The sequence below is a fragment of the Notamacropus eugenii genome, chromosome 1 (assembly GCF_028372415.1).
Source record: "Notamacropus eugenii isolate mMacEug1 chromosome 1, mMacEug1.pri_v2, whole genome shotgun sequence".
Classification (NCBI taxonomy): domain Eukaryota; kingdom Metazoa; phylum Chordata; class Mammalia; order Diprotodontia; family Macropodidae; genus Notamacropus; species Notamacropus eugenii.
This window is the reverse complement of record NC_092872.1, coordinates 309,226,973-309,515,330: the sequence shown is the minus strand read 5'-3', so window position 1 is coordinate 309,515,330 and position 288,358 is coordinate 309,226,973. Positions and strand designations below refer to the sequence as shown.

Here is a 288,358-nt window from a genome sequence, read left to right as displayed (position 1 = left end):
TTAGAAACTGACATAGCAATTGATATAGAAGTAATTAATGTAATAAGTAAAGTAATACCTAAAATCACACAACTGAAACATCTTTTTACTCTCTGAACTGATATAGCATTAATCTGCTCCTCTATTTCATAAAATACATGATCTGCGCAAGATTGGTACCACCCTTTTGTTTTTACAGGGTCTAAAGCCAACCGTGGTCGTGTTATGATGAATACTACAATGGAGGCTTTGGAATCTTTACACTCAGAGATCTTACAACTGAAACATGTAATGTTATAAATGTCTTCATTAGCCCCTTGCATTTTGATTTACAATCGTGACATTATCCCTTCATCCCCACATGAACGCATATTGTCCTCCCAAACAAACCCTAGCTGACAAGGTCTCATTATTAAAAGGAAGAGTATGTCCATAATTATTTGCATAAGAAAATTTAGTAGGACCACCAATAACAGCAGCAATCTTCCATATACCAGGGATTATTTGTCCAGTATTCGTGATCCACTGTGATGATGGGAAGCCCTGGATATAAGTCTCATTTTCTGCAGTGATGTTGTGCCAAGACTGCAAGACTGTGATGTTGTCCACTTGAATAATTTCCCCTCCTGCAGTATTACAGTCAATAAAAGATGGGTATCTGCTGGCCTTTTTTTGTGGTGGTGTATGAAGGCCCTGACACCCTGGTCTTGTTAACATTCTAGCCGTCTTATTTGTCCATTTTTTGCTGTCAAGCCCCCAAGTGTCTAATTTAACCCAATACCCAGTAGTGACATATATTCCATAATGTATACCATATGTTATAGGCTTTACCATGACACAAGGTACATCAGGAGTAACATTTTTTACTTTAAGACATATGGGTGCTCTATAAGCAAGTCCTGTAAGATTAAATGCAACCTTTTGAATGCTTGGAGGCAGATTAGAAAATTTCTTAGGGAAGATCTTAGATAAATTTTCTTGTAATATAGGCTCCGGGATATTTTCCCCCACGTAACTACCCGTACCCACAGTGGTTCTGGTACATAGGCCCATCTTTGTACTTCAGTTTCTGAAGGTACAGGAGCCGCTTGAACACCTCTAGCCTGTAAGATAAGAGTAGTTAGCAACACAATAATCTGCTTCATTTCCATATTATGTGCCTTCTTCCTCATTCTCCTCCTTCTGGACAGCCTCCTCCCTCATTTCTGTTTTTCCGTCGAAGATAATTCTCATAGCCTTTTCAGGAATCCATTGTTCTCCATTACCTGTGAAAACAGAAAGAAACCCTGGCCCCCTTGTTATGACCTTCTCAGGCCCTTGCCATTTACCTTCTTTATCTTTCCACATGACTCTGTCTTGTGATAAGGAGAGATGTTTGGAAAGCCTCATTTGTTTTTTAGCCATACCACCAATCTGATATTTCATTGAGGGGGAAATATTGGTAGAATCTAATTCTAAATAATTTTTGGTATATAGTGCTGTATTTAACCTGTTCACATTACTCACATCTCCCCCTTTTTGTTTTTGCAGAAACATTTTGAGAATATGTTTTCTCTGGAAAAGACAAACCTGGCATGGAGGTTAGACAAAGTCCAAACTGGCACAAAAGGAATATAAATAAAAGACAATTTCTCTGGCATAACAGACAAGGAAGGCCAGTCTAGGCCAAGGGCAACAGATTTGAATAGATTTGAATATGAAAGGCCAGAATAAGTGGGGAGATTCCGGAAGAACTGGCTAAAAATTTGAGTATGAAAAACTAGGTTAAGTGGCAAGATTACCATAGACAAGATAGCTCATAAGTTATCACTCTTCGCTAGCATAACTGTAATGTCTTAAACAAAAGAGATTTCAAACTTAAACTTTACAACTGAATAGATGTACATCATTGTTTCACAGGCTAGTTTCTCCTTCTCTGATTACATTTACTCTGGAAGAAAAACTTTTAGAAAATAAGTTGTTAGTAAGTTCAAACACTAATTTTAACTTTTGCTTAGGCCATGGAATGACTACAAATTCAGATTAAAAGAGCAAGATCTTTTCTGCTTTATAGATCATTACATATTAATTTATCAATACATTGCCTTGAAAATGAAAATTTAGTAGGCTTTACAAGAGATTGTTTTAAAACATTTCTTCTAAAAGTGTTTTCTTGTTTTAAAACAGTTTAAAATCTGTCCTGATGTTAACAGTCACTATACCTTTATAAAGAAAATAGTTGAAAACCTTTAAAATGATAGTTCTCTTTTTACTTTGAAACAAAAATAAACCTTTAAAATTAAAATCCATTAAAGCCTATTTGGTATGAAAATGTCCTTAAGTGATATGAATGCCCAAAGTATTACAACAAACCAAATTCTTAATTATCATAGAATTCCTAGATAATACAAAATGCTTTAGTTAAAAAGGTGCAATATGTACTCTCACGTTGATAACAGTAAGAGGCTAATTACAGAAAAAAGCTACTGCTTATAAAATTCTTTTAAACAATGGGGACATCTTAGGTGAGTCTTAAGTAGTTTACTTAGATTGCTGAACATGTTCTAAATTTCAGATAAAAATAATATTAGATTTCCCAGTAAGATTACACAAAAGGGGCTCACAGGTTTTGTTGGTCACTTGCTATTGATCATAGAAATTTGCTATAGAAAGAGAAAGCAGGGACATGTGGCATAGCAAATTATGACAGAATAAAACATCCTTGACTTTTTTTTTTAATTCAGATAAGAGTAAAATTCTCCAGTTATGTAGTATCTGTTTCATAGCCAGACTCAGGAATAGTCAGGTGGGAAATATTCCCTTTGAGTAGCTTGTGGTATTTCTCTCAGATACTGATTTAATGCAAACAACTATACTCAAATTCAAACTCAAAACAAAAATACTTATGGTCTCAAATGTCTTTTCGCCTTAAACAGCAAAATTCACTCATCAGCTCAGAGCCAGATAGTCATTCCTATTCTCATGGAGTTACAGTAAGCAGGACTCATATGCATAAGGGAATCCCATTAAGATCTTTCCTTTTCAAGTTTAAAACTTGTCCAGATGTAAAAGCCAATTGCCAAAATCCTCTCCATTTATTACAACTTCTGAGCAAGTCCTATTCATTGTTTATAATTTGCATAAGCCAATCAAGTTTCTTTCTCAGGGTTGATGACTGCACCTACAGGACAGGAATGGTTTCCCAGGGCCCTTAGCAATTTAACAAAATAAAGGGGATTGTTACCACACCTATGCCTGCCAACCCCCAAGCATAAAGGAGGACTGTTCTGAATGGGCAGAACTAAATAAAGTTTTCATTCAATTCCTTTCTTTCTATACACAGTAATCAGTTAACAATTTTAGGTTTAGCGTTAAAACAGTAACTCCAAATAACTTAAATGAACAATCTTACAACTTTTAAAATGATAGACAAATGGTTTTAACTGAAACTTCTTTAACAGGCAAAGGTTTTCTAAATGACAATTATAAAAACCAAAACATTATAAGATGAGGTTAGCAGGACTGATAAAATTTAAAATGACATAACTGGTTTCACACAATTTTCCCAACATCTTTTAGTTTCAACAAAATTCAGATTAGAAATTGCTTTTTCTAACACTGTTTCTGGATTGTAGGAGCTACTCAATTTTTATAATACAAGACTATAACACTTTAGAAGCACAACAGTAACACAAATAGTGAAACTTAGGTGTCATTAATTACACATACAAATATTAATAGAAGACTGGGCATACTAAATGCAGGGGCTGGTTGACTTGTGATCTCATACTGCTGTGACCCAACCCATACCCTCAGGAAGGGTAAATTAAATTCCCTGCTATTCTTTAGCTTTCTCTTCCCTTGATCTAATCTGGGATGATAAGAGTTACAATTCACTGTAGTCCTAGCTGGGTGATGAGTTAGGACTGCAGGGCAAAAAAAATCTTAGTGGTTCTAACCTTTACTCAAGTAAATTTTACTTCTATGTCCAGTCCTTAAGAACTTCTTTCAAAGAGAGGGCTTTTGAATCTATCAGCTGAAGTGAGGGAGACTTCTGGACAACTACCCAGTGGTGCCAAGTCCCTTCCGTTCTACTGGAGAGTTCAAAAACTTTATCTTTGCTGAGGTGTCTTTTTCAGATCTATGCATTTTTCCAATTTGCCTTAGAGCCAAATAATATAACAAATCCTGATCTGTTTTAAACATCCAATTAGGAGTGACATGTTTCACTTAACATATGACCAGAATAACTACTTTTTGGTTATTTCCCATTATACAAAAACTTCTCTTTCAGGTGAGGCATGAGATAATTAAAATACTAGTCAACCTGCCTCTGATATGAGGAAAAAACTTCCCTGATTTCTTCTTGTCTTTCTCTCCACCTTCCCAACCTGGCCAGGGTTAGAAGGTAGAAAGAGAGAGAGAATTTTACTAACAACTTTCCAAAACTTTTATGCTTTCCTTAAAACTGCACATGCGTTATTTCCTTGTATACCTTATCTGAAACTGCCTTTAGCAATATAAGATTAGTTTCTCTCTTTCTCCCACACTCCTCCCTGATGCTGCAGTCATCAGAGAGAAGGGACAAGAGGAAAGGAAAGAGAAAACATGGGAGATTAACACACAAACACACTCACACAGAACATAGAGACAGAATACATATACAGACAATAAAAAAGAATTCAAAAACTGAGAAAAGATTGTCAGAAATTCTCTGCACAAATTAGACCTATGGCTTGATTTCTTTTACTTTGTTCCAAACATACTTTGTGAGATTCAAATTTCCACATTAAGTAATCTCCTTCAAGAGTGATTTTATCTAAATTACGCCAATCAGTGGGGCATAGGGCTATCTGAGAAATGCTGTCTTGAAGAGACTGAATGTAAAGATTACTTGGTCCATAATTGATTGTCCCTTGTTTTAATTCCTTTAAAAATTTAGAATCCAGAGGGGTGAATTCTCTTGCAACTCCTCCTGGGGTAATGGGATCTGGGGTTTGTGTGCCTGAGGAATTTCAAGAGGAGATCTGCATTTGTGCCTCAAAGCACCTCTTCCCTGCCAAACATAGCGGGTTGGACAATCCTGTCTTTATAAGATTGTATATCACAAAACTATCTATAGGGATTTCCTCAGGATTTTGTCTATGAAATTCAGTAAGTTGTTCTCCAACCACTTTCCAAGAATCAATATCACAAGAAGAATTTTCAGCAAGTCAGGGAGATAGCTTATATGCTGTCTTTAGGAACATTTTAATTTGAGAAGGGCATACCGAGAAACCCTTTTTCTTTAGCATTTTGTAAATAAGCCTTGCATAAGATTCCTTTTCTTCTGTTCCTAGTTTCTGCCCCAGGATAAAGAAAATTTATACTTATCTCTCCGAAGTCTTCTTTCTCCTCCGGGAGTGCTGCCTGGAGACTTCCCTCCTCTGGGAAGCTGTGTACAATGAACGCCCTGTGTCTCGGTCCGGAACTGTGGGTGAGACTCCCGCCGAGTCCAAGAGATACCCTCGGATCCTATGTCTTCCCTTCTCTCGACTTCAGAAGGGGCCCCACAGTTGGGCGCCAACTGTTGGGGTATCGGCCAGCTCAGTGAAGAGACCATGGGGCTATTCTGTAGGATTTCGGAGGGCCGAACAAACAACCTTTGCTCCATTTGCACAATAGAGTGGGCTTATCAGGCCATCATGTGCTCCTGAAACTGTTGTGGTTCCCTACAGTTGTGAACTAATTCAACCATTCTATAAAGCAATTTAGATCTATGCCCAAAGAGCTACAAAACCATACAAATCCTTTTGACTTGGCAATACCACTACTAAGCATGTATCCCAAAAGAGATCAAAAAGGAAAAGGATCTATACGTACAAAAGTATTTGTAGTAGGTCTTTTCTAGGTGGAAAGAATAGGTTTTTTGTGTTCATCCTTGGCTGATTATCAATAGTAACTGTTACTGTTTCCCTCCCAACCTGATGTCTTCATTTTTCTTTGCCTCCTTAAAGAAGCCAGCCCCTGGCTACTTCTTAAACAAGGCTATTCAATGAATAGGTGTTACCTCACCCTAAGTGAATACCTGAATAGACCTTGGCCTAAAGGGGCCAAGATTTCCTAGTACATCCTGGGTCATCTCCCGTTATCCTGATGAATATCTGGTCACTGGATTCAGATGGCTCTGGGGGTGAAGAGAGGCTGGTGTTCTTGCATAGCCCTCCTTCATTCAAAACAAAGTCAAGGGCAAAGAATTAGGAACTGAAGGAATGCTCATCATTTGGGAAATGGATGAACAAGCAGTGGTTTGTGATGATAATGGATACTATTGTAACTATAAGAAATGATGAGCAGGTTGCTTTCAAAAAAACCTGGAAAGACTTGCATGGGCTGATGCAAAGTGACATGTACTGTGTACAAAGTAACAGCAGAATTGTAAGATGATCAGCTGTGAGTGACTCAGCAATACAAGAATTCAGGACTTCTCTGAAGGATATATGATAAAAAATGCTACTCATCCCCACAGAAGGAACTGTTGGTGTCTGAATACAGACTGAAGCATACTTTTTTTTATTTTAATTTTGCTTGAGGGTTTTTTTGTCAGTTGTCTTTCACAGCATGACTATTATGGATATGTTTTGTATGGTTACAAATGTATAATTTGTATGGAATTGCTTGCCTTCTCAATGGGAGGGGCCATGAGTGGGGGAGGAAAGGAGAGAATTTGAAACTCAAAGTTCTAAAAACAAGTGTTAAAAATCGTTTTTACATGTTACTGGGGAAAAATAAAATACAAAAAAAATTATTAAAAAACTGTAGATTCATAGAAGATGGTCATGATGGTTTTCTGTGAAGTTGGTATAGCAAGGAATCCTTCAAAGTGTCCTCATCTGTGAAAGGTAGCATCCTAAAATCTTACTAGACCTGCTAATCATTTAAAGTAACATTGAGTGCCTGTTTTTGTGGCAGATTGTCAACTGAGTAGGGTGTCAATATTTTAAGACTTCTAAAGCTTGCTCCATGCTCAAGTTAAAGTACCATTACTTAATTGTAGTTAAGAACTAGAAATTGCAAAGGAAAAGATTTTTATTCCTATAATAAAAGTGTTTCTAACCATTTGACCACACTTTCTCAAAATTTTTCTGCAGCTTCATTTTATAAGATTAGATAAACATCTCGTTAGTCATGTCCACTCATTTTTCAAAATAGTCCATAAGAAGACCATATTATAAATTTAATGCTATAAATATTGGACATGATAAAAAAAAATATTGGTTATTGTGATCTATGACTGTAAGATATGTTTCCTTGTGTTGTTCAAATTGAGGATTATTTAATTAACTCCTCCTATGAAAGCTCTCAAAGGTATCTGCCTAAGGAAACTGGCCATACCATACCAGCAACTCCTTAGAGCTATCTGCTCAGGCCTGAAATCAGTCATCTAGACTCTTAGGGTAAGAAATTCCAAAAGCAATGACATATAATGCTCAGCCCAGCATACTTTAATGATAACAGATGTAAATTCAAATTACTTTTAAAATCTTACTGTATTAATGTAAAACTAAGTTCATATCTATATTGGGAAACCTTATGTGTTTATTTGTGACATGTGGCTTGAAATTCCCAGGGTGCTGGGAATTAGAAGCTGAATACTTAGGGTATCTTCTTATCTGGAAAGCCTCCAAGATAGGTAAAAGAAGTCATGGGACTCTTTTATGGCTAATAATGGGCTCTCTTTTTTTTTGAAGTACTTGCAGTAGATGGGCCTTGAATAAATTGAGATCTAAATGTTATCATTAGCAATTATAAATCTGTCCTGAAGGAAATAAGAATATAGTCTAGGTGTGTTTGCCTATCAGGATAATTATGGTACAACAGAACCTAATATAAATTACATTTGCTATTTGGCATTATGCAATCTATCAGCTGTGAAAATATGTTTAATATGAATATATATGTAAAGCCTATATCAGATTGCACACCGTTTTGGGGAGGAGTAGGGGAGGGAGGTGGAGAAAATTAAAAACTCAAAAAGCAATTGAATGCTGAAAACTAAAAATAAATTAATTACTTTTTAAAAAAAGAAATATATTAGCTATGTGCCCTCAAGCAAGTTTCCTTATATCTGTTTACCTCAGTTTACTACTCTGTAAGGACATGATAATAGCACCCACCTCCCAGGGTTGCTGTGAGGATCACATGATTGTAAAGTGCTTAACACAGTGCCTGGCAAAGGGCAAGGGCAATAAATGTTATTATCATTATTATTTATGTTTATTTATTATTAATTTTATATTATTATTATTATTTCTTTAGTTTGATGTAATTACTTCATACTTGATAATATCATACACGGTTATACCAGTGTATTGGTGATAAGAGGAATAATTCTCTGTGTAAGGTAATTTGGAAACACATTCAATTGAATTAAGGTCACCTGATTGGCATTGGGTTTTGTTTCAAGTTTCAGATACGTTGTTTAACGTATTGTTATGTTCTCTTATGTTATGAAATTTGGTAAAGTAATTTCTCTTAAAATCTGGGTGTTAGATCATGAATTATGGTGGGGAAAATGTTTGAAAACTGTTAACATGGCTGCAAACTGAAAATGTTTTATTATGAACTACTTATCTAATAAGCACTATTTTGAAATTGATTACTCAACATATTTATACATTTCATCCCAACACCTTTTTTTTACAATTGTAGTTAATGTGGCAACTGTTAAGAGAATTCATTCTTAACCCAGGAACTATATGAACACAATTCCAAGACATTTTTTGCACAAATAAAGTCAGATTTAAGTAAGTGGAAAAACATCAGTTGGTCATGGGTAGGCTGTGCTAATATAATAAAAATGACAATTCTACCTAAATTAATTTACTTATTTCGTGCCATACCAATTAAACTAGCAGACAATTATTTTCTAGAGCTGGATAAAATAATATCAAAATTCATTTGGAAGAACAAAAGGTCCAGAATATCAAAGGGACTAATGAAAAGAAATGCTTGGGAAGGTGGCCTAGCGCTACCAGACCTCAAATTGTACTATAAAGCAGCAATTATCAAAACCACTTGGTATTGGCTAGGAAACAGAGAGGTACACAAGTGGAATAGACTTGAGACTTGGTACTCAAGACACAGTAGTCAAGGAATATAGCACCCTCCTGTTTGATAAACCCAAGGACCCCAGCTTCTGGGATAAGAACTCACTGTTTGACAAAAATTGCTGGGAAAATTGGATAACAGTGTGGCGGAAATTAGGCATACACCCATGCCTGACACCGTACACAAGAATAAAGTCCAAATGGGTACATGATTTAGGTATAAAGATTGATACCATGAATAAACTGGAGAAGCAAGGAATAGTGTATTTATCAGATTTATGGAGAAGGGAAGAATTTTTTACTAAAGAAGAGATAGAAAGCATTATGAAATACAAAATGGATAATTTTGATTACATTAAACTGAGAAGTTTTTGCACAGCCAAACCCAATGCAACCAAAATCCAGAGGGATGCAGTAAATTGGGAAAGAATTTTTACGGCTAAGCTCGGGGATAAAGGCCTCATTTCCAGAATATATAGAGAACTGACTCAAATGTATAATCACACAAGTCATTCCCCATTGATAAATGGTCAAAGGATATGAACAGGCAATTTTCAGAAAAAGAAATTAAAGATATCTATAATCATATGAAAAAATGCTCTAAATCACTTTTGATTAGAGAGATGCAAATCAAAACAACTCTGAGGTACCACATCACACCTATAAGATTGGCAAACATGACAGAACAAGAAAATGATAAATGCTGGAGAGGATGTGGGAGAGTTGGAACACTAATTCATTGTTGGTGGAGCTGTGACCTCATCCAACCATTCTGGAGAGCAATTTGGAACTATGCCCAAAGGGCTACAAAAATGTGCATACCCTTTGGCCCAGCAATATTGCTACTAGGACTGTATCCCCAAGAGATCATAAAAATGGGAAAGGGTCCCACATGTACAAAAATATTTATAGCAGCACTCTTTGTAGTTGCCAAAAACTAGAAGTCAAGGGGATGTCCATCAATTGGGGAATGGCTGAATAAATCATGGTATATGAATGTAATGGAGTGCTATTGTGCCATAAGAAATGATGAACAAGAAGACTTCAGAGAGGCCTGGAAGGACTTATATGACCTGATGCTGAGTGAAAGGAGCAGAACCAGGAGAACTTTGTGCACAGCAACAACCACAGTGTGTGAGAGTTTTTTCTGGTAGACTTGGAATTTCATAAAAACGCAAGAACTTATTAAAAAAAAAAATCCCAGTGGTGGTTTTCTAAGGCAAAATGCCTTCCACACTCAGAGAAAGAAATATGGAAATCATTCACAGAATGTAGCAGATCATGTTTATGTGTGTATGTGTTTTTGTGTATCATGTTTTGATTTGTTATGTGATTTCTTCCATTTATTTTAGTTCAACTACATAGCATGACTATAGTGAAAATGTACTCAATAGGAAAGTATATGTAGAACCTATACAGAATTGTATGCGGTTGTGGGGAGGGAGGGGGGTAGTGGCAGATAGGTATGGGGGGCATAAAATCTTAATTTTATGGCAGGATTGTTAAACATTAAAAAATAATAATAATAAAATAAAATTCAAAAAATAAAAAAATAAAGAGAATTCATTCTTTTATTAGAAGTCATCTTATAAAAAGTACCCTTGTAAAATCTCATCCTAATGGGAGGATGAATAATGCTAACTATAAAAATTAGGTTCAGAATGTTCTATTTTTTTCAGTTTGTATTTGAGTTTCTTGGATATATCAACATGACAATTGGCTAAGCTAGAAATATAAAGATTCCCAGTTTAATGTTCTTATTGGTAGAGACATAAGGTTTGAGCTAACTCTCACTAATAGATCTCATTATTAACAAAGCAAATTTAAAACTGTGTGAAGACCAATTTTGTAAGAGATTTTTAGCAGAGAAAGAGATCTCTAGAAGTGACCAGAACCAGAGAAGCCAGACAGCTGAAAACTGCTCTCAGACCCCATCCAACCCAGAGAGCTGCATCAGAAGATGTTTCCAGAGAACCAGTCAGCTGTATGAGATGAGGCTTCTAAGCCATAAGATTTGATGGACCTATGAAATGGACAATTTTACTTTTTTCTTTTTTTTTTACTATTTACTTTTTCCCTATGCTCCTTTTATCTGTAAGACCTGTTTACCAAAGGGGACTGCCCCCAATGGGTCATGTCAATGTGTCAGACAGTCCCTCCCCTTTTTCCCTTCACATTGTTTCCCATCATCAACTCCATAGTTAAAAACCGTTGTGAATTATTTGATCTATCAGTTACTGATTCATTGAGGAAACTATGTCTCTTAATTGAATCTAATTGAGTATGAGATAAATAATTATTAATAACCAATCACTAACATCAAGGGATCCAGGGTTTTGTTTTTTGTTTTTTTTTCCCCTTTTCTATTTCCTCATTCAAAGACCAGTCTTTATGTAGGATAAGGCTGACATTGAGACATTCTCCTCAATCTTGGGTGGGATTCCATCCAACTGGGAAAGCTTATTTCTGATTAAAGGGTAAAGAGAATCTAATTTGCTGAATTCTAGCCCGTTGTGTTCTACTTAGGCAGGACTGGGTAGAAAAATAGAACCTTTTGTTTAGATTTCCCAAGGGGGTGGGGAGCACTCCAGAGAGTCTGTGTGTAAAGACTCTTTGTCTTCAAGTGATATGATCAAAGGCATATCCCCCAACCCTTCATTAGAAGAAGCCTACATCCCATTGATGAGGGCTGGAAAGATACAGAACTTGCACTCAAAAAACTTATGTTAGTGATCACTACTTATAATGACTGTTGAAAATCTTATAGAATTAGCCTGTAGATAAATGATCTATACTTGAGACAAATATATGTCTCTTACTGATTAAAGGGTGAAACTGAGAAGATTAAATTGATTCTGTATCATTTTTATTGATCATGTCCTTTAACTGCTTAAGTCATGTTTTTTTGTCTTTGAACTTAGTTCAGAAATTTAGCTAGTCTGTAGTGAGTCAAGTTTAGAAATCCAGTTCTGCTAATCACTGTTCTATTCTTGCCTTAAGGAAATCTTGAGGGATGGGAGTGGACGGTGGTAATCTGGTCTATTCTATCTTTACACCACCAAGTTACACTTCAGGGATGTCTGGTTAGCTATCCAAAGAAATCTGGTCAGCTATCTCTAACCTTACAGGTAGATTCAAACTGAGTGAACTTTTCTTAGTTACAGAAGGGAAGAAGGAGGTTCTTGCTAGCCCATCATTACCAGTTTCCAACCAATCATATTGTTCCCCACACCTCAACTCTGCAACCAATCATATTGTCTTCACCCCCTTGATGTTGTCAACCCTATAACCAATTGTATTCTTTCCCCACCTACAAAATCCTGTTCTTTGTTCTGTACTCTTCCAAAACTATGAAAGGGGAGCTGTCCTTCTGCTCAGTGTCTTTGACTTAAAACTGAGGCAGCCTCTGACCTGCTTTATTACTAGGTCTGTGCCCTCCTAATAAATAGTTACCTTGCTTGGAGAATACATGCCTCAGGGTACCTTTATTGAATTCACTCAGAACAGGTGATAAAACATAAATTAATCTAATTTAGGTAATTGATTGACATGTGAAAGAAATAACAGAAGACCAAAGTCTGAATGTATAAATGCCTTTTTATAAAGGAACCTAAAATAGAGTGGATGAATTATATAATCTATCATTGTGTAGTAACATCTCAGAAATTTGATGAAAGATAATCATTAGAGAGTGATCTTTCTAAGATACAATTTCTAGAGGAAAAACATGGATGGGTGAGATGGAGATACATAACAGTACGTATAAGGTATAATATTAAGGGTTATTATGTAAAAAATCTTCTTGAACAACAGTAGTATTGCAGTATATAAGTATTTTTCTGGATAATTCTATACTTAATAGTATAGTGAAAATTCTATACCTAAATAATGAAAATGTAATGGAGATAGAATGGAAAAAATAGCCTATGAAAACTACTAAGCTAGAGATAAAATTATTATGGGGTAGTAATTATTAATAAGAAGTTCATTTGGACTATGGTAGAATATTTGCACATTGATAGAATATTTTGGGAGAAGATGAAGTATATAGTAGTTTTTCTTAATAGTGCCAATTTCACACAATGTGCTTTACAGTGATAAATTTCTTACAATGGGAAATTTTAGAGCCCATTGTCTTACTGAGCATAGTTCCAAGTTTAATAGGAACTGAGGTAGGATCCAAGGGTAAATGACTGTGAAATACTATTCATTGATTAAATTCAGTGAATATTTATTTATTAAGCATCTGCTATATACCAGGCACTGTGCTAGGCACTGAAGATACAAAGACCACAGAACAAAATAATCACTATATTGTTTAGTTCTCCCTTTTACTGTCAAAAGCCCCTTGAAAAAAGTCTACACACATTGTCACCATTTTCTCTTCTCCCACTCACTTTTCCAATTCTTTGCAATCTAGCTTCTAATCTCAACTGAAAAAAATCTCTCCAAGGACCTCTTAATTGGTATTTAGAAGGACCTGTTCTCAGCTGTCATCTTTCTTGTCATTATTGATCATCCCCTCCTCTTCTACATACCCTTTTGGCTTTCATGACAGTGCTCTAACCTGGTTTTCCTCCTACCTGTCTGATTACTCTTCTGTCTCCTTTGCTTGATCTTTATCCATATCCAACCCACAAATCCTGGGTATCTGAAAAGACTTTTTTTTGGCCCCTCTTTCTTTCCTTTCTCTATTCCCCTCTATACTGATGGTCTCATTAGCTCCTATAGATTCAATTAGTATCTTTATGTTGATAACTCCAAGATCTACATGTGCTCTTCTTTCCTAAATTCCAGTCACGCATTATTGATAGTCTATTGAATATTTCTAACTTTCATGAACACCTCAACAAAATGAAACTCATTATCTTCACCTGAAAACCTGTCATTCCTCTAAACATTTTTTTCAGAGACTACTAGAAATACAGGTTCATAACTTGAGTCATTATTGACTCTTCCTTCTTCCTTACTCTACCCCCACATCTAGTCAATTTTCAACTTTTATTGATACTATACGCATAGTAGGGCTTGTACTCATCCCCTTTTCTCCATTCACACAGCTATCACTCTAATTTGGGCTATCATTATTGCAACAGTTTGACAACTAGACCAACTACTTTCATATTTTTCCCCTTCCAGCCCATCCTCCATCTAGTTACAAAAACAATCTCAAAGCAAAATTTTGACCTCCAAGACACTGCTCTTCTTTCCTTAATAAGTTCAGTCCCTGGCTGACAGTCTTTCTCTCCTTCCCAACTCCGTCTTCATATTCCCTCAAAAACCCTAACCTTACAATTCGTCTTCTCCATCCCAACTCGGCCACACAAAGATGGTCCATACCTGTGACTTTACCATCACCCACAAATGTTCCATTTCCATGTTCATTAATTTTGAAATTACCTTATCTGATCACAGTCTGATATCATTGGACCTTTCCCTCTGCCTTGCAATTCCAGATCTTGTTCTTTGTTCATACTTTGTCTAATCCTTAGATCCCTCAGTAGCTCATTAGCTTTCACTAGCTACACTCTCCTCCAGGTCATGGCATAATGACAATGAGGAATAGAGGTAGGGAACAAGTTTCTAAGGAGACCTTTTTCTGTTCAGCTGGGGAAAACTCAATTTTCAGTGGAGAACTGCAGTCATTTTCCACATTCAGCCATAGGCATGGCTGGATGCTACAAGAATCTTTTCAGCTGAATTATTACAGAACTCTTTTAGCTAGGACAATGACCTTCAAACCCTTAGTTTAAGATGGGAAGAAGCTTCTTCCCTTACACTCCCTCAGAGTCTTAGCTCTGGTAGAGTTTGTCACCTCCAGGCAGGGAATAGGAGATATTCCTCCTTTATTGGACAATTTCTTCCCTCACTCAAAAGCCATTTCCCCTGGTAAAACCACTCCATGCCGCTTAAGGTGATTAATTTTAGTTCATCTGCTATATTCCTTTAAAAATTTTATGAAGATGAGTGTCTGGTGACAAAGGTATGAGTTTAGTCTATCCCAGGTGACAGATTATAGGTTTACTGTCTTGCTTGCTTCTTAATATGCAATTAAGCTTTTCAGGCTCCCCACCCTAAGGTGGAAAATGTCTACTTTATATTTAAAGACTTTCTTTTTGACATTTCAGTGTCTCTTATCTTTTCGCTCCACCCTTTGCTGAAGTCTTAATGAAGCATATCCCCTCTTACAACTGTATTTATAGTCAGAGGATCTGAGTTCAAATCCCCCTCTATAATTTATAACATTTCCTTAGTTCTCAGCTTCCTCATATATAAAATGGGAGAGGTAATGAAAATAGCAGACATCAATAGAAGCACTTTACACATATTGCCTCATTGTACTTTTTATGTCACAGATGAAATGTTAACAAAGTATTTTCTAAATTTAAAGCATTTATGTAGAAATGAGTTACTATTATTTGTAAAATGAAAAGGTTTCAAAGGTCCATTGTAGCTTCAGGGATTAATTTTACTGACCAATGCAGTTACTCTCCACAGGGTTTTGATTAGTTTGTGTTCTGGATATAATCCATCCTGTGCACTCCAACTACTCAGGAAGCAAAAATTATGTCTTCCTGAGATGCACAATGAGGTGAGCTGTCTTTCAGCTTGGCACTGTTGTACTTCCTGTCTTTCAGCTTCACATCTCTGGTTTACAACACCCAAGTTCTCCAATGCCTTATTCTTTATCACTTGACTCTTTCCACCCTCCAATATCCACTTAGTTACCTTCTCTTTACTCAGGTAATCACCTGCTGTAATGATGAGGGAATTTGAAGATCTTCCTTGACCCTTAATAGGCCCATGTGACCTGCTTTGAGCTCTGACTCAGCCCACAGCCTGAGCCACATGGAGCCCATGGTGAGAGGATCTTGCTGAAATGGGTGGAGCAAGAAGAGAGAGTGAGGCAAAGCTGAGAGAGAATAGGCAGAGCAGAAGAGAGCAGCTAGTGTGAGTGAGAGAGGGAGTGATTTTGTCTAAGAGAGTTTGTGGGGAGGCCTAATGAAGAGAAGGCTTGAGGATGGCCTTGCTCCCCTGCATTGATAATATGTATAGATTTCTTTGTTACTATGATGTATTTGGCTTTCTGGTATGTGAATAAATATTTTGGTTTTATCTTTGAGGAAGAGAGTTTATATTTCGTGAATTTACCCTGGAAATGTGCATACATATCCATAGCAGCTACTGTGGGTATCACATTGGCATTACATCACCCTAATAGTTCTTAGAGGCCCTAGGCACTTCTCACCTGGTCTATTTTTTTTATGTTATCTAAATCTTTAAAAATTAGAAATTTGCTTGATATGAAAACAATAAAATCTGTGAGGAAAGAGGAGAAAATCATTATAACCAGATTAGTCACAGAGCCACATTTTTCTCAGAGCTAACATTTAGAAAAGTGCAAAGAAGTTTCTGGTCACTAAAACAACAGTTACACAACTGCCAGAGTAATTCAATATCCCTTGAAATAGTAATACTAATGATTTTATATGCATAATTGATATTGTATTGCTTGCCTTCTCAATGAGTGTGGGAAGGGCTAGAGGGAGGGAGAAAATTTGGAATTCAAAATTTTTTTAAATGAATGTTAAAAATAAATAAATTTTTAAAAAAAGAAATAGTAATGTTAAGAATGACAAAATCAATATATCTACCAAAGAAAACCATATGAATCTTTTTTATTTGTATTCAAGGGATTAATCCTGAGTCAGAAGCTTTTCAAACACATATTTCTTCGTCTTCATTCTTTTTTTAAAATTTATTTATTTTAGTTTTCAACATTCATTTCCACAAGATTTTGAGTTCTAAATTTTCTCCCCATCTCTCCCTTCCCCCACCCCAAGACACCATGCATTCTGAATACCCCTTCCCCCAATGTGTGTTCCTTTCTATCACACCCTCCTTTCCCTTATCCCCATTTTCTCTCTTTTCTTGTAGGGCAAGATAGATTTCTATACCCTATTACCTGTATTTCTTATTTCCCAGATGAATGTACAAAGAATTCTCAACATTCGCTCCTAAAACTGAGGTCCAACTTCTCTCCCTTCCTCCCTCCCCACACATCCCCACTGTGAAGGTAATCAATTCAATATAGGCTATACACGTGTAGCTATGCAAAAGGCTTCCATAATAGTCATGTTGGGAAAGACTAACTATATTTCCCTCTATATTATCCTGTCCCCCATTTATTCTATTATCTCTTTTGACTGTGTCCCTCCCCTCACTGGCTTTTTGGACCTCTTTTGCCATTTGGGTTAGTCTATTTTTAAAGGTGCTATTTTCTTCAGCATTTTTTTTGGATCTCCTTTTGCTTTTCATGATTTTCTTGTATTGCTCTCATTTCTCTTCCCAGTTTTTCCTCCAATTCTCCTACTTGATTTTCAAAATCTTTTTTGAGCTCTTCTGTGGCTTAAGACCATTGCATATTTATTTTGGAGCTTTTGGATGCAGAAGCCTTGACTTTGATGTCTTCCTCTGATGGAATGTTTTGTTCTTTCTCATCCAAAAGGATGGAAGAAAATACCTGTTCACCAAGAAAGCAATCTTCTATAGTCTTATTTTTTCCCCTTTTTTGGGCATTTTCCTAGCCAGTTGTTACTTGATTTTTGAGTCCTTTGTCAAGTGGAGGATACATTCTGGGGACCTGTAAGTTCTCAATTCCTCCAAGGTGGCACAATCAAGGGAGAGGAGTTCAATTCTCTTCTGGTCTACACTCTGGTCTGGGAGCAACCACAAGTACTCCTTTCTGCCCAGGATCTGTGAATAGGCTTCCCTCTCCACAACTGCCTGCAGCTCCACCAAGCCAGTGCTCATTCTCACCCCAGGACCACCAATCAGAGCTGAGATCCAGATCTGTGCTTGGTTCCCCCAGGGGCTTTAGGCTAAGGACTCCTAAAGAGGACACTGCTGCCCCAGTGATTGCTGCCACCCTGGGCCCAGGGCTAGGGGAGGACCCTGCTCCCTTTTTACCCAGGTGAAAGAGCTTTCTCACTGACCTTTGAAGCTGTCTTTGGAGTTTGTGGGGATCTGGGAACCACAGCTGCTGCCCTGGATTCCACCTGCTCTGGTCCTATCCCTCCTGTGCCACATGGCCAAGGCTGGGCTGCACTCCACTCTGAGTCTGGTGCTACAGACCTTTCCTGTCAGTCTTTCAAGCTGCCTTGGGCTAAAAATCTCTTACATTCTGTCATTTTGTGGCTTCTGCTGCTCTAGAATTTGTTTAGAGTCATTTTGTACAGGTATTTTATGGGCTTTGGGGGTAGATTGAAGAGCAGGTTCATCCTTCTACTCCACCATCTTGGCTCTACCACCACGCCCAACTGGTCTATTTAAACAGCCTTTAAACTAGTGTCTACCAGTTTCAAATCTTTTTACTCTCTCCACACAGCTGGAAAAATATTCCTAAAGTGGAAATGTGACTCTGTCACTTCCCTGCTCAGAAAACTTCAGGGACTCCCAGTTGTCACTAGAATCAAACACAGATTTCTCTGTTTGGCAATTAAAGTCCATCATGCAATGAGAAAATGGTCACCTTAAAAAAAAGAAAGATTAAAGTAACTAAAGGAACATAATGTTATGCTTATAGAAATAGAAGGGAAAACAATCACAACTTGAAAAAAATTGTTTGAAACATTGAAAAAAACTTGGAAAAAACTAGGGATGGAGGAAACAATTTTAGATAGAGGAAAATGTCAACCTCTCATAATTATAAATGTAAATGTATTAGACAGTCCAATAAAGAAAAAGAATGACTATTTGGATAAGAAAACAAAACCCTACAAGCTGTTGCTTACAAGAAACACATTTAAAAAACCAAGACACACAAAATAAAACTAAAGAGATGGAAAAAAATTTACTGTACATCAAGTGAATTTAAAAAATTAGGAGTTATGCTATCAGAAAAAATAAAAATATCTAAGAAATAAAAAGGATAAAAAATGAAACAATATTATGCAAAAAGGAACCATAGCCTTAGAATCCAAATAAGGTACAAATGTTCTAGCATCCAAATCCATAAATATGAGCTTCAAGACAGTAGTAAAATAGTAATAGGAAACTTCAGTATCCCTCTATCTGTTCTGGATAAGTCTAACAGAAAGATAAACAAAAAGAAAAATATGGAACTGAACAAATTTCTGAAGAAACTAGAGTTAAAAGACTCATGGCATCATCTAAATGAGGGAACAAAGGAATATAAATATTTCTCTGCACTATCTGGAACTTTTACAAAAATTGACCATATGCTAAGGCACAGAAATATTGTAAACATATATAAAAAGGCAGAAATAATTAATATATCCTTTATAGACCATAATTCAATAAGAATAGAAACTGGTTCAAGGACCATAATTAAGCAGGGCAACAAAGTGGCACAGTTCTGAACCTGAAGTCAGGAAGACTCATCTTCCCAAGTTCAAATTTGGCCCCAAACACTTGCTGTGTCACTTAATTTTGCCTCAATTTCTTCATTGGTAAAATGAGCTGGAAAAGGAAATGGCAGACCACTCCAGTATCTTTGCTAAGAAAACCCTAAATGAGGTCATGAAGAGTCAACTGCAGCTGAAACAATTGAATAACCACAAACAAAAGATGCAGACCTAAATAGAGGCTTAACAATGAAATTTTAAATAATAAGTGAGCTAAAGGACAAATCAAAGAAACAATAAATAATTATGTAAAAGAAAATGTTGTGTTGTTGTTGTATTTGTCCTTCATTTTAAAAGAGGACCATGACATCAGAGAAATGATGACATAACTTGCACTGGACTTTGTTTTGACTGAGGGAGGGCTGTGCAAGGTCACCAGCCTCACTTTCTCCTGAGTCATCATGTAAAAGAAAATGATAGTGATGAAATGGCATAGCAAAATTTCTGGGATGCAGCTAAAGAAGTCCTCAAAGGAAAAATCATATCCTTACAATCATACATTAACAAAATAGAAAAAGAAAAAATTAGTCGACTGAATATGCATTTTTTAAAATTAGAGAATCAATAAATAAAACTAAAATCAGCACAAAAGAGAATAAAAATTAAAGGAGATATAAATTGGAAACAAAAAACACATTGAAATCAATAAAATTAAAATGTTTTTTAAAAAGACTTAATAAAATTAATAAACCCTTAGCTAATCTGATTAAAAAGAAGAGAGCAGAAAATCAAATCAAATAAAATAGAAATGAGCAAGATGAAATCACAGCAAAAATAACAGAAATGAAAAAGAGTAACCAGAGCACAGGTATATGCTAATGAAACTGAGAACCCAAAGAAATAGAGTAATACCTTCAAAATATAAAATACTCAAACTATCAGGAGATAGAGATCTGAAATACCCCAATCTCAGAAAAGGAAATAGATCAAATTTTAAAGGAACTACCAAAACAAAAATAACAACAATCTTGGACCTAATGGTTTCACGGAAGAATTCTATCAAACTTTTAAAGAATAATTATTACTTAAAATCACAAATTATTCTCAAAAAAATGAGAAAGAAAAAACCCTACCCAAATTTTTTTATGAGAAACATAGTTCTAATACCTAAACCATGGAAAAAGAAAACATAAAAAGAAAACTGTGGGCCAATACCATTAATGAACATTGACTCAAAATTCTAAATAAAATTCTATCAAGCAGATTACAGCAATTTATCCAAGAAATCATTATGATCAAGTGAAATCCCACAAAGTCCAAGGATGGTTTAAAAATCAAGAAATCAATCAACATAATTAATCTTATTAAAAACTTAAACATCCCAAATCACATAATCATCCCAACAGATGCAGAAAAGCCTTTGACAAAGTACAACACTCATGCTAGAAACCCTGTTAAGTACAGGCATAGTCCCCAGATTGACAAATGGTCAAAGAATATGAACAGGCAGTTTTAAGATGAAGAAATTAAAGCTATCTATAGTCATTTGAAAAAAATGCTCTAAATCTCATTGGATTAGAGAAATGCAAATTAAAACAAATGCAAATAAAACAACTCTGAAGTACCATATCACACCTATCAGATTGGCTAATATGACAGAAAAGGGAAATGATACACGTTAGAGAACATGTGGGAAAATTGGAACACTAATGTAGGAGATGTGAACTAATCCAACTACTCTGGACAGCAATTTGTAACTATGTCCAAAGGGCTATAAAATTGTGTATACCTTTAATCCAGCAAAACAACTACTAGATTTGTATCCCAAAAAGATCATAAAACATGGAAAAGGACTCACATGCACAAAAATATTTATAGCATTTTTTTTTGTGGTTGCCAAGAATTGGAAATTGAGAGAAAAATTGTGGGGAAATTCTCTATCAATTGGGGAATGGCTGAACAACTTGTGGTATATGAATGTAATGTAATACTATTGTTCTATAAGAAATGATGAGCAGGCAGATTTCAGAAAAACCTAGAAAGACTTACATGAAGTGATGCTGTGTGAAGTGAGTAGAATCAGGAGAACATTGTGCATGGTAACAAAAACATTGTGTGATGATCAACTTTAATATACTTGGCTCTTCACAGCAATACAATGATCTAAGACAATTCCAAAAGATTTGTGATGGAAAATGCTATCCACATCTAGAGAAAGAACTATGGCACCTAAATGCAAATCAAAGTATAATCTTTTCACTTTTTTTTGTTTTTTCTTTCTCATGGTTTTTTCCTTTTGTTCAGATTCTTCTTTTACAACATGATTAATGTTGAAATGTATTTAATATGATTGCACATGCATAGCCTATATCAGATTGTTTGCCTTCTTGGGGAAGGAGAAAGAAAAAAATTTGGAATTCAAAATCTTATAAAAGTGAAAGTTGAAAATTAAAATTAATTAATTTGAATAAAACAAATTACAGGCATAGAAACTTCTTTTTTATATCATAACAGGAATCTATCTAAAACCAAAAGCAAGCATCATATAAAATGGAGATACACTCGAACCTTTTCCATTAAATACAAGAGTGAAGGATGCTCACTCTCTCCACCCTTATTTGATATAGTATTGAAAATGTTAGCAATAGCATTAAGATAAGAGAAAGGAACTAAAGGAATAATGGAATAACAATAGGTAAAAAAGAGATAAAACTATTCAAGTTTGCTAATGACATGATGGTTTACTTGGAAAACCCCAAGAAATCAGCAAAGATACAAACTGAGACAATAGCTTCAGCAAAGTTGTAGGCTACAAAATAAATTCTCAAAAATCAATAACATTTCTATATAATAAGACATGAAAAGTAATAATAGAAAAGGAAATCCCATTCCAAATAACTACAAAAACATAAACTATCTGGGAATCAACCTCCCAAAGCACACAAAAGTCTTGGACAGATTAAATTGCAAAGTACTCTTTAAAGAATTAAAGAACAAACTAAATAGCTGAAGAAATATTCAGTACTCCTCACTAGGCTGTGTCAATATATCACAAATGACAATACTACAAAAATTAATGTATACTTTTGATGCTACACCAACCAAATTAACAAGAGAATACTTTACAGAGCTTGATAAAACAATAATAAAATTCATTTGGAAAAACAAAAGACCTAGAATATCAAGCCAAATGGTTAAAAGAAATAAGGACAAAGGGAGAACAGCACTTCCAGAACTCAAAGTATATTATAAAATAATAGTCATCAAAACTATCTGGTATTGGTTAAAAAAATAAAGAAGATAGATCAATGGAACAGATTAGACAAGGGAGAATCAGAAACAATAAAACTCAATAATCCAGTATTTGATGTAGAAAACAAAAGTTACATAGGGAAAAACTCCCTGTTTTATAAAAACTTCTGGGAAACCTAGAAAGCAATGTGGCAGAAATTAGGCTTAGACCAACACCTTATACCACACACTACAATTAATTCTAAATGGAAATGTGCCCTTAATATTAAGGATCATTTTAGTTACACATATGGCTCAATACTAAAACGGCTTAGCATTTTCAGATGGAGCAATTCCCTTATTGGCCACTGGGCTGGAAGAATTGGTGACTCAATAGATCTTTAAAAAGAAGTTAACCTGACTTCTAGCTTTCCTTCTTTAATTCTCCAGGCAATAACATATAATTCTGAGATTTCCTGGGAAGGGTAGATGAGGGGTGGATCCCAGCATCATGATGACTCCTACCACATAACAAGTAGAGCAGGGGCTCATTTAGGTGAACTTAATGCTGAGTTTTGGCTGCCTCTTCTGCTTTGTACTTCTTTGCCTGATTATAAGTAATTGAGCAGTAATCTTGATATGGAATTGTCTAGACATGGAGGCAATTGGTTTGCAATTTCCTTCTCCAGAGTGTCTTCATTTTACAGATGAGGAATTGAGGTAAATATGGGTTAAGCAACTTGCCTAGGGTCACACAGCTAGTAAGTAAGTTTCTGAAACTGGATTTGAATTAGTTCTTCCTGATTCCAAGCCCAGGGTTCTATCCACTGAGCCACCTACCTGCCTATACACACACACACACACACATTCAAAAAAATGCTGTACTGAAGAGAAAACAAGCCTTTTAAAAACTGTTCTTTCAAGGATATAGCTATTGTGCAGATGTTGACCTCCAGTTGCTGATATGGATAATAGGATTGCCTGTCTCAGTGTGGGTGGTATGATAGAACTATTGCTAAATAATATATTGGCCCAAATTTCTCCTTTACTGTTCTGAAATGCTCATAATTAGACTATAAATTAAACTAACACATTAAACAACTAAGAAATAATAGGAAAAGGGTAATGTCTCTTCTAGAAAAGGACATAGTTAAAATGTATGGTTGGTTGGTTGTTGTTCTTTGTTCTCAAAGAGGACCAAAATGACATCACCATGATAAAGCTAAGTTTCAGTGTGTCTGACTGTGGCTGATCAGACCAATACAAGCTTGGAATACTCTACCACAGATTGGGCACAGATAGTCTGTGTGAATATTTGGGGTGGTTACTCCAAATCTGCACATCCCACAGTTCTTTTGTGCTGTCTCAATTCTGCTTTGCTCAAAGAGCACAGCACCTTTTCTGATGTGGGATGCCATGCTGAGCAGTCCTATGCCAGTGCCTCCCATGCTGTACAGTCAAATCCAAAGTTCTTGAGAAAGACCTTGAGAGTGTCCTTCTATAGCTTCTTCTGACCACCATATGATCACCTGCCCCATGTGAATTCTCCATAAATAGTCTTTTTTTGGCATGCGCACATTTGCATTTGAACAACATGGCCAACCCACTGGAGTTGCGCTCTCTGAAGCATAGTTTGAGTGCTTCACAGTTCAGCTTGAGCACTGACTTCAGTGTCTGGTACTTTATTCTGCTAGGTGATCCTCAGAATCTTCCTAAGACAGTTCAAATGGAAGCAATTCTGTTTCCTGGCATGGTGCTGGTAGACTATCCATGTTTCACAGGCACACAACAATGAGGCCAGCACAACGGCTCTATGGACCTTCAATTTGGTAGTTAGTCTAATACTTTTTCTCTTCCAAACTTTTCTTCTGAGCCTCCCAAATACTGAGCTAGCTCTGGCAATGCATGTGTCAACCTCACTGTCAATGTGTACATCCTTGGAAAGCACATTACCAAGGCAAGTGAACTTATCTACAGCATTCAAAACTTCTCCATTTGTTGTAACTGATGGTTCCATGTGTCGATGGTGTGGTGGTGGCTGATGGAGCACCTTTTCTTGATGTTAATTATTAGGCCAAAATTAGCACAGGCAGCAGAGAATTGATCTATACTTTGTGGCATCTCAGCTTCAGAGGCTGCATTGAGTACGTTATCATCTGCAAACAGAAAGTCATGCACCAACACTCCCTCCACTTTGGGCTTGGCTTGTAATCTTTTCAAATTGAAGATCTTACCATCAGTATGGTAGTTGACCTTGATGCCATGTTCATCCTCATTGAAAGCGTTTGACAACATGACTGAAAACATCATGCCAAAAAGTATGGGAGCAAGCACACAGCCCTGTATCACTCCATTGGTGATTGGGAAGGCACGGGAGTTTTGTTCATTTTTCAGAATGCAGGCAAACATGCCATCATGAAACTGACATACAATACTGATGAACTTCTCTGAGCACCAGATTTTGACATAATTTTCCATAAGCCTTCATGACTAACAGTGTCAAAGGCCTTGGTCAGATCTACAAACATTGTATACAGTTCTGCTCCTAGCATTTCTCCTGGAATTATCAGATAGCAAACACCATATCGACTGTTCCTCAGCCCTTTCTGAAGCCATACTGGCTCTCAGGTAGATAGCCATCTTCCAGGTGAAGGATCAGCCTAATAAGGAAGTCTCTAGCCAAAAATCTTGCCAGCAATGACTGAGAAACATCCCCCTCCATGATTGTGGCAGGACAATCTATTTCCTTTACCTTTATAGAGATGGACAATGTGAACTCCTGGAGGATAACCCCCTCTTGCCATATAACTTGTTAAAATGTATACATAAACACTGGAGACTAGCCTTTTAGTTCTCTCAAATTAACACAATAGTACAGATTTAATTCATGTATACATTGATTCATGAATGGATACGATATAGTATCATAGATTGATCTCAAGCTGGAAGGGACCTCCAAGGTCATCTAGTCATATTTCCCCATATTCCAAATTATGAAATTGAGGTCCAGGGTTAAGTGACTTGTCCAAGTCGACAAAGGTTACAGTATTGTCAGAGATGGGATTTGAACCCAAGTCCTCTGTGCCAATACCAGTGTTCTTTTCATTGTATCATATAGAACAGAAATTTCAGTGAGGGTGAATGTTACAGCAACAAACCCTGGTTAGGGGGGGAAAGGAAGCATGATATAGTAGATAATGGGCTCACCTTGGAGTGAAGAAGATCTGGGTTCAAATCTCACATCTGACTTTAGGGGCAAATCTATTTAGTGACTCTCAGTGTATTTGGGCAGTTTTCTAAGACTATAAGGTAGAGATAAGTTAGTTGCTAAACTGCATCAGTAAAGAGAGGTTTCCACACTTAGCCTTACACTGATGAAATAATAGGTCTGGGTTTAAAAAACAAAAAAGTGGTGAGAAAATATCTAGGGAGATCAAGCACCTAGATTAGGCACTGAGAAGGGTCAAAAGGTAATGTGCCAAAATCAGATTTCATCTGCTTTGTAATTTATTCCACAAATCTGGCATGGGTACAAAATATGGTTAATCATAGCCTTTTTTACCTTCAGTAGGCAAATTGAAAATGCCATACTGTTCATATTCAAGAATAAAGAGTTTTTGAACACCTCCTTTCTCTATACTGTTGTCTCAGGTCAAAAGCAGTAATTTTCAAAGGAAATAAGCAAAGGAAAGATTGGAATCCCTGAAATAACATCTTATTCTAAAGTGTTCTGATTGTGACATGAAGAATTTTTAAGGTTCTATGCCATCCATGGTGGTTATAAAGGACTAAAGAGCTTTCTTGGCTTTTAAAAAATTCCATCCAGTAAAAATGGGGATTGTTGAACTAGCTCACTCAAATTTTATAACAGAGCTGAAATCTTTCTACTATGAGATTAATTTTATTTACTAGGTAATACAGCTATAGTCCAAAAATCATTTACCTAATAATTTCTGTACACGTTTTCAGAGAAAAAATAAATTCTTTTAAATAATGGCATTATTTAAATTAGTATGAGGTTATAACATTCAGCTTAGCACTTTATACTTGTTAGATATTACATTAGTATGAAATATTATTTCTTACCACAAAAAGAGCTTCCCCAGTCCTAAAGCTTCTCATTGTACTCTGTTGAATAATGTGAAATAGACCAGCATTTTACAGAAGAGGAGACTTAGCCTCTCTTCTTATATGACACACTAGGTAAATGGTGAAAATAGGGTAAGAACATAGCACTCTGAGCATTGATCAAATACTTACTATTGTATTTCTTTGGTAGTGGAAACCTTACGCTTACATGTCCTTTTCATTTAACTTATTTTGCTTCACTCTCTTGGATCATATAATGATGATATGAATTGAAAAAAGGGAAAATTATCTCATTGGCAGCCTGAATAATTAGGGCAAGGTCTAACTTCATTTATTCAGCAAACATTTAGCAAATTCTTACTTTGTATAAAACATTGTAGGGGATAGAAAGGTGAATAAAACACCAAGGGAAATGAAATATCCAAATCATATACACTATGATGCACCAATGTATTTTCTGTCTATGACTGGAAATACAACTAAGGGTTGAATATTTTCCTCTGGTTATTTGGAATGGGTCATCTCTATTCTAAAAATATTTTAATCTCTATTTTTTATCTGATTCCTAATAATTTGGCATTCTACAATGGAGTATCATAGAATAATAATAGCTTATGCAGATATATATCATTTGAACAAAGTATACATACCTTCCAACAGTCTGTAAGTCAGATGGTATAAGCATGCCTACAGGATAGAAGAGAAAACTGCAGCTCAGGGTGATTAAGCAACCTAAGATCACAAAGCAAACAACTGACAGGAGCCAGAATGCTTTTTGGCTCTAGGCGCAGTGTTCTTTTCACTACACATGTCCACATTAGTCCTTTCAGTTGTCTTTGACTCTTCATGACCCTATTTGGGACTTTCTTGGCAAAGACACTGGAATGTTTTGCCATATCCTCCTCCAGTTCATTTTACAGATGAGGAAACTGAGACAAACAGGGTTAAGTAACTTGCCCAGGATCACACAGCTAGTAAGTGTCTGAGGCTAGATTTGAATTTAGGGAGATGAGTCTTTCTGACTTTAGGTACAGCACTATCTACTGTGCCACCTAGCTACTTTTCATTATACAATACTGCCTAAAAAGCCCTGGGTATTTTTATTATGTAACTAAAAATTAAATCCTGGCTAATTTCTATAGCCAGAAAGAACATTTAGTCAATTCCCAAACTTTAATTTCATGCATATATTTAGCCTAAAGGTGAATTGTTCCCTCTGCCTTTCTACCTCTAATTCATCCTATACTACCTTACAGCTCTTCCTCAAAAAGCTACAGAAAAAAAAACTGTAATAAGGGATAGCTATCCCTTCATTAAACATATTTGTATAACATTTATTACCCATATATATTCCATATTTCATGCATTGACATCAGACCTTTATTACTGTTGTTAACACATACCTGTGTGTTTTTGCAGCATATGAGTGGGATCAGAGGTTCTGGGGCAGACCCTTGCATACAAAGTCCTCACCCACTTGTAAATTGGAGAGAAGTGATATGTAGGGGAAACAATATGTACACTGGCAAAGGACTCCCTTTCCTGGATTCCAACTGGCTCATAAAATTTATTCTACTATATCTAGAGGTACAATTCACTTGAGGTTATTAACCTCTCCCTGTTTACCATCTCTTCTGTTTATCCACTTGAGTGGGCTAAAAGATACTATCACAGAGTGATACCAAAGTGTTTGTAATATCCCAAGAGGCAATTACTAACTCCACTTGACTTCCTATGGGATAAATCTCCTACTCCCTAACCAGATTCATCTATTCCTCCATATCTCTGTAAAGACTGATTAAATGACAAAGATTAGCAGCCCTTAGTTTTCTTTAGGAAAATGAAGCTCATGTATACACATAGCTAGTACTGAGTACTTCAGGCAGCACTCTTGAGGCCAGAATTGGAAGAGCTGATTTAGATGTGAATGAATTCACTTAGACCTTCTCTTTAGCCAATGGGAGCTTTATTAGTGTAAAAACATACAGACCTGAGATTTAGCAAGGAGCTTAAACAAAGCCACTGATATAGGAAAAGAACCAGACTTATATAGACAGAAAGCTATAGAGCCTGTAGGAAGATGTTGTAATTTTTATGGTTTCTAATAGGGGATGGAGATTTAGGGGCAGGATAAGTACAAACAAGGTAAGGAAGGTGGTTGCTTGGTCATGACACAGGATGGGGAAGATGAATGACAGGATAGGGACACAGGATAAGCCAGATGAAAACAATTCTTTTGGTACAAGTTGCGTGGTACTTCAAGATAAGGGGGAAAGGGCATTAGGATGCCCTCAAGTTACAGGATAGGCTATAGAATGAGCCTCAAACCAAATTCTGGAGGAATGGGACAGTTGATGACAGCTGCTCCCTCACTGCTGCAGAGGCTAGCAACAGTTCAAAAATTTGTTTTCAGGTGCCACTCTAGGCCAGTCAGCCCAGAACAACAGCAGCAGCAGCAACAGAGAGAATAGAATGCCTTATGACATTTCAGGGTAAGCTTGGAGGGATGGGGGAGGTAGTATTTAAGGAACAAAATGACAGAGCATGACAATGACTGGCCACATGGTTTCAGGATGAAAGGCAAACTCTGAACTCTAAACTTCTGACTTGGCTCAACTATTTCCAGTGATCCAGATGGCTCAAGAAGAGAAAGTGAGGTTGGTGACCTTGCACAGTCCTCCCTCACTCAAAACAAAATCAAGTTCAAGTCATGTCATCATTTCTCTGATGTCATGGTCTTCTTTGAACACAAAGGATGAACACAACCTGTGAGTAGACTGAGCTAACTGAGTGGAGACCCAGCTAGCTGAGTAACTCGCTCATCCTCTCCCTTCCATCTCCCTCTCACCTTCCTTCTCTCTAAAGGAAGGTAAATTTGGATGGCCAAAGGCTGCCCAATTAACATGGAGTTTACTGGCTAGATGTTATTCTTTCTTCTTTTCTTTCTCTTTCTTTGTTTTTTCTCTTTCCTTCTTTCATCCTTTCTTTTTTTATCCTTTTTTTCTTTCACAAAACCTTCAACCCAGTGCACTCTGAAGCCCATAGATTGGACACCAATAGCTCCCTGCCCAAGCTCCACTTAATGCCTGTTGTCTGGACCCTCCTAGCTTAGACTGATTATCAATATATCAATAGTAACTATTGCTCTTTTCCTTCCAACTTGATTTAGTTATTTTTTCTTTGGCTCAATAAAGGGGCCATTCCCTGACTACTTCTTAAAGAGTTCTGTTCACTGAATGGGCATTACCTCTCTCTAAGTGAGAACCTGAAAAGGCCTTAGCCTAAAAAGATCAAGGTCTCCCATTGCATCCTGGGCTATCTCTAGTCATCCTGATGAATATCTGGTCACTGGATCCAGATGGCTCAGGAGGAGAAAGTGAGGCTGGTGACCATGAACAGCCCTCCCTCTCTCAAAACTAAATCAAGTGCAAGTCATGTCATCATTTCTCTGATATCATGGTCTTCTTCAAAAACAAAGGATGAACACAACAACAACTTCCAGTGTAATTCTACCAGAAATCGCTGCATATCAGTTCCAGATATCTTCATGAAATCTTTTCCAGAAATCACAGTAACAAAACATCAGTGGCTGATCCTAAGATTGTTTCTCCATAGCAATGTGGGTTTTACAACACTGGATATATAATCAAAATATAAAGGTTGTAATATTTTGGAGAAATTACCGCTTCTCTGAACCTGTTTCCTCATTTGTAAAGTGATGGTGGTATTTGCACTACCTGCCTCACAAGGTTATTATAATGAGAAATTAAGATAATATATTGAGAGAAATGATTATTAACAAACAATCATGGGGGAGATTGAGGCCTTTTCGCTGTCCCATTTCCTTGTTCAAAACCTAGCCTTTGAAGAATACTATTGATCTTGGCCCCAAATTTGCCCCACCTAGACCACCGTATCTAAAGTGAGTTCCTGCTCATTAGGTTCCACTCAAGCAAGTTTGGGTGGACATAGATCATTTGTCTAGATTGCCCAAGCTGGGTGTGGTCTGGATGTAGAAATAGACTCTTTGTCCAAGAGTGACATGTCGTCACTCTCTCAGCTCTTCATTGGAGCTCACTTCTCATTGTAATGTTCATTCTTTCATTAATTGTTAACCAATAAGAGTTGATTGCCCTCCTCTGGACTGCCTGCTTTAACAAGGTCATATAAACCTTGAACCTGCTGCCATGAGGTTATTTGGCATTCAAGAGTGTCACTGACCTCTTTTCTTAACAAAATGCTAGAATTAATAATAAAATGGTTAATTACTCAAAAACTATGTCTCTTGAACTTTTTAAACATCACAATATGCAAAGCACTTTGTAAATTTCAAATGGCTAGGTAGTACAGTGGATACAGCGCCAGGCCTGAAGTCAGAAAGACTTATCTTCCTGAGTTCAAATCTAGTCTCAGATACTTACTAGCTGTGTGACTCTGGGCAAGTCACAACCCTGTTTGCTTTAGTTCCTCATCTATAAAATGAGCTGGAGAAGAAAATACCAAACCAATTCAGTATCATTGCCAAGAAAAACCCAAATGAGGTCACAAAGAGTCAGACACAACTGAAAAACAACTGAACTGAATATAAATATTGCATAAATTAATTGTAAATAACATGAAAAAAATTAATATTACATATATAACTGTTGGACTGTGATTTATAATAAATTATGTGATCATAATATACCAGCATAAAGTACAACTCTGATCAACTCAAATCCCTGCTCAAAAAACTTTAATGGCTTCCCATTGTTACCTCTTCCATAAAGTCTGATCTTCTCATTCATATATGACCTTTCTCTTTTCTGAACCCCAGCTATGCTTTGTACTATTTTTATGACATTCGCTATATTTGTGTGCATATACTTATATTACTCCTCACTCCCTTTACTAGACAGAATATAAGATTCTTGAGGGCAGGAATCTGTCTTATTCTTCCTTATAACTACCCTATTATGCTTATTACATCAGTCCTTGGTCAGTTCCATGCAATACTTAAAAATTAAGCTACTATCTAGATGGTGTAGTGCTTCAAACTGTCACTAGAGAGCAACTTAGAGTCAAGTACAGCAGTGAGGAGAAATGTCCATGTAACCCTAGTCCCAAAGCACATACCCTTTCACCCAGCAATTCTAGTATTAGGTCTGTTTCCCAAGGTGATCGTGGGAAAAAGGAAAAGAATCTATATATTCTAAAATATTTATAGTAGGTATCTTTGTGGTGGCAAAGAACCGGAAATTGAGGGACTGCCCATCAATGGGGGAATGGCTTGTGATTCAGATGGAATACCACTGTGCTATTAAAAAAAACTGAGTTGGTTGATTTTAGGAAAACATGGAAAGACTTGCTTGAAATAATGAAAAGCAAAATGAGTAAAACCAAGAGAACATTGTATATAGTAACAGCAATATTACTCAAAGAATAATTGTGAACTATCAAGTTATTCTGAGTATTATAAATATTCAAATCAACTACAAAAGATCTATGAAGGGAGATGCTATCCACCTTCAGAGAAAGAACTGATAAACAGAAGTATGCATAGTATGCTTTTATACATATATTTATAAATCTATGTCAAATGGTGGCCTTCTCTAGTGCAGAGTGGGAAAGGAGGAAGGGAGACAGAACTTAGAACTTAAAATTTAACCACAATAACAAAACTAAAAAAAAAAAAAATCCAAACACCTAACACACTGGAATAGCCTCCAGTTTGGAGACTAGTTTCTAATCTCTGATCTGGTGACACTTTTGGACATCCAAAAACTAAAGATTCTATTTACCTACAGCATGGGCACCATGAACTAAGCTAGGTAGGGAGGGCTAAGGGCTACCTCCCACCACCACCATTCCCCTAGACCGAGGAGCTCTAAAAAATGGGTTGGGGCTTTGTTTCATTTGTCCTTTTCAATTCTAGGCGAAGAAAGTAAAGTCCTTGGATCTAGAACTCATGCAACGTTGGAGCTTGGGATTCCAAGTTGGATGCCATCCTAGCAAGAAAGCCCTGGAAAGCCAGCGTGATAGAACTTGAGCCTAATAGGAACTTTGAACTTGGTGGAACTGTGCTATATAGGAAATGAGTTAAGTTGTGAACCTAATACTCCTCCCCTCCTCAGAAACTGAGGAGATGTATAGAAGAGTTATGTTCCCATGTGTTGGGGACATTTGAATAATTTTGTTCTTGTTATACCTTAAAAGTAAATATTCTTTTGTAAAAGCTCATCTATTAAATGATTAAATGGAACTAGGGTACAAGGGACTCCCTAAAATTTGGGGACTGGGTCAGTAGGATTAAAATTAGTGAGAAGAAGAGCCCAATAATAGAGACTGGAAACCACCAAGACCCTTACAGGGTACCAGAGAACCCTAGGGGAGGGATTCAGGGTAGTCATCGTAGTTGGAAAGCTTAATCTTGTCTACAAAGAGAGCATTATGGAATTTGTCCAATAGCTTTGTTCAAATTCAGGAATAAAAATCTCCATTGTATCCCTGTGCTCTAACAAAATAGTGACACTTTAAAAAAATGAAATTAGATTAATCGGGCATTTATTTGTTCTTGATGAAGTAAGTCATCTTGTCTTCATCTGCTTTCTGTAAGCTCAAAAACTATCCCTTTAGTATTATTTTCTCAAATTTCATGTCAAACTGGCCAGCTTATAGATTGAGGAGCTCATTGCACATCATTCTGGCCTGGTTTTGTTCAGCTGCTCAAAATCATTTTAAAGTGCTCTTTCCATGTGTCTTTGAGGGAACTGGAATAACAAGTGGTACTGGGAATTGAGTGAACCAAACTGATTCCATCTTGTGACTCAATTGTGAAGCTAGCTCAGATCTCTTTATTCAATTATGGATCTAGTTCAATCCCTGTATCATGAGAAAACTTTATTCAGTTGTGGGAATTGTGGGAAAACTCTATTGTATTGCTTGAACCTAGCCCTGAATGTCTTGGAAGCTGAACCACCTCAACCTGCTGCTTAGAGACCCTTAACTAAGGACCTAGGACTGGGTTATACTGATCAAAAAACCAGTCAGATCCAAAGATTGATGCAAGATGTTTTCTCACAATTACACATCTCAAACAACCCATATGTCTTATTTGAAAACTAGTCCCGCACTGATCAATAAGTTACTGTTTCCATGTTCCTTTGATTGAATACAGACACTTGAAGACACTTTTTCTGACTTCAGGGAACTGTACCTGCTCATTCTCCCCCTCCCAAATTGGAAAGTCCCTAATCTTTTCTCTAGTTATAAAACAGATTACTTCCTACTTAATTGTTTTCCTTTTAGTTAACTGGTCTTATTTGATTGATTTTAGTATATAAAATATGTCTCCCCTTCTCCTCCATGTTTGGAGTTCAATGCCAAAGCTGAGGGGCCTTGTCCCAATTTGTTAGCAATTGGTATGTATTAGTTAATAAATTGATCCTGGAAAGCTTGAAACCTTGTTTCTCAGTCATTTCATCTTTCACCCACTACAACCTTTTTATTTCTCTTCCTTCTCCAAGTTTCTGCCTCTAGTTAAAAATTCTTGTATCCAGACATAAGATCTCAAAGAATTCTGATGTCCTAGAACTTTCCTCCAGTTACCAGTCTTTTTTTTTTCAAATCCACATGAAATTTTAAATGCAATCTGCCAGGTCCTTAATACATTTCAGTTTTCTTTTATGAACTAACACAGAAGGCTTCTGGGAGCCAAGATGGCAGCGTAAGCAGGAAATAGATCAAACTCTCCTTTATTCATCTCTTAACCACTATAAAATAGTGCCTCAAAACTAATTCTGGAATGGCAGAACCAACAAAAATATGGGGCAAAACAATTTTCTCATCCAAGACACTTTGGAAGGTTTGCAGGAAAAGTCTGTCTCATTCAGGAAAAAGGGGAGAGCAGTCCAGGGCAGGTATTGTCCTGGCAAGTCAGTAGCAGGCCCTACCCCAGAAAACTAGTGGGAAGCCCTGAGCCCCAGCACAGCACCACACAAACAGACAGACATCAGTCTCTCCCCAACATGTCCAAGCACAGCACCAGCCTCCCACCCTACATGCATCAGGGTAGTGCCAAGTGAATCACCACACCCCCGTGGCACTACACAACATGAGCCACATCCCACCCCTCACCCCCACCTCAGTCCAACACCAGGCAAGCTACCAGACCCCTGCAGTCCCAACACAATATGAGGATCCTCTATGTCTCAATATGGCCCTGGGTGAACAGGCAAATGTCAGCACACCCTCAACAAAGCAGTAGATGAGTCACCATACTCAGCACAGCATTATGGTCCCCTGTGAGCCTCAGGGCAGCACCAGACAAACAGCCAGGGCTTGCAGCCCTTGGCACAAGAAGCTTGGGACAATGCCCCTTCCACCCCAGGAGCAGAGCTCAACTTTAAAAGTAACAAATTAGGCTAGAAAAGATAAGCACAAAATAAGCAAACAAACAAAAAAAGAACCTGACCATAGAAAGATATTATGGTGACAGGGAAGATCAAGACACAGATTCAGAAGAGGACAGCAATGTCCTCTTCACCTAGATGCAAATCTTCAAAGAAAAAATGTGAATTGTTTTCAAGCCCACAAAGAACTCCTAGAAGAGATCAAAAAGAGATCAAAAAGGAGTTTAAAAATCAAATAAGAGAGAAAGAAGAAGAAAAATTGGGAAAAGAAATGAGAGTGATGCAAGAGAATCATGGGAGAAAGAGAGGCAGGGAAGTCAACAGCTTGATAAAGGAAGTACAAAAAATGAAAAAAGATGTAAAGAACTCAGAAGAAAATAACTCTCTAGGAAATAGAATTGGACAAATGGAAAAGGAGAAAATAAGTTGAATTAGATAAGTAGAGACTAATGACTCTATAAAACATCAAGAATCAATCAAGCAAAATCAAAAGACTGGAAAAAATAGAATAAAAAGTAAAATATTTCATTGGAAAAACAACTGACCTGCAAAATAGATCAAGGAGAGATAATTTGAGAATTGTTGTACTAACTGAAAACCATAATCAAAAAAAAGGATCTGGACATCATACTTCAAGAAATTATCAAAGAAAACTGCCCTTATATTCTAGAACTTGACGGTAAAATAGACATTGAAAGAATCTACTATTACTTCCAGAAAGTGATCCCAAAATGAAAAATCCCAGAAACATTATTGCCACATTCTAGAAATCCATGGTCAAGGAGAAAATATTGCAAGTAGACAGAAAATATAAAATATCAGGGAACCACAGTCAAGATTACACAGGATTTAGCAGCTTCAACATTAAAAGATCAGAGGACATGGAATGTGATATTCCAGAAGAGAAAAGAGCTAGACTAACTCAAAGAATCACCTGCCTGGTGAAACTAAGCATAATACTTCAGAAAAAAAAATAGTCATTCAATGAAATAGAAGACTTTCAAGCTTTCCTGATGAAAAGACCAGAGCTGAACAAAAAATTTGATCGTCACTTTCAAGTCTCAAAAAAAAAAAAAATCATAAAAAGGTAAAAAGGAAAGAGAAAACATAAGGAATTCAATAAGGTTAAACTGTTAGTTTACATCCCTACATGGGAAGATGATACTTGTAATTCTTAAGAACTGTATCATTATTAGTACAGTTAAAAGGAGTATATACAAAGACAAAGGGATGGGTATAAAGTGACTTTGATAGGATGATAAAGATAGACAGATGGATGGACAGACAGACAAATAGACAGATAGACAGACAGGTAGATAGATAGATAGATAGATAGATAGATAGATAGATAGATAGATAGATAGATAGATATAGATATATAAACAAGGGGTGAGGAAGTACTTCAGGAAAAATTTGTTTCTCTAAATTCTTACATTAATAAAATAGAAAAAGGGCAGATCAATAAATTTGGGCATGCAACTAAAAAAAACCTAGAGAAAGAACAAATTAAGAATCTCCAATTCAGCAACAAATTGGAAATTCTGAAAAACAAATGTCATTAATAAAATTGAAAGAATAAATCACCCAGATTGACAGAAGAGGAAATAGAATATTTAAATAACCCCATCTTAGAAAAAGAAATTGAACAAGTCATCAATGAACTTCTTAAGAAAAAATCCCCAGGGCCAAATGGACTCACAAGTAATTCTATGAAATATTTAAAGAATTATAAACTGTTTGGAAAAACAGGCAAGGAAAAAGTCCTACCAAATCATATGATTATCTCAAATAATGCAGAAATAGCCTTTGACAAAATACAGCACCCATTCCTGTTAAAACCACTAGAGAGTATAGTGAAAGTAATAAATGTGGCTTTCCTTAAAATAATAAGTAGTATCTATCTAAAATCATCAACAAGCATTATCTGTAATGGGGATGAGCTAGAAACCTTTCCAATACTATCAGGGGTGAAGCAAGGATGCCCATTTTCACCACTATTGTTTACTATTGTAGTAGAAATGCTGCTTATAGCAATTAGAGAAGAAAAAGAAATTGAAGGAATTAGAATAGCAAGAGGAAACAAAACTATCACTCTTTACAGATGATACGATGGCATAATAGAGAATCTTAGAGAATCCATTAAAAAACTACATGAAATGATTAACAACTTTAGCAAAGTTGCAGGATTATAAAATAAACCTACAGAAATCATTGGCATTTTTATGTATTTTCAACAAAGCCCAGCAGCAAAAGATAGAAAGAGATTCCATTTAAAAATCACTGTAGACAATATAAAACACTTGGGAGTCTAACTGCCAAGACAAATCCAGGAACTATATGAACAAACCACTTTTCAAACAAATAAAGTTAGATCTAAACAACTAGAGAAATATTAATTACTCATGGGTAAGTCAAGACAATATAATAAAAATGACAATTGCACCTAAATTAATTCCCTGTTTCAGTGCCATACCAATCAAACTACAAAAAAATTATTTTATAGAGCTAGAAAATATAACAATAAAATTCATCTGGAAAAACAAAGGTCAAGAATATTAAGGGAATTCATGAAAAAAATGCAAAGAAGGTAGCCTAGTCATACCAGATCTAAATTTATTACATCTAAATTTACATCTAAATCTATTACAAAACATCAATTATCAAAACTATTTGGCACTGGCTACGAAATAGAGTGATAGTTCAATTGGATACTTTAGGTACACCAGACATGGTAGTAAATGACTATAGTAATCTACTGTTTGATAAACCCAAAGAACTCACAATGTGAAAAAAATTTCTAGGAGAAATGGAAAACAGTATGGTAGAAACTAGGTATGGACCAACATCTTACACTGGGTACTAAGAGATCAAAATGGGTTTATGATTTAGACATAAAGGGTGATACCACAAGCAAATTAGGAGAACAAAGAATAGTTTACCTATTTGATGTATGGAGAAGGGAAGCATTTATGACCAAACAAAAGATAGCATTACAAAATGCAAAATGGATAATTTTGATTATATTAAATTTTAAAAGTTTTGCACAAATAAAAACAATGCAACCAAGAATAGAAAGTAGAAAGCTTGGAAACAATCTTTCAGCAAGTATCTTTGATAAAGGCCTTATTTCTGAAATATAGAGAGAACTGAGTCAAATTTACAAGAATACAAGCCATTTTCCAATTGATAAATGGTCAAAGGATATGAACAGGCAGGTTTCAGATGAACACATCCAAGCTATCTATGGTCATATGAAAATGCTCTAGTTAACTATTAATTAGAGAAATGCAAATTAAGACATATTTGAGGTACCACCTCACATCTATCAGATTAGTTAATATGATAGAAAAGGAAATTGATAAAAGTTGGAGATTTGAGAAAATTGGGACACTAATTAATGCACTGTTGGAGTTGTGAACTGACCCAACCATTCTAGAGAGCAATTTGGAACTAGGCCTAGAGGGTAATCAAACTGGGCATAACTTTTGATCCAGCAATATCATTACTAGATATCAAAGAAATCACACAAAAAGAATCTCCATGTACAAAAATATTTATAGCAGCTCTTTTTGTAGTGGCAAAGAACTGGAAATTGAGAAGATGCTCATCAATTGGAGAATGGCTGAACAAGTTGTGGTATGCGAATATAATGGAATACTATTGTGCGATGACCAGGCAGATTTCAGAAAAATCTGCAAAGGCTTACATGAACTGATGCAAAGTGTAGTGAGCAGAACCAGGAGAACCTTGTATACAGTATCAGCAACATTGTCTGATCAACTACAAGCAACTTAACTCTTCCCAGCAATACAATAATTCCAAAGGACTCATGATGGAAATTGCTATCCATGTTTGGAAGAATGATAGAGCCTAAATGCAGATCAAAGTATACTATTTTCTATTTTCTCTTTGTTTTTTAATGGTTCTTTTTTTTTTGACCTGTTTCTTCTTCCACAACATGACTAATATGGAAATGTTTTACATAATTGTATATGCATAACCTATATCAAATTGATTACCATTCAGTTTTCTTAGAGGAAGGTAACCTATTGGGCCTAGTCATTATTTAAGTGTCCTTCCGAGTCTTTTGTTATCAACAAGTAAAAGTCAGTCTCTGGCCAATTCATTTGTGTAATGATTGAAGCTGGGGGTGGAATACTTCTACCAGTAAAAGTGTTTTTACTTCTCAATAGCAATTCCTCCTAAAGGAATTGGAATCCAAGTGGAAGCTTGAGGAAGTAACAAAATCAGATAATCCTGTAGGTCAAATGTAAATTATTCTAATGGGGTTCTTGGTTTTTTTTGTTTTTCCCCCATTCTGACATCACTTTTACTTCTCCCTATATTTGGGCCCTACAAATTGAACTAGCTTGTCATATTTGCTTGTCAGATTTGTGTCTTCCAGACCACAGGCATTCACCTACAGTTGCTAGCAAACAGTGGGTACCAGTCCATGTCCCCCCATCATTGCCTAGATACAGCCTGTGCTCAGCTTCAGTCAAACTGCTCTAGGGGACCCCTTCCTGGCAGGGACTGCTCTATACCCCTTGTCAGCAAGAAGCAGTTTCAGAAGCTGAGACCTTTGTCCCTTAGCCCAAAAGATTTCGGGTCCCATTTGTTTAGGGGGAATTATGGGTATGGGATCTGAACCCCTAAAAGGAAAATGTCATGTCTTTGAAAGCAATGAAGTCCCTGAATTTTCCCATACATTTCAGTAGCCCAGATCACTGGTACATTAACCCAGGGAATCTGATCCATCTAACCCCACCTTGATTACTTAATTAGTTTACTTAACACTCCTTAATCCCATCCAAATCTTCCCATAGTCTTTCAGTATAAAAGTATCAATCTTGCCCCAATAAATCAGATTCTTAAAATCCTGCTTCTATTGGCAACACAATAAACTTTGCCTCTGACTGGAAAAAAAAAATACTTACCCTTTTAGGGAGGGGATGATGAGGGAGAAAGGGAGATAATTTGAAATCAAAAAATGTTTTAAATGAATGTTAAAAATTGTCTTTATAAGTAATTGAAAAAAAATACTACTAAACATCTAAAAAATAAATCAGCACAAAAGAGTGGCTCTTTTGAGAGAGTCCATTCTCCCAAGAATCTTAACCAGCTAATTCATTTTGCTGGCAGCCCCAGAGACTGAAACCCATATTGGTATATCCTTGGTCTCTAAGACCTAATCAGGAGCTGTTTTTTTCTTCTTTGGAAGGTACCACCATGCATGCTGATTTTCTGTAGGAAAAGTGGAGGAAAGTGAGCCTTGATTTGGGCTTTTTTTGGTAACTTCTTTGTAAAAGCTAACTGATAACAACTAGTTGATTGATATTGAGGATGTGAGCACACCAGATGAGGGTTTATAATTCATGATATTTAGAAGCCATAACCTCTCAGGATTACCCCTAGAACCCTGAAAGGAGTGATAGCATTCTCTCTTCTTGTTTCTTGACCTGTTAGTACAGTGTGAACCCAAGGAGTGCTAAACAGGAAAGAATTTCCTGTTATTTTATAATATATTTTATAGAATATATTTAATTATTTTATTTAATTATTTATATTTATTTATATATGTTTATATGTTATATATTTATATTTATTTATATCTATTTATATATAAATTTATTTACTTTTATTTATAGTATATATTTTATATTTTAAAACAGTAAAAAGTAGCTATCATTAAAATATCTGAGTCTGCAAAAAAAAAATGATACAGAAAATAAAAGGAGAAGTAGATCCACAGAACAGAATAAGTCAGTCAGTGAACAAGTATGTATTAAGTGCTTCTTATGTGTCAGGCCCCTTACTAAGTGATGGGAATACAAACACAAGCAGAAAGAAAACCAATCCCTCAAAGAGCTTACATTCTAATAAGGGAAAACAACACATAAAAGGAAGTTGAAAAGTGGGGGTGGGGAAAAATGAAGTTACCCAAATAGTAGAGAAAGTCCAAAGTGTAGCCTGGGGAGGAATGAAGACGTGGTTGGCCTAGCTGATCTTAAATGGAGGTTTGGGGATCAATCATCCAATCAGGTACCAAACATCCAACCAAAAATCTACGAATAATTAGTGTTTGGTTTACCTATTGAAAATAAAACCTGGAGAAAGAACTACTTAAAAATTATACTTAGAGGAGGAAATGGTTAAAAGGTTGGTGACATGAATTTAGTCATATTTCACATCATATAAATTGATATTTTACTTAGATAATAGATTTAAACATCATATACATACAAATACACACATAAAACAGAAGAAAAATAGAATTGTCTCAGCCTGGAGAGGACTTTTCTTTTTTGAAATTATTTCTATATATGCCTTTTGTTTTTATAAATACACATTTCTAGGTATCTTCTCCTTTTCCTTTCCACAGTAATTCTAGTAATTCAATCTTTGCCATGAAAATGGAACAAGAGGGAAAAAAAACCAACATATTTACATAGAAGTTCTGTATTTTAGCTATATTTAGGACAGGGGAAAAACAAAGAAAGCAAGAGCCCCATTAGCTATAATGTGAGCTATTACATTTTGAGATTTCTTTAAAGAGGTCACGTGTGAATTCTTTCTATTTTCACTTTGCCCTCTGGTTCTAAGAGATATGGGCAGTTTTCTGTAATTTCAGAAAAACGTGGAAAGATATATCAACTGATGCAGAGTGAAGTGAGCAGAATCTGGACATTGTACGCAATAACAGAAATATTCTACGATGATCCACTGTGAATGACAACTATTCTCCGCGATACAATGACCCATGACAATTCCAAAGGACTCATGATGAAAAATGCTATCCACTTGCAGAGAAAGAACTGATGGAGTCTGAATGCAGATCAAAGACTATTATTTTTCACTTTCTGTATTTTTTTGTTTTTTTTTCCCTTTGGATCTATATCTTCTTCCACAACATTACTAAAATAATAATATGTTTTGTGTGATTGAACATGTAGAACCTATATCAAACTGCTTACTGTCTCAGGGACAGGGGCGGTAAGGGAATGAGAGAGAAAATTTGATAAATGTTAGAAATTGTCTTTACACGTAACTGGGGAAAAATAAAATGTTTATTTTAAAAAAATAAATATAATGTTAAGGCTCCTTTTTTTGGTCATGGCTTTCAGGTATTTCAATGATTATCTTTCTTCTCCTTGATCTGTTTTCCAGAATTATTTTTGCTATAAGATACCTTTATTGTCTTCTATTTTTTTTTCAGTCTTTTGAGTATTTAAAATATTTCTTATCTCATGGAGTCATTGGTTTCTACTTGGCCCATTCTAATTTTCAGTGAGTTTTGTTGCTTGGATGAGAGGTTTTTCTTGTGCCAAGTTGCTAATTCCTTTTATCATTCCTTCTTCCATAATTCTCATTTCTTTTCCAGTTTTTGTCCCTCCACCACCCTCATTTCATGGATAAAAAGCATTCTCAATGCTTTATTTTATGATAAAAAGCATTTTAAAACTATTTTTAAAAAAACTCTTGCTTCATCTTTTCCATGAATTTCAGCTGAGTTTGTGCCCAATTCATTTGGATTTCTGTCTTAAGTATCCCTTTTTATGGTGAAATTCTTTGTTCATTTTTTCAGTCTGCTTCTTGACTTTTGATTTTGTATTAGGGCTAGGCTCTTCATACTTCTGGTTATGCTGCTGCTGCTTTCTTGGGGTACTGAGTTTTGTGTTATTCCAAGATCTCAGGGACAGCTTAGATTAGGGATGTGTAGGCTTTCAGTACTCCCAAAGTACTGATTTAGTCTGCCTGCTCTTCTCTTTGGTCAGATCTCTGCAAGTTCCTGGCCTATGTTTGAATCTAAGCAACAGGCTAATAGACCTGCCTACTTTGGAATTTCAGTAGATTACTGTGTTCACCCACTATCAATCAGCTGCAAATTCTGCTGTTTCCAGAGCAGCAGAACTATAGGTTTGTTAGATCTAGGATTCCTGAACTAAGACCTACCTCTGCTCCTAGGGGTCCAAGTCAAACAGCTGCCACTTCTGAATTTTTTCTTTAGCTCAATACATAGTCTAGGGCCTAGGATCACTTCTCAACTAAGATCTTATACTGGAATGGAATCCTTGGGCCCAGGTGCCCTCTTCAAGTCTACCCTGAATCTATGACTGGGAACTTGGGAGGCAAAACTAACAGTAGTTACCTGTTCCCACACCCTGCACAAGGTCGAAGTGCTCTGCTATGGGTCTGGGACCTCCTCTTCATCAATACACATTCTTGGTCTTCTTTTAGTCCCCAGGTGCTAGAATTCTTTGTGGTCCTGGCCAGATCATATTCCCAGCACGCACAAATCGGTTTCCCTGCACCAACTTGGTTTATATTATTTAAATTTTATTTTTAACTTAAAAATGTACATTAAAAGTCAACCTTGTGATATGACCCTCCAAACAGAGGCCCTTGAAAAATATAGTTTGTTACTGGACTAGTACTTTTCAGCTTAGTTGGACCTTCAAAAGCTTGTGCTCTATTGGTATAATCTCCCAAAGGCTTTAGAGTAAGATTTTAGTGAAATAATACTGTCATTAAAAAGGTGAGTTTTTGTACGAGGGATCAGTTTAGAATCAATGTAGGTATGATATTAATTTCATAAATTCAATCCAGCCTGTCCTCTTATTCAATTCTGGGCCCAGCTCATTACCCATCTACCGTGCCTGTCCGAGATATATGTACTAATGGGTTAACTATGGGCTCCATATTCAATTGTATGTTAAAACACAGACACTATGCCATTTATTTAGAGTAGGTTTATCTCTGAGGAACATGAGAAATGACTAGTGGCTGGAATCTGCTTGAGGCTCAGTTATGGGCACCTTCTATTTATGATGGGGTTTTGATATAGGAAGCTGCCTATTGGTATTTAAAGATCAAGTTTACATTACATCCAAAGAGAAGGGGAAGAATGCTTTCTCAGGAGCTTCTAGTGACTGAGCCAGTACCAGAGGCATAGTGAACAGGCAGCTATAAAAAAATATATATTTTCTAAAGCTATATTAGGCAAGAGCGATGGGACCTCTGCTTAGGTTGAATGAGATGATTATACTAGATCTTGGACAGTTGGCAGGACAAATCAGCTTCTGTTCTTTTTATCTGCTCAGGGGAATGATCTTTGGAATACAAAGGAGAGAATCAAAATAGTTACCAAGAAACAAAAATCCAGTATTAAGCAGAGAGCCCATAAAAAAGCATCTAGTTGACCTCAGGATAATTGGAAGAAATGCCACGAAATTAGGAGGGCAATATTGCCATCTACCCTCCCCCCCATTTTTTTTTGAAGAAAAAGTCAGCAAACCAATGAACTTGACCAATTTTGTCCAGTTAATGTATTATTAAAAAGGACGTTGTTGTCATGGTCATTGTTGTTCAAATATGGCTTCAAATACTTATTAGCTGTGTGACCCTGGGCAAATCACTTAACCTTGTTTATTTCCTCATCTGTAAAATGAGCAGAAGGAAATAACCACTCCAGTATCTTTGCCGAGAAAACTCCAAATATGATCGGAAGAGTCAAACACAAGTGAAATGTCTGAACATATGTCCAGGAGGAATGAAAGTGGCCCAAAAAATCAGTTGGTAAGTTCCAGAAATGAACAATGTCACAAAGAATGGAATTAACATTTTTAAAAAGAAGGATTTTAAGTCTTTCACATGACAACCTTTCAAATACTTGAAGAGACCTTTCACACACACACACACACACACACACACACAACCCCTCTCTTCTCCAAGCTAAACATCCCAGTTCCTTCAAGTAATTCTCATGACAGACTGAAGTTTTCATCACCATTCTTGTTGATCTCCTCTGGATGTTCTCCACTTTGTCTATGTAATTTCTAAAATGTGGTGCCCACAACTAAATATAACGCATACAAATGTGGCCTAACCAAGTACATAATAGGATCTATAGCCTCCTCATTTTTGAAAACCATACCCCTTAATGTGGGTGCAGCTAGGTGGTGAAGCAGATAGACCACCAGCGCAGGAGGCAGGACCTGAGTTCAAATCTCACCTCAGACACTTGCCTTTCACTAGCTGTGTGACTTTGGGTAAGTCATTTATCCCCAATTACCTCATCCTGGGTTCTCTCCAGTCATCCTGATGAATATCTGGTCACTGGATTCAGATGGCTCTGGAGGAATGAGGCTGGTGACCTGCAGAGACCTCCCTCACTCAAAAACAAAATGCAAGTTGTGTCATTATTTCTCTGATGGCATGGTCTTCTTCGGCAACGAAGGACGAACTCACATACGCACACACACCTCTCAATGTAGCCCAAGACAAAATGAAGATGTTTTCAGTATTACATCGATGTTCATTTATAGATTGCAGTACACTTAAATCTTTTTCAGACAAAATGCTTGTGAATCTTGGTTGTCCTTAGCTTAATGCTATCTACAAAACTTATACTGATGCCATGTCTTTATCCAAATCATTGTTAACAATGTTAAAATACAGGACCAAGGAGTTACCTGAGGTACTCCACAGGGAAGCTCAACTTGACAACACTTAGCACTATACTCACTCAACCAACTCTAAACCCCACATCCCATCGTTTCCACAAGTATGAAACTTTTAACACACTACAAAAAACTGAAATCAATTGCAACAGCATTTCCCTTATATATTCAAGTTTTGACTATAATGTTAATATAGTGTGTAGCATTTGATACTCTGGACTAATAACTCAAAATTTTTCTTCCCCTGGTTTTCAGGGCACTGTTCTCTCCTGATTTTAACTACCTGTTCAGTGGTTTCTTATTCTCTAAAGATACTTCTTCCTCCACTCCCCAAAATTTTATACTTAGAAACACATCAACTTCAGGGTAAATCTTTTTAAGTCTAGAATATTGCATAGACTCCTGTGTCTTAGACCTTTTTTTTGAGGCAATTTGGGTGGTGATTTGCACAAGGTCATGAAGCTGCCAAATTTGAACTCAGGTCCTCATGACTCTAGGGCTAGTGCACTATCTACTGAACCACCTAGTTGTCCCTTGTCTTGGACTTTCTAACAGTGTTTTCCCCTTATGAAGAGGGAAGAGGTTGTGTCAGCAAAGGAACACAGCCTACTAATATTAGTCACACCTCAGCTTATTTAAGATAGGATGACACACTATTCTTGCTAATGTCGGGTGAACAGTAGAAAACTAGCCTTAGGTGCAGAGCAAGAGAAATAAAACTGTAAGACTATCATTAATATGGAACAATCCTTTATACTTCCCTGGTTTGCTTTAGTGCTGTTCTTTGGGGGGAAGAAGGGATCACTTAGCAAAATACCGTATTTTATTACGAAGTACAATTAATCAAAACAAACTGAAACTGAGAATATCTGAATTTATGCCCCATTTTTTATCTTGCCCCAAACCAGAACCTAAAGTTAAATACATACCCCATAACCACATCTAGCCTTAACAATACTATTGTACTTAAATTGTAACTCAGAGGCCTTTTATCGTTAACTGTCTTTTCATTCTGCTTCTCAATTTCATGTGTTAAGGGACATTATAAGAATTATGAGAATTCAGTAACTGATAAATGCCTGATATCTCAGATTGCACATCCATCCTTCTTGACTGCTGGGCTAGGGACTAAACCTGTTATTTCACTGATACAGGAAATGCCCAAGTAAGGAAAACCCTATGAAGTTCTCTGTCTCTTTCACAACTTAAATCTAGTTGCCTAAAGCAGAGATGACTTTTCAACAGTTCAGTTTTAGAAAAGGAATTTGATGTAAGCCATCATTGATGATGTATTAGTCTTATTCTAATAATCAAACTGAAGCAAGTATTCCTAAGTATCTTATTTTAATTGTAGAAATACATTTAAAAGAAGGAATCTGAAAACTCACTCAGTCACAAAAGTATTCTCATTTTTGTCATCCAGCAAGCAACTTAGAGTTATAACTGTTTAGTTGCCTTTTTGATAATAGGAAATATAACTAGGAAAGGAAATACATGATCCTGACAGACAGTAATTACCTTCTTAACCAGAAATTTCAAGCAAAAGCTGGATAACCACTTATGTAGTAGAGGGGACTGTTGTTCAGTTATCAATTAAAAAGGCCTTTAAGACCTTCCAAGTCTTACAGGGAGAAAAATAAAAGGTATACATAACTTGAAACAGAACTAGAAGTGGACACGTTCATTTTCTATGCTTTATCTGTTTCTACTGCTTTAAACACTAAGGGATATGGCTCAATGTCTTATTCTGTATTTTCACGTAATTTGTTGATGGGTCAATAATTTTACACTAAATTTTACTGAGGATGACCTTTTTTAATTACATATACAAATTAGCATAACATGTACAACAGGATCAGTTCTTTAGGTGGGCAGATCAAACAGATGTCCGGAATCCAGTAAAATGGTGGTCACTGATGGTCAGTGCAATCACTGAAGTGAGATCCATACATAACTTAGTCCAACTGGAAAAAATAAAACAGAAACAAAGCTAAAATTACTTTGTAATCATTCAGTCGGCATTCATTAAGCCCCTATGCAGACTGTGCTAAGTGCTATAATTACTTCTACAAACATTAACCAAAAGTAAAGAAAACTTGCAACACATTTTCTCAATGAATACTTATTTTGTTTTCCCTCCAGATTCTCAATGAACCCAACTCTTTTAATTTTTAAATCCCTCAGAGGACAGTTCCAGAATATCTTATGGGTACCTCAAAATCAGAAATGTTCAGCTTCACTCTACACTGTATTATTCCACTGGTGATTTCATCAACTCCCAAGGATTAAATTATTATATGCTGATAATCCAATCCAACCTCAAGACTGGTGTCTCTCGAGTCTTGCAACTCCAACTGCCAGCTGGACATCTCAAAGTGAATGGATATCTCTTAAAGACACCCAAAATTCAACAAGTTCAAAACTGAACTAATTACCTCCATTCTCCCTCTTCCTAATTTCCCTATTTCTGTTGATGGTACCACTATATTCCCAGTCCTGAGGCCAGCAACCTAGGTTTCATTCTCAATACACTCTACAGTCTCCACTCAGCTGAGAGATTAATCTTCCTAAAGTGATTTGACCATGTCACCCCACCTCCATTGATTCAATAAATTCCAGTGGGTCTGTATTATCTCCAAGAACAAGTATGCAATCCTATTTGGCATTGAAAACATTCACAACCTGGCTTGTCCTACCTTTCTAATCATCTTCTTATACCTAGTCCCCCAATCCTCCCATACTCTTTGATCCAATGGCATTCTTCCCCTTACAATTCCTCAACCCATATCCCAACTGGGCATTTTTACTGTCTGCTCTCCATGCCTGGAATTCTCTCCATCCTCACCTCAATCTCTAGCCTTCCTTCAAGTGCTAACTAAAATTCCACCTTCCACAGGAAGCCTTTAAGTACCCCATTAATACTATTGTCACCCCCTATTATCTACAATTTATCCTATATACACCTCGGTTGTACACTGCTATTTTCATATCACCCTCATTAGATTATGAGCTTCCTGAGAACAGATTGTCCTTTTCCGTTCTTTGTATAGATCTTAGACGAGTCTTGAAATACAGCAGGCACTTAATAAAGGCTTATTGACTGACTGGCTTCAGTGCATCACTGCGATCAGTATTATAAATTTTATGTTCTTCTTGCACTCTCTCCATCCATACAACCCTGTCCCTCATGCCTGGAATCCTTCATCCTTCTCAAACTCCCAGAACCCCCTAACTCCTTTTCAAGACACAGTTCAAGTGCCACCTTCAAGAGGTTCTTCTGATTATATTCAAGTTAGTTCCTTTCCGAATCAGTCTCTATTGATTTGACATATTATCTTACATTTCCTTCTGCGTAACTTAAATACCCTCAGTTGGATACAACCCCCTTCAGAGTAAGGTATTTGTATTCCCTGGAGCCCAACAAAGTGCCTAAAACACAGCGTGAGCACTTAAGAAAAAACCCAGTAAAGCTCTTCTATCCTACCACCCATGGAAAAAATCAATTTTGTAACTGCTAGTTTTAGTATTTCCCTTTTGGAACTCCAACTACTCTACCACCTAGATGTGGTTTTTTAACCTGCTAGTATGACCTAATTTTAAAAACATCCTGATAATTCGATTTCAGCACAACTGATTTCCTTTGTAATGCTATGCTATTTTTATGCATTTAAAAGCAGTGTGAGAAGTCCAAAGGCTTCACCAAAATGCAAATGGAATCCATGGCGCAAAAGATAAAGGGTCTAAAGGAAGAAGCAAGTTAAGTCACTTCATTATTGCCGAAAGTGGCTCCACGATGCGTACAGCAGGGGGGCCGCACGTGTGACACCCAGACCCGCGGCCAGGGAGGGGAGGGGGGAGCGCGCCCCCAACGCCTACCTTGATGAAGCCGATGTCCTTCGCGTACTGCCGGAAGCACTGGCGGCACATGTTCAGACCGTACTTGCGGATCAGGCCATGCCGGTTCGAACAGACGCGGCTGAGGAAAGGCAAAAACGGCCTCGTCAGCCGTAGGCCCCCACGCGTGGCAGCCGCCGCCACCCTCCCCTGGCTTCAGCCTACACCACCCCCTCGACCCAGACCGCAGGCAGCTCCGGAGGGCGCCATGATGGTCGCCGCGGGCCTGAAAGCGGGAAGGCCGCTCCACCTCCACCTCCACTAGCGCCGCTTCCAGATCTCACAAGACACAGCCCCCTGCCCAGCGAAGGTCCCTCCGTGAAGCCGACCCAGAACTCACCACGACCGAGAGCCCTGGCCGAATTTGCGAGGGTGGCTCCAGTAGAGCTGCTGGTGACCCATGGCGCTACTAAGACAGATCCGGGACAAAAGGAAGGAAACGGTCCACGCATGTGCTCTTCAAACCCCGGTCCGGCCTCACGCAAGATGACGTCGAACGTAGGCGCCTGCGCAGAGGAACCTAGTGAAGCTCAAGGAAAGGGACAAACTGGGTTGAAGCCCGCCTCCTCAGGTGACGTCACAGCCCCAAGTCTTGATTAGCCAGAATGCAAGGCGGCGTCTTTGCCGGGCGTGGTGGCGCGCGCCTGTAGTCCTAGCTACTCGGGAGGCTGAGGCTGGAGGATCGCTTGAGCCCAGGAGTTCTGGGCTGCTGTGTGCTATGCCGATCGGGTGTCCGCACTAAGTTCGGCATCAATATGGTGACCCCCTGGGAACGGGGGACCACCAGGTTGCCTAAGGAGGGGTGAACCGGCCCAGGTCGGAAACGGAGCAGGTCAAAACTCCCGTGCCGATCAGTAGTGGGATCGCGCCTGTGAATAGCCACTGCACTCCAGCCTGGGCAAGATAGTGAGACACGGTCTCTTTTTGGGTTTAAAACCTTAGAACTAAATTACTTGTTAGAAGGAATTGGAGAAAACGGGTCCTTTCTGACCCAAGTATTGGATTTTTTCTTACTGAAATTGGGCTTTTCTAAACAGAAAATACTTATTTTCCTCCAACTCAGCACTGACACCTACTGGAATGACTAAGGAAAAATAAAATAAGACGACGTGAGCCCACGTGTGGACAGTAGGAGATGCTTTGGGGCTAAAAGGAATAATTTGCAAACTTTTAAATTCAAACCACTTTTGGAGATAGGATGTTCGTTGTACCACACTTCAAGCAGTAAGCAGTTAAATCACTGTCACCTGTACTTGTCTTCTCCCTGATGAGAAAATAACATCTTACATTTCTGTAACACTGTATAACTTCAGTTTGGGAGGTTTTTGGTTTTCCTGGGGAAATTCATGCTAAAAAGTGAAGCTTGTTAGATAGTTTGTGAGGTCCTTGAATAAATGGTTCTTTCTCTCTTTCGGGTCTCCGCAGCCCTTAGTGCCTAGGATATAGGTTAATAAATTACTTGAAACTGTCTTTTTCTATGTGTCTATGTGAAACCAGTATAATTTAAGATAGAATAACTATATAAAATATCAATGTAGCTAGTAAAACCTAAAAGTATGCACCTGATAGACATATGAAAGAAAAATGGAAGCTTCAAGACGAGTAATTTATTAAGTACCTACTATATATCAAGTCACAGTGCTTAAGAGCTAAGGAGGCAAAGAAAGACCCTCCCTGCAAAAGCTCACAAGCTAATCTAATAAGCTCCATTTACTTAAAAATTTGTTCTTTTGCAAATTACTTTGATAAGCTTCTTGGCATGTGAATTTTTATTCATTCAATAAACATTTTTAAGCCTCAGATATATGTAAGGCACTGTCTTCAATGCTGAGGATACAAAAACAAAAATTTAAAAGACAAATCAGCTCTTGATGATTTTACATTCTATTAGGGAAAGTAATAGGCATATGTATATAGAAAATTAAATGCAAAACAAAACTTCGACACAAAATGCAAAATACATATTTAAGTAAGGTGGATTTTAGTGAGTAAGGTGGATTTTTGTTATTCTTTCTTAGAGTTTAGATTCCCAGAATACATAACCATAACGATCTCTATTTCCCAGGTTCGTGACTTACAAATATTTCCACCACACTTCTGCAGCATTATATAATGATACATAATATAAATATTTGTACTTAAATTGTTAAATATCCATTGTGATTGCGCAGTGGATTTAACAGTGAGGTAATGTAAACTTGTGAGGCTATTGCTGGCAATATGCCCACTGGTCAGTGAGTGGGGAACTCAGGGTTGAATGCACAAGCTGGAATGCTGTGTGTGCCTTGATTAGCCCTCATCAAGGCTTGGGCGGAATCTGTGTGGATTTAGGGGAGTGCATAAACTGTACCTCTCTCAACTGACACTATCAAATTATAGGGGTAGTTGCCCCTCCTTCTCACTGGTCCCTAAGAGAAGGTGATTAGGGAATGCTGTAGGAGTTGGTGCTCCCATTATCAGCAATCCTCTTGAGGAGATTAGTCTAGAATAAAGTGAGACTATTAAGCCCTCTGAAGCTGTCTTCCTGTCCTTTCTGTCTGATCAGAACAAAAGTGAGCCTGTGCTAGCAACCTTCCTGTGTGCTAGTGTTACCTGTCTTACAACATGCAAAATAATTGTGAGGAGTATACTAATAACTGAGGGGAACAGGATAAGCTTTCTTTATCTTCTATATGGCACTTTAGCTGAGCTTTGAAGGAAACTAGGTATCTTCTAAAGCAGAACTGGGGAATAGTAGGTAGGATGTTTTATTCAAGGAGCATGTAGATGTTTAATGACAGACTCTCAAAAAAATGTAGTAACAATACACGTGTAAGTTTAATCTGAATTATTAACATTTTCTCCATCACTTTCTTAAGTCTGAACAATCAACAAAACAATAAATCCAGCTCTGATTGTTTGTAGCATTTACCTATTTCCAGGGTGTAAATTTAATGCAGGTGCTGAAAATTTAGCAATAGGCTCTTGAAAGTCTATATAAGCTGTCTCCAGCACATCCCAGAAAATACAAAAATGACAGTAATGTACAATAAAACCTGGAAAATAGGCTGGAGCCAGATTTTGAAAGGTTTTAAATGTCAGAGGAGTTTGTACTTGATCCTTAGAGGGAACCAAAGGGACTTCAAATTTCTTAGGCAGCTGATAGTAAGAGGGATCAGAAAAAGAAGAGACCTGAGGTAGAAAAACCAATTAGGGGACTACTGGAATAGTCCAGGTGAGAGATGATGAGGCCTTAGTTGTGTAAGTGAAGAAAAAGGGAATTGATATAAAATTGGTGAGATTTGCAAACTGATTAGATGTAAGGGGTTGAGTGAAAGGGAAGAATCAAGGGTGATTTCTGAGGTTTCAAACTTGGGTGTTTAGAGTAAGAATGGTGCCCTCAACAGAAATGGGGAAGTTAAGAAGAGGGGAGGGTTTGGGGCAAAAGATAATGAATTCTAAACAAGTTGAGTCTGAGTTGCCTGTGGGACGTCCAGTTCAAGATGTCCAACAATCAGTTTGGTAATTTGGAACTGGATCTCAGAAGAGAGACTTGGGTTAGATTTGGGAGTCATCTAAAGATGAAGATTGAATTCATGGGAGCGAATAACTCAAAGAGAGTATAGAGAGAAAAGAAAAGATGACCTGGTAACACCCATGCATAGAGAGGAGGTGGTGATATGGGTGACAATCCTGCAAAAGAGACTAAGTACCTGAAACAGGTTGGAGGAGATTTAGGAGAAAACAATGTAATCAAAATTCAGGGAAAGAAGCTGCAGAGAGGTCAAGGAAGATAAGAGAATACCCAAGGTCAGGTGTGGGGTGAATTTGTAGCCTCCAGATCACATGTGGCCTTCTAGGTCCTTGGGTATGGCCTTTTAACTGAGTCCAAGTTTTACAGAATAAATCCTTTCATTAAAGGGATTTCTTCTGTGGAGCGCCACATGTGACCTTGAGGCTGCAGGTTCTCTGCCCCTGCCCTAGGTTTTTGAGAGGAGATTCTTTGTAACTACTGTTCTCGTTATGGATTTTAACTAAGTGCCTTTGCTAAACAGAGGCATCTTAACTATCAGCCAAGAAAAAGCAGGCAAGCAGGGGCTCACTAATTAGAAGGATAATTATCCACAGGATTACTCCTAGCAGCCACTCCTCTGGAAAACCAACCTGCATTGTCCCCACTGCATAATCGTCCAATCCTGCTGTTGTTTTCAGTCCAAAAATTGGTTTATAACCTTTCATTGCATAATCATGGCATGGTATAATAATATTCGTCAAGCTGCTTAAAAGGTAAACAGAGCAGTAATGTATTTACCAGTGGCATATGGATTTGCATTTATCTCTCCCACTTTACAAGCTGTGAGCCTAGTTTCTCAGAGAATATGCATTGTCAGTATTCAGTTTTATATTTACAAGTATTCCATGCATCCTAATCTTGCACCAAAGACAATTTAGTAATAAATGATTTTTTAGTAATATTGGCACAATTTTTAAAGCTTCACATAATGTTCACAGACCACTTTTTTGCAAAAAAAAAAAATTTAGCATATAATCTGTGACAATTATGTGGTGGAATATGGTATATTTCTCTTAATATTTTCAACCTTTTCTTCCTCCAGATAAACTTTGTTATTGTTCTTTATTGCTGTAGCATGTAACCCTTTGGTAGTTTTATTGGTATGGATCTAAATATATAGATTAATTTAGGTATTACTGTCATGTTTATTATTTTGGCATGGTTCAACCATGAGCAATGAATATTCCTCCAATTATTTAGATATGTATTTTATATAGAATTACTCTGATTTTACATATAATCACTTATATAACCAATCTATGTGTCTTTGTAGGGGAACTCACAAATATTTTATACATTCTGTTGTAATTTTGAATGGAATTTCTCTTCCAACTGGGTTTTATTGGTAATATACAGAAAGGCTGGTGATTTTTTTCTGGGTTTGATGATTTTTTTTTCTATTTTATTATACTGAAACTATTGTTTCTGCCAACTTGGAAACAAATGACCAAAAAGTCACAGAGGTTATGCAACCACTGTTGCATATGTTAATCCTGAAAGCACTTACACAGGTTACCATGACCACAGTTAACTCTAAGAAATAAAATAAAACAAAACCAAAGAGGAAACAGTTGTCATAAGCAAAAAAAGCTTTCTTTATTCCATTGGAGGAGAGAAACCAGATACATGTGCAAAGGCTTCTATAGGAGGAGATGCCCCTCACCCCTCTTAATAAAGCCAAACCTTGATACATATATATAGGAGTGGCTACACATTGAGCTGTAGCCATGGCAATGAGGGCAACAACGAGACAAGTTTGATTCATAGTAGGGCTTCAAGACAGGAACATGGTTCCTGTAGGTGTTTCAGAGTTCAAGGACACCTGGGACTGATGCAGAAACAATTCTGGAATTTTGCTGTGGCAGAGTTCATCCAGAGGGTGAGTGTAAAGGACTTGTTGTCATGCCAAGCTCAGAGCATAGCTTCCTTTCTGGGCATTAGCTCTGGAAAATTGAGTGTCTCCTAACAATAAAAAGAGAGAAGTGGTCTTGGCATGGGGATCCTGACATCTCCCCCTTTTAGCCCAAGGTCTGGCCAATAAAGGAGAAGTAGGTATAAGCCAAGATACCAAGAGAGGCCAGTTGGGCCAGAACAAGATGTTGAGTTGAGGGACAGCTGTAGACCTAGGTTGGTGAGTTTAGGGGTTAAGGCAGCAAATCCAACAATTTGTTAGCTCCTGTCCTCAGCAATGGTGGAATGGCATTTTTATCCCACGAGGTTAATTTCTTGAAGGGACCTACTAGAAAAGTGTGTCCCAGGTATCACTGTGAAATTCCCAATAGGGCAAAGAGACTGTTAGTTCCAGGACTGAGTCACAAGATGGAGTCCCAGTATTAGCCACTTGCTGTCCTAATCCCCTCAATTCATTCAATTTTCCCCTTTTGTTTTATGGGGAAGTGGGCAACTCACTTGGATCTATAAGCCAAATCTATAAAGTTTTTCATAAATTCATAATCATAATTTCATTAAATCTAGTTTCATTAATGTCAGGTTACAAATAAAGCTACTTAGAGGATTCACAATGGATTAGTTTTAAGAAGTGAGATAGATTCACGTTACCAAAGTAATGAAGACAACTTAAACATAAACATCATGAAACAAAGGACCAAAGCAACACAATAATTATCACCAATATTAACTAACTTCAAGTCTTCTCGTTTCCTAGTGACCCATTCTCAATGTGCATTTTTAATCAGTATATTTTGAATTCCAGATGTCTCATGCAGTCATCTGGTCCCTGGATATCTTCTCTTGGACAAATTAGGCATTATTCTTAGGACAACTCTGAAAGGGGCTCTACTTCTCTGGTTCCAAATCTAGAGGTTCCTAGATAATTTTGCTAGTAACAAGACTTAATAAAATGTAGTAAGTTTGGTTCTCAAATCTTGAAATGTCAGAGAATTTCAGTTTATGTATCATTTGCTATTTCTATCCCCACCTAAATCTTATACCTGATATAAGAATCTTTTAAAATTTTATGAGTGTCCAACCATAAAATGAGCTCCAATGTCTCTTAAAATTACCAGACAGATACTTTTTAAATGAGGGAGGAGGAAGAAAATGAAATTAATGTGTAAAATCCTCAGTCCAATTTTGAGAACTTATTACTAAAACATACTCAAAGCATGAACTCCTGTGATAAATTTGGAAGCCAATTAAGTACATTTATATATAGTTCTTAGAGAAAATAATCCTGTTGCCTTCTCAAAATTTACTTTTCCATTTAATGAGAAAACTTTCACATTACATCTTTGTCATATTACTTTGTCTTATCATTTTCCCCTTAAGAGGATATCATCCCTATATTATAATTTGGCCACAAATACAGGTTAAAGTGTAAGATTTTCAGACTTGTATCCTATAATAGTAACTCACAGATGTTCTGGTATCAATTATCATTTATTTCTATTTTATAGAAAATTGCTACAAAAAGAAAAGGAGGGATATCAGTATAACAATATCATACCACAACAGAGGGAAAACTCCCTTAGCTCTCTTTGATTCTAAGAATAAGTCATATCTGACAGCCAATCATGTAGTCACAAGGTATCAAAAGCAAGGTTCAGGATTTCCTTTTCAGAAAAGAAATAACACAACGGAGAAATAAAGTCAAGAAGACCCTACTTTAGGCCATGCCAAAGTCATTCCCAAAACTTTTCCCAGGCACAGACATCCACATTTAGCAGTTTCCAGGCTGCAGCACATGTCATTTTCTACTATTAGCTTCATGACAATTCTGACAACTATCCCTATAATCTAAGCTGAAAACAATAATATAGTCCCAAGAATTTTTATTTTAAATAGCAAAATTTCACTATCCACAACTTAGTGCTTAAATATCTTTCCTGATGTTTCCCTAACAGTTGTCATTTCATTTATCTTTTACTTATAAATTAAAACTAACCATATTCTGGGGTTTCAAAAATACAGCAAATACCTATAGTTAACTCATTGCTGACATGTTGAAGCTACATCATTAAGCTACCCTTTACACTTTCATAATAGCCAGAATTTTCAAATGAAAATCCACTATTGTAGTAAACTTATTATCATCTATTTTATAGGAAAATATACCTTATTAAATATTTAAAAGTTTTCAAATGTCTTTTTTATTACATCCTTTTAAAGGCTCAAACAATGTGTAACAGCATCCAAATTAAAGTTTTATCTAACAGCATTTCTGTTACAATGTTACAATTATACAATATAAGAGAATTTAGAAATTCAGTAATAATGCAAACAATATCATGCATTTAAAACATGAAACTAAACTTTGGATGATATCGATTCAGTTATTTGCATTTCCAAATTATCCCTTATAAAAATCATTAACATTATTACCTTTGGCATTTTAAATCACTTTAGAGTTATCACGCATGGAACAATGACATTCAATTAAAGAAATAACAATATAGTGATTAGCAGTGACTGGCATTTCAATTAATTTTTTAGTTGACTCTAAGTAAATCAATATATTATCCTCAAAAGTTGTGATTTTGTTCCTTTTTTGTCTATACTTACTCCTTTATTTTTTCTCATTACTATAACTTATTACTTTATTTTTATTATTTTATAATTTATTTATTTGTACAGATGTAATTTAATTTATAATTACTATAACTAGTATTTCTAGAATTTTATCAAATAAATAAAACAATATCAAATCAAACAAAGGACTTCCTTACTTTGCCTCTGATCAAATTGGAAAAGCCTATAATATTTCTCTGTTACAGATAATGGAATCCATATAAAGAAATAATCATGTTAGGCTTTTTAATGTTTTTCATTAGAAACTTTTTCTAAATATTTTAATGTATTCATATGTTGGAGGTCTAAAAGGACTAGCACCTCTGGGCTGCTCATCCAGCTTTGGTGTCCATCTGGGATTCACCTGTTGGTTCCAAAAAGTTGTAGCATGTGCAGCAGATACACCTTGGTAAACCATCTCAGCAGCAGGCTAAATCAGGCTGAGGATAACTAATGAGCCTCAAAACCTTTTGGTAAGTTAGCAGGGTGTCTACCCCAAGCATGTGGAATGGGCAGATGAGAACAATTTGTTCCAATGGCCATGAAGGCAGTTGAAGTAGGTGCTGTAGAGGGCTTAGAGCTAGGTCAGATATTGAAGTTGCCAAGGTCATCCACTGCATTCTGGGCCATCACCATTCTTGACTTCTGTCTTGCCACCAGACTCCAAAGACTCTGGAAGAGACAATGAAGCTAATTACTTTGTGCAACTCTGTCTCACTTAAATCCAATTGACACACAAGTCAAGATACCACCCCATATTGTCATTGATCCTCTTTGAAGGACAAACCACACACTAGCTGTGTGACTCTGGGCACTCTTTGTGACCCCATTTGGAGTTTTTTTGGCAAAGATAACTGGAGTGGTTTGCCATTTCCTTCTCCAGCTCATTTGACAGATGAGGAAACTGAGGCAAATAGGATTAAGTGACTTGTCCTGGGATCATGTAGCTAATAAGGGAGCACAGTGGATACTGCACCAGGTTTGAAGTCAGGAAGACATGAATTTAAATCTGACCTCAGATACTCATTAATCCTAGCTTTTAAACTAACTCAATTAGTTAGGCCTTTTTTTCTCTTCTCAAGTATTTTATTTCATGAGTTGTAAAACCTTTAAAAGATACCATAACATAAAGGATTTCTATGGAAAAATCTGAAACTGGGGAAAAAAAGGTAGGTTCCTACATGGCAAGTGATCAGCTCTAGTCAATGTAGATTTAATGTTTACCCATCTTGCCTTTCCTAGAAAGATTTGTGGCTTTTAAGATTACACGCTCAGAGTCAGAATTTTAGAGTTCTAAGGGGCCACTGAAATCATGTGGTAATAATTATATTATAACTGGTTGTAATTATGTAGTTACTTTAATTATTATTTATTAGTTAATCAATTGTTAATCAACTATTAATATGCAGTTAATGTATGTTACATATTATGATATATAATTATTATATTACACATAATATAATATTAGATAACATAATATATAATATACTGGACAAGTGTCATTCAATTTCTGCTTGTATCCCTCCAGTTAGATGATACTCATTGCCTTCCCAGGCAGTCCATCCACTTCTAAACAGCTCTAATTGTTAGGAAATTTTTTCCTAATATTAAATTTAAATTTGCCTTTGTATGTTCTACAAATTGTTCCAGGTTCTGCTCTCGAGGAAAAGATAGAAAAAAAATCTATCACCTCTTTCACAGGATAGCCTTTCAAATATTTGAAGACATCAATTATGTGTTCTTTTTCCAATTCTCCCCCAATCTTTTCTTCTTCAGTCTTTCTTCTATTTGTATTTCTAGCACTTAGCACAAAGACTGGCACAGAGTAAGTGATTAATAAATGCTAGCCAACTGAATGACTCCAGGATAAACATCCCCAGTTCTTTCAACTGATCCTCATATGACATACATTCAAGGTCCTTCACCTTCATGGTTACCCACCTCTGGACATTCTCCAGTTTATCAGCATTCTTATACTGTGGTTCATGGAACCACACACAACATACCAGATGCAGTAAAATCAGGGCAGAATACAGAGAAATTATGACCTTCTTATTCCAAGAAGCTATACCTATCTTAATGTAGCACATCAATCAAAAAGGCTTGCTAAATAGTTACTATATGCCAGGTAATGGAGATAAAATGTAAAAAATGAATGACATTAAAGCTTACATTCCACTGAAGAAAACAACAGGCACATAAATAGGTAAATACAATGTAACATTTCTGTGGTGCACCCCACCCCCTAGCTCATAACTTGGAGTTGGGTTTCCCCAGGGACATCTGTCCCAGTTTCAAGATACATGCACTCCTAACTACTGCTCATGAACTTCTATTATGGCTCATTTCCATACTGAAAATTTATCAAAGCCTCAAAGAGACACACCCTTATACAAAATATATATATAACTGAGAAAATCAGGAAATTCCCCTGATTTGTTGCACTGAGGTCCCTTTCATTGATCTAGGCATGAAATTTTCTTCTGGTTCCCCAGAATGAAAGGCACCTTCAACTAAGAGCTGATGGCCTTGCACTCTGGTATGGAATTACAATAAGCCATTGGTGATTTGAGGCAGGAATAGCTAGCTGCTCAAAAATGTGTGACTAGTAGCCTCTCCTCTGGACCACTAGGGGAACAGGAAGAATGGAAGATTTCTTAAGATAGCTCTGATTACATGGCAATGAGAATAGATGTTTTCAGAGCCAATAGCTATCTTGACTACTTGGATTTAGAGAAAGAGAAATTCCCTCCCTCTCATTTGTAAATTGAATAGAGAGTCTATCGGAGTCATAAGCTCAAAGTCCATGCTCAAAAGGGGGAGATGGAGAGGAATAGGAACTTTCTTCTCTCTTTATACATAGCCTACTCAGTGAACAACTCTGCCTGACTCAATTGCCAATCATGTTTGACAGCTTCTAGTTACAAGAACCAAGTAAGAGCTGCTAATCACTTGTGTCTTTTAGCAAGGGACTATAACAAATGTCCATCTGATCCAGACTGCAGACTGTCTTATACATTGTTGATGTTATTCAGTCATGTCCAATTCTTTGTGACCCAGTGGACCATAGAACACCAAAGCTTCCCATGGAGTTTTCTTGGCAAAGACACTGGAGTAGTTTGCCTTATCCTTCTCCAGGGAATTAAAGTAAACAGAGGTGAAGTAACTTTCCTTTATACATACATAGCCTCTGTCAACTCTGATGGTCTTCAATATAACTCACACTCATAAAGTCAAGTCCCTAGAAGGCTGGCCACCTCTCCCCGGCAGGGTTCTGGGAGTAATCTTTTCTCTGTCTCAAGGCTACATGCTGGTGTCTCCCAATATAAATTGTCAATTATCTCTTCAATATCGACTAATCAGAGCCAAGTAGTATCTCCTCAATATCACTGATACCATTATCATCCCACTATCAACTGAACCAGTTAACTTTTTTTTTTACATTAACTTTCGGTGTCACCACCCTGGTGCAAGCCCTCATTACCTCATTGAACTATTGCAATAGTTTTCTGGTTGGTCTTCCTAACTCATTTCCTTACTCCTGTCCATCTCCCACTCAGTTGTCAAAGTGATTTCATCCTTCTATGCACCTACATTCAGGATCAAATATAAAATCCTTTGCTTACTTTTAAAGCCTTTCATAAACTGATCCCTTTCTACCCTTCCACTCTTCTTATACATTACTATTCCTCTGTATACTCTAGAATCCAGTGACACGGGTGTTTTTGCTTTCCTCACACATGCCATACATTTTCATTGGCTGTCTCCTATACCTGCATAGCTATATGGCACAGTGGAGAGTTCAAATCCAACCTCAGACACTTCCGAGATATTTAACCTTGAAAAAAATAATTTAAGTTCAGTCTGCTCATTTATAAAATGGGGTTAATAATAACAATGAGTGTTACATAAATGCTAGCTATTTTTTTCTTCCTCTTCACTATCACCTAGCTTCCCTTGTCTCCTTCAAAGTCTCAGTGAAAATTCCAGGCTTCTGTAAGAAGTTTTTTCCCAGTCCCTCTTAATGTTAGTGTTTTCCCTCTGAGATTATCTCCATTTTATTCTATACATATCTTGTTTGCACGTTTGTTTGCATGATTTGCCTCATTAAGATTGTGAGTTCCTTGAGGTAGGAACTATTTCTGGCTTTATTTATATCCCCAGAATTTTTCAAGGTGCCTGGTACACAAGTGCTTAATAAACTCTTGCTAATTTGATTTGACAAAGGGATACTCACTGAAAAGATATAGAAAGAATGAAAATACAAATACATCCCCTCAAAACTTTGAGCACACTCTTCCCTATACCACCTCAGTCTCTGGTATGAATAGGGTGAAGGAATATTTCATATCCCTTGAATAAAGTAAGTTCACTCTGTCCTTTTGGTGACCTCTCAAGGAACATAACATGCGCGAGTTGACCATGCCTTAATGTTTTGGGAACTAGTCACTCCCGGAACACATAGATGATACTTGGAGGATCTGGCTAGTCCTCCCAGTATATGATTAATTAACTTATATCTTGTGGCCCCCGTATGATATTTCCTTGATGGACAAAACCTGTATTCCCATGGCCATGTGCCTGACCAGCTTGGAACAGTGTGCGGAGCCGTTGGCAAAAAGCCTTCTTTGTCTAGGTCCCTATAAAGTCCCCCTGCCTAGTGTAAGTCCTCGGAATCTCACCCATGGAGAGGACGCTCTGCCTGGGACCTCTTTGCTCCCAATTCGGACCCTGAACGCTGTATCCCGGGATTCCCCAGCTGATGAAATTCAGGTGTTGGTGCTCCCCAAATTGGTGATGTTTTTCTATTTCCTCTTATATCTATATTAATATTGCTATAATTATATTAGTATTAGGCTATATTAATTATTTCTGCTGTAGCTCTAAACTGTTCATGCATTTGCCTTTTCTGTAAATCAATAAAATATCCAGCTTCTTCTTCTCAAATGTGTCTTATTGTAGGTGTGAATCTGAACCATAAATTTCCTTAATCATACATAATTGGACGAATCCGAACCCCTTTTGAAATCACAATACATAGGGTCAAATTGAAAATCGGCTACTACAAAGCATTTATATGAACAAATTTATTTCCAAATGTGGCAGAGTCCATGGACAAAGCAAAGCTCTTGTTTGCAAAAAAAAACAAACCAAACCAAAGCAAAAAAAACAACCCAGCCCATTAACTGCCTATGGGGCAGTTACTGATTTACTGCTCTACAGGGGGTCAAAGTCACTCATTGGTCCTGCATTGTCATCTCACCCTGCTCCTGAACTTTCAGTAGCTTTCTTTTCTATCATTTCAAAGATCACAAGGTTGTCACTATTTCCAATATACCTCTCCTCTTAAGGAGCAGAAAAAACCCCCACAAAATTTAGAAAGAAAAGAATACATTCAATTATCTGTGCATGTGGGAAAAAATAACTTCAAGGATTGCAGTGTCCTTAAGTAAGGAAGTTAAAACAAGAGATTAGTTTGGGGAAAAGATTTCTGTTTGAGTTTGAGATGCCTAAGGGATGGTGAGTTTGGGGTCACAGAAAGTGGCTCACATTCACATCTGCTAGCATCTAACACAGTGCCTCCTTAATAATAACTGAGCATTTATATAGCACTTCAAGGTTTGCAAAGCACTTTACAAATGTCTCATTTTATCCTCACAAAAACCCTGGGAAAATGGTATTGCTATTATTATCCCTTTTTTTACAGATGAGAAAACAGGCAGATAGAGGTTAAAGGCCTTGCCCAGGGTCACAAATATAAAAACTTTCTGAGGCTTGATTTAAACTTGAGTCTCCACCTACTCCAGGCCTAGCCCTCTCTCCATTGCACCACCTAGCACCTAGTTAAAGAATGCTTGTTAATTTATTCATTTAATACCTAGGTATTTGTACCAGGTGACTTGAATTTATCAAGGCTGAGTACTTTTACCATCTCCTTACTGATCTTATGTATCAATGATCATTTTTAATCATTTTTTTATTTCATTTTTTTCATTTTTATTTTTTCATTTTAATCATTTTTAATCATTTTTTTTCCTAGGGCAAAAAGATGAAATGAAGAATTGACCTTCTCTCTGCTGTCAATTACAAGAATCATCTCATCTCTTTAATATTTATGTTGCCCACAATTCCTCTTTTGGAACCTCTTTTATTTTGTATCAAGCATATAATTGTTCATTTATCCACCTCTTTCTCGTCCTTCCGTACCCTTTTTTGACTTCGACTTGTCAGCAGTTAACATAACTTTTCTGCTAAACAATTGTTGTCTCGCTGTTCCCGTGACAGTGCTGTGAGAGGACCAAACTAATGCCTGTTATTCTGATGACAGCTCTGACGGTCACTCCTTCCCCCGCCCCTTGCACCCCGAGATAAAGGCGGATGGCCGGATTCCTGACCTAGAGGTCACCTAGGCAGTCCTTAGCAGTTCTTTTCTTAGAATCGCGTGGTATTTACTCGGGTTCCCTCTTGGTCAGGAAGGAAAGAAGAGGAGGGGTGAGAGATAGAGGTCCCTCCCCCGCGCCCCGCACCCCTCCCTCACACTTGGGTAGACGTCAAGCGCTCCCCGGGACTTCGACGGTCAGAGACCACACAGTGCTCCTCAAAGGTGCTAACGTCCCCACGGGTGTTTTCTAATCCCGTGAACAACTACTTGGAGTCACTGTTTTACTAACGTTTAACAACTCCGCCCAAGAAAGGACCACGTTAAAAAACACAATTAACCAAGGAAGGAACGCCACTGGCAAGAAACCTGAACACAAGGAAGTTTCCCTAAAGCGGCCCGAGTGCCCCGCGCGCGCATGCGCCCAAGGAAGAACTAGAGGGGCGAGCTGGGGTCCTAATTGTTGGTTCTCTATCATAGTAGGCAAAAATTTATTTTACCCTAAAGCGGACCCCTGAAACCAAGTAGCTGTTCTGACAGAAAAATTCAAATGGAGACAGTGAAGAGATGACATAGACTAGGCATGCTGTAAAGTTATATATGAGGCATGTAAATTGCTTTTTGGGTCCGGCAGTTCTCTAGGCACCCCTACGCCGCCGCACCTCCCCCACCCCCGCTCAGAGGGCCTCGGCGGCAGCGGCTGGCGGGAAGAGGAGCTTTCAAAGAGGCGTTTGGGGGCTGGCGGAGCTTGACGGTGGCGGAGGGGGCGACGCTTCCTGATCCTACGCGATGAAGCTCCAGTGTGAGGTAGAGTTGGTTAACCGCCACCTTCCTACCTTTGGCCTGAGGGGCCGGGGCAAGGGCACCAGGGCGGTGCTGTCCTTGGGCCGGCCGTCGGAGAAAGCACTGCCCCAGTCCCAGGCTGGGGCCGCCCATCTGGTTATCTACACTCTGAAGGACAAGGCTGGGAGCAGGTACAAGGTGAGCGTCCTGCTCCCTCCCCCTTCCCCGTGAGAGTGGCCCTCCAGGAGCGGGCCTCGCGGAGCGGGACGGTGGGGCCCGTGGGTCTGCACTCCTTGCGTGGATGCCCCTTGCGCCCCGTGGAGGGACCGCCCTTCTCCCCCCCTTCCCTCCCCCACCTCTTGGACCAACCAGCCTTTTTGGTTGTTTTTGAAAAGGCCTAGAACCCGCAAAAGTGTGTAGTTCCCCCCAGCTCCCCCCCAAATGGTCCCCGCGGGTGTGAGCCGCACATTTGCATGGGCTGGATGCATCCCCATTATCCCAGGTGCTGGGAGTAGGAAGCACCCTGTCAACATTCGGGTCCGGAGCTTTTGAAATCTCAGACTGAGCCAAACTAACTAAAGGACGGCCTTAGCTATGAAGTTGAGCCGAGCTTTCCGTACCCTTGTCGGTGATACCGGAGTCTTTCCACCGAAGCCAACACTGAAGGGTTACGTGGCACACATAAAAATGAAGGCGAAGGAGTTTACATTCTTCTAGGGCCATTTACTAAGAGTACATAAGTCATCGATAAGCTCAGCGCTGTTTGTGTTGGGGTTTATTAGAATCTAAAGTCGGCACGGTGGTGATGCAGTGACTTGTTTTGGCTTTTTATCGAAAATTAATCCGTGTAATTTAATATGAGTCCTTAATACTGTATACCGATTTGGACGGCAGTGCTGAAATATTTGACCACTAATACGTAGTTGTTATTTTTTAAATTCTGTAGTTGATTCACCAAAGGAAAAAAAAAAGCTGAATTTTCCTACAGGCTGTAATTCTATTTATAAGGCGCTTAATGCCAAAAGTTAAGTAACATTCAAAATTTGATGCTACCCTTAAATCTTTACCTTTATATCGTTAAGGTTACCAACTTTAAAAATAAATGGTAGTTCTGAAGGTTTACAGGTTTTATTCTTGCTAAGTAAGGAATGAGAAGCCAAACCCCATAGTATCCTGTCCCTGGCTTTCAACCTGCTAGTCTGGGTTAAATGACTTTACTCAAACCTCTGCCGTGAGAACAATTTCATTTGAAAAGTAAGAGTGCTGATGGTGGCTAAAAAAAGCTACTACTAAAGGTTTCTTCAAGGCTCTTGAGAGCTGTGGAAATTTTACACTGTTTATGCGGTGGAATCATGGAAGGAAAGGTCTACATTATCTAGTCCAGTCTTCTTATTTACATGTGAAAAAACTAAAACCCAGAGAGATTTAGTAATTTGTTTGCAATCATGTAGTTAATGACAAAGCCACCACTAGAACCTAGGTCCCCATTCTTTTCTGGCTACATTTTCATGTTTCCTCTATGGCTTTTCCCTTTCCTTATAAAAATCCTACTTAATCTTGTAAATCCTAAATATGAATTTCACTTCTCCTTCAGGCCTCTCATTTCTGACTACCTTGATGTAACTTCCACAATGAAAACAAAAAATTTATTTGTTCCATTTTGTAGTATTGTTGAATGTAATTGATCAGACGAGTTTTATTGTAACAAGCTTTGTGAAGTATCATCTTGATAATTTGTAATATTAAAAGTGTAAACATTGGTAGGTAGTATTGTCAAGAGAATATGTGCCAGTGAAACATATAATCCCCTTGATTAAGCAGGCATAAGTATAGGTATGTGTAAGTCCCTAGGCAGAATTTAATAACAGATGTAGAATCTTCAAAAAGCTATTTTTGAACTTATATGGGATTGAATTCTTCATAGTAAAAGTGGTAACTATCCAAAAGAATCCTTAAAATCTCAAAGCAATAATGCCCAAATTTTCTCAGATTTAAAGAAAATTTAAATGAACCTTCATTTTCCCCAGACTTTTTTTCTTAACTTTGCTACTTTTATTTGTTTCAAGCAGCTAAAAGAAAATATTGAGCAGTTTTTTACTAAATTTGTGGAAGAGGGGAAAGCCACTGTTCGGTTAAAGGAACCTGCTGTGGATGTCTGTCTCAGTAAGGTATTATGTTGGAAATTTCTTTTGAAAACTTAACCCACTTGAATTAGGAAATGTACAGGGGAGGGGTGGACAGGCTAAGGAAGCTTGCAATTTTCAGTTTGTTAGGTAAAAAGATTAAGACTATCTTTTTGGGGGGGGTTGTGCTTTGGTTCCTATGTAGCATTATGAGATGCTTTTAAGTTTGGAAAATGGAGAGGTTAATTTAATTTGATATGTGTGTGGTGGTTTAAAATTCACCTGAAATAGCTGGTAACTTCTCATTTAATAGCTATTTTTATCATATTTAAAATAGTATTCTGATGTTTAATGAGATTGACATTTGTATGTGATAATTTGAAATTCACCTGGAGAAGTTGAAAACTTGAAAATTTAATAATTATCTTTATCACATTCAAAAGCATCTGATGTCTAATTGGAATAGTAATAGCTTATGTAGATGTAGCACAATGGTAAAGCTATATAATATAGTTTCATTTGAGTCTTTCAACAACCCTGTAACATATATACCACAATCAAATTCTGTGGGTCTCAGTTTCTTTATCTGCAAAATGAGAAAGTTGAACTAGATGACCTAGGTTCTGTCTCTGTGAAGTATGATTTGCTCAAGCTAAAATCCAAATGTCTTCTGACTTCCCAATCAAGAGCTATTATTTAATACACTAAATGGATTTATATTACCAATCCTAAGAGGAGTGTAATTCTGCTCCTGGAGTTTTTTCTTCTTTCCTTTTAAAAAAAGTAAATATTTTTTCAGTCAATAAAAATCTGCCTCCTTTGCCTCTCACCTCCACTCTCAATTTAGAATGAAAGAAAAACAAAATCCATGTAACAAATATGTATAGTCAAGTAAAACAATTTTCTGAATTGGTAATATAAAAAAAGTCTCATCCTGCCCTCTGAGGAGATGGGTAGCATGTTTTACCATTAGTCCTCTTAGGAATATGGTTGATATTACCCTGATTAGAGTTCCTAATTCTTTCAAAGTTGTTTGTCTTACAGTACAATTATATTCCATCACACACGTATATAAAAATATATAACATTTTTATATTTCAGTATCACATTTATATCCCATGACTTGTTCAGTCATTCCCCAATTTGTGGGCACCCCCTCAGGTTCCCATTCTTTGCTCAAAAAGAGCAATAAATATTTTTGTACATTTTTAGAATTTATTTTGTCTGAGACTAAACTGTCCTTTAATTTATCCTCCATCTAATTTTCTTCTTCCCTCTTTTTCCTTCCTATTTCCCTTTGAGATATATTTCTGTACCCAGTTGTGTATGTATCAGGTGCTCCCTTCAACTCCCTTATTTGTATAGATGTCTTGATTATGTAAGATAATTTTTCCTAATCTTCCTTCCCTTTTCACCTCTCCCCAAACACACTTTCCTGTCCTGTCTTTTCCCACCCTCACCCCGTTACTCTTCTTTTTCTTCAAGAGATTAAAGATTCTTTAAAAAAAAAAAAAAGATTCTCATTCTTTAAAGATCAAGACCTAACAGAAACCCTCCCAGGCCTTCTGTCTTACTCTATGACCCCTGATGATAGCTTTTAGAGGGAATGCATATGTCATCTGCCCATATTAAATGTAAGCAGTTTATCCTTTTTAGTCCCTTTTGATTATTTGTTCTTGTTTTCCTTTTATGTTTTTCTTAACTCCTTTGTACTTCAGAATTTATATGTAACCCTGTTCTTCTCATCAGGACTTCTCATTAGCTCTTCTTAAACTAACTTCCTATAGCAACCTACAGTTTAAGTGCTGAAGGGGTCAAAAGTGGAAAAAGTTTAAGAAGCTATTTCATTAAAGGCTTATTTTTTCGCCTGTCGGATTACATTCAGTTTTGCTGGATAAGTTATTCTTGGCTATGTACCTTTTGCCTTTTGGAATATTATAGTCTAAGCTTTCTGCTTCTTTATAGTAGTGACTGCTAGTTTATGTGTGAGCCTGACTGTGGCTCTCTCAGTACTTGAAATCTTTCTTTCTGACTGCTTGCAGTATTTTTTCTGTGACCTGGAAGCTCTGAATATTGTTTATCATATTCCTAGTTTTCATTTTGGAATTTCAGGAGATGACTGGTGGGTTAATTTCCGTTTCGCCTTCTGGTTCTAAGACATCTGGACAGTTTTCTTTAAAGTTTCTTGAAATAGCATGTCTAGGCTCTTTGGTTTGGTCATGGCTTTCAGGCAGTCCAGTGATGCTTATCTGTCTTTTGCTTGATCCGTTTTCCAGATCATACCTTCAGATACCTTCATCTCATCTGTTTTTTTAGTCTTTTTATTTATTTATTTATTTTAATATATCTTGTTGCCTCATGGAGTTATTGGTTTGCATTTGGTCCATTCTGATTTTAAGGGAGTTTGTTGCTTGAGCAAGGTAATTTTTATACCTCTTGTGCCAAGCTGTTAATTCCCTTTCTAATTTTTACATAGATCTCACTTTTCTAATTTTTTCCTCAAGTGCTCTGATTTCATTTATAAAAACATTTTAAACTTTTGTTAAACTTAACTCTTCCAGGAATTCTAGTAAAATTTATGCTCAAGCTATGTCTTTTTTTGAGATTTTTGCTTGGGAGCCATTCTTTTCTGCTGCTGCCTTACGCATCCCTGTCACCATAATAGTTTTTGGTAGTAAGTAAAAGTAAGATTACTTTTTTTAATTCATTCTTCCATCCTGACTTCATACTTGACGTTAGGGCCAGTCTTGGTGCACTCCTTTAGGGAAGGTCTGGGCTGGTCCTATTACTGTTTTTTGGGGGTACTGATTGTTATATTTTCCCAGGATCTTGGGATAGCTCAGACTGGAGACCTGAAATCTTTCCATACTCCCATGGTGTTCTAATCCACCTGTGGCTCCAGAAGCTGTAGCAGGTGCAGTGATCACCCACCTCCCACCCCCGCCATAAAACCATCTTGCAGATGAATTAAACCAGGTTGAGTGTAACCAATAGGCCTCAGACCCATTTGTGAGTTAGGGAGCTGTCTACCTCATGCATATATCTGGTTGAATGGGGAAGATGAGAAAAATTTATTCTGATGGCCATAAAGGTACCTGAAGCAAGTACTGTGGAGTACTTAGTGCTTGATCAGACATGGAGAATGCCAAGGGTAGTCATCTTGACTTTTGTCCTGCTGCTGGACTCCATTGATTTTGGAAAAGAGAATGAGGCTGGCTGTGCAACTCTGCCTTACTTAAATCCAGTTCATTGTGTAAGTTAAGATTTTAAAACGAAGGAAAAACAACATTGGGCTAGAAGCTGGAATTAAGACCCTGCTTTGCTCCTGGGGTGGGAGTCACACTCCTGCTGTTTGCTTCTGAACTTTCTCCTTAAGAGAGGCCTGGAGCTGGCTGCCACCTACTGTGAAACACTGCCTCTGAGCCTTGGAATTGTGAACGTTGATCTGCCACTGAGTCATTCATGGGTGACAGAGCTCCCAGTTAGCACCAGTTCTATGTGGTGCATTGGTATATGTCTTGCATCGCCTCCCACCTTGGTACATAGCCTCTCACTGGAATATTCTATAAATGGTATACCCCTTGATAGACCCTTTCCACAGACTTATGTCTCCTCTATGCTGGCCTGGTCTAGAAAAATAACTTTTTCTTAGATTTTTTTCCTCAAGTCTGATATATTTTCTAGATCTCTTTGGAGGAATTTTAACAGAGAGTTCACTATGTTGCTTCCTGCATTTTCCACCATCTTAGTTCCACCTCCTCTCTTTCAGCTTTTCACCAGCAAACTTCTCAAAGGACTAGTCTCCATTACTGACTCTATCTTTACCATCCATTGAATATATTATCCCTTGTGATCTGTTTAGTCACTCCTGAAACTAATCTCAACAGTCATTGATAACATCCTGATTCCAAAGTTTTAAACCATTTCCAAGCAACTTTTCCCCTGATCCTAAAATGTTTGATGATATTGACCACTCTTTTCTTGATACTTTTCCTCTATAGACTTATTTGATCTTGTGATTGTGTTTTGTTCCTTTCAGAGCAATTTCTCTGTCTTTACTTACATCTCTCCCTTGTTACACTCTTTCAGGTAGACAGAAATCAGGAAGACTTTAGTTCAAATTTGGCCTCAAACATTTAGTAGTTGTGTGACCCTGGACAAGTCACTTAATCCTATTTGCCTTAGTTTCCTCATCTGCAAAATGAGTTGGAGAAGAAAATGGCAAACCACTCTAGTATCTCTACCAAGAAAACCCGAAAAGGGGATCATGAAAAGTAGGACACAACTGAAAAGATTAAAAAGCAGCAATGAACTTGGGGAACCATTCTCATAGCTAGGAAGACCTGGGCTTAACTCCTTCACTACTCTTTCTTTTCTTGACCTCCCTATTCAATTAGATCCCTCATTTTCATCAACTTCTACCTAGGTGACTCTGTGGCACCTTAATTGTAACATACGCCAAATCAGATTGATTATTTTCCTTTAAAACCACCACCCCCGTCTTGATTCATTTGTTAATAGTGCCTCACTTAAAATATGGAGGTCACTACTTGACTTCTCCTCTACCAGTCTATTCCTTCTTCCTATCAGTTTTAGCTCTGCAAAATCCAATCTGTCCCTTCCTTTTCATTCACATTGAAAGAACCCCTTTTCAGGTAACATCTCTTACCAGAACTATTCCTGAGGAGAATGTAAAGAGATCTGAGAATAGAACATTGATCAAATTTTTGTTTTGTGTTTTTTTTTTAGGTGATCAAATTTTTGTTTTGTTTTGTTTTGTTTTTTAGGTGAGAGGTGGTTCAGACCTGTGATTTCATCAGTATAATGATTTCTGACACCTCAGAACTTCCATAGCACTTTGTTGGTACCTTTTTTATGGCACCTACTACATTGTATTGGGGTACAGGTCTAGTATGGTTTTACCATCAAATTAGAGTTTAACCTTGAGGAATCAATGCTGTCTGATCCATAGCTGTATTTCCTCTTGCACGTAACAGTGCCCTGAATATAATTGCTGAATTACTGCATAAAATTCAGAATACTACCTATTTTCCAACAACCTCTACAAATTGGGCTTGGTTAATTTTTTTTAAGTGCAACTTTTAATATATCCATACTAATAACTGATTGTTTTTATTTTGAAATGTTTTCTTCTAAGAGGCTGATTTTTAAAAACATAAATACCTTTTATATGTGCTGAAATTAAACCGAAAATGCCAGAAAATTTAATTTTTTCTTATTTTCTGTACATTCTTGACCTTGAATATCTTTGCAAAATATGTCACAAGAAGTACTAGCATAGATGCAAGAATTTTATACTGAAATTTTGTGTTCATTTTGCTTTTATGTATGTGTGTATTTTGTAGGCCAATTCCAGCAACTTAAAGAATTTCTTGTCTGCTGTGAGGCTGGCTCACCAAGGCTGTGCTGTTGAAACATTACCACTGTTAACTCTGGCACCATTGAAGACTTCAGAAGTTGAAAAACCAAAAACTAAAATGGTCATTACATCCAAAAAAGATTATCCCTTAACCAAGAATTTCCCTTATTCCTTAGAACATCTTCAGGCTTCCTATTGTAGACTTGCCCGAATTGACATGCGAATACTTTGCCTCAAAAAACTTAAGAAATTAGACTTGAGTCACAACCACATTAAAAAGCTTCCAACAACAATTGGAGACCTTGTCAACCTTCAAGAGCTTAACCTGAATGATAATCATTTGGAGACATTCAGTGAAGTGTTATGTTCTTCCACCCTTCAGAAGTCTCTTCAGAGTTTGGACCTCAGCCAGAACAAAATTAAAGCTCTCCCTCTGCAATTTTGTCAACTACAGGAACTCATATATTTGAAACTTGATGACAATGAATTGATACAGTTCCCATTCAAGATAGGCCAACTGAGTAACCTACGATTTTTGTCAGCTGCTCGAAACAAGCTTCCATTTTTGCCCAGTGATTTTAAAAAGTTATCTCTTGAATACTTGGATCTTTTTGGAAATGCTTTTGAACAACCTAATCTGCTAGTCCCTAACATACAGCTGACAGTACCATTAACTTTATTAGAAATTTCTGCACGGGCAATATTAGATTATAGGTAAGGATCTTATTATCAAAACTGGTGTTTTAATGGAAGTTATAAAGATTGGTGATGGTATATGCTGTTCTTCTCTAGGTCTTGTCAGTAAGATAGGAAAATAAGATCTGGACAAAATTACTATTAAGGTATAAATAGGAAGATGGTGATACTATAAAGACAACTAATGGCTTACTGTATAGGAAACTACTATTTGACCTGTGGCAGTTGAAATTGGGTTTTTCTATTCATCCATTGGCTTGAATAGAGCAAAAGAGTTTTTATTATATTTGAGTATCATACCTACTTTAAAAAGCAGTTGTAAATACTTAGAGAATTCAGAATAAATTTGCCAAATTAGGAAAATATTAAAGAACAGAATGAAGTTTGGTAGAGGTAAGTGTACAATAAGAAAGACAAAAGCAGTTAATTGAAATGTAGTTTAGGCACAAGTTTAGAAAAAGAAATTAATAGATGAGTGAGGGAGGGAGTCAACATGGTGATGGTGATGAACCTGGCCTTATCACAATGCTGTATCTTAATTTAAGCTCCTTAAAAAAAGAGATTTTGAGTTCATTTTACTCTTAAACAGAACTAGAAACAACTGAAGCATTATTAACTATTGTTCAGTTATTTCAGTCACATCCTGCTCTTCATCACACCCCTTTTTTGAGGTTTTGTTGGCAAAGATACTGAAGTGTTTTGCCATTTCCTTCTCCAATTCATTTCATAGAAGAAGATTGACTTGCCCAGGTTCACACAACTAGTAAGTGTCTGAGGCTGGATTTGAACTGGAGTCTTCCAAACTCCTACAGGCCTGCCAGGTGTCTGTGCCATCATTTGATTACTTGGACTAAAAAGTGGAAAATAAGGTTATATATCCCCTCCATGAATAGAAAGATGAGATAGAACTATAAGTTGCCATAGGAGGGAATTTAATTCAGGTATTAGGAAGAAACTTCTTGATAATGTCTTACATATTTGTTAATTCTCTTCATTGTTAAACAAATTTGTTAATTGTGGAACAATTTTTTAAGAATAAGTTAGACCAACTATACTTCCTTAGCCATTAAAGTAGACATAGTGTCATAAATGTTAATAATTTTATTTTAAAAGCTCCTTTTCAAAAGTCTTAAAACCAGTTAGGAGTAGAGGGAACAAGTGGAGAGGAATGAATTCATGGCCCACAGTTTTGTAGTTTAAAAAGTTGAGGACTTTTTTGTTTTTTGTTAACTTGTAAACTTTTGAAAAGTCTTCGCATTGTTTATCAGTTATGATTCTGTGTTTAGTTTTTATATAATCTCATTAGAGTCAAACCCTGATTTATAATCTATCACATTAACATTTGAATCTTTTTTTAAATAACATTTTTTAAATCTACCTTTCCAACAGAATTCCCTATGCTCCTCATATCATTCCTTTTCATCTCTGTCAAGATTTGGATACATCAGAATCCTGTTACTGTGGAAAATCCTGTCTAAGCTCTTTCATTCAAGCAACTGTTACTATGAATCTACACTATGTTGCCCACACTGTGGTTCTAGTAGATAATATGGGTGGCACGGAAGCACCCATTCTCTGTTACTTTTGTTCATTAACATGTTACTCTCAATTCTTGGATCGATCAACAAAAAGTAATAGGTAATAGCTTACAAAATTTCATCCAGGTATGAATTTAGAGTTTAAATCTTAACTTTATATACTGCCTTTTATGAATTTAGTTGTATATGTATCACAAATAGATTTACCAGAGTCAAATTTAAAAAAACAAAGGAATGTATTTTTGTAACTTTGAAGAAAACATTTAATTTGGCTTTTATAATGGGGTTAACTTTAGCCAAAAGCCTAATATCTTGTCATTTTGAGTTGGTTGATCCCATCTATTTTGGTTTGAGCCCTTATGCCCCATGTATCAATCTTTACTTTCTAAGACTTAGTTGATTTCTGAAACAATTTTGGTGTAAATAGCAAAACACAATAGAGAACTACATGAGTTCTAAATGTAGTGAAAATTTGTTAATAAAATGTTAAATAAAGTATGACTATAAAGGATTTTAAATGTGACTACTTGTAAGTAAATTTTCAGGGATGTTACTGAATGTGTGATAGCCAAGTGTGAAGTAGGAAAGACTTATATTTTCATTCAAAACCCTTATGTTTTATTACATTGAGTCACCCTTGTTCAATTTCACATTCATCTTATTCTTATCATGATTCCTAAATTTTAGATATTTATTTTTTACTTTGTGAAGTAGTTTGATATGAGGAATAGAATTTGAGTTATATTCAAACCTTTGTAAATTTGAAATAAATATCTAATTTGGTTTTGTTGTTTATTTTAGCTTAGTATCCTAAACATCTTAGGTTCAAATATGTTTCCAGGATGAATAAAGTGAAGACATTGTAATAGGGTAGAAATAGGACTGGTTCTGTGGAAGTACTTCTTCCACCCCCACTCTGCTACTCTTTCGTCTGAAGTCAGCTGTGCAGCAGAATTCTAAATTTCTACATATACCATTAAGTTGGTTTAATGTGATTTCCTGGGAATAAACATTTGCAGTTTTATCTTACATATTGGTTTGGTTTCATTTTATAAAAATAACATTTGCTAATACTTTCTTTGGAAGACTGCATGACTTAGAATGTTAACCAGTGTATGCGTAATATTTCCTATTTCAGTTTCCTTTGTTTTTTTCCTTTCTGTGACCATTTTACTCAATCATTTTTTAACTATTCTAAATTGTAGGGTTATCCTGTAATTTCATTTATCATCATTTTAGGGCTGTTTATAATGGGAATGAAATCAAATGTTTGACTACAATTTGCACATATCATATGACAAGACTGAGAATGTCAAAACAACTCATTTTCTCTTAATTTTTATTGATACATTGCTTTTACATCATGTATGTTCCCCAGTATATCTCTAGGAGAGAGCTCTTGTAAAAGCATATACCTGTAGGATGTCAGTAAGAAAAAGGGAGCACAGTACAGCAAAACTAACCTGAGCATCGACCAATGCTGACATTACATGCATTATCTCCCCCTCTTAGAATTTCTTACTTCACATATCTAATCCTTTACCAGCCCTTGTTGCTTCCACTTTCACATCTGTGCAATAAATCCTTTCTCTCCATTTAAATCATAACCCTGGTCTAAGCCCTTATCACCTCATACCTGGAGTATTGTGAAAGCCTACTAATTGGTCTGCTGCCTCAAGTTTTTTTCCTTTCTCCACTCTGCTGCCAAAGTGATCTTTCTAAAATGTTAGTCTGAAAGAAAAATTAAGTGTTAGACTGATCATGTCATCCCCTTCAGTGTCTTCATGATCAAATATAAAATTTTCTGTTTGGTTTTCAAAGCCCTTTACACCTGGACCCTTTCTGCCTTTCTAGTTTTCTTACACTTAAGTCCCACATATTCCCTCATTTAGTAACACTAGCTTTCTTGCTCTTCTTACCCAACATTCCATTTCTCATTCAAGTGTCCACCATGCCAGGAATGCTGTTCCTCCTCACCTCCATTTCCTGGCTTTAAGACTCAAAATTCCACCTTGTGAAAGAGGCCTTTCCTGGTTTCCTGGCTCTCCTCCCATTGATAGTACCTTCCCTAATAACCAGATAAATGCGAATTAGAAGAACTTATTCCACCTTACATTATACTAGCAAAGATAACAAAAATCAAAAAATTCTAAATGTTAGAGGGTATAGGAAGGGGAGTGAAGGGAAGGTAAACTAGTGTACTATTGGTAGAGCTGTGAAATGGTTCAGTCATTCTGAAAAGCAACTTAGAACTAGACTCCAAAAGTTACAAGTTTGTGCATACCCTTTTTCTGAGCTATGCCACTATTAGGCTTGGACTCCAACGAAATCAAAGAGGAAAAGGATTTATGTATAAAAATATTAACAGCAGTTCATAGCCAAAAATGGACATTAAGAGGGTGTCCCATTGTGAAAGATAAATCATGGTACATGAAAAGAATATTATGCCATAATATTGTTGTGTTTGTCCTTCATTGTTGAAGAGGACCATGACATCAGGATGATGAAATGACTTGTAGTTGACTTTGATTTGAGGAAGGGAGGGCTATGCAAGGTCACCAACCTCACTTCTGAGCCATCTGGGTCCAGTGACCTGATATTCAGGATGGTTGGAGATGACCCAGGATGCAGTTGGAGATCTGGTCCTTTCAGGCGTAGGTCTTATCGTAACCTTACTTTGAGTGAGATACACCCATTCAACAAATAGGCTTCTTTAAGTTATTCAAGGGATGGCCCCTTTAGTCAAAAAAAAAAAAAAAAACAAACTGGGAGGGGAAGACCTTCAGGGTTCCTGGGTAAAGGAGAAACAATTACTGTTTAGTTATTACATTCATAATATAACATTACACTGTAAGAAATGATGGCATGAAGAGTTTCAGAAGAAATTGGGAAGATATGAACAGATGCAGAGTAAAATGGACAGAACTAGAAGAACAATTTATACAATAACATGAAGACAACTTTCAAAGACTTTATGTAACCCTAATCCCAAAGGCCATTGGTATGGGACTATCTCTTTGTGGGTGGGGATCAATGTTCCATGTCTATGTGAGGGGCAGAGCAGCATTGGAGGAGACAAGTAGGGGAAGAGGAGTGTAGAAAAGAATTCTTGAGTTCTCATCAAGTTTTCCAGTTCTCTTCAAGCTTTGACTTGAAAAGACTCCTTTCAGAATGTTTTCCTTCATCAGCCTGAAGTGGGGTTGGTCTCCTCTCCCCACTTCCCTCCCTTCTCTCAAAGACACACACAAACATTTCATACAAGTATGGGATATTGATTTCCACCAATAAGGTGGAGAATAATTTGGAATTATGCCCACAAGGCATACTATGTATACCCTATGACCCAGCAATACCACTACTGTACCCCAAAGAGATGAAAAAGGAAAAGGACCCCCCTACATACAAAAATATTTATAACAGTGAAGAATTTGAAACTGAGGTGATGCCCATCTATTGGGAAATGACTGAACAAGTATATGAGTGTGATGCAACTATATGTGCTATAAGAAATGAAGTGGATGGTTTCAGAAAAACCTGGGAAGACATATAAACTGATGTAAAATGAAATGAGCAGAACTAGGAGAAGATTGTTACACAGGAACAGCAATATTGTGATGACAGTCACCTATGAAAGACTTAGCTTCTCTTATTAACATAATGATCCATGACAATTCCAAAGTTCTCATGATGAAAAATGTTGTCCACCTCCAGAGAGAGAGCTGATGAACTCTGGGTGCTAATTGAAGCAAATTTTCTTTCACCTTTATTTTTCTTGCTTTTTTCCCTTTCCACAACATGACTAATGGAAATATGGTTTGGATGACTTTATATGTACAATGGGTTATCATAATTTTTGCCTTCTCAATGGGTGGATGAGAGGTGAGAGAGGAGAGAATTATAAAGTGAAAATTTTAAAAATTTAAATTAAAAAATAAAATATTAGATATCACAGGAACGAAGGCATGTTTCCTTAATATAGTGAACAGTATCTATTAGAAACTTAGAACTAGCATTCTCTGTAATGGAGAAAGACCAGAGGCCTTTATAATAAAAAGAAGGGTAAAACAAGGATGTCCATTATTACCATTATATTTGATATACTTCTAGGAATGGTAACTATAGCAATAAGATAAGAAAAAGAAATAAAGAGATTTAAGCACAGGCCAAGAAGAAACAAAATTATTGCTTTTTGCAGATGATATAATGGTTTATCTTGAGCACCTTTAGAGATTTAACTAAAAATTAATAGAAATAAACAATTTCAGTCAAGTAAGAAGATATAAAATAAATCTTTAAAAACCCTAAGTTTCTTTGTATATTACCAATACAATTCAGTGGGAAAAGATAGAAAAAATTCCACTAAAAATAACTTTAAAAATGTTTGAAATAACTGAGCTTACCTACCAAGACACACACAGAAACTATGAATACAACTACAAAACACTCTTTATAGAAATAAAAACAGACCTAAATAACTGAGATGTTAATTGTTCATGCTCTGTCAACACCAATATAATAAAAATTATAACGCTACTTAATTTAATTGATTCAATCAGCACCATACCACTTCAAACTGTCAAAGATCTCCTTGAAAAAATGAAAAGAATATTTCTTCATCTAGAGGAGAAAAGGTTAGGAATTTCAAGATAAAATTAAAAAGAAGTGGGAAAAGGGCCTAGCAGTACCAGACAAAACTGAAACTATACTACAAAATAATAATCATCAATTACTAGTATGGGTTAAAAAATACAGAAGTTGGACAATGGAACAGGTTTGATAGGTAATACCTAGATTCGATGAGATGATATTCCAGTATAATAGATTATATTAATTAGTAGTATAATGTTTGATAAACCCAAGGATTCCCAACTATTGGGGTCAAGGATCACTACTGGACAGAATCTTGGGGAAAGGTTGGAGAGTAGTCTGGCAGAAATTAGGTTTGGTGTACTTTCTCACTCCATAGATCACAATAAACTCCAAATGCAGAAAGGACTTTTTCTGTCCTGGACTTAATTTAGATCAGTAGTATAGTAGTTAAGGTTTGATATTAGAACAAAATGAGACACCCAGAGATCATTCAGTATTTAGCAAAGATTTACTTAGCCATAGAAGAAGTATATTCAACAAGGAGAGCCATTGAGAATATCTCAAACTGAGCTGCCCATTATTTTCTACCAGCCAAGCATGAGAGAGCTCCTGGAGCTCCTTGTAGGTGCTCCCCAACATCCAAGGAGGAATGTTGATAGCCTGAGCCAATCAAGTTTTGAGAATATAATGCCTTAATACCTTTTAAGGAAAAACTAGTCAAATTAACATAGGGAAAAGAGTTAAGATACTGCTCCTGTCATACTCCTCCCTTTAGTGGTAAAGTCCTTTAAAGTCTTCTAGAGAGCATTCTACCACTTAAATCACTTTGGGGCTATTACTAGTCAACACTGAATCTCAGTTTAAACAATTAGATCTATGTGGTAGATGATACCGTATCTTAGCAGTTCGTAGTGAGACTCTGAATGTAAAAAGGTAACCGCAAGTGGGAGTAGCACTAGAAATATAAGGGCTATGACAAAGATGATGACATTTCTTGCATAGTCACTGATCCTCTTCACAGATCAGGGAATATAGTCGTCTCCCACCAGTACATGGACTGTATCTGCCATTTGAAAGTATATAGGGGAGGATGCTTGCTCACTGGAAGTTCCAGAGATTTATAGTTCACAGTTCACAGGTGAGAGTGGAAACTTTAAATTGATGCAGTACCCTCCCAGTCCTCAACAAATTGGCATGCAATTGACACATTTGTTTATATCCTCAATTCCAGAAATGTCTCTGATCCTGGGGTGAATTAAGTAAAGTCCTTTCATATGTTTTCCCCTAATGGCTTACAACCAAAGAATCATAACAAATTCCACAGGGCAGAATTCCAGTTGGCCTCTCAAATGCCAAATTAAAAACAAACAAAACAAACATTTTCTTTAGCAAACTGTTAGATAATCTTAAAATTCCAAGTATCTGTCTTGGTTTGCATTCTCTTTATGTTGGAATCCTTTATGTCACCTCTAAACTTTCTGGTGATGTCAATATACAATTATAGGATTTAGAATTGCTTATTCAGCTGCATTGTCATTTCCAATAAAAGCCAAGTTCACATCACTGGCAAGTCACTCTCTGTTCTGCTCTATCTCCGGATTGACTGCTTTGCTCCTGCCTCAGATTATTTATCTGTCTATCTATCTGTCTATCTATCTATCTATCTATCTATCTGTCTGTCTGTCTGTCTGTCTGTCTGTCTGTCTGTCTGTCTATCATCTACTTACCTATCTCTTGGCATTGAGAACTACATGAGATGATTCAGCTGAGCTTCCTTGCCTGAGTTGTGAATCATTATTTCCTAGCAGCCAAGCCTTAGAGAGAGTGCCTGGAGCCTTTCATATCTATTTTGGACTCAAGTAACTAGGAAATGAGGTCAACAGCCTGAATCGTTAGTCTCCTGAGTCAACCAAATTTTTTTTTAGTTAACTTGTTTATTTTTTGTTTTCAACATTCACTTCCATAAGACTTTGAGTTCTAAATTTTCTCCCCATCTCTCCCCTTCCCCATGCCAAAATGGCATGTAATTTGATATAGGCTCTACATATATATTCAGTTGAATCTATTTTCACACTTGTTGCAAAAAAAATTCCCAGTTTTCTGCTTTACTTATAATTTTGGTTTTGTTTGTGCAAAACTTTTTAAATTTTATATAATCAAAATTGTCTATTTTATATTTTGTAATGCTCTATCTCCTATAGTCCTACATTCTTCCCTTATCCATAAATCTGACAGATAAACTATTTCATGTTCTCTTAATTTGGTTATGGTATCACTCTTTATGTGTAAATCATGTACCCATTTTGACCTTATCTTAGTATACAGTGTGAGATGATGGCTTATACCTAGTTTTTGTCATACCATTTTCCAGTTTTCCCAGCAGTTTTTGTCAGTTAGTAAGTTTTTATTCCAAAAGCTTGGATCTTTGGGTTTCTTCTATATTAGAGTACTCTGATTGTTTACTGTAATGTAATCTATTCCACTAATCCACCACTCTGTTTCTTAGCCAGTACCAGATTGTTTTGATAATTACTGCTTTATAATACAGTTTGAGATCTGGTATAGCTACACCACCTTCTTTCATATTTTGTTCATTGATTCTCTTGATATCCTTGACCTTTGGTTCTTCCAGATTAATTTTATTATTTTTTCTAGCTCTATAAAATAATTTTTTGATAATTTGATTGGTGTGGTACTGAATAAATAGATTAATTTAGGTAGAATTGTCATTCTTATTATATTGTTTCAGCCTACCCATGAGCAATCAATATTCTTTCAGTTGTTTAGATGTGACTTTATTTGTGTGAAAAGTGTTTTATAGTTGTTGTTCATATAGTTCCTGGATTTGTCTTGGCAGGTAGAGTCTGAAGTTTTTTATATTGTCTACAGTTATTTCTTACTGCTGGACTTTAATAGAAATGCTAATGATTTACCTGAATTTATTTTGCATCCTGCAACTTTGCTAAATTTGTTAATAATTTCAAGGAGTTTTTAGTTGATTCTCTAGGATTTTTTAAGTATCACAACATATCATCTGCAAAGAGTGATATTTGTTCCTTGTTGCCTATTCTAATTCCTTCAATTTCTTTTTCTCATTACTATAGTTAAATTTCTAGTACAATATTGAATAATAGTGCTCTGGAATTTGACTATGATGTTTCTGGGAGTCTTCATTTTGGGATCTCTTTCTGGTAGTGATCAGTGAATTCTTTCAATTTCTATTTTGCCCTCTGGTTTTAGTATATTAGGGCAGTATTCCTTGATAATTTCTTGAAAGATGTTGTCCAGGCTTTTTTTTTTTGTCATGACTTTCAGATAATTCAATAATTCTTAAATTATTTCTCCTTAGATCTATTTTGTAGGTCAGTTGTTTCTTCAATGAGAAATTTCACATTTTCTTCTATTATTTTTTCCTTTTTTTGTTGTTTTATTATATCTTTATGTTTTGTGGAGTCATTAGCTTCTACCTGATCAATTTTAATTTTTAAGGAATTATTTTCTTCAGTGAACTTGTGTACTTCTTTTTTCATTTGGCTAATTCTATATTTTAGGGAGTTAATTTCTTTGATGAATTTTTATATATCTTCTTCCATGCTGTTGACTCTTTTTTCATTTGAGGCTTCACATCAAGATATAATGAAACAAAATAAGGATTATGGAGAAAATAGGTACTGGCCAAACAATTCTGGAAAACAATTTGATACTCTACTAAAAAAGATATCCCAAAGATATAAAATACATTAGGAAAGTGCCCATGTATGCAAAGCTGCTTATAGCAATACTTCTTATTATAGCAAAATTTTGGAACCAAAGTAAACAGGAGATAGTTGAATAAATAATGGCATAGGGATATAATTGTGCCACAAGAAATGATGAAAGGAACAGATTTGGGGAAGTCTGGTAGGGCTTGCACGAACTGATGCAGAATGAAATTAATAGAACCAATAAGAACAATTTATACAATAACCACACTAGTAAAGAAGCACAACTATGAAAGAGTTAAGAACTATTACCAGTTGAGTGATCAGTAATGACTACAGAAAACATGACAATGTGTTGTTCATCTCTTGACAATTGGTGATGGACTAGAAGTATGGAAAGACATATATTCTCTGAAATGGCTGATAGGTAAATTGACTACACATATTTATTATAAGGGGGGAGGAGTTTTATTTATTTATTTTTGGTGGAGGAGATTTACAGGAAAGATTGAAGGTTATTGAGAGATGAGAGAGAGAGAGAGAGAGAGAGAGAGAGAGAGAGAGAGAGAGAGAGAAAATGTCCATGAAACATTTTTTAAAATACACAGAAAAAAGCAGAAGGAGGTTCAGGAGGGGACACAGACAAGCAGAGCAATGCTGGAACAGTGTTGAATTGAATACCTACTTAAAAAGAACTAAGCCAAATATAATGGAGTTTCATGGTATCATATAGAATCCTCTTTTCCTTTTTTGTGTAAGGAAGTGTTCATGTTTTTTGATATTTGTCAAATTCATAATAATGATGAAAAATAAAAAAGGCCATGACATATTACAAAGTTATTATCATCAAAATTATATGATTCTATTAAATTTAAAACAACTTTTAAAATAGAGAAATAGATCAATCAACAAATAGCTAGCAAATATTTAACCAAAAGAATTAATATTTTATAAATCTATAGAAAATAAATATTAGAGAAAAAAATTCATTGTTTAACAAATGTTCTTGGGGAGAATTGGCTAGCAATTTATCAAGCCATAGATTATATAAAGTCTTTTCCTATACGACATATTTCAATGAATTACTGCTGGATGACAAACTTAAAAACTAAAAATGATGAAAGGCAGAATAGTGTACTTATTTCAGTTGTGGAAAGGAAGACAACTTCTGTTAAAATTATTAATGACAAGATAAATGGGCTAGATTACATTAAATGTAAGATATCAATACAACAAAAATATAAACAAAAGAAAAAAATAACAGATTGGGGAAAATGGGGCAAAAATGACAAAGTAAGACATCTAAAATAAGTAAGAAACTTAATTTTCAGGAATCACAAAGTGCTAATAATTGCTGAAAAATGTGTTTAATCTCACTAGTAATCAAAGAGATGCAAATTAAAATAACCTTGAAATATTACCTTACACCCATTAAATTAAATGATACCGTCATTTAAATTAATGGTAGAATTTCAAATTTTCAAAATCTTTTTGAAGAGCTAACAGACAATATACTTAAATTTGGATTAGGTTTCAGTTAAAGTTAGGGTTTTGGAGTCAATAATAAAATAGTACTGGGAAAGATTACTGACTGTGTTTTTAGACAACATCTGTCAGAGACAATTTACTAATACCCAAACATTCCTGCTTAGGAAGAGAAATCCAAATAGGTAAAATTTCCCCTAATATACTGAAAAATTTCTCTAATACAACGCATTTCTTATATTTTATAGTAAGCATGAAAATAAAAGACAAAATTCTTTTAGCAAAATTAAACAAAGCTACAGAGTTTAAGTTTAGGGTTTCTTGTTTATTAAATAGAACTTTAATGCTTGATGTGCACCCTAGAAAATTATCTGTCTTTCTGGAAAACTAAGGACAGATCCAGGGTAAACAAAAAGGTTACTTCCCTTGAACTGATTTGTGATAAACTAAGAAACACTTTCTTTCTTTAACAAAGGGATATTCCCCTTTATCTAATACTAATTTCAGGGAATTCCTGAACTTGTGTTTTATTACAAAAAACTGATTAGATAGATGATTCAAGTGTAAGCAAGAACATAAGACCTGGATGCTGTCATAATATTATTTCTTAATATTTTATAACATAATTGAGACCTCAGTGGATATTGTTCCAAAGTACAATGCATGTAAAATCAGCAGCTATGAGGAATGTAAAGAAAAGTGGAGAGATCTCTTTGCAAAAATGCAGAACTAAAAAGCAGAATGTGAAGGGAAGGATATAAGTGAGTGAGAATGATTGGACAAATAATTTTGATAGAAATTTATAGGGTAAAATTGCAACATTTTATACATCAAAATTCCCCGGTTTAAATATAAATAGTTGCAGAGCAGGTCTAATTAGTTGTGTAGATGCTTAATGCTACATTGATAATATAATTTAATTTATAAAAAATATATAACTCATCTGAGGAAATACAAGGATCCATAGCTGAGAAGACTTTTGAGTAAAATGAACAGAGGCAGAAACTGAAGGAATGTTATCATCACAGTACACTATAGACCAGAGATCTCAAACATTCAGCTAGGAGGCCTTATCGGGCCCACAACACTCCTGAGTGCAGACTGGGGCAGATTAAAATATAATTGGGAAATATTTAACAAAATAAATACAAACATAATAAAACATAGATAATATTACATTTAAAAATTGTCAATATGCAACACACAAGGATTCTTATGCATGGTTTAGTGACCCCCAGTTTGTATTTGAGTTTGACATCACTGCTATAGAACATTTGGCCCCAAGGAGAAAAGATATAGAGTTTAAGAAACAAATCACATGCCTTCAATGAAAGTAGGATATAGTCATGATGAAGGGCTTCAGTGTTCAAGACATCTGTTGACGACCTCTGCCTAAAGAAGAGAAACTTAAGATACGTTGGTTTCCCTTGTCTTATCTTATACAAATTATAGGACGCTGTGAGAACTCCTTTCTTTTTTTTTAATATTTATTAATACATTTTGTTTCTAACCTTTTTTGGAAGTTTTTGGAAGAAGCATTGTGTGCCAGATGAGACTGGGAAACCCCTAAGCAGGCCTCTGGTTTTGAAATCCCAGATGTTGGTATTTCCCTCTCTGGTAACTATGTATGCATATAATGGTCAGACAGCTGGATCTTTTTGTTGATCTATGATGTATGCATTTCTTATGTCAGATGGTTGGAGACATGTCTGTTGATTTAGATTTCTCTGTATTTTGTCAGACAGTTGGAGGCATGTCTGTTGATTTTGATTTCTCTGTATTTTCTCTGAAGTTCAGTGTGCTGACTTTTTCCCCTGAACTAAGTGAATGATAGATGTGCTTGATTAAAGTGATTGTTTATAACTCAAAAAAACCCCCAAAAAACCCAAAACTTCATATACTGTTAAGTTCCCAAAGATCTCATGCATGAGATCTTTCTAGGCACAAATGAATGAGGCGGGAGCAAGGATGGTATGCACACCATTTATTCTCAGCTAGCTCAGAGTATATATAAGCATTCTACTTCCATACATGCAAGAAGTTTGTAAACACCGTGTGCTGACCTTACGTGCTTGGCTGTTGTTGTTCTTGCTCAAGATAATTGTGAAGGTTGGTTATTGCATAAGGGTGGTCCATCACGTAAGTCATGCAAGGACATGTTGTCTCAAGAGATTTCTCCCAAGGGCATCATGACCCTCATAACCCAAGAGTTCCAGACCCCTTACAATACACACCTCCAGCAACCTCCAAATTGAATGTCCTGTGAAGTACAATCTTCCCAAACTATTAAGCAAAACAAAATATACAAATGATTGTGTACATGTCTTACTCAAGGGGAAACTCCCTGCATTCTCTCGTGTAGCAAGCTGGTAATAGGGACCTGATAAAGACTGCCAGCTCCAATCCTGTCTTCCCAGAATCCCTTTTGCAACCTGAAGTTGTGCTAGCCTCTTCTATCTTCCCTCACAAAACTGGAATCCAAGAATGCGTTGATGCTGGAAAAGTCCTGAAGAGGACTCAAAAAGGTTGGAGCTCCCCTGCCCTTGCCAACTTTGCCCCACTCCTCACTCAGGATATCTCTACCAATAAGGAGAAAGTCTCATACTAACGGACTTTGGGATAGGGGTTGTACAAGAAACTTTAATGATTTTCTACTCATTAAAATCTAGGTTTATATTTTGTGTTAGCACCAACAATAACCAGTTTTTTCTCTAATTCTGAATTTTTCTTGCCATTTAAAGTTATCTTTATTTACAAAGTTTCAGAATCTGTGTATTGATCTCTTGGTTTTGGTTAAATTTGCTTTACATGTCTTCCTACATTGCTTTGAATTCATCATAGTCATTATTTTTTAATGGCACACTAATAGGTAGTGCAGTAGATTGAGCACTGGGCTTAGAATCATTGGTAGATTCATGTTTATGGGTTCAAATCCAATCTCAGACATTAGCTATGTGACTTTGGAGAAGTCACTTAACCATGTTTACCTCAGTTCCTCATTTATAAAATGAGCTGGAGAGTATCTTTGCCAAGAAAACCCCAAATGGAGTCCCAGAGAATGGATAAAACTCAACAACAACAAATTCACATAGCACAATTTGTTTAGTCACTCTCCAGTCGCTGGACAGTTTCTGTAAAAATATTTTTGTTATTGTAAATATAAGTCCTTTTTTGCTGTCAGTAGCCTTCTTGGGGGCATAAACCCAATAGTGAAAATACTATATCAAAGAATATGAACAATTTGCTCATTTTCCTTGCATAATTCCAATTTTTTCCTAAAAATGGATAATGTATCTATTTTTCAACAGTTCCACTCACCTTGAATTTTTCCCTTTTATTATTTTTTGATAGGTGTTATGTTGTGTTATTTTACTTTTCTCTAATTATTAGTGATTTTCAGATATTTTTAAGATGGTTGTTGATAGTTTGCATTTGTTCTTCTGAGAGCTGTTTTGTCATATCTTTTGATCTCTTGTCTATGAGAGTATAGCTCAAATATTATTGATTTATGTCAATTGCCTGTAGATATTGGTTTATCAGTCTTCCTTTAGAGATTTTTTTTTGTGCAAAGATTTTTCCACAATATGTAACTTTTCTTCTTACCTTAGCTGCATTTGTATTATGTGTGTAGGTTTTTTCTTTTTCTATAATCCAAGTAGCTTGGGTTGTCTTTTATAACATTCCCTTTGTTATTGTTGGCTACAAATTCAGCACTTGGTTTTACTCTGAGACAGCTGAATTTAGGAGCACTTAAAGAAAGAAGGGGATTTCTCTTTCTCCCCTTTCACCCACTAACAGTGGCATCTTGCCACTGAAACATACATGGCCATGGTGGAGATATGTGCTTGCATGCAACTTGAGAGGAAAATTCAAGGATGTTGCTTCCTGAACCCAAACTCCTAAGAAGAGAGGTTCAAGAAGAAAGCCAACACCTGGTCAGGGGCATCTTGCTGCTTGGGAGACACAGGAACAGAACTAGAACTATGTTGGGATTGGAAGCTCAATTCCGTGTGGACAGTCTCGGGCGGGTAAAGGTGGGAGCTTCTAAATCTTAGAGCTCTCACGAGAGCCCCCCAGGAAACAGCAGGGGATCGAGGTGAACCGAGCTAGCTCGGGTATTTCCACCTCTCCCCGGGAGATACGTGATGGGTGGAGTCTCCCTGCCCTCGAGATTGTCCCAGATTGGAGCACACCTAGTTACCTAACAGCACGGTATTGAGATGCAAACTGTGCGGCTGAAGGTTAAGTAGGATTGAGGAAGCCTGAAAGCTCTCTTAGCACGTGTGGAGCCAAGAGGACAGTAGACTCCGCTCCTCTTCTTTCCTCTCTCCCCTCCCCCTCTCTCCCCGCTTGTACTTCTACTTCCAGTCCTTAAGATCTTAGCCTCCTTAGGAAATCTCCCCCTCTTCCTCCTAAGGAAGACCCCCCTGCACTTGTAACTAGACCCTGTAATAAAGCTCAACCCTTGTTCGACTCTGGAACGTCCTTTCTCTCATATGTGCATCCGGTTTTGGCCAGCCGAAGACCTCGGGAGGTGAGGTAAGAAAGACTCGGGTAGCCCACACAGGCCTCTAGGCTTGGCAGAACTAGAACAGAACAGAACTGGTCCTAGGGCAAGAGCTCTAGTTCTTTCTGAATAATGCCTAGCAACTCCCTAGCTAAGAGCTTCAGCTTAGCCAGAAGTGGTAAGTTTCAAAAACTATGGCTTTCCAGCAGAGCAATGGACCCTGCAAAGACCAGGTCAAGTGAGCCCAGGGGAGCTACATGCCCTGCAGAGAGCAGGCCCAGTGAGTCTGACAGAACAACATGTGTAGTCAGTGTATCTTGCCCAGCGAGGAGGACTCTGGGATCATCACCAGAAAATACCAAAGGCCTGGAAGTATTGGTGCAAGTTGTCTATCCTCAAATTTTAATCCCTTGTGGCCCACTTGTTGAGGTTCAGGAGTGCTGGGGACCCCAAAATACCAACAAACTGGGTCCTGCTCAAATGAATTCAACTCAAGCCTTCTTAAAGCCAAAGAAAAACAAAGTATATTAAAGATTCACCACCTTGGGTTGACTCTTACGGAGCCTACGTGTTTGTAACACTTGGGTTAACAAGCAGGCCAGATACCATCTCAGCTAGACAGAGTCTGAGTTGGATTGAATCTGAGTACCTTCATGGAGACAAGATGCAACTTAAATGCAGAAAAGCCTACAGGAGGGATCTGGGGGTGGTCTGGTAGTCTAGGGTGATGGGAGGAAGGGCTTAGGGAGGGTCTTGAGGAGAAGTCCAAGGAGTACCTCAATGGGACTGGGGTGACTAGTCAAGGATTGGAAACACCTGGAGGCAATCAGGAGATATCAGACAATGGAGGGTTTGGGTTGAAGGCAAGTGGGGCAATCCAGAGGTCTTGATGAGAATGACCAGTACCCTGGGGTGAAGGGAAGAATCCAGGTGCTGGCAACTAGTCAGGGGCCCCAGGTATGGTCTTGATAGGGGCGGTATGGGAATGACCAGTACCCTGGGGTGAATACAGATAGACTCTAGAGAGGATCTTGTGGGGAGTGGCTGGTAATAGGAACAAAGGGAGGGATATCAAAAGAATGCTAAATAGAAGATAGGGAGTATCCGGCCTGGGAGAAAAGGAAGAGGAATCCAAAGAGCACTCCCCCTGCCCCACCTCAAGGCCAAACTTTCCAGGGGCTCTTCAGACTAATGGGACAAAAACCCTCTTGATCCAGGGGAAAAAGGTCTCGGCTTGGGCTGGTACCTCATCACACTCATGAATGATCTCACTCATCCCAGTGATGCTGTCTATGTTCCCAGAAGCATATAACCCTAGGGTGAAGAATGCTCCATTGTTATCCTAGTAAATGTCCTAATACCTTCAGGACCAAATAAAAAACATCTGTTTGGCTTTTAAAGACCTTTTCAACCTTCACCCTTCCCACCTTTCCAGTCTTACACTTTACTGTCCTTATCCATCTTTGGACTCCAAGGCTTTTATCAGGTTGCCATCATGGGTGGAATGTTCTCCATCTTCATCTCTACTTCTTGCCTTCCTTCAAGACTCAGCTCAAATTCTACCTTCTGCAAGAATGTTTTAACAGAGATAGAATGCATTATGAAATGCAAAATGGATAACTTTGATCACATTAAACTGAGAAGTTTTTGCACAACCAAACCCAATGCAACCAAAATCCGGAGGGATGTAGTAAATTGGGAAAGAATTTTTACAGCTAAGCTCGGGGATAAAGGCCTCATTTCTAGAATATATAGAGAACTGATCCAAATGTATAATCATACAAGTCATTCCCCAATTGATAAATGGTCAAAGGATATGAACAGGCAATTTTCAGAGGAAGAAATTAAAGCTATCTATAATCATATGAAAAAATGCTCTAAATCACTATTGGTTAGAGAGATGCAAATCAAAACAACTCTGAGGTACCACATCACACCTATAAGATTGGCAAACATGACAGAACAAGAAAATGATAAATGCTGGAGAGGATGTGGGAAAGTTGGAACACTAATTCATTGTTGGTGGAGCTGCGAGCGCATCCAACCATTCTGGAGAGCAATTTGGAACTATGCCCAAAGGGCTACAAAAATGTGCATACCCTTTGACCCAGCAATATCGCTACTAGGACTATATCCCCAAGAGATCATAAAAATGGGTTGACTCTTAAGAAGCCTCACCATTTGTGATGCTTGTATTGACAAGCGAGCCCAATAGAATCTCAGCTAGACCAAGTCAGAGCTGGATTAAATCTGACGTCATGGAAGCAAGATGGAATTTATATAGAGAGGGACCGTGGGAAAGATCTAGAGGTGCTCTAGTAGTCTGGGAGAAGAGCCTAAGGAAGATCTTGATAAGACTTTTCTATTCCTCTTTCCCTTCCCCACCTCCTCAAATATTTTACTTTTCCACCACCTCTTCCCATCAGCTGTCAGAGTCCCAGTTTGTCCTTTTCCTTCCCAAAGAGTTCTTTTTTTCAAATTCCAAACCTTTGTTATTAGATTCACCTCTTTTAGGTGAAATATTACACCAGATGGTAAAATATAAGATATACCTCAGAAGCTCCAACATTCTTAATCACCTTCTTACAGTTAGTAAACTGATTTATACCTTCATGGCATTCGATTTTGATTACCTTTAAAAACATTTTAATTTGCTTGACTTCTTTGCATGTTTAGATTTCTTCAGAAAGTTTCTGATTTCATTGGAGAAGCTCATGTTTTTCATTAAAAAAAAGCCATTTTGCAAGACAGATTAGGGGTACAACCCAATTTCCCTTTGCTGTTCTGCATAGTTCATGAAAGTATCTTTTTGAGACACCGGTGGTACAGAAATGAGAGCTCTGGAGTTTGAATCTGAATCTTTCCATACTGTCTCTAATTTTCTAGCTAGCTGACACTAAGTCACTTACTGTCTTAGAGTCTCCTGTCTTCACTTGTGGAATGGGGATAACAACACGACGGTGAGGAGCCAGACACTGAACATTACTACATTTCTTCCCGTAAGCAGTCTTCTTCAGCTTGCTGGCGAGGGCTGTCTGTCCTCAGCCTGGGCCCAGAGCTCGCCTAAGTTAAAGCAGGGTCACAGGACCCAAGACTGGAGCTGCTGAAGAAGTAAGCTTGCCCAAGCCCACAAAAACATGACAGGAACCTTCAGCACCGTTGGAAAATGGAACATCTAAGCGGTCCAGGCAAACCCATATGCTCTGGCTCAGAAGACGTGCTTTCAACTTCTACAGCGAGAACCAAGCCCAGGCGCCAGAGACGCGTCGTTGTGTCCCTCGGTCGCGGGTCCACCAACGCCAGGGGGCCGGGTTTTCGCCTTCTCGCCACGGAGATGCCACGTTCCCACCGCACTCACACAAGTTTCCTGTTCCTCGGAAGCTAGGCTTTCAAGGATGACGTGTCGTTGTTGCAAAGGTCAGCGGCCAGGCCCACAAGGCCCCCAGACTGGGGCTCCGTCACCTCATCCGGCGGGCTCCCCGAGCACATCGGGGCCACCTGAAGCCCCTCGGGCTGGCCCCGATGCAAATCCTACCTAGGCACCTGCGCCCCAACTCATTGCCCTGCTCCTGACGGGAAGGGGTGGGACTAAGAGCACGGAGTGACGGGGTCCCCGCCCAATGGGCTGCGGGAGGCCTTGGTAGAGCGCCCCGGGACGTGACTGAGAGGCACCAACCAGGAGGGAGGGAAGGCGGGCTGTGGGAGGGAGGGCAGGGCCGTCTGCTTGCCGTGTCACTATCTACGCCGCCGAAGCTGGAGCCCAGCTGCCACCTGCGTTGCTCCGCTGGCAGCGAGGAGAGGGCTGCGCGACGATGAGCGCGGAAGGGGGACAGGCTGGCTTGGGGAGGAGAGCGGGGCGAGGGTACTGAAGCTGCGGCACGCTCCCTCCGGACCCTCGGTACTGAATGGCGAGAGCGCGGAGCGCCGAGAGCCGGGTCTCCTAGCGGCTGGGAAGCTGCCGCTGCTGCCGAAGAGGAGCATGGGCCGCGCCAGGGCGGCGTGGGGCCGCTGAGGGCTGCTGCGGCTCCGCTGCCTCGGGCCTCGGGACGGCCCCAGCCCCCACTTCCCGCCGGGCCAGGGATGAGTTAGCCCGGGGGACTGCGCGGGGCTTGGCTGCTGCTACGGGCGGGGACTCCGGCGGTCTAGCGCGCCTGCCGAAGCCAAGGCTCCGCGCGGCCGGACGCCGCTAGCTAGCCCGCTCCCTCCTCCCCGACCCGCGGTCCCGGAGACCATGAGGTTCCGCATCTACAAGCGGAAGGTGCTGATCCTGACGCTGGTGGTGGCCGCCTGCGGATTCGTCTTCTGGAACAGCAACGGCCGGCAGCGGAAGAATGAGGCCTTCGCCGGCTCGGCCCCCGCCCCGGCGCGAGCCGCAGGCCCCGGCGACCTCCGCAGGTTCCCCAACGGCACGGCCGCCCCGCCGCCCGAGGTGGACAACATGACGCTGGTCTACCGGTCGCTGGTGTACCAGGTGAACTTTGACCAGACGCTGAGAAACGCGGCGCCTGCCGGCGGCGAGAAGGCCGGCGGCGGGGCAGGAGGCGCCGCCGGAGGCCCGGCGCCGCTGGAGCCCGAGCTGGTGCTGGTGGTCCAGGTGCACAACCGGCCCGACTACCTCAAGCTGCTGCTGGACTCGCTTCGCAGGGTCCAAGGCATCGGTAACCTCTTAGTCATCTTCAGCCACGATTTTTGGTCGGCCGAGATCAATCAGCTGATCGCCGGGGTGGATTTCTGCCCGGTGCTGCAGATCTTCTTCCCCTTCAGCATCCAGCTGTACCCGAACGAGTTCCCCGGCCACGACCCCAAAGATTGCCCCCGAGACCTGCAGAAGAAGGCGGCTCTGAAAATGGGCTGCATTAACGCGGAGTACCCGGACTCGTTCGGCCATTACCGGGAGGCCAAGTTTTCCCAGACCAAGCACCACTGGTGGTGGAAGCTGCATTTTGTTTGGGAGAGGGTCAAGCTCCTCCGGGACTACGCCGGCCTGATGGTTTTTCTGGAGGAGGATCACTACCTGGCCCCTGACTTTGTTCACGTGCTCCAAAAAATGTGGCCCCTGAAGCTGCAGGAGTGCCCCGAGTGCGACGTGCTCTCCCTGGGGGCCTACTCCGTCAGCCGGAGCTTCGTGGGCAAAGCGGACAAGGTGGAGGTGAAGACCTGGAAGTCCACGGAGCACAACATGGGCCTGGTGTTGACCCGGGACACCTATCACCAGCTGATGGAGTGTGCGGACACCTTCTGCACCTACGATGATTACAACTGGGACTGGACTCTTCAGTATTTGACTACAGCCTGTCTTAAAAACTTCTGGAAAGTCATGGTTCCTGAAATTCCTAGGATTTATCATGCTGGAGACTGTGGCATGCACCACAAGGATCCCTGTAGACCATCCACCCAGAGTGCCCAAATTGAACTACTCTTAAACAAAAACAAACAGTATCTGTTTCCTAAGACGCTAAGTATCGCTAAAAAGTATGCTATGACTCCTCTCCTTCCACATGGGAAAAATGGAGGGTGGGGAGATATTAGGGACCATGAACTCTGTAAAAGTTATAGAAGACTGCAGTGAAAACTGCACCAATAAAAATGAGAGTTTTTAAAGGACACCAAACTGTATAAAATGATTTAGGAACTGGTTTCTGCTTTAATACAAATAAACATTCTTGTCAAAAGTGTTAAAAAAAAATAGTAATCTTTTTTAAAATCCTAACTGCAAAAGGTAACATGAATTGAAAATTGGAAGGGCTGAGGAACAGAGAACACATTATTAAAAATTCATCTTATTACAAATTTATGTGGATCTTTGCATACTTTTTCACTTTGAAAACCTCTTTTAAATACTGAAATTCATTTTTTTAATTATAAGAAAATAACTAAAATTATTGCTGGGCACTGCTTCACTGGCTTGATAATCCAAACATGACGGGGTATTTATTAAATAACCTTTTCAAGAACAGTAATTTTTAGAATGGCAGATAATCTGTACCTAATGTTAGAGGAAGACCTGCTTCACAGAACATCCTTTTTTTTGGTATGTATTTGATATGGAAAGCTTAAATAATTGTACATCATCTGTAGAAATACCTGGGGTTTGTTTTTAATACTGCAAAAAAAAAAAAATCCACATTTTTGCATATAAAAATCCTTAACCATTTTAGGTCAGTTTTATTATCATCTCAAAGCCAAAATTTAGTTGACAAATGTTTTTTGAAAGATCTTTTTATTTTAAAAATCTGATGTTAACTAGTTCTTTAGAAAACATGGGAGTACTAGAAAGAATACTAGACTTGGAATCAGAGGACCTGGATGTGTGTGGCCTGGCTACACCTAACCTCTCTGAGCCTCAATATCCTCTCCAGTAAAATGAGAAAAAAGTGTATTACCTACCTCTTAGGGTGGTTGTGAAGCTCAAATGAGCATGTGCATGTGAGTTTGAATTGTTAGCTACTAAGAATGTGTAATTTAATAATTCTAAATTTCAAATAATGCCTCTCCCCAACAAGAGTACCAATGAATTAGTCACCTTTCAGAAGAAAACCTTAAGCTTTCAAATTACCCAACCACAGAAAAGAGTAAAAAAATTTTAATGGAAACTTAAATTTGATCATAAAGACATGCAACCACAGTACTGACATTTGTTAAATGAAACATTTACTCTGTTGGTTTTTCAAAACTGGAATTACATTTTTTAAAAAGACAAATTACAAAGACTAGGAAACATAGAAGCTTACTTAAAATATTCATACACAGAGTAGTTAGTAGAAAGTTTCAATCTTATACAACTGCAGATGAATTAAAAAATTACAGATAAAATGCTAGCATATTAAATAAATTACATGGATTTTCATTATTACCACATTCCATTCAGTTGAGGAGGAGAAACTTTTGCCTCTCATCCCACACCTCATCACCTCTAGAGATCACACCAGCTATTTCAGGTCTGGCCTAGAATTCTTACTCAAAAATGTTCTGAGGAGCCCAGATTGGTTTTCTGGGTTTTCAGCTACTCAAGGGGTCAACCACTAAGGATAGTCCAAAAAAGTAGACTCATCTCTGGACTGGGGTTAACCAGCAAATATGCTTTCCTTTCTAACTTTTGTTGTAACATTAATTTTTTATTGAGAGGGTCCCATGCTTCTGAGACTCGTGAATTAATTATTGTTTGGTGAAAGTTTTACTTGCCCTTTTAACTGTATTGTAGGGGATTAAATACTCTTCATTTCTGACTTTTTCTCCTGTTCCAGGAAACATGAAAAATTAAATTATTAAATAGGAAAATGCAAAATGAATTTTTTATACTCAGAGGTTCTTTTTATCCCTTCTGAGCAAAATTCTGGAGCATATAATGCAAGTCTAGAATAATTAGATAAAATCTGTTTAAAACATCACAGTTTTAGCATTCTGTCCTAAGTATTCTTGAGAATTCTTTAATGAAGAACAACATTCCAATTTTATGAGTACTTCAAGACAAAATAATGGTCAATAGGTACAATAAGAGGAAAAAATATACAGTGTTAAACTTTACTTCTAAAATTCAGAAAACTCAAATAATTTAGAAAAAAATTAGGGGAATTGGTAAATCCATTTCCTTTTATGTTTATCAGTATTTATAAAATATTAATTGAAAAATTAATATGATGTAGCTAAAGGTTTGAACTGCTCGGGTATATAATTAGTTTAAAAATTTATCTCTGAAAGTAATCAGATAAATTATTTACTATTTACTGGTTTCTGCCAGACCCTGAATTTGATGTGAATTTAGATATGAGTTAATTGTTACAGGAACACAAAATTCTAATGATTTTAACTGAATGAGTTTTGACTTGAATCTGATAAAATCTCCAAATTAATCCAAGTCATATAACAAAGAATTCTGAAAAGTGAATGCACAATTAGTCACATGTTCTTTAATAATCTGTACACTTCCATCCTTCATATCAGTTTCTTTTATACTTTGAAGTATGTGATCTTCACCCAGTTCTTTCTCTTCCATCAATGCTGGTTGTTTTATAGTTTGTTTTTCATTATTTGAATAAACAGGAATTTTTTCTTTTGTGAAAACCAGTTTGGACACTGAGTCAGATTGTTGAGATTTTTCAATAACCTCTGTAGAAGCACTAGGAGGTTCATGTTGCAGGCATGGGGCTGACCCACAACTGCTCTTTTTTAGTGCTCTATCTGCTGTATAAGGATCAGGAGGTTTGGTGTTTCCTTTTCTATGTTCTTCTTCAACATCAGTTGTATTGTTACTGTTTTTTGTTCCAAGTATATTTTCTTTTTCAGTCAGATGGCTTATATTAAATCTTTCTTCCATTTCATTAAGCTGATCTTGGCCATCTACTTCTTCTGACTGTCAAGAGAAATAAATGAATTGCTTTTTGAAACAAAACAATTAAATGGTAGGTTTTTGTTAAAAATGACTAAATATTAAAACATGTCATCATCTCTAAAAGAATACATTCATTACTACAAATTCTGTATGTTAAAGAAATCAGAAAATTTTGATCTGGATTGGTAGTATGTTATTTCTCTATTAGTTGTGTAATCTAATTGCCTCCAACTATGAAGATGCCAACCCATCAAGCCTTGCTGCTTCTAACTATGTCTTCTCATAACTTTGCAGTAAGGGGTATGCTAATGTGCTGGGGACTTTTCTTGAATTTTCTTGCCAATACAATACCAAAAGGAGCACAAAGGGAAAAAAACAAACACCTTCCTATTTCTTCTCTTTTTTTGGAAGTTGTAATGATGAAAAAAAGAATATAGATACACCAAGTACTTCAGTATAGGGAATAGTTTACTTACATGACTTCACTTAAACATTTTTAAAGAGGTTAGTTAATTTTACTAAGAAATTAAGAAAAAAGTAAGAAAAATATAAGAAACCTACAATGTGAGATGAATAAAGTTGCAAGCAACTCAAGCTTTAATACATTTCTAATTTGGTTTGGATCCTAAACAGATACCCAGAATTCTAGCATGAGGTAGATTTTGTTCACACCAATTCCAAGACAAGTAAAATCTTGAAACTTTCCCAGAACCTGCCCCCTAGTATTATTTACAAATGTAAAGTCAATATCTCTAAGCCCTCATAATGTTGCACTTACATTCTTGGACCCTTGGCTTTGATGAGTTAGTGTTTTTGTTCTTAGAAACCTGGATGAAACAACCTTTAGGCACTTTTCTATATGGCTTCTAAAAGTTTCTTCCTCTGGGAACAGATGAAAACTCCATCATCATTCTGGAAATGCCTATGGACTTAGACCCCAGAATCCTTACCTTTACCCATTTTCTTTTGGCCATGTTTGCATATTTTCTCTGATGGTCATGTGGCTTAGATCAGCAAATATTATTTCTCTGAAGTCTATTTGTCACAATAAAAAGAAACCAATAATCCATGTTACCTTTTGTGCTTCCGACTGCATGCTGTCTGAGGAATACCTCTGGCTCTCTCTCAGCTAATTTACAGAAATGTCTGACATGTCCTGAACTTTTAAAATGTCCTGAGCTCAATGAATGAACAATAAAGCTAGCTCAGGTTACCAGCCTCATCCACTTCAACCAGTTCTTTTTCTTTTTTTGGAACTTTTATGATATAATTTTGCAACATCAAAAATACTTTTAACAAATATTACAAGTGATAGCAGACATAACTCATAAATGAGTTAAAGAGTTGCAGTATTCCAACTAAAATGTTATTCCATTTTTCTGTGATTAATCAGAGGCCAAATCAACAAACATAAGATTTCATTCATAGTTCTTGAAATAGGCACTAAACAATCACCAAATGGTTTAACTGTCTAATACTGAAAACAAAAATAGTAAAATATAACAATTGTCTAAATAATTACTTTCATTTCACAATGTCCAGCCTACTTATTCAGGACCTCATTGGTACTGGCACCCTTATTTAGTGAGGAGTGGTCTGTTATTTTTTCTTTATATCCAGATGGCATTTTGTTGTTGTGAATCTATCTGTATTTGAGCAGGATTTTAATAAATTACTACCCTAAAGGGAGACATAATTCAGCAACCTGGTTATAGGAAAGTACGCTAGAACAGAGAAAGATGTCAGTCGCCTACTGACCCTGGAAGCACCTGTCATCTCAGTCCTGCTGACAAGTTAGGAATAAGAAACAGAGATTTACAACTGGATTGGAGTGGGGGGTTGAGGTATTTAGGAAAGCTTGGGCTAGGGTGAGGAGAATCCGCTTTGGGAACAGTATTGGGGCTTGAAGCTCAGGGTAGCCAGAATCCTAAAGGCAACATTTCTTCCTCCTAGATCACAAGCTCTCTGAAGAAGAGAAGAAATCATTCTAGCTAAGTCAGTTAAGAGAAAAAGCTGAAGAAGCCAACACTTTGCTATTAGGATGTCTTTACTCTCTATGTCAGACTAATGCATTTACTCCAGGCAAACCCCTAGATCACAAGCTCTCTGAAGAGAAGAAATCATTCTAGCTAAGTCAGTTAAGAGAAAAAGCTGAAGAAGCCAACACTTTGCTATTAGGATGTCTTTACTCTCTATGTCAGACTAATGCATTTACTCCAGGCAAACCATCAAGGAGAGAGATCCCAGGTCAACGTAAGACAAAGATTTCAGAACCTGGAGGCATTGAGATCTCTAGTGCAAGAAAGCCTAAAGACCAGAAGAATAATTTTTCAAGGACAAATAGGGAAGGCTCTTTGCCATTCAGACAGCAAAGGAAAAGGGACAGAGACCTTCCATAGCTCATCATCAGTGATATTAAGGTTGAGAGAGGTGACTGAAAAATCTTTGTAGGTTTGGAATCCCAGGAAAGGAAGTGGAAGAGCAAGGAAATAAGTACATCATAAACCTGAGAGGGGATAGAAATTCTAGAAGGACTAATACTAGAATATAAAAGGAATGTCTTGTCCAAACTTTGTTTCCCCTTCAGGATCTATACATGGCAGGCATGTTTATTGTATTTTATTAGAATATGTGACCAAAATGAAAACTACCCTGACTGAAAATCTAAAGCTTGCTATAATAAAAAATACAGATAGTATTAACTCTAATAACAAAGTCTAGAAAGGAAAGAGAAAGAAAGCTTAGAAAATTTAAGTTTAATTATCTTTTAGATTTGCTCTTTTCAGCAATGCAATGATCCAAGACAATTTCAAAAGACTCAAGATGGAAAATGAGACATAGTTCAGAGACAGAACTATGGAGTCTGAATGCAGATCAAAGCATGCTATCTTCTCTATTTTTCTTTCTTGTGGTTTGTCCCTTTTGTTCCAATCCTTCTTTCACAACAATGACTAATGTGGACATATGTTTAACATTACTGTACACGTATAACCTATATCTAATTGTTTGCTATATTGGAGAGAGGCCAGGGAGAAAAATTTGGAGCTCAAAATTTTACAAAAATGAATATTGAAAATGATTTTTACATGTAATTGGGAAAAAATAAAACTACTGATTTAAAAAAAGTTTAATTATCTTTGTTTTGGGCATGAAAGCCCATCAAACTAAGTATTAAGATCAGTGTGGAAATCATAGGATTTTGATTAATTTGTTTAGCATCAGTTAAATACATCACCTTCTTTCCTGGTCTCCCTGGTATGAATAGCTAGAACGGGTCTACATAGCATGTGGAAAGTCCTGCCTCTCCCACTCACTGGGAAGGAAACCCATTTAATCTCTCCTAGCCGCAGTTTTTCTCTTCAGTAAAATGGAGATAACTGTATCCCCCATTTCACAATGGTGTTCTGAGGTTTAAATGAGAAAATATATGTAAAATTCTTTGCAAACTGACATACGTGTAAATTATAATATAATTTGTGGATTATTGTAAGAAATTTGTTTATCACCTGTCATAAATCAAGTGTTTTCCCTGGAGAAAACTATCAGTAAGATACTCTATTTAACTGTTTCTTAACATTGGGAATCAACATAGTATAGCGTGGAATAAGAAACTGGACTGAAAGTTAAGAGCCCTAGTTTGGGGTCTAACGCTAATTTACTGTATAGGACTTTCGACTCCTGTGTCTCAGTTTCTTAATCTGCAAAATAAAGGAATTATACTAGATAACCAAAGGTCACTTTAAATCCCAAAATTCTATGACCCAGGAACCTAAATTCTAGGTCAAGTTCTAGCTTCTATTGTACACCAGTGCGAAATTCTTTAGAAAGGCTTAAGTTGTATGAAACTCATGAATATTTTCCACTTCAAGATCAGCAATCAATAAACATTTATTAAGTGTCTCCTGTGTTCCAGGTTCTCTATGCTAAGCAAGTTTCTCATAAAATAAGTATTAATAAATAATTATTAAAATAACTAAAGAACTGCACAACTTAGTAGTACATGTTTCAAATTAATTCAGTTCCAGGATTAGAAAATAAGATCTAGACAGCATTGTTGTTGTAGCTTATCCTTCATTCTAGTCTCCCACTGCCTCAGGGCCATCTCCAGATAGCATTATTTTATAGTTATAGCATCAAGGACAATGCATTTTTCTTTTAAGTGAAATTTAAGTGTAATTTTCATGTGTTTAGTTATTGTTTAAATGATGAATACATTAAAAGACACTCAAAGGGCAAAAGTGGGATTATTACACTTTAAATATTTCACAAATCTCTCCTCTACAGAGTTCACCAAAATTTTACCTTTAACTGAATTTGGGTCTTCTTATCACTAACTTCAAGTACTTCAATTAATGGCTGGGTTTGGGGGGCTGACTTATTGACATTCAAGATGCCTTCAAGAAATTCATCAACGTTTTCTTCGATGACAAAAAACCTTTCCTGAAAAAAGAAAAGTGATATTGTGTTTAAATTCCTTTAGTGTTATACATGAACCATCGTTTAACTTGTTTACCTTAGGTTCCTCATCTGTAAAATAAGGATAATAAAAGCAATTATCTCCCAGAACTGTTATGAAGATAAAATGAAGTAATACAAATTAACTACTTTGCAAACTTTAAAAGTATTACCTAAAATGTTAGCTATTATTGTCCTGTTACACTTGAATCACCGGTACCTAAAAGTTCAAGAAGACACAAATTTGAGATTGGAGGGCAACTTAAAAATGTACAGTTTTGAAAAATAAATTTTCTTTTTACATCATATAAAATTCTCCATGTATCTTTCTCCCTCCTCCTTCCAGAGGGTCATCCCTTATAACAAGGAATAAGAAAGAGAAATGATTATTCAGTAGGGGTCTAGGTTTTAATCCAGGGTCTTCTCCCTGCTTCTTCTTCAATCATCATTCAGATATCATCTCCCAATATCCTCTCTTTAACCAATCCTCCTTTGATCCACCCACCCCCATCAGCTATCAATTAACTGCCTACGCATCTAGGTGTCCAAGTGGATACAGCACCAGGCTTGGAGTCAGGAGGATTTGAATTCAAATCTGGCCTCAGACACTTCCTAGCTGTGTAGTCACTTAACCATGTTTGCCTCAATTCCTCAACTATAAAATGAGCCAGAAGGAAATGGCAAACCACTCTAGTATCTCTTCCAAGAAAACCTCAAATGGAGGCACAGAGAGTCAGACAACTGAAATGCCTCAACAACAATGCCTGGAACATAGCAGGCACTTAAAAAATGTTTATCAACTATTGATTTTTTGAAGGGGCCAGGTTATGAAGAACTTTAAATGCCTCTAAACTGAAGATTTTTTAAGTGGTCCTGGAAATAACAGGAAGTCACTAGAGTTATTCACTGTAGGGGGAGGTTGACAGGGTCAGATCAATACTTTAGGAAAAAGAAAAACTGTCCCTGCCTTCCAGGAGCTTACAATCTAATGAAGAAAGACGAATCAAAAAAGAAAGTTGAAAAAGGAGAGTGGAAACCAAGCAAGGTAACAGAGTAACAGATGGTAAATGAAGGAAGCTGGAAAAGTTTGAGGCCTCTATAATGGCCTTAGGAGGAGGGACTGCCCTCTAGTCCTCCAATCAGAAGGGAGAGACAATTGGCAGCTAGTGGACTGATCCTTAGGTCTGGAGTCAAGAAGACCTCAGTTCAAATCCAGTTTCAGACACCCACTAGCTGTGGGAAATCCCTTAACCTGGGCTTGCCTCAGTTTTCTTATCTGTAAAATGGGAATACTTGCACCTACCTCGAAGGGTTGTTGTCAAGTTCAAAGATGCTAATAATTAAACATTGTTTTTAAATGTAATTGGGGGAAAATAAAATACTAAATTTTAAAAAAGAAGAAAAATGAGCTAATAATTGTAAAGTGCTTAGGCACACAGTAAGGCTATAAATGTTAGCTATTATCATTATTAACTGAGGGTGTTAAGTATCAAAGCTGAATCAACCTCCAAGATGATGAAATTTCAGGTGAAGAGTTTATCCTGGGAAAGGTCCTTTCTGATCTTCCCCAGCTTTTTATTTTACTTCCTTCCCGCAAACACTAATCCAGATATTGAACCATTAACATCTCAACTATTCAAAGCAAGCCACCCAATGATCAAAGTTCACAATCAACCATTTGATTGTATTACATAATCCATATCTCCACATTTTCTCCATAAAAAAATAGTATCAAAAGTTTTGTTAAATTCTAAGTAAACTTTACTTTTTCAACTAGTTCTGTAATCCTGTCAAGAAAGACAATGAGTTTAGTCTGTCAAGGTCTTTTCTATGTGTTCTTCAACCACTTGTTCAATGATACATTCTAAACTTTTTTTCCAAGTATCAAAGGCAAATTCTCAGGCCTATAGGTGACAGCCTGTGTTCTCCTTTCTATACCCTTTTCTATTCATGTGATATGCCCCTTCTGTTTTCTCCTCTCCAGACCCACTGATCAGTCCACTTAAATCACCACCTGAATGCGTCACTGCCATATGAAACTCAACATATCTAGAACTGAATTATCTTTTCCCAAACCTGCTTGTCCTCCTAACTTCACTGTCTCCATGGTACCACTACCTTCCCAGCGTTCCATGATTCAACTTTTTCCCTTATCTAACCCCTTACCTGAGGTTATTCACACATACCCCATTCAACTCTCCTATCCAAACATTTACTAAGTTCTGCTTCAGTTCTCAATATATTTTTATTCCTTTATTATCCTCTTTTTTCATTCCCACTGCCACTACCCTAATATAGACAGGTCCTCATTATCACCAGTCTGGACTATTATTACAATTCAGTCATCCCACTTCTACTTCCCCAATTTTTATTAATCTTTCATAGAGATATCAGGACAACCTTTCTATCTCTAATGCACAGATCTAGTCATGTTACTCCTTGGCTCAAAAACATACAGTAGCTTTCTACTTGTCTATCAAATAAAGTTAATTAAAGTTCACATATAGATGGTGATTTTTAAGGTCACAAAGTGCTTTTACAAACATTAGATCCCACTGGGTCTTTTTCAACTGACATCTAGAGGCAGACTAATTTAAATGTAGGAGACAGATCTCTAGTGACTCCAAATCCATTACATTATGCTATCTCTTAAGGACCTCCATAATACGGTACCACTCCATTTTCCAAACTTTCCTGCATTATTCTCCACCATTATCAAGTTGGACTAGACTACTCTCTGGGCCATTCAATCACTTCCATTCCTTTGTTCCTTCATGTTTGAAATGTCCTTCCTTTCCTTTTCTTTTCTGAATCCCTATTCATCCTTTAAAACTCAATTCAAATGCTATCTCCTCACAAAGCTTCACCTAAATCCCCCAGTCAGCAATAAATGCAAACCTTAAAAGTTTGATATAAATGTAGGTCAGGTGTTTTATATACTTAATTTCATTTAATGCTCACAGAAATCCTATGAGGTGGACCTTTTTTTGATACTTTGATGGATTTATGACCTCAACCTAGGCTCACTCTCCTAAGGTACAGATTACAACTCATACCCTCCTGTACGATTCTTGTCCATGTTCTCCTGACAACTTTCCCCAGGAGGTCCACCCGACATTCTGGGGGCTTTCTCTAGAGCCTTTACAATGAACTGACATCAATGGAGCTCTTGTTTCATAACCAGCCAATCTCCTTTTCAGTCATAACTTTCCAATGGGATCCTTTACCATCCTTCTCTTGAACAATTCTTCACCTAGAGCCAGGCAGTGTCACTTGAATTTCTAAACTTGACTGTCATGTTCATTCACCACATAGATCCAAGTCTGGTTTCTACCCTCACATCTCTGAGAGAAATGCCTCTCTCTCCATGACTCTAGCTCATTCACGCACTCATCATTTCTTATTGAAGTATTCTTACAACAGCCTTCCAATAGGTCTCCTGACTCAATTTTCTCTTCATTCTAAATCCGTCCCACAGCTGTCAAAAAGATCATTCTAAAGCCTGGGTCTGACGATGTCACCTCCCTAATTCAATAAATTCCAGTGGCTCCCTATTATCTTCAGATCCAAATATAAAGTTTTCTCTTTGGAATTTAAAACTCTTCAAAACCAGGCTCCTTCCTAACTTTTGGGTCTTCTTACACCTTTGTTCCCCTTCATACACTCTATGATTAAGCTTCACTAGCCTAATTGCTGTTCCCTAAACAGAATACTACAGGGAACCTAGGTGATGCAGTGGCTAGAATGCCAGACCTGGAGTTAGGAAGACTCCTCTTCCCAAGTTCAGACCTCAGACACTTACTAGTTGTGTGATCCTGGGCAAATCTTTTAACCTTGTTTGCCTCAGTTTCCTCACCTGTAAAATGAGCTGGAGAAGAAAATGGCAAACCACTTCAGTGTCTTTGCCAAGAAAACCTCCAAAAGGGATCATGAAGAATCAGATGACTGAAAAATGACTAAACAACAAAAAAACAGACCACTCCATGCTCTCCTAATTCTACACTGAGAGTACCCATGCCTCAGAAGAGTGAAGTCTAATATGTTCCAGGCATTCTGCTTTTTAGCTTGTATGGAAGACTAGACTCATATCACAGCTTCCGCAAAAACCCTTTCTCAGATCCAAGGTTACCTTCCATCCACTCCTCATAGATCTTGTATGCCCCTAGGTATTTGCAAGCTGTCTCCCCCATTAAAATGTTAGCTCCTCAAGGGCAGAGGATATTTTTACCTTTCGGGTGTATCCCCATATCTTAAGCACGGTGGCTACCACATAGCCAGTACTTAATCAATGCTTATTCAATAACTGGTCATATATTGCAGTCTACTTATGCCTACCATTATTTTAATTATTTAGACACTATTCACTTTCCGTCACTGACATCTGCTCTGGCTTTTAAAAGTCTTTATAACCTGACCCTTCCAACTTTTCCAATTTTCTAAGACATCACTACTCTCTACAAACTCTGCAGTCTAGTGACACTGATTTTCTTGCTGTCACACAAGACACTCCATCATCCAACTCCACAGATTTTCATTAACTGGAACTCTCATGCCCAGAACTCTCTCCCCTCCTTATTTCTACTTCCTGGCTTGCTTCAAGTCCCAGCTAAAGTCCCACTTTCTAGGAAAGGATCTCCTTAATGCTTCTCCCTTTTCTCTGCTGATCATTTCAGATTTATCCTGTATATATCGTGTTTGAAAATAATGGTTTTCATCCTGTCTCTCTCACTGAGGCAGTTAGGTGGTAAAGTGGATAGAGCTCTGGGCCTGGGTTCAAGACCTGAGGTCAAATACAACCTCAGACACTGTAGCACCAACTTGATATTCACAGTGCCCTACAGTAGCTATGAAAATGCCCCTGCAATTCTGAATCACAAAATATAACAGACTCTCCACATGGCAGATAGAACCAAAACATTTACTGAAACACCAGAAAGCCAAATCCCAACACGAAAAAGCCAAATTCACAGCAACAAAGAAATCTATAGACAACAACAATGCAGGGGGCATCACCATTCCCAAGCCTTCCCCGTGCTAGGGCCTTCCCACAAATGAACAGCTCAAAGCCTGCTTCGTCTCCCCTTTAGCTCTAACTGCTGTGTCCAACTTCCTCTCAGATCTGTTCCACGTGTTCAGCAAGCTCCTCCCACCACAGACTCATGTGACTCAGGCAAGTCACATGGGCCTATTAATGGATGGGAAAGATCTTTCCATTATGCAAAAATACATTAACAATACAGACACTAGCTATGAGACTCTGGGCAAGTCACTTAACTTCTGCCTCAGTGTCCTCAACTGTAAAATGGAGTGAATAACAGTAGCACCTACTTTACAAGGTTATGAGGATCAAATGAGATATATGTAAACTGATTGGTACATAGCAGGCACTTAAAAATGCTTACTTCCTTCCCTTTCCCATTAGGGAATAGGGAAAATTTTAACAGGAGTGAGGAACCTTTGGCCTCTAGACCAAATATGGCTCTCTAGGTCCTCAAGTGCAGCCCTTTGATTGAATCCAAATTCACACGTTGCCTTGAGGCTGAAGGTTCCCCATTCCTGTGACACTATGAGATCTTAGAGGGGAGGGGAGGAGGAAGGAGAGACTGTTTTTGTTTGTTTCTTTATTTGCTTTTGCCTCTCTTTGTATCCCCAGGGCTTAGCAGAGTGCCTGGAACATATTTGACTTCACTCTACTGAGGCATGGGATCTCTCAGTATAGAATTAGGTTTACTTATTGTTAAATTTACTGAATAGTTTTATGTTATTAATTGTAAAAGTGGATAAGTAGAATGTTTCATAATTCTCTCTAAAAATATTTAAGTTGATTTCTACTTACTGTAATGGAAAGAACTCTAGACTTAGCATTAGATGACCTGACTTTGAACCCCATTACTGGTTACTAATCTATATTACCTTGGACAAGGGCAAATCAGAACTTCCCTGGGCCTCTGTTTCTTCATTTGTAAATTGTAGGCCCTGGACTAGATTTATAAATTCTATGATTCCAGACGAGAGTGAGACAAATGACTTTAAAAACTTTGCCTCACTTAAATCCAATTCAAGATTGATCCTTTTGGGAAAAAAAGGTCTAAGAACAACAAAGGACAGTTAACTTATTTATCTCCAGAAAAAAGTCATTTATGTACTTAACATCTAAGATTCAAAGATTCCAAACTAGAAGGTTTATGCTTAAAAACTAGAATCCTTTGCCCTTAATTAACCCTGAAGATGAGTTTCAAAAACTGGGTACAATGAAACTCAAACAAAATAATTCAATTTTTCCCCTCCTGCGTTAGGGGATATATTCTTTGCTTTCAGCTCTCTGTTTAGTTCAGTTTTTGTTCATGCTAGATAGATAATTAAATAAACTATGTAAACCACCAAAAATTTGTATTTTACATCCCCCATCATTTGTATTTTACAGATTTGACTCTACATCATTAAAAAATATTTCAGAATGCACTTATGGTACAACGGGAATGCATACTAATTTTGAAAAATGGGTCTATTTTAAAAGTTATAAAGGAGAAAGGAGAACTGTTACCTGCAAACAACTGTTGCTCAAACCAAAATACCACTTTTTCCAGTGCCCATAACTCTCTGGAGATTTCGCCAATTCTATCACTGTGTTGAAGGAAGAAATATTAACTTTCCCTTCTTTGGTGCTCAATTTATTTTCAGGAGCAAACTGCAAAATGAATGAATAAGAAACAAAATCTTGTGTGGAGAAGCTAAGTTTGTATTGCTGAGGACTCAAATCACTCTGAAGGCTTTGTGGCTGGACTTGAGGCACTTGGATTAACAAAGTAAGAGACTTTTCATCTTGATTACACTGCAAAGGAGGGCACAAGGGTTTCCCTCCATCAGTCTCTGAGAAGTTAACTGTTTCTCTAGGCTGAACTTTATTTGTATTCTCTGGAAGGCTTCCACTTCCAACAGTGGTTTCCTCTTTGGGTTCTCCTGGTGAAGCTGTATTCTCCGGAGAGCTCGGTATCCCAGAGGATGGTACCTCCTGCCTGCCTCCAGACAAGGCAGGCTCCTCTCCTTCAGTGCCATTTGATAGACTTGCTGTACTAACGCATGGCTGCGCTGAAGGACCTAGTGGACCTGCATTCCCTGGTAAACTCCGTGCCCCGGAGGGTGGCACTTCATCACTGCTCTCAGGCAGGGCCACGGTCTCTGAAGAAAGATCCTCTTCATCAGGGCAACGTGGTGAATTTGCTTTAATAGCAAGTGCCAGCCCTGAAGTGTCTGGTGGCATGGTCACCCTCCCCGTAGCCTGGTCCTGCGTGGTGCCCTCCTGGGGGTCTGTCCTTTCTTCACCGGTCAAAGCCCGGGAATTCTCAGGCTGAGGCTGGAAAGGAATGAGGGCATCTGAAGAGGTTTCTTGGCTGCAGTCCGTAAACATCCTAGCACCGTGCAAGAGCCTGTCAGACTGGCTTCCCAACTCCTCGGACGTACGCACATCGGACCCAGAGCCATCCGTTCTCGGCATGTCTTCGCATCCTAAAGGCCCCACCAACTCTTCCGCCCCTTCTGGCTTCAGAGGACCGCTTACCGAAGCGGAGCCCCGGCCAGCCCCCTCCACAGTCTTCTCCCCCGCCTCCTCCGCCTCTCTCCTTTCCTCCTCTCTTTCTGTCTCCTCCTTCCCCTCGTCTTCCTGCGGGCTCAGGTGTTCTAGGCTGTGCTTCGGGGGCACCACGGGCAAGGTAACGACCAGCTGCCGCTTGGCCTTGTTGAACTGGGCGCTACCTTGGCTCTCGTTTACCGGGTAAGGAAGCGGGAGGCGAAGGCTGTAGTCGGGCTTGCGGGAGTCGAGCGCCAGCTGCTTCTCGGTCACCTCCAAGACCGCCTGTCCGGCGGAGCGCAGCAGGGGCAGCTCGATGGTAACCACCAGCTCCCGGGGCACCGTACTTGGGCAGGAGTCCCGGGAGCACCGGTAGTCCTGCAGGTCCACGTGGTGTCGCTGCACCAGGCTGTGACGCGGCACGGTGGGGGCCGGCTCGGGAGGCTCCTCCCGGGAAGGCGTGGAGCCCTGGGGCTGCGGGGCCGGAGGCTTCTTCGCCGCGTCGGGGTAGGGGTAAGGATAGGGGAAGGCGGACAGGGGGTCGTCCCCGGACCCCTCCCCCTCCGGCGCCCGCGGGGGGCCCCCGGGGAGCGGCGTCCTCAGCACGGCGGCCTCGGGCGTGCCTTTGTATTTGATCTTCAGAGTCTTGGCGTTGCGCTTATCCAGCTGCACGCCGAACTGCTTCTCCACAGCCTCCAGGGCCGTGGAGTTGATCATGCCCCGGAACCGCTCGTGGCGTCTGCCCAGCGACAGCGAGTCCGGGTGGAAGATGACGTCGTAGACCTTGTAGCGGGCGCCCTGGCGGCCCATGTACTCGCGGCCCGGGGCCAGGCTGTAGGGCAGGGACCAGAGCCGGCCCCGCGCGGAGCCCTGCGGCCCGCCGCTGCCGGGCTGGCTGCTGGGCCGGCCCAGCAGCGGGTTGCTGCAGATGTTGACGAAGCAGCGCTGGGCCCCGTTGAGGCTGGTGCGCAGCACGTGGCCGGGCTCCGGGTGCAGGAACTGCACCCGCACGCCGCGCTCCCGCTCCAGCGCCGTAATCTCCTCCTCGTAGCGCCGCCGGTTCTCCGGGTCCGACAGCTCCGCCGCGTACTCGCCGAAGAGCCGCCGGAACTCGGGGTCCTCGAAGGCGCTGGTGAGCTTCTTGACCTCCTCGGCGCTCAGGTCCAGGTCCTGCAGCAGCGAAGCGGGATTCTCCGAAGCCATGAGATTTATAGGGAGGGGGAGGAAGCCTCCCCTCGCCTGCGGACCGGCCGGGCTCGGGGCAGGCCCCTAGCAGTGCAGCCCGACTGGCGGAGAGGACGGGTTAACGGGGTTACCGGGGCGACCGCTGATTGGTAGCCGCAGAGGGCGGGGGAAGCGGGCGCGAGGCTGCCGTTGCCATGGGGATGGACGGCTTCTGTGCCCAAACATTACGGGTGGGCAGAGTAGGAGCCCGAGTTTGAGTCCGGGCGGGCCTAGGAGTTAAGAAATCCCTGCTCTGCCGGTGTTTCTGTCCAGACACTTATCGTAATTCTAGAAAATATCACCTTCCGGCCTATTGGAGAGTCTCCATTAAATCACCTGTTTATGTTTAATTCTAAAAAAAATGTGTAGGAAACTTAGCCAGCCTAAGGATTACCATTGTGTAGAGAAAAAAAATCTGTCTCTATTTCATTTGGGGGCCTTGCCCCATACATTCACATAACAGTCGGTCTCTCAAACATTAAGCATCTGCCATAGGCTAGGCACTGTGTAAGCGCTGGGGGAACCAAGAAAGTCGAAATGGGGCTCCTGACCTGAAGCAGCTAGCAAAATAACGGGGAAAAGACGTTCGAAAGACGCTGACAAAGGGGAGGAGCTGGATGGTGCCCAGAGGAGGGGCACAAGGAAGCCCGGCAGGCCGGTGGGTCGACTCCTCAAACGACATGTCTGGGAACGAACTTTCTGACGTCACCGGCTCCAGTTAGAAGAAGGGAGGGGCTGCAGGGGCGGGGCTGCTGGGGAGCTGTCAGTTTCAGAGGAAGATCAGTCTCTCTGGACTGCAGCCAGGGGAATCCCCACATGCCAGAGTATCATGTAACCTAGATTCAGCTTTCACCCCAGTCCTAGTAGATAGCCTGTTGTCACTTTTCTAGCTTTAGAAATGCAAACTATCTGAGCAGAAAGGGATCTTAGATAAAATCTAGTTCACTCCTTATTTTTTCTTTTTTTATTAATCTGCCCCTCCACAAACCTGCTTCCCAAATTGATCCAATTAAAAAAATAATAATAACATCCTTTAAGGTCCTCAGTATACAGCTGTACTGAAACAAATTTCCACCTTGGTCAAGTCTTAAAATGTATTTCTGTGCATTTTAAGTTCATCATCCCTCTTTTTTTGTATTAGTGATTTATTGCTGTGTTGATCAGAGCGACTTTTCTCTATAATGTTATTGTATAAGCTGTTCTGGTAGTGTCCCTCTAATTTTTACTACTTCAGGTTTGTGCAAAAACTTTTTAAATTCCCCTTTACCTCCAATATCCTGTTATTGGACAAGTCTTGTTGACTCAACTCAAACATCTCCAACATCTAGCTCTTTCACTAACAAATCTACCACTCTCATTACTTCATTTTCTTACATTGGAAAACATTGATCTATATTTTTATTCACAGCTTGAAATGAACACGGTATTGCCTGGTTTAAAAAAACAACAACAAAAAACATTTCCTAAATATTCAAAACCTCATTGGACATTTGGTTTGGTTTCCTGGCATTGCACTTAGCCTTCCTATCCCTTGGGAAGAAAGAGGTATCAGATGGTCTGACTCCTGGTTAGGCCAGGAGCACAGTCACTTCAGTCTTCTTGGGCAGTTTGGGGAAGTGGTTGAAGGGAGGGATGAAGAATAAAGAAAAGGAGTTTTTAAAAAATGATTAGCTTGAAGTTCTTCCTCATCCCAAATGTTGAGAGAAACTTGTTGATAAGGCTGTCCATTGGAAAGGGGAACAAGCTTGGTGTTGGTGAGAAGGGGAGTGGGAAGAGGAAGAAGGTGTTTAGCAAAGACAGTACATATGTAAGGAAGGTGAAGGCATGCAACAACTTCAGGATACTGTAAAAAAGCATAATGTGTTAAAAGAGGAGATCAGAGATTTTTCTTTGTCGTCCCCCCCTTAGTGTCATCTATATTTTTCTTATTTCAAGTACGTTCAGTTAGTTAATTAGACCATCCACCCCACTCCTCATCCCCCAAGTTATGTGTGGATTATATTCATACCTGCTTACTATGTACAAAACACTGTGTTAAGATCATCCCTGTTCTCAAGGAGTTTACATTCTAATAGGGGAAGTATTACCAATATATTACCAAGTATTATCTTGGTAATACTTCCAAGAGAACATCCTACAGGGAAATGGTCAGGAAGGAGTGGGGTTGGGAGAGTGGAATGAGATAGTGTATCATCAAATGTTTACAAAACAGCTCAAGAGATTGCTTTAGGAAAAAATTATTTAAAAAAAGAAAATGTGGATAGTTATAACTTATTGTTTGTCCTTCATTCTCCAAGAGGACTGATAACATCAGGAAGGTGATGCCACAACTTGCAAGTTGTATTGCCAAGACAATATTCACAGCCCTGATGGTGACTGAATATGGCAGTGTGGTTCTCAGTCACAAAGTATAACAGACTTCCCATATAGAAGGCAGGAAAAAAAAAACAAAACATTTATTCAGACACCAGAAAGCCAAATCAGTCATAGTAACCAAGAAGTTAATAAACATTATCACTGTGGGGGGCAAAGCCATTCCCAAGCAGGGTTCCTCCTCCCCCCATCCCCAGCCTTCCTCTCTCCCTAGCCTAAGCTCTGCTAGCCTGCCTGTGACCTTTCTAGCCCTGACTAATCTGATCAACTTCCTTCCAGCTCTATTCCACTCTTCCTGTTACACCAGTTCAGCAAGCTGCTCCCACTACATGTAACTTAGGCTTCCATGTGATTTAAGCAGGTCACATGGGCCTATTAATGAAAGGGAAAGATTTTTCCCGTTTAAATTACCATTATCCAAGTGAATTGGATTTAAGTGAGGCAGGGCTGTGTAAAGTCACCAGCTTCACTTGGTCCAGTGGCAAAATACAAATCAGAACTGGAGATGGCCCCAGTTGCAGGGGGCATTTACAATTTATACAGGGTAGTAAATAAGTAAGGACTTCTTTCTCTTTCCCTTTCTTCTGCTTCCATTGAGTTCAGACATCTGGACCACATCACTGTTCCCAATTCAATCCTTACGAAACAGGGAAATAGCTACCTTGAGTTCTACAACCTGCTCCTCAGTCATCTGGTAGAACTTGATTGACACCTGAGGAAGAGGAAAGGTGACTGTAGGGCTTCTACAGCAAAAAATGAGCCTCCTAGAGCAGCAGGAAACTGGACTGAGGCCCAGTCTGGTTTTGCCTCAAGGACCCACAAACTGCTGTGGGTGTAGTTGGCCCCTTCTTATCTGCCCTATTGCAGTAGACTCCTAATTAAGGTTCTTGCTTTCAAACTCTCCCCTCTCCAGTTTATCCTACACAGTTACCAAAGTGATATTCCTGAAGCACAGATTCGACTATGTCACTTTCTTCAAAAACTACTGTCTCCAACATCAAACAAATTGTATTATTTTCAGGATTTTATTGGTAACTTTATTGTTATTCTGAGCTTGACAAACAACAAATATTAATAAGCACTTTATAATACTATACTATGTTATATATTATTAACAACAATATTTGTGCAAGTCACTGTGCTAAGTACTTTACAAATATGTCTTGATCAGTGTAACATCTTTGGGAGGTAGGTGCTATTATTACCCCCACTTTACAGTTGAGGAAATTGAGGCAAATCCAGGTTCCTGAACTCAAGAGCCCTGAGGGTAATGACTTTAAAGATGAGATATTATCCTGTTTTACCCTAAGGACTTTTCTGACTAAAACCTTCCATATGTTTTGTCTCTTCAGTTAGAACCAGAGGTTCCCAAACTTGTTTGGTCTACCACACTCTTAAAAAATATATTATTCAGCACCCCCCTGGAAATCTACTTTCTTTAACCCTTTAATTTTTAAAAATTTACATCATTAAAATTTTTTTAAAATAATACATCTTAAATTTAATAATTTATTGTAAATTTTTGGGTTTTTTCCTGCGTTGAAATTTTGATGACATAATATTTCAGCATGTAAACATATAAAATCGTATTGTAAACAAGTCATATTCCTGCATATTTCTGCTGATGAATGCTGGACTTCCTGACAATGAAAGATACACTCGCCTTGCTTGTTAATACCTATTGGTGGATTTGACCACTGGTTAGTTATAACTTGCATTTTGTGTGTTTATTTGGAAAATAATGTAATCACTATGACTTTAACTGTTAACAGATTAAACGTGTACTGTAAGAATGGTTTTTCAAAATTCTCTTCTTATGCTTCTACCACTGCCTTATGTTTATTCAGTGCCTTGCAATTGCACCTGAGACTACTACTGCTCTCCTGGATGGTTCCATCACCCCCACCCTCTCCCCATAGGAGGTGGAACCGCCCACTCTGGGAAACTGAATTAGAACATGAGCTCCTTGAGAGCAGGGATCATGTTACTTTTCTGTTTGTATCCCCAGCACCGTGCACGTAGTAAGTACTAAATAAGTCTTTCATTCATTTATTACTGAGTATCTAGTCTTTGCCACAATCAACTTTTTTTTATTTCATAGCTAGTATGAAGTAATTTGTGGGATTACTCTTTCTTCCCACTTTTTTCATGACTTCTCTTAAGATTCTTGATCTTTTGCTTCATCAGATGAATTTTGTTATTTTTTTATTCTAGTTCTATCAATTACTCTTTAGTATTCTGGTATGGCTCTGAATCTGATAATTAATTTGAATAGTATCCTTTTTTATTACCTTACCCTGGTACGATCATGAACAATGAATCCCTTCAATTTTTGACAGTCTTTGTTTCAGAGTAATATTTTGCAGTTGTGTTCATTATTTTTGTGTATTTCATAGTAACTGTATTCCCAGATGTTTTATATATAGTGTAGTTATTTTGAAAACATTTATTTTTCTATCTTTATGCTAAATTTTAAAGGTATATCCAGAGAGGCTGATTTTGTGTTTATTTTATATTCTGCTGCTGTGCTGATGTTATTCTTTCAGTTAATTTTTGGTTGATTCATTAGTGCATGTGATCTACAAAAAGTGCTGGTTCCTTCTCACAAATGCCTGTTTCTCCAGTTTCTTGTTCTTGTTTTATTGTTGTAGCTAGTGCTTAAACTCTTCATAACTTGCCTCCTTCCGATCCAGTCTTCTTTTTCTTTGTTCTCCGTCATGTACTCTGTGATCAGGTAGACTGGCCTTCTTGCAGTTCTTCATATGCACTAATCTACCTTTTGCCTTAGTGCATCTGCACTCACTCATTTGTCTCCCATGCCTGCAATGCTACACCCTATCCCTCTTAGTTTGCTTGACTTCTTTCAAGAGTCAGTTCAAATTTCACTTACCCTGGGAAGCTTTTCCCAGGTTCCCCCTAATACTGCACCAGGGACTTAATTAGCCTTTCCCTTTCAGAGTGCTTTCTATATAATGTGTATAGGCAGTTTTTTGCATGCTATCTCATCCTTAAGAATGAGAGCTGCTTATGAACAAGGATAGTATTTTGGTCCTTTTTTTAAAAAATTAATTCATTAATTTTTAGTTTTTAAAATTCACTTTCTTAAGATTTTGAGTTTTGAATTTTCTCCCCTACCCTATTTTCCTCCCTCTCTAAGATGGCATGCAGTCTGATGTAGGCTGTACTTATGCATTCATATTAAACATATTTTCACATTAGTCATGATGTAAATGACTTAGAACTAATGGGAGGAACCACTAGAAAGAAGAAACAAAACAAAACAACAAAAGAAAAGGAGAGTAAATGGTATGGTTCAATCTGCATTCAGACTCAAAAGTTCTTTGTCTGGATGCGGATAGCATTTACCATCATCAGTCTTGGAGTTTTAGATCCTGGCATTGCTGAGAAGGGCTAAGTCTGTCAAGGTCAGTCACTGAATAATTCGACTGTTACTATGTTTCATGTTCTCCTGATTCTGCTCATTTCTGCATACTCTGCATCAGTTGCATGTAAGTCCAGGTTTTTCTGAAGTTCATCTGCTCATCATTTCTTATAGCACAATAGTATTCATTACATTCATATACCACAACTTGTTCAGCCATTCCCCAATTGATGGACATCCCCTCAATTTCCAGTTCTTTGCCAGAACAGAAAGAACTACTATACATATTTTTGTACATGTCGGTCCTTTTCCTGTTTTTATGATCTCTTTGAGATACAGACCTAGAAGTGGTATTTCTGGGTCGAAAGGTATGCACAATTTTATAGCCCTTTGGGCATACATCCAAATTGCTTATATCAGCTCATAGCTCCACCAACAATGTATTAGTGTTTCAATTTTCCCACATCTTCTCCAACATTTACCTTTCTCCTGTATTTTCATGTTAGCCAATCCGATAAATGTGATGTGGTAGCTCAGAGTTGTTTTGATTTGCATTTCTCTAATTAATAGTGATTTAGAACATTTTTTCATATGACTTAGAGATAGCTTTAATTTCTTCCTCTAAACTGTCTGTTCATATTTGACCACTTATCAATTGGGGAGTAACTTGTATTCTTATAAATTCGACTCAGTTCTCTATATATTTTAGAAATGAGGCCTTTATCAGAGGCACTGGCTGTAAAAATTGTTTCCCAGCTTTCTTCCCTTCTAATCTTGGTTGCATTGGCTTTGTTTGTGTAAAAACTTTTCAGTTTAATGTAATCAAAATCATCCATTTTGTATTTCATAATGTTGTCTATCTCTTGTTTGGTCATAAATTCTTCCTTTCTCCACAGATCTGACAGGTAAACTATTCCTTGCTCTTCTAGTTTGGCTTATAGTATCAGTCTTTATATCTAAATCATGTACCCATTTTGACTTCATCTTGGTATAGAGTGTAAGATGTTGGTGTACACCTAGTTTCTGCCCTACTATTTTCCAGTTTTACCTGCAGTTTTTGTTAGTAAATTCTTATGCTAGAAGCTGGATTCTTTGGGTTTATCAAATAGTAGATTGCTATAGTCGATGACTATTGTGTCTTGTGTACCTCACCTATTTCACTGATCCACCACTCTGTTTCTTAGCCAGCACCAAGTAATTTTGATGATTGCTGCTTTATAATACAATTTAAGATCTGGTACACCTATACTACCTTTCCTTGCATTTCTTTTCGTTAATTCCCTTGATATTCTGGACTTTTTGTTCTTTCAGATGAAATTTGTTATTGTTTTTTCTAGCTCTATTTTTTGGTAGTTTAATTGGTATGGCATTGAATAAGTAATTTAATTTAGGTAGAATTGTCACTTTTATTATATTAGCTCGGCCTACCCATGAGCAAGTGATATTTTTCCAGTTATTTAGATCTAACTTTATTTGTGTGAAAAGTGTTTTGTAATTGTGGTCATCATTCCTGGGTTTGTCTTGGCAGGTGGACTCCCAAATATTTTATAATGTCTACAGTAAATTGAAATGGAATTTCCTTTCTATCTCTTGCTATTGGGCTTTGTTAGTTATATATCAAAATGATGATGATTTATGTGGGTTTATATTATATCTTGCAAGTTTGCTAAATTTATTATTTCAAGTAATTTTTTACTTTGATTCTCTAGGATTTTCTAAGTATACTACATCTTATCATCAGCAAAAAGTGATAGCTTTGTTTCTTCTTTGCCTATTCTAATTCCTTCAATTTCTTTTTCTGTTCTTATTGCTAAAGCTAACATTTCTAGTATTGAATCTGAGTATTGAATAGCAGTGGTGATAATTGACATCCTTCTTTCACCCTTGATCTTAATGGGAATGTTTCTAGCTTATCCCCATTACATATAATGCTTGCTGATAGTTTTAGATGCTAATCATTTTAAGGAAGACTCCATTTATTCTATGCTTTTTAGTATTTTTAATAGGAATGGGTGTTGTATTTTGTCAAATGTTTTTACTGCTTCTATTGAGATAAACATATGATTTTGCTTAGTTTTTGTTGTTAATATGGTCAACTATGCTGATAATTTTCCTAATATTGAACCAGTCCTGCATTCTTGGCATGAATTCTATCTGGTCATATTGTATTATCCTTGACATAAATTGCTCTAATCTCTTTGCTAATATTTTATTTAAATTTTTTGCATCTATATTCATTAGGGAAAGTGGTATATGATTTTCTTTCTCTGTTTTGGCTCTTCCTGGTTTAAGTATCAGCAACATATTTGTATCATACAAAGAATTTAGTAGAATTCCTTCTTCACCTATTTTTCCAGATAGTTTATATAGTATTGAAATTGGTTGTTCTTTAAATGTTTGATAGAATTCACTGGCCCTGGAGATTTTTTCTTAGGGAGTTCATTGATGGCGTATTACTTCTTCTTCTCTATTTTATTCATGTAATCATTGAGAGATATAAAACTTCCCCTAAGAACCACTTTCACTGCATCCCATAAGTTTTGGTATGTTGCCTCATTATTGTCATTATCTTGGATGAAGTTATTATTTCTGTGATTTGTTGTTTGACCCATTAATTCCTTAGGATTAGATTATTTAGTTTCCAATTAATTTTTAGTCTACCTTTCCATGGCCTTTTATTATATGTAATTTTTATTGCATCATGATCTGAAAAGGATGCATTTAATATTTCTGCCTTTCTGCATTGAATTTTGAGGTCTTTATTCCCCAATATCTGGTCAATTTTTGTGTAGTTGCCATGTACCACTGAGAAAAAACTATATTCCTTTCTATCCTCATTCAGTTTTCTTTAGAGGTCAAACATAGCTAACTTTTCTAAAATTCTATTAAAAACTCCTTAACTTCTTTTTTATTTATTTTGTGATTTGATTTGTCTAGTTCTGAGAGAGGGAGATTGAAGTCCCCCACTAGTATAGTTTGGTTATCTGTTTCTTCCTGCAGCTCCCATAACTTCTCCTCTAAGAATGTGGACATTATACTACTTGGTGCATACATGTTCAGTATTGATATTACTTCATTGTCTATGGTACCTTTTAGCGGAATGTAGTTTCCTTCCCTATCTTCTTTAATTAGATCTGTTTTTGCTTCTGCTTTGTTTGAGATCAGGATTGCTATCCCTGCTTATTTTTACTTCAGCTGAAGCATAGTATATTCTGCCCCAGACTTTTACCTTAACTCTGTGTGTCTTCTCTGCTTCAGATGTGTTTCTTCTAAACAACTTATTGTAGGATTATGATTCTTTTTTTTTTTTAACATTTCATTTCATTTTATTTTATTTTTCTCAAGAGAAAATAGTCAGCTTCATTCTGTGATCCAATTCCATAGTTCTTTCTCTGGATGTGGAAGGCATTTTGCCTCGAGTCTATTGGGAATAGACTGGAATTTTATCCTTACATTGCTGTGAAGGACTAAGTCTACCAGAAAAAATCCTCACACACTGTGGTTGTTACTGTGTACAAAGTTCTCCTGGGTCTGCTCCTTTTACTCAGCATCAGTTCATGTAAGCCCTTCTAGGCCTCTCTGAAGTCTTCCTAATCATCATTGCTTATAGCACAATAGTTTTCCACTAGATTTATATACCACAACTTGTTCAGCCACTCTCCTATTGATGGGAGTCCCCTTGATTTCCAGTTCTTGGCTGCCACAAAGAGAGCTGCTATAAATATTTTTGTACATGTGGGACCCTTTCACATTTTTATGATTTCTTTGGGATACAGTCCTAGAAGTGATATTGCTGGGTCAAAGGGAATGTACATTTCTGTAGCCCTTTGGGCATAGTTCCAAATTGCTTTCCAGAATGGTTGGATCAGCTCACAGTTCCACCAACAATGAATTAGCGTTCAACTCTCCCATATCTTCTCCAACATTGATCATCTTCCTGTTTTGTCATGTTAGCCAATCTGATAGGTATGATGTGGTACCTCAGAGTTGTTTGATTTACATCTCTCTAATCAATAGTGATTTAAAGCATTTTTTCATAATTTCTTCCTCTGATAACTGCCTGTTCATATTCTTTGACCATTTATCAGTTGGGGAGTGACTTGTATTCTTGTACATTTGACTCAGTTCTCTATAATACATATTTTAGAAATGAGGCCTTTATCACAGACACTAGTTGCAAAAATTCTTTCCCAGTTTTCTGCTTCCCTCCTAATCTTGGTTGCATTGGGTTTGTTTGTGCAAAAACTTTTCAATTTAGTGTCTCATTTTCAATTTGGCCAATTCTACTTTTTTAGGATTTGTTTTCTATAGTCAGTTTTTGTCCTTCCTTTTCCAAGCTGTTGACTCTTACTTGAATATCTCTCATTCCTTTTCCCAACTTTTCTTCTACCTCTCTCATTTGATTTTTAAAATCCTTATTGAGCTCTTCCAAGGCAGCTTTTTGGGCTTGGGACCAGTTCATATTCCCCTTTGAGGTTTTAGATGTGGGCATATTGAGAATGTTGTCCTCTTCTTAATTTGTGCCTTGATCTTTCCTGTCCCCATAATAAGAATCTATGGTCATTGTCTGTTTCTGCTTTTTGTTCATGGTATTTGCTTAATTCCTAGTTTTTAGAGTTCAGCTCTCCTGCTGGAGTGCAGGAGCGACTGACTCAAGCTTCTTGTGCTGGGGACCCAGGACCTGGTCACTGGCTTTGTGTGCTGGGGCCTCAGGTTCTGGAAGGTGGAGGCTTTAGGGGTTTGGCAGCTTACCTGGTGCTGAGCTGGGGTCTGCAACACTGGAGTTCTCAGAGTGGGAGTGGGGAGTCTGGCCCCTGGGAAACGCCTCTTCACTCGGACATTGCACTGGCTCCTGCTCACCTGGGCTTTGCACTCAAACGTTTGGCTGCTGGAGGATGTCTGCCAGCCTGGAGATGTGCCTCCTGAAGTTGTGCTGAAGCCCCAGATTTGGCTGCTGGCGAAGGTCAATTCATGTGGTTTTCTGAATTGGTGTCTACCAGTTTCCCTGTCTATGCTGAGGCACTGTGTGTGTACAGGGTTTCTGGTGTTGGTTGCTCCATCACCCTGGGGCCCAGGATCTTCCCGTGCTTTGCTGAGTTGAGGCTTGCTGGGATGCCCCTTGTCATGTTGTTTTCCCTTCTCTAGAGCGAGAGGGACCTTTTCTATCAGTTCCCAAGCTTCCTGGGCTATAAGACTGCTACACCTAATCTTTCTGGTGGCTTAACTGTTCTAGGGTTTTTCCTGCGGCAATATTTTCTAGGCTTTCTAAGGTCAATAGAGAAGGGTAAGAACGATTTACTTTTTTTTTTTACTCCATCTTGGCTCCTGGAAGTGGACCTGTCCTTTTTTTAAAATCCTTAGTATTTAATGCAATGCCTGGTACACACACTCTCAGTTCTTAATAAATGCTGGTTGACTTAACTAGTGACAATGGACATCCTCTTTATCCCTATTCTTATTGGAACGGTTCCTTTCAGCTATAACTATTGTAACTTCTTGGTTTGAAATTGCATTATTTAAGAAAATCCTTTTATTGCTCTAATTTTTAGTGGTTTTAACATCAAAGGTATTGCGTTTTGTCAAAAAGTTTTTTCTGAATCTATTGATAGAATATGATTTTTTATTTTTTCTTATATAATAGTGTTGTTTCTAGTTTTTCCAGATATTCCCTGCTATATAAGTGCAAGTTGGCACTTATTTTTTTTGATATGTTGCTACAAATGGCCTCTATTAATACTTTATTCAATATTTCTGTGGAAATATTTTGTATGATTTCATATGTGTAATCAGTGTATTTGCTTGTCTTCTCAGTGGGTGAGGAAGTGGCAGAAGGGAGAGAATTTGGAATTCAAAATTAAAAAAATATTAAAATGATAACCTTTAGAGATAGTCTACAGTCTTCTTTTTTCTGCTTTATGTCTGTATGGTTTAGGTATCAGAACCTCAGATCATCTTTCCTTATTTTTGCAGATACTTTATATTCTTTGATTGAATTCACTTATAAATTTCTCTAGTTTTGGATTTTCCCACTTTGGAAAGTCCCTTTATGGATGTTGTTTCTTGTTCTGTTAATCCAGATGTCATATTTTTTGTAAATATTTATTTTATCAGTTCCACTAGCACATACTTGGGCAAAATATTTTATAAAAATTTGTTGTGAATGATCATTTTTCTTATTAGCAATTTGGGGTTTTTTTTGGTCAGATTAGTCATTTTATTTTTTTTTTATCACCCCAAACAGATGCTGGTTTCATTTATGGATTTTAGCCAATTGTGGTTGTAGCAGTCTCAGCTATTGAAGAAAACTAATGCTGGTGGATCTTTTGCTTTCTTTTCTTTTTTTGAGACAGTCAGGGTTAAGTGACTTGCCCAGAGTCACACAGCTAGTGTCTTGAGGCTGAATTTCAAATTAGGACCCAACTCCAGAGCTGGTGCTGTATTCACTGTGCCACCTGGTTGCCCCGGTACATTTCTTAAGCTTGGAAGTTCTGAGCTGCAGTGGGCTATGCTGATCAGGTATCTGCACTAAATTTCATATTAATATAATAAGCTCCTTAAAGCAGGGGCCAGAATGTTGCTAAAGCAGGGGTAAACTAGCCTAGGTTGGAACTGGAACAGGGCAAAGCTTATGTGTTGATTAGTGGGGTGAGACCCTTGCCTTTCTAGCCTGAGATAGCCAGTCCTAAAATACAATCTATAAATTTTAAAAATTACTTTCAATTTTTATTAATCTCTTCTTTGATTTTTATGATTTCTATTTTGATTTTTTTTGTTCCTTTTATAGTTTTGGGGTTTTTTTTAAGATACATGCCCAACTTACCACTTTTGTGATAAGTATGTTAGTGAAATTTTCCCTAAAATCCCAAACATTTTGGTATGATCTGTTTGTTGTCATTTTCTCTTATGAAATTACCCAGTTTCTGTAATTTCTTCTTTGACTCACCAATTCTGTAAAATTTTATTTGTATCTAAGTTTAAATACTTCCTTTGGATACCTTTTATTGCTGTAATTCTTTTAATTAGAAGTCAGTTGCATTATATGTTAAAATTTAGCTTAGGGCCATAAATGTGCTTATTTTCCTTTTGGCACTCTGTCCTAATTTAACCAACTTTAACTATGTAGGGCAATGCAAAGAATAAATCTCAGGTGATACATGAAAAGCTGATTGCTTACTAGGGTTTTGGTCTCTCCCTCAAGCTTAAACTTCCTATTCACTGAACAAATCAAATCAGCATTATGTTTAGAAGGAATGCTTTTGAAAAAATCATGGTGAGGTAAATCCCTATAAGACGTTTTAAATGTTCATTTAAAAAAATTGAGATTGGCATTCCTGTATTGAGTATACATAGCTGCTGCCCCAGAACCTGGGAGTTTCTGGTCCACAGTAACAGAAGTGACATTAGAAAAGGATAATCCTACTGCCAGTGGGGATGTGAAATGTTTCAGAATTGAAGGTTGTGTTACCTGGCTTATGCTACCGGCAGTTTCTCTGTTCTGTCATCCATGTTGATTGACCCAAATGAGTTAATGAGATGAGCCAGGTTTATGGAAAATGACTCACATGCATCTGGAATTGGCTATAAATTAGAGGAAGCTTAATTAAAAAAAAAAAAAAGACCCTCATGGGTAGCCAGAAAAAACCTCAAAATTAAGTTGTGGTAGCTATGAATATCTTGAGTGATTGTGGTAGGCTAAATGTTTATTATTATTTTAGAGTCTGTTGTTAAGATAGTTCATGATATAAGAGGAGATAGAGACTTTAAGTGAGCTGTCTCATTCTGATCCAGTTTTTCTAGTCTTTAAAGGACTTTTTGTGGAAAACCCCTGCAATCCTTGATTCTGCTGATTAGTCTTATACTACATGTAAACACACAGATCGATTACTTAAAGCAGTCCTTTTATATATTTAATACTTGCATAGTGATGCCAGCCTGTGCTGTGTGCTTCATTACTCATATTTTAACTTGGTTCAGCTAGTCTTTTTAAGCAGTGGCAGAACATGCCAGTTTATTTTATTGGCACTTCTTTACAATCATTGTGGAATCTATTTAATTGCCTGCCTTAATTTATCTAGGAAAACTGCTTGTATCTTTTCAAAAAGATGGAAAAAGTAGTATGAAGTCTTTAATAATAAAGAAAGGACCTTAAGACTATAGAAGTGAGAAACAAACTAGTGAAGACATCTTTAAAAGAAATGGCAATCTCATGGCTTTTTGAAAATGAAACTAATTTTAAAGGGATTATTCTGTAATTTTGTTTTTTGCTCTTAAATGGGCTCACATATGTAAAGTATAATTATAAATAGTGTCTGGAGACAACAAATCCATTTAAACCCCTTAGAAAATGTTTCATTAATTTAGACCAAGAACAATAATTACTTTATTATTCTTAAATATAAAATACAAGACAACTCACTAAAACGACTTCAGTATGGTTAGTTTTAGTTTCTATTACCACTGTATACATACAATGGTATACTTATTTCAAATATTTCATGAAAAACATTGCATTAATAATTTTAACTATAAAATTAAAATGCTTTATTTTGTCATTGTTGATAAAAGGGCTCAGAATTTTCAAGGTCACTCCATTCTCCAACAGCTGCTCAACTTAGTTTCAACTCCATGGAACAACATGGTACTCCCCTTCCTTGTTATCTTTCAGCTTCCTGTTGTGTGCTGTCTTCCCCAATGAGACTGACAACAGGGACTTTCTTATTTGCATCCCCAGTCTATTACAGTGCCTGACACATAGTAGGCCCTTAAAGAATGTATACTGAATTAGAACATGCTGAAAGCTTTTCTCCTATAAAATTTCCTTTTAAAGGTTAACATAATTTTTATTGCATTTTAAATTAAATTAAGCAAAATTCCAAGTAAATTTGGTTTCTTCTTAGAGAATCCCAGAAGTCTTAAAGTTTGCTGAAAAATAGAGAAAAAAGTCACTTTATTTAATAAAATTAGATATTTAATAATGGATTAAAACTTTATCTTTTGTGTATATGATACAGACTATAATGTTTTCCTTCCTTCCAGATGTCCAATTCTTATAATCCCAGACTCAGTGCGTTTTTCTCATTTTCTAAATGGGGGAGGTGAGTGGGAGGAAGATGAGAAGGCTGATCTCTGAAAATACAGCTCAAGCTCCACCTCCTCCAGGAGGCCTTTCCTGGTCTGGGAGTGCCTTCCTTTCAAAGCATCTTTCATTTTCTCTATATTTTGTATGAATATATGTGTGTATATGTCATCTCCCCCTCTTAGGATGTAAACCTCTTGAAGAAAGCGACTGTTTTTTGCCTTTCTTTGTATTTCTAGTGCTTTGCATATAGGGTCTGCCACAGAGTAGATACTTAATAAATACCTTTTTTCTTCTATTTCTGTTCTTTATAATCTCTTTTAAAATTCAACTTTATTTTATTTTCAGTTCTGCATTCTCTCCCTCCCTCCCCTCATTCACTGAAAAGGCAAGAAAAATAAAACCTGTCACAAATTTTAAAAATACTATGTTGACTGACTCAACAAATATTAAGGACCACTTGTAAAGCACTATATGTGGACTATGAATAAGACACTATGTGTGGAAGATCCAAAACCAAAACAGTTTCTTCCCCATTTTGAGAGCCCTCCTCCATCCTAAGAGTGTAGAACAATGTGGTACAGTTCAAAGATAACTGCATTTGGAGCCAAAGGACCGGGGTTCTGAGGAACCTTGGGCAAGCAGTTTCATCTCTTGACCTCTATCTCTTTATCTGTAAAATGAGGGCACTAGACTCAGTAGCTTCTCTGGCCCCTTCCAGCTGCATACTTATGAGACTATGAATATGTACTTAAATAATATAAACTAAAGAGAAAAAGGAAGAAGAAAAATGAGGCAAAAGCTTCTAAGCAGACCTCTGAAGGAAGACAAGGATTCCAGGAAGCGGAGATGAGGAAGTAGTGTATTGTAGACAGAGGACAGTTTCTGTGAATGCAAGCAGCTGGGAATGTGGTGTTAAGCAGGGAAACTGGGTGAAATGTAGATTTTACAAAGAAGAGTAGAATGACTGAAACAAAGTAAGAGAAGGTTGCATTGAGAAGTGTTGAGAAACAAAACATCAAGAAAATAAAGGGAATTAATGAAAATATGGAAAAGGTGTACTTAGTAATAAGCATCACAGAAAGTGAAATTCAGAGCTAAAAAAGCTTACAGATAGTTAATTGGAGCTAGACAGAATCTCAAAAACCACTGAGTCCAACCTCTTCGTTTCACAAATGAGGAAAACGAAGCTCTGGGAGGGTTACGTGACAGTCCAAAGGTTCACGGCTAGTGTCAGAAGCAGGATCTGAACTTTTGGGTTTTCTCACTGGACTCCATGGCCTATGCTCTATCCACAGCACCATACAGAAAGGTGGAAATACATCATTTGATTGAAGTTACTTTTCCGTTTTAAAATGATTGCTATCATATAACCCAAAGAAAGCCAATGGCCTAAGACAATTGTTAAAAGAATTGTGAGTACACTCACCTGTCTTCTACTGTCTTATTAGAAGGATAGAAAACCTTGAATGAAAATCCACTTCTTGGGAAAGAGCCCTTAAAAAAATTTAAGTGAACATCATTACATTCAATTAATAACAACAAGCTTCATTTTGCAAAAGATGTACTTTTAAGGTCAAATAGTTAGGCTTGTGCTAGCAGTCACTGTGAAGAAAAATCCATATTATTTCATGTCAGCATAAAGATAAGTGGCCATTATTTAGGGGAAATATCAGATTTTATGTGAAATTAAACAGCTCTGCAAGTGAGACACTTGGTATTTTAAATGAAATGAAAGAAGTAATCAAGAACAAAAATTTCTGACTGGTACAAGAAGTCTAAAGAAAGAAGGGACACTTTATGATGAATGAAGTAGATTTTTTTTCCCCATACTATAATAAAAATGTGGAAAATCTTAAAAATTTGGTTCATTGAAGAAAAATTAACTGTAGGGGAAAACAGATAATAGATACAGAATTTATTAAATGCTTATTATATGCTAGGCACTGTAACTTTTGAAGGTACAAGCAAGCAAGGAAATCTTTCCTTTTAAGGAGTTTACATTCTGATGGGGAAGACAACAAAAAAACAGCACAGCTATTAGTAAAATGTTAATTTGATAGTATATTCATTCTGAAAAATAAATCTGAAGACAAGAAAAGTTTTTCAAAGACAGCTACTTATTTAGGGGACAAGCAACCAAAAAAACATTTTTTTTAAAAGACAAGCATTTATAATTCTCTTTCAAGGGAAACTGAACAAAAAGAATTTATGATTTTTTTTTTGGTCATATGACCTGGAAAGAAAACGTCAAAATCAGTAATAGAAAAAAACATCTCAGAGATTTAGGAAACTACACATGTCAAAATCACAAATGACTTTGCTGAGTTATTTCTTTGACATTAAGGACAATGCTTATTTGATTTTAATCCCCTGAAGTCAGAGTTAGTCAATTTTCTTACACAGAAAATCTGAAGCATTTGTGAGATTCTGTGCTATAGAGGAAAATCAGTTCAATATATTGCCCTATGATTGACTCACATTTCATTTTCTAGATATTATTTGCCCAACTTATTTCCAGATGATTTTTGGCAATTTAAAAAAATTACATGCACTCTGCAAGGTTTGATAAAACTTTTTTTTTTTAAGTGCTGAAAATCCTACAATCATTTCCAAATAAGATGATTTAAAAAAAACATTTTCAGTCAATCCTAAGTCACAGCAGCGATTGGACACTGACTTTCATGTGAAAGTTCTGCTACATTTGCACAAATGTGGAGGTGGATATCATTATTTACTAGCCACATCTGAAAGATGGTGAACTAAACAGCTTCTTTCTGTGTTATAACAAAACAACCCATTCTGTTGCTATTATTAGATACATTCTGAACTGATTCTTTGTAATGGTAGCAAATAATATAATGTTAAATGAGTTCTTACAGGGTTTATGCAAAGACAGTCTGTATTGGTAATAGTAAAAGGGTCATATTTGTCTGCGATGACAAGTAGATCAGGTACAGGATACACTCTCAAAGTATGATCATACGCCCAATACACTGGACAGACGTAAAGTGGTAAAGGAGTTAGATGTCCTTGTGATAAGAGAGTCTTTACAAACTACAAAAGAAATAGAAAAAAGTATAATGTTAGAACAAAAGGACTCCAGTTTTTTGCTTGAATAATCTGATCTAGTCAAGCTACTTCAAATCAGATAAGAAACAAGTAATATAAAGAGTAAAGAAACCAGCACTATCAAAACACTACTGAAGAGACAAGACACTCAGACACAAACTCCTTATGTCTGGTAAGTAGTATACAGTCCTCTACACAAAAACCACAATTGCCTAAGAACTGAAAATATACTAGTAGCTTTAAATAAGAATGTACTTAAATTTCTCATTTTACACTTGAAGATTTAGCAATAAAAAATATAATTCTTTAAATCAGTGCTAAGTAACCCATGGTTTAATATGTGACAAAGAAGCATTAAAAGAAAAAAGGTTAAATATTATATAACTGTGGTACAAATAATTTTTATTTAATTCAGTATGACAATATGGTTAAGAAAAAATGGTAACTTACATGATGAGGAATATCCAGATTGCTGCTAGGAAAACGGACGCAATTTCTGCACATTTTATTCACCAAGTCTTCACGAAAGATAATGATTTCTTGTGTGCAATACTGAATTCTAGGATGAAAACATGGGTTGAATTTTGAATATGTAAGAGGAATTTTTAAAGATCATTTTTATTTAGGGATAGGAAATACAGCTATTTTCATTCGCTTAGGGAACTCCAAGTGAAAAAATACTTTCTACCACTGTAGGTCATCACCTTCATATCTTATAGCCTTTAAAAGTTTGCAAGAATTATGTCAAAAGGAGGGGATTGAGAGGGGCAGAGTCAAGATGGCAGAGTAAAAGGAGATCTCCCTCAAACCCCTCCAAATACCTGTAAAAAAATGACTCTAAACAAATTATAGAACTACAGAACCCACGAAATGACAGAGTGAAACAAATTTACAGCCTAACACAGCCTGAAGGATCAACAAGAAGGGTATATCACACTGGGCTGGGAGTGAAGCACAGTCCAGTGTGGGCCACGCCAACACAGACAGGGCCAGAGCAGTCCTCAGGGCACTGAATCACTGGCAGCTGTGGTGGTTTCCAGCGCACAAATGCCAAAGATAGAAGGCAAATGGGAAAACTCTGTCGGACCTGGGTGAGGTCCAGCCCCACAGCAACAGCAGCAGCAGCAGTGACTATGGCTAGTTCTGGAGGTCTGGGCTCACAGAAAGGGGGGATGGAGCAGTTGACACAAAAACCCTGAAGCCTGGGACAGTATACCCACCCCCATCCCCACTGGAAACACAGAGTTAGAAAGTCAAATAATTGGCTGGAAAGATGGACAAACAATAGAAAAAACTTAAGACTACAGAATCTTACTTTGAATATTTATATGAAAATATATTTTATATTATTATAAATTAAGAAGCTTTTGCCTCATTTTTCTTCTTTTTCTCTTTAGTTTATATTACACTTATTTATGTACATATTCATAGTGTCATAAGTATGGAGCTGGAAGGGGCCAGTGAAGGTACTGAGTCTAGCCCCCTCATTTTCATATTTTTTATGAAAAAAATATAAACAATAATTGTTATTAATATTATGAATTATACGTTACATTTTCACATATTTTCACATTTATATTTCATATTTTCATATATTTCACATACCAAATATTCTTACAAAGAATATCAAAACATAACCAGAAGAAGACAACAAAGTCAAAGCTCCTACATCCAAAAACCTCCAAGAAAAATATGAATTGGTTGCAGGCCATGGAAAAGTTCAACAAGGATTTTGAAAATCAAGTAAGAGAAGTAGAGGAAAAATTGGGAAGAGAAATGAAAGTGATGCAAAAAAATCATGAAAAATGAGTCAACAACTTGCTAAAGGAGACCCCAAAAAATACTGAAGAAAATAACACCTTAAAAAACAGACTAACCCAAATGGGAAAAGAGGTCCAAAAAATTAATGAGGAGAAGAATGCCTTAAAAAAAAAACACAATGGGCCAAGTGGAAAAGGAGGTCCAAAAGTTCACTGAAGAAAACAGTTCTTTAAAAATTAAAATGGAGCAAATGGAAGCTAATGAGTCTATGAGAAATCAAGAAATTATAAGAGAACTAAAAAAATGAAAAAAATAGAAGGCAATGTGGAAATATCTCATTGGAAAAACCACTGACCTGGAAAATAGATGCAGGAGGGATAATTATAAAAGTATTGGACTACCAGAAAGCCATGATCAAAAAAGAGCCTAGAAATGGAGCCAAGATGGCAGAGTAGAAGCAAGACCTGCTCTAGTTCTCCCTCCAAACCCCTTAAAATACCTGTAAAAATGACTGTAAACAAATTTTAGAGTAGTAGAAGCCACAAAATTGCAGAGTGAAACAGATTTCCAGCCCAAGACAATGTAGAAGGCCAACAGGAAGGGTCTATTGCACCAGGCTCAGAGCGGAGCACAGCCCCACGTGGGCCATGCAGCACAGACAGGAATGGAACAGGCTTCAGGGTGCTGAATCACAGGCAACTGTTGGCGTTTTCAGATTTCTCAACCCACAAATGCCAAAGATAGCTTCAAAGGTCAGGGAGAAAACTCTCACCTGGATGAGAGGAGAGTGCAGTCAGGCCCCAACCCCAGTTCCAGGGCAATGGCAGCCACTGGGACAGTAGCAGCCACTTTTGGAACTCTCAGCCTACAGACCCTGGAGGAATTGAGCAGCTGGTCTGGGGCTCAGTCCTGAGAGGCAATCCAGGGGTGAGGAAGAGCACTGGCGTGGCAGAGGTGGTGGCTGCTGTGGAGAGGGAATCCTACTTGCAGTTCCAGGGCAGAAAAGAGTGCTTTTGGTTGCTCACAAACTACAGTGCAGGCCAGGAGAGGATTAAATACCTCTCCCTTGACTATGTCATTTTGGAGGAACTGAAAACTTAACAGGTTCCTAGAGATATCTCAGAGAACAGCTGCACAAAACCTCTGAAGCCTGGGAAGGTACACCCTCCACTTGACAAAACCTCAAAAGTCAAGTAATTGGCTGGGAAAATGCCCCACAAGGGGAAAAAAATAAGACTACAGAAGGTTACTTTCTGGTTAAAAGGTATTTCTTCCATCTTCTTCTGAGGAGAAGGAGCAAAGCATACAATCAAAGGAAGACCAAAGCACACAACTGGAGGAAGACAGCAAGGTCAAGGCTCCGACATTCAAAGCCTCCAGAAAAAAAGAAAGGCAATAGTCTCAGGTCATGGAAGAGCTTAAAAAGGATTTTGAAAATCAAGTAAGAGAGGTGGAGGAAAAACTGGGAAGAGAAATGAGAGCGATGCAAGAAAATCATGAAAAACGAGTCAACAGCTTGCTAATAAAGACCCAAAAAATAGACTAACCAAAATGGCAAGAGGTCCAAAAAGCCAATGACAAGAAGAATGCCTTAAGAAGCAGAATTGGCCAAATGAAAAAGGAGATCCAAAAGCTCACTGAAGGAAAACAGTTCTTTAAAAATTAGAATGGAGCAGATGGAAGCTGATGACTTTATAAGAAATCAAGAAATTATAAAACAAAACCAAAAGAATGAAAAAATAGAAGACAATGTGAAGTGTCTCATTGGAAAAACAACTGACCTGCAAGAGAGAGAATTTTAAAATTGTTGTGTTTATCCTTCATTTTCAAAGAAGACCATGACATCAGAGAAATGATGATATGACTTGCACTTGGCTTTGTTTTGAGTGAAGGAGGATTGTGCAGGTCACCAGCCTCACTTCTCCTTCAGAGCCATCTGGATTCAGTGACCAGATATTCATCAGGATGACTGGAGACAGCCCAGGATGCACTGAAAGACCTTGAACTTTTTAGGCTAGGCCTTTTCAGGTACTCACTCAGAGGGAGGTAATGCCCTTTCAGTGAATAGGCCTCTTTGAGAAGTAGTCAGGGAATGGCCCCTTTAATGAGCAGAAAAAAAATAAATCAAGCTGGGAGGAAAAGAAAAACTGTTACTATTGATAATCACTCTAAGCCAGCCATTAAGTGGAGCTTGGGAAGGAACCTATTGTTGTTCAATCCATGGGCTTTAGATAGAGTGCACTGTCTATTTCTTTCTGTCTTTCCCAAGTCTCTCATAATACAGAAAGCCAACAATACTAAGGTTTTTATCACAGGCTATTACACATTTATTTTTTTTAAACATTGTAAAATTCAGTTAACACTTGCATCAGTATTTTAATATACCATGCAAATAATTACACATGAATACACACCCTCCTTTTTGTTTTTAGTTTCTATAAACAGAAAAACAAGGGATTTACCTTGTTCTCCTTGGTTGAAGAATTTCAAGTCACTCTGTTATATAGTTCAACAGGATTTCCACAATTTAAATTTACTCTCACATTTCTACTTAATCTATCTTTAAGCCGCTGATTATCTTTTGTATGTGGCACACTAACTTAATACATACTAAAATGAAAACAATTTACCTGGATAGGCACATTGTAGAAGAGCTATTGATTTACCACTAGGAGCCGCACACATATCCAAAATTCTTTCCCCATTTTGTAATTCCAGAGCCAACACTGGGAGAAGGGAGGCAGCATTTAGAAGATAATATCCTTTAAGTTATGAAATTGATGTCTTTCTAAAGGTATTCATGGAAGAATTCTACTAATTTAGGAATTCTACTAATTTAGTGATTTAGGACAGTAGGGAAAATATCCTTGAAGTATGTGATGTCTCTTCAGGTATAAATCCTTCTCCAGTTGAAAAGTATAGTTGAATCTATTAAAAAGGACTGCATGTTGCCAGCATGCTGCAGATGTTAATATGTCCCTAATTGTAGTTATTGGTCTACCTGAAAACCATGATCAAAAAAAGAGCCTAGTCACCATCTTCCAAAAAATGATCAAAGGAAACTGCCCTGATATTCTAGAACCAGAGGGTAAAATAGAAATGGAAAGAATCCACTGATTGCCTCTTGAAAGAGGAAAAGGAAGGACAACTCCTGGGAATATTGTAACCAAATTCTAGATTTTCCATGTTAAGGAGAAAATATTGGAAGCAGCCAAAGAGGAACAATTCAAGAATTGTGGAAACATAATCAAGATAACACAAGATCTAGCAGCTTCTGCACTAAGGGATGGAAGGGCTTGGAATATGATATTCCAGAGGTCAAACAAGCTAGGATTAAAAATCAAGAATCACCTACCTAGCAAAACAGTATAATCTTCAGAGGAAATAATAGACATTCAATGAAATAGAGGCCTTTTCAAGCATTCTTGATGAAAAGACCAGAGCTGAATAGAAAATTTGACTTTCAAATACAATAATCAAGAGAAGCATGAAAAGGTAAATAGGAAAGAGAAATCATAAGGGACTTATTAAAGTTGAACTACTACATGATATTTGTAACTTATGAGACCTTTCTCAGTTTTAGGGTAGCTGGAGGAAATATAGATAAGATAGAGGGCACAGGGTAAGTTGAATGTGAAGGGATGGTAATCTAAAAAATAAAATTAAAGGGTGAGAGAGGAATATATTGGGAGAAGGAAAAAGGGAGAAATGGAATGGGGTAAATTATCTCTCACATAAAAAAGGCAAGAAAAAGGTTTCACAATGGGGGGGAAGAGGAGGGAGGTGAGAAGGAATGAGTGAACCTTATTCTCATTGGATTTGGCTTAAAGAGGGAATAAGATACACACTCAATTTGCTATCTTCCCCTAAAGAAAGTAAGGGGGAGGAGTAAGGGTGGGGATGACAGAAGAGAGGGAAGATTGGGGGAGAGAGTAGTCAGAAACAAACACTTTTGAAAATGGACAGGGTCAAAGGAGAAAATAGAGAATTTGGGGGGTGGGATAGGATGGAGGGAAACATAATTAGTCTTTCACAACATGACTATTAGGGTGTTTTGCATAACTACACATGTATTGATATATTGAATTGCTTGCCTTCTCAATGAAGGTGGGTGGGGAGGAAAGAAGGGAAAGAATTTGGAACTCAAAGTTTTAAAAACATGTTAAAAATTGTTTTTACATGCAACAGGGAAATAAGATATACAGGCAATGGGGTATAGAAATCTATCTTGCCCTACAAAAAAGTAAGGGGTAATGGGATGGGGACGGTGATAGAAAGGAGGACAGACTGGGAGAAAGGGTAATGAAGAATGCATGACATCTCTGGGTAGGGGGAGGGAAAAGATGGGGAGAAAATTTGGAACTCAAAATCTTATGAAAATGAATACTGAAAACTAAAAATTAATTAATTAATATTAGGGGGAAAAAAAGGAGGGGCTTGAACCTAGGTCATCCTGTCTTCAAATCTATTATGCCATGTTATTTTCTTTGATTTTTTTTTAAATTCAAAATAAACTTCATCTTGTAACAGCAAGTCACCACTCCCATTCGTCTTATAGAAAATTATACTACAAACCACAATTATAATCAGTAATGTAGACAACAAATGTTTTGTAATATTTCCTTTGTTCCATGATAAGTTTTCTCAAAGGGGAGTTATAAGGACACTTTGTAAACACCTAGGCAATAATATACATTTTCAGAAATTTATATCATATGTAAAATATTACTCATCACCAGGACAGTTTTAGAGCTAGAATAAACCTTAGAAATCAACAAATTTAGTCCCCACGTCATACAGATGAAGAAACAGAGGCTTACAAAGATTATAAGTAACTTATCCAAGGTCACACATGTAATCAGTGTCAGAGCTGTAATTTGAACCCAGGTCCTATAACTCCAATTCCTGTTCTTTCCACTTTACTATATTGCAGCTCAACACTGCTTTGAATTCTATTAGTATCTTTTATTCTTCCTTTATGATGAAATAATCTTGATTCATCCACTAACAATAAATATATGGAAAACATTTTTAATGAGTTCATGTATTTCAACAAAAGAAAAAGAATTATTACCACAAAATACACAATAGTAAAATTTACCTGCAGGGATTAGTAGTGAAAACTGAAAATGGTACCCGTTGCCTAAAGTCATTAGTGATGCTTTCAGCAAGTGGTGGCCTATAAAGACAATTTACATGACACAGATTACTTGTTAAAAGTTCCTCAAATTTCCTTTAAAGTTGTTAAAAATATAGCTCTAACTTACCTTGGTAAAATAGAACCAGGCCCAGGATCCTCTGGTCCGGGTACAAACACAAAACGACTGCTGTAAATATAAAACAACATCATTTGTTATTTTTACAATTATTAACAATATTAATAATATAAAGATAAGCAATTAAACTACTTTGTATCAGGAAGGATTTAAATTTAGATTTACAATTTAATAATGGAAAACATTTCCCTTAATGTGTAGAGATCAATTTATAAATTCTTGGACACAAATAATCAAATAAGATGACTTTTGTTTTGGGGGATTTTTACTAAGCTAACACATTTAAATTAAGTTCATATACCTGTGATAGTCATGTGAAGCACTCTGGAAAAATCAACAGCCTCAGTGAATGTCTGTCAAAGCCAAACAAATGGCACTTTTTGCTATCAATCTCCAAATGAATGAATGAAAAAGCATTTCTTTGCTCACTATGTGCAAAGTGTTGGGGATACAAATGAAAAAATAAAACATTACCTGCTCACAAGGAGCTTTTCACCTAGTTCATTAAATGAGTGAATCCTTCAAGAATGAATGAATTTCAAAGACTCTACCTATTTGCTACTGCATCTGCAAGTGAGCTTAATATAATCTCAGTTATATACACTTGTTCAACATCAGAAACTGACAGAATTTTATGAGTAGAGATAGCATTAAAGAAGCATTTATCATTTGCTTTGCTGTTGCACCCAAAGGACTATGGGACTTTTCCATCTGACTTTCTAACCTTCTATACAGCTTGACTTTCCCTTTAGAATGTGAGATTCTTGAGAATAGAGACTGGTTGCTTTGCTATTTGTGCTTTGTGTAAATAGTGAGTATTTAGTAAATGCTTAATTCATTCATTCATTTATCCCAGTTGCACTACTCTGGATGTTCTCCAACTTATGAATGTTCTTCCTAAAATGTAATATCCAGGACAGATTACAACACTCTAGATGTGGTCTCACCAGGATAAAGTAACTTTGGGCAATTACCTCCTTATTCCTGAACACTATATCTTTCTTAATGTTGTTTAAGATTGCACCATTTTTTTTTTTGACTGCCATCTTACACTACTGATCCATGTTGAGCATACAGTCCACCACACTCTTCACATCTTTTTCACGAGTTGATGACTTATGCTGTATGCAAGGCTTTATCCAGAGGTTCCCAAACCTATTTGGCTTGCTGTCCCCTTTCCAAAATAAAAAATTACTCAGCACCCCCCTGGAAATCTACTTTCTTTAGCCCTTTAAGGGTTTTTTAAAAATTTGCATCATTTCCAAAAAAATATATTTTTTAAATAACACATTTCAAATTTAATAATTTATTATAAATTTGTGGGGTTTTTCCTGCATTGAAATTTTGATGATTCAATATGTAATCATATAGTATCATATGGCGAACAAGTCATTACATGCACATATTCCTGCCAATGCATGCTGGACTTCCCAACAATACATGACATGCTCCCCTGCCAACATCTGATTATTAAGACCTGTTGGCAGATTTGACCGCTGGTGGGTTATAACTTGCATTTTGTGTGTTTATTTGGAAGATAATGTCATCACTTTAATTTGTTACACAACAGATGAAACATGTATGAACGGTTTTTCAAAATTTTCTTCTCTTTCCTTACGCTTCCATCACCCCCTTATTTTTATTCAGTGACCCCAAATACATCTAAGGTTACTCCCACCCCCCAGGATAGTTCCAGCACCTCTCAGACAGTGATATCGCCCAGTTTGAGAACCTATGGCTTTATCAGTACAAAGTACTACATATTTTATCTCATTGGATCCTTATAACAACCCAATGAGTTACAAAAGTTTTATCACCTCTGTTTATATAGATAGGGAAACTGACATTCAGAAAAGTTAAGTGACTTGTCCAATAACAGATCTTGGACTTTTCCCACCCAATTCAAATTATGGTGGCTACAGTATTCAGATCCTTCAGTCATTATTCCTTTCTCAAGAAGTTCACCATCTGGCTCACTTTTTTTCTCTAAACCTCAACTTCTGCCCTTATACTAGGAGACCTTAATAGTCACATAGATGCTCCCTAACTTCCTTAAATCCCATGACATACTTCTTCACTTCACCTTAGGCACACACAGGGATTTGTCATACACTAGATCTCATCTATCACCTTTAAATGTTCCAATTCCCTAATTAGAAACTCTTGACATTCCCCTATCTGATCATAACCTGTCAGTTCCTCTCCTCTATGTCCTCAGCTCATCCTTTGCCTTCATCAAAACTTGTAACCTTTCTCCACTCAGTAACTTCTCAGACTGTAACTTCTGCTCTGACTCCCCTCCTTTTCCAATCACTACCTTTTAACCACTAGACTGTCTTCTGCTTTTGAATCTCTTGCCAAACCTCAGTCCTGGAACTACCCTCTGCAGTCCTGCCCATAAGATAGTAAATGCAGCTGGAGGAAGTCACAACTGTGCTGACTGGGTGCATTACAAATTCATGCATCCAACCTCAACTGGACCCTTGCTGCAGTAAAGCAGTCCTTTAATTCCTTTCTAATAGGGTCTATGTCACTGCCCACAGAAGTTATTCCAAACCTTCCATTTCTTCAAGCCTCCTATACCTTGCCCTTATCCCCTCTCAGCTGAGTATTTTGCCTTGTACTTTATGGAGAAAATTGAAGCCATTCAATGTGATCTTTCCCTTTGTCTCAAAGCCCTTTGACATCAACTCCTACTCTGCTTTCCTCATCCCCCCCCCAGTCTCAGGTGACCCCTTTCCTTAGTAAAGTCAACCTTTCTACAGTACACTTGATCCCATGTCTTTCCATTTTCAGCAGACTGCATCTGCAGTCATCCTCTTTCACTCTCAAATCTTCAACCTCTTCCTGTCTACTGTTATCTCCCCTACTGCCTTGAAACATACCCAAGTCTCACCCATACTTAACAAATTTCTCACTGGACCATAGACACTTAATGAATATTCAGTGATTAACTGCTTGATGTAGATGTTCAGAGGATCACAGATTTGGAGCTAGAATGGTCTTTAGAAGCTATCTAGTCCAATCCTCTCATTTAAGAAATGAGGAAACTAAGGCTCAGAGAAGTTAAGCAATTTGGCAAAAGATCATACAGCTAAATGGGAAGCTAGGTGGTACAACGGATAGAATGCCAGACTTAGAGTAAAGAAGACCTGAATTTAAATCTGGCCTCAGAAATTTCCTAGCTGTATAATCCTGGGCAAGTTACTTAACCCTATTCACCTCAGTTCCTCATTTGTTAAATGAACTGGAGAAGGAAAAAAAAACGAGAACGGAGTCACAGAGTTGGATATAACTGAAACAACCAAACAATAAAAAGTTGCTTTTGCATATATTACCTCATTTGTTCCTCATAAGAACAAACGTGAGAGAGAGACAAGGCATAGCATGTTACCTCTATTTTATTGATGTGAAAACAGTATTAAATTAAATGACACACCTGAAATAGCTGAACAACAACATATAGCTAAGTGGCAGAGCAGGGATGATGGACTATAGGTTCAAAATGAGAAATACATTTCCAGATACACCATTAGCATATAATGACTACATTTTGTTAGAAGGGAAGGTTTTTATTTGTCAGGGGATAAAAGGGAGAGATTTTTAGGTGGTGGGAAGAGGGGAGTAGCAATAGTGATTAAAGAAAAGCACATTAATTAAACATCAATATATATATATATCATTTCTTTTTTCTTAATATATTTTCATTAGTTTTTAAATAGTCACTAATAGAATTCTATTTTTCTGAAAAAGAAGAAAGACTACAGAAGTGTAAAGCATGGTAAAGTATGTCATTACCTTTGGTGAATATTAGGGTATTCACATATTATGTCCGCTAGAGCCTTCAGGGAATCTAAAATTTTAAAAGGATATTAAAATCAATTTTGTATGCTTCTAGATATGAAATCAAATCAAATCAAAATACTGTAATAGCCTGAAACTTTTAAATTAATGACTCAAATTATAGTAATTTATAACTAAAACTCAAAAATGGCTTTGTCAGTTAACTTTAGAATCTGGAATTTATTTTCCCAAGTTACAAAATTGATGGTTAGATGCTCAAACTAGTTCACAAAAACCTGGTTCACTCATAACTGAGCTCAAGTGTGATACTCTCCTAATAATGATACTAAACTTAACCATTATCTGCAATAATTTTTTCTATGGAAAAGTTCCCAAGTTCAAAATTACAACATAAGAGACCAAGAACAGATTTTCCTTTAATACTGGAAAATAAGGACTCCAACTTTTGCCTCAGAGATTGACTGATTGCTCTAGCTTCCAAGCAGGTTGAAAGCTGGGTGGACAAAGGTCAAGGCAAAGATGAAGGCTTGATAAGCTAAGGTACTACCGAAGTAAACCTCCTTTATTAGCAGCTTATTAATAACTGGCTAGATCACCTCCCTTTCCTCTGGCACATCCAATGCTTCAGATTAGGATTTCTCTTCTTCTCCAGCCTACAGATTATCATATTCAAGCTCCTATCTTTAAACAAAAACCAGAGTAACACTTTTTAATGGGTTTTAGGTTTATTAACAAAGAGGAAAGAGACAAGGAATAAAATACAGGGCCAAAGTGAAAGTCCTATATTTTAAAATATTACAGTGAGGATGATAATTAGCATTTTTATGATGCATTAAGATTTGGAAAGCACTTTACCTGTTATCTCATTCGATCACAACAACAACAACCTTAAGAGGTAGGTGCTACTAAGATTCACATCAGAAAACTGAGGCAGGAAGTGGTTACTGCCCAAGATGAAACAGATTTTAAAGTATATGAGTCAGAATTTGAACTTGGGTCTTCCTGATTCCAAATCTAACACTCAATCCACTGTACCACCTAGCTGTTCAAGGTATCCAAATTGTTTTGATTTTGTATTCCATCAGTAAAGTAAGTATGAGCATATTTATAATGTGTATTTATTTTTAAAATCATATGTAGCATTATGCTAATATTTATTGTACTTTATAAACTGTACACACGACAAAAAGAAATTAAAGGATGAAGTAAAGATGAAATAACATTTCATCTTAGAGTCAGTAGGGAGCCACTGAAATTTATTGAGTAAGGGGAAGAAATGATTAAATCTACTCTTTTGGAAAACCACTCTGGCAGCTCTGTGGAGAACAGGCTTGGAGGTAAAAGGCTACAGGCAAGGGGATCAAAGAAGAGGCTACTGTAATAGTCCAGGTCAGAGATAATGCTGGCTTGAAATAGGGTAATGTAAGTAGAGCAAAGGGGACAAATGCAAGTAGTATTGAAGAGATAAGAAAGCCAGGATTTGGCAACTGACTGGACATACAGGAAGACTAAAAGAAAGGAATTGAGGATGACAGTGTAGTCGCAAACCTGGATGGTGACATGATAATTATAAAGGAAATTCAGTTGGGAAAAAGGTAATGTCTGTGATAGGCTACAAAACATCCTTATCTACTCATCCTGTGAGACTCTATCACATGGAAATCAAGAAGGGGAGTTAAATAGTCCTCTAATTGACTGACCACTGCCCAGAGGATGAAGGTGCCTGTTATAGCCACAAGGTGATTTGGGGATCAGGGAGCAGAAAGTGGTTGGAGGTGGGGGGCACAGGGATTCAATGATGATAAAGTTTTCCAGATGGTACCTTCAGAGCTTCTGCTCTGACACATGCATGCCTCAAAATGAACGAGGAGTTTAGGAACTTCAGGATGGGGCAGAATGGGGGTATAAATGTAGGTGTGGTTGTATAAGGTCACGGTCCCCCTTGCATTTAAGCTATGGCTCCCACTTTATGGAAACCACTGTTTGTCCTTTGTTCTCGAAGAGGACCAATGACATCAGGAAGGTGATGACATGATTTGCAAGTGAACTGGATTTAAGTGAGGCAGGGCTGCGTGAAGTCACCAGCATCACTCTTTCCTCTGAAGTCATCTGGGTCCAGTGACAAGATATAGATCAGGAGGATTGGAGATGGCCCCCAGAGGGAAAGAAAGGGGGTTAAGAATGGTGATGATGAAGAATAACGTTAGCAGAAATTTATTATTCCTGTCTATACCAAAACCAGTCCTGATACCACAAACTATATGTGAGATCATAGATAGCTATCTGAAGAGGAAAGAGGGAAATGCCAGGCATTGCAGTGGGAAATGAAGAATTTCTATAGCATCAGCCATCCTTAGGTTCATAAAGAGCATAGTTACAGAGTTGAAAGAGACCTTTATTATCAGCTGTTCTATTCCCCTCATTTTGCAGATGAGGAAACTCCGGTCAAGGGAGACAGTAAGGGAGGAAAGGACTGTTTCCTTATGTAGTTGCTACTCCTTGCCCTCAACATTTTCTAGCATGTAGTAGGTGCTTAATACTTGTTAACTGTTTTATGCACAAGGTAAAAAAAAAGATGGTTAAGTAGCAGGACTGGGATTTGAAACTAAGAACTTGGACTTCAAATCTTGGGTTTTTTCCATTATACAGTGTAAGGAGAACTGGAAGTAAGGGACTAGTTACCATGTTTTACATGAATTTCATTCATAAAAACATTAAAGTATTTCTTATTTGTGTCTTGTCTTTAGAAAACTCTTCAATACCTTTCAATGACTGAACATGATTTTTTCCATATGGTGCAGATGAAAAATTTCCACAGAAGATAAAACATGTTGGAGGTGCAGAAGAATAGCCTAAGGAGTATAAGAACAGATAAAGATTACTTTTTCAATGCAAGGAGTCTATTTACAAATAAATTAGCATGAGGCTACTTATGACATTAGGTAAGGATATTTTTCAAAGTCCAATAAAATTAATAAATTAAAATATGAAAAAATTATCCAAACTTATTCCTAAGGACATTAACAACTATACTTTAAATAAGGTATTAATACTTCAGTACAATAATTATTACACCAATGGCACTAGACACTTCATTCATCCAAAATATATTGACCCTTCTACACTTTGTAAATGGCTTTCATGATCTGCTAAAGCTAGTAAAAATCTCCACCTGGTGGCCAACCTGAGGCTACTGAATCTCTCTGACCCTAGGAAGGTCAGTACTTAGAGAAGTGATATATATCACCAATCTGTCACTTTCAAGAACTTGCTTGTCCTCTGCTGTAAAAACCCATATCGCCTCCACACTATGATGAAGCATTGCTATACAACTTTAGTAGAAATTTCTATTCTTATTTATTAGTCTCAAAAATAAAATCTCTTAGAAATGTTTTATTGTTAAAGTTACTATAAAATGTTCAAAAGATATAGTTTCTAAGGGTTTTGACTTAAGATATGAAATATCAAGCTAAGGATTCATGAATTCAGAACAATGAAAAAAAACTTACCAGAAAACATAATGTGAAGCTTTTCTAATACTTCTACTTGGTCCAACCAAACATCAGATACCAATACAAACATGGTATCTTCATTGTCTTCCTCCAATTGTTTTAGTTTTGCAGAAGCTTTTACAGATGTAGAAGTTGGTCCACCAAAAAAATTCACATTTCCATAGTATGCCCTATTTTAATAGAAATAGCATCATCGTTTTCTTTTTCTTTCCTACAACACTCTAGATCTGAGTAACTTCTCCCCTCATTTTATACTGCAGCCTTGTTCTAATTGGGGGCTTTCCCAACAAGGTATTTCAAAAACTACATATAACCTGTGGCAATTCAAAATTAAACTAACCTATAGCTTATACAATTAAAGGTGCAGAGAGAGGGAAGAAGGAAGAGTGTGGAAGTGATGAATGGTTAGCAAAAACAGTTGAACATCAAAAATATGCTATTTGTCTTGCTATAACAATTCATGACACTACTTTTTGCTTCTTTTATGTAGCTTTTACTTTGTTGTTAGCCTTTGCTAGCTTCAAAAAGAAAAAGATAATTTTGAAATTATAAGAGGAAAGCAGTGAATATAACTGTACAACATGCACTTATGTTGACAGATAACACAGAATAAGAGTATTATGTGAAAGTGACATCCATGAGTTTTGTGTCTTCCTCTATTCCGTATTGCAAAACTTCTCTATATTACCCCCTATCCTTTCCTCCTGTCTCAGAAGGATGAGGCAACCTTTCTCCTTACCAAGGCCACCCCTCTACTTGGACCCTTGATTCCAACAACTTATTTAGCACCTTGATTCATTAATTTCACCCTTCTTTTTTTACATGTTCAGTTTCTCATTTTTTCCTGGCTCCTTCCTTGATGCTGAAAAACACCATCAGGCTTCTCCTCTTTTTTAAAAATCTTCTTTTGACTCTGCTGTTCCCTTGTTATTTTTCCTCCTTTTCATGATTAAGGGGAGAACACATGCACTGCCTCCAATCTTTCTTTTTTTAAATTTTTTAAATTTTTAATTTTTAATTTATTTTTAACACAGTTTATAACAGATAAAGCAATTCAAACTTTTAGTCAGGTGATACTTCTTTTTAAAAAATTTACAATATGGATCACAATCCAGTCTTTCACTGGTTATTTATCTTCAACTTTTTGCAATCTGTCCACCATTGCAATGAAATCTGGTTCTCTTTTAATCGCTAAATCTGATAGCTTTTTCTTAGCTCACATAATAATACATATATGTATGTATGTGTGTATATATATCTACATATACATATATATAAAATACAATGTATAACATAGCACTTCAAAAATTACAAAGCACTTCCATTTTGCAGAGGAGGAAAGTGAGTATGTGAAGGTGACTTACCCTGAGTCACAGAGATAGTAAATATCTGACAGGCTACAAACCAAAGTCTCTTGACAATTTTTTTCCAACAACCAGGGCTGGGGAACCTGCAACCTCTAGATTCTCAGGTGTGACCCTTTGACTGAATCCAAACTTCACAGAAAAAATCTCCTTAATAAAAAGATTTGTTCTATAAAACTTGGATTCAGTCAAAAGGCTGTATCCAAGGACCTAGAAGACCTCATGAGTGGCCTCTAGGCAACAGGTCCCCTACCCCATACTGTCTTTCAATCTCCTTTAGTGGTTATCATCTCTCTTCACCCCTATGTAACTTTCAGTACAGTTGCCCACAGTCTCCTCTTCCTCCTTAGTACTTTCTCTTCGTGTGACTTCTCTGATACTGTTACCCACTGATTCTCCATCTTTCTCACTATTCTTTGTTAAGTCTCCTTCATTGGTTCATTGATATAGTCTCCTACCCTTGGAATACACTCCATCCTCCTTTCAAAGTTTTTCTCAGCGCAGGTACCAAGTATTCCATGAAGCCTTCCCAGGTGTGTCCTCTGTCCCTCTGGCTGCTCAAATTTTCACAGCTCATTTTGTCTGGATGTCTCCATCAATCCATTATTCTCTATTATGTATTTATCTATGCTTTTCATAGTCTTTTTTCCCTAAAACCTAAGACAGGTGCTTAATAAATGTTTCCTGAATATATTCTGTACCTACTCTAACCACTAAAACCCTGCAAGATACTTCCAACAAAGGTTGCATGTGATTTCCTAAGAGTAAAATGAGGGCTTTAGCATTCAGGCTTTACTACTCTTACATTGGAATCTTAACCCCTTTTGTTTGTTTTGCAATAATAACAATGATTACAACAATAATAATTACAATGATGTCAATACAGACATTTCTATAGCATTGTAAGGTCAGTAAAGCACTCTGTAATGGTTTCTCATTTTATCCTCACAACTGCCCTCAGAAGTAAATCCAAACACAATAATGTTACCACCCCACCTTTACACAGCAATTTATATTTTTCAAACTACATTGCATTTATCCCCTTATCTGATCTTCTCAACAACACCATAATGTATGCAGGGTAAACATTTCTATATCCCTTTTCCAAATGACAAAACTGGGACCCAGAAAATGTTACAGGAATTAGTGCCTAAGGAGATCTAAGGAAGTTCAGCTCCTCCTTCCAAAGATGCAGAAATAAGCCCAAAGACATTAAATGACTTGCCCAAAGTGACACATCTAGACATAGGCAGAAAAACACTAGAATCTGGATTCCCTGGGTCCAAAGGTTTTTGTATGGGGCTACAATTTCTCAGGTGCTACTTTTACATGTTTGTTACAAAGGTAATGCTAATATCATGTCTGATATCGTGTCTCACATTTGCTACTGCCAAATTTACAAAATCTGCAGTTGTAGATGGGTCAAAAAATAAATTTTTACCTCGTAGTGCTGGAAGGTTCAATGGGAGGAAATCCAAAGGCATTAACATGAAAAACCTGATCTTCAAACCAACCTGAAAAATGTTATATTAAGCAGACACAATCAGCTACATTCAAATTGGGAAAAAATAAAATTAAATAACATAAAGCTAATCTACATGCTTATCCAACGTAGTGTAACAAGATCTGAGGCAACTAGGTCTTCCTTCCTCTCCAGGCTGTACTCCCCACTCTGGACTGTGGGAGAACCCACAGAACCTGGTGCTCAGTACCTCTCCCTTCCTCATTTCAGGTTTCTTTTCCATGTTTTCCCCTACTAGAATGCAAGCTCTTTGAGGGAAGGGTTTTTATTTCTTTCTGCTTGTATTTGTATTCCTAGGGCTTAGCGCTGTGTCTGACACATGGGAAGTGTCAGAAAAACAAACATAAAGATTTATTGGCTTGACTTCTTTGTCACAAAGTAGGATTTGGGCATCTGGGTGGCACAATAGATACAATGCTGAGCCTGGAGTCGGGAAGACCTCAATTCAAATCCAGTCTCAAATACTAGCTGTAAGATCCTGGGCAAGTCATTTAACCTCTGTTTGCTTCAGTTTCATCATCTATAAAATGAGGCTAATAATAGCACCATCTTCCAAGGTTGTTGTGAAGATCAAATGAGACAATATTTGTAGAGGACTTATTATACAGTGATTGGCATATGGTAAATGCTGTAAGTGTTAGCTATCATTATTATTTTCCTCTAGAAATATGATGAAAATACAAAAGGCATCAATACAACATTTTTAAAGAGGAAAACAAAAACTGCAGTTGACCCTTCTATCTCTTCAAGTTATCCTTTTCATAGACACACTTCTAAAAAACCTACCTGCATTCATTGCATCTACTTTCTCAACTTCTACTCAACTCAACTCCTACCTTGGAATTTGCTTTCACATCCCATACCTCATTTGAAATTGCTCTATCAAGGATTACTGAGAGTCTCAAATGCTAAATTTGATAGTTATTTCTCAGTTCTCATCCTTCTTAACTTCTCTCCTTCTTTTATCACTGCTGACTACCCTCTCTTTTGGATGCTCTTCTCTTAACTTTTGTGACAATGATTTTTCCTCATTCTCCTACAATTTGTCTGACAGTTCCTATTTAGTCTCTTTGCTTAATCAATCAGTGAATAAGCATTTATTGAGAACCTACTGTGTAAGGCACTGGGAATACAAAAAAAAATGAAACAATGTCTAAAAGAGTTTGGATCCTACTGAGGGAAAGACAACATGAACATATATAAAGATAGACAGATATATACATACATAATCAATAAAAATTAATAAATAAATGGGAATCAAATGCAAAATAATTACAGAAGGCACTAGCAATTGGGAAGATCAAGGAAGGCAATAGCAAAGTAGAAGGTAGTGCTTAAAATATATCCTGAAGAAAGTCAAGAATTCTGTGAGGGGGACATGAGAAATGAGTGCATTCCAGGCATGAATGGCCACTGCAAAGCCACTAAAATGTGTGGGCCTTCTTTTCTCTCTCTTTGTCCTTTCTCCATGATCTCATAGTCTCCCATCAGTTCAATGATCATTTTTATGCAGATGACCCCCAGATCTACACATTCAGCCCTAATATCTCTGCTGAGCTCCAATCCCATATCACCAACTACCTGCTGAATTCCACCTGAATATCTCAACAACATTTCAAATACACTGTGTTCAAACTGATCTTGTCTTCTTTCCCTCAAGCTCATCCCTCTTCCAAATCTATTTCTTTACAGAGTACCAACTTTACAGGGTACCTTTCTGGTCACCTGGAAAACAATCTCAAAAAAAGTTATCCTCAACTCTTTTCTCTCCTTCACTCATAACAAATCCATTGCCAAAATACTGTCAATTCTATTTCTACAATGTGTGTCTCACAAATCTTGCATCAGGTCATTCTAGTTGAGGTACCCATCACATCCCATATGAACTACTGTAACTGCAGAACTGACTTTCTACTTTCATTCTCATCCATTCTCCATACAGCTGCCAGAATAACCTTCCTAAAGCACTATGTTGCTCCCTGACTAAAGAATCTTACATTTACTTAAATTTCACTCAGACAGTTTGATGACTCAGAAGCCTTTTCTGCTCTATTTGTTAGCATTCTTTTTCTCTTCAAATTATCTGGCACTGACTTATCTGGGTACCCTGGTATCCTTCTCCTGCCCCTAACTCCCAGTCAAATCTAAGGTTCTTCAGGGCTTAGTCAAGATTATCTTTCCCTTGTTTTTGCAGCTCTGACACCTAGCACAGTGACTTGTATATAATCTGTATTTAAATGCCAACTGTCTAGATAATGGAACAGAGTTCATTGAGCTAATATCAATATAAATGATGGGCAATGAGTAAGCTTTGAATGTACCAGGAGGAAGAGAGTGGGCTGGAATATATTAACACATCAAAGAACTGTCAATTCATTGGCTTGGGAATATCTTCCACCAAAGCAGATGACTTAACAGTAATTCTTCAAGAGATTAACTGAGACTCAGAAGTCAGATGACTTGCCCATGTTCATATGTAACTGAAGAGGTAGAATTTGCTTGAAAATATATCTGGTCCTAGGGTTTTCTTCTTTGGGAGTTCATTTATAGCTTGTTCAATTTCTTTTTCTTAAACTGTTATTTAAATTCTCTTTCTTATTCTGATAATCTGGTAATTTTAGATTTTTGCATGATTTACCCATTTCCCTTAAGTTGATAGTTTTATTGGCATACAGTTGGGGTAAAGTAGTTTCTAATAACTTTATTCTTTCTCCATTTATTGTGAATTCTTTTTCATTTTTGATAGTGGCACTTTCCTTTTCCTATTTAAAAATCAAATTAGCTAATGGTTTATATATTTCATTGACTTCCAAAAGAAGTTTGGTTTTATTTATTTAGTGGGATTTTTTTGTTTTCAACTTTATTAATCTCTCCTTTCTTCACAGAATAACTTCTAATCCTTTCTTCAATGACCCTTTACTGAATATATTTTTATAGTACTATGGTCAGTAATGGAGGTGTTTAATATTTTTGCTTTTCTACATTTGTTTGTGAGGTTTTTATGCCCTAATGGTCAGTTTACATGTACTCTCTTCTATTTCCTGTTATAACAATCAATAACATTAGGGTTCTAAAGGGACAGCTGTTTCTTTGCCCCTTATTAGAATCTTCATCCTTGTATACTCCCTTCCAATTACTCAAACATATCTACTTTTTAAGCTTCTTTTGAATTATTCAAAGTTTTTATTCAGTTCTGACTTTTTTTTTATCAGGAGTGCTTAGAAGTTCTACATTCTATGAAAGACCCATTTTCCCCTCATAGGATTATACTGAGTTTTGCTGGGTAAATTCCACCTAGCTGACAGCGGTCAGGCATAGAAGCAGTTTACTGGAATTTCAACCAGGCCAAGCCTAAACCAGGTTTGGGAGCGGGCAGCAAAGGTAGCAACCAGAAGTCACACTAAATCCAACTTCTCAGGGCATGCTTAATGTTTACTAGAGAGAAAACTGCAACATGGCAGAGACTGAGATTCAGTCAATCTTTCTTTCTCTTGCTCTTTCCAGATCTTAAAACTTAACCCCTTTCTTTAAAAACAACCCTCTGAAAGGCTGGGTTGATGTTTGAATGTTAATCTGCATTGATAATAAATTACATGCCCATTAACAATAATTTCACCTAAGTTTATGGTTTAATACTTCAAGAGGAGAAGCTAACCTATGTGAGAAGAGATTGTCTCACAGTTTTATTCTGGGATCAGGCTGAACCAAATAGAGAGTGCTTGTGCAATATAAGTAATTTCTGAAAATGTTACAGAAAATATCCACTAAACTGCCTCTGAACTTAGAAAGAGAATTAATAAAGAGTTCAGTCAGCAGCAGAGGGAGTGAGGGCTCCCATGACTATTTCCAAGTTCACTGGAAAGGAGGAGCATCACACCCCCACACCCTACTAGAGCTATACTGTCACAGTCATTTGCTTATTAATGGTATATTACAGACTCCCACTCAGATTTGTATTAGTTAAATTTTGGAGGAAAGGGGTAGCGAGGTGGCACAGTGTATAAAGCACTAGCCCTGGAGTACAGGAGGACCCGAGTTCAAATTCAGCCTCAAACATTTGACACTTGCTAGCTATGTCACTTAACTCCTATTACCTCCTCACTACCACCACCCCAAAAGACAGAAAAAATAAGACTTATATTCAGACCAACAAAGCATTATCAAATAAATATTTTGTGATGTGACCCTAAATGAAATTAAAATTTAAACATTATTTACATAAATTCATGTTCCCTGGACAGTTACTTTTTTTCCTTATTCAAACTATTTTATAATGCTTTCTTATTTTAATCTGCTTATAACATATAGAATGGTCAGGAGAAACAAAAGTACATTTTTTAACTTACCCTCTGCTAAGACAAAGCATGACTCTGTATATAAACCACTATGAAACTGGTATTCATTAGTTCAGGAAAATAATGAAATTTCTCTTTGGCAGGGGCAGGGTGGAGGCAGAGTATCAGAACCTATGACTGTGCCAGGGAATTCCTGATATGCAAAACTGCCTTCAGAGATGAAATCTATTTTACAGTGATGTCTTGGGGAGTGAGATAAAAGTGATTTACCCATGATCATATAGCTAGATATATATCAACGTATATGAGAAAAAAATTGGACCCATGTCTCCCTTGTTTCATGTTTTCTCTCAACTGATAAGATATTTTTAATGGCGATACAATAATGGTCTCAACATAACGCTACAGCCAAACTCTAATTTTCAGATATATTTAACATTTATAACTGTGGATATACCACAGCCAAAGAAAATTGTATGTGTGCATTTTCTACCCAAGGAGGTATGCCTTATCAGAATGGTAAAGAAAATTTTTAACATCACTAGAAATCTTCATTTCAGAGTGTCTCATTTGGACTCCCAAGGAAATTTCCTAGTGGATAGAGAATAGGTTATATAGCATATAATACTATATCTGTGGACAAAACTATTTTATTCTCTTTCTCTACAGAACTCATACTGATAATCCACACAGGTCATTCTGTAGAAGAGATGTAATTAATTGTCTCAATTAATCAATAACTTTCTCTGAAAAAAAATATTGCTTCTTGATACAAAAAGGATATGGCTTTACTAAGATTCAGTTGTACTGTTCCTGTAGGATCTTCCAAGAAATATTTCCCCTAAAAATATTAAAAGAAAAAAGTAAAAGTCTATACAAAAATTAACTACTTTCTAATCAAAAGTAATAATTATCAGAATGTAGTACAGCGGAAATGGCACTGGACTAGCAATCTGAACATCTGAGTTAAAATTCTAGATCTGCTACTTTATTACACATGGGATTATAGGAAGTTTACTTAATTTGATACTCAGTTTCCACAACAATAAAAGAAATGACTCTATATGACCTGTCTCTACCTCACAAGGCACTTTTGAAGAACAAATGGGATAATACATGCAGAAGCAACTTCTTGTTGTTGGGTTGTTTCAGTCATGTCCAACTCCTGGTGACCCCATTTGGGGTTTTCTTGGTATAGAGATAATAGTGTAGTTTGCCATTTCCTTCTTCAGCTCATTTTACAAATGAGAAACTGAGGCAAACAGGATTAACCCTGATTTGTCCATGGTCAAACAGCTGAATTTGAACTCAGAAAGATGAGTTTTCCTGACTCCAGGAGGGCATTCTATCTGCTGTGCCACCTAGCTATTAGAAGCAGCTACATGGGATTAAATAAATGGAACATAGTATCATTTTTGTTATAATTAATCAAACAAAAGTCATGTTCAAAAGGTATTCAGTAACTCATGCATCTTTTCTAAATAGAGTTCTTTCCTTTGTTCTATTACATTCAGCCTATTTTTTATCCTTTCTGCAATGTCCATTCCCTCTACCCCTCCCTACTCTTTCAGGCCATCACCCAAGCTCTGATTTCACCTTCTGCCTTTCCCAATCCTCATCCCTGTGGTTAACAAATTCAATTCAATTCTGTCCTCTACTCTCAAATTCCTTGGCTCTCATATCTTGTCAAAATTCAAATATGGATTAATTTCACCACTGACTGCTTGCTGAGCTAGGAAAAGTCACCCAAGCAAGCCAAATGAGGCCACTAAAAATGTGCACTATCCACAATGACCAAACACAACTGAAGAGGATGAAAGGTTAATAAACCTTTCACACCACCTGACAGAGAAAAGTGCTCACTCAGGGTACAGAATGAAGCACACATATACAGAGAGTGGGAGAAAGGGAGAGAAACTCCACCCAACAAAGCTAACTGGATCCACTAAAAATGTCCATTATGACCACACACAATTCCAGAGTTAATTGTGATCCTGGATACTCTCTCTTCTCTGGACTTTTATGATAACACCTTCTCCTGATTCTCCTCTTATTCATCTGAGCAGATTTATCATCTCCTTTGTGAGTTAATGATCCACATATCATACTTTCTAACTGTGGATATATCTGTAAGACTAGGCCCTTTCTCTATACTGTGTCTCTTGACAACCTCACCAATTAGTTAAAAAGCATTTATTATAACTATGTGAGGATACAAAGAGCTCCCATTGGTTTAATTATCACCCCTATGAAGATGACTCTCAGATCTGTTTCTCACCTGAGACCTAATCTCATCTGAGCTCCAGTTCCCTATTTCCAACTGGCTATTGAGTATTCTCAAAACGCATGTTCCGTAGGCATATCAAACTTAATGTGTCTAAAACTGAATTCATTATCTTCTCCACTCTCAACCCAACCTATTCCTCTTCTTCCAAACTTTCCCATTTCTGTTGAAGGCACTACCATCCTTCCAGTTTCTCAAGTTCATAACCTTTTCATTATCCTTGAATTCTCACTACACATCCCCAAATGTTATTCTTACTTCAACAAACTCTCTCACATCTGTCCTCTTATTATTACTCACACTACTATCTGAGCTTGTATCTCTCACTTGAACTGCACCTCACCTATTGCAATAGCCTCCTGATTGGTCTCTCTGCCTCAAGTCTCTCACCACTCTAATCAATCATTCACCAAAAGCCTAAGTAATTTTCCTTGCAAATTAAGTGCAAATTTGACCATGTCATGTCACAACTCAAAAAGTCATGTTTACTGCTACCTTACTGCCTTTGAGATTAAATACAAACTTCTCCACTTGGCATTTAATGCCCCGCATAACACAGTCTCAACATACTTCTCACACTCTATGGTCCTGCAAAACTGGCCTTCTTGCATTCCTCACAGACAACACCCACCACCCATCGTGTTTCTGTATTCACCATCCCCTAGGCTTAGAGTTTGTTCTCTTCTCACCTCTGCCTCGCTGAATCTCTTCTTTCTTTTAAAACTCAGCTCAAGTACTGCCTTATATATGAAGTTGCTCTGTCACTCTACCTTTGCTGCTACTACCCTCCCTTTCCAAACCAGTTTTTATTTTAAAAATAGATTTCTATATACTTAAATATGTGCATTTTTGTCTTTCCTAATAGAATATAAACTCCTTCAGAGGAGGGACCATTTCATTTTTGTCTTTATATTTTCAGTGCCTGGAAGTGTGTCAGTTATCAATGATTTCAAGGAAGGTTAGAGGACCTTACCCTATTTATGGATGACATGAAGCTGGATTGGATAATTAATAGATATGGTTACAATTAGGATAAAAAAATCATATCCCTTGAACCAGGAATACTGCTTCCTGGGCTGTATCCCAAAGAGATCATAAAAATAGTAAGGACCTACATGTACAAAAACATTTATAGCAGCTTGTGATGGCCAAGAACTAGAAATTGAGGGGATGCCCATCAGTTGGGGAATCGCTGAACAATTTGTAGCATATGAATATAATGGAATACTATATTGTGCTATAAGAAATGACAAACAAATAGACTTCAGAAAAACCTGGAAAGACTTATATGAACTGATGCTGAGTGAAGTGAAGAGAACCAGTAGAACATTATACACAGTAACAGCCATAGTGTGCGAGGACTGTTTTTGATAGACTTAGCCCTTTACAGCAATGCAGGGACCTACAACATTTCCAAAAGACTTATGATACAAAATGCCATCCACATCCAGAGAAAGAACTATGGAGTTGGAACACACAATGAAGTAGACTATTTTTTCTTTTGTTACATTTTGTTTTTCTCATGGTTTCTTCCATTCGTTTTATGACGAATATGCAACATGACTAATGTGAAAATGTGCTTAATAGCAATGTATGCGTAGAGCCCATATAAGACTGTATGCTGTCTTGAGGAGGGAGTGGGGAGAAAGTTTAAAACTTATGGAACTGATTGTTGAAAACTGAAAACAAATAAATTAATAAATTTTTGGGGAAAAATCATAATCTTGCTAGAATGATGGGACAAATGATATTACGAATTGTAGAAGCATAACCCCCAACTACAGTTTCGAGCTATAAAATAGGGATAATGTGTATAATATCTAATTCATAGAATTGTTATGAGAACTAAACTGAGATAATAAATCAAAGTGTTCTGTAAATCCTAAAAAGCAATAAATGTTAACTACTATGTAGAGCCATCTTGGTATAGTAGAAAGAATGGTAAATTTAAGAGTCAGGAGGGACTTATGTTGAATTCTACCTCTGACACTTATTAGTTAAGTGACCATGGGCAAATCACCTAATTTACCTGAGCCTCAGGAAACAATACTTGTAATGCCAACCTCACAAGGCTGTTGGAAGGCTCAAGTGAGGTTCATAGAATCACTGATCTAGAGCTAGAAGAGATCTCAGAAAGTAAAGTATTATTTAGCTATCAATAACTATTATAGACTACAAGCTCCATAAATTCAATGACCATGTTTTATCTAAGTTTAATATGTTTAATAATATCTGTAGAATTATGTGAGATGAAATTGAATAGGGACAAATATAAAATCCTACATTTCTCTTTTAAAAAATCAGCTGTGTAAGTACAGAATGGGGAAGAGGTAGTCAGACAGTAGTTTATATGAAAAAGGCTTGGTTTTTTGGTGAACTACAGGTTAAAATATCAATCAAAATAACCATTAAAACCTCATGCACTTTTAGTCTGCCCTGATAGAAATAAAATAATTCAAATTTAAAGCAAAGGAAGTAATAGTTCCACCAAACTCTGCCTTGACCAAACCACATCTGAAATGTTTTGTTCGAGACAACAGATTTTTGGAACAACAATTTCAAGTCAAAGCACACAAAACTTGTGGCATATGAAAATAAGTTAAAGGAGATATTTAAATGATTGTAACTTGTAGAACAATTTATCTTGTTCTGCTTGACCCCAGTGGACAAAGTAAAAAACAAGTAGAAGTATCAGAAAGGCACATTTCAGCTCAACATAAGAAAAACCATTTTAGTAATTTCAAAAATAGAATGGATTGCCATATTAAGTAGTGACTTAAACCATCACTGAAAGTTTTCAAGCCTGGATGATTGCTTTTTGAGGATGTTATAAAGGGGATTAATACTTTAACTAGGAATTGGACTAGATGATCTCTTAGGTTCTTTTCAACTCTAAGATCCTATGATATGAAACTTCAAGTATCATGCACGGCTATTGAGAAAATCCCTGTTATATTTTTCTTAGACAATACCTTGCACATTTCATTTCCTCCTCAAAGCCACTCTGGGAGAAAGGTACCATTTATTACTCAGTTTTACAGTTGAAGGATCAGAGGGTCAGACCCATAGTCACACAGCTAGTAAAGTATTTGTAAATACTATCTTTTTTATATCAGAGGTGTCAAACTCACAGCCAGCAAAACTCCCTAGTGCTGTCCTAATCACATTAAATGTAACTGGGAAATGTTTAACAAAATACACAAAAATGCAATAAAACATAGATAACGCTAATTTGTGGTTTTCTAAGTCAATATGCAGCCCACAGGGATTCTATTCTATTTGAGTCTACTTTACATTGCTTTATACAAACTACTTTTCTCCGGACAGACAATAGTGAGTGTACAACTACAGCTGATTCCTGTGTGTTTCCTGGATTCAAGCACATGCTATTTTTGCTTTTCATAATTTAGATGGCATGGACGACACTGGGGAAAACACAACAGCTCTACATGTCTAATAAGCATGGTTCAACACTTTTGATATGTCATTTAACGTCATTGGACCTCCTTTTCCCTATAAGTAAATTGAAAGAATTAGTTCAGATCTCTCAGGTTCCTTCTTTCCTTGACATACTATAATTCTAGTTTCTGCTTCTTAAGATTCTGGTCATGCTTCTCAATGTGAGAAAAGTGAGATAGTTTAAAGCCTTAGGATTTATAGTACAAATATTTAGTGGCTAATTCTAACAACATTTAAGATTACTTTTCCATACCAGTGATTAGCTCGTTTAGGATCTTGAAGTATTTCAGTTATGGATACTTTATAATCAATTTTAAGAAGAAAAGGTTAAGTGACAGACATGTGAGACAAAGAAAAGAACAAACTATGAGCTACATAGAAGGGTTTTGTACAAATGACAATTTTTTAAAAAAAAGTTTCCCTAAATCAGAATGTAAAGCAATTTAAGTTTAACCTACCTCTTTCATTTGGGTTATCATCCCAAGAACAATCACTTCTCCAATTTTGGCTGTACTGCCCAATAAGGTTTCTATTGTTTTAAGCTAAAAGACAAAACAGTTTCTCAGATTTACAAATGCACATTCCAGAAATTTACTTCTAAAAGCTAAATATTTTGTACAAATGATTATCAAAATTACACGATAAGCTATTTTTAAAAAATCCTACACCTTCACTAAGACTTTTTAGGACACTGTATATAATTCATGTCTGTTTTAAAGTTTTTACGTGTGATCCAATGCCCTCAAATAAAGTTTAGTCCGATGTCTCAACATCATGTGAAGGTGATCTTGGATTCTCAAAGACTACTTGCTGCCATTTATTCTTTGTTCTCAAGTGGAAAGGCTTCAATTATAGACTCAGCAATAGAATGTGTTGATTTTTGAGTACTCCCATAGTTGGTACCAAGAATCTTATCACTAGCAGGCTGGTCGTTGGTGAAAAATGCTTTGGCTACAAAATGTTGCTCAACTTTGTGCTTCTTTACTAATGTTGGCAGTAGAAGAAAAGATGGTGCTAAGAATAATAGAGACCATCTATAAACAATAACTTACCTAAATGTGAAATCTTTGCCCAGTGATCAATGAATGGATATGCTATTGAAAGAATTTAACTGAATCAATCTTGACATTATTGCTATAAATAAAATCTGAAGACAAAAATAGGTTGCAGCTTAATGGACGGATAGGTTCTTCTTTGGAAGGCAAATAAAAGAATTGTGGAAGTTAGTTTTATCTTGTGCCAAAGGCACAATAAATTGTTGGGACATTTGGTCCCAGACTATAGAGCTCATGATGTGAATTTGCAAAAAAGACCAACATGCAAGAAATTACTGCATGTGTCTGATAATACTCATGGAACTAGACAAAGAGGTACGTAAATTCTATGAAGAATTTGATAAGACTCTCCAAGTTAAATTAACATATACTTTGATACTCAGTAAATCTTATGTAAAGGTGATAATAAATTAATATGACTAAAAATGTTGGAAAATACAATTCAAGTAAGGAATGAGTGAAATCAAAGACTTTTGGACTACCTATAAGCCTCATGCCTCTGAATTTGGAACAGTTAAAAAATAAAAAGGTGCCAAACCAAATTATATCACAGTAAATGAAATTGATAACATTTTCACAGACATGAAATGAGTTGTTATTGACACCAAAAATTAGGAAGTAGATTGAAGAAAGAACATCAATAATTACACACACACTATCATCTAATTTGCACAAGTTGATTTATAAATCAACTGCCACAATGAGGAAGCCAAAAGAGGCTAAAAACCATCTTACATCAGCAAACACACTTGACTTCTTTGCCCAAGAGAAAAAAATGGCTTAGAACATGAACTCATTTGTAAAATCTTATGAGAAGAATAAAAAGAATATAAATTGCGGTACCACCTATTAAAGTTTAAAAGTTGGATTAAGACTGTATAAGACAGTCCTTGAAATGATAGCTATATAGCATAACACAAGAGAAAAAAATTCCAGGTATAAATTTTAGTAAAGAGTAAACAAAACTATCCCTTATTAGCAGACAATATAATGGTATGTTAGAAAACTAGAACATCAGCAAAGAAACTAAGACAATAGTTACAAAAAGGCTCCACAGGGGGTGGAGCCAAGGTGGAGGAGTAACAGAACGGATTCCCTACAGCGTTTCCGCCAAGCCCAGACAAATACCTGTAAAAAATGGCTCTAAACAAATTCTGGAGCTGCAGAACCCACAGAATGATAGAGTGAAGCAAAATCTCCAGCCCAAGACAGCCTGGACGGTCGTGGGGAAGTATCTATCATGCCATGCTGGGAGCAGAGCACAGTCCAACACCACACTGGCACAGACAGGACATGAGCAGGCCTTGGGGAGATTGAATTTCTCACATCTGTGGTGGTTTCCAGACTTCATGACCCCAAAATGCTGAGGATAAATTGGAAGGTCAGTGGGAAAAGCCTGTGGGACCAGTGCAGAAGAGTGGAGTGGTATGGAACCAGTCCCAGGGTGCCAGAGTGGGGAGGGGTCAGAGGAACCCGCAGCAGCCACAGCACCTGCAAGCCACTGTTTTTGGAGCTCTAGGCCCACAGATTGTGGGGGGACTGAGTGGCTGACAGTACAACTCCAACCTCCGCTGGAAGCAGAGAACTACTTTAACAAAGAGCTCAAGAAGTCAAGTAAATGGCTGGGGAAATGAACAAAAACCGGAAAAAAGAATCAGACTTTAGAATCTTACTTTGTTGACAAGGAAGGCCAAAGCATGCAAACAGAAGAAAACAAAGTCAAAGCTCCTCCATCCAAAGCCTCCAAGAAAAATACGAACTGGTCTCAGGCCATGGAAGAGCTCAAAAAAGATTTTGAAAGTCAAGTAAGAGAAGTAGAGCAAAAAATTGGGAAGAGAAATGGGAGTGATGCAAGAAAATCATGAAAAATGAGTCAACTGCTGCTTGCTAAGGGAGACACCTCCCCCCCCCAAAATAAAATGCTGAGGAAAATAACACTTTAAAAAATAGACTAACCCAAATGGCAAAAGAGATCCAAAAAGTCAATGAAGAGAAGAATGCCCTAAAAAGCAGAACTGGTCAGATGGAAAAGGAGATCCAAAAGCTCACTGAAGAAAATAATTCCTTACAGATTAGAGTGGAGCAAATGAAAGTTAATGACTTTATGGAAAATGAAATTATAAAACAAAACCAAAGGAATAAAAAAATAGCAGACAATGTGAAATACCTCATTGGAAAAACAACTGACCTGGAAAATAGGTCCAGGAGAGACAATTTAAAAATTATGGAACTACTTGAAAGGCATGATCAAAAAAAAAGAGCCTAGACATCATCTTTCATGAAATTATTAAGGAAAACTGCTCTGATATTCTAGAACCAGAGGGCAAAATAAATATTGAAAGAATCTACCAGTCACCTCCTGAAAGAGATCTGAAAAGAAAAACTCCTAGGAATATAGTAGTTAAATTCCAGAGTTCCCAGGTCAAGGAGAAAATATTGCAAGCAGCCAGAAAGAAACAGTTCAAATATTGTGGAAATGCAATCAGGATAACACAAGATCTGGCAGCTTTTACATTAAAGGATCGAAGGGCTTGGAATATGATATTCCAGAAGTCAAAGGAGCTAAGAACCAAGAATCACCTACCCATCAAAACTGAGTATAATACTTTATGGGAAAAAGGGGTCATTCAATGAAATAGAGGACTTTCAAACATTCTTGATGAAAAGACCACAGCTGAATAGAAAATCTGACTTTCAAACACAAGAATCAAGAGAAGCATGAAAAGGTAAACAGGAGGGGGCGGAGTAGAAAGACACATATGCTAGCTCTCCCCACACAGCACTAGGACCACATCATATCATGCCTGCACTACTGAAATAGCCCGCTGGTGGATCGCGCTGCCATAAGTGTCTCTCTATTCAATTTCATCATCTGTCAAAGTGATCAAACAACACTCCAACCCCTCTAACCCCCACATTCAATAAACTTCAGTGCCCCCCCAGATTAAATATAAAACTGTCTGTTTGGCCTTCAAAGCCTTCATAACATGGCTCTTTTTTATACCTTTCCAGTTTTTTTACACTTTATTCCCCTCTATATATTCTGTGATTAAGTAACAGTATCCTTGCTGTTCCCTGCACAAGATAGTCCATTTCCCAACTTCAGGCACTTTCACTGGCTGTCCCCATGGCTGGGAGTCTCTCCATCTTCGGAGTCTCAGTTAAAATTCCATCTGCTTCAAGAAGCCTTTCTTGATCCCCCTTAATGCTAGTACCATCTCTCTGTTGATTATGCCCAATTTATCCTGACGCTACATTGTTTTTATATTGTCTCCTCCATTAGACTGTGAGCTTTTTTTATTAATTAATTTTAATTATTTTCAGTGTTCTACAATAACTACCATATAACTTAGATTATTACTTTCCCCTCCCTCCCACCCTCTCCCCTCCCTCCCTGAGACGGCATACAATTTTGTATAGGTTCTATACAAACATTCCTATTAAATATATTTTCACCATAGTCATGCTGCGTTGAAGAATTAAAATGAGTGGGAGAAATCATCTAACAAACCAAAACGTAACACACACACACACACACACACACACACACACACACACACACACACACGCACGATCACTACAATCTGCAATTGAATTCTATAGTTCTTTCTCTGGATGTGGAAGGCATTTTGCCTTAGAAGACCATTGGGAATTTTTTTTTAAGTCCTTGCATTGCAATGAAGTTCCAAGTCTACCAGAAAAAACTCTCACACACTGTGGTCGTTGCTGTGCACAAAGTTCTCCTGGTTCTGCTCCTTTCACTCAGCATCAGATCACATAAGTCTTGCCAGGCCTCTCTGAAGTCTTCCTGTTCGTCATTTCTTATAGCACAACAGTATTCCATTACATTCATATAGCATAATTTATTCAGCCATTCCCCAATTGATGGGCATACCCTTGATTTCCAGTTTTTGGCCACCACAAAGAGTGCTGCTATAAATATTTTTTGTACATGTGGGACCCTTTCCCATTTTTATGATCTCTTGGGGATACAAGACTGTGAGCTTCTTAAGGGTGTGGCGTAGCGGTGTGTAGCGGTGTGTGTCTGTGTGTGTGTGTGTGTGTGTGTCTGTCTGTCTGTCTACAAGCAAGAAATTGAGCCTAGAATTAAATAAGAGGAGAGTGGGCTGGATTACTTTTAGGAAACTGCAATATTCTTTTTAATACAGTTTCTTTTCCCTGAAACAAGGGCCCATCTTTTTAATACCAATCTTCTCCTTATTATATGGATGCAAGTTATAGAACAATGTCTCCAAAAAGTTAAAATTGAAATAGAGAACAGAACAGTAGATATGAATAAACTAAAATACATCATGAAGAAGAAATAATATAAAGGATGTCATCAAAAATATGCAAACAAATCAACATCTTACATCACATAGTACAATGTGTGTTCGTCCTTTGTTGCCGAAGAAGACCATGCCATCAGAGAAATAATGACATGACTTGCACTTGACTTTGTTTTGAGTGAGGGAGGGCTGTGCAGGTCCCCAGCCTCACTTCTCCTCCAGAGCCATCTCAATCCAGTGACCAGATATTCATCAGGTTGACTGGAGATGATCCAGGATGAGGCAATTGAGGGTAAGTGACTTGTCCAAGGTCACACAGCTAGTGAGTGTCAAGTGTCTGAGGTGAGATTTGAACTCAGATCCTCCTGACTCCTGCACTGGTGCTCTATCTACTGCACCACCTAGCTGACATACTACAATGAGATAAAAAATGAATAAGTAACCTGAATACAAAAAGTCACACCATAAAAAATTAGAGAACCAGAGCAGGTGCTTTTTACAATTACAGCAAAAGGGAATATTCTTAAACAAACACAGTAGAGTCATAAGCACAAAATATAAAAGAGATAATCTCAATTGCATGAAAGTGAACAACTTTTGTACAATGCAATTCAGTGAAGAAGGGGTATGGTCAATTGGAAAAAATATTATGAACCATCTCTGATAAGGGTCTGATGTTTTACTTACACACACACACACACACACACACACACACCCTCCAATAGATAGCTAGAACACAAATAAATATATAAGATCAAGAGTCACTCCTCAATGGGTAAGTGGTTTAAAGTTATCAACACACAGATCTCAAAAGAACTGCAAATTATTAACCCTATGAAAAACTTTCCACTATAAGAAAAATAAAATTGAAACAATCCTGAGGTTTCACCTTACATCCAACAAACTGGCAAAGTTTAAAAGAAAGGTGAACTAAAATAGTCAATATGACTTGGTCTCACCATTATGGAAAGCACTTTAGAATCATTCTTTTAAAAATGACTATGATGGCCATACCCTTTAACTCAGAAATCCCTACACTGAGCATACATCTGATTAAGTCAAATAAAGAAAAAAACAAGCAAAGAACTGTGTGTGTTCGTCCTTCGTTCCCGAAGAAAGCCATACCATCAGAGACATGATGACATGACTTGCACTTGACTTTTTTTTGAGTGAGGGAGGGCTGCGCAGGTCACCAGCTTATCACCAGCTTCACTTCTCCTCCAGAGACATCTCAACCCAGTGACCAGATATTCATCAGGATGACTGGAGATGACCCAGGATGAGACAATTGGGGTTAAGTGACTTGCCTAAGGTCACACAGCTAGTGAGTGTCAAATGTCTGAGGTGAGATTTGAACTCAGGTCCTACTGATTCCTGCACTGGTGCTCTATCCACTGCACCATCTAGCTTCCTCAAAAGCAAAGAACTAGCAACCATGCAGATACCCATAGCTATCTACATAGAGAATGGCTAAACTATAGAGAATACCTAAACAAATTAAAGTATATTGAAAGTAATGCACTATTATGGTGCAGTAAGAAAAGATGACTATGAAGAATACAAAGCGAAAAGCAAAGTTAAGTAGAATCAAAACAAAAAGAAAAAAGCTACATAGTGACTATGACAATAAAAACAAAAATAACAAAAAAAAAATCAAAATTGAATGCTCTATAATTATAATGATCAAGCCTGGCAACAAAGAATAGAGAAGTGGCTCTGCAGAGTGAGGAATTATAGGTGTGGAACACTTCATTTCCTGTCAGGACTGGTTGATATGCTAGTTAATTTTGCTGGACTGTTTTCTTTCCCCTTTTTCTTTTTTGTTATAAGTCATAGCTCTTTGGGGAAAGGTAAGGAAAACTATCTTGGGAAAGGAAGGTGATATACAAATAAAAGATATTTATTTATAGCAATTAAATTAAAATCAATAAAAATAAATATATGAATGAAAAAGAAAATGGCCTTATCATGGATTAAGAGCCATCATGTGTGCTTCCACTGTATTCCTGTGATATTAAAACAAAATGAGGAAGACTCACAGAATGTTCGGTATTACTTGTAATAAATTTATGGTTAGACATGGACAAATAACACAAGATGGGTAGGCGTGAAAATGCTGTAAAATACATTTTAGATGGAAGGATTTAAATAAGATTGTGGAACCATTTGAGTATATGTTGAGTTCTAATAGCTAAAGCAATAGCTTGACAATGAACTATTAACAGCATTAGGTATTTCTCAATAATGAATTAAGCGAAGTTGTAATGGAATGTAATAATGGAATACTATATTGTGCTATAAGAAATGACAAACAGATGGACTTCAGAAAAACCTGGAAAGACATATGAACTGATGCTGGGTGAATGAGCAGAACCAGAAGAATATTATACACAGTAACAGCCACATTGTCTGATGAATAACTTTGATAGGCTTGGCTCTTCTCACAATGCAAGGTTCTAAGACAACTCCAAAAGGCTCATGATGGAAAATGCTATCCACATCCAGAGAAAGAACTATATAATCGGAACACAGAATGAAGCAGACTATTTTCTCTTTTGTTATGTTCTGTTTCTTTTTTTGTCATGGTTTCTCCCATTTGTTTTAATTCTTCTATGCAACATGATTAATGTGAAAATGTTTAATAAGAATGTATGTGGAGAAGCCATATAAGATTGCATGTTGTCTCAGAGAAGGAGGGGGAAGGGAGGGGAAGAAAATTTAAATCATATGGAAGTGATTGTTGAAAACAGAAAACAAATAATTTAATAAAAAATGCAAGTTTAAAAAAATAATGAATTAAGCAACATTTTATAAAATGATTTATTAAACATAAAGAAGCAATGAATCAACTAGAAATATGAACCTATATGTGGAATAATCTTACCCATTCACAGCCTTGCAAATGACCTGGGTATGAATTACTAGGAGTAATAGGTATATTATAAAAGTAATTTATTTTAGTACCTACATACTTACTGGATGTGGATGCGTTATTAAAAATAAACATGTGTTGAGTTTGTTTTATATTTTGCTATGATAGTTACATAGTTACATATAAGTGAAATCATATCATCATATTTCAATGAGGATAAGTACGGAGTGGTATTTTCTAAATACCATTCTTTTTTTTCACTTTTCTAAAATCTGACACAGAAAGAGCACAATTCTAGGCTACAAATTTGTAATCTGTACCACTTTTGAGCAACAAGTTTTGGCAAACACACAGACTGCCCACTTCGGGTAGATAGCAGAGTCAGAAATACAGAGGGAAACTTAATAAGACTGAAGAGAGGCAACAAATACAATATAATTTCATTTAAATTAATTTAAAATTACTATACAATGTTTTAGACAAGGCAAAGAGAGGACTCCAAAGTGTTTTAGGATTCAGCATTCAAGTTCCACAGACAATATAAGAGTACACGTTAGTGAGTAAGTGACATCATTTCTCAAAACTCCACAAATGAATGTGGTCTCTAGTGAATGCTTCTAATATACCTTAAAGCTTTAATATGAACTCTTATAATTATAATTCTGTCTTCTCTTCATCTTAATAAACAGGGCAACATGACAGCAGTTAATAAAAAATAGCATGTCATTCAATTTTGCTTGGAATTCAAGAAACAAACAAAAAATACATCAATAAGTAGAACGACTATTCATTCTCCCCAAATGTCTAGTAAAAATATTCTAACCTGGAATTTGCTTCTTCTTTCATCAGGATGAGCACCTGTTGCTAGAGGAGTAAACAATTCATGTCTTTGGGTTCTCTATGAAAAAAGATTTACTCGGGTTAATGAGACAGACATTTTTTTAATCCTTGAGATTCATCAAAGTAATTTTCTTAAAAATTATTTTATAATTGGTACTATTCACAATAACTACAGCAATCCTAAAGGTGTAAACATGGGGAGGAAAAACTCTGGTAAAATACAGCAGTAAATCTTATTACCATAACTTCAATTTAAAGGATTAAGGGAACATCTATCACTTCTTTCAATTAACAACTGTTAAATTTTTTTCAAGGAATGTACTTTGTGAGTTTGTTTAGAAACTTCTATTGCATCAAAACAAAATGAATCAAAATTGTTTTAAAATAAAATTGGTATTACTTAGCATTAATGAAAGCTTACTATATTTGCAATTCCAAATATCTAAGTTTAAAGAACTCAAGGGAATGAATTGCATGGTTTATCTGACCTATACTAATGTCCAGTTCTCTAAAGCTGACTGAAAATGTGCTAACTGCCTTAGCTATTACAGAAGAAACTATTACCTCTAACTTTGTTTTTTAAAACTTCGATTTCTCTACAACAAAGGCTTATCATCCCTTGCTCCTTGTAATATTCAGTCATGGAGTATGGGCCTGACAGACTTGTTTTGGTCACATTTGGCCTTGAGCTGGATAAAGAATTGTGAAAGAAATTTACAGTGTGAGTGTGAGAAGAATACGAGTTAGAGAGAAGAAATGTGGGAATATCTGTAGAGAAACTAAAGAACATGAGATAAAGGAGGTGAAAAGACCTAGGTAGAAGGGCCTGAGGACAAAAAAAGCAAAAGACTCCAGTTAAAAAAAGAAAATGAAGTAATTACAAAAACCATCATATTCTATTGCCCAATAATTCCATCATTGGGAATGTACCCTTAAAGTATTATAAAACAACAACAAAGAGCTACTCCTGAAGCAGAATTAATAGAATTGGAAGGTAAGGGGATACCCATTAGTTGTTTGTTCTTCATTCCCAAAGAGGGCCATTGATTTCAGAAAGAGGATGTCCTGACTTGCAAGTGAATTGGGTTTAAATGAGGAAGGCTTGTGCAAAGTCACCATCTTCACTCTCTCTTCCAGAGCATCTAGATCTAGTGACAAGATCTTAGGTCTCAGTTTGACAGAGGCAGTGCCCATTCAGTGATTAAGGAGAGGATTCTCATGGCAAATGGACTAAATTTTCTTACTAGAGTAAAAGATGAAATCCTCACCTGAGAGAGATGGGGCAAGTAGAGGTGTGGGAGGCTTGAAATAGCTTTTGACATATGGAACCAATGAGGAAATAATAAAAAGAATGCCTTGTAGTGAGGGCCCAGTCAAAGCTGAATTTATAATGTACCCAGTCAGTAGAGTTGTATGACTTCCTTCACGTCCTTTCAGCAGCACAAATAGGGTGATAGGAGGTGGAGGAAAGAGGAAGGAAGGGGAGAAGGAGAAAGAGAGGAAACATTTATTAAGTGCCTACTATGTGCCAGGCACTATGCTAAGTGCTTTACCAACATTATGTGACTTGATCCTCATAAGAACGATCCTCATTTTGTAGTTGAGAAAACTGAGGCAAACACAGACTTGCCCAGGGTCACAGAGTAAGTATCTGTAGATAAATTTGAACTCAGGTCTTCCTGATTCTAGACTCACTCTATGGTATCACCAACATGCATGGAGTCATCCAGGGCTAAAATTTGGCAGGGCAGTAAGACAAGGAGGTAAGAAATTTAAAAGAAAACAGTATAGAATTCAATTGACTGACTAGTTAGGGTCAAGATTGTAAAGGGAGGAAAGTAAAGCAAAATCAAAAATAATGGTTCATTATAGAACTAGAATCCACAAGGCATAGTGAAAGGGATGGGCAAGTCTGAAGAGGGAAATGGGTGAGTTAGAGTTGAGGAGAATAAGGTTAATAGCCTGGGAGGTAGAGCTGGGGATAATGGGTAGGGAATAGTCTGCTCCTCTGTAGCTGGAGAGAAAAAGGGCAAGAAAACTTAATTCTCCTGGGGACTTGGAGGGCATGACTTAAAGGTTGTGATGATACTTTATACATCAAAATTAATTAATTTAAATGTAAATGGCTACTAAGCAAGGGTAATTGGTTTACTAATATTTAATATTAGGTTTTTCCATTCAGCAACTAATTTTTAAAAAGAAATACAGAAAATGGATCCAAAGGGCAGGTAATAGATGGTTAATACAAGAATACTATCAGAAATACTAAATCTATTTAATATATCGTTGTTATTGTGTTTGTCTTTCGTTGCCAAAGAAGACCATGCCATCACAAAACTGACAACATGACTTGTACTTGACTTTGTTTTGAGGGAGGGAGGGCTGTGCAAGGTCACCAGCCTCACTTCTCCTCCAGAGCCATCTGAATCCAGTGACCAGATATTCCACTATGCTACCTAGATGCCTCTAACTGTTTCAGTTAGGAAATCTAGATTTCTGAAAAAACATTTTGGTCTAATGAGTTTCTATTGCACATGGCCTTAGAAAATAGAGGCATTGTATCCCAGAATGACAAAGAAAACCATGTGGACCAGTTCTCGTGCTCCACTTTTCTTCAGGCTACAGTCATGTTCACAACGAATGGAATTAAGAAGAAAAAAAGTCAGTCAATAAACATTTATTAACTAGATACTATGTACCAGGCACCCCAGTACTAGGTAATGAAAAGGCAAAAACAAAATAGTCCCTGCCTTAAAAAGCTTACACTCTAATACGGGAGACAACACATACATACACAGGACATACAGAGTGATAAAAGGACTAGTGCCCTCCTCCCCACACACTTACTTTGTGTTTGTTGTGAATATATTTTGTTTATGTTTATAGGAGTTTATGATTGGTACAAGACCTAATAAACAGGAAACCACTAGAGTGTATTGAGGGGAAAGGGGGGTAACATGGGCAGATCTGTAAATATGGAAAATCACTTTGGCAGCTGTGTAGAAGATGGGCTGAAATAGGATTGGGCTTGAGGCAAGGAGAGAAATTAGGAGGCTATTGCAAAAAATACAGTGAGGGCCTGAGCTAGGGCTGTGACTTGAGTGAAAAGAAGAGAACATATGTGAGAGATGTAAAGACATGGAAAAAAATCTGGAAATTCGTTAGAAAGAAGGATGAGTGAGGTGTTGAGAAGATAACTCCAAGGTTGCAAACCTATATAACTAGAAGATGGTCATGTCCTTAACAGAAATAGGAAATTTATAGAAAGGGTGCCAGGGATGAACTGGTGGAGAAAAGGGAATGAGTTCTGCTTTGAACCTGTTGAGTTTGAGATGCTTACAATTCAAAATGTTCAATAGGAAGTTTGTGATGTAGGACTAGAGTTCAGAAGATATACATACACACATACATATATGCATATGTATGTATGCATGGGTGTGTATATGTGGAGAGAGATGCAGTGTCCCAAAAGTCTTAGTAAAATTTTAAGTTATTGAAGCTTAAATAGCTACTTAAGCTATTTAAGATATTGAGATCCATACAGGAACACTCTACGTAGATCTTGGAGATATCTTCATAGAAATAACAATTAAACTCATGAGAAGTGACAACATGGCAAATTGAGAGAGCACAAAGAAAAGAGGTATAAGACAGAGCCTTAGGATACATTCACTATTAGGAGATTGTGAGAATGATGATCCAACAAAGAAAACCATGAAGTACTCAGGAAAGTAGGAAGAGATCTAAAGTAGAACAGTATCATGAAAACCCAGAGAAGACTAGGAAGAGGAAATGGTCAAAAGTATCTACAGCTGCAAAGGTCAAGAAGGATGAGGAGATAAAGACATTATATTTAGCAATTAAGAGATCATTAGTAACTTTAGGAAGAGAAGAAGCAGTTGAATGATGGAATTCGAAGTCAGATTGAAGAAGTAAAGAGAAAATTCATGGCAAATAGACTTAATTTTCTTGGCAAGTACAAAGTAGAAGAAGAAGAGCTAGTAACATTTTATAATGGACATGAAATGGACTCAAAATCAAGAGGCTTGGGTTCTTTTTCTAACTCTATTCCTAATTAGTCTGTAACCAAAGACAAATCACTTAAACTTTCTGGACCTCAGTTCCATATGTAGAACAAGGATGACTGGACTAGATGATCTCCAGGGTTCCTTTCAGTTTTCAATCCTATGATCCTATGATACATACTATAGTAATTCATATAGGTAAAGGGATTAACTATTTTCTGGAGAATAAGAAAAGATGTTCAGATTGATAAAGTTATAAGGCATTGGGTTTTCTGTGTAATATATAGAAGGAACATGCTAATTCTATTTTTAAAAAATCAACTTGTCCTACTTCTCCAATAAACTATAAAATTTTTAAAGTAGAATTTAATGCCATAAATAAAACATTTTCTGGGACAACACTTGAGCAGGGCTTGCAATAAAATTTCAATTTTATAACAATTTGATACAATATAATGAACACTCGAGTACTTCAAGGATCTAATCTATGATTTCACCTGCTATTTTTCCCCTCCGGTGATATAACTCAAAACCCTCTCCATACCTAAGTATGAATTGTCATGACCAAAAAAAGATTCAGCACCTCACTGTGATGAGTATCTACAAATTTAACTGGTCCTTAGGTGACAGACGCACAGTGTGTCCCCAGGATTTTATTCTATGGATGCCATAGAATTATGCTTTCGTAATTTTAAAAATTCCTTAATTCAAATATGCACAGTTGCAAAGCATGAAAGTAAAAGGGATGAGAGGCACAATCAATGTAATCGATTATTAGGTTTACAATTTATAATAGCAAGTCTTCAAATAAATAACCAACTATCTACAAAAAGATATAAAAAGGTGCCCCAAAGATTATCTCAGCACTACAGAATGTTAAGGCAGGAAGGGACCTTATAGTTAATTGTTAGAAAACTGAGATCTAAAAGGGTTAAGTGATTTTCCCAAATGTCAGACAGAAAATCTCCTCTAAAACACAAAATATTAAATGAACACTGGCCCATATGATACATTATTATCTCCATTACTAGAAACCTTAAAATCCTGAAATATAATTCCTCAAATTTATCTTTTCAAACGTATAATGAAAATTTTCAAGTCAAATTGTAAATACCAACTAACCAAAGCCTCTGTCTTTTTTTCTAAACTTACCTGCTGTAAAATGGTATAACGTTCACGAAATACCTCTGCTTTGTCCCTTGCTTTCCCAAATAAATTTGGCAAATGGTGACTGGTCATCGATAATCTGGAAAAAGAGGAACGTCTTTACTCTTTTCAAAGTGACTATCTTGTTTAAATGAGCACACTAAGGGGACATTTCACAATCTGTGAAAGGCAATGTGGTATAGGGAAAAAGCACGGGGCTCAAAAGCAGGAGACATGAGTTCAAGTACTGACTTCCATGGGGAAATCACTTAACATCTGTGAGCCTTAGTTTCTTCATCTGCAAAATGGGGACAGGGTACTACCTAACTTATAGAGTTGATTTCTGCTGAATAAACAAAGCATTTAATAAGCCCTCTAGTCTTCAGGTAGGAATTGTATTATAATTAGAAGGCTTATAAATAGCTACTAGCATCAGACATTGGCCCTTTGAAGAATTCCTATAAGTCACAGTTTGCCTGGCACATACTCAACCCTACCCTCCCCCCACCCCACTCCCCCACCCCCAATCATTTTCCTGGTTTTGGTTTACAAAGAGGGCATGAAACAAAGTACACTACAGGGTTGTTGAGAAGAAAAGCTTTATTTTTTTTTAATTTTCAAGCTATATGAATGTGAGGCAACATTCTTTACATGAAAATTAATACTTAAGAAAACTTACGGTAGAAATTTCTTTCTTTCCAGATTATACACAAAGTGTAGAACATCAAATGCTCCAATTATATTAAGAATATGTTCTCTGGGGAAAAAAATAAAACACAAAATGCATAAGACCTTATTAATAAGATTCTACTTCAAAATGGCAACTTGTACCATGAAAAATACTCTTAGATATTAACCTTCTTGTTTACTTATTTATATGTTTCAACATTTCAACAAGGATTTATGAAGCACTAATTATATGCCATACAGCACATTAGGATCTGAAGATAAAAAAACAAATTAAATATTCCTGGTCTTCAAGGAATGTCCTGAGGGAAAGATCATGTACATATTTTAATATAAACAAAATAAATGCAAAGTAAAGTGGGGGACTAGAAAAGCTAATTAGCAGCTGGAAGAATTAGGAAAAGCTTCATATAAGTGATATTTGAGGTGAGTTTGAAGGAAACAAGGGGCTATAAGAAGAGGAAGTGCATTCCAGATGTGAAAGACAGCCTTTTCAAAGACATGAAAATGGGAGAAGGCATATGTGTGAGGTCAGTAAGAAGGCCAGTGTAGCCAGAATGAAGAATACATGATGGGAACTTAATACTTAGTAAAATTAAAAATGGTTAAATTGGAACAAGATTGTAAAAAGGAATTTGAAGCCAAAGTGAGAAGTTTCAACTTGCAACTTGAGGTAAAATCGAGCCATTGCAGCCACAACGAAGGGAAAAAATTGGTCAGAACTGTGCTTTAGGAAAATCACTTTGGTAGCTGTGTGGAGGAAAGATTAGAGAAGGCTGAGACTAGAGGCAGAGGCAAATTAGGAGGATACTGTAATATTCCAAGTTGGGGGGTGATGAGAGCACAACTATGGTAGTATCTGTGAGTAAAGAAAAGGGGATGGGATGTAACAGATGTTGTGAATGTAAGAGTTGATGAGAGTTAACAAATAATTAAATATGTGAGGCCAGAGTAAGAAGTCAAGAGAATGACTCTGAATTTTCAAATGTGAGTGAGTAGAAGGATGGCAGTGACCTCAACAGAGATCAGAAGTTCTCAACAGAGATCAGAAGTTCAGAAGAGGAGTGGTTTTGGGGAAAAAATAAATTCATTTGGACATTCCAAGTCTGATATTCAGGATGTAAATATCCAATGGATTGGTGGTAATATGGGGATGGAACTCAGGACATTAGGGCTACATATAGAGAGCTGCATAGAAATGATTAAATCCATGAAAGCTAATGAGATCACCAAGTGAAAGACAAGAGCCCAAGAGAGAGACGTGTCACACAAGAGGGTGTGATATAGATTAGATGATGTTTTGCAGACACTGGGAAAAGCAATAACTCTGATATTTCATTTTTTGATTGCAACATGTTTGTAGTAACACTGGTTGACTCTTGTCTTGATCAGGTAAAACTAGAGTAAGCTAGCTTCCCCACTTGACTGCTATATGTTTCATTGCTTGTGTGTATTTCGTTGCTCTCTTTTGTTGCTTTTTAATTCTGTGGTTTTTAAGAATGGCTGGTTATACCATAACTAACATGGAAATGTTTTACACGATGGGGTCATATAAAACCTATATCATATTGCTTGCCATCATGGGGGGGAGGGAAGGGTCAAAATCTTTCAAAATGAATGTTGAAAATTGTCTTTTCATGTAACTAGAAAAAATAAAATACTATTTTAAAAAAAAGAATGACTGGTTATTTCTCCAAAAAGTGCAATGCCTGGGTCTCACAAAAGGGTAAAAAGTTACTAATTGTCTATATCCATTGACTCAATGACTCCAATATTGGGCACATACCCCAAAGAAGTCAGACAGAAAGTAAGACAAAAAGGAGCCATAGCAACATTTCTTGTGGTAACAAAGAACCAGAAACAAAATGAGAGGCCACAGATTGAAGAATGATTGAAAAAAAAAGTATGACTTATTAATATGATGGAATATTATTACTGAGTAAAAAAATGACAAATATAAGGAATTTAGAGACATTACAAAGATTTACATGAACTTAGACTAAGAACCAAAATAAGTAGAACCAAAAGAATAATACATGCAATGATTATAACAACGTAAATGAAAATATCATTTATAGAAAGCTTAACTCTGACTACTGAAAATCCCCAGGACAAAAAAATGAGGAAACTAGTTAGTAGGAAAGGATGCTTTTAAACACTTACTAGATATGGTCAAGATACCAAATATTTTTATTTGCTTTTTTTTGTTACAAAAGAATATTCAATTGGAGCAGGAAGTTTGGGGGTGTTTTTTCTGTTTCAGAAAGACCCTTTCAAAGACAAAAGGCTTTGGTTGTAGGGTTCTGTTTCCTTTTTAAAGTAAGGAGGTTGGGGTATGGTGGTCTAGTTGAACTACTTGACTTAAAGCTCCTCTAGGCACCTTCCCACCCCTGATACCCTAATCTGAAGGAAAGTTTCTGATCTTAATTTTATTTCCCAAATTGATTCCCTTATTTGGTTTTCCCAAAGAGCATTTTTCACTGTAAATTATCAAATTGCCTTTACCTCTTAATTTGGGTTAATTGAAACAGTTTTCTCAAAGCCTAGCCACTGGAAAAACTGCCCAGATTAATAGATCACAGGAGAAAAAAGGCTTGGAATACAAAGATTCCCACAAGTAACACTGTTGAGGTTAGATTTGGGAAGAGTGGTTCAAGTGTTTAAAGAATTTACTTAGATCTCCTCTGTAGCCACTGGGCTACATGTAAGCAAACACAGGTCTCCTTAGCAAGAAAGCTAAGTGAGATCCTGATATTATGCTTACATTCAGAATGATGATGTAGTTTTAGAGGTTTTATGGGGGTTAAAGATTAAAGATGGGACAGAAAGACATAGGATGAGGGAGACGGAATTTTTTATGGTTTAAGGATTTAAGGACAGGACAGGAGGACACTGGTTAAAAATGAAAGGACAGGGGAAACACAGGATAAGGGACACAAAAGCAATTCTTTTGGTACAGGTTCAAGATAAGAAGGAAAGGACTTCAGGATGCCTTCAAGTTACAGATTAAGCTACAGGGCTTCAAAAAGTATTAGAAAAGCAACCCTTAATATTCTTTTTAACCATTAGGGCTACACATCAACACAATGAGGTTCTAATTCAAAATTACCAACCTAATGGATAATTTTAATAGCAAATTAGCTTTTTGTACATCTAAACCAACTAACACACAAAAATGGGTTACCACACATCAATATAAAAATGTACCTTCTATTTCAAAATGCGTATTATATATTAAGATATTAAAAACCTTAAAAACCAAGACAAATAACAGATGAACAGAATAAAGCGCATTATTTTAATGAAAATGTCTAGAAATAATTGAACCTTCTATTACAGACAATGTTGAGCACCACTTCTTTCCCTAAGGACATCAATGAAAATTAATTTTTAATAATTAATAAAATGATACTTATGTCAACATACACAGTTTCATCTACTGATTGACTGCATTCCTGGACTGCTGCTTCCACTACAGATCGTTCAATCATATTTGATGACACTATAAAGACAATTTAAAAGTTAAACTCTTTAAAAACTTTTCAATGTTTAAATTTTAAAATTTAATTAGCAAAATATTTTTTCTGAAAAATATTACTAACAAAAAATTATTTCAATTTTCAAGAAAAATGTTTTAAGGCAGGAGTTCTTAACCTGGACTCTGTGAACTTGGTGCTTATTAAAAAATATTCTGATAACCATATTTTAATATAATTGGTTTCCTTTGTAATGTTTTATTTTATGCATTTAAAAAGCATTTTTCTGAGAATTCCTTCAGCTTCAACAAATTTCCAAATGAGTCAATGAAACAAAAAGGTTAAAAGTCCACATCCCACTTCAATCATAACAGTTTGCTGATTAGTAAAAAGTACCTAGAGTCATTTTACTCCTGTATTACATCTTCAATCACTAGGTAATATGAGCAAAAGTGGCTCCATTAAAATTCTCAGTGGTCTCTTAAGGCAAAATGCCTTCCACATCCAAAGAAAGAACTATGGAATTCAATCACAGAATATAGCAGATCATTTTCTTTTGTATTACTTTTTGGTTTGTTTTACTCCCATTCATTTTAATTCTTCTATGCAACATGATTAAGGTGAAAATGCATTTAATAGGAATGTATGTGTAGAACCTAGATAAAACTGTACGCTGACTCGGGGAGGGAGGGGATGATTTACCCCCTCCCTCCCCAAGTCGGCATACAATTTTTTATGGCAGTGACTGTAGAACACTGAAAACAAATAAAATAAAAAAAAAAGTGGCTCCATTACATTTATAGATTTTAAAATGAGATATAGGAACTTTTTCCACCCGTGTTGTAACAGTATGTTTCTGTCACAGATTTGGTTCTCTTAGCAACAGAAATATATGAGAAAGCAGAATCACTGAAGACCATGGCCAGGGACTACAGATTTGTGACACTACAGATTTGTGCCTGTTGTAATAACAACAGCTTATGTCCATTTAAAAGGGCCAAGATGACTAGCAAAAAGTCCTTTGTTACTATCTGCATTTGGAGGGGAGATCAGCTTTTTTTAATCAAATGGGCATCCAAGGAACTGAGGGGGTGCTTCCTAAGACGATGACACCTTTCTAGAAAATCTGGTGTAATGCTACAATTACTTCTCTTAGTTCTAACAAAATTAAAAGTCAAGAGAAGATGAGAAAAGATAGCAGTAATAGTATCAGCTAAGACTTATACAAAAATAAAAAGAGGCCCTTGGGAAGCAGGCCAAAGTTCAGGTTTAAGACTTTGGCTACTGTCAAATTAGGGAAAGGTGATATCATGGTATGTCTAATAAGTAAAGTACTTTATGCTAAAACAAAATATCACCAAATTTAAGGATCAAATTAAATTTATAACTGTAAACAATTTAAGAATTACTTACAAGGCTGCTTTTCAACAGCATCAATGACACTTTCCAAAGCATCTTCAAGCTCTAATTCAGAGACAGGCTCAAAAGCTTCAGTGAGGTATTTAGTGGCTTCACTAATAAAAGGAAGAAAAAGTAGGAAATTGATTTTAAAAAACAGGTAATTTATGCTTAAGAGCAAAGTACTTTTTAATATTAAAAAATGACTAATTACTAGACTAAAATCACCAATCTATTATTGAAATTTAATCTTGCTCTCCTGAAGAAACCTTATACATCTATGTGACTTCTGCTCATGTTAAAGCAATGGGGCAAGAGAGGAGACAGCATGTGTCAAGCAAGTCACACCACCACCACTAGCTTGACCACAATTTCCCCCAATACCCTGAAGGGGAAAGCCAAGAACCCCGAACCAAAGAGTCTTGGGAATAGCAGTGCCCACCAAACAACCAGACCTGCTTCCAGCACAAACCTCACTGCCATTATCTGGGGAAGCAACTCCTGTGAAGGAGGGGCTGGGCCTCTGTACCTTCCCGCCAACTCCACCCACAGGGTAGGCAAGCCACCTGAGCTGATGAAGCAGGAAAGGTACCCTGAAGGAGAGATGGGAAGAGATATTTGCCAGGATGGTTGGCTGGTTGTTGACCTTCATCCTTGAATAGAACCAAAATGATATCACTATGATAAAGTCAAGTTTCAATGTGTCCGACTGTGGCTGATCAGACCCATACAAGCTCGGAATGCTCTACTACAGATTGGGCACAGAGAGTCTGTGTGAACATCTGTGGTAGACACTCTAAATTTGCACTTCCTATGCTTCCTTTGTGCTGTCTTAATTCTGCTTTGCTCATAGAGCACAGCACCTTCGCTGATGTGGGCACACCATGCTGAGTGGTCCTGTGTCAGTGTCTCCCATATCACACAATCAATTCCAAAGTTCTTGAGAGAGACCTTGAGAGTGTCCTTGGATCACCTCTTTGATTGCAAAATCTACACTAGCTTCACAGTTCTCCCCTGCACTGCAGCCACTCCAGAAAAATGTGTATCCAGTTCTGACTTCACGTAAAATACCAATACCACATCTCCAGAACCCTGAACCCAAAAACCTAGGGACCAATGACATTAAAGAAGAGGCATTAACATCTGTTTTTGCCACTGCACTCTAAGGTCTACAGGATTTTTCCATCTAATTTGCAACTGAAACTTTCCATGTGCTGTGTCCCCCATTAGATTGTGAGCTTATCCCCAGTACACATAGTAAGCACTTAATAAATGCTTTATTCATTTGTTCTGTATAGAACTGAAACTGGGGATCACCCAAAAGGGGGATGAAATGGTAGATGATGGGCCTATATAGCCTGTAATACATTACAAACAAAAAACAAAAAAGGAGCAGTATCAAAGGAGTCATCAAAGAAATGTATGACCAGAAAAAAAAAATGGCTGGATTCATTTCCTAATGACTAGGAGGGATAACCAAAAGGCAGCCCATGTGCTCCACTAGAATGCATGTAACATCAAGAGAATAAAGTAAGGGTTCCTACACCATTGGATGGACTACCCACAGTGAATATAGGAGTAGCATGTAATGAACAGACATGGCTAAGATTCAGTTGGCATCACTGAATCACCCATGTCCCTGATATTATATATACAATGGAAAATCAGAGTAGTTGAAAAAAATGACGTAGATCAAATAACAGACTTTTCAAATGAGCTTAAAATAACATACTTGATCTTTTTAGACATTTTGCATTTAAGACAAATTTCTTATGACTGGGAATTTTAAACACAGACAAAAATTAAAAGTCAAAAGAAATGCTTTTAAAAAGAATTTTAGAAACAGTTTCTACTTAGACTAGGGGTCAGAGAACTATTTGGTAATTCTGTATAAAAATGAAAACTGGATATAAAAATATTTTTAAAATTCACTTCACCCAACCTCTCTGGATCTTTTTTTTAATCTGTAAACACAACCTGCTAGACAAATGATCCCATTCCTACAATATGTCATATGTTTTCACATATACATACATTTTATCTCACTGCTTCTTCCTCTTAGAATCCCTTCCCCACATCCTACCCATCCTTTTAATGCACAGCTCTAATACCTGCATAAGGTTTCCCCTAATCCCAACAGGAAAGAACATTTCCCCACTCTGAACTTCCATAGTACTTTGTATCTTTTATGATACTTTATCATGTTCTACTTAAAGCAATTATGAATAATATCTTGCATCTGTATAGCACTCTACAGTTTTAAAGCACCTTCATAAACAATCTCACATTATCCATTATACTTTGCAGTCAATATGTTGTACTCTTTATTTGCTGAAAAGAACTGAACCTCGTCTTAACAACAAGATTGTTCCTTATGAGCAGGAGCTATTTTAGACTATTTTTCTTAACCCATTGCACCTAAGAGTGCTAGGATTAGTCAGAATTTAAATAAACACTTGTTGACTTAATTCACAAATTTAAATGCCTATACAACTCTTTAGTTATTTGCGAGTTCACAGTAAAATAATTTAATGCTCCATTTTCTTGGCTTAGCCAAGGTTTTTTTTTTTTTAAATTAGTGTATATATATATATATATGTATATTATATATATATATGCACCCAAAAGGGCTATAAAAAAGTGCAATACCACTTCTCTGTATCCCGAAGACATCATAATGGGAAAAGGGCCCACATGTACACAAATATTTATAGCAGCTCTCTTTGTGGTGGCCAAGAACTGGAAATCGAGGGGATGCCCATCAGCTGGGGGATGACTGAACAAGCAGTGGTAGGGGAATGTGATGGGATCTTATGGTGCTGTAAGAAATGCTGACCCACTGCACACAGCTGCAGCCAGGTTGTGTGATGACCAACTGATAGACTTAGCTCTTCTCTTCTCACAATGCAAGGTTCTAAGACAACTCCAAATGCTCCTGATAGAAAATGCTGTCCACGTCCAGAGAAAGAATTAAGGAGTCTGAAAGGAGATCGAAGCACACTATTTGCTCTCCCTTTTTTTTTTTGTTTCTTCTTTCTCGTGGCTCATTCCATTGGTTTTAATCCTTCTTTGCAACATGACTAATGTGAAAATATGTTGAATACGAATGTATATGTAAAGCCTATATCAAATTGCCCGCTGTCTTAGGGAGGGGGCGGGAAATTTAACACTCAAAAGCTTTGTGGAACTGAATGTTGTAAACTAAAAATAAATATATTTTTTTTAAAAAATGGAATATGGCTGGCCAGTTTGTCCTCTTACAACTCAGTGACTTCCTGACCTATAGAATCCTGTTTGGCTTTCAAAGTCCTTCACCACCTGGCCCGCCTTACCTGTCGGCGTCACTGGCTTCTCTCCGTCTCCGGAATCCGCGCCTTTGCACAGTCTGTACTCAGTGCCTCCTCACCTCTATCAAGACTCAGCTCAGACCCCTGCACTGCAGACGGCCCCTGCACTCCCTCGGCCCTGCGGATCACCTCCGTTTATCCCGCACCTGTCGCTTCCTGTCATTAGACTGGAAGATCTAGGACAGCAGGGCTTGTCCTCTGCCTCGCTCTGTACGGCCAGCACCGGTAACAGTGGGCGCTTAATAAATGCTTCCATCTCCCTCCTTCCTCGGGAAGTCGGACTCAGATTTCCCCAGCCCGGGCTGGGGCGCGCCGAGCCCAGATGGGGGGCCCGGGCGTTGTCCGGACCCGCCTCCTTCCCGCACCCCCCCCCCTTCACCAAACGTGCCCCGAGAGAACTCACCCCCGGAGCAGATAGCCCCGCAGTTTAAAGGCAGAGACCACTTTGCTCCGCAACCGATCCGGCGCCATCTTCGGATTTTGGCGCCAAGGCGGCCCAGCCTCCTTCGCCTTCCCCTCCTTTTCCGCAGGACCCGCCCCCAGCCCCGCCCCTCCCCGGAAGTTGTGCCAGCCCCCGTGGCCTCGAACGGAGCGCTGCAGCGCCCTGTCTGGTGGCCCCTCGGTTCGTTTTGACCCGGAAGCGCTTCCTTTCCCCCTTTAAGAGAAAAGTCCTCTGGCGATGTTAACAAAGGCATGCGTTTGGAACGGGCTGGTTTTAGGGTCAGCTACTAGCCAGACTTTTATTTTTTTAAAGGAAGGCTCATCCTGGACTTCAAAAGAGTGAGACACGGCGCTAAGCTGTTTGTACCTGGAAGGCACTATCATGTCCTCACCTTTGCGACTCTAGAATAGCTGTTTTGTTCTAACTTCAGTTCAGCCGCCACCTTGAACACGACGACCTTCGGGGCGCTACCCCGCCTGCTGGGGCTTAGACCCCTCCCGCCTGAGGAGCTGGCATCTAACGACTTGGGACGACCTGTAGCTTTTCCGTATGTGGGGACAGCCGTGGTCTAACGAGCTTCTAACAGTAGGCCAACAACCCCCTTCGCCACAGAAAGGACGAGGTGTTATTTAGCTAGTTAGGTGGAGTCCGATCCAACCTCCCAGACCAAAGCTTAAGGGAGCAGTAGGCTTACTTCCGGTCTGCTACCCTCCCTCTAGCTTAAAAATTCCGACCTTCCCCAGACTCTTCTTCAGCTGGGCTTTGGATAGCTTGTACTATGTCAGTGTCACTGCTCTCTTTTGGTGCATCTTTAACTTTTCCTTCCAAGCGTGGATATTAGTGCAGGAAAACTTGGAAAAGGTACGGCTCTTAAAGAGAACACTTCAACAGCTGTTAGTTACTGCAGTAGCTGTTGGGGTGAAGAGGTAAAGGATCATTCAGGCTTACAATGAACCAGGCTCAGATGAACAGAAGCACGAAGGAAAGCTACTAACCACTGCTATTAAGGAATAAAGGCTCATCCCACTGCTATTAAGGAATAAAGGCTCATCCCAAGCTAAAGATTGAAAAAAAACCTATTTTTAGCTGGTGAAATTTGCTTTTTCATTCAAGGATATACCAAACCATTGTCAGAAGTCTGGGTGAGCCTATATCTGTAAGCTGCTTGCAAGCAGGGATTGTTTCACTCATATTTTTATCATCAATAGCTAGCACACATAATAGACTCCTAATAAATACTTGTTAATTGATCTTCATTAGACTGTAAGACATACAACCAAAAATGTTTTGGGGATTTTTTTTTAACTTATAGCGAAGCTGGAAATCTTGTCCCTGTTCATTATGAACCATAATAGATTGGTGTGCTTAAAAAGCAGAATCGTTCCAGAATTACAGAAATTCTCCAATGGAGATAAAATACTGCAACTTACAATGTAACACATCAAGAAATTTGTCTAAGAGATGTACATAAACGTTGAAGTCAATGGGCTAGGAACTCACCTGATTTAAACTCCATTGAAAACATATGGACTATAATCAAGTCTAGACTTTAAAAAATGAATTATACACTTACTATAAAAAAGGATGAAAAATTTAAAAGTCCATGTCTTCAAGGAGCTTAAAATCTATTTGTGGAGGGAGGGAGACAACATGAAAACAAACTATGTACAAACCATGTAAATTTACAAGTGTAAATTCTCTCAGTAGCTAGGTGGCATGGTGCTGAGGACAATGAATATCAATGTATATCCTTGAATGAAAAAGAGTGCTGATCTTGAAGTCAGTAAGACTCATCTTTCTGAGTTCATATCTGGCCTCAGACACTTATTAGCTGTATGATCCTGGGCAAGTCACGTAACCGTTTGCCTCAGTTCCCCACCTGTAAGAATGAGCTGGAGAAGGAAATGGCAAACCATTCCAGTATCTTTGCCAAGAAAACTCCAAATGAAGTCACAAAGAGCTAGACATAACTGAATTGACAACAAGCAAGAAACCCCTGTTCCAAAGATCATTGATTGGTAGGGGACACTCGCCTTATTCATGGAGATCCATGCCCTGCCCTGTGTGGACTTTACCAGTCCTCCTTTAGGATTCTTCAGAGACTCTTCAGGTGAGAGCCCTCTATCAAGCTTCTGGTCTTCAAGCTTTGAGTCATTGTGGGTGATTCTGGCACTTAGAAATGAAAAATGGGAGAGGCAGTTCACAACTCAGGCTGCTGAAGGAAAAGACTCTGAGAAGATATGAATGGAAACGGCAGTCTTCATCATGTCCCTATCTCCAGCTTGCTACACTAGAGACTACAGTGAGTTTCTCCTTGGATGAGATCAAGGACAGTCTTGGTGGAGCTGAGTTACCTCACTCCCAGTGGAAGAGCTCTTTCACTCTATATTGTTTGATATGTATTCACCTATTTCTCTGATTTCTGTTTTGCTAGGATTTAGATAAATGAGTTTCTTTGCTATTTTTTATGTGTTTACATACTCCTTAGTAAACCTTAAAACACACACATATATTTACAAGTATGCACATATATATATGAATATATAGACAGATACATATACACATAGATATAAGTAAAGAGAGTGATGAGCAGGGCGTAAGGGGTTGTCCTTCCACTCTCTCTTCCAGAGACTGATCTCTGACTGGCTATTTTTATACTCCCCCAAAAGGAGAGGGGTATCCTTGCTGTGAGGCAAGCCAGGTAAGACTGTGGAACCAGAACGTAGGTGTACAGTATTAGTTCTTTCCTTCCATTTGTCTTTCAGATTTGAACGTTTCCTCCTTTGTAAGGGCAATAATAATAATTAGCATTTATACTTTAAGGTTTGCAAACCATTTTCAAAGATCTCATTTTATCTTCATAACACCTGGGAGGTAGGTGCAATTATTGTCCCCTTTTGAGACCAATTGCAATTTGATAAGGATAACTTATTTGCAATTTGATAAGGAAACTGAAGCAGATAGAGCTTAATTGACTTGCCCAAGATTATTCAGTGAATAAGTGTTTTAGGCCAAATCTAAACTCAGGTTTTCATGACTCCAGACCCAGAGTTCTATCCATACCATCTAGATCATCTGTACTAAGGTAGCTAAGTATTACCTCTTATAGGCAACCTATCCCAAGGCCAAAGTTGATATAGAGATTTGCTTTATATCACAGCCCACGCAGTGATCCTAGGCCCACTAGCCAGGACCTCTCTCTCCCTAGGAGCACCATGGGGGAGAAGGGCAATCCTGAATCTTTGCCCCTTTAGAGGATTCTTCTGAGGGGCTGTGTTCTTCCTTCACGGGGAGTGGGAAAAGACTCTTCCTCACTTTCATCTAGGAACACAATATTGTTACCAAGTCAACTAAGGGATTCACTTTCTTCTATGTAAGTTCACATTAACTATAATTAAGTAGAGGTGGTTTTCCCCATGAATGAGCAAATGAAAAAGGATTTATGAAATGCTTACTATGTGCCAAGCACTGTGCTGAGGTTTGGGGTTATAGATATTAAAAGTAATCCAGTTCCTACTCTCAAGACCTTACCTTGTAATAAGAGGAGACAACAGAAAAGAAAGTTCAGCTACAAGGCACATAGAAAGGCCCAGAAGTTCTCAGGGTGATGAGACAGATGAAAAAAACCAGGGATCCTTAGGTAACATAGATGGGACAGATAACAGTACTGGAGACCTTAGGTGTCAATGTCAGAGAAGATGAAAGGCCTGTTGGTCTTGGCATTGGAAAGGAAGGTACCCCTCAACATCTGTACCCCTTGGTCCTCCAAATTCCTTTCTGAGGAGGCATTGTCTAAACATGCTATGAAACAATTTTCCAAGTGAGGACAACCTGAACCATTGGGACCTCAAACTCTTAGCAGCTTCATACTGGGGATAGAAAAGGTAAAGAATATAACCATGCCCAAAAACAGTCCATCTTTACTGGCTAAGTATTATTAAAGGCCAGGGCCAAAAAACTTCAGGACTGAAAAACTTATTCTCTTTCCTAAGATAGGATCAATTTGTCAAGGATATGACTTCTGAGAGTAAGGACACCAATTCTGCTATTCAGAATTATAATGATAAAGCTACTGTTTCAAGATTATACTTTGGGGTCAGAGCCACAATGGTAGAGTACAGGCTAAGAATTCACCTGAACTCTCCAAAATTCCCCTCCAAACAATTTTAAAATAATGCCTCAAAACAAATTCTGAAGTGGCAGGACCAGCAAAAGAAAGGGGTGAAATAATTGACCAACCCAAGACAACTCAGAAGGTTGATAGGAAAGATCTATCTCACTGGGGTAAGAGTGGAGAAAAGTCTAGCATAGGCTGCACCAGTACAGGCCATGCCCCAACAAGTCAGGAGCAGGTCTTGAGGGCTGTAGCTTCCAGAGTTCTTAGTCCACAGATGGTAAGGGTTTTCAGATAGTTGGTCAAAAGGACATTTCAGGGCACCCTTTGTTGGCCCTGGAGGCGGCCTCTGTTGCATTGCCCATACATGGTTCTGGGTCATAGTCTCAGGATTAGGAGGTGCACTAGCAGAAGCAGAGACCCTGGATACAGTTCCAGGGTATAAAAGAGAGCTTGTGGTCACTTACAAACCAGAAAACAGGCCAGGAGAGCACATCACACCACTCCTTAAACCATACCACCTTGGAAGAACTGAAAACTTGTCAACCCCCAGAACTAGCTCTGAAAACAAAAGTACAAAAAATCTGAAGTTTGGAACAGTGTTCTCTCTATGCTGGGAACACAACCCAACTTTAACACAAAGCTAAAAGTCAAGAAATAGGCTAGAAAAGTGAGTAAACAACAAGAAAGAATCTGACCTTAGAAAGTTACTATTATGGCAGGGAAAATCAAAAGGAAAAAACTCAAAAGACAACAATGTCAAAACAGTGACATTCAAAGTATCAAAGAAAAATATGAATTGGTCTCTGCCCTTTCACCCCCCAATTCCCATAAAAGCTTGAAAAGAATTTTCAAAATCAAATAAGAGAGGCAGAGAAAAAATTGGGAAAATAAATGAAAGTGAGGCAAAAAAATCATGAGAAAGGAGTCAACAGCTTGGCAAAGGAGGCACAAAAGGATACCAAAGGAAAAAATGCCTTAAAAAAAGAAAGAGAATAGGCTAAATAGTGTAAAAACAAAAAGGCACAAATATCTACTGAAGAAAAGAACTTCTACTTAAAAAGTAGAATTGACCAAGTGGAAAAAGAGGTACAGAAGTTCATTGAAGAAAATAATTCCTTTAAAATTAAAACTGGACAAGTGGAAGCTAATGATTTCATGAAACATCAAAAAAACCAAAAAAACAACCCAATAAAATAAAATCAAAAATGAACAAAATAAAAGAAAATGTGTTATGTCATTGGAAAAATTACTGACCTGGAAAATGTATTAGGGAGAAATAACTTAAGAATTATTAGACTACCTGAAAACCATGATTAAAAAACATGAAGTTGTTTGAAATTATCCTGGAAAACTGCCCTGATATCCTAGAAGTAAAGGGTAAAATAAATTGAAGTAATGAACTGATCATATTGCTATATATTTGAGAAAAAAGGCCTTTATCAGAAACCCTGGCTGTATACATTGTTTCCCTGCTTTCTACTTCCCTTCTAATCTTGTTTCATTAGTTATGTTTATGCAAAACCTTTTTAATTTAATATAATGTAATCAAAATTATCCATTTTGCATCTCATAATATTCTCTGTCTCTTGTTTGGTCACAAATTCTTTTGTTCTCTATAAATCTGATGGGCAAACTATTCCTTGCTCTTCTAATTTGCTCATGGTATCATCCTTTATGTCTAAATCACGTACCCATTTTGACCTTTTGGTTTAGGGTTTGAGATGTTTGTTTATGCCTATGTGTGGGATGGCTCAGGTCCCTACATAAATCAATTACTCAGAAGCCTCTCAAAGTGATGACAGAAAAGAGATTTATTTGATTCTCAAGAAGTGGGGCTAACCTGTAGGAGTAGGAAAGCCGAAGACAAAGAAAAGGGCAGTGATTTATATAGACCCTAACACAAGTCCCTGCTCCCCCCACTGACCATTATCCTCATTAGCTGAGAATATGATCTTACATTCTAGACACGAAATCTCACCAATCCTTTTTGAAATGAAGACATCGAGGAATTATGTGAGTTTTGTCCAGTCATTGAGACCCTAACACACTACATAGTTTTATATCCTTATATGGAACTATTCTATTCTAAAAGTATTGTAACCTTGAGCCTTTAGGCCTTACCTCACCCCTGGGAGAAGAATTACAATCTGAGACATCTTCACTAAACCTATCCCACTCACCTAGTTTCTGCCATACTTTTCCAGTTTTCCCAGCTGTTTTTGTCAAATATTGAGTTCTTATCCCAGAAACTGAAGTCTTTGGGTTTATCAAACAGTAGATCATTACAGTCATTGATTATTGTCTTGAGTACCTAATCTATTCCACTGAACCACCATTCTATTTCTTACCCAGTAACAAATAGTTTTGATGATCACTGCTTTATAATATAGTTTTAGATGTGGTATGACTAGGCCACCTTCCTTTGCCTTCCCCGCCCCCCCCCCCTTAATTCCCTTGATATCCTTGAGCTTTTGTTCTTCCAGATGAATTTTGTTATTTTTTTCTAGCTCTATAAAATAATTTTTGGTAGTTTGGTTGGTATGATACTGAATAAGTAAATTAATTTAGGTAGAATTGTTATTTTTATTATATTAGCTCAGCCTTCCCAAGAGCAACCGACGTTTTCCCAGTTACTTAGATCTGACTTTATTTGTGTAAAAAGTGTTTTGTAATTGTGCTCCTATAGTTCTGTGTTTGTTGTGGCAGGTAGACTCCCAAATATTTTATATTGTGTACAGTTATTTTAAATGGAATTTCTCTTACTATTTCTTTCTGCTGCATTTTGTTGGTAATATGTAGAAATAATGATGACCTATGTGGGTTTATTTTATATCCTACAACTTTGCTAAAGTTGTTGTTTCAAATAGTTTTTTAGGTGATTCTCTGGCATTCTGTAAATATGCCAACATATCATCTGCAAAGAGTGATAGTTTTGTTTCCTCATTACTTATTCTAATTCCTTCAATTTCTTCTCTATTAGAGGTGGCATTTCCAGTACAATATTTAATAATAGTGGTGATAATAGACATCCTTGTTTCATCTCTAATCTTATTGAGAATGCTTCTAACATTTAATTGCATCAATATTCATTAAGGAAATTGGTCTATAGTTTTCTTTCTCTGTCTTGACTCTCTGGTTTAGGTATCAAGATCAAATCTGTGTCACAGAAGGAATTTGGTATGACCCCTTCCTTACCTATTTTTTCCAAATAGGTTATACAGTATTGGAATTAATTATTCTTTAAATGTTTGGTAAAGTTCACTTGTAAATCCATCTAGTCCTGGGATTTTGAGGAGGTGGTAGGAGAAGAGTTCATTTATGGCTTGTTCAGCTTCTTTTTCTAAGATAGAGTTATTTAACATTTTATTTCTTGTTCTGTTAATCTGGACAATTAATATTTTTGTAAATATTCATTCATTTCATTAAGATTGTCAGTTTAGTTGGCATATACTTAAGCAAAATAGCTCCTAATAATTGCTTTTATTACTTCTTATTTAGTTGTGAATTCACCTTTTTTCATTTTTTATACTTGTAATTTGTTTTTTTCTTAAATTAGCTAACAGCTTATCTATTTTATTATTTTTTAAAATCACTTCTAATTTTATTTACTAAGTTAATTTTTTTAACTTCATCTTTGATTTTCAGGATTCCTATTTTGGTATTTAATTGGAGTTTTAAAATTTGGTGGTTTTCTAGTTGTATTAGCTGCATGCCCAGTTTCTTGATCCCTTCTTTCTCTCTTATTGATGAAAGAGTTTAAAGATATAAAATTTCCCCTAATTACTGCTTTGGCTACATCTCACCAGTTTTGGTATGTTGTCTAATTGTTATCATTATCTTTACTGAAATTTTTGATTGTTTCTATAATTTGTTTGTTGATTTACTTTTTAATCTTTGCTTCAAAGGCCTTTCAATGAATATACTTTTATTGCATTATGATTGGTAAAAACGCTTTTCTGCATGTGTTTGGGCAGTTTTTATGCCCTTAAACATGTTTGATTTTTGTGAATGTGCCATATACAATTGAGAAAAAGGCATACTTCTTTATATTCCCATTGAATATTCTCTCAAAGTCTAGCATATCAAATTTTTCTAAAATTCTAGTTAGGCCCTTATTTTCTTATTTATTTTTTGTTTTGATGAATCTAGATGTAGGAGAGGATAAATTGAAGTCCCCCAGTATTATTGTTCACTCTTCCTTCTATACCTTATTTAACTTTTCCCTTAAGAATTTAGATGTTTAGTATTGATATTAATTCATTGTCCATGGTACCTTTTTGCAAAATGTAATTTCACTGCTTATTTCTTTTAATTAGGTTAATTTTTGCTTTTGCTTTACCTGAGCTTATGAATGACAAGCTGGCCTTTTTTACTTCAAGTATTATAGATTCTGCTCTGGCCCTTTATTTTAACTCTATGTATATGTTTCTGTTTCATGTTTGTTTCTTGTAAACAACCTTTTGCTGGATTCTGGTTTCTAATCCATTCTGCTATCCTGCTCCATTTTATGTATGAATTGATCCCATTCAAGTTCACCCTTGTGAATGCTGCATATTTCACTCCATCCTGTTCTCTTATATCTATCTTATTTTTCTCCATACCTCCTATTTAAGAATCTGTGTTGCTTCTGATTAATGCCTCACTTATAGTCAAAATCTACCCATTCTCTTACTCTCTTCCTCAACCCCCTTTTCCTTTATCCCATTTCCTTCCTATTTACCTGTTAGGTAAGTTGTATTTCTGTACCCAACTGTATGTGTGTATTCTTTCTTCCTTTAACTAGTTCAGATAAGAGTGAGTTTCAAGTGTTGTCCACCCCACCCCATTGCACCTCATTGTTGTATAAGTTCCTTTTATTACACCTTAGTTATGTGAGATAGTTTTCCCTTTCTTCTTCTCCCTTCTCCTTTCTCTCAGTGCAGAATCTCCCCATTCAGTCCATTCTTTTTTTTTTGAGAACATCCAAACATAACTTTCAATTAGACTCCCTCTATAAGTCCTAATGATGATAAAGTTGAGGGATTACCCATGTCATCTTCTCATATAGAATGTAAACAATTTAATCTTGTTTAGTCCCTTATGATTGCTCATTCATGTTTATCTTTTTTATGCTTCTCTTCATTCCTGTGTATGTATGTCAAATTTTCAACTCAACTCTGTCTTTTCATCAGGAATGCTTGAAAGGAATGCTTAAAGTGAAATTTTATTTCATTAAAGATTATTTTTCCACTATAGGATTATTCTTCATTTTCCTGGGTAAGTTATTCTTGGTTGTAAGCCTACATCCTTCTAGAATATCGTATTCTAAGCTCGCCACTCCTTTAAATCTTGTGTGATCTGTATTGTGGCTCCTCCATACTTGAATTCTTTCTTTTTGACTACTTGCACTATTTTTTCCTTGATTTGGGAGCTTTGGATTTTGGATATAGTATTCCTGTGAGTTTTCATTTGGGGGTTTCTCTCAGGATATGATTGACAGGTTCTTTTAGTTTCTACAGTCAGATATCTTTATTTTTCTTTGCCTCCTTAAAGGGGCCATCCCCTGGCTACTTCTTAAACAGGTCTATTCAATGAATGGGTGTTGCCTCACCCTAAGTGAGTACCTGAATGGACCTTGGCCTAAAGAGGCCAAGGTCTCCCCATGCATCCTGAGTCATCTCCAGTCATCCTGATGAATATAGGGTCACTGGATTCAGATGGCTCTGGAGAAGAAGTGAGGCTGGTGACCTTGCACAGCCCTCCCTCACTCAAAACAAAGGCAAGTGCAAGTCATGTCATCATTTCTGTGATGGCATGGTCTTCTTTGGCAACGAAGGACAAATACAACAGCAGTTGTGCTCTCTGATTCTAAGATGTCTATGCAGTTTTCTTTTATGATTCCTTGAAGTATGATGTTTAGGCACTTTTTAGTTTATGGTTTCAGGTAGTCCTATGATAATTAAGTTATCTCCTTTTGATCTGTTTTCCAAGTCAGTTATTTTTCTTATGAGATATGTCACATTTTCATCTATTTTTTTCAGTCTTTTGACTTAAATTGTTTCTTGATATCTCATTGAGTCATTAGTTTCTATTTTTCTAATTCACATTTTCTAGGTGGCTCAATGGATAGAGTGCCTGGAGTTAGAAAAGCCTGAGTTCAAATCCAACCTCAGACATTTACTAGCTGTGTCACCCTGGGCAATTCACTTAACCTCTGTTTGCCTTAATCTACTGTAGAAAGAAATGACAAACCACTCCAGTAGCTTTGCCAAGAAAACACCCTGGATGGTATGATCTACAGGGCTGATCTAAAGAGTTGGACTCAATAACACAATTTTCAAAGAATTATTTTCTTTTCTAAGGTTTTATAACTCCTTTTCCAGTCTATTCTTTCTTCATATATTTCTTCCATAGTGCTTGTCTCTTTTCTCATTCTTTCCTCTATTGCTTTCATTTTCTTTTTTAAAATCCTTTTTTAAAAAGTTCCTTCTTTAATGCTTGCTTTAACTCTTCTAGAAATTCTTGTTAGACTTGTGTCCAAGGTGCATTTATCTTTGAGACTTTGCCTATAGATTTTTTTTCAAATCATTGTCTTCTATGTTTGCATCTTAAGCTTATCTTGTCACCAAAATAGCTTTTTATGGTAGGATTTTCCCCCCTCATTTTCCTTTTTCCCCCCAAATGAGCTAGTTATTTAACAAAAGGGAAAACTATAAAAAAAATCAGATTTAAAGCCCTTATCTTTTAACATAAGATTTAAATTCACTATAGAATAGACCTTTTTTAATGTTTCTCATCTGATGCTTAGATAAGTATCTGTATTATAATATTGCTTAGACTACTACAATGGAATTCTAATTGATCTCCCCACACGAATATGTTCACCATATAGTTCCCAAGGTGATTTTCTTTTCTTTTTTAGCATTTATTTATTTATAGTTTTAAACAATCACTTTTATAAGAATTTTAGTTTTAAATTTTCTTCCCCTCCTCCCCTCTCCAAGATGCAATCTGATATAGGCCATACATGTACAACCATAATATTTCCACATTAGTTATGTTGCAAAGAATTAGAACAAAAGGGAAAAACTGTGAGACAGAAGAAAACAACAAAAGGAGAAATAGTATGATTCAACTTGCATTCAGACTGCATAGTTCTTTCTCTGGATGTGGATAGAATTTTCCATCATGAATCTTTTGGAATTGTCTTCAATTGTTGCATTGCTGAGAAGAGCTAAATCCATCAACAAAGTTGGTCATTGCACAGTGTTGCCCTTACCATGTACGATGTTTTCCTGGTTGTGCTCACTTCACTCAGGATCAGTTCATGTAAGTCCTTCCAAGTTTTCTGAAATTTGCCCGCTCATCATTTCTTTTTCTTAAAATTTTCCCCAAAATTTATTAATTTGTTTTCAGTTTTCAACAATCACTTCCATAAGTACCAAATTTTCTCTCCCTTCTAATCCTTCCCTCCCCAAGATGACATGTAATCTTATATAGGCTCTACACATACATTCCTATTAAGCATATTTTTTCATTAGTTACAGTGCATAGAAGAATTAAAATGAATGGGAGAAACCATGAGAAAGACAAAACAAAATATAACAAGACGTAACATAACTCCATAGTGCTTTCTCTGGATGTGAATGGCATTTTGCATCAAGTCCTTTGGAAATGTTTTAGGTTCTTGCCTTGCTGTGAAGGGCTGTCTATCAAAAACAGTCCTTGCACACTGTGGCTGTTACTGTGTATAATGTTCTACTGGTTCTGCTCACTTCACTCAGCATCAGTTCATATGTCTTTCCAGGTTTTTCAGAAGTACGCCTGTTCCTCATTTCTTATGGAACAATAGTATTTCATTGCTTTCATAAACCACATTTTGTTCATCTATTCCCTAGTTGATGGGCATCCCTCAATTTCCAGTTCTTGGCCACCACAAAAAGAAATGCTATAAATATTTTTATACATATGGGTCTTTTTTCCTTTTTTATGGTCTCTTTGGGATATAGACCTAGAAGTGGTATTGCTAGATCAAATGGTATGTACAGTTTTATAGCTTGAGTATAGTTCCAAATTGCTCTCCAGAATAGTTGGATAAACTCCACCAACAAGGGATTAGTGTTACAATTTCCCTACATTTTCTCCAACATCTATAATTTTTCTGTTTTTTCATGTTAGCCAATCTGATAGGTGTGATGTGGTACCTCAGAGTTGTTTTAATTTGCATTTTTCTAACTAATAGTGATTTAGAGCATTTTTTCATGACTACACATAGCTTTAATTTCTTCCTCTGAAAACTGACTGTTCGTATCTTTTGACCATTTAACAACTGGGGAATGACTTGTATTCTTATAAATTTGACTCAGTTCTGTATATTTTGGAAATGAAGCCTTTTTCAGAGACACTGGCTATAAAAATTGTTCCCCAGCTTTCTGCTTCCCTTTTAATGTTGGTTGCATTAGTTTTGTTCATGCAGAATCTTTTTAATGTAACCAAAATTATCCATTTTTCATTTCATAATGTTCTCTATCTCTTGTTTCATCATAAATTCTTCATTTGTTCATAGATCTGACAGGCAAACTATTCCTTGCTCTCCTAATAAATTTATAGTATCACCCTTTATATCTAAATCTATCATCTATTTTGACTTTATCTTGGTATATGATATAAGATGTTGGTCTATGCCTAGTTTCTGCCATACTATTTTCCAGTTTTCCCAGTAGTGTTTGTCAAATAGTGAGTTCTTATCCCAGAAGCTGGATTCTTTGGGTTTATCAAACAGCAGATTACTCTAGTCAATGACTGATCCACTATTCTATTTCTGAGCCAATACCAATCAGTTTTGTTGATTGCTGCTCTATAAACAAGTTTTAGATCTGGTATGGCTAGGCCACCTTCCTTTGCATTTCTTTTCATTATTCTGGTCCTTTTGTTCTTTCTGATGAATTTTGTTAGTATTTTCTTCCAATTCTATAATTTTTTGGTAGTTTGATCAGTATGGCACTAAACGAGTAAATTAATTTAGGTAGAATTGTCATTTTTATTATATTAGATCAGCCCACCTATGAGTGACTGATGTTTTTCCAACTTTATGGATCTGACTTCATTTGTGTGAAAAAGTGTTTTGTAATTGTGTTACAATAGTTCTTGGGTTTATATTGGCAGACTGACTCTTGGAATATTTTATATTATCTATATTTTCTTTAAATGGAATTTCTCTATCTCGGACTGTTGGGCTTTGTCAGTAATATATAGAAATGCTATATTTAAGTGGGCTTAGTTTATATCCTGTAACTCTGCTAAAGCTAATTATTTCAAGTAGTTTTTTAGTTTCATTTCCCCTTTTTGCTAATTTACTTCTTGAATATGAACTTAATGTTAGTGCTCGGCTCTGCACACTTCTAGGGGTGGTGGGAATGTCTGACCTGAGCTCATGTCCTCTCATGTCCTTCTTTTGCTTTCCCAGGTCAATCTAGGGGCTAGTTTGGGCTCCTAAAATAGTGTCATCTCAAGAAAATGTCTGTTTACTGCTTCCTTGTTCTGATTTCTAGAGTTTCTGATCTAGGTTTGGTTCTATCACCTTATTTTGGTTGGGAGTTTCATTAGACTGCTGTTTCAATTACTATTGGTCTACTGAGATATTCTACGGGTTCAAAGTGACTGAACTGCTGGCTCCTCTTTCATGTGGAATATTGTGTTGTGATCCATGGATCAGAATCACACAACTACTGTTTTCTCCCTAGTACTGGTTCCATGCTCAGTTAGGGCCAAACCATTCCTCTCCACCCTGGATTAATCACTTGGTCCTAAGTGGTAGGCAACAGAGCTGTCAGATGGCACCAGTTCCTAATACCCAGTGCCTGCTGAGAGAAACCTTGGGTTCTCTTTCTAATACTGTCTCAGCCCTCGGTTAGTCTCCGGGCTTGGAATGATACTTTGTGATCTTGCCAGTCTTGTCTGCTACATCTGCAGACTTGTCCAATTCACTGTCACTTCTTGGCTTTTCCAATCAGAATTCAATCTGGTGCATTTTCTAGTGTGGGGGCAGAGCTAGATTCCAATGTTTCCTCTCACTCTGCCATCTTGATTCTCCCCTGGGGGCTGATTTATTTGACTGGGTGTATCTCCATATAGCCATGTATGGGAAGCTGTATGTCTGCTGAACATAATTTTCATGCTATTGTGTAGACTTCCATTTGTTAAATGTAATATGGTCTACAAGTGTCTTATTTAATTTCTATCTTGAATGAATCAGTCAGTCAGGCCTGGCCCAGAATAGACAAGCAAGAGTCTACTTTATAATAGCTAGGTGATAAACATTATGCTATGTTTTTTCAATGTGAATGAGGTGATCAGTTACACCTACCTTTAAGATCTGTTCCATACTAAAACTTTGATCTCTTTAAAACAGAAAGAATACCATCCATATTTTTTTCATTGATCTTTACAAGGGTACACATTCTACAACTAGCCATTCAAAGTGGGTGAGATATGGTTGTATCTTTGGTCCTCTAATATGTACATCTTTGGTTCCCCAGGTGCATGTCTCATGTGTCTGTAGTTTCATTCAATATATACCAAATCCATAGTATTTACCAAATAAGCACTTAAATAATTGTTGATTGAGGTGTTTCTTCATTGCTAGGTACTTCGTTGACGTAGTTCTTATTGCTGATGGTATATTTGAACGTCAAGTATATTTGTTAAGCAAAAATGTTGAATAGTATCTTTCTAAATCACTGGACTACAAAATGACATCTAGTTATTAAGTAGTCTAAGGAAGTACAAGTGAGGACCCAAAGTCTTATCTTGATCATGTATTAGAATTTATGTGCTTTAAGTTTCAGAGCGGCGCATTAAGACCTTAACTACTTTCCCAGTCACTAAATCTCCAAGTTGCCAATTGTACGGGGCCCAGAGGGTCCCAGGGGGTGCGAGTCAGAGGCACAGCACGTTCCGTGGGAACGGTGCTGATGCACACCCTGGCAGGAGCTCTGTGTGACCCTGGAACCTGATGTTCCCCCAGATACTGATGCCCCCCACAGTAAAGTAGCAAGTGAGCCTGGGAACCCAGGAACTAGCTGCAGGAACAAGATAAGCTTCCTTACTTACTGCGGGTGTAAGGATGTGGAATAGTCATGAGATGGTGAAGTAAGGGCATGAGCTCAGCATGTATGTGATTGGTGGATACAGCCTTTATGAACCCTAACCTTCGGCTGAATAAAGGGAGTTCCTTGGATCATCTAGTCTCCGGTCTCCTTCCTTCAAAGCTCACCGATTGCTCAGACTGACAGGCACGTAGAGGCCTGCTGGTCAGGGGGATCCAGGGGGCTCGGGCCAGACCCCGAACAGCCACTGTTAGAAAAGCTAATCAAAGTGCTCCAGTGTGATTGATACCTTTCGGGGCAAGACATTCTCAAGTAAGAAAAAAATGTGAAATTCCAGAACTTTGGGTCATGGTTAATAGAAGAGAACATAAGAGTCATGAAGTTCAAATTCTGCCTGACACTTACTAGACAGATTTGTTACACTTCCTGGATAAATCTATTTAACTTCTTCAGTCTGTGTCCTCATATGCAAAAACAACAGTCCATAAGTACTTGGCTACCTTAAAATACACGGAAAGACGAAAGACAGGCAGTGTTAACAAGCACATGCAAACATGACACGTACGGGACAACAGCCGACAGAAGGGAGCAGATGAAGAGGGCTAGGGAAGTCTTTCATAAAAGCTGAGATTTTTGCTGGAGGAGCCGGTGACAACGCTCCGGGCACAGCCCTGCGCACAGGACAGTTACTGGTACTTAACAAGCCGCAGCGCCGATTCCGCCCGCAAGCAGCAGCAGCCAAGCCTGGAGGCAGGTGCGGAGGGCGGACGGTGGCCGGGGCGTTCCACTTTCCGCAGGCGCTAAGGCTTCCAGCGCGGAGGCTGCGGCCAGGGTCACAGTGCAGTTGCTTCCCAAAGCTGCCCGCCGCTTCGCGGGAGCAGGGTGGGGAAGCGAACGAATCACTTCCGCCTCCCCCAGGTTAGACCCTTTCCGCTTTCCGTCCTTCCCTGTGTGGAGAAGGGTGCCTCCAAACAGGTCGATCCGGGTGGAAGGGGCGTGAGGTGCTCAGCAGCGCCGTCTCCCAGGCCAGGTCCGGGGAAGGATGGCGGCGGCGATGGCAGCGGCCGAACGGTACTGCGTGGCCGAGGAGCGAAGTGGACACTGCGCTGTAGTGGACGGAAACTTCCTCTACGTCTGGGGGGGATATGTGGTAAGGGGCGAGAGCTGCCGGAACCCTGACCTTCCGAGACTACTAGGTGGGAGGGGCGGGGAGAGAGCCCTGGGCCGGCCCGGACTCGGTAGGCGGGGCGGGGATTGAGGGGGAAAAGGGGGGGGGGGAAGTGCGCAGGACCAGTCCAGGACTCGGATTGGAGCGGGGTGGTGGGGGTGCGGGGTTGCCGCTCAGGCCTGCCCTGAGCGAGGGGGAGGGGGGGAGCATAAGACCAGCCCTGGGATCGGTAGGAGGGGCGGGGGAGAGCACGCTCGGCCCACTCCAAGAGGGCGCGGGGTGGGGGGCGGGTGTGAAGGAGCACGCACGCCCCGCAGAGCATGCTTGCCTCGCTGGGTCCGGGGGACCGAGAGGGGGGCGTGGCGGAGCACTCTTGGCCGGCTCCTGGAGGGCGAGGAGGCGGGGCAGGGAAGGAGGAGGCGAGAGCACGCCAAACTCCCTGGGCGGGGTGGTAGTGGAGGAGCACGCCCGGCCCCCTCCTGGAGGGCGCGGAGAGGCGGAGGAGGGAGCGCGCACGGCCCGCTCCTGGCGGGGACGAGCACGCTTGGTCAGCTCCTGACGGAGGGGGAGGGGCGAGGCACGCAGGGCCCGCTGAGGTGGTGGCGGGGAACCCCGGAGTATTCCACGCACGCTGCTGGCGTGGAAGTGGCACGTGGCACGGGCAGCTTAACCCTGGCTACTCGTTCCCAATTTTGGATGCACCACGGAGGGTCTTTGGGATTTGCAGCCTATGGCATGAGGCCCACTCCATCGACCTCCCCAGCCGAGCTAGGCACGCCAGTCATTTAATGGTAGAGCAGGGCTGGAAGGGACCTTTGAGGTAGACTCACTTAAACCGTGTTACAGATGAGAAAACCGAGGCTCGGGAAGGTGAAACCGCCGAGAATCAGGAGTCCTAGAGCCCTAGGACAACGGCCTCCCACCGGGCCATGTTCATTCCCTTTGCCTCCACGGTGACCTGGCCAGTGTTCCCCCTGCGATCCCTAAGCCCGGTTTTCCTTCCTTTCTCTTCAGTCACGGTCGGTTCTCCTCCCAGCCGCCTCTTGCGGAGCCAGAACTGACTGGGCCTTAAGTGCTCCCGTAGGACCTCGCTGTTGTGCTGTCGTTGCCTGGTCCGCGGCCTCGGGGAAATGTCATGGCGTTTCTAGGCCCCACTTAGGTCTAGTGTTTCACTGGATGGTTTTAGGCCAGCTGTTTTTCTTGTCAGTATAGTTTATCTTTTTGAGAATCCCAAGAGAACTGTTGTATTTTATAGAATTCATGTTAAAAGCCAACATTTCGTACAACCTGAATCTGTCATCCGATGGCAGTCTTTCTGTTTCATGGAAACACATTTGAAAAAGACTACGTCCAGACAGAGTATTAAGATGGCAGATGGCCAAATCAAAATTTCTTTCAAACATAATTTGATATTCTACCCTTTACAAAACATATTTCTTCCTGTATTGAGGTGGACTTTTGATTGGCCTCTCTGGCAAGTGTGATTACCTGAATAAATGCTGTTACTGCCTTATTTCCTCATGAAGGCTCTTCAGGTTCAAAGAAGTCTGGGTTATGAATAGCTACTGATGTTACAGAAATTCTCTAATTGTCTAATCCTCCATCTCAGTGTAAACTGAGACAAGTCTCCTCTCCTGTTGGAGTTGGTTTCTCGGTATATCCCAACTGTATGCTTAAAAGGTTTTCAACCAAATCACCAAGGTCATTCACTCTAATAGCAAATTCAAACAGTATGGTAATGCAAGTAAGCACTTACCGAAGCTGTTTGTAATAGCTGCTGTGAGGGTGTGTGGATTTCCTGCATTCCTCCCTCACCAGAGGAACATAACAGTCTAGTGGCCTGCATTCTAGTAGATTTACCAAGTCCAGTTGGTATGCCCAGTTGTCTCTCTTCCCCCTTCTTCCATGTTCTACCTTTCCACCAGTCTAAGATCCATTTGCTTTTCCTGGTTTTTGTCAGAAGGGTAGCACCTAGTGCCTCTATTCCATGCTGACTTGGCAGAAGCAGCATGGAGGAATCAATGCAGGTCACAGTCCTTTGCTTGTCTCTCTCTTTGTCACCTGGCTTTTTGGTAGAAGTAAATTGTTTCTGAAATAAAAGCCCTGGAATCCTGGGGATCTTTAGGTAACATTTGTGTGTTGACATTCCTATTCCACTAAGTTTCTGTGGCAACAGAAACTGTTGGGGGGAGGGATTCCATTCCTGAAGGTAGTCAGGCCTCATGTTTGTTAAGAAATATTTTGACGCTATGGGACTCTATCATTCTGAATCAAGGGGAAGTAAACCTTAATTTGGTTTTTGATACTTTAGCAGTCAAACTGAGAAGTTTTCACTTGAAATTCCTTTGGTAGTAGATACCCCAAGCTAATAATAAAAGATTTCTCTATCTCCACATTGTTTCCTAAATGATAAGGATTTGAATCTCATGTGAAAGGTTGTGTAAGCTACTGCCTCCTTCATATGGCCTGTTTGAGTTTAGAAGTCACTTGGTATATAAGCCAAATTTGGGAATACAGATCCTGTCAGAATAACCTCTGCTTAGATCATGAATCTATAGTTTTTGTAGGACTAAGGAATGCCTATAGATGTTAGCTGGGACTAAGGTATAAGCAGGAAAGGAAGGAAACAAGTAATAATAAGAGGGAAAAAAGAAAGAAAAGTACATAGGAGGAAAGTTAAGAATGTCAACAAGAGTCATCTCAGTGCCACTGGAGCAACATAAGTTGCCTAGAACTGTTCTAGGTCAGCAGTTTTCAAACTGTGGTCTGGGGAACCTCTGAGACCCTTTCAGAGGTCCTTGAGGTCAAAACTTTTCATAATTAAGTTGTTTTAATTTCTAATACTGTAAATATTGATAAATATAACCCACGTAAACAAAAACATTGGGGGATCCTCATAATTTATAAGAATGTAAAGGTATCCTTAGACCAGAATTTGAGAACATCATTGCTTAAAGGATTCTTGGGATTCTTGAGTTGCTCCAGTTACTTCATTTTTGTTTTTTTTCTAGAATAAGTCATAGGAAGGCTGTAGGTGTCTTGGACTAAATTAGATTCACCTCTATCCTTGAATATCTCCTCTCAAAGGTAATCTTTAAACAGGGAACAACACAGAACTAAGCTAGTTCTCTAGGTCACCGTGCTTCAAAACTGCAGTGCCCTCTAAAGGTAAGGGAAAGGTACTGTTCAAAGCAAATTATACTGGTTATCAATCAACCAATCAGTACAAGCACTAATTAAGCACTCATTGTATGTGCCGCATTGTTAAGTACTGGGAATTCAAAATCAAAAGTAAAACATTATGAGTATTCCTTGTTCTTTATGATCCTTTGTGGAAGTTGGTAAGAACTATATACTGCTAGCACAGCTCTGGGGAAAAGGCATATATAATTCAATATACTTTACAAATTGTGTACATCACTGAATTGATATAACTCCTGTCAGTCATGACATTCAAGAAGAGTTTTTCTTGATAAAGATTTTCTAACACTTTTGTATAGAAAATATTGTGCATAAACATATGTATCTTTGTATATTGTTGTATTGTGGATTTAAACATAAATTAGGTAATACTTGAAGTGAATTTTTAAAAGTTAATATGTATGCTATGGTGTCTTGATTTATATTCTAAATTACAGTATAAAACTGCTGTTCCTGAGTCAGCGGTATTACAATTTTGGAGCAAGTAATTGATCTTTTTTTTTTTTTAAAGCAACTACTGCCGTACAAAAGATACTCCACAATTTAAGATTTCTTAGCTCAATTTTTGTACCATTCTTAAACATCTTGATACAAGTTTGAAATACAGTTTTTCTTACAACTAGCAAAGAAATAAGAGACTTAAATATCAGAAAATTAGTCTTAGAGTTTTTTATGTCATCTTGCAGTTTTTTAAGAAGTCTTAGAAATCAAAACCAAGAATTTTGCACTTAGTTCTGCATACTATTCAATATACATTTTGTCCCCTGGAAATTGCCTGATGTATTTTTTTTTTATGCTGAATTTTAAAAATGCAACCAGAATTTATTTGCTGTTTAATTTTGTTGAGAGATGTGTGAATTTGAATATAAACTATGTAATACAATGAAGTCATTAAATGTGGTTTACTTGTGGGGCAGGGCAAGGATGTGAGTATATAATGAGAACTCACTAGTTGACATGCTCTTGCATCTTATGGGAAATCTTAATTTATATGCTGTGTGGCAAGGCAAGCTAAAACATGTTGATGCAAGTTTAGCCATGCATCAAAATTCTAAATATGTAGCAGAATATTTTTAGAACTTCAAGTTATAAAATCATGGATCTAGAGCTTGAAGGAACCTCATAGACCATTTAGTCTAAATGCTCATTTTTTAAAAAAGTTCTTTTTTATTCCTTCAGAGTCACTGCATAGATCAGAGTTCTCATGTTTTTCAAAGTTGTCCTTACAATGTTGATGTTATTGTTCTCCTGACAGTTCACTTCACTTTGTATCAGTTCATACAAGTTTTTCCAGGATTCTCTGAAACCATCACTTTTATCAGTTATTATGGCAGAGTAGTATTCCATAACATTCATATGCTGTAATTTGTTTAGTTATTTCTTGATAGTTACCCCCCTAAGTTTCTAGGTCTTTGCCAGTACAAAAAGGGCTGCTATAAGTATTTTTGTACATCTAAGTCCTTTTCCTTTTTTTTTTTAATCTTTATTCCCTCATTTTACAGATGAGGAAGCTAAAGCCCAATTACATTAAGTGACTTGTCTAAAACCACTCAAGTACTAAGCTTTAGGGTGCAGAGTCAGGGTTCTTTTCATTGTATCATATCTTGCTTGACACTTATGTGCCAGGCATTATTTGCTAAACATGGTTATTGTTTCTAATCCTCTTTTCTCAAGTGTTTTGTAGGTATTGGCATTAGCCTTGCATCCAGTGACCTAATAAATCTCAGAGATGAAATTTTATTCCTTTAATTGAGAAAGATATGAACTGTATTTTGGTTGTAAAATAGTTGTTAGGAAAGGGCTTTAGTCTCACTTGGGCTTTATCACTCTTGTTAGAATACTAACTGGCAGGATGCATGGTTCCTGGCACATGCCATTTGTGGTTCCTTTGATTTGGAAAGAGCAAAAAAACTATTCAACATATTGCTCCTTTTGTTTAACACATGAACATATTATACATGTTCTACCATCAGCATTAAGACCTCTTTTATTCAGTGAAGAAGTTTGTACCAAAGCTTCCAGTAACTTAGTATTTGGGTAAAGATGAACCTGAGGGTTCCAACAGTAATAATGAAGCTCAGCATTATAATGTGGGTAACCATCATGGTGGTGATTGCCCACTTGAAGTATCCTCTCTATTTTCAGAACCTCATCTAATAACTTAAGCAGACCTAAATTATTTTGTTGATGGTCAATTAGTCGTTAATGTTGAAGTGCGTATACTGATGTAGACACATGTTCTGATCTTAACTTATTCCAAAATGAAGCTGAACTTTTAAGCTTTTAAACTTAATGGAATCTCCTACAAGAGAGTACCAAAATATGTTTAAAATAGGAAACTTCTTTTGAGAAGCACCAACTATGAAAAATAGTCTTGAGACATCTGTAGGGTGCTAAAAATGATTGTTACAACCTGGATATATAAAATATCACTGCTTTATTTATAAATGGGGCAGTGTAGACATTAAAAAATCCTGGAAAGAACTGATTCCAAGGGGGAAAATGTAGTCAAAAGCTTTGGTTTAACAGGAAAGTTTATCAAGGTAGTGGATCAAAATAGTGTAGATTTCTTTACCTGAAAAATAAACTAGGAATTAGTGAAGCTAAAGTCAGAGAGGAGATACATATGAAGGTCCTTAAATAAGAAAAGTGATGAAAGATAAAACTATAAGAAAAAATGACCAAGAAATTGTCAGTGATCTCTAAGTTTAGAAAGTTGAGGCATGTAACATAAATCAGTATCTATTATTTGGATTCATATTTGTACTTATTCCTAGAAAATCTAATTGCTAATAGTCATGAATATAGGAAATGCTTCCATTTTAAAAATTACCATAATGAGAAAGCAAACTAGGGCAGGTTAAGTCCAAATATTCTGAATAACTGCTGTTGGACATTGTAGAGGGATATTCCACAGGTGAAATGTAACAAGAAAGCATCAGTAACTAGATTTTAGGTGAGTTAAGTGAGCACTATTTTTCTTAGCAAAAAAGGATTTTAAAAAATTTAAAATTTTGATCCTCTTGATTACTGTGTGATAGACAAAATCTGAGACTGTATTTGAAATCAGCACAAAAAATACTCTAAGCTTCATCTATTTTTGTGATTATTGGCAGCAAAAACTTTATTGTCATTGTCCAGTATAATTTTTAGTATTGATTTTAATGTAACTTTTCTTAAATGTGCAACTTAAATGAAACGTTAGAATCCTACTTAATGCTAATAATTTTTTTCATGTTTCATGTTATCTGCTTCTTTAAAGGGTTCTTGATTGCCCTCTGGGAAAAAGTTATAAATTTCTTCAGATTATTGTTTGTTTTGTATTATGTATCTTTCAGAATAACTATATATCTTTTGGAATAAATATTTGAATGAATAAATTAGTTCATGCATGTCCCTCTTGGACCATAATATTCTTAATTATATCTTTACTGTCTTTCCTTTCATAGTTACTTCCTTTAGGTCAGAATTACTACACCCTTTTTAGCCATCAGCTTCATACTGACTTTTTGATTCCTTGCTCTAAATAGCATCTCCAGCTCAAATTTCTCTTTTGAGATCACTTCTCAGATTTACTTTCCCAGAAGCTTTTCTTATATGAGACCACTTGACTTTCTGCACACTCCAAACTATCAGTCTATCCACTCTCCCTTAAAGAACACTCATCCTTTCTCTTTTCTTCCTTGAATGTTTTATGTTTAAAACCCCACATGATGATTTTTATATTGGATTCTATTTTGTATTTTGCGCATCACAGTTTTCATGCCCAATAACATTAGTAATGTGTTGTACTTAATTGACAAATGTGTCTTTATATATCTTATGTTTTTAGTCTATTGAAGACAATGAAGTGTATTTGCCTAATGATGAAATTTGGATCTATGAAATTGACAATGGTCTGTGGTAAGCTATATATGTTTTAAGTCATGCAGTATGCCAGCTATTGTAGTAACTTTTGTAGAATTTGATTAAATGCTGTCAGACTGTATCTGTACTGTTTTTGCAAATATTCAATTTCTTTTCCTTTTTCTAAGGTCTCCATTTTTATAATTTCTCAACTTTTTTTGTCTTTTCTTTAATTCCATTAATTCTTAGTTCTGGTAGTATATGTGAGAACATTGTATATTTTAGCATATGTCTGATTTGCTGTGGACTTTATGATATTTTACAAAGTAAGATTTTTAGTGCCTTTTGATAAAATGATTGATGGAGTTTAAGGGATATTTTTGTTTGTTTTTCTGGAAAATTATGGAATTCCATGTTGTTTTACTGCAGGACAATGCACCTCATGGAAGGAGAACTCCCTACATCCATGTCAGGAAGTTGTGGTGCTTGCATTAATGGAAAACTGTACATTTTTGGAGGATATGATGACAAAGGATACAGCAATCGAGTAATGCATTGCTTAATTCAGGAAGTGTACCAATGGAATATATAATGTTGAAACTTCATCTCATAAAATTGCAGATATTTTAAACTTTAAGATAAAATAAATGCTTAACTGTGTAACTATGGTTCATTGAAAATAAGCACTTAAAATATTCTTTTACTAGGATTTTACTCAATATCTTTTGGAAAGTTATCTCCATAGGACAAGGATGGAGGAAAAGATTCTATGCCATGTGTTTCATTTATGATCATTATTTTGTTTCTTTTTAATTAGTCTTAGTATTTTTAAGTTTTCTCTTTTATTGAAAAGGGTAGCAATGTAACTGTATTACCATTTGCTATTTTGATTGCAAATCCTATATAGTGTATATTCAATTGTACCAATAGTGTTCTCCTTTTTTAAAAGCTCTATTTTGTTAATTTACGAACAAGAGATGGAACATTCCAGTGGGAAAAAATCATCGACTTTAAAGGACAGCCCCCTACACCACGAGACAAACTTTCTTGCTGGGTATATAAAGACAGGTAATTCTCAAAAGTTTTGTCTAACTCTACTATTGATTGTATTTCTGTAATAAGAATTTTAACACATGGCAAAAAAAACAAACAAACCCCAAAACAACTAAACTAAGAATCTTTAGACTTGTGATTGGAATTAAAATTGATATTAAAGATGATAGGACATATTTGAACAGTCATCAAAATAGGCATGGTAGTAGTAGCTACTTGGTTTTAAATAATTTGGTGTAGTGGTATTTAAATCTAGTTGATCGAAATTAATCATTAAAAAAATACATACTTATATATTCATCATAAACCAAAGCTAGTAATAGATTTTGTTTTAGAAGAAAAATACTGTTAAGATGGCAGCATATGGATGCTACATCCAGAGACCCAGTAATCCTGTAATGTTCTACTTATAAGGTTTCTAGTTTGTTTTTTATCATACCTACTTCCTTTAAATCAGAGGAGCCTTTTTTTATGTTATGGATTCCTTTGGCAGTCAGATGAAGCCTATAGATACTTTCTTAGAATAATGTTTTTAAATGCATAAAATGAAATATATAGAATTGCGAAGGAAACCAATTATATTGAAATGCAGTTATCAAAATATTTTAAGTTCATGGGCCCTGTGTTAAGAACTCCTGCTTTAAATTGTCTCTGGATTCTATCCTAAGAATCTTTTCTTCATTTATTTTCGGTCCACCCTTGGGAAAGATAGAGCTGATCTGAGTCTAATTTTACTCATCTCTACGTACATCTCTGTGTACTATCATTAATAACTTTTATTGTCTCTGAAAACAAAAGCCACAATTAGAATATCTAGCCTAAGGATCTCTTTGCTACTGAATGGAAGCTTCAAGAATAAGCTTAGTTACAACTGGTTAGGATGATTTTTTCCTCTTTAAACTTTGTAAAAGGTAGATAAAAGAGTTTTTGTGAACTATCTTAGTGTTTTGTCAGGAGTACCATGATGACCAACTAACCTTGGTGTTCTAGGCCAGGCCTGTAGCTTAGGCTCAGGATTGGAATGAAATGAGACACTCAAATGGCCGTGTAACATTTTGTAAGAGGAACATTACTTAGTATGGAAAGGCTATTCAGCAAAAAAAAGATACAGCTTTGGTTCAACTGGACACAGGACCCTTTATTTCACTACAAAGTTGTGCTTAGTTAAGGCTGTTGACTTCAATGATAGCTGGGAGTCCATCAAGAATGAGGAGTACAGATGCTCTTGGATTGAACTTTTTATGTCCTATACATCTTGGAAATGCCAATAATGGTTTGAGCTTTATTCTCCTGAACTAATTAAATTCAGAATTGTTTTGGTCCTTTTTTTAGGGAAAGACTTGCCCAGCCTACATGTCAGGAACTTTCAGGCCTTAGTAACTATTGCTCCTACTGTGTCTCATCTTTGGTGGCAAGGTCCTAAAAATTTCTTGGGGACAATCTTCCACTACTAAGTGGCCTTAGGACCATTTCTGGACAACCTTCACTTTAGAGATTTGTAAAGCTTGTTGTAGGCAATGCTGGAAGAAGAGGCAAAATTGAAAGATAACTAAAAAGACCACAATCAATGTAACATCTTTATAAAGGAATGCAGTCCTTGTGGTGGAAGTGATGTGAGAAATAGTTCATAGTGTACCTTCTGATATAAAACAGTGATAATGAACCAAAACATCACTAGAAACATCAGAATGACATGGTAGATGTTGTCACAGTCACCAGTCCTTATCATGCGTCAAGGTCCCAGGGCCTAGGTTGTTACTGAAATTTACCCTGTACCACTATCCATTCAGTGCTCTCTAGCCCAGTAGCCTTGACTTCCCTTTACTCTGCACCATATGAGAGAAGTACCATGTATCCGCCCCCTTTAGAAGCTCTGGTGGGGCAATGTAATACTTAGATTGATTAGGTCTCTTCCAGCTCTAAATTTGTGTTGGTATGATCTTACCACTGTCCCTTTTTCTGTAGAGACTGGTATTTATGCAGTGACAGTTTTACATCTTGTCTGTATTTAGGAAGCAAGACATCTTCCAGCAATCCCTTTGGTCTTCTAAGTCTTGCTTGGGAAGTAGTTGTCCATTGACTATAAGCACTATACTGGCAACAGTATAGAAAGATCTTATTTCAGATTATAATAATCAGATGGCTATAATGAGCCTGCTTATGTTGCTGCCTATGCCAGTACCCTTATTACTATCTATTCTACTGGGGCCTGTACCAAAGCCCATTTCACTAGGATCCAGCTATAGCCCACTCTGCTGGGACCCATGTTATGCCCACTATTCCAATGCCTGTACACTGTTGCTGCTTCCCTTCGCTCAAGAAAGGACTGCTGTTATACAATACAATAGCCACCAAGACAAGAGCCTGAATGCTTCTGCTGTCCCCTGTATTCTGGTATCCCCATGCTGTTACTGTCCATTGTGAGCCTTCATTCTCCTCTCATTTTCATTCTCCCCTCATTTTCATTCTCCCAGACTTTCCCACCATTATTCAGCTGCCTTCTTATTCTAGAACTCCCCTTAACACTTGGGGCCTTCTCCTCCTGGAATGTGTTCCACCATGTTAGCTTACGTTTCTCATTGATGAGTTCGTTCTGTGGGCCTCCATTTTGTGGATGGCCATACTTCATTCCTGTCTTTCCTATGCTGTTGACTTTCTGGTCTTCACCACCGTTCACACTCTCCTTCCTCCCACCCCTTTCATATCTCTTTTATGTGTTGTCTTACCCATTAGAATGTAAACTCCTTGAGGGGAGGGACTGTCCTCTTTTCATTGTATTTATATCCCCAGTGTTTTGCACAGTACCTGGCACATAATAAAGCCTTAAAAAAAACCCAGCGTACCTTTCTGCAAGGTGCCCTTCACCGTTCTCACTGGCTACATAGCATCTCTGCAGTTTATGGATAGCTCTCTTAAAGCCTTTGTCTTCTGGTAAGAAAGACCAGGGGTTGTATTCCTCCTCTTGCCATAATGTTCACCAAGAAGTGTTGTAGCCACTGTAGGGGAACTTCTTATTCATAGCACTGCCAGTACTAATTGAAAGAGGCAAAGTTTCTAAGCTAGCCACTCCTAAAAAGGCCAACTCTGGACTGATGTTTGGTCACTTGTGTTCAGTCAAAGAAATACAAAAGAGAAGAGTCAGACGGAGGTCGTAGCTCAGTCTTGCCCAAGCTGAACACATATTTGAAGCCACTGTATCTTCTAGGAGTGGACAATAATACCTCTTCCTTACCCCTTATGAGAAGTCCTAGAGAAGAGAACATTACATTAGCTACTTCTTTAACAGGCCTATTCAATGAATGGGTGTTGCCTCATCCTAAGTGAGTACCTGCAAAGACCTTGGCCTAAAGGGCCCAAGGTCTCCCAGTGCATCCTGGGTCATCTCCAGTCATCCTGATGAATATCTGGTCACTGGATCCAGATGGCTCTGGAGGAGAAGTGAGACTGGTGACCTGTACAGCCCTCCCTCACTCAAAACAAAGGCAAGTGCAAGTCATGTCATCATTTCTCTGATAGTATGGTCTTCTTTGGCAGTGAAGGACGAACACAATCCATAATAGTCATGTTGTGAAAGAAAACATAGATTAAAAAAACTCAAGAAAAATATAGTCAAAACAAAATCTGTTTCAATCTGTATTCAGACACCATCAGTTTTTTCTCTGGGAATGGATAACATTTTTCATCCTAAGTCCTTTAGAGCTGTAATGGATCATTGTATTACTGAGAATTGCTAAGTCATTCACAACAGATCATCCCACCATATTGCTGTTTATTTGTACTCATTATATTTCACTTTGCATCAACCTGTGTAAGTCTTTCTACGAGCTTTTTTTTGTTTCAAATTTTTTTTCACAGTTACTATTGCTTCCTGTATTTCCCTCTATCCTATTCCTCCACCCCCATTTATTCTGTTCTCTCTTTCCTTTCACCCTGCCCCTCCTCAAAAGTGTTTTGCTTCTGATTACTCCTTCCTCCAATCTGCCCTCCCTTCTGTCATCCTTCCCCCCTTCTCTTGTCTCCTTCCCTTTTTATTTCCCTGTAGGGTAAGATAGATTTCTACACCCCATTGCCTATGTATCTTAATTTCCTATTTACTTGTAAAACAATTTTTAGCATTTGTTTTTTAAAACTTTGAGTTCCAAGTTCTCTTCCTTCCTCCCTCCCTCCTCCCCCTCATTGAGAAGACAAGCAATTTGATATAGGTCATACATGTGTAGTCTTGCAAAACATTTCCATAATGGTCACATTGTGAAAGACTCCATCCTATCCCCCCCTCATTTATTCTGTTTTCTCCTTCACCCTGTCCCTCCTCAAAAGTTTTTGCTTTTGATTACCCCTTCCCCCAATCTTCCCTCCCTTCTATCATCCCCCCTTACCCTGTTACCCCCTACTTTCCTATAGGGTAAGATAGATTTCCATACGCAATTGAATGTGTATGTTATTCGCTCCTTAAGTCAATTCTGAGTAAGTTTCACTCATTCCCTCTTACCTCCCCCCTCTTTCCCTTCACTGTAAAAGCTTTTTCTTGCCTCTTTTATGTGAGATAGTTTACCCCATAGTTTACCTCTCCCTTTTTCCTTTTCCCAGTACATTCTTCTCTCTCACCCCTTAATTTTATTTTTTAGATATCATCCCTTCATATTCTACTCACCCAGTGTCTTCTGTCTATATATATTCCCTCCAACTACCCTAATAGTGAGAAAGGTCTCATGAGTTACAGATATCATCTTTCCATGTAGGAATGTAAACACTTCAATAAGTCCCTTATGATTTCTCTTTTTTGTTTGCCTTTTCATACTTCTCTTACATTTACTGGATTTCTTTTTTCTCAAGAATGCATTAAATTCCTCTACATCATTGAATATCAGTTTCTTCCCTTTATAGATTATACTCAGTTTTGCTGGGTAGGTGATTCTTGGTTTTGATTCTGGCTCCTTTGCCCTCCAGAATATCATATTTCAAGCTTTCCAGTCCCTTAATGTAGACACTGCTAAATAAAGTCAGATCTAAATATTGGAAAAATATCAATTGCTCATGGGTAGGCTGAGCTAATATAATAAAAATGACAATTCTACCTAAATTAATTCTTACTCAGTGCCATACCAAATTACCAAAAAATTATTATAGAGCTAGAAAAAATAATAGCAAAGGAAGAACAAAAGGTCCAGAATATCAAGGGCATTAATGAAAGAAATGCAAGGGAAGGTAGCCTAGCCATACCAGATCTAAAACTGTATTATAAAGCAGTAATCATAAAACGTACTTGGGACTGGCTAAGAAGTAGAGTAGTGGATCAGCGGAATAGGTGAGGTGCACATGACACAGTAATCATTGACTGGAGTAATCTTATTGTTTAATAAACCTGAAGAATCCAGCTTCTGGGATAAGAACTCACTATTTGACAAAAACTGCTGGGAAACCTGAAAAATAATGTGGCAGAAACTAGGCATAGACCAATATCTTATGCCCTATACCAAATTAAAGTCAAAATGGGCACATGATTTAGATATAAAAATTAATGCTGTAAGTAAAATGGGAGAGCACGCAATAGTTTGCCTATTAGATTTGTGAAGAACAGAAGAATTTATGACCAAACAAGAGATAGAGAACATTATGAAATGCAAAATGAATAATTTTAATTAGATTAAATTGAAAAGTTTTTGCACAAACAAAGCCAATACAACCAAGATTAGAAGAGAAGCAGAAAACCAGGAAAGAATGTGTCTTTGATAAAGGCCTCATTTCTGAAATATATAGAGAACTGAGTCAAATTTATAAGAATACAAGTCATTCCCTAATTGATAAATAGTCAAAGGTTATGAACCAGCAGTTTTAAAATGAAGAAATTAAAGCTCCCTACAGTCATATGAAAAAATGCTCTAAATCATTATTGGTTAGAGAAATTAAAAACAACTTTGAGGTACCACAGCACACCTGTCAGATTGGGTAACATATCAGGAAAATGATAGATACTGGAGAAGATGTGAGAAAATTGAAACATTAATGCATTCTTGGTGGAGTTGTTAACCTTTCCAACCCTTTGGGAGAGCAATTTGGAACTATGCCCAAAGGGCTATAAAACTGTATGTACTCTTTGATACAGCAATACCACTTCTAGGTCTTTATCCCAAAGACATCACATAAATGGGAAAAGGACCCACATGTATAAACATGTTTATGGCAGCTCTTTTTGTGGTGACAAAGAAATGGAAATTGAGGGGATGCCCATCAGTTGGGGAATGGTTGGGCAAGTTGTGGTATATAACTATAATGGAATACTATGGTGATATAAGAAACAATAAGCAAACGGACTTCTGAAAAACTGGAAAGACTTATGTGAATTGAAGCTGAATGAAGTGAGCAGAGTCAGGAGAACATTGTATATAGTAATAGTCAACATTGTGCGATAACTAACTTTGACAGACTTATCTCTTTTTAACAAGGTAAGAATCAAAGACAACTCCAAGGGATTTATGATGGAAAATACTGTCCATATCCAGAAAAAGAGCTATGGAGTCTGAATGCATATTGAAGCATATTATTTTCTCTCTCTCTTTTTCTTTTTGTTTTTTTCTTCTTTCTTGTGGTTTCTCCCATTTGTTCTACTTTTTTATAACATGACTAATGTGAAAATTGGTTTCATATGAGTGTGTATGTAGAGCCTGTATCAGATTTCATAGAATCTTGGGGTGGTGGGAGGGGAGAGATGTGGAGAAAATTTGGAACTCAAAATCTTATGGAAGTCAATGTTGAAAATGAAAAATTAATTAATTAAAAAAAAAGAAGCTGCCAAAGAAAAGAAAAAGAAGCTGCTAAATCTTGTGTTATCCTGATTGTGGTTCCACAGTGCTTGAACTGATTCTTTCTGGCTGCTTGTGATACTTTCTCCTTGAACTGGGAACTCTGGAATTTGACTAGAATATTCCTGGCAGTTTTCATCTTTGGATCTCTTTCTGGAGGGGATTGGTGGATTCTTTTTTTTTTTAATTTTATTTTATTATTATTATTTTTTAATGTTTTACAATCACTGCCATACAATTAAGATTTTATCCCCCCCACACTTACCCCTCACTACCCCCCTCCCTCCCCATGACAGCACACAATTCTGTATAGGTTCTACATATACTTTCCTATTGAGTATATTTTCACTATAGTCATGCTATATAGTTGAACTAAAATAAATGGAAAAAATCATATAACAAATCAAAACATGATACACAAAAGCACACACACACACAAACATCTGCTACATTATGTGAATGACTTCCATATTTCTTTCTCTGAGTATGGAAGGCGTTTTGCCTTAGAAAACCACCATTGGGATTTTTTTAAAAATAAGTTCTTACATTATTACAAAATTCCAAGTCTACTAGAAAAAACTCTTGCACACTGTGGTTGTTGCTGTGCACAAAGTTCTCCTGGTTCTGCTCCTTTCACTCAGCATCAGATCATATAAGTCCTTCCAGGCCTCTCTGAAGTCTTCTTGTTCATCATTTCTTATGGCACAATAGTACTCCATTACATTCATATACCATAATTTATTCAGCCATTCCCCAATTGATGGGCATCCCCTTGACTTCCAGTTTTTGGCAACTACAAAGAGTGCTGCTATAAATATTTTTGTACATGTGGGACCCTTTCCCATTTTTATGATCTCTTGGGGATACAGTCCTAGTAGCAATATTGCTGGGTCAAAGGGTATGCACATTTTTGTAGCCCTTTGGGCATAGTTCCAAACTGCTCTCCAGAATGGTTGGATGAGGTCACAGCTCCACCAACAATGAATTAGTGTTCCAACTCTCCCACATCCTCTCCAGCATTTATCATTTTCTTGTTCTGTCATGTTTGCCAATCTTATAGGTGTGATGTGGTACCTCAGAGTTGTTTTGATTTGCATCTCTCTAATGAAAAGTGATTTAGAGCATTTTTTCATATGATTATAGATATCTTTAATTTCTTTTTCTGAAAATTGCCTGTTCATATCCTTTGACCACTTATCAATTGGGGAATGACTTGTATGGTTATACATTTGAGTCAGTTCTCTATACATTCTAGAAATGATGCCTTTATCCCAGAGCTTAGCCATAAAAATTCGTTTCCAATTTACTACATCCCTCCGAATTTTGGTTGCATTGGGTTTGGTTGTGCAAAAACTTCTCAGTTTAATGTAATCAAAATTATCCATTTTGCATTTCATAATGCTTTCTATCTCTTCTTTAGTAAAAAATTCTTCCCTTCTCCATAAATCTGATAAATACACCATTCCTTGCTTCTCCAGTTAATTCATGGTATCAATCGTTATACCTAAATCATGTACCCATTTGGACTTTATTCTTGTGTACGGTGTCAGGTATGGGTCTATGCCTAATTTCCACCACACTGTTATCCAGTTTTCCCAGCAATTTTTGTCAAACAGTGAGTTCTTATCCCAGAAGCTAGGGTCCTTGGGTTTATCAAACAGGAGGTTGCTATATTCCTTGCCTACTGTGTCTTGAGTGCCAAGTCTATTCCACTTGTCTACCTCTCTGTTTCTTAGCCAATACCAGGTGGTTTTGATAATTGCTGCTTTATAGTACAATTTGAGGTCTGGTAGCGCTAGGCCACCTTCCCAAGCATTTCTTTTCATTAGTCCCTTTGATATTCTGGACCTTTTGTTCTTCCAAGTGAATTTTGATATTATTTTATCTAGCTCTAGAAAATAATTATCTGCTAGTTTAATTGGTATGGCACTAAATAAGTAAATTAATTTAGGTAGAAGGTGGATTCTTTCATTTCTATTTTACCCTCTGCTTCTAGAATATCAGGGCAGTTTTCCTTGATAATTTTTTCAAAGATGATATCTAGGTTCTTTTTTTTTTTTATTATAGCTTTCAAGTAGTCCAATAATTTTAAAATTCTCTCTTGTGGATTTATTTTCCAGGTCAGTCAGTTGTTTTTCCACTGAGATATTTCACATTGTGTTCTATTTTTTCATTCTTTTAGTTTTGCTTTATAATTTCTTGATTTCTCATAGAGTCATTAGCTTCCATTTGCTTCATTCTAATTTTTAAGGAATTATTTTCTTCAGTGAGCTTTTGGACTTCCTTTTCCAGTTGGCCCATTCTGCTTTTAAAGAAATTCTTCCCCTCATTAATTTTTTGAACTTCTTTTGCCATTTGGTCTAGTCTATTTTTTAAGACTGTTAAGACTGTTGGTCTGTTTTTTTCTTCAGTATTTTTTGGGGTCTCCTTTAGCAAGCTGTTGACTCATTTTTCATGATTTTCTTGCTTCACTTTTATTTCTCTTCCCAGTTTTTTCTCTTCTTCTCTTACTTGATTTTCAGAATCCTTTTTGAGCTCCTCCATGACCTGAGACCAATTCATATTTTTCTTGGAGGCTTTGGACATAGGAACTTTGATTTTGTTGTCTTTTTCTCAGTGTATGTTTTGGTCTTCCTTGTCACCAAAGTAAGTTTCTATAGTCTGAGTTTTTTTTCCACTATTTATTCATCTTCCCAGCCAATTACTTGACTTTTTAACTCTTTGTTAAGTTAGGGTTCTGCTTCCAGTGTGGACGGCATACTGTCCTGAGTGTCAGGGGGTTTGCACAGCTGTTTCCAGAAATACTTCCAGGGACCTTTAGGTTTTTAGTTCTTCCAAGGTAGTATCATCTAAGGAGAGGTGTTTACTCCTCTCCTGGCCTATGCTGTGATCTGTGAGTGACCCTCTCCACTGCTGCTACAACCTCTGCTATGCCTGTGGCCCCCCTTGCCCTGGGACTGCCATCCAGTACTGTGACCTAGAACCAAGTATGGGCCTAGTAACAGAGTCCTACCTCAGTCCCAGCAAGGAGACCCCCTGTAATCTCCTTCTGACCAGTTGTTTAATCCCCTTCTGACTATTGACTGAGAGCTCTGGAAGCAGCTGCTGCCATTGCTGCTGCCCTGGGGCTGTGCTGGGTCTGGGGTTGGACTGTGTTACTCTCTCACCCAGGTCAAATAGACTTTTCCTACTGACCTAAGTTTTCTTTGGTGTTTGTGGGTTGAGAATTTTGGAAACCTCCACAGCTGCCAGTGATTCAGTCCTTTAGGCCTGTGCCTGGTTTGCTGGGGCCTGGTCTGTGCTGGCACAGCCCGCACTGGGCTGTGTTCCTCTCTTAGCCTGGTGTAATAGACCTTTCCTGTCTACCTTCCAGGTTGTCTTGGGCTGGAAATTTGTTTCACTCTATCTTTTTGTGGGTTCTGGTGAACTAGAATTTGTTAGAGTCATTTTTACAGGTATTTGAAGGGGTTTGGGGAGAACTCAAGTGAATCCCTGCCTTTATTCCACCATCTTAGCTCTTAATCCAACTTTTCTAGGGATATTAGCAACAGGTAGGAAAGCTAGCTTTGGCTGTACCTTTATTAGCGTCTCTGTATACCCACTGTGCTAATCCCACCTGGTGGGGGTCTCCTTGTCCAATTGAGAGGATTTATGGTATACCTCCAAAAGCATGGCAACCACAGTGTACCAGATTTCTGGGATCACCTGGAATCTCTTTACTTTCTGTTGTCCTTCTTCTCAGTTTCTGGGCCAGGCCTGACTAAGAGTCCTATAGTTCGTGTTTAAGTTTGGAACAAAATGAGACACACATAGACTATATAATTTTTTTAAAGGAAATTTAATTAACTTGTATGGGAAGGATATTCAGCTCATATACATCTTCAGTTCATAGCTCACAGCTCCATATGGAGACATGTCTAGTCAGGTGTTTTGACTTGCATAGAAGAAGGGAGTAGAAGAGCTGACTGCTTTTGCATGGGGCATGTTATGCCCTGGAAGACCAAGAAGATATATTAATAACTTGAACTTTAGTGCCCTGGGCCAATTAGGTCTTGAGGATGATTTAGTTTCCTTTTTAAGGAAAAACTAGTCTACATGGTAGTGACTTTCCAGTCCTAGATATTGATCCTGCTACACTTGACAATTACAAAAGGGAAGAGACTACATTTATTTTAGTGGACTCCAGCTACGTGACACATAACTTTAAGTTTTATCATGTAATATAAGGTTGTAATAGTAAAGCAGAGCTGTTGAGTTCTACGTTCTGCATGAAGATTTTCTAGACACCAAAGGCTTATTAAAAAAATAACTAAGGTTTCCTCTTGGATGTCACAAAAATGTTCTGACTTCATATTTCTAAGGCTTAACCTGCCTTAATCCTTAAAAAGGATTTCATTCAATCGGTCAATAAACATTGACTCTGTGCTAAGTTCTGGAGATATGAATAGAAAAATAAACAGTCCCTGACCTCAAGGAGTTCATATCCTTTTGGGGGATATAACATGTTAAAGGATAAGAATATACAAAGCATTATGTTCTTTGGGTGTGAAGCATTTGCTGCTGTGATGTGTGTCATATAGGGGGTGACATGAGTTGAGCTTTGATGGAAACATACTACAGCAAAAAACATACTGAATTTGTAGTAAAATAGGTAAGAAAAGAGTGTATTTCAAGCATGGGATTCAGCCTATGCAGAAGCAGAAATGAAAGGTGGAATGCTGTGTATGTGGATCAGCAAGAAAATCGGTTTGGCTGGATTGAAGACTGCTCAAAAGGGAATAATATATGTATAATTTTGGAAAGGGACTTTGGAGCCAGGTTATGAAGGGTTTTATATTCCAAACAGAGAAGTTCTTATTTGTTCCTAATGCGATAGTTCTGGTGAGAGATGATGAGATCCTGAACTGATCTGTGGTATAAATGAAAGGAAGGGAAGACATGTCAGAGATGTGGAGGTAGAATTGACAGGACTTGGTGACTGGCAGTACAGAGTGAGGTAGAGTAAAAAGTTGAGGATAACTCTGAAATTGTGAATTTGAGTGACTAGGAGGATGATAGTATCCTCAACAGAAAAGAAGTCAGAAAGAAGTTAAGCTTGGGGGGAAAGAAAATAATTTCAGTTTTGCATCTGTTGGGTCTGAGATTTCTTTGGGATGTCTAGTTGTTATTATCAGGCATTTGGTGACATGGGACTGGAGTTCAGGAGGAAAGTGAAGGCTATTTAATAGATTGTAATTTCCCATAATCTTAATTCATCACTAATAACCTCTGTTTTTTGAGGAATTTGGTTAACTTTCATCCATTTCCCTCCTACCCATTGTTCTACTGTTATATTTTTCTTTTTAGGTTAATATATTTTGGTGGTTATGGGTGTAGGAAACACAGCGAACTCCAAGACTGTTTTGATGTTCATGATGCATCTTGGGTAAGAAATCTTACTCACTATATTTTTTACTTGTTTTAAGAGGAGGCTTAATGGATTCAGAAAAAGTGGACCTTCTTTTCATTCCTGGGAACTAACAATATGCATTCTAGACAATAAGAGTTTTGCCTGGAAGCTAGATTTAAATCTAATGATGGCCTATTTACACCTGCCTGCAAAGCACTTTTGTTTTTCTTGCTTCAAAAACCATTCAAAGACATTGCTGCTGAGCAGAGAGATGGTAGCAGTATCGCAACTAAAAGAATCTACTCACATATAATCATTAAACAGATGTACACTTGTTTAGCCATTAGATTTACTCATGAGCCAGAATGACTCCTTACTGTCTGAGGAACTTGAAGATGCAAGAGTAATCATCCCCTTCTCTTGGAGCAAGGGAATCATTTTAAATACATTAAATACATCATTATTTATAAGACAAATTTTTAGGGTTTGTTGATTTTAAAAATTAATATTGTAGTTTTAAATTTGTTTGAATCTAAATATATTTTTCTTCAGTAAAATCACTAGTTTTTTTTCTCACTTAGTAAAACTAGTGAATATCTCCTAAAGTTTTTGAAGCCAGAGTGTTTCCTTAGATATTCACTTTTCCTTAATTTGTTTGTAATTTTCAGAGTATGGAGTTGACTTCTCTGTCCATTAATTTAAGGGCCTGTGCAACCAAAGGCTTTGTGTATTTCAGTAGGATACAATGGCTAAAAATACTAAAATGTAATATTGAGTTGCATTAAGAGAAGTATAGTGTCCAGGACCAGGTTGATAATATTCGTGTAGTAATGATCAGACTGTAACTGGAGTGTTGTGTTCTGTTTTGGGCACTACATTTTGCTTTATTAAAGTTTTATTGATACTTTTTGTTGTTCTGCATCACAATCCTTGCCTGATATACCGTCCCCAGCCCCAAGTCCTCCTTTGTAACAGTTAAACAAAACTGACCCAGGAAGAAACTATGCCTACAGTATATACAAGATTTCATACTCCTGTTCTCCCTGCCCTGCCCAGTCCCCCTCCCCATGACTTCCCCATTTCTTCTGAGGGAGGGGAATTATGTTTCATCATTTATTCTTTGGGACTAAGGTTGGTCATTGCAGTTAGTTAGACTTAACCTCTTTTTAGTGTTGTTTTCATTTACATTATTGTAATCATGGTATGTTTTCCTGGTCTTGTTTTCTTTACATGAAGATCAGTTCATGCAAATCTTATATTTCTCTAATTTCTCTATATCCACCATGTCTTATGGCATAATAATATCTCATTACATTTTTATACAATAACAGTTTGTTCAGCCATTTTTCAGTTGATAGGTTCCTACTTTGTTTCCAGTTTTTTACTTCCAAAAAGAATGAGGCTATGAATATTTAGTATATGGTCACAGAGTGTGAACAGTTTAGTGACTTTTTTCGCATAATTCCAAATTGTTTTCCAGAACGGTTGGACCAATTCACAGCTCCATCAACAGTGTATTAGTGTGTCTGAGGCACCCAGGCTGTGGGAAGACTTTTTAGGAAAGACATTGATAAGCTGGAGAGCGTCCAGAGGAGGGTGACCAGGATGGTGAAGGGCCTCAAGATCATGCCCTATGAGGATCAGGATCAGTTGAAGGAACTGGGGATATTTAGCCTGGAGAAGAGACAACTTAGGGGGGCACATAATATCGGCAGCATGGTGTAGTGGAAAGAGTTCTGGATTTGGAAGTTTGAGCACCTGGGTTCAAATCCCAGCTATGATACTTACTACCTGTCTGGCTTTGGGCAAGTCGCTTACTTTCTCTGGGCCTGAATTTCCTCATCTGTAAAATAAGGAAGTTGGACCATATGATCTCTAAGGTCACTTCCAGCTCTAAATCCAATAATCCTGTAAATATTTGGAAGATCGTTATGTGGAAAGAAGACTTGTTCTGCTTGTCTACTAGGAACAATGGGTGGACATTGAAAAGAGTTGTTTAGTCATGATGTTTTCAAAAAAAAAAAAAACAAACCCAAACTTCCTAAAGTTTAGAGCTATCCAAAAGTAGAATGTTTGGCTTTGAGAGGTAGTGGGCTTTCCCTCACTAAAAGTCTCTAACCAAGGACTTGGATGATCATTTGGGTGTACTGTAGAGGGTATTCTTGATTAGATACAGGTCATATTAGATGGCCTTTGATGTCCCTTCCTACTGAGATTTTATGATTCTGTTCTTATTCAGGCTAAATTTATCAGATAAATTTTAGATTCTCTATATCCCTTTCTTAGGGGAAACTTGATCCAAACAGTTGGCTTAGTAGCCTCTTCCAAACTGAAAAAAAAGACAGTTGAATAAATAAGATATTTAAAAGTTCATTTTTATATAGTGCCTATTCTAAGTTTTAAAATTTATATAGTCATTGGTTTTATGACCATAATAATAATAATAATAATTTGATTATTTATTTAGTCTTATATATTCATAAATTTAAAGGTATTATAAGAAGTAAACTCTTATTTACTTTTTTTTTGTTTTAGGAAGGACAGATATTCTGGGGTTGGCATAACGATGTTCATGTTTTTGATACAAACACACAGACTTGGTTTCAACCAGAAATTAAAGTGAGTAAAATCAACTTTAATTTTGTATTCTTTTTCTTTATTTATATCCATTATTTATTTTTCTCTTTAGTAGTGACAGTTCATCAAATTTCATTTTCTAACGGATAATTTAGATCTTAGTTATTGAGTTGTCATTAGTATAAAGTAGTTCACCTAAGTACCTTTGTCAGTAGTGTAGAACAAATCCTTTCACAAATGAGGTTGTTTTTTTGAAGAAAAGATCTTTAAAGATGTTTCATCCTCTTTTCCTGCTCTTTGATTATAGTGGTACTTCATTTTAACAGAATTTTAGAAACTCGTGTTTCTTTATATGATAAAGTCCATTAAAAAAAACAACTTAAATCATGGGAAGCAGATCTGTAAACATTCATTATAAGAAATGACCCAAGTACTTTTCAGCATAACTTCCATTTGTCTTTCCTAATTGAGGGTGAAACAATCTTTACACTTTGCCTTTTCCCATATTGTGATTTATTTTAGGTGAGATTCTCAGTGCCCTTTGTACTTTATTTTCTTGACTACCCAAAATGAGAAAATTCATCAGTCTTTATATTTTTAATGAATTACTATTTAGTGTGAATTCCCTTCAGCATGTTGCCTCAACCAGTACTTTTATTGAAAGACTTATTTTAATTGTGGAATGAAAATCCAATTTCAGGCATTAGAGAGCAAATAAGGGGAAATTTGGAGAAGTAAGGACTGCTTGAAAGTGGTATGAAGCTAAAGTTCTCTTCTTTGGAGTTGTTGGAGATGAAGGGGTCTGTGTAAGCCAGTCTGTTACTGGCTTTTGGGACCTGGCAACCAACCCACCTTAGCATAGATAAGGAGATTTCTTTCTTGAGGCCAATTCTTTCCTTCCCTACCTAAACACAGGTTAGAATTTCTCAATTAAATTTAATGCATCTCCTCCCCATACTTTGCCATGGTACTTTCAGGTCCATATTTAAATGTAACTTCAGTTTAATGTTTAATGGTGATTTTGTGCCATTATTCATCTTCTCTGATGCTGGACCTTTATACCACCTGTATTATTCCTGTCTCTGGCAACAAAGTATATAATCTTTTAGAATAGTATGTTACTAGAACACATCTTTTTCATTAATAGAGGTATTATTCTATTAACACCATAATTTTAAAATAAAGTCACAAGTATATCTCAAGAAGCATCTGAATTAGTAATTGCTTAACTTATGACTACTTGAACAGAAGAATGAAAAATCCTGAAATTCCTGTAGGACTGAAAAGCTTAGAGTTGTGATAATGAATGTAATGAACATAAATATCCCATCCCAGGGGTAGTCTACCTCTCAGCCAAAGAACTAGTTGTTGCTAAAACTTTCAGATTGCTGCTTAACTAAAAAAAATGTATGTTAGTTTTTTCTAGTGGCAGGCAAAATTGTAAAGCAGGAAAATTTTCTACTAGCTTTTCTTCCTGTTACCCTCATTTCCTCTGATAAGTCCTAACTCGTTCACATCAATATACACATGGTTTACAAGGATTAAGGTATTAATTAGCCTTTCCTGGTGGTATTGTACTTTTAATCAAAGACATATCCTCTCTTGGACTAAGCCAGAGGATTTTCAGGCATCCTTCCTTTCCTAAGGATAGCTATTTATAATTGATTTGGCTCTGAAAATCCTCATATATCTTTAGTGAGACTAGTTAGTAATGATTTTGCCATTCATAAGCCAGAATGACTGATGAGGACAGATAAATCTTTAATATGTGAGGAGAAAAGACAGACTACAGAGATAGTCATTCTTAAATACTGGCGTTTATGTATAATTAGTACTTTTTAGAATGTATTTTTAACTACTCATTTATGTAAATGGTTTTTGTCAGTCTTTTTTATGATGTATAAAGTAGTTGTGTAACTGTTAATATGTTCTGTAACACATTTCAAAATTTTGTATATATTCAAGGCTAAAGTTTCAGATATGATGTTCTATTTATATATGTTACAGAATGGAATTCCACCACAGCCTCGAGCAGCTCACACATGTGCAGTACTTGGAAATAAAGGCTATATTTTTGGAGGACGAGTATTGGTTAGTGTATTTTCAATGAAAAAGGTGGTTTTGCTTTATGAAGATCTTTGTAATATCCTCTAGCCAAATAGTGATGAAAATTATATATTTTTTAAAAATTTAGGTATAAAAGTGACCTATAGCTAGTTTATCCCTCTCCTTCCACGCAAGACTTAAATACAAAGAGTCTCAGATATATGTATACATTCCTATTTTTTAAAGGGAGGGAAATTTTATTTTCATATTTAAAACCCTTGTCAGTGTTCTTTCTCAAATCTTCATCCTTAATACTTTAAGTACAGTTTTTTTTCTGTCTTAAGTTACCTGCATCTTATATTTAATATTACTAATGTAAGCTCTATTTCCACTTTTCTATGTTCCATTGCTGTGGAATTTAACTGTATCCCATTTTTAATCATCTGATTCTTTCATAGAATCTAAAAAGAAATCACTTATTATATTTGTGATCTTAAACACATAAACATATATCTTTATACACATGTACACTCATATGTATCACACTTTAAAGTTTGTAATGCTTTCCTTATAATGATGTGAGGATTTGCAATATAAATATTTAGAAAATACATGATGTAGTTCACCACCTAATTTAATTTAATTTAATTTAATTTTAGCAAACTAGGATGAATGATTTACACTGTCTGAACTTAGATACTTGGACTTGGTCTGGAAGGTAAGTTTGAAATAGCAATATGATGGTTTGAAATTTTTTATTTTTACTACTGAGAATAACAGTAGGGAGGATTTCACTGGAGGTGAAGGGGAATGGTTGGAGTTTATTGCTCAGTTTAAACTGATAACAAAATGGAATGGAATAGAAAAGTATTTATTAAGCTCTTACTATGTGATAAGCATTGGGGATACAAATAGAAAATTGAGATGATCCCTGCTGTCAAGTAGCTCCCATTTTAATTGAGTGTGAAAATGCATAAAAGAGGGATTTAATGAATAAAAGAAAATATTTAGTTTCTGGCAGACAAAGTAAGATTTAGAAGACAAAGTCCTGAGGATGTTAGGGAGTAATCGCAGCTGAGATGATCTCTAGATCTAGAATATAGTGGGTCCAAGAGTCAGAGTAGAGGGGCCTCTGGAATACTTCCAGAAGAGGCAGATTTGGGGTTCTCAATATCCAGCTGAGAGTTAGATGTGGTTCCAGTTGCCAATTGGGAAAGATTAAGGAAATGTAAAATTTAGAAGGCTAGGTTTAATGCATAGCGAATAACATGTTAAAAAATGTTGAGAGATATTTAACTGCCCATGTTAAATATAAAGCATATAATTTAAAAATGCATATAAATAACTCCCCAAATCACTTTTATATTTGATTTGGCTTTAGTTCCATCAATATGTATGTATGTGTGTATACATATATGTATGCATATGTATATTTGTGTATTTATAGTATATGGACAGGGATAAGTATTCAGCCTGTGTTTTTAATTACATAGTTACTAGCTGTACAGGCAACCAACTGAACCTGCCTTCCAGAGGTGAACCTAGCTGAGACCAGTTGCTGATATAGGTTAGTGGTTACAAGATGACAGATCCTGTGACTGTGGGGTAAGGTCTGGAATTCCGCCACCTAGGGAATCCTGCCTCTCCCCCCACAAACAGTGGGACAAATTCTATACCAAAGGAAGAGACCAGGGAGCTCCTATTGATTTTAGGTAGGAGTTTAATCAATTGGGTTACTTATATTGGGTGCCAATATGATGGATCCCTGCTAAGAATTCACATAATCATCAGTCTGGGATGGCAGCCAGACCAATGGTGAGTCTCTGCAAAAGAACCTCAAAAATCCCTGTGGTAAATTATAGAAAACAGGAAAAGGGAGGAGGAGCCAGAGAGCACAGAACTACTGATTGGTGGATATTTTTGGTTTTCTGCTCAGTAATGAGCTTGGGCATTGAGCCAATGTTATGCACAAACATAAGTTTATGTTTTGATCATGTAACAGTCCTATGTGGGTCATGGTATTGTTGTTATCATAGATCATAATATCTGAGTTTTGACTCAGTGTCTAAATGATGAATCAGTATCTAAGTTATGCTGCCTACAATAATTATTCTCCTCCATCCTTAAAAAAAACTCTCATTTGATCCTACCATTCTCACTAGCAGTCATCCTGTATTTCTCTTCAATGAGAATGGTATGTTAAGTATCTCTATTGTCTCTCCTTTCATTCTTTTCTAAACTCACATATTGATCAGTTTTGCCAATCCTTCTCCTTTCTTTTTTTTTCTTTAAAAACTTTTTGTTATATGGGATGGGTGTCTGGAATTGGGGATGGAAAGGATACTGAGAAAAATTGTGGTGAGGTAAAAAAAACCAAAGATCAATAACAATTTATTTTGAAAAGGAATATGGTATAGGTAACCTTAGGAAAATATACTAGGACCAATAGGCCATTTTATACCAGTGAACACTTAGAGAAACAGAAATGGTTATATGAATAGACAAACGTGAGTTTGAAATGTTTTGACACCTATTTCTGTGATGTATGAAGAGGTAATAGAGATTATTTTGAAAATTTTCATATCTAGTTGGATTTTTCAAAGAAATAGTGACTTTAAAAAAATTACTAGATAATTCAAGCCCTTTCTTTTGTTCAATATGATTAAAGCACTGTCCTTAATTTTTTCCCTTTCAATGCAGAATTCATACTAATGGAGAAAAACCAAAACATCGGTCTTGGCATACTCTGACACCAATTGCTGATGATCAGCTTTTTCTGTTTGGTGGATTAAGTGCAGAGAATATTCCTCTAAGTGAGTAAAAATGCAATTTAGTTCCCAGTTGGTATCTTACTATTTCCCTTTTAACTTTTAGTTGTCATTAGTTTTTCTTTTTCTCTTTTGTACCTATTCTCTATGATCTCTTCCCAGTTTTTTTTCACCTTTCTAATTATTTTTCCCCACACACATGAGGGCCATTAAATTTTAGATGTAGAATGCATTTTGTAGTAATACACAGATTGTCATATGCAGAACAGGAATTTAACTTTAGACCTTTTCCCCCTGCTTCCAAAATGGAAATTGACATACATTTGATCAAAGTAGGGATTGGAAGGGGATTAGAAACTTAGTATGTTTTCCAGGAGGCTCAATGAAGGAGATTTTAATGAGCCAGTTTTCTATTTATGCTTCAAAAACCTTTTTAAAATTTAATTTTTATTATAAACTTAGTAATCAATAAACATGGACATTTTGGTGTATAAGTAAGAAAAAAAGAGGATTGTATTTGAAACCATGAACTTCTGATAGTTTGTTTTTTAAAAATATATCTTAAGTTTAGTAATAAAATTGCCCTGTTCATGTCCCCTTCTGAATTTCCTTCTTAAGTGTCCTTTTTTAATTTAAATATTTTGTTATTATGAACTTGACAGGTACCAACAAACATGAACATTTCCTTAGAGAAAGAACAAACAATTGCATATGAAACTAAGAATCTCTATCATGTCCACCCTTTTTCCTTTTTATAAATACAATAATAAATTCAGTATGTTAGTCTTAAAGCAGCTCTGTTTATCTGTGTTTCCCTCTGAACCTTCTTCTGTTCTCTTTTTATCTTTCCAGTCTTTTTAAACCTTACACAATACTTCCTTCCCTCGGTCTCCTAATACACATGGGTGCTGTTTGATCTAGTGACACTTAATTTCTTGTTCTTCTTGAACAAGAGACTCTATCTCTAGGCTCTGAACATTTTCATTGGCAGTCCCAAATGTTCTTCCTCCTTATCCCTACCTCCTGGCTTTCCTGGCTTCCCACTAAAATCCCACCTTCTACAGGAAGACTTTCCTAATCCCTTGTAATTCTATTGCCTTCCCTCTGTTGATTATTTTCTTTTTATCAGACATATAACTTATTTGTACATAGCTGTTTTCATGTTGTCTTCCCCATTAGATTAGAAATTCCTTGAGGGCAGGAACTGTCTTTTTCTTTTTTCTTTCTATTTCCACTTAGAAGCAGTAGGCTCTTAATAAGTACCCTTTGACTGCCTGACAGTGCAGCATGGCAGTGCTTAGACTGGAACAACAGTGGCACCCAAAGACTTTAAGGACCCTAGCACCTTGTCCTGAGATGCCATTGAGACCTCTGAAGACCCACTGTTCAAATTCTCAAAAATTCAGGGGGTGTTTAGAACTCCAGATCTTATAAAAATGAATGTTGAAAATTATCTTTACATGTAATTGGAAAAAATAAAATACTATTAAGTGGGGAAAATTTTTTTAAATTAAAAAAAGACAAATAGAAGATTCTATATTTAATCTTGGAGGTGATAGAGATCCATTGGAATAGAAAGTAGTAAACCTTACCCAAGTAACAAGATGCCTTGAAAAGTTGAGTAGACCAAATAGAAACGAATTGCTCCATGAGAGAGCAAGAAATATTAAAACAATATTTTAATGTTTTAAATATTAAAATAAAACCAAAAGCCTGAAAAATAGAAGAAAGTGTAAAATATTTGATGGGAAAGAAGTCAAGGAGACATAGTTTATGAGTCATTAAACTCCCCAGAAATCATAATAAAGGTTAAACACTGCATGTTAAAAAATAATTTAAAACTACATAGATCTTTTGGAACCAGATGGCAAAGTAAAGGTAGAAAGAATTCTAATGATCACCTCCTGAAGGAAACCCCAAAAGGACAAGTCCCAGAAATTTAGTAGCCTAATCCAGAGTTGCCACATCAAATAAAAGTACTACATTCATACAGAAACAGTTCAAGTAACAAAAAGCATCACAGTCAGGAGCATATATTTGAGAAATTTGAAAGGGGAGATATGATGATACAGTGCTAACATCCTAATGAGGGAAAAGAATCAAGTGACTCTTCAGAAGCTTAATGTCTGCAAAGAATACTGAGAACTAAATTTAAAAAGAAATAACAGAAGACCTATGAGTATGTTGGCTCTGTTCTGAGCGGGGAAAGAGATGGGAAGGTAAAAGGAATATAGTAGTATAACAAGGAGGAAGGAGCAGAGCTTTCTATTTCTCATATATGGGATGCATCGTTAGAAAGGTACACAAACATGGAGAAAAATATGGGTTAGTGAGCATCTCTCTCTTTCTCTGAGTTTGGTGTAGAAATATGTCAAACTCAAAAGTAAAAAAATATAGGTCAGGGAGGGAGAATAAATTACCCAGGAGGAAACTGCAAGCAAAACAAAGTTCATGATCCTGAAGAAAGGATTAAGTTTGGAGGGAAGAATAGCAAAGAACTAGAATTCTGTGATAGAATTTGATCAGTTGGGGAATGGCTGACGAAATTGTAGTATATAAATGTAATGGAATATTATTGTGCAATTAAAACAACAAAAGAGACTACTGTAGAGGATCCTGGTTAATATGCCTTGATGAAGAGTGAAATGAGCAGAACCAGGACAAAAATTTATAGCAACAATTTATGTCAACTATGTTGTAAAAAAAAAACTCATTAGAAAGACTGAAGATCTCTGATCAGTGCAGTGTCCAACTATGTCTCTAGAGAACCTGTGACATGTTAGCCACTCTTTGCCAGAGGATTCGAGGTGCAGAGACATTCATTTTTGGATGTGGCTGCTGTGTGAATTCCTTTTGCTTGCTTATGCTGTCACAAAGGTTTCTTTTTTTTCTTCTATTTTTTAATTGAGATTTTTTTTTTTAGGGGAGGAGAGAGGGGTAAGGGGGTAATGGCAATTTTTATGCCAAGAAAAAGGAGGATCATTGGAAACATTTTTAAAATACAAAAGACAACAGAAGGACGTTAGAAGAGAAGCTCAGAGAAGCAGGATAATTTTAAAAAGTAATTTGTGGAATTTATTATATACTTTTTAAGCAAGTGGTATGAAATGGAGATTCACAGTTTGATTTACACTTCACTTTTATTTTCTGCTGGGTATATAGAAATGTTATTTTTTGATATTTAACTTTGATTAGGAAATATTAAATTCAAAAATGAAAGCTAATATAAATGTGGATATACATTATTCTTTAGTGATATACTTCCTAGTTCTTGAGAATAATAGAGTAGTGATTTACTGATATGTCAACAGTTGTGGAAATGTAGAAAATACCAAATTATTAAATCACAGCATGTTGTAACATCACCTGTTGTTCTAAATCAGTCTTTCCATTCCTGGTCACTGATCTGTGAATTAAGCAGAATGAATTTTTAGTACTTTGTAAATTGTAAAGAGCCATTGCGTTATTATATGAGCTATTTATTTTAGTCCAGTCCAGTCCAGTTTAGTCCAGCTAAGTATACTTAGCATAATATATGTTCATATATGTATGTCCTAGCAAGTTGATAGACAAATTAGAGAAAAATAAAAACTATGTAAGAGATTTAAGCTTTATTCTAATATCTCATAATATTACAGGTGATGGGTGGATTCACAATGTGATAACAAATGGTTGGAGACAGCTTACACATTTACCTAAGACAAGACCTAGGTAAGTCTAACAAGTTAGCACATAATGGAATAATTTAATGTTTTGAAAAGTTTTAAAGGATAGTATGGAATCAGAATATTTGTTAATTTAAAAACAAATATCAGAATGTTTTCTAATTAATTTGAAGTTATCTGAAGAATTCATTTGATAGTTAAATTATAGTCCATTATTAGAATATTTTGACCCACATTTCATTTATGTTGCATAGTTGAGTATGTTATTCTTTTAGATTAAGTGGATAATCCCATCTGATAAAGGCAATAAACAGTAAGATGCTGAAAAGTATTGCTATTTTTAGTATTTATATTTAAAGTGTTCTTTTATGGGTTAGAGTGGCAGTAGGAATTTACTTTTTGAAAAGTTTTAAAGTTAATCAGTTGAAGAATTTGCATCTAGGTCAATTTGATAGGGTGCTTGGGCCCCAGCCCTAAGGTCATGTCTGTGGAAGCCTCCTAATTTCTCAGTAGGCCCATGTCCAGTGAGAAAATTTTCTCTCATTGAAGAACATTGTCATATCAGAACAGACAGAGGGTTGCCTGGCCTAAGGATTTTTGTCCCTTTTTGGCTCAAGGACTCTTCCACCTGCCAGATCCCCAAGGTCCATGCCTCTGACAACTCCCTCAATATCTGGTACATTCCCTACACTTTCCCATCTGTTGCTCCCACAGACACCCTTAGATTACCTAATTAATGTCCCTGGCATTCCTTTCCCATGCTCCTTTTTCATATAAACCCCCATACCATCCTCAGTCTCTCACAGGGTTCCCATAAGGATCCTTGCCTGCTTTTGCTAGAGTGTTACAATAAACCTTTTTGCCTTTTGACTAAGAGAAGGCTTAAGTGTGAATTCATACCAGGCAACTCTTTCTTGGCATTCTCAGGGTCCCAGCACCCCCAAAACTTTCAAATTCAGATTGTGGAAAAGCGTATTACTTATGTATCATTCCTACTTAATTGTGTGACCTATTTAATCCTTCCAAATTACTTGAATAGAAAATTTGAAGTACATTAGAAATCATAAAATCTTGAAAATAATGTTTGACCACAAAAAGCATTTTGAGGTTATATTATTTTATGTTTTTTCTAGTATAATTAGTAGTAAACTATGTTAGCTTAAATCTATGAAATTGTCAATTAAGTGCAATATGAGAATTGTTGTTAATAATGGACTTTGGTTTAGATTTTTCATGTCATAGCTTTGAGAAAATTTTTTCTACTGTAAGTTATTCATATTGAAGCAAAGTAAATATTATAATCATTTTTCTAGTATTTTTTATATAATGAATTGAGGTTTAACTAACCTCTTTGACAGAAGGGGCTGAAAATCTTTAATACTAACTAATGATATACCAAGTGCAGAAGCACAATGAAAATTTATGATGTTTTCTTTGCCTATAGAAATGTGATTCCTACTTTGTTTTTTTTTATATTAATTGGTTAGGATGTACCTCTTAACATATCTAGAAAAATCAGTCTTTTTTTATTCCTTAATTTATGATGTTAATTATAAGATTGGTAGTAGAAATAAATGTATTTTTTAAAAAGTTAATTTTTTTGGATGTCATATTTCAGCCCTTGTTAAGAACTTATTAAGAGATTAACTAGAGCAACAACACTATTATTGATATAATTCTAGGTAGAAGAGCTATTCTGTGTAAAAAGATTTCTTTTAATTCAGCTGATATGTCATGTAAATAATATGCTTTATTAGAATGTTTAGGTGATAAGTTAGAGCAGCTGTGAGAGGACATAAACTATCTGAGTCTGTAGAAAAAAACATCAGGTTGCAAGCTAGACTGTCACCAAAATGAAGGCAGGAAAGGCTTTCCAGTGTTCTTCGAAGACCAAGTCCAGGCCAGAATTTTCCTAAGGCAGATAAGACAGAGGCAGATCTATCTTCAGGTATGAGGTGAGGAAGAGAAAAGGTGGGATACAGTTTAGTGTAAGGAGAACAGTGAATATTTACTGAAAAATTTCTTTAAATGAAAAAGAGAGAATTTAGTTTGTCTAAATTCAGTTTGTGCTAATTTTTTCCAAGTGGTTCAAAATATAATCTGCCCAATTCTCCCCTTGTGGCTTTACAAAGCAGAAAATACAATATGAAGAAATCTCTTTTGTCTCCTCCCCAAAATTTTCTTGAACCAGAGTTTATGTTTGATTTGAGTAGACATGCTGAACAATAGTTAACACTATTGACCCTCTGAGGTTTTCCTTTGTGTTCCTAAGAGATATTCAATAAAATATTGGAGTAGGTACCTTAGGAATTATTGTTCTGCCCCAAAGATTGTTCCCAAGGTACATTTTCTTCTCCATGATAATTACACCCTCTTTATGAGCAGATTTTTTTTTTTCCATTTTATCTTTCTCCCTTGTACCTCAAAAGCCTTGGGATAGCTAGGGTGGTGGTTGTTGGGGCTGGGGAATGGGAAGTTACTCTTGTGTCAAAACAAAATGTATCAATTAAGAAAAAAAGATTTGTGGTGAGTTTTTACTGAAGATTTACCTGAATTCTGATTTATGAATTGGAGAATTGGGCAGAATATTCCCTAAACTCTCATGACCTAGTTCTGATCTATGGTCTCAAGTACACACTGGCCATTGAATTCGTGCTTCAGTGTTTGAAAAAATCATTTGGTCTGAGGTGCAAATTTTATATATATAAAAAAATATATATATATTTACATATATATATACATATATTTTTTAAATTATGTACAATTGTGAAAGCCAAACCAAAAAACCTAATCTACTCAAGTTATATGGTAACAAAAATAAGAAATTATATTATTATTTTAAGGATTGTTGCCATAGTATTTTGATTAATTAGTAAGTAAATAATAAAAGTCTTCTCAAAGAGTCTCTGCTGTCAAGAAGCACTTTCAGTGGCTTTATCAAACAGTTTTAACTATTCCTTGAAATTGGAGAATAAGTTTTTAAATTTTGCATGCATTCTTTTTTTCTGAGAGTTGGAACTTGCTGAAATATAATGTTGCTGTAAAACTATGAAATTGGTTCTTGGTGAGTCATGTGAAATAAGTAAAAAACACATTTTAGTTCTTAAGTGTACTCTTTGAAATTAGAGATCCATATAAGCTATGAGACCCATACCCCTTTCAAGATATAAAATGCTCCACTCCTTTATGCAGGGATTTGTAAAAAGAATTACCTGATTTAAGGCACTGAATAAACTAAATAATGCTGGTCTTTTTGGGGAGGTTGCTTTTGTTGTCAGTAACATTTATTAAATACCCAAAATATGTACAGTAGAGAAATGAAAAAAAAATTAGAAGACATATTTTATCCTTCCAAAAGTAAATCAGTTAACCAACAAGCACATATTAAGCTTCTACTATGTGTTAGACACCAGGAATACAAATGTAAAGAATAAAACAATCTCCAATCACAAGGACTTACATTCTAATAGGGGAGAGAAGTATATATATGTGTGCATATGTATGTGTGTGTACATATATGTATATATATCACATAATATTTAAATGAATATAAAGTAGTTAAATACAAGGTAGTTTGGGGGGGGTGCAGAAATCAGGAAACGTTTCATGTAAAACGCAGTGCTTGAGATGTGCCTTAAAGGAAGAGCTTGACTCTTAGGAGGTCGAAAGGAAGTGCATTCCACACAATGGAATATGACCAAAACAAGGGTATTTTGGTGATGAGGTGTCATATGTGAGGTGCAGAGAAGTCCAGTTTGTCTGGATTGCTGAGTATAATCTAAAATCCAGTGAATATGGAAAGACAGTTTGGAGACAGGTTCTGAAGGACTTCCAAAGTGAAAAAAGAGCAGTTTATATTTTATCCTAGAGACAGGAGGAAGCTATTAGAATTGATTGATTTAGGGAGTGATAGAGTTAGATCTCAGCTTAAATAAAAGCACTTTGGTAGTTGGAGGATGAACTATTGAGGTAAAGAGATGAATTAGAAGTCTATTGAAATAATTTAGGGGAGAGGTAAGGAACTTAAACGAAGATATTAGCTGTATGAGTTGACAGAAAGGGTCAGATTCAAGATATGTTGTAACAGTGGAACCAGCAAAATTTGACAACTGTTTGATTGGATGGGGTGAAGGAGATTGAAGAGTTGAAGAAAATTCTGGGATAATGAACCCAGGAGACTGGAAGGATGGTAGGGCCGAGAGAGGAACATGTTTATGGAGCCTCAAACCAAAAATGAAATTGATATAGTACAAAAATGCTAAAAGGTGCCAGGTAGAGGAGTGAATAGAGAAATCAGGTTTAGGTAAAGGACAGACTTCTTTTTGGGGTGATTGAGCAAATTTTTAAGGCAGTAGGGGACACAGATTGGTGAAAAAACTATTGGACATTTCAGACAGAATGATGAATAAGTCATTTGGGGGATAGCAAGTAGATAAACTTGACTAGAGTGGAAAGTCCATGTAGGGGAATAACAAGAAATAAATTTGGTAAGAGGAGGAAAGGTAACAACTGATTGAATCTTAAATACTAAAGGTACTAGGGATACCAGGGAATACTGAAGATTCTTGAGCAGCCAGTGGCTTCACAAAAGTATTTCAAGAAGATTATTTTAGCATCTCTTTATTGGAACTATGAGAAGGTAGAAGGATAAAAAGGTGAGACTTATAATTATAAGTTATAGTAGTGCAGACTTGAAATAAGGAGGTCTTAAACTATAGTGGTAGAGGTGGAAATGGAAAGGAAGGAGAGAAAATTAGAATCTACGAAGAAAATGTGATCATGACTTGGAGCTGGACTGTGTCCAGGGAAAGAAAATGTTAAAAATGACAAAGAGATGTCAAGCCTGGGAATCAATCAGGAGAAAGATAGTGTTGTTGATAGGGAAATTGGGAAGTATGTATTTTTATTTTCCTCAATAAAAGTTGATAAGTTCATTTTTCAAAATGTTAAGCTACAGTTGAAACAGTCACGAAATAATAAAAGAAAAAAAAGGCGAGGCAGAACTAGGGGTGTTAATAGTAACCCATTTTGAAAGCACTTTTACGATATACTTTCCTCATAATAATCTTGGGAATTAGTAGCTAATTCCCTCCATCTTTTAATAAATGAAGAAACTGGAACTCATAGAGATTACGTAGCTTCCCTGTTATTACACAGCTAGTAAATGTCAGCTTAAATTTGAATCAGGTTTCCTGATTTCAGATCTGAGGTCCTTTCCAGGACAGCAAAGTGCCATTAGTGAGTCATCTACATCTAGGGGTTAAAGTTTAAATCATCTGAGCAAATTAACTTTAGAGGGAATATTTTGATCTAATCCCTTTGAGGACATGTCAAAATAAACATTCTGTTTTATTGAAAGAGACTTTTGTTACTTTGTGATATTGTGACATCCTTTTTTTTTTTTTTTAGCAGTAATTCATTCTTTATAATTTTCACTCATAGGTTATGGCATACTGCCTGTCTGGGAAAAGAAAATGAAGTAATGGTATTTGGTGGGAGCAAAGATGATTTACTTTTTATGGATACAGTAAGTGACTTACATCTAAATATTTCCTTTGACTATTTTATTATTAAAATAAAAAGCCTGCATAGTGAGACATTGAAAATGTAGTATTATAAAACTGGTAAAAACTTAGATGAAATAATCCTTTTAATGAATTGCTTACTTCCAGAGCTAACAGTTTTTGTGGAAGTATTTCATATCAAGCTTTGTCTGTAAAATAATAAAAAATCAAAGTAGGACTGTTATTCTCTATTATATATTATCTCTATATATTATCCTCATTATCAATCATAAAATTTATCAAGCTATCCTTGCTGTTAACTGGACCCAAAGAAGAGTGATTAGTGAATAGATGTAAACTTAGAGTGAGGTCTCTGGTGAAGTGTTTGACTCTTTGTTGTTCGACATAAGAATCTGGTGATGGTGGTCATTATGTGTATTGTATTATAAACAAACTCTTCCTGCTTCCAGAAAGCTCCAACTGAGAGCCAAATGCTCCTGACTTCTGAAACTTAGAAGGCTTTCCCCATATCTGGACATATCCATCACAGTAGTTCAGTCACCTATGCTCAAGGAGGGAAATAAAAAGTAGAGAAGATTGTCCCAAGGTCCGTATTCAAGTCATACAGCTAGCCCCTATTTTAGCTGCTACATGTAAGTAGATAGCCATTTTATTCTGAATAGTGGAAGGGTGCATAGTATGCCTCATAGAATCCCAGTCTTCCCTCCAGATACAACTCAGGCATCACCTTCTAACATGGAGCTTTTCCAGATTCCTTTCCCTGTCAACTAGACTGAAATGGCCTCTAATCTGTGTATGATTGGAGCTGAACAGAACAGGCTAGAGACAGGAGAGTCAGGAATCAAACAAAAGCTTAATTTCAAAGTGAGAGAAATGACTTGCAGGCAAGGAGGCAAACTAGACACATGTTCTGAGGCCCTGCCCGTAGTGGGGGGTGGGGGGGCACTTTAGTGTGACCAAATCTCAATAGCTATACCAGTGACTATGCAGTGAGCTGTAGCCCTGACAAGGAGGGGTAACAGCAAGAATGAGACAGGTTTGATTCATAGCAAGGATTCATGACTGGAACATGGATACAGTAGGTGTTTGAGCTCAGAGAACACCTGTTGCTGGTTAAAGCAATACAATAATTATATGAAACTATTCTGGGATTTTGCTGTGGCTGAGATCATCCAGAGAATGAGTTATTGTTATACCAAGCCTGGCATAACAGGGCACAGCTTGCTTGCTGGGTCTTAGCTCTGGAAAAAAGGGTATCTCTTAATATCTAGACATTTCCCCCTTTTAGTCAAAGGGTGCAGGGCTGAAAGAACTCCTGCCCTTCTGGCCAATGAAGGAGATGTAAGTATAAGGCAAGATGCTGCAAGAGGCCAGTTGGACCAGGATGAAATGTTTAGTTGCTAGCTGTTGTTTCCTTTGCAAACATAAAAGAGAGGGAGACCAAAAGTGTAGAGGGAAAAAATGCCAACACATGCTTGAATCAAGGTCTTTGTAGTTGGGCGCATAACAAAATGGAAGATGACAGTTTTCTCGGCCCTCATCCAGAATCTTGGGACAGCTCGCTCTCATCTGGGTGTCAGCTACTTCTGGATCCATACTAGATGGACCTTGAGGTCCCCAGAGGGTTCTGCCGTCCACTCAGGAGTGGAGGCTTTCTTCAGATTATTCAGTAGTCCACATCCACAGGTTTGGGAGCTGTGGCAATAGTGAGAAGGACCTTAGAACTTGAGATGTACAGTTGTGACAAAGCACCTTACATCAGTCTTTGGATCTGAGTTTCTGGTCAGCATAACATAGGTTCTTGGTTTAAGAGTCTCTAAACAGCACATACAGATGACCCAGATTCTCAGCCAGATTAGGTTAGTTTCAAACAATACAATAAGGCTTTTCATAAATTCATTATAACTACATTAAATCAGGTCACATACTTAGTGGGCTCACAACGGATTATTTTTGAGAAGGGAGATTTACATGTCACCAAAGTAACCAAGAAAACTTAAACATAAATCAGGATCTTAAAGCTGAGTTAAGAAACCAGAGTCTCAAAAGCTGAGACTAGAGGACTAATATCAACTCTACTTGTATCCTAGTAACCCATTCTCATTTCCATTTAATCAGCACATTTCACGTCCCAGGTGTCTCATGTAGTCATCTGGTCCTTAGATATCTTTTCTTGGACAATAGGCTTTATCCTCAGGGCAGCTCTAAAGGGGCTCTGCTTCTCTGTTCCAAATCAAGAGATTCGTAGGTAATTTGGACTTAATGTAATTTAGTAAATTTGGTTCTCTAATCTTGAAACTTCAGAGAATTTCAGTATTTTGCTATTTCTATTACTTAATCTTGTACCTGACAGAGGAATCTTTTAAAAAAAATTATGAGGGTCCAACCCCATAAAATGAACTTCTGCCCTTTAAAATTATCAGACAGATACTTTAAAAAAAAGAAAATAATTTCACTTTCTTTACCATTATCAATACAATTTATGTGTACTGTATTATAAAACTTCTTGATGACAGAAATTTTCTATAAAAGGAAAAGGAGGGACATAGATATAACAATGTCATATACCATAACAGTGGGAAAACTCCCTTAGCTCTTTGATTCCAGGAATGAGTCATATCTGATAGCCAGTCATATAGTCACAGGGTATCAAAAGCAAGACTCAGGATTTCCTTTTCAGAAAAGAAATCGTGTTCATCCTTCATTGCTGAAGAAGACAATGCCATCAGAGAAATGATGACATGACTTGCACTTGACTTTGTTTTGAGTAAAGGAGACTGTGCAGGTCGCCAGCCTCACTTCTCCAGGGCCATCTGAATCCAGTGACTTGATATTCCTCAGGATGACTGGAGATGGCCCAGGATGCAATTGGGAGACCTTGGGCCCTTTAGGCCAAGGTCTTTGCAGGTACTCACTTAAGGTGAGGCAACATCGGGGTTGAGCCAAGATGGTAGGGTAGAAAGACACACATACACTAGCTCTTCCCCCACAGCCCATAAAATACCTGTAAAGAAAAACACTCAACAAATTCTAGAGCAGCAGAAGCCACAGAACAAGGGAGTGAAGGAGATTTCCAGCCCAGGGTGACCCGAAAGGCCAATGGGAAAAGTCTGTTGCACTGGACTCAGAGCAGAGCCCAGCCCAGCTTTGGAGGAGGACCTGAGCAGGCCTCAGGGAGCAGAATCCCCAGCAGTAGTAGAGGCTGTTTGCAGATCCCGCAACCCACAGGTGCCAAAGGTCAATGAGAGTGATTTTTCAGCTGGCCCAGAAGGGAGCAGGGTCTTCCCATAGCTCTGGCCTCAGGCAGCAGAGGCAGAGGCCCCATTGGGTGGCAGCAGCTCCCACAGAAGTCCCCACAGCAGCCTGCATCCATTTTTGGATCGTAAAACCTCTGGGGGCACTGAGCAGCTGATCCTTACTTCAGCCCTGTGTGGAGGCCCTGCCCCCACCTAATGCTCCTGGAGGAATTGAGCAGCTGATCTTTATCTCACACTGAATGGCAGCCCTGCCCCTTCCCAAAGGCTCTAGGGGAATTGACCAGCTTATCTGATTCTCAGCCCCCGGTGCTGGCTTGGTGGAACTGGAGGCCAGGTGGTTGTGGAGAGGAAACTACTACTCATAGATTCTAGGCACAAAAGTTTCTTGTTGCTCCCAGACCTGTGTACATGGTTGATTGTGCCACCTCGGAGGAACTGAGATCTTATAGATCCTCAGAGTGTACCCTGCTCTTGACAAAGGACCCAAAAGTCAAGTAACTGATTGGGAAAATGTCCAAAAAGGGAAAAAAAATAAGACTATAGAAGGTTACTTTCTTGGTGAACAAATATCTTCTCCCATCCTTTTGGATGAGGAAGAACAATGCTTACCACCAGGGAAAGACATAAAAGTCAAGGGTTCTGTATCCCAAACATCCAAAATAAATATTCAGTGGTCTCAGGTCATGGAAGAGCTCAAAAAGGATTTTGAAAATCAAGTAAGAGAGGTGGAGAAAAAATTGGGAAGAGAAATGAGAGAGGTGCAAGGAAATCATGAAAAGTGGGTCAACAACTTGCTGAAGAAAATAACACCTTTAAAAATAGGCTAACTCAATTGACAAAAAGGTTCAAAAAGCCAATGAGGAGAAGAATGCTTTAAAAAGCAGCATTAGCCAAATGGAAAAGGAGATCCAAAAGCTCGTTGAAGAAAACAGTTCTTTAAAAATTAGAATGGAACAGATGGAGGCTAATGACTTTATGAGAAACCAAGAAATCACAAAACAAAACCAAAAGAATGAAAAAATGGAAGATAATGTGAAATATCGCATTGGAAAAACAACTCACCTGGAAAATAGATCTAGGAGAGACAATTTAAAAATTATGGGACTACCCAAAAGCTGTGACCAAAACCAGAGCCTAGACATCATCTCTCATGAAATTATCAAAGAAAACTGCCCTGATATTCTAAAACAAGATTGAAAGAATCCACCAATCAATCACCTCCTGAAAGAGATCCAAAAAGAGAAACTCCTAGGAACATTGTAGCCAAATTCCAGAGTTACCAGTTCAAGGAGAAAATACTGCAAGCAGCTAGAAAGAAACAATTTGAGTATTATAGAAATACAATCAGGATAACACAAGATCTAGCAGCTTCTACATTAAGAGATCGAAAGGCTTGGAATATGATATTCCAGGAGTCAAAGGAACTAGGACTAAAACCAAGAATCACCTACCCAGCCAAACTGAGTATAATACTTCAGGGGAAAAAGTGGTCTTTCAATGAAATAGAGGACTTTCAAACATTCTTGATGAAAATATCAGAGCTAAAAAGAAAATCTGTCTTTCAAACACAAGAATCAAGAGAAGCATGAAAAGGTAAACAGGAAAGAGAAATCATAAGGGACTTACTAAAGTTGAACTGTTTACATTCCTACATGGAAAGACAATATTTGTAACTCTTGAAACTTTTTTCAGTATCTGAGTAGTTGGTGGGATTATATACACATGCATACACACACACACACACACACACACACGGAGCACAGGGTGAGTTGAATAGGAAGGGATCATATCTAAAAAAAATGAAATTAAGGGGTGAGAGAGGAATATATTGGGAGGAGAAAGGGAGAAATGGAATGGGGCAAATTATCTCTCATAAAAGAGGCAAGAAAAAGACTTTTCAATGGAGGGAAAAAGGGGAGAGGTAAGAAGGAAAATGTGAAACTTACTCTCATCACTTTTGACTCAAGGAAGGAATAAAATGTACACTCATTTTGGTATGAAAACCCATCTTACAATACAGGAAAGTGGGGGAGAAGGGGATAAGCAGGGTGGGGGCGATGATGGAAGGGAGGGCAATGGGAGGAGAGAGCAATTAGAAGTCAACACTCTTGGGCAGGGACAAGGTCAAAAGAGAGAATAGAATAAATGGAGGGCAGTATAGGATGGAGGGAAATATAGTTAGTCTTACACAACATGACTATTATGGAAGTCATTTGCAAAACTACACATATATGGCCTATATTGAATTGCTTGCCTTCCCAATGGGGATGGGTGGGGAGGAAGTAAGGAAGAGAAGTTGGAACTCAAAGTTTTAGGAACAACTGTTGCATATTGTTCTTGCATACAACTCGGAAATAAGAAATAAAGGTAATGGGGTATAGAAATCTATCTTGCCCTACAAGAAAAGAGAGAAGATAGGGTTAAGGGAAGGGAGGGGTGTTAGAAGGGAGGGAAGATTGGTGGTAGGAGTAATTAGAGTGCTCGGCATTTTGGGGTGGGGGAGAGGAGAGATGGGGAGAAAATTTGTGGAATTTTCAAAATTTTGTGGAAGTGAATATTTAAAATGTAAAATAAATAAATTTTTTAAAAAAGATGAGGCAACGCCCATTCATTGAATAGGCCTGTTTAAGAAGTAGCCAGGGCATGGCCCCTTTAATGAGGTCAAGAAAAACAAAGACATCAGGCTGGGTGGGAAACAGCAGCAGTTACTATTGATAATCACTCTAAAGCTAGGGGGGTCCAGGAGCCCTTGGCAGGGGCCTCTGAGAGTCCCAGTTTCAGAGTATAGTGAGTTTAAGGTTTTGGGAGAGGACAGGGGACAGGACAGGACAGGGGAGAGGAGAGGAGAGGAGAAAGGAAAGGAGACAGTAAAACCCAGGTCAACTGGGCAACTTTTGGCCATCCAAATTTACCTTCCTTTGGAGAGAAGGAAGGGGAGGGAGAGGCAGATAGGAGAGGAGGAGGTGAGGTACCCAGCTAGCATTCAGCCAGTTGCATCTACTCACAGGATCATGTTGGTCCTTCGTTGCCAAAGAAGATCATGCCATCAGAGAAATGATGACATGACTTGAACTTGACTTTGTTTTGAGTGAAGGAGGGCTGTGCAGGTCACCAGCCTCACTTCTCCTCCAGAGCCATCTGAATCCAGTGACCTGATATTCCTCAGGATGACTGGCAGAAAAGAAATAACACAATGTAGAAATAAAGTCAAGAAGATCCTACCCTTAGGCTGTGCCAAAGTCATCCTCAAAACTTTGCTCAGTTACAGATATCCACATTTAGCAGTTCCCAGACTGCAACATATCCCATTTTCTTCTATTGGATTCATGACAATTCAGACAACTATCTCTGTAATCAAAGCTCAAAACAACAGATTACAATCCCAGGAATTTTTACCTTAAAGAGTAAAATTTCATTAACCACAATTTAGGGCTTGAATATCTTTCCTGATGTTTCCCCAAACAGTTAACATTTCATTAATCCTTTACTTATAAATTTAAACTAACCATATTTTGGGGCCTCAGACATACAGCAAATACCTGATAGTTTACTAATCATTAATATGTTTAAGGTACATCTTTAAACTGCCATATGGACTTTCATTATAGCCAAAAATATTATCATCTGCTCTATAACAAAATATACCTCATTAAATGTTGAACAGTTTTCATATATTTATTTTCTACCACATCCTTTTAAAAGCCCAATTCATGTGTAACAGCATCCAGTTTGAGAAGTTGTTCTCTCTAACCGCATTTCTGTTACAATGGTGTCTCAAATTTCATAATATGAGAGAATTTAGAAATATAATAACAGAAACAATATTATGTATTTAAATCATGAAGCAAAACTTTCAGATGACCTCAATCACATTTCCACATTATCACATATAAAAATAATTGATCTTATTACCTTTTGCATTTTAAAACCACTGTAGATTTATCAGGGATAGAACAATTACATTCAACTAAAGAAATAATAATAATGTAGTACTTAGCGTATGCCAGTCACTGTGTTAAACACTTTACAATCCTTATATCTTTTTGATCCTCACAACAGCTTTTGGGAGGTGGGTACCGTTACTGATTTTCTCTATAAACCAGGAAACTGGGGCAAACAGATAACTTGCCTAAGATTACATAGCTACTAAATTTCTGCAAGTAGAACATAATTCATGTTTTCCTACATTTTCCCAGCATTTTTTTCCAACAATTGTATTTGGAAATCTGATCTGAACTGGGGAGTTACAAGGGGTCTCTGATTTGAATACTTGTTCAAATAAGAGTTAACAAGAGGTGGCTATAAGGTGCAAACTGTTTACATATTTTTTTCTTCACTTTGGGATTACTTTCAAAGTAGCTGCCTTCCTTCATTGCCCTAAAACAATGAAGCTGTTAATTTTGCCATCTACTTTTAACTCTAATCCTTATTTTTCCTTAAAACAAATTCTACAGAGTGGTACCCCAAAACTTACTAAGATATTTTGGAAGAGAGTGAGTTTGTGGAATTATTCCAAATCCCAAAAATTCTCTCCTGCAATTTTAAAACTGATACATCTTCAAACTCTTTAATCTGCTAAGGCAGGCCTGCACAACATACAGCCCACAGCCAAAGGATTTTGGGTGGCCCACAACAAATGTAGGGTTTCCACTGTGCACTCTCCTGTTTTGTCACTTGATCCATGGCAACCAATCATTGTCAGTCTGTCTCTAGTCTAACCTATCTGTGACCCAAAGAGGGTTTACAAGTTCTGCAGGTCTGTGCTAAGATGTGTTTAGCAATTCCACAAACTGGAATTTTGTCATCTGACAAATATTTTTGTCATCTGACTTGACTTCTGTAATTCTAACTTGGCCAATGTTGAAATGACAGAGAAAAAGTGTGTTGTAGGTTTGTATTTTTTTCCCTAGTCCTAATTTCCCTTGAAAAGCCTAAAGTGGGAGTTAGTCCTGCTTACTGAGACAGTTGCTTCAAGTATGAAAGTCCATTAATTTTTCTCAGTGTTCTAAATTCTCTGTGACTTTTAGAAAATTTTCTGGCTAGCTGCATTTTAAATCTTTTAAGATAACAGAATCTACAGTCATTTTATATGACATAGACATTTTACATTTTACAAAGCCACACATAATGTCAAGATAGATAGAAATAGACACAAATAATTCTAACAGCACACAGTTACAACCCATAGCTAGGCATGCACTTACCAATTTAACAGAGGCATGGAGCTAACCAAACATTATCTTAGCCTGTGGGGGAGGGGAGGCCAAAGCTGGAACAGAGCAGGTAAGAGCCTACTGGCCTACAGAAGCCAGAGCCAAACAGAACAGGCAGGAACAGTTGGTTAGGGGAACAGAGAATGGAAGAAAAGATATTCTTACCACAGTGGTCTGAGATAAATCAGGTCATTGGAGGACTGGAGTTTTCCTCACAAAAAATGCTCCACCAAGGCAGAAGCTCAGAGACTGGAGCAGGGACAAGGGCAGAGGACTCACCAGATGAGGGGGTTCGGACTCTGGAGAAGTAAATCTCTGGTGTCAACTGCTGGTGACATTACTGCTGGTACTGGAGAGTCCAGTGGCCTAGTTCAGTTCCCATTCCCACTTCTGACACCAATTAATGTTAACTAGACCAAACTGGCCTGTAACCTGTGGATGGCCAGAGCCAAACAGAGCAGGTTACAGACAGGAGAGTCAGGAATCAAATAGAAGTTTGATTTCAAAGTGAGGGAAATGGCTTGCAAACAAGGAGGCAAACTAGACCCATTTGCTGAGGCTTTGCCCCTAGAAGGGGGGACCCACTTTAGTGTGGTCAAATCGCAATACTTATACCAATGGCTGTGCTGTGATTTGTAGCCCTGACAATAAGGGGTAACGGCAACAATGAGACAAGTTTGATTTATAGCAGGAATCTATTACTTGAACACGGACACAACACTTGCTTGTATGAACTCAGAGAACACCTGTTGCTGGCTAAAGCAATACAATAATTATATGAAACAATTCTGGGATTTTGCTATGGCTGAGATCATCCAGAGAATGAGTGCAAAGAATTATTATTATGCCAAGGTTGGCATATGAGGGCACAGCTTGCTTTCTGGACCTGAGCTCTGGAAAAGAGGGTGTCTCCTAATATCTTGTCCTCCCCTAGTTCCTAGTGTGCTACCCCTCACCTATTCTCTATATATTTATTCAGTAACTACTGATGTACATAATTCATGTGTTTCCCCCTTGCCTTCCCCATTTCATTCTTTGTATTTCTATCCTTAGTTCCTAGCATAGAGCTTGACATAAGAAAAACAATTGATAAATGCTTGTTGGTTGATTGAAATCATATAAAATAAGTCTGACCCATGTACTTTATTGAGAAAATAGTGGGGAGGAGTCCAGATGGTGGAGCAGAAAGATGCACATACGCTTAGCCCTTACCCCACAGCCCATAAAATACCTGTAAAGAAGAACTCTCAACAAATTCTAGAGCAGCAGAAGCCACGGAGAAAACAGGTTCTGAGAGGTTTGATGACCTGCCTAGGTGTGTCTGAAGCAGATCGAGAGCTCAGTTCTTCTGTTTCCAAGTTAAGCACTTTCTCTTGGACCTCTCACTACTTGAGTTTTAACATAATTTTTTGAAATTTTGTTTAGGGTCACTGTAATGATTTATTGATCTTTCAAACTCAACCTTATTCTCTTCTCAGGTAAGTGAATCTTTATTTCTCTTAGGTAATATTTGTTACTAATTTTCCAAGATGAATTAATTGATATATGTTTCTGTTTGCTGGAGAACAATATGCTTCTTTGAGTATTCTGTGAATAGCATGGAAAAATTTTATATCTTCCACAAGTAAATGCTGTTACAATTGCACCAAGTACTGAACCATTTAGAGGGAGAAAGAGGTGTGCTGGAAGCCCCATAACTTTTGTATTTATTACATAAATATCTTGCATTTACTTACTTGTGCAAGTTCTTTGAAGGAAAGAACTATCACACTTCTATATTCATTTCCCAAGTGACAAGCACAGTGCCCAGCACATAGTAGGCACTATGTTTTATTGTTTTAAATGTTTGTTGATTGAATGATATGTTTACATATTTCATATGTCTTCTGAGTCTAAGAACTTAGGATTGATTTTTTTGTAGGTTATGTCTCGACTGCATTGGTAAAAATGCTGTCATCTTAGAAAGTCAGATAACATTATTACCTCCAAAGCTTCTTCAGCAAGTCCTCAAAAAAATAACATTTTGGACTGCAGCTAATCATCGACAAGAACAAAGAGCCAAAACTGAAGAAACAGACAAACATCTTTGAATTAATATTGTTATATGCTATATACATTAAATATGTGAAACATTTTGGAAAAGACTGCTATTAATAGAGTTTTAATTCTGGTCTTCCCCCAAAAAAATAGTATTTGGCAGCAAAAAAGCTGCTTTTGGAGGGATTCTATAACAATGATGAATGTTAGATACAAGAATGGTATATTAATTTAAAATTTTAAGAACAGGCCACCTTTCAAATAAGTTATGGTAAAGTTATTCCTCTGGAAAATTAGTAACTAACATAATAAAAATACATTTCATTGTTCATTCTTCATTGAAAATATTATACAAAATATTCAGGAAAATGATAGATTAGTCTAAGGACTTCAGGAATCGGAAGAAATACATTTACCCTGAAATACTACGTATTGTACTGTTGTCATTAATTTTTGAAGAGAATATATTGTCTTAAGTAACTTAACAAAAACTTTAAATTTCTCATTATAAATGAATGAATATTGCTTATGTTAGCCATGAAAAAATATAAATATTTGGATGAGTCATATCAAACTTTGAACTGTCCTGCTTTTTTACATACATATGTTCCTGAGACATCTTTATTACGTTAAGCAGCTGAGGAATAAAGTTAGCTACAATGGATGGTATCCAATGTCCAGTTAATTTTGTGTCTATCAACAACATGGTAACACATGGTAACATAGCAATTAGTTGAGTAGTGTGGGTTCATTAAGAAGTAGATTATATAGTAACCTACAATCCTGTAAAAATATAATTTGCCTCATAAGAATGCTTCCTGTAAAATTTTTATGTTGAATGAAAAGTGATAACTCAATAACTTCTCATAATAAGTCCCTCACCTTAATTCCTTCTAAAATATAGAGGTGATGCTCAGGATGTTTGGGTGATGAACGTATATAGTATCTTCACTTTAATCTCTGATATTGCTATTTATGTGAAAATAGAAGACTAGATTAATATCAGTTAATCCTTTAAACTATTCTAAAGAAAATCTTCTTAGCGTGACCACAGTCTTCTATTTTGTCTCCCATATTCTTGATCTTTATTTTAGAATTGAAATTAACTATTTTTAAATGTATTAGCATAGAAACATTTCTACATTGAAATATAATTAGCAATGCAAATTATAATATAGTTTGGTACATCTCTAATCACTGAAAGTTTTTAGAGATATGTTTTGTATATAAGAGTATTTGGATGTGTAAAATTGAAATTTTCTGCATTGAAATATTTTATCTAAATTTATTTATTGTATAAGATATAGAAAATGACTATTTTTCTATTTTTGCTCAGTATTAAGTCATTAGTGTTAATTAAGCAAAGAATTTTTGAGTCCTAATTTTTCATTAGTTTTGTTTTTATATATAGTCTGAATAGCAGATTTTGGATGCAGGATCTTTATAAGTGTTTTATATGTTAGAGAAAATTTTTATGGCTACGTAATATAGTTGGGCCATATTTTCATACTGAATTTGACTAAGAAAATATTTAATGGAAATGTAATTAGTGTTTAAGGGGTTAGGAGTGGGAACCAAGGGTATGGCCTCAGCTTTAATGAAACCTCTTTTAAAAGTATCTGATTATATATATTCTTTGGAAAGTGATTGGAATTCTAATTGCTGTTTCCTTGACTTTAAAAAGTCTTTTTTTCATTTATTTTAGTATATAGTACCTGTTTTCAAAATAGACATTTTAATTTGTACTGGAGAAACTGTGTTACTTAAGATCTTTATTTTAGGGTTTTGTTGTTTTGTTGTTTTTTTTTTTTAATTTAAAATGTAGTCCCTTTTCTAAACAGTGGCATGTACATAGTAGAAAAGTCAGACTAATGCCATTTTAAGTTGATGACTTGAGACACGATGTAACTCGATGAAAGAGTTTTGTCCTGCAAGGTAAAAATTCCTCATTGATTAGGAATTTTCTCTCCATTCTACACTTTCACTGCCCAAAAAGTCAGGATTTTCTTAATGTCAGTAGGCCTGTAGGAACTCCAGAAACTTGCAAAGCCAACTTTTAAGTTCTATTTTTGAAGAAGCTGGTTCTACAAGACTTAATTTCACCCTCCACTTCTTTGGCTAAAATAGATCCAGAAAATTAGAAGGTGATCCATTATGGGCATTGATGGTTCCCATAAGACTAAATAATAAGTAAGGTGCCCTTAACCTGATACATAGAGAACAGGGTATCCTAAAGGCTATCCTCTTTTCAAAACCATGTTTTCCTGATACTGTACATTTAGGATATGGTATAGTGGTCGTGTTAGAAAGTTGTTAATTCATTTAGATGTTCATTATCAGTCAGTATTAATTTTCAAGGTTTTGTTTCCATGAGCAGCACACTCTAATAGGAATCTTATAAGTACTATCTTAAACTTAATATTGTAGTACTTGCTTCCTCTTTCCACTTGTTCTCTACCCCAACTTCTCATACCCCTCTGAAAAGACATATATGAAATGATTTAAAGCAAATTTACAGGAATGGAATAGCAATGTCATAGTATGTTCATACAGTCTGTCAAATGAAGAAGTTGGATTAAAAATATTTTTGGTAAGGGATAAAAGAGATAAGAGACATGCTTCTCCAATTTTTAAAATGTTTTCCAATTTATCTACATGTGATTTTATTATTTTGAAATTTCCAGTTGGTTAGAATTTCTTGACACTCAAGTAACTCTCCAAAAGTATTATATTCTGAATCCTCCATACTAAGAAGTTTATCAGGATTATCAGTGATATTCTAGATTATTTGTTTCAGTGAAAAAATCTGTATTTTAATCCTCCAGTTGAAATAATCTTAGCCAAAGAAATAGCATAGAAAAGGGTTAGGATTTTTGGTGACTTCTTGGTGATTTTTCTGTTAAGACAGTAAGTGGGAGAAAGTGACATATATAAAAACAAAAGAGTAAATGACAAAGTTTGGGGAAAAAATATATACTATAAGAATTTTTGGAATTTGCTATGTAGGAAAAAAGAAATCTCAAAATGTCCTTAACCCCAAAATACAAAGAAACTTAAAATAAGTTTTTGATCTCATGCCAACCATTATCAGAGATGCCTTTAGTATGATGTTTGTTTAATAAATGTGTTTGGAAAATCTGTAATTTCTTTGTTATCAATTATAAATGAAATAAAATAATTTGCTTTGTTAATAGTAACTAATTCAGAGTGGCAAATGCAGCGTTTTTATTAAATTTTAAAAATTACATAAGTTCACAGATTTAGATCTGGAAGGGACCCCAGAAGACTTTTTCATATTGTCTTTGTCAACTTCATCAGAGTTTATTCTAAGACAAATGAAATTAATTTGTGTCCACATTTTTAATTTTTCCCAAGCTGGCAACATGCATTGCATGGGAGTTTACAGTCCAGAATTGGCTCAATTTGGGGGTTAGGGGTACAAAGCTATAAGTCCTTTGAAGAGTAGGTGTTCCCCAAGGGGTGCCAGTCAACCCTGAATGGTCAGCACACTGAGAGGTGGGCTATATTAAAATAAGAGTCTTGGAGTCTGTGACTTAAGTCACTTAATCTTGGTCAAAGAGACATCAATTTCCATATCTCCTGTCTTGACAATAGGGAGGGATTAATATTTCCCCAGTCCTTTCCAGGCAATACAAGGAAATAGAGCCTTTAGATTAGATAAAGGGACATGGGAGAAACTCTGAGTCTCCAAGATTACTAAGAAAAATTATTTTTCACATTCCCCCATCTAATTCTAATGAGAGGTGAATTACTAACTGATATGGTCAACACTTCCTCAAGGGGTTTGGGGTTAACTGTGAGAGGGGGAAAGGGGAGAAATTGATTGATGCATTGACAAATCAAAGGGGCAGTCCCTTTAGTAAGTAAATAGACCACACAGAAAAAGACTCAAGAGGAAAAAGTAAACAATAAATAGTCCATTTAAGGCTCATATCATATCACTGTCTGGTTTTCTAGACATCATCTGATTAAATTCTTTCCTTGGAGTGTGGTTTAAGCAGTCTTGAGCAGACTCTTTAATTGACTCCTTGGGGAGAGATCCTCTTTTTTTGTTAAAATTTCCTACAAAATTGATTTTAACACAGTTTTAAATTACTCTGCCAATAACTAGGTCAAATAATGAAAGTTAACTTGACCCTTATGTCTCCATTATTATAAAATCAAATTTTATATATTTAATAATTTAATAAAGTCAAATATTAATTATAAAATCAAAATTTGGAACCTTGGTTTACAAAACTTTTTATCACTAGTCTTAAATCTCTGATGCTGCTTCCATTGAGCTGCTGACTCTGACTCTTTCTCAGAAAGCACTCATTTAAGGTTAGTCCAAAGACACAACAAACCTAGGAATGAAACTAGAAATTCATAGTAGGTTTGGACAGAACTGTCATCAATATCAGATTATTATTGCAACAAATTAGCTTGGAAATGGAAATTTCATAGGCTTTCTAAAAATCACACAAAACGTTCCTTCATAAAAGTATTTCCCTTTCTTAAAAACAGTTTACAGTCTATCCTGATATTACTATAACAAATTAAATTCCTAATTACCACAAAATTCCTAGTTATCTAAATTCTGTAGTCAAAAGGGTGCTTGTAATGAGGACCCATTTATTCAGTAAGAATTCCACAACACAAAACTCTTGCTCAGGGTTGGTAACAGTCACAAAGGAAATTTTATGAGTTCTTTGCAAAATTAGCAACTTTTCTTTCACAAAAATACTTGTAAATACTTGATTAAAATAATAACCCCAAATAGCTTAGTTAACAGTCTCACAAATTTTATGCGATAGCCAAATAATTTTAGCTGAAACTTCCTTTTAAGTACAGATGTAACTTGGAAATTTATGATTTCTAAATTATAGTACTTCAAAATATTACTACACATGGTCAGATAGAATGACCTAACAGCTTCCTGATCCATTTAGTTTTTATCTCTGACCACCCAATTTTTAATCTAACAGCATCTGAATTATTAGAGAAATTGCTTTTCTAACAACATAGGTGATATGTGTTTATCAAATTATATAATATAAGGAAATTTAGAAATATAATACTATAAACAATTATAATTACTGAAACTTGAAACAAAGCCAATTAATTAGCAATCAGGTGACCTTAATTTACTTGTATGTGCTTCCAAATTGCTTTAAATAGAAAATCATTCATCTCATCGCTATTGGCATACTGATCACATCTAAAAACTCATATAAAGTTACCAAGTATGAAATAATTACATTTAATTTAAACCGTTAACATTAAGATAGCATTTGTCCTATGCCAATTGTGATTTTACAACATTCCCTGGGAAGTAGTTCCATTATTATGCCCTTACAGAACAGTAAACTGAGGTAAATAGAACTTTCTTGGGGTCATACCAGTTAATAAATTTCTTAATGGCAAATAATTTGAGCTCCGAGTTGGGAGAGCTGGTTCAGGTGTGAAAGAATTCACTTGGACAACATTCTCCTAACCAAGGTGAGATTTATTGACACAAAAGCAGCAGGACTAACTCTGGAAAAAGGACTAGCAATTTATAGAGGGAGGACAGGGACTTGTTTTTATAAGGACAGGATAAGGAAGACAGGAAACTTCATGACCCAGAATGAGGGAGACAAGGAATTTTATGGTCCAGGATAAGGGGAAGTTTTATGGTATTGTTAACCTGAAAGTTTGGTTAAAGTAGAGGCAACAGGCTAAATGCATATGTTTTTATTATCTTATTCTAAATTCTCCTTAAAGTAATAGTACATAAATTCCATGGAGCCAGGATTAGAACCTGACAGTACAGAACCTCAGTACAGAAAGAGTCTGACTTAAATACATTTTACCATGAGAAAGGAATTCTCTTAGTTGAACAAATGGTAAATTTAGTAAGACAAGACAATTAACAAAGTATTGTCAGTTGGAATTTATGATTCCAGGCTGTGTGAATTTCCTCTCTGTAGCATATATCTCTGTGACGTGGGATAAGGAGAAAATCCCACAACTTGTGGCAGGTATCCTGTGATAAACAGGTCCCTGAAACTACTAACACAGGAAAAGGCATTTTTAGAACAAAGCAAAACAGTCTGATTGATTAGTTCAGGCTTGGGCCCTTATTAAAATCCAAAATTTATATTAAATGTTTATCAGTATTTCAAGATAAGGGCAAGAGACTTTAGGACCTCTCAAGCTCAGGAGGGGCCTCAAGAGGTATTGGAAAAGCAAACCTTAATATTATGCTTAACCCTTTAAGTCACCATGTATGCTATATCCACATCATAATATCTTTTTGTGCTTAATCCTGATTGGAAGAGCACTCTCAAATGCTGTCCTTACTCCTTCAGGACAGATTTTGACTTAAATCAAATCTGGATTTATAATTGTTAATCATAAACATTTTAATTTTTTAAAGTCCAGTAGTCTTGACCCTTTAAAAATAGTATTCATAAGTTCATATATTCCCTTAAAAAAAGATATGTGGTGACAATTCCCAGCTCTCAATAACCTTTTTTCTCTATTTCCTTAAACAGCTGAAGTCCCCTTTCCTTTTTTGAAGCTTATCAGACAAAGAGCTGCCCTAAGCATTTCAGCTCCCCATTCCATCCTCCAGGGTATTTCAGGATGTTTGTACTAGGAAATGTATATAAAGTTTTACAAACAGCTTGAAATCACACCTGTTTTCATCAAGTTAACTTAAAAAGTGCTGGGCCAGGGTTCTAAAATTATGTTGTACTACTGCTTTTGGCCCAGACTGAGACCTGAGGAATTTGATTAAATGCTGGCAGGGTGTTGCCAATTTCCCCAGGCAGAAGCCTCCCTAGAGCTTCCAAAGATAATAACTAAATAATTGACTGCCTAAGCAACACAGCTTTCCAAATTGAAAATCATACTCACTTTCGTCCTGCTTCTCTGCACCAGTTAGAATCTGGAGGGAGTTAAACCTTAATAATTTACAAATCAAGAGAGCTATATTTCTCTCTTACTCTTCGCAAACAGCTTTTATAATGCTAATATGCATTTTAATCACTGAAAAATCCTAAAGTGATGCTATTTAAGGCCATGATATAAAAGTCCTGATCAAAATGACTAAAAAACTTATTTTTGCAATTTTAAACACAACTTGGTTTAGATCTTATCAGTATAAAGCTGCAGCTAGCTGATTCCATCTTCTAACTAACTTCTAGGAGAGCCTCACCCTGCTTTTTCAGTTCCATTACTTATTATCTAACTTTATTTTTGTAACCCCAACTTGGCCAGTGTTGGTGATGAGGTTGAGGGGTGCTGGGAACACCAAAATACCGACTGTCCGGGTCCTGCTTGAATGAATTCCACTCAAGCCTTGTTAAAGCCAAAGAAAAGCAAAGTTTATTAAAGATTCTCCAAATTGGGTTGGCTTTTAAGGGGCCTACGCATTTGTAACACTTGTATTCACAAGCAGGCCAGATAGAATTTCAGTTAGACAAGAGTCTGAGCTGGATTGAATCTGACACCTTCATGGAGGCAAGATGAAACTTACATACAGAAATGTCTGTAGGAGGGATCTGGGGGTGGTCTGGTAGTCTAGGGCGATGGGAGGAGGGGTTTAGGGAAGGCCTTGAGGAGAAGTCAAAGGAGGGGGGTGACTGGTCAAGTGTTGGAAACAGCTGGAGGCAATCAGGAGATATCAGACAATGGAGGGTCTGGGTCAGAAGCAGGTGTCACCAGGTAGTCTGGGGTCCCTGGGATGGTCTCCATAGATCAAACTCAGGGAGGATCCTGTTGGGGGTGGTTGGTAATAGGATCAAAGGGAGGAATATCAAAAGAATGCTAACTAGAAGATTGGGAGTATCTGGCCTGGGAGAAATGGAAGGGGAATCCAAGGAGCCCCACCCCCAAAGGCCAGACTTTCCCCGGGGCCCTTTAGACTAATGGGACAAAAGCCCTCCCGATCCAAGGGGAATAGGTCTTGGCTTGGACCTGTACCCCATCATTAGAAACCCCCCCAAAAATCTTAATCTCCTGCTAAAAACCTGAGGTGGAAGTTCTTTCCCAGTCTTCTCTCTAATTACAGACCTTAGAAGTTTTTCCTGGTTGCATTTTAAATCAGCACAAACATGACAGTCATTTTACACACATAGAGACATAGAATGACAAGTGCACACAAATTTTAAAGGAACCCCAGTGGGGCCATCATAATTCAGGATTATCTTTAGTCAGTTGATACCAGCACTGGCAGTATTTACGGTCATCAGAATAATAGTGAACAGGCAGCAGTTTTGTTATCTGGATCCCCAATTTTGGATTCTGACTGACCAATAGCCAAATTATAAAGGATATCCTTACCTTTCAGGAGGTCTGTCTTGAGGTCTCTGCCCCCAGAACTGGTTGGAAAGAAAAGTGGACTGCAACCTAATGTAGGGAGTCCGAGAGATAAGGATCAGGGATTTTGGGGGTAAGACACATCCACCCTTCAGAGCTGGGACTTCAGGAGGAAAGAGTACTGTGGGTGTCCAGCCCCAAGTACTGTCAAGGAAGAGTCCAAGGCCTAGTTTTATCTCTGAGTCGCAGCACCATTAAAGTATCAATTTCAGCAGAGTTTGTTCTAAGAAAAGACAAACAAAATTAGGTTGTGTCCACGTTTTTTAACTTCTCTCAAGCTGGCAACATGTATTGCATGGGAGTTATAGTCCAGAACTGGCTCAATTTCGGGGTTAGGGGTACAGAGCTATAGGCCCCTGCTGTAGGTGTGTGTTCCCCAAGGGATGCCAATCAACCGTGATTGGTCAACACACTGGGAGGTGGGCTGTGTTAAAATGAGGGTCTTGGGGTCTTTGACTTAGGTCACTTAATCTTGGTCAAGGAGACTTCAATTTCTATATCACCTGTCTTGACAATTGGGAGGAAATCAACATTTTCCCTGACCTGTCTGGGCAACACAAGGAGCAGGAATAGAACCATTAGATTAGATAAAGAGGGATGGGGGAAGGTCTAAGTTTCCAAGATAGACATTACTAAAAAATTCATTTTTCACATCATATTTGAGGAAATGGAAGCAGAGAGAGTCAAAATGGTTTATACAAAGTTATTCTGGTAGGAAGTAGGAGAGTCAGATTTAAATTCAGGTTCCTGACACTAAATACAATGCTATTGCCAAAATGGCCAGCAAAATCTCTTGAGGTTTTTCTCTCTTTTCTTTAATTTGGAAAGGCTAATCTAGAGGGAACCTAAAGACAGTCAATAAATGTTTAAGCTTCTATTAATGTGCCATGTCAGTTGCTGTGGCTTGGGAATACAAGGACAAAGGTGAAAGCCTCTCTTGTCCTCAAAGAGCTTATATTCTGTAGAAGACTTCAGCAAGTAGACCAACTTGACCGGATGTAAAGCACATCAAGGAGAACACTTCCCAACTTGAAGAGCACCAGTGTTCTATACAACGCTAATAGAAGTTTTTGTTGTTGTTCACATTTTCATCTGCGTCTGTAATTTCATTGGCATGGGGAACTCCTCAGGAGCACTGAAAGATTTATGGACTTGCTCAGGATTATATGCATACCCAATATGTGTTAAAGACACTTGCACCCAAGTCAGCCTGACTCTAAGGCTAATTTTTTTTATCAACTGTGCCAGTAGGCTCCAAATACGTTTTATTGCACACTCTATCTTGTAAAAAAAATTTTGAGTATATGCCTCCAATATATGCATATCCATTTATTTTGAACATGGTTCTAACTTCCACTATTTTAATATTTTAACAGCTGACAGAGCTAAAAAAAGACATCCCACAAAGATTTGGATAGGAACTGGATCTTCTATTTCTCTTATATAGGGAACTCCCTGGTAAGGAAAACTCTGTCTTCCAATGCAATTTGACACCTCTGAACAATGACAAGTTAAGTGACTTGCCAAATGTCATACTGGCAGCATGTGTCAAAGGCATGATTTCAACACAGTTCTTTTTGACTCAGGGGCTGACCGTCCACTAGTCCATGCTGTTCCTCATATTAAACAAAGTTATGTAACTTTAGGTAGAAGAAATACATCATTAGCTGTACTTAGTAAATCATGATACTTTAGTGTTGATGGGGTGCTTGGGTGCTTGTGTTTGGACCCCAATTCCAAGATCATGTTTCTCCCTAGCCTCAAAACATTATCTCTAGAAGTTTCTCCCCAGCCTAAGGACACTATGCCTAACAATCATGAATGGGCCCCAAAACAGTTATCTCTCTCCTTGGTACAGTAGCAAACTGCACTTACAGGATTTATTAGTTTAAACTGGCTTTGTACTAGCTCGTAAAGATATTTAGTACCCGCTTAACTATCTATACCAATTCCCTGCTTCATTATATGCATTCTGGACTCCTCATTATGTGTATCCTAGACTTAGACATTGAATGGTGGCAGTCTGGGCATTTCTTAGTCAGCCCTGACTATTAGTTGACTTAATGATATTGCAGGCCTAAAACCACACCTCCGTGTAGCCCCACCTTGGGCTATTTCCAGATGAACTCTGGGTAAACTGGTGGTGCAGTAGATATTAACAATGCATGTTCCTTCAAGAACTGACTATTCCTTAACCACTCCCTAATCCTGCCCTGAATCACCTAGTTAGCATATTTGGCACATGTTTTACTATAGAATGTCCTATATAAACTTTAAATGTATCCCTTTTAGATCACAGGTTCCCTAAGAACTTTTGCCCACGGTATGGTGTAACAATAAACCTTTGCCAACTAGACTTAAAGACTGCTTGAGTCTATGAATTCATTCCAGATGACCTTATCCAGGAACTCCAGTCTTTGGAGTTTCTATCTATAAATCATGCAAAGGTTTTTAGTGAAATTTGCCTGGTATAATTCTGTCTTTATTTCAATCAGTATTCAAGCAAAATAATCTGAAGGTATTGCATTTTATATTTTAAACAAGAGGTTTTAAAATCCACTGAAGCTCTTCATTTAGAAGATTTTTAAACAGGTTAGAAATTACCATTTCCAAGTTTTTGAAGTTTTCAGATATGAGCTTTTATAGATAACAGATATATCATTTTTGGCAACAAAATTATATATAGTCTCCATAGTATGAGTTTTTCATAAAGCAGTTATTTTCTCACTAATTATTAAAAAGTTACTTTTGTCTGATATCCAAGTTATTTAGAGAAGTAACACAAATATGTCCTACTGAGATCCATTCCCCAATGAATAGTCAAGGATAATAAAAACACTGTTCTCTAATGAAGAATTGAAAACTGTATTAGACATATGAAATAAACATATAAAAGACCACTCCAAATCACTAAGCAGAGAAATACCAATCAAAACTACCCTGAGGTTTTACCTCATACCTAGCAAACTGGCAAAAATAACAAAAAATGGGAATGGTCTATCTTGGAGGGGGTGTGCAAAGTGAGGAACATGACTATCTTGTTGGTGGAGCTGTGAATTGGTCTAACAATTCTTGAAAGCAATTTAGCGTTATGCTAGGATAATTACTAAAACATCTATGCTCTTTGAGAGTCCACTATTAGGCACATACCCCAACGAGGTCAAAGATAAAATGAAAAATGTAATGTACATTAAAGTATTTATGGAGGCTCTTTCATGGTAACAAAGAACTAGAAACAAAATAGATTCCATTCACTGAGGAAAGGATAGGTTGTGATATGATAATGTTATGAGATGTTACTGTTAGAAGTGAGCCAGTCTAACAAGCCCCCAAAAGGGAGAAACATGCTCACCTTAAATAAAGAACAATACCTGTTGTGAAATTAGGAAAGCCTTTATTAATCTTTACATCTATGCCCCCTGAATGGATGGGTAGCCTCCCCAGTAAGGTTACAGAAAGACTATAACATGTGCAGGAAGATGGGACTTCTTATACCGTTTTCTGAACTTTGGATCTCCCGAGACACCATCCCCTGGCCATGTGACTCCATGTTCTCCTCTCTGATAGGCCCTTCCTCACACACCTCCTTGGGCCTGTGCATTAGTCTCTGACCTCTAACCTGTGCATGCTAGGTCACAACCCCCAATCACCCAGGAATGTGGACAACAGAACTTTCTTGCTTCCCACATTACTGTGTCATAGAAGAACATAAAGAATACAGGGAGACATAGGAAGACATGAGCTCATGGAAAGCTTTATAAGAAGCAGAACAGATAGTTACCAGGAAAATATACACCATGGCAAAAAAGTAAATGGAAAGAACCACAACACATACAGAATCAAAATTGAGCACCGTGTGATTACAACGATCAAGTTTGGCCCCAAAGAGATATGAGAATGCATATCCTTCCCCTTTTTATGGAAGTGTTGGACCTGATTTTTGTGGTTTAGTTTTGCTGAATTGCTTCTCACTCACCACCCCCCAAATTTTTTTTTTATTCTTTGTTATAAGGAATGGGTTTAGATAGATGCAGAGATATATTGAGAAATTAAAGTGATAAAAAAAAAGCTATAATTTTTTTGAAAAATATAACTTTTACCTTGAGGAGACAAATTAATTATTTATTTTTCTTGAACTATCTGCTGGGCAGCTCTAAGACAGGAGCTTTTGGGTTCCAGACTCTAGTAGGTTCCCTCTTGATCGAGGCAGCTAGAAAGACAGCAACTGAGACATAATAAGGGGTTAATTACTTTATTCTTCTCAAAGGGGTTGCTGATAATGGGAGCAAACATCTCCTACAGTACCCCTTAGTTACTCTTCTGAAAGGGGTAGGTGAGAATAAGAGTAGTAGGGACACCAACTCCAACAACATTCCCCAAAGTCTCAATGGGGGCTGACTGAAGCAAGTATAGCACTCACATTCCCCACTTACTGACTAGTGCTCACTTGATTTATAGAGAAGTACACAATGAAGGCAATTTGCCAGCAATAGCCTTACAAGTTTACATTAACTTTAGCAATATCAAGGTGACTTAGCACGGAGCCTGTGCAGTGGACAATTAAACTCAAATGTTTATATTGTCTGAAGGTTATATAATTATACACAAGCCCAGTAAAATTGTTAACAAGCCATGATCCTGGGAACTAGTATCTTAGAAAATAAATCCACCTTATATACACTAGCATACTACTGTGCAGTCACTTTCATGACAGAAAAGGTCAGCAAATTTGGGATGTTTGTTGCTTTTTTAATTGAGTTTTATTTTGTTCTGTTCTAAATTCTCATCCACTGTGCCCTACCCATTGAGAAGCCAAGAAAAACAAAACTGACATAAATATGTATTTTCACACTATCTACTTGAAAAAGGGAGACTACCAAAGTAGCAACAACAAATGTTCTTCTAATCCAGGCAAGGGGATTGCAACCTGGAGTTACCTCGAGGTATTGGAATGCAAGATTGCCCATGAAGGATGGGGGTGGGGTGTAGAGGTGGAAGTGGGGAGGGAGGGATGGAGTTTAAATCCATTTCAGTGGGGAGAGAATCTCTTGGAAGGTACAGCTTCTCAAAGCTGTTACAAAAGTTGTTTTGTATAACAACTGAAAGTCCATGGAGAAGGCTAATGATGCTTGGGGAGTAGTAACTTCTGGTTGGACAGGCTTTTTTTTTTTTTCTTTTTAAAACTGATTTTCATGGTCTTGTAACTGGTTTTGACCATCTCAGGCAATTTGTAGTTCTGGGGTCAGGCAAGGTCAGCTCAAAGTCAGCTGTATTCAGCGAGACAAATTTCTCCTAGTCAGATCCAAAAAGAAAAAGAAAAAGAAAAGAAAATGTACTTTAGGTCAGTCCCCCATGCCTCCTGAGGAGGCAGAGAGGAAGGGCTGGTTCACCATTTAGCTTCAGGAGAAGGGACTGAAGCAACCCTCCGATTGCCTGCCTCTCATCTTCCAGCTCTCTCTGCCCCTCTCTCACCTCTTCTTCCCCTCACCAGACCAGTGCAAGTGCCTTTGTGGGAGTATGTGAGAGAGGGGAAAAAAAAACCAGCCCAGCTGATAGATGCATTTGGAAAACAAATGTAATGTGTGACACCTGGAAACCTCTCACCTTAGAGGGAGGAAAAAAATATCAACACAGTTATTTAACACTAAGAGTGGTCCCAGGGACCCCAGACTACCTGGTGACACCTGCTTCTGACCCATGCCCTCCATTATCTGATATCTCCTGATTGCCTCCAGCTGTTTCCAACACTTGACCAGTCACCCCAGTCCCACTGAGGTCCTCCTTGGACTTCTCCTTAAGACCCTCCCTAAACCCTTCCTCCCATCACCCTAGACTACCAGATTTAAGTTTCATCTTGCCTCCATTAAGGCACTCAGATTCAGTCCAGCTCAGATTCAGTCTAGCTGAGATTCTATCTGGTGAATACAAGCATTACAAATGCTTAGGCTTCTTAAGAGCCAACACAATATGGCAAATCTTTAATAGACTTTGTTTTTCTTCAACTTTTAGAAGGCTTGAGTCGAATTCATTCGAGGACCTGGATTGTCAGTATTTTGGGGTCCCCAGCACCCCTGAACCTCAACAGTTTCAGGTCTCTTAAATCCCTTCCTAAAGCCTGGCCAAATAAATGAAGGTTATTTCAAAACCCTTGGGGCAAGACTGTCCATGTTAGCTGATCTGGACTTGATTCCCCAGGAAGAGTACATTCAAAGGCAAAAATAAATTGTGAGTATTCTTCATTAGGCTTTTTTGTTGGAAGGATTGCAGAGTTGCATGGAGATGAACAAAGGACAAGGATTTTATATTTGAGGAATTTTTCAATTAGAGGTTGTAGTCCTTCCCAGGTCTCAGGCTTAATCAGATATTGACCTTGAAGAGGGAACACTTTAGGGTCTGGGAGGCTAATAATGGCTGGAGTGGCAGAAATAGCTTGCCCTAGAATTCCAGGATCCCAAAAAATTGGCCTGACTGCCTCCCACACTTTCAAGCAAACATGGGGAGATCTAGTGAACAGAGGCAAAAGGGAGATGGGAGGTTTAACTAGAGAAAATTGATTCCCCAGATTTACCATCTGGTCCCTTCCCAACAAGGGGATAGGGCAAGAGGAGATCATAAGGAAGGAGCATTTAAACAACAGATCCTCAACTAGGTTGGGGAGGAGGTATGTATGGAGACATCTCTTAATATCCCCTTCCATGCCTATGATCTGATGGGTCAGTGGGCAGGTAGGGCCAGAGTAACTGGTTAAAGCAGAGAACTTAGCCATGTTAAAGTGGGTAACTTTACCTTCAAGCCTCCATTTTTGCCCAGGGCTTGGCGAGAGAGGTGGAAAAAGTGGTAGCACTGCCAGCACCCAGGCTTTCCTGTTGTTCCAAGTCTTGAGAATACTGGAGGACAGGGTACTGGGGGGGTGGCTCTACTACTTTTGCAACCTGAGGGAAAATCTTTCCTCTGATGTCCCTCCTGGTCACATGGGCATGGAACCACAAGGGGTTGGTTCCTGGGGCACCCTCTGGGGGGGTGCCCTGGAGGGGCACTCCTTGGAACAGTGACCCTTCTTGTGGCATTGAAAACAGGTTTCCCCATTGTCCAAGTAGCCAGCCTTCCTCCAAGGGGGCACCCTGGAGGGGTGCTCCCAGGGTCTTTTCTTGGCCATGGCAAAAGCCAAGAATTGAGCATGTTTTCTGGCTCTGCATGCTTTTTCCTCTGCTGCAATGAGGTCTCTGTCATTAAAGACTCCAAAGATTGTCTCCAGTAATTGGGCCTGAGGTGTTTGGAGTCCCATTGCCAGTTTCTTCAGTTTCTTCCTAATATCTGGGGCAGACTGATTAATGAAATACATGCTAAGGATTGCTGCCCCTTCTATGGCATCAGGATCCAAATTTGTATGCTTTTTAATAGCTTCTACTAGCCATTCTTGAGAAAGGGCAGGGTTTTCCTTTACTCCCTGAGTAATTTCTAACTTTTTGAAAATTTACTTGTTTTTGAAATACAGTTTCTAGGCGTTCTAACAGGCAAATTACCATTCAGTCTCTCTTTCTTCTGTCCTCATTCTTTTGATAATCCCGTCCTGGGTCACTAGTGGGAACAGCAGCTGCTCCTGGGGGGTATTTTGTAGGATCATTGCTAGCCATATGATCCTCAAATTTCTGGGCTTGCTCCCAGATCCCCCTATTCTCTCCAACTGTACAGCAGGTAGGAAAAAGAATATGTAGATCATCCCAAGAAAGTTCAAATTGTAGGGATATGTCCCTAAAACCCTCAGCAAACTTAGTGGGGTCCTTTAGGAATGTTTTAAGTCCTTGCATTGCTATGAAAGGCTAAGTCTATCAAAAACAGTTCTTGCACACTGTGGCTTTTACTGTGTATAATGTTCTCCTGGTTCTGCTCACTTCACTCAGCATCAATTCATGTAAGTCTTTCCAGGTTTTTCTGAAGTCCTCTTGTTCATCATTTCTTGTATCACAATATATACCACAACTTATTAGGCCATTCCCCACTTGATGGGAAGTCCCTCAGTTTCCAGTTCTTATCCACCATAAAAAGTGCTTCTATAAATATTTTGTGCATGTTGATCCTTTTCCCATTTGTATGATCTCTTTGGGATACTGTAATGGCAAGCAAAGTAGGATCTTTCGCTGTTTTTGTTTTAGTATAATCAAGTGCCTCTGATTGAATGATTAAAGATCTTCCCTACCCATTAATGGGCCTGCCCATTAAGAGGAGTTAGGTTAGGGAAGATTGTAGAAAGGTTCACATCTTTGGTAAGTTTCTAATGAGGCCCTGGGTTCTCAAGGGTTGTGATGCCCTCTGGCTCTAAAAAATGTATAAATACTGACAGTGAGGTTTTACTTTCGGGCGTCCTAACTAGAAGTGTTTTGTTTGGCCAGACAAGACTCTGGGAATCCACTAAGGAGCTCCCTAGCTTTGAAAACCCAGATATTGGTGCTTTCCTCTCTGGTAACTGTGGTCAGACAGTTGGACCTGTTTGTTGATTTGTGATATATGTATTGCTTACGGTCAGACAGTTGGAAGCCTGTCTGCTGGTCTTTATTTCTCTACTTGTGTTTTTCTCTATTGGTGAGTGATATATGTACTTGTTTAAAGGATATTGTTAACCCCTCAAAAGATACCTTTCTTTTTAGAAAAGCAGATCAAAGAACCTGTGTAGCAGGCCCTCCTGTGTATATTGGGGTGCTTACTGTTAGAGATACAGCCCTAGAAGCGGTATTGCTGGGTCAAAGGCTATACACATTTTTATAGCCCTTTGGCTGACATTTTGATTTTGGGAACTTCTATTTTGTATTTAATTGAGGTTTTTAAATTTCTTGACTTTATAGTTTTTTCAGTTGCCCGCTCAGTTTGTTGATCTGCCCTTTTTTTAATTAATGAAAGATTTTAGTAGTCATTATTTTTAATGAAATTATCGCTTCTATGATTTGTTTTATCTTTGGCCCATTTTTTGGAATTAAGTTAGTTTCTAGTTTTTAATCTTTGTTTCGAAGGCCCTTTATTTACTATATTTACTCTGTTTCTGGTTATTGTCTCCTTATTCTTTTTGGCCTTTGTTTGTTTAACATGTTTGCTAGATTTGTCTCCTACAGGCTTAGTGCCCCTCCACGTGTGGATGACTGACCTCTTAAGTTGGATGTCACCCTCTGTCCAAGACTGATATATCACCCCTGGACCTGGCATTGACCAAGCTCCACATACCAACTAAGGAACTGATCCCTTGAATGGGACCTCTTGAGGCAAGGACAGCTCTATGTCCAATCTCAACAGGCAGTAGTTTCAGAAGATGAGACCTTCACCCCTTCCCCCAAGGGATTTGGGGTCCCATTCTTCTGATGGGGTAATGATGGGGTTCTTGTGCCCAAGCCATCATCCTGAGATATTGTTTATGCGTTTATTTTGTATTATCCCTTTTGTATTGTTATTGAATTTATGTTGATACAAATTACCCCTAAAGTCCCATCAGCCTACATAATGGACTCAAGATCTTGGGGCTGAATGTTATGTTAATAAAATAGGAACATCTTCTCTGCCCAATAATTGGCCTGTGTGACTTGCTTTGAACTCTGACTTAACTCATGTGGAGCCTGGGTCACATGGAGCTTAGACTGGGAGGAACTTGCCCAAGGAGGAAATAGAGAGAGAGAACAGGATCAGAGAGTGAGAGCAGGCAGAGCAGAGAGAGAGAGAGAGAAGCAAACTGAATGAGTGGAGGGAGGAATTTGTCTAGGAGAACTTCTTTTTGTGGGGAGGCCTGACCGAAAGAAGGTTTAAGATGTTAGCACTCTCTGAATTAGTGATAAGTACCTTGTTAAATCTTAACTCTTGGTATTCTAATGATGTCCCAAATAAATACTTTGGTTTTGTCTTTGAGGAAGAGAGTTTATCACGTTTTCTGAATTTACCCTGGAAATATGCATGCATATTCATGGTGGCTACTATCTGTATTGCTTTAGTATTACGTTGTATTCATTTGTTTCTCTCTAGTGTGTACCTAATCTGTCCCAATGAGCAATTATCCTATTTCTCATTGAATAGCAAATTATTTTGATGATTACAGTTTTATAGTATAGTGTGAGATTTGGTACTAGGTCTCCGTCCTTCCCACTTAAAAAAAAAAAATTTTCCCTTGGAATTTTTGACCTTTTCATCCTCCAAATAAATTAAAAATTTTTTTCAAGTTCTATAAATTATTTTTTCTAGTTCTATAAAGTAATCTTTTTGTAGTTTGATAAGGCACTTAAATAAGTAAATTAATTTATACAGTATTGTTATTTTTATTACATTGGCTTGACCTACCCATGAGCAATGAATATTTCTTCAGCTTTTTAGATCTGTCTTTGTGTAAAGTGTTCTATAATTGTGTTTATATATTTCCTGTGCCTTGTTAGGTAGTCTCCCAAGGATTTTATACTTTCTATCTAGCTGAATTTTGTTGGTAATATAAAAAAGGTTGATGATTTGTGTGGGTTTATTTTATATTCTGTAATTTTGCTGTAATTGTTCGTTGGTTTGATTAGTTTTTTAGTTCTCTAAGTATACCATCATGTTACTGCAGAAATTGATGCTTTTCTTTCTTTTTTGCCTCTGCTTAATCATTTGATTTATTTTTCTTGTTTCATTGCAATAGCTGACATTTCTACTCTATTGAATTTTATAGTGATAATAGATAGCCTTGCTTTTTTCCTTGATCTTATTTGAAAGGCTTTGAGCTAAATATATGTAGAGATAATGCTTGCTCTTGGTTTTAAATGGATACAACTTACCATTTTAAGGAAAGCTCCATTTATTCTTATACATTCTAGTGTTAATAGGAATGGGCTATGTATTTTGGCAGAAGTTTTTTCTCTCCATCTATTGAAATAATCATATGATTTTTGTTGTTTTTATTATTTACACTGTCATTTATGTTTATAGTTTCTTTTAGAAATATTGAACCAGCCATGTCTTCCTGATATAAATTCAGCCTGGTCATAGTGTACGATCTTTATGATGTATTACTATGATCTCCTTGATAGCATTTTATTTAAGTTTTTTGTATAGATATTCATTAGGGATGTTGGTATATAGTTTTCTTAATGTTTTGACTCTTCATGGTTTAGGTATCAAGACCAAATCTGTGTCATAGAAAAGTTCTCATTGGTATGAGAACTTCTTCCCCTTTTCTTTAAAGCAATTTATGAAATTTTTGAATTAATTATTCTTTAAATGTTTGCTATAATTTACTTATCAATATCTGTCACATTCTGTGGCTTTTTTCTTTGGAAATATACTTAGGGCTTACTTTTTCTAAGATAAAGTTACATAAATGCTCTATTTCCTGTTCTGTTAACCTGGGCAATTTACATTTTTATAAAAATTCATCCATGTCATTAAGATGGTCGTTTTCATCAACATATAGTAAGGCAAAATAGCTCCTATCAGTTGTTTTTATTTCTTCTTTATTGGTTGTGAATATACCTTTTTAATTTTTATACTAGTAATTTGGTTTTTAAAACATCAAATTAGCTAGTGGCTTACATATTTCATTTAAAAAACAGTTCCTAGTTTTATTATTAATTCAGGGTTTTGTTTTATTTGTTTTCAATTTTGTTAATCTCTCATTTTGATTTTGGAAATTTCTATTTTGTATTTAATTGAGGTTTTTAAATTTCTTGGCTTTCTGGTTTTTTCAGTTGCCCGCTCAGTTTGTTGATCTGCCCTTTTTTTAATTAATGAAAGATTTTAGAAGTAGTCATTATTCTTAATGAAATTATCGTTTCTATGATTTTTTTTATCTTTGGCCCATTTTTTGGAATTAAGTTAGTTTGTAATTTTTAATCTTTGCTTCGAAGGCCCTTTATTTACTATATTTTTTATTGTATTACATTCACTAGAAGATCTGATTCTTCTCTTCTGAATTTTTGAGGTTTTATACTCTAATACATGGCTATTAATTGTGAAGGTGCTGTGAAGGGAATTACGATTTTCATATTAATCAATATGATATGTGTAATTAATTAGATATTTCAGAATTGCCTCTCTTGTGAGAGAGCTTACAATGAAGCTTAAAATAATCAAACTTTGACAGGGCTCACAATCACTGGTAGCACTGCCTGCATACCTGAAGTGAAGAAAGCAGAATACTGTAGAACCTGTTTACATCCCAGAACTCTGGTCCTGTGACTCACTAAATAATGACTGTCAAAGACTCTAGCAATGTTTCTCCCACAGGACCCCAGGATTTTTATATCATCTTTGATTTGTGAGTTTATCATGGGAAACTGCTCAAGCCTGGGAAAACATTGTTTATAATCTGCCTTCTTCTCTCTCTTCCCATTATGATTTATGTATATAATCTGTTTTCTCTTCAGCAATATGAAATTCTGATCAGGAGAAGAGTATAAAAACACAGAAGAACAGATGAGAGTAGCAGGCATCAAGTGAAACTTCCTCTTATCTGAATCCAACAAAGGATGGTTTCATGCACACACATACATACACACACACAAATACATTATCATTATACACAAATACATTATAAGGGACTAAACCAGGATAAATTTTTTACATACAAATAAATTGGAAAGATTGTAAATGGATCCCTTCAGAATTCCATCATCATATAGGTAGTTTCATTAGACAAAGTGGACTGGAAGTGTTTCTGTTATTATTTGATAATCTTAAGAGAAGAATGGAAAAGGAGGAGAAGAAAACTACATGGGGTGGGAGGAGAGGAAAAATGGGGAAAATCATCTCACATGATTAGGTTGTGCAAGTAGAAGTCTATATAAATGAAGAAGAGGGAGAGGGGGATCAGGTGACACTTGAGCTTGACTTTTATCTGAACTGGTCAAAAGAGGGAAAAATACAAATATACACTATTGTGTTGAAATACATGTCACTCAACAGGAAAATAGGAGGGAAAGGGGAGAAGAAAAAGGGGGAGATCAAAGAGAGAGTAGGTTGAGGAATGAAATTAGTTTTAAGCAAAACAAAACTCTTCAAGACTGGGCAGGAAACAAAATGAAAAATGTAAGAGAATAAGATGGTGGGAAATACACAATTAATGATCACAACTGTGAATGTGAATAGGATGAACTAACACATAAAGCAGAAAAGGGTAGCTAAATAAATTAGGAAGCAGAATGTAATTAGATGGTGTTAACACACTTGGAAGAGGTGCAAACAGTTAAACGACTGAAGCACAATCTATTATTGGTCAACTGAAGTAAAAAAGGCAGGGATAACAATCATGATCTCAGACAAAGGAAAAATAGTCTTAAAAAGAGATAAACAGAGAAAGAATATTTTGCTGAAAGGTACCATAGACAATGCATTAATAGTAATACCAAAACTATTTCCAGCAAATGGCATAGCATCTAAATACTTAAAGGAAAAGTTAAATGAATTACAGGGAGAAATAGTACAATTATTTATACTGGGGATCTGTTTATTCTTTTTTTTTAAAGTTCATTTATTTTTAGTTTTCAACATTCACTTCCATAAGTTGTAAATTTTCTCCCCCACCCTCCTCTCGCTCTTCCTCAAGATGGCATGCAGTCTGATATAGGCTCTACATATATATTCCTATTAAACATTTTCACATTACTCTTGTTATATAGAAGAATTAGAATGAATGGGAGGAACCATGAGAAAGAAAAAAAAACTGAGAAAGAAAATACTCTGCTTCACTCTGCAGACTCCATAGTTCTTTCTCTGGAGGTGGATGGCATTTTCCATCGTGAGTCCCCTGGAATTGTTTTAGGTCTGTGCATTGCTGAGAAGAGCTAAATCTATCAAAGTCAGTCTTTGCGCACTGTGGCTGTTACTATGTATAATGTTCTCCTGGTGCTGCTCACTTCATTCAACATCAGTTCATATACATCTTTCCAGGTTTTTCTGAAGTCCTCCTGTTTGTCATTTCTTATAGCACAATAGTATTTCGTTACATTCATATACCATAACTTGTTAAGCCATTCCCTAGTTGATGGGCATCTGTTCAATTTCAAGTTCTTGGCTACCACAAAAAGCTGCTATAAATATCTTTGTACATGTGGTCCTTTTCCCATTTTTATGATCTCTTTGGGATATAGCCCTAGAAATGGTATTGCTGGATCAAAGGGTATGCACATTTTTTTCCCCTCTTATGTGCATATACAATTCTTTTATTAAAAATGAGAACTGAAACAATGATCCAACTAGCCTCATATGTTCTCTCAAAAATCCATTGTCTTCCTTCTTCTGGAAATAGATAGTTTTGATATGTCATGGTCATGACATTTAAATTTGAAGATCCTCAATTTTGGTAGTTAAAGGCCAACTGATTACAGTTATTTTTTAAAATTGATTTACTTGTTTTCTGTTTTCAACAATCACTTCCATAAGTTTTAAATTTTCTCCCCCTCCCTCCCTTCTCCCTCCCCAAGACAGCATGCAATCTTATATGGATTCTACATATACATTCCTCTTAAACACATTTTCACATTAGTCACTTTGCATAGAAAAAACAAATGGGAGAAACCATGAGAAAAACAAAATATAACATGAAATAAAATAGTCTGCTTCATTCTGCATTCTGATTCCATAGTTCTTTCTCTGGATGTGGACGGTATTTTGCCTCAAGAGTCCTTTGGAAATGTTTTAGGTCCTTGCATTGCTGTGAAGGGCTAAGTCTATCACAAACAGTTTTAGCACCCTTTGGCTGTTATTGTGTATAATGTTCTCCTGGTTCTGCTCATTTCACTCAGCATCAGTTCGTATAAGTCCAGGTTTTTCTGAAGTTTGCCTGTTCATCATTTCTTATATCACAATAGTATTCTATTACATTCATATACCACAACTTGTTCAGTCATTCCCCAATTGATGGGCATTCCCCTCTATTTCAACTTCTTAGCCACCACAAAAAAAAAGCTTCTGTAAATATTTTTGTACATGTGAGTCCTTTTCCCATTTTTATGATCTCTTTGGGATACAGCCCTAGAAGTGATATTGCAGAGTCAAAGGGTATGCACATTTTTATAGCCCTTTGGGCATAGTTCAAAATTGCTCTTCAGAATGGTTGGATCAGTTCACAACTCCACCAACAATGAATTTAGTGTTCCAGTTTCCTACATCTTCTCCAACATTTATCATTTTCCATTTTTGTCATGTTAGCCAATCTGATAGGTGTGATGTGGTACCTCAGAGTTGTTTTGATTTGCATTTCTCTAATCAATAGTGATTGAGAACATTTTTTCATGACTATAGATAGCTTTAATTTCTTCCTCAGTTTATTCTTTTCACACCTAACAAAAATTAAAAAGTGAGGGACTTGAGATCAGGGATATTCTGGAATTACTTAGAACCAGCTCAAGAGAACTGATTGTTAAGTTTTCAGTATGAACATTTATACTTCAGAATTCAGTAAACATTAAAAATCAGGATTTGATTTATTTTGTTGATCATCTAGACTTACAGAAACGATGGAGAAAATGTTCATGCAAAGTAAACTTACACGTGTCATGCCTCCATTTTTTTTCAGAGAGTGATTTATAAAATATTAACACATTTGTGCAGATTATTGAATGGGGATGGAAGAATACCCATTTCTCAGCTACACATGCATAGCACCTTCATGAAAATTCACTGTGTTTTAAGGCATTAAAAACTTGCCAAAAATGCAAAAAAGAGAAATATTAAATACCTCTTTTCTGGATCACATGCAATAAAAATCTTTAATAAGGACCTTTGAAACAAAGATTAAAAATTAATTGGAGACTGAATATAACACTCTTTTTAAAAGGGTGAGTCAAAGAAAAAGTCACAAAAATAGTCAATTTCATTAAAGATGACAGCAATGAGACAATATGCCAAATTTTTTGGGTTAAGGGAAAACATATCTCCAAACACTTTTGTTAGTGAAAGAGTGAAAGAGGAAATAAGTCAATTGGGCATGCACCTGTAAAAAGTAGAAAATGAACAAAATGAGAATCCCCAATTAAACATCAAATGAAAATAAAAGAAATTTGCAAAATTAAAAGCAAAATATTTCAATTGAATTAATAAAACTAGGAGTGTTTCTTTGTGTTAAAAAAAGATAAACCATTAGGTAACCTGATTTTTAAAAAGAAACCATATTACTAGTATCAAGAATTAAAACGTTGAATTCACAACCAGTGAAGAAAAAATAAAAATATTAGGAACTATTTCACCAGATCAAAAATTAATGATCTAAATTAAATGGATGAGTATTTACAAAAATATAACATGTCCAGACTGAAATAAAGTACTTAAATCTATCTTGGGAAGATAAATTGAACAATTCATAAATGAACTCCTACAGGGGGAAAACACAGGGCCAGATGGAATTACAAGTAGATTCTTTAAATGATTTAAAGAACAGTTAAGAGATGTAGAGATAAGGTGGGATAGTGAGAAGTACAACTTTGCTGGAGCTCTGCGAAAATCTCTTCCACAATGACCACAGAAAATGCCAGATTGTAGGTAGGAAAGCAAAGAGTAAAAATCTCAGTCATTTTTTCCAGCCCAGGGCAGCTAATGAAGACAGAAATAAGTCTACATATACTGATTAGGAAAGGCTGAGAGAGAAGTGCAGCAGCAGAAGCAGCCCAGTGCCTTGGGAGGGGAAAGGGGACTGAATACCTGTGTGAAGGAGATCTCAGGGAATCCCTGTGCACTGGGAGGAGGAGTGGGTACCATCTAGCAACTCTGTCACTTGTTCCCTAGTTCCGGGCCACAGTTCCAGGGCACAGAGAAGAGACTGCAGTTGTAGGGAAACAGGAACCTTACCTGTATAAGCAGCAGAACACTGAGCAAGAGGGCAGTAAACAGATCTGTTCCTGGATAAAAGCAATGAACACTTACAAATACGTCACCAATTGAGCTGTCAAAGCAGCAAGGGAACATAAAAGACAGAAGCTCAGATCATATATCCCCCACCAGAGATGAGCAGAACATAACTCTTAACATCAAGTCCAAATCAAGATGTAGGCTGGAAAAATTAGCAAACAGCAGAAAAAGAACCTGGCCATACTGGGGACATGAAAGCTCAAGACACAAACATGAAAGCAGACAATGATTTGAAAATATCTACAAGCTAAATGTCTACCTCAAATAAAAATGTAGATTGGGCACAAATCCACCGATAATTCCCAGATGAGCTAAAGAAAGTTTTAAAAAAGAAAATATGATTTTAAAAATCAAATTAGAGTGGTAGGAGAAAAATATGAAAAGAAATGGGAGCTATGCAAGAACATTATGAAAAGGGAGCTTACAGCTTGGTAAAAGAGACACACCCTCCCAAAAGACAGAAAACTCCAGAAATGGTAGAAGAGTAAAACTTCACCACAGCAATTTTTTTCTTTCCCCTTTTTTTGGTATTAATTTAGTATCTAATTTTTCCCAAGTTACATGTAAAAACAAATTTTTAACATTTGTTTTTAAAGCTTTGAGTTCCAAATTCTCTCCCTTTCTCCTTTCCCATCCCCCCCATTGAGAAGGCAAGCAGTTCCATATAGGTCATGTTATGTATAGTCGTGCAAAACATATCCATAATAATCATGTTGTAAAAGAAAACAGATAGAAAGATCTCAAGAAAAATAAAGTGAAAAAAAGACACAACTTGCTTCAATCTATATTCAGACACCATCAGTTCTTTCTCTTTGGATGGATAGTATTTTTCATCCTAAGTTCTTCAGAATTGTCATGGATTGTATTACTGAGAATAGCTACGTCATTCACAGCTGATCATCTCACAATATTGCTGTTACTTTGTACCTAGTACATTTCACTTTGCATCAACCCATGCAAGTCTTTCTAGTTTTTTTCCTAAGAGCATCCTGCTCATCATTTCTTATAGTGTAATAGTATTCCATCCTAACTACACACTATGACCTATTCAGCCATTCCCCAATTGATGTGCATCCCTCAATATCTAATTCTTTATCCCCAGAAAAGAGCTGCCATAAATATTTTTTGTACACATAGGGTCCTTTCCTTTATGTTTTTTATCTTTTTTGGGATACAGACCTAATAGTGGTATTGCTTTGTCAAAGGGTATGCATGGTTCCACAGCCTCTTGGGCGTATTCTTTAGAATAATTTAATCAATTCCCAACTCTGACAACAGTATATTAATGTCTCATTTTTTCCCACATGCCTTCCAACATTTGTCATTTACTTTTTCTGTCCTATTATCTAATCTAATAGGTATGAGATAACACCTCAGAAGTGTTTTAACTTAGATTTCTCCAATCAGTAGTGAGTTAGAGTATATTTCCATATGACTATAGATAGCTTGAATTACTTTCTATGAAAAGTGATTATATCTTTTGATCATTTATTAATTAGGAAAGGGCTCATATTTTTGTAAATTTGACACAGTTCTCTATGTGTTAGAGAAATGAGGCCTTTATCAGAAAAACTTGCTTCAAATATTTTATTCAGTTACTATTGCCTCCTCCATCCTACATGTTTATTTTATTCTCTCTCTCCATTCACCCTGTCCCTCCTCAAAAGTGTTTTGCTTCTGATTACCCTTCCCTCATTCTGTCCTCCTTTCTATCACCCATCCCCTTTCCCTTCTATTTTCCTATACAGTTAAGATTTCTGTACACCATTGCCTGTGTAACTCATTTCCCAGTTACATGTAAAAACAATTTTTAAGTTCATTTTTAAAATTTCAAGTTTCAAATTCTCTTCCTTCCTCCCTCCCCACCCATCTTCATTGAGAAGGCAAGCAATTTGATACAAGTTATACATGTGTAGTCATGCAGCAACACTTCCATAGCAGTCATGTTGTGAAAGACTTACTATATTTCCCTCCATTCTATCCCACCTCCATTTATTCTATTCTCTCCTTTCACCCTGTTCCTCCTCAAAAGCATTTGCTTCTGATTACTCCCTCTGCCAATCTGCCTTCCCTTCTATCACCACCCCTCCCCACTGCATCCCCTTCCCCCTACTTTCCTTTAGGGTAAGATAGATTACCATACACACTTTAGTGTGTATGTTATTCCCCCCTTAATCCAGTTCTGATGAGAGTAAGTTCACTCATTCCCTCTCACTTCCCCATTCTTCCCCTCCACTCTAAAAATTTTTCCTTTCCTCTTTTATGTGAAATAATTTACCCCATTCTATCTCTTCCTTTCTCCTTCTCCAAGTACATTCCTCTCTCACCTGTTAATTTTATTTTTGAGATATCATCCATGGTACCTTGTGCCATCTGTCTATATATCTTTCCTCCAACTACCCTAATAATGAGGTCTCATGAGTTACAAATATCATCTTTCCCTGTAGGAATGTAAACACTTCAACTTTAATAAGTCCCTTATGATTTCTCTTTCCTGTTTACCTTTGTATGCTTCTCTTGAGTCTTGTATTTGAAAGTCAAATTTTTAATTTTGCTGTGGTCTTTTCTTAAGAATGCATTAAATTCCTCTCCATCATTGATTGTCAATTTTTCCCCCTCATGGATTACACTCAGTTTTTCTGGGTAGGTGATTCTTGGTCTTAATTCTAGCTCTTTTGCTCTCCAGAATATCATTTTCCAAGCCCTCCTATCCCTTAATGTAGAAGCTGCTAAATCTTGTGTTATCCTGATTGTGGTTCTACACTACTTGAATTGTCTCTTTCTGGCTGCTTACAATATTTTCTCTATGATCTGGAAACTCTGGAATTTGGCTAGAATATTCCTGGCATTTAGGGTTTTCATTTAGGGATCTCTTTCAGGAGGTGATCAGTGGAGTCTTTCAATATTTATTTTACCCTCTGGTTCTAGAATATCAGGGCAGTTTTCCTTGGTAATTTCATGAAAGATGATGTCTAGCTCTTCTTTTGATCATGGCTTTCAGGTTATCCAATAATTTTAAAATTTCTCTTCTGGATCTATTTTCCAGATCAGTTGTTTTTCCAGTGAGATACTTCACATTGTCTTCTACTTTTTCTTTTTTTTATAGTTAAATTTATTTAAGTTTTTAACATTCATTTCCACAAAATTTTGAGTTCCAAATTTTCTCCCCATTTCTCCCCTCCCTGACCCCAAAATGCCAAGCATTCTAATTGCCCTTATCACCAATTTGCCCTCCCTTCTAACATCCCTCCCTTCCCTTAGCCCCATCTTCTCTTTTGTCCTGTAGGACAAGATAACTTTCTATACCCCATTACCTGTATTTCTTTTTTTTTTTTTGAAGGAGCGTTGGAGGAGCCTTTATTTCTGGAGCCTCCAGTTTGAAAAAGTTACTTATTTTAGATTGGATTCCACTCGCAAAACCCTGCAAATCTGCAGAGGAAGAAACTATTTCAAACTTTTTACTCAATAACAACCACGAATACAATGTCTGAATTATTGTTACTTCCAAAATAATGCGGTTTTATAATTATGATTAATTCCCACATCACAGAGGTAGAGAAATAGATTAATACTACTGGCTACTCAGCAAATAAATGGCAAAACTCAGAAGTGACCCCCTAAATCTATCAATTTCCACTCAAATGCTCTTTATTACTCAAATGCATGGAATGAAAGGACTTGAGAGATTCTTTAGCAGTCTAGCTGATCCCCTTTATCAAGTCTTTCTAAGGTCAGAAGGATATAATAGGATAAAAATTAGATCCAAAGTCTTTGGAGGAGATACCACTTGTATCAGTTTATAACTGGTTTGTTACCAGTTGAATCTGTATAATTAAAGTTCCTTCCCACTATGTGATATAAGAACACTGTACTAAAAATCATGGGACCTGGATCCTACACTTCAACTCTGCTACTCAGCAGAGGGTGACCCTAAGCAAATCTTTTCACATGCCTGTTAATCAGTTTCCTTATCTCTAAGAGAATTGAACTAGATGATCGTTGGGGGCTCTATCATCTCTAACGTTTCATGATTCTTCTACTTCGACTCTTCTGGACACTAGTACCATTTAACAGGTTGCTCTTCAAAGCACTTTGTAAACCCTAAAGCACTATTAAAATTGTGGATTATGATTATTATTTTATCTTCTAACTGCATTGAAACATAGTCATTGTATATTTGGTTTGGATAGTCAATTAGTTGAATCAGAGGAATATACTTTCTATGTCCGTGGTTTCTGCCATTTAGCTAGGGTCTGTAGAGTTTCCTCCCTCCCCCATACTACTATATATTTTTTGTACTTAAGTAGCTTTCCTACTCTTCCCACTGCATTCAAGCATGAAACATGGGCTGTTTAGGAAAGTCTTTAAGTGGCTCAGATGTTCTTTCCACCGGACCAAGGGGTCTTAACAGGTGATACTTTAAAAAATTACATCTTTATCTTTGCTAGCTTCTAACTGAAATTTGGCATTTTCTTCAATTATTTAAAAAACACTATTCTGAGAAGGACCCCCATAGGCTTTACTTTTTGTGATACACAAAAAAGGTTAAGAGTTCCTGCCCTAGAGGATGTTCAAGTTTGGAAAAACAGAGCCTCTCATGAAATAATAAAAGACTATCTAATTTTGAGGGAAAACCTGTACATTTCATTTTCCTTCATCCAGAAAGAAATCAGAACCATGCTCCACCTTCATCTTTGAGGGGCTGTCCTTAAAAGTTCATAATTTGGTTTTCAAGAGTAAAAAGACTGATCTTCCCTCAAATGAGCTAGTATACTTAATTTCCTTAAATCAGAGATCCATACCATAAGACATCATGCAAACCGAACAAGAGCCATTGCTGCATCGCTACTACTTTTAACAAGACAAGTTTACATCTGGAGCTTTCGGGGGATGATATGCAAAGTTCATTGTGATGATGGAAATGTAGAGTGGCCCCAAGAGCAATGGGGCACCGGACTAGGTCAAACTAGGTGATGACAGTCAAAGAAAGGGCTGTTTTTGAGGTGGGACAGCACAGTCCGATCTCAACGTGATGGAGGCCAGTTGGCCTTCTCCGTCCCCTCTCCACAGGCAGTCCAACTGCCGGCCACCTAGCTCTACTTCCTAGATCCTTGGACTTGGAGGCCATTTTGGAGACACCTCACGCGGATGGAGCGCTTTGGGGTCACTGGTTGTTTTGGCTTTATTTGTTTGTTTTGCTTGAAGTTTTGCAGGCCGGAAGGTGAGTAGGGCAAATACTGTATTCTACCCATTCCACAGATGAGAAGACTAGCGGCCTGAAGGGCTAAGTAACTCGTCCGGGATGACGGGCTGGCTCCAAATCCACGATCTGTCCATATCCCGTCTCGGATTCTCTTGCCATTTAAGAGAGCAGCTCGGGATGGGGAAGTCGTCGTGGGGACGGCGGTCACGGAGACAAGCGGCGGACTCCCGGCCCGAGCGCGGGGCTCCCCCCGCAGTGCGCAGCGCGGGGCTACGGCAGGCGGTGCCGGGCCGCTCCGGGGCGGCGCGGACGGGAGCCGAAGCTCCCCCAAGCAAAGGCCGCGCAGGAGAAAGCAAGGGACCGAAGCGGCTTGTTCTAAGGCGGATGCGTGTATTTTTTTCCTCCCGAAATCTTGCCGGCTTCACACTTTCACGCGCCGAAGCGATGCCAAAAGCACTGCCGCGACCCTTACCTCACAGTCTTCCGGCGTCTCACCCACGAGTGAGCGCGGAGGGGGGTGGGTGGGGGGGAGGCGTGGAAGGAGCGGGCGGGTCGCCCCGGCCGGCCATGTATTTCTTATTTCCTAGTTGCAAGAACAATACTCAACAGTTGTTTCTAAAACTTTGAGTTCCAACTTCTATTCATCCCTCCCTCCCCACCCATTCACTCTGGGAAGGCAAGCAATTCAATATAGGCCATATCATTTGCAAATGACTTTCATAATAGTCATGTTGTGTAAGACTAACTGTATTTCCCTCCATCCTCTTCTCTCTTTTGATCCTGTCCCTCCCCAAGAGTGCTGACTTCAAATTGCTCCCTCCTCCCACTGCCCTCCCTTCCATCATGCCCCCCATCCTGCTTATCCTCTCCCCCACTTTCCTGTATTGTAAGATGGGTTTTCATACCAATATGAGTGTGCATTTTATTCCTTCCTTGAGTCGAATGTGATGAGAGTAAGCTTCATGTTTTTTCTCTCACTTCCCCTTTTTCCCTCCACTGAAAAGTCTTTTACTTGCCTCTTTTATGAGAGATAATTTGCCCCATTCCATTTCTCCCTTTCTCCTCCCAATATATTCCTCTCTCACCCCTTAATTTCATTTTTTAAAGATATGATCCTATTCTATTCAGTTCACCCTGTGCTCTTTGTGTGTGTGTGTGTGTGTGTGTGTGTGTGTCTGTATGTGTGTGTGTGTGTAATCCCACTAACTACCCAGATAGTGAAAAAAGTTTCAAGAGTTACAAATATTGTCTTTCCATGTAGGAATGTAAATAGTTCAACTTCAGTAAGTCCCTTATGATTTCTCTTTCCTGTTTACCTTTTCATGCTTCTCTTGATTCTTGTGTTTGAAGGTCAAATTTTCTTTTCAGCTCCGGTCTTCTCATCAAGAATGCTGGAAAGTCCTCTATTTCATTGAATGACCCCTTTTTCCCATAAAGTATTATACTCAGTTTGGCTGGGTAGGTGATTCTTGGTTTTAGTCCTAGTTCCTTTGACTTCTGGAATATCCTATTCCAAGCCCTTTGATCCCTTAATGTAGAAGCTGCCAGATCCTGTGTTATCCTGTTTGTATTTCCATAATACTCAAATTGTTTCTTTCTAGCTGCTTGCAGTATTTTCTTCTTGACCTTGTTACTCTGGAATTTGGATACAATGTTCCTAGGAGTTTCCCTTTTTGTATCTCTTTCAGGAGGTGATCGGTGAATTCTTTCAATATTTATTTTACCCTCTAGTTCTAGAATATGAGGGCAGTTGTCCTTGATAATTTCATGAAAGATGATGTCTAGGCTCTTCTTTTGATCATGGCTTTCAGGTTATCCAATAATTTTAAAATTTCTCTTCTGTATCTATTTTCTAGGTCAGTTGTTTTTCCAGTGAGATACTTCACACTGTCTTCTACTTTTTCATTCCTTTGGTTTTGTTTTATTGTTTTTTGATTTCTCATAAAGTCATTAGCTTTCATTTGCTCCATTCTAATTTTTAAGAACTTATTTTCTTCAGTGAACTTTTGGACCTTCTTTCCATTTGGTCTATTCTTCTTTTTAAGGCATTCTTCTCCTCATTGGCTTTTTGGACCTGTTTTACCATTTGGTCTAGTCTGTTTTTTAAGGTGTTATTTTCTTCAATTTTTTTTTTTGTCTCCTTTACCAAGCTGTTCATTCATTTTTCATGATTTTCTCAGATCACTCTCATTTGTCTTCCCAAATTTTCCTCTGCCTCTCTTACTTGATTTTCAAAATCCTTTTTGAGCTCTTCCTTGGTGTGAGAACAATTCATATTTTCTTTGGAGCCTCTGTGGATGTAAGACTTTTGACGTTGTTGTCTTCTTCTGAGTGTGTGTTTTGATCTTCTTTGTCAACATAGTAACTTTCAATAGAGATTTTTTCCTGTTGTTTACTCTTTTCCCCAGTCTATTAGTTGATTTTTAACTCTTTGTTAAAGTAGGGCTCTGCTTCCAGTGTGGAGGGCATACTGTCTTAAGCTTTAGGGGATTTGTGCAGTTCTTTTCAGAGATATTTCTGGGGACTTGTAAGTTTTCGGATCTTCTAAGTTGTTATGATATAAGGAGAGGTGTTTAGTACTCTCCTGACCTGTGCTCAGCTCTGTGAGTGACAAGCATTCTTTTCTGCCCTGAAACTGTGAGGAGGTTCCTCCCTCCACTGTGGCCACAAGCTATGCTATGCTAGTGCTCCTCCTTGCACTGGGACTGCCATTCAGGACTGCAACCTGGATTCACGTATGGGCAAAGTAACAGAGTCCTGCTTTAGTGCCAGCAAAAAGACCCCTGTAATCTCCTTCTGATCAATTGTTCGACCCCCTTACCATCTGTTGCCTGGGAGCTCTGGATGTAGCCAATGCTGCTGCCACTGCCACTGTCACTGCTGTGGCTGATTGAGTCACTTCCAAGGCTTGCTCCTGATTTGATGTGGCTGGAGCTGTGTTGGATTGTGCCCCACTCTCATCGGGGTACGACAGACCTTTCCTGCTGATCTCAGTTTACTTTGGTGTCTGTGAGCTGAGAGATCTGAAAACTGCCAATGCTGCCAGTGATTCAGTTGCCCAAAGGCCTGTTCCTAATTTGCTCAGGATCTGTCTGTGCAGGTGTGTGCAGTGGACTGCATTCCTCTCTCACCCTGGTGCCAACCTTTCCTGCTAACCTTCCAAGTTGTCTTAGGCTGGAAATTTGTTTCACTCCATCTTTTTGTGGGTTCTGTTGCTCTAGAATTTGTTCAGAGTCATTTCCCGAAAGATATTTGTAGGGGTTTGTAGAAGAGTTTAAGCAAGTCCCTGCCTTTAGTCTGACATCTTGGCTTCACCTCCACAACTTTAGCAAAGTTGCAGGATATAAAATAAACCCCCATAAATCATCAACATTTATATATATATATTACAAACAAACTCTAGCAGGATGAAATAGAGAAATTCCATTTAAAATCAATGCAGACAGTACAAAATTCTTAAAGGACTGCTTGTCAAGCCACCCACAGAAACTATATGAATACAATTACAATAATACTTGTCACTCAAATAAAGACATCTAAATAACTGGAGAAATATTAACTGCTCATGTGTAGCCTTAGTTCATAATACTATCTAAATTTACTTATGTAGTGCTATGGCAACCAACTACAAAGAACAAATTACTTTATAGATTTAGGAAAAATAGTAACAATTTATTTGGAGGAATAAAATGTCAAGCATATGAAGGGAATCAATGAGAAAAAAAATGTAAAGGAAGGCCTATCAGTACCATATCTCAAAACTATGTACTACAAAACTGTAATTATTAAAACAACTTGGTACTAGATAAAAAAAATTGATTGAACAATGGAATAGATTAGGTAGTCATTATACAAAAGCACATGAGCATAGTAAACTAATATTTGATAAGCTCAAAGATCCCAGCTGTTGGGGAAAGAACTCATTATTTGAGAAAACCTTTTAGGAAAACTGGAAAGCAGTCTGGAAGAAACTAGACAGTGACCAACTACTCACACCGTATACCAAAATAAGCTCAAAATAGGTAAATGATTTAAATATAAAGAGTCATATAGATAAAGTAGGGAAGCATGGATAAATTTATCTTTCAGATATATGGAAAAGATTCATGACCAAAGATGAGAGAAGTTCCCAGGAGGTAAAAATGGATAAATTTGATTAACATAAAATTTATATTTTTATGCAAACAAAACCAAAAACAGGAAACTGGGAATTAATTTTTGCAGCAAATTTCTCTGATAAAGCTATCCTTCCTAGTGTGTGTGTGTGTGTGTGTGTGTGTGTGTGTGTTTATGTGTAAGGAACTGAGCCAACTATATAATAGAATATATAAGAATAAGAGCTGCTTCTCCAATTGGTAAATAGTCAAAAAATATAAATAAGCAATTTTCAGAGAAAGAAATCAAAACTATCAATAGTCATAAGAAAAAAATTCTCTATGTCATTAATCATTAAAGAATGCAAATCAAAATAACTGAGGGGCCACTTTATACCCTTCAAGCTGGTTAATGTGACAAAAAAGAAAAATGACAAATATTGGAGGGGATGTGGAAAAAATAGCTACACTATGGTGGAGTTGTGAACTATTAGAACCATTCTGGAGAGCAGTTTGGAACTATGCCCCCAATACTATAAAACTGCGTATGCCCTTTGACCCAGCAATACAAGATCTATATCCCAAAGAGATTAAAGAAAAAGGAAAAGGACCTATTTGTGCAATAATATTTATAGCAGCTCCTTTGGTTGTGGCAAAGAATTGGAATTGATAGGATGCCTATCAATTGTGGAATGGATGAATAAGTTGTGGTTTATAATTGTAATGGAATAGTATTGAGCTTTAAGAAATTACAAGCCAGATAGTTTCAGAAAAACATGGAAAGATTTATATGAACTGTTGTAAAGTAAGGTGAACAGAAACAGGAGAATAATTTATATAGTAACAATAATAATGTAAAGAAAATCATCTGTGAAAGACTTAGTAACCCTGATCAATATAATGAACTATCACAGTTCCAAAGGACTCATGATGAAGAATGCTATCCACCTCCAGATGATGAATCCAGAAGGTAGAATAAAACATATTCTTTTCTCTTCTTTTGTTATGTTTTTTTTGAACATGGCTAATATAGGAATCTGTTTTGCATGACTTCACATTTATAATGGGAAGCAGTAGGAGGAGGAAGAGAATTTGAAACTGAAAATTAAAATAAAATTGAATTTAAAAAGAATAATTCTAATATAACATAAATTGTTTGAAAAAATAGGAAAAGAAGGTGCTCTACCACATTCCTTCTATACAAATATTGCCTTGATACTTCCAACCATTTACCAAAAGTTTGGTCCAAAAAAACCCAAACAAAATCCGTTTCCCCTTTATCTGAAGATTTGTCCAAAGAACAAAGAGAATAGGGTTCCCCCTTACCAAAGGTTTGTTCAAGAACAAACAGAATGGGGTTCACCTTACCAAAGGTTTGGATAAGGAGCAAACAGAATCAGGCTGTCCATGTGTTGTAATGTATTTTTAAATTTTCTTTAAAGCAGAGAATCATGTATGATGGAGGCAGAAAGTAATTCTGAACTCAGAGGTAAACAAGCTGAAGGTGACCTTTTATACACTTAGATCAATCCCAACTCAGGATGCCTGTGTGATCCAAAATTATCATCTCCATATCTCTTAACCATAATATGAAAAAAGAATTTCTTGATAGAAAAAGTTGTAAATATAGAAAGATAAGAGAATGTCAAGGTGTCAATTGAAATTATAGACCCAGGATGTCTCTGTTTCTTTTATCATTAACATAACATAATATAATATAAGAAAAGTCCCATTATTCAAGATAGTGTTTGGTTCAAGTTGCCTTGTTCTTGGCAGTCATAAACAGAAGAATGCTCCTGGCTTCATCTGGCCTTGCAGTTACTGACTTTGGAAGGGGCATTTTGGGTTCACTAAGGGAGCAAAGCAAAGCATGTCTGTTATTCCAGAACAAGCAATGCATTATGATAGGTTAAACTCAGAGTGGGCCAAAATGTCTCTCCTGATTGGCCAAATCCAGGTTTTAGGCCTTTCTCAGGTGATGGGGTTCAAAATGGTTGGGGAGAGGTTCACATTCTCATCCTTTTGGTTAAGGGTGCAGACCAAGGAAGGCATGGGGAAAACACTCTTCATCAGGGAGTGGGAAGAGATGTCCACTTGGAGCAGGCATCTTCAGAAGATTGAGGAGTTCATATCTACATGTTGGCAGCTGTAGGAGTAGTTAGAAAGACCTGATAGAGGCTTTTAGAAAACATATGGGTTAACAATTGAGAGAAAACAGAATAACATAGGTCCCTGGTTAAAGGCACATAGAGATGGTTCAGTTTCCTAGCCACATAGGGCTACATTCATAACATACATACACACACATACATACAACATACATACACAACAAAGTTTTTCTCACAATTCCCAATAATCACATAATTACATTCAGTCAGGTAAATATTAAACTACTTAGTGGGCTCACAATGGACTAATTTTGAGAAGGGATATTTATACATCACTAAGGTAACCAAGAAAACTTGAACATAAACCAAACAAAACAATACAACCATTATTACCATTGTTAACTAACATTAAATTCCTTGTATCCCAGTAATCATTTAACTCCCAATGACCATTTAAGTAGCACCTTTTGAGTCCTAGATGTCTCATGTAGCTCTCTGGGTCCTAGATATCCTTTCTTGGACAATAGGTTTTATTCTTAGGGCAGTTCTAAAAGGGAGTTCTGTTTGTCTGGTTCAGATCTAGAAGTTCCCAGATAATTCTGACTTAGTATAAACTAGTATAATCTCTTAAATTTGTTTTCCAATTTTGAAACTTCAGAAATTTTCAGTTTATATATCACTTGTTGTTTCTGTCCTTACCTAACTCCTATACCTGGTATAAGAATCTTTTAAAATTTGAAGGTCCAACCATAAAATGAGCTCTGCTGCCTTTTAAAATAATCAGACAGATACTTTAATACTGGGAATATAATTTCACTTACTTTTAGCATTGTCCCATACCATTTGTGTTTAGAAATTCAAATTTGACATCTTATTACCAAAATATGCTTAAAGCTTGAATATCCAAGATAAATTGTAGATGCTAATCATATTCATCTGTATATAATTTGTAGAGGAAACAGTCTAATCCTGTTTCTTTTCTCAAAATTTACTATCTTAGACATCTATCACATTACATCTTTGTCTTATTATTTTATCTAATCATTTTCTCCTTTGGAGGATGTTTTCTCTATATTGTTATTTGGTCACAAATCTTAATTAAAATTTTAAGCTATTTATTCTTGCATCCTATTATAGTAACTCAGAGATGTTCTAGTATCCATCTATTATTTAATATATTTTTATTTTATTTACAGAACTTCCTGTTATAGAAATTTGCCATAAAAGGAAAAAGACACACATGGTTATAATAATGTCATATAGAAGAACAGAAGGGAAAAAATTTCATGATTTCAGGCATGAGTCATATCTGATAGCCAGTCATGTAGTCATTAGATGTTAAAAACAAGACTTAGGATTAACCAGGTGGGGAATTTTCCTTTTCAGAAAGGAAATAGCACAACTGGGAAATACAGTCAGGAGGATCCTACCTAGGCAGTGTTTGAGGTTGTCCTCGAAACTTCTAGGCACAGACATCCTTAGCAGTTCTCAACCTGCAGCACATGCCATTCTATTATTGGCTTCATGACAATTGAGATAACTATCCCTGTAATCAAAACTCAAAACAATAGTAATTATAGTCCCATAAAGTCTTGAATAGCAAGTTCCAATAATCAGAACTTCAGGTGGGTTCAGCTTTCGAGGATCACACATCCTAGATCATAGGTATTGCGTATAGTCTCACATTGATAACAATAACAGATTAATCACAGAAAAATACTATTGCTCTCAGACTCCCTTTAAAAAATGGGAAAATCTTAAGGTGATTCTTAAGTAGTTTGCATAAATTTCTGTACATGTTCTAATTCCAGATAAATATAATATTAGATTTCCCATTAAGACAATACAAAAGAGCTCATAAGTTACTACACTTCACTAACAAAACTCTGTACTGGAATTCTATTCCTTAAACAAAAGGAAGAGGTTCCTCACTTTAACCTCACAAATGAATAGATTTATGTCCTTGTTTCACACACTTCCTTATTCTTCTCTAATTATATTTACTCTAGGTGAATGAGACACTTCAGAAATTGAATCTTATACATATGATAAGTTCCAACACTAATTTAACTCCTGCTTTAGGCCATAAGATGACTACAAATTCAGATCAAAACAGTAAGATCTCTCCCACTGACAACTCACTACAATAATTTAGCAATAAATTACCTTCCAAATGAAAATTTAGTAGGCCTTCTAAAAATCACACGACAGACTAAAAAAAAAAACTGTCTTTCTAAAAAGTATTTCCCCTTCTTTAAAAACAATTTAAGATTTATCCTGATGTTAAAAGGAATAATCACTAAACTTTTATGGAGGAAAATTAGTTGGAAACTTCTAAAATAATAAATATCTCTTTTTCGCCTTAAAGGAAAAAAAAATAGACCTTTAAAACTGAATTTCATTAAAACTAAGTTGGTATAAAATGTCCTTAATAAATAAATTCCCAAAGTATTATAACAAACTAAATTTCTAGTTATTACAAAATTCTTATTAAGGTATATTACAATATACCTTAGTCAAAAAGGTGTCTCTAATGGGGAGGAAATTCTGTTTTTATAAGTCAAGAAGAACATAATTAATTAAGCCTTACCACAATAATAAATTTTACCAGACCTTCACAAATTTACTCTATCTTTTCTTTCCTTTGTCTATACACATATCACTAGAAAAGAATTATATTCTGGAATCTCACACAGATGGTGAATGTGGCAGTCCCAAAACCTCCAAAATGACATGTATATATCCTTAGATGAAACAGGCTTTAAAATCACAATCCTGCTTTGTGCAAGGATTCCTACTTACTCAGTAGGAATTCCACAAAACAGAAATTCTTGCACCAAGTTGATAGAACTTTAGGTGAAACTTCCTCCTAAATACAGACAAAACTTGAAAGTTTATCCTAGTCTTTTCATTCTCCCCAATTTTTTTTTTGCACAATTCTTAATCTAATATGTAGATTAGTAAATGCATAGATTAATCTATGTATTTAAAACTTGAAATAACTCTATCAATTTTTTGAATGCATTTTCAATTACTTTGCACAGAAAATCATCCATTTCATCAGTAATATGGTACAACTATAACTTTAAACCACCTTATATATTTTCATAATATCCAAGATTTCAAATAAAATATCTGCTAGCATGGTAAACATCAGTATTATTACCTCATTAAATATTTAAGATTTTCAAATTATGTAATTTTTTTTATCACTTCCTTTTAAAGGCCCAGTTTATATGCAGTAAAATCCAGGTTAAAAATTGCTTTGTCTAACACCATTTCTACCTCACGATGGTCTCTCAGATTTTACAATCTAAGAGAATTTTAGAAATACAAATAACACAAACAATAAACTTCAGATGACATCAATTGTATTTCCAGATTATCACATATAGAAATTATTGATCTTACTACTTTGGGTATTTAAAAATCACTTCAAAGTTATCAGGTATGGAAAACTTACATTACAGAGATAATAAATAATGTTGGGATTGGAAGTTCAAATCCGTGTGGACGGTCTCGGGCGGGTAAAAGTGGGACTTCTAAATCTTAGAGTCTTATGAGGCCCTCCATGAACAGTGGGGATTCGAGAAGGTCAGACTGAGCTAGCTCGGCTAGCTCGAGTATTTCCGCCTCTCCCCGGGAGATACGTGATGGGTGGAGTCTCCCTGCCCTCGAGGTCGTCCCGGATCTGGGCACACTATTGTTATCTAACAGCACGGTATTCAGATGCAAACTGTGTGGCTGAAGGTTAAGTAGGATTGAGGAAGCCTGAAAGCGCTCTTATCATGTAAGGAGCCAAGAGGACAGTAGGCTCCGCTTTTCTTCTCTTCTCTCTCCCCTCCCCCTCTCTCCCCGCTTGTACTTCTACTTCCAATCCCTTAAGATCTTAGCCTCCTTAGGAAATCTCCCCCTCTTCCTCCTAAGGAAGACCCCCCTGCACTTGTAACTAGACCCTGAAATAAAGCTCAACCCTTGTTCGACTCTGGAACGTCCTTTCTCTCATATGTGCATCCGGTTTTGGCCAACCGAAGACCTTGGAGATGAGGTAAGAAGACTCGGGTAGCCCACACAGGCCTCTAGGCCTGGCACAAATAACACAAACAATAAACTTCAGATGACATCAATTGTATTTCCAGATTATCACATATAGAAATTATTGATCTTATTACTTTGGGTATTTAAAAATCACTTCAAAGTTATCAGGTATGGAAAACTTACATTACAGAGATAATAATAATGTTGTGTCTAGCATATGCCAGTCATTGTGTTAAGCACTTTACAATCATTATATCATTTTGATTCCATAACAACAACCATTATTATTTTTTCCTTTACAAATCAGGAAATAAGGCAAACAGAGATAACATAGTTTGCCATAAATTACAAAGCTGATTCATTTTTACAACTGGAATAGAGAGACTGGTTGGCTTCTCACCTCATAGTGTCATGTCAGGCACTTCCTAGGCTTTGGGGTGACTGATGCCAGGGCCTTCCCAGTAGTGATACTTATTGGTAGCAGAGTTCAAGGGGTGTTGGCCGTGAGTCCTGACCTGTCCACTTCTTCCTTCCCCACAGCTGCAGAGCTTGCTGAGGCTGGGGCTGCTTGCAGCTACTGGGGCAAAGTGGACAGAATCTATTGAAGCTGGGTGATACTCCTAGGCTTTGCCTAGAGGGGTGGGCTGCAGGGTGCCCAGGGAAGTTAGGGCCACTTCCAGTCTGTGGCTGCTGTCCTCCTTTTGCCAAGTGGGGAAAGGTGACTTGAGTTCCCTACAATTCTCAAGCATTTTCCTCTCTAAATCTGATCTGGAATGAGAGAGATTAACAAGAACCCATGGGGCTATTACAATCTGCATAGATACCCTCCTAACCCTGGGGAGGGAGTGGGGAATGCTGAATGATTGGGGTTGTGAGAATGTATTCCAGAATGAGGTGCATTTCTGGAATTATCAATCTTACAAGGTAACAGATTCACTCACAGCACACATGATACAGATACAGAAACAGAGACAGACAAACTGACACATAAAGAAACAAAGTAAGGAAAATCTAATCATTGAATGACAGGAAGAGGCTTGTTAGAAATTCCCATCATAAATAGACTATTATTACTCTGAGGAAGCCAGCTGGAGAATTTGCAAAGATCCAAGAATGACAGCGTAGAGAAGGGCAAAGAGAGTAAGAGCAGCTGGGGACTTGATCTTGCAGGTTTTCTTCAGAGTGCCCCTGAGGTTGTGTAATCAAAGGGGCATGTCTCTACGAAGTTAAGTTCAGGTATCTGAGTCCCGGTTAGGACCTTAGGCTTTTAAGAAAAGGAGAGGGGGAAAAGGATTAAATTACAATGGGGAAAGGGTGCTGAAACTGAAGCAGTTTTTTGAGCTTTAAGGGAAGAAACTTCTGATTCTGGCTCTGCCATTTTCACCACTAACTTTTCCATTTTAATCTAGACACCTTGTTAGCCTTTATGCTTAATTTGTTTTTTTGAAATAAACCAATTTAGGCCAGCCAAAGTTAAAGGATCCTTTACCAAAGGGGACCAAGAAAATAAAACCAGTGATCCCTGTGCCCAAAACTGGCTTAAAGAGAATTTCAGACTTTGACCTGTTGACCTGAAAACTTGTTGAAGAAAAGGCAACATGGCTAAATGCATACATTTTATGATTTAATTAATTAATTGATCAATTCCCCATAAAGAAAACAGTTACATAATGCATTATGGAGCCAGAAATGTTCTGGCTACCCAGTGCAGAAATCTTCTGGCTTATATACATTTTGCCGTGAGAAAGGAACTCTCCTAGTTGAACAAATCATAAATTTAGTAAGACAAGACAATTAACAAAGTAATGTTGGTCAGGCCTTGGGATTCCAGCTGGGTAAGCATATGTCTCAGTGATAAGGAAAGAAACCCCACCACTAGTAAGTGGCAGGCTTCCTCCCTTAAACAGATAATTGACATAGGAAAGGGTAAACAATGTTCAATAGAAATTATGATCTAAGATGTCTATATTTTCTTTATCATTAATATGCCATAACATAGTATATGTCTATAGATCAAAGGAAAGTCCCATTATTCATAACATAGTATGTGTCTATAGATAATAAGATTCATCAAAGGAAAGTCTCATTATTCATCAAAGGAAAGTCTTATTATTCAAGATATAGTGTCTTAGGTTAAAGGTCTCCTTAAGGAGTGTAGAGTCGGCCTTGGCTGGCTTTTGCTGACATAGGAAGAGGCACTCTCTGAGTTTACTTCAGAGAGAACAAAGAGATTATTCTAAAATTTTATATTAAACATTATCAGACCATACCTGTGGGAGTCCGAGAATGAGAGCTGGGAGTAAAAAGACTCACCCACTTATCTTGCAAAACCGAGACACTAGGAAAAAACTGATCTGTGGCGCCGAGTCATTAGTGTTGTTGGGGTAGGTGGGTGGGTCATCTTTCCACTCCAGCAGTCCCATCGGACTACACAGCACCCACTAAAAATTGTCAACCATTTACCAAAGGTTTAGTTCAAAGAACCAACAGAATCAGTTTCTCCCTTAACCGAAGGTCTGTCCTAAGAACAAATAGAAAAGGGTTCCCCCTTACCAAAGGTTTGTTCAAGAACAAACAGAATCAGGCTGTCCATATGCTATAATATGCTTATTTATTATTCTCTTTAAGCCAGAGAGTCATGCATGATAGAGTCACAAAATAATTCTGAACTCAGAGGTAAACAAGCTGAAGGAGATTCTTCATATACACTTAGAGCAATCCCAGCTCAGGATACCCGTGTCAACTAAAATTATCGTCTTCGTATCTGTTAAACCATAATATGAGAAAGGAATTTCTTAATAGGAAAAATTGTAAATATAGTAAGATAAAGAGAATGTCAAGGTGTCATTTGAAATTATAGATCCAGGATGTTTGTGTTTCTTTTATCATTAACATGACATAAGTCTTATTATTCAAGATAATGATGAGATTTAGAGTTGGTAGATCTGATTCAGGTGTGAAAGAATTCACTTGGACTTCTCTTTTAGCCAATGGGAGCTTGCTTTCTATTTTATGTGGAAAAAGCATCACAGATCTCCTTAGCAAGAAAATTAAGTAAGACTCTGATATTTGGGGGAGTTATGCTTATATACAGGTTTCAGAATGGTGAAGTAGTTTTAGAGGTTTTATGGGGGTTGAAGATGAGGGACAGGATGAGGAAGATGGATGACAGGATAGGAGACATAAGATAAGGGAGACAGAGGAAATTTTATGACCCAGGATGGGGGAGAGACAAGGAATTTTATGTTCCAGGATAAGGGAGAAGTTTTATGGTATATCGAGATAAGGGGAAGAAACCTTAGGGTACCTTAAGGTTAAAGAATAAATTAGGGAAAAACAACTTTTAACCCTTAGGGCACTGTTGGTATCCACATCAAGAGTGTCCAGTTCAAGGTGCCTTGTCCTTGGCAGTCATAAACAGAAGAATGCTCCTGGTCAACTTCATCTGGTCTTGTAGTTGCTGACATAGCAAGGAGCCTCTTGGGTTCACTCACAGAACAAAGCAAAGTATGTCTATTATGATGGAGCATGCAAAGCATTATGGTAGGTTAAGCTCAGAGTGGGCCAAAATGTCTCTCCTTTTGTCTCATCCAGGTTTTAGGCTTTTCTGAGACCTAAATGGGGTTCAAAACAGTTTGTGGAGGGGTTCACAATACCTAAACCAGGGAGAGTCAAAACAGGGGGAAAAAAAACTACAGACTAAATCCCTAATGAATATTGATGCAAAAACTTAAATATTAGCAAGCTAACTACAACATATCACAGAAACTGTACAGTATGATTGTTCTTCTGGTTTTGTCCATTTTATTCTTCATGAGTTTATAACTTTCCTTAAAATTGTTCATTTTAAAAATATTGATGTTAATGTACAATTTTTTCTTCATTCTGCATCAGCTACTATAAGTTTTTCCATGTCCTTTTAAAATCATCTGTTTCTTCATTTCTTACAGCTTAGTGCTATAGCACAACTTATTCAACCAATCCTTAATTGATGGGCATCCCTTTTTTTTCCAGTTTTTTGCCAATGCAAAAAGAGCAGCTATAAATATTTTTGTACATAAGGGAACTTTTTTTATATCTTTGAAGTTACCATGTATTTAAATTTGCCTTACTTGAAGTTATACTTAAACAAAATACGGTAATTACTTCCAGCCCAATGGAAATATGCAGTTTGTATTTGAACAGTGCACCCCTTCTGGCAATTCATTATTTGCACCACTGACACCTAGCTATATAAGGCCTAGCTTTGGTATAGCTGAATCAATGGGCAATAAATTCAAGGGTGAAACTAGGATGTTTGTCCATTTCTAATTTATAATATTAGGAATACTTCATATAACAATAAAACAAGAAAAAGTAATTGAAAGAATAGTAAAAATAAAGAAATAAAGTCATCACTTTTTACAGATGACATGATGGTATTGACCTGAAAGTTTGGTTAAAGGGGGCAAACAGGCTAGGTGATATGTAAATCCATATTGTTTATTCTCTTAAAGTTAGCTGAAGCTGACGAACTTGCACATACAAGAAGCCAAAACATAATTTCTGACTGACTGATAAAAGAATGGCCAGGCTTGCCCAATTCAGCATGTCTGTGTCACTCAAATTTATGATCTCCATATATGTTTAACCATATTATGAGAAAGGAATTTTCTTAATTGAAGAAGTGGTAAATACAGTAGGATAAGAGAGTTGACAAAGTGTCAATGGAAATTACGACCCAGGATATCTGTGTTTTCTTTACCATTAACATGCCACAACGTAGTATGTGTTCATAAAATAAAAATATTAAGATAAGAAAAAGTCCCATTATTCAAGATAGTGTCTCATGTTAAGAGTCTCATCCTTAATGGTTATAAACAGAGAAAAAGAATGTTCTTAAGTC

At 37.2% G+C, this 288,358-nt stretch overlaps 6 protein-coding genes and 1 long non-coding RNA gene across 17 annotated transcripts; 3 read left to right on the top strand and 4 right to left on the bottom strand.

The window, feature by feature from the left end:
- Nucleotides 1-47,378: 47,378 nt before the first annotated feature.
- RPS29 (ribosomal protein S29) lies at nt 47,379-50,245 on the bottom strand. The gene is made up of 3 exons (XM_072629481.1): nt 49,819-50,245; nt 49,461-49,560; nt 47,379-47,548 (listed from the first exon to the last, which is right to left on the bottom strand). Exons 1-3 carry the CDS (start codon nt 49,878-49,880, stop codon nt 47,540-47,542), a joined length of 171 nt encoding a protein of 56 aa, XP_072485582.1. The 5' UTR covers nt 49,881-50,245; the 3' UTR covers nt 47,379-47,539.
- Nucleotides 50,246-64,616: 14,371 nt separating this feature from the next.
- LRR1 (leucine rich repeat protein 1) lies at nt 64,617-75,486 on the top strand. 5 transcript variants are annotated; one of them, XM_072629477.1, is made up of 4 exons: nt 64,618-64,918; nt 66,790-66,888; nt 72,210-72,937; nt 74,309-75,486. In XM_072629477.1, exons 1-4 carry the CDS (start codon nt 64,727-64,729, stop codon nt 74,559-74,561), a joined length of 1,272 nt encoding a protein of 423 aa, XP_072485578.1. In that variant the 5' UTR covers nt 64,618-64,726; the 3' UTR covers nt 74,562-75,486. The 5 variants fall into 5 exon arrangements, with proteins under 5 accessions (XP_072485581.1, XP_072485578.1, XP_072485577.1 ...); XM_072629476.1 differs by having other exon boundaries at nt 64,619-64,918; nt 66,787-66,888; XM_072629479.1 differs by having other exon boundaries at nt 64,620-64,744.
- A 17,319-nt stretch (nt 75,487-92,805) lies between these two features.
- MGAT2 (alpha-1,6-mannosyl-glycoprotein 2-beta-N-acetylglucosaminyltransferase) lies at nt 92,806-94,530 on the top strand. Its single transcript, XM_072629475.1, has one exon. The coding sequence runs from the start codon at nt 92,972-92,974 to the stop codon at nt 94,307-94,309; it is 1,338 nt and encodes a 445-aa protein (XP_072485576.1). The 5' UTR covers nt 92,806-92,971; the 3' UTR covers nt 94,310-94,530.
- A 777-nt stretch (nt 94,531-95,307) lies between these two features.
- DNAAF2 (dynein axonemal assembly factor 2) lies at nt 95,308-110,587 on the bottom strand. The gene is given in 5 exon segments (XM_072629472.1): nt 95,308-97,090; nt 101,372-101,509; nt 108,069-110,308; nt 110,311-110,437; nt 110,440-110,587. Coding segments are annotated over 5 exon segments (3,042 nt in total). The 5' UTR covers nt 110,473-110,587; the 3' UTR covers nt 95,308-96,586.
- A 13,839-nt stretch (nt 110,588-124,426) lies between these two features.
- On the bottom strand, nt 124,427-179,159 carry POLE2 (DNA polymerase epsilon 2, accessory subunit). Of its 2 annotated transcripts, XM_072629473.1 has the most exons (19): nt 179,034-179,159; nt 175,299-175,399; nt 173,836-173,911; nt 170,402-170,479; nt 169,729-169,822; nt 164,535-164,609; nt 155,954-156,037; nt 150,537-150,593; nt 149,804-149,852; nt 145,377-145,449; nt 142,569-142,741; nt 141,822-141,911; nt 139,054-139,108; nt 135,247-135,306; nt 135,081-135,158; nt 128,669-128,777; nt 128,027-128,203; nt 126,576-126,643; nt 124,427-124,992 (listed from the first exon to the last, which is right to left on the bottom strand). In XM_072629473.1, the coding sequence occupies exons 1-19, from the start codon at nt 179,099-179,101 to the stop codon at nt 124,983-124,985; spliced, it is 1,575 nt and encodes a 524-aa protein (XP_072485574.1). In that variant the 5' UTR covers nt 179,102-179,159; the 3' UTR covers nt 124,427-124,982. The 2 variants fall into 2 exon arrangements, with proteins under 2 accessions (XP_072485574.1, XP_072485575.1); XM_072629474.1 differs by lacking the exons at nt 124,427-124,992; nt 126,576-126,643; nt 128,027-128,203; nt 128,669-128,777 and adding an exon at nt 132,577-132,705 and having other exon boundaries at nt 149,804-149,853; nt 150,538-150,593.
- Nucleotides 179,160-189,905: 10,746 nt separating this feature from the next.
- KLHDC1 (kelch domain containing 1) lies at nt 189,906-265,755 on the top strand. Of its 5 annotated transcripts, none has more exons than XM_072629468.1 (13): nt 189,906-195,426; nt 202,478-202,548; nt 202,921-203,038; nt 203,441-203,559; nt 215,691-215,769; nt 218,269-218,352; nt 220,318-220,401; nt 221,016-221,074; nt 223,057-223,169; nt 226,763-226,835; nt 232,232-232,316; nt 242,210-242,262; nt 260,293-262,089. In XM_072629468.1, the coding sequence occupies exons 1-13, from the start codon at nt 195,319-195,321 to the stop codon at nt 260,321-260,323; spliced, it is 1,077 nt and encodes a 358-aa protein (XP_072485569.1). In that variant the 5' UTR covers nt 189,906-195,318; the 3' UTR covers nt 260,324-262,089. The 5 variants fall into 5 exon arrangements, with proteins under 5 accessions (XP_072485569.1, XP_072485572.1, XP_072485570.1 ...); XM_072629469.1 differs by lacking the exon at nt 260,293-262,089 and adding an exon at nt 263,554-265,755 and having other exon boundaries at nt 189,907-195,426; XM_072629467.1 differs by having other exon boundaries at nt 189,915-195,426; nt 242,706-261,073.
- LOC140517857 (uncharacterized) lies at nt 232,311-242,507 on the bottom strand. Of its 2 annotated transcripts, none has more exons than XR_011971760.1 (3): nt 240,950-242,507; nt 238,577-238,742; nt 232,311-234,009 (listed from the first exon to the last, which is right to left on the bottom strand). It is a non-coding gene; the product is annotated as an uncharacterized lncRNA (long non-coding RNA). The 2 variants fall into 2 exon arrangements; XR_011971759.1 differs by having other exon boundaries at nt 241,064-242,505.
- Nucleotides 265,756-288,358: the final 22,603 nt, after the last annotated feature.

Bases quoted from the DNA above. Each gene is read 5' to 3' on its own strand.
- MGAT2 (XM_072629475.1), top strand. From the start codon at position 92,972: ATGAGGTTCCGCATCTACAAGCGGAAGGTGCTGATCCTGACGCTGGTG.
- LRR1 (XM_072629476.1), top strand. From the start codon at position 64,727: ATGAAGCTCCAGTGTGAGGTAGAGTTGGTTAACCGCCACCTTCCTACC. The intron at 64,919-66,786 runs GTGAGCGTCCTG...ATTTGTTTCAAG, and splicing joins AGGCTGGGAGCAGGTACAAG to CAGCTAAAAGAAAATATTGA. The intron at 72,938-74,308 runs GTAAGGATCTTA...CCTTTCCAACAG, and splicing joins CGGGCAATATTAGATTATAG to AATTCCCTATGCTCCTCATA.
- POLE2 (XM_072629473.1), bottom strand. From the start codon at position 179,101: ATGGCGCCGGATCGGTTGCGGAGCAAAGTGGTCTCTGCCTTTAAACTG. The intron at 173,912-175,298 runs GTAAGTAATTCT...TTGTCTTTATAG, and splicing joins TGCTGTTGAAAAGCAGCCTT to TGTCATCAAATATGATTGAA. The intron at 139,109-141,821 runs GTATTGAAGAGT...TTAAAATTTTAG, and splicing joins TCATGTTCAGTCATTGAAAG to ATTCCCTGAAGGCTCTAGCG.
- KLHDC1 (XM_072629467.1), top strand. From the start codon at position 195,319: ATGGCGGCGGCGATGGCAGCGGCCGAACGGTACTGCGTGGCCGAGGAG. The intron at 202,549-202,920 runs GTAAGCTATATA...GTTTTACTGCAG, and splicing joins GAAATTGACAATGGTCTGTG to GACAATGCACCTCATGGAAG. The intron at 223,170-226,762 runs GTGAGTAAAAAT...ATAATATTACAG, and splicing joins TGCAGAGAATATTCCTCTAA to GTGATGGGTGGATTCACAAT.
- RPS29 (XM_072629481.1), bottom strand. From the start codon at position 49,880: ATGGGTCACCAGCAGCTCTACTGGAGCCACCCTCGCAAATTCGGCCAG. The intron at 49,561-49,818 runs GTGAGTTCTGGG...GCCTTTCCTCAG, and splicing joins GGCCAGGGCTCTCGGTCGTG to CCGCGTCTGTTCGAACCGGC.